Source organism: Sebastes umbrosus, chromosome 2, assembly GCF_015220745.1.
Source record: "Sebastes umbrosus isolate fSebUmb1 chromosome 2, fSebUmb1.pri, whole genome shotgun sequence".
Taxonomy (NCBI): Eukaryota; Metazoa; Chordata; class Actinopteri; order Perciformes; family Sebastidae; genus Sebastes; species Sebastes umbrosus.
The window spans coordinates 26,961,806-27,202,410 of NC_051270.1; the positions used below are offsets into that span (position 1 = coordinate 26,961,806).

The 240,605-nt window shown below is 39.4% G+C and overlaps 4 protein-coding genes and 1 long non-coding RNA gene across 11 annotated transcripts; 2 read left to right on the top strand and 3 right to left on the bottom strand.

Moving 5' to 3' along the window:
- Window positions 1-18,771: 18,771 nt before the first annotated feature.
- On the bottom strand, window positions 18,772-114,320 carry galnt18b (UDP-N-acetyl-alpha-D-galactosamine:polypeptide N-acetylgalactosaminyltransferase 18b). The gene is made up of 11 exons (XM_037751686.1): window positions 113,493-114,320; window positions 75,580-75,775; window positions 72,607-72,773; window positions 64,017-64,200; window positions 61,916-62,113; window positions 60,272-60,386; window positions 38,258-38,443; window positions 32,334-32,471; window positions 27,517-27,612; window positions 24,216-24,380; window positions 18,772-19,436 (listed from the first exon to the last, which is right to left on the bottom strand). The coding sequence occupies exons 1-11, from the start codon at window positions 113,728-113,730 to the stop codon at window positions 19,290-19,292; spliced, it is 1,830 nt and encodes a 609-aa protein (XP_037607614.1). The 5' UTR covers window positions 113,731-114,320; the 3' UTR covers window positions 18,772-19,289.
- Window positions 84,024-87,165, top strand: LOC119477556. Its single transcript, XR_005204259.1, has 3 exons — window positions 84,024-84,432; window positions 86,682-86,757; window positions 86,976-87,165. It is a non-coding gene; the product is annotated as an uncharacterized LOC119477556 (long non-coding RNA).
- Window positions 114,321-194,998: 80,678 nt separating the features above from the next.
- On the top strand, window positions 194,999-207,249 carry btbd10b (BTB (POZ) domain containing 10b). 7 transcript variants are annotated; one of them, XM_037750891.1, is made up of 9 exons: window positions 195,000-195,151; window positions 195,542-195,716; window positions 201,325-201,521; window positions 202,028-202,343; window positions 202,524-202,626; window positions 204,714-204,834; window positions 205,459-205,656; window positions 205,753-205,863; window positions 206,219-207,249. In XM_037750891.1, the coding sequence occupies exons 2-9, from the start codon at window positions 195,589-195,591 to the stop codon at window positions 206,548-206,550; spliced, it is 1,506 nt and encodes a 501-aa protein (XP_037606819.1). In that variant the 5' UTR covers window positions 195,000-195,151; window positions 195,542-195,588; the 3' UTR covers window positions 206,551-207,249. The 7 variants fall into 7 exon arrangements, with proteins under 7 accessions (XP_037606851.1, XP_037606819.1, XP_037606834.1 ...); XM_037750882.1 differs by having other exon boundaries at window positions 195,096-195,229; XM_037750902.1 differs by having other exon boundaries at window positions 195,096-195,229; window positions 201,328-201,521.
- A 1,672-nt stretch (window positions 207,250-208,921) lies between these two features.
- On the bottom strand, window positions 208,922-215,163 carry arntl1b (aryl hydrocarbon receptor nuclear translocator-like 1b). Its single transcript, XM_037750944.1, is given in 12 exon segments — window positions 208,922-209,307; window positions 209,408-209,490; window positions 210,720-210,870; window positions 211,112-211,218; window positions 211,408-211,654; window positions 211,761-211,929; window positions 212,099-212,217; window positions 213,584-213,652; window positions 213,738-213,901; window positions 213,982-214,019; window positions 214,435-214,480; window positions 215,039-215,163. Coding segments are annotated over 12 exon segments (1,524 nt in total). The 3' UTR covers window positions 208,922-209,101.
- A 21,253-nt stretch (window positions 215,164-236,416) lies between these two features.
- Window positions 236,417-239,360, bottom strand: rassf10b (Ras association domain family member 10b). The gene has a single exon (XM_037790849.1). It carries the CDS (start codon window positions 238,015-238,017, stop codon window positions 236,683-236,685), a length of 1,335 nt encoding a protein of 444 aa, XP_037646777.1. The 5' UTR covers window positions 238,018-239,360; the 3' UTR covers window positions 236,417-236,682.
- Window positions 239,361-240,605: the final 1,245 nt, after the last annotated feature.

The following is a 240,605-nucleotide window of genomic DNA, read 5'->3' on the forward strand; positions in this document are numbered from 1 at the left end:
GTAGCAGTTTGTGTAGAAATAAATGCTGCAGCTCCTCAAGACCAACAGAGGTTTCCTGTATCTTCTTTCCCGGCGGCTGAGTGAAGTGACGGGTGTTAACTCCGGAGCGATTAACGTTATCGACACAGTGTTTGGTTTGTCCGTTCTGGGCCACTGTAGAAACTTGGCTGCCTGCTCCAGGAAGAGGACCCGCTCCCTATGTAGATATAAACGGCTCATTCCAAGGTAACAAAAACACAGCGATTCTTATTTTCAGGTGATTATACACTAAAGAAAACATACTTATTAATATTATATTCCATTTCTGCCAATGTATCCCCTTAAATGTTACACACTGGTCCTTAACGAGATGGTGACTTGCGCTAATTGCTAAAGTCACTGTAACCTTTGAGCTGAACTCGATGTTTACTCCATCCTGTCCCAGAAGAAATCCTAATTACTTGCACAATTATAAATATTCAGTGAAATGTACAGTAGATGCCACACATATTCAGAAGAACACTGTAACACAAGCATAATTATGAAGGAACCTACTAAATTTCTACCATATACCAAAAGCACTTAAAAACACAGAGCAAACCAACATTGTTTTGTCCTTCAGAAGAGATTTATAGTTCGTATGAGCCCTTTAGGCTCCAGTATAATGAGTAAACAATCTTGCAACATAACTAACAGACTATTCAGAGAAGACTGCTGGCAACTTTGGCAAAAATGCGAAAATAACTCTCTCTTCGAAACTTACTTTTTTTTCTTTTTTCCATTGAGGCAAGTTTTACTCCATTCCCCCTCTGGCCAGCTGATGTGGGATTTGTGTGGAGTTCGGCCAAAAGCTGCGACCTAATGTGAAACTGGTTCAGCACCTCCCACTCATTTTGCTGTTGTGACTGAATCAGCCTCCTTCGATTAGGAGCTCACCAGTCTCCCTGAGTCTGCTGTGCTCCATTAAATCTCTAATTATCCTCTCCAGTTTGAATTAAGAATCCAATATAACTGTCAAAACCAGATGTTTATCTGCATGATACTGAATGAACAAATGAGCTGATCATTCCTCACCATAGGCAGCAATAGACAGGAACATGGAGTCATCGCTGTGAGATATACTGTACCTCATTATTCCAATGTTCCTGAGTTTTATTTGCCCCTGAGTTAACATGTACACACTCAAGTACTGTCCTTATGTACAGTTTTAAGTTACTTGTACTTGATCATATTTAAGTTACTTTATACTTCTACTCCTCTACATTTCAGAGGGAAACATTGTCCTTTTTTACCCCACTACATTTATCTGACAGCTATAGTTACTGTAGCTACTTTTCACATTAATTGAATTGAATTACCACCTCATGAGTTGCAGTTTACATCCACGTCTGTCCAATATGTCATCACTTCATCATCTTATCCTATTAGACATTTCTGTTAAATTGTCATAATTAACATAAGAATTGTTGAGTTATGGCCAAAAACGTGGTTTGTGAGGTCACAGTGACCTTTGACCACCAAAATCGAATCAATTCATCAATTCAATTTGTGCCAAATTAGAAGAAATTCAAGGCGTTTCTGAGATATCGCTTTCACAAGGATGGGATGGACGTAAGGTGACCATGACCATGACCTTTGACCTATGATCACCAAAGCAGACATACGGACGGACAGGCGGACAACCCGAAAACATCACACCTCCACCTCCACCTGTTGCCGGCACGGAGGTATAAAAACACATGATAAATACATAAAATACAATGCATTTTAAAAATGAAACCAGAGTTTTCTAACTCTTTTCTGGCTTGTGACCTCTGGATCTGGCTAGGGCTCCTTGTTTCAGATGTCTATGAGTTTGTTAGCAGTTTCATCAAAGAAACATTTCTCCTCTAAACTTCTCACATGGTTTCATTTAAATAGCAGTTTGAGGCCCAAAGAGGTCGAATTATCCAACATTTCACAAACAAATCAACGGTTAGCAAAAAGTTAATCTCTACAAACAGATTCTGCATTCATATGAATGAATCTGGAGGCAAAGGGACAAGATTTTGGTACCAGAAGCGTTCTGGTAGCGTTCTGAGTAGTATTGGCCAATCACGTTCGAGCAGGATTTGGTTGAATGCAGGTAAGCAGTCCGTGTGGAGCACGAGAGGCGGCTATTGTCTGACGAAGATTTAGCTTTAGTTTAAAATTAGCTTGTAAACCAGCTACTTGTGAAACAATTCGGTCGTACACATTGTCTCTCAAATCCAACACCAGTCTCGCATCTCAAGTTGCTAATCGGACTGTAAACAATGAGCAGCACACGAAAGAGGAAGTCTTGACCTGGATATCTGCCGGCTTTACACCAGAAATATAAACCCTTGCCCCCAGAGGCTTATCCGTCGTCAGACCAATAGTCCATAGTATGAATACAAATTTGTGTGTCAGAACTCTGTTTTAAATGCTGGATTATTAGTTGTAATTTTCAATCTAATTTTATAATATATTTTACATTACTGTATTGGTACTTTTTACTTGAGTAAAAAATCTGGATACTTCTTTCACCACTGGCTATTATGGTTAGGCATTTTAGTGTAACATGCTAATTATGGTGCAGGACTGGACAGCATTAGCAAAGTGGTGACTGAGAGGAACAAGGTGAGAGGAGAGGCCCACATTATATATTATTCTGAAAAAAAAATCCTCATTCTTCTCACTTTTATTCTCTCTTGACAGTAAGTGACTCCATGCTGAGAGGTAAAATTTATCTTTTTCTCACTGCGTAGCTTCTTCCTCAGTGGAGACCATTTCCAATCAGCCAATTCATGACACAAAGCTGCAACAGTTTACAGTCTTTATAGCAGATTAAACTGCATCAAACCAGTATCCTTCTGCCTGGCACTACGTTGAACAGATGCCAGTCATAAAGCACACCACACTTAATATATCATTGTTTCAGTTATTCAGTTTAAAGGTAATTATGTTCCTGCGCCTTTAAGATGTGCTTGGATTGCAGATCCTCACTCTCACCCGTGACCATCACAGGAGAATAAACATGTTACTGACTGCAGGATCATTTTGCAAACCTGTCGCATATAAATTACATTTATAATAATTTATTTTTTCAAATATGTTTCGAGGGGAACATCGTCATTGCCGCTAGGATTATGCAGAGGCAACATTTACAGAAGTTGCAGGGAGGCGGTGGTGATGGATGATGGACACACACACACACACACACACACAGCACAGGACTTAATTGCCTTGTAGCACTCAGCGATGCCCTGCCGCAGTGCTGTATCACAGGAAATGGAGCAGGTCAAAGTGTTGATATTTAAAGCTATTAAATATGCATTTATATGTGGCCATTTCCATTGCATTTGGCCACATTTGTCAAAAGAGCATGCTTGGTCTGTGCTTGCTTTACATCCAGAGAATGGTACCAAAGGGACATGAAAGGTAGAATATCTAAAATTAGGACTTTTTTCTGTTGTCGTTTTCGTTCAACTTAAAGCCCCTGAAAACTTGATTTAAAGTATTTTTCTCTAATTTTGAAAAGTCATGATTAACTGCAACAATCAGATTTAAAGTTAGGAATAAAAAACATCGTCAGTTATTATTCAGCAATCATAGACTGTATATAAGATCTGGACGTAGTCACCGTGACGTCACCCATTGGTTTGTGGACTACCATTTGGAAGCCTCGAGTTCGGCATTTTAGACGTCGCCATCTTGGGTTTTTGGAACCAGAAGTGACACGAGAGGGTGGAGCTAAGTACAACCAAACGCTGAATAAGACATTTTTAGGCAACCAAAAAGGCTTTAATTAACTTTCATGAACTGAAAACACACTGTGAAAGGGTTAAAGATGTAAGACGAAAACACGGACAACTCCCAGACTGGACAACTCTGTGGTAGCGACCTGTCAATCCCAAGGTAGCCACGCCCTAAAGCATCCCCTGCTTTATGGTCTATTTGACTCTAAATGGGACCATAATTTACTAAATGAACATCATGCTGTATTGAAGAAGACTTGAAACTAGCGATTGAGACCATAAACTCATGTTTACAATGTTTACTGAGGTAATAAATCCAGTGAGAAGTAGGGTCATTTCTCATAGACTTTTATATAATCAGTCTTCTTTTTGCAACCAGAGGAGTCGCCCCCTGCTGGCTGTTAGAAAGAATGCAAATTTAAGGCACTTCAGCATTGGCTTCACATGTCAGACCCAGAGTTGCCCACTGTCACCTCTCAAAAACTCTGCTTCATCAGGACTGTGTGGACGCAGTTTAAACATATTTGACTGATTTGATTGACAGTCATCATATCTTTTAAAATATGCATCTGTCCATTATCTAGCCATTGATCCAGGTCAGGACTACAGCGGAGTGAGGAGACCTACAGTCGGCCCTGTCATCTCCTTCCACCAGGGGTTGTTCTTATTTCGAGCTTAAACCATTTCATCTGGTTTCTCTCGGTGTGGAGGAGCAGTGGCTGGATGTCAAGGTCCCCTGAAACTGCATATTCCTCATCCTGTCTCTCAGAGTATGGCCAGCTCCCTCTCAGAGCCATCTCATTTGGTGGTGCTTGTATAGGTGATGGTCATAACGAGATATCGGTCAGTAAATCAAGAGCTTTGATTTGTGGTTTAGCGCTTTCTTCACTCCCAAGGTCTGATACCAAGGTGCGTGGTGCTTGGGTTGCAAAACTGTCGTACACCGCAGCTATCAATCACACGATTTTTCTCGCACTCGTTCATGACCCTGCGTGACCCCCTCTAACTGTGCCAAATACATCCCAAATGAGTTGGGCTCAGCTGCAGTGTTTACTGTTGCAGAAGCAGAGTTCTCTCTGCAGTTTTGCAGTGCACACAGTGTTGGCCATCCATCATCGAACAAATACTGTACCTGGGAGGATTCTGTCTGTGACTTTGCATGCATGTGTGTGTGCACCTGACTTTGTTTGCATACTGTAAGTATGCCCCGTGGGTGTTCCCCTCATGTTTCTTTTACTAACAGAGTTCATTAGCATTTCAAACAGTTTCAGCATCTATAAATCTGTCACATCTCTTCTTTCAGGAAAAACAAGATCAGAGGTGCTCGCCCCGGAGTCTAATGCCGCTCAGGTCATTTGTTTTCATTGAGGATGGCAGAGTGAGAAGCATATTAAATGATTGTTAACGGACTGCGCTCTGCTCTGCTTTTTTTGAGGTCTCCCAAATGACTCTCTGGCCTTGTTTATAAATGGGGCCAAAGAGGCATCCAAAGTGTCCCAATCTGCTTTCTGTGTAATGATCAATCTGTGCATCCAGTCTGCAGTCTGAATTGTAATTACATTTTATTTTCTGCGTTCTTTGTGCAGTTAAACAGATCGATCACTGACTTTTGGCCAAAATAAAGAATACTGGTTACTTACCCCTTTCTTTTTAATGTAATTAATGAGAAGGGCTTCAACAGCATACAGGATTATATTTTCTTGAATATTTACTATTTTCCTAATAATTTTAGGATATTTTCCTAATAAATGTTGGATATTTGATTGATTTCTTTTCTGTGATATTTTAACTATTTCTGCTCTGGATATATTATAGATTACTTTTCTCGAATATTTCCTAATCATTTTTCAGATATTTTTCTAATAATTTTTGGATATTTTGCTGATTGGCATTTTTATGAAATTTTACCAATTTTTACTCTGGATATATTGCTGATTTTTAAAAATATTTACTAATAATTTTCAGATATCTTACAGATTTTTTGGGGGGATATTTTACTAATAATTTTTGGGATATTTTCCTTTTTCAGATATTATCTGATACTTTGCTTTCGATGCTGCTATACAAAACTTTGAAGCCAGCATTTAGTAACTTTGTAGAGTAAAGATACCACAGCAGCAAAAGCAAAGACAGTTTTAAAACAACGTGCTGAAAATACTGTAATTAACTATTTAATCTTATGTTGTGTAAACTTTGTAGATATTTGTCTTCATACATTATTTCAAATGAAAATGTGATCCAGTGGTAAAAGGGATCTAAAAACACAATTTATTTTCACTATGGTCAACAGAAATGAAGACTAAAGGCCCGAATAGGAAAAATGAAAGCCTCCTGTTAAATTTCTGGCTGCTGTTTATGGTTATTTAGTGTCTGCTTCACAAAAGCAGCAGCTAATTATGCTATTAATGCCTGGAACTATCCTCTGCAAATGAACGAGAGCTCAAAGGCACATTTCAGTGGTGGATTTAAGTGAGATCAGCAACTTCAGAAGTGGAAAATGTGGGTTACTGATTATGAAACAGAAACAACATTCAAAAACATTTACCAAGGCCACAATTAAGTAATTTGAGCCTCTTTTACTCATGAAATTATAACAATAACCTGCAGTTGTAATGCAGTGGGAGCCACTGACTAAAGTTCAAAGGGAATGATAAAGAGATTAATGACATAAAAAAGAAAGACAGCTTCACACACTTATTTTTGGTGGCTTTTGATCTAACCTGTCGACATGAGCTGATCTCTGTGTGAAACCGTGGCTGTACATCATGCACCCCGTCCTCCCTTTTTGTTCCAGAAACGTGTCTCGTCACAGTGATGTGCTGACAAACGTGTTCTCGACATACCTGCATTCACTTTCCAATTAGCACAAACCTTAACTCAGCTGCATGAAAACATCAACTAATCTGACCTAATCTCCCTCTCGCACTGATTCCCCCCACTGAGACATCTGTCACCTCCCCTGTGCGCCACAGAGTTAAGCTAATGGATCTTCACTTGTTAACATCATTGACTTGATTGATCCATCAGCTGTCACCTGTTCACTCTTTTTTTATGCTCACAAATTAGCTGCTTGCTGATTCCCAAGTCGGTGCTGTGGCCAAGCAAAGACTAACATTGTTTTACCTTTTAAAGAGGACCTATTATGCTTATTTTCAGGTTCATACTTGTATTTTGTGTTTATACTAGAACATGTTTACATGCTTTAATGTTTAAAAAAAACGCTTTACTTTTCGTATACCGGCTGTGCTGCAGCACCTCTTTTCACCCTCTGTCTGAAACGCTCTTTTCGAATTCCTGCCTCGCCCTATGGAAAAGACCAGTCTGCTCTGATTGGTCAGTTGGCCTACTCTGTTATGATTGGTCAAACAAACCAAACTCTTCAGACTTAACACTAGCTTTGTTAGAGGGCTTGCCAAACTAGCTGCTAGGCAAGTATTATGCAAATTTATTACTTGGTGACATCACCATGTCATGGAAGAAAAGGCGGGACTTCAATCAAGGCGTTTCAGGCAGTTCAGGAGCAGTGTTTCTGTGGGGGAGAGTAACTCCCTTTGGCATGGACTTTGGGCTTTATAACTTTGTAAACCTTTTACATGCACAAAAAACGATACAACACACTAAAGGAAAGGGAAAAAGCACAAAATCATAATAGATCTCCTTTAAAGGATTAGTTTGACATTTTGGGAAATTTGTTTGTTCACTTTCTTGCCAAGTGTTAGATGAGAAAATCGACACCAAATATGAAGCTGAGAGTGGTATCAACCGTCTCATCTAACTCTCATCAAGACAGCGAATGAGTGTATTTCCCGAAAGTGTCACACTTTGTAAGTAGTAACTGTGCGGATCACACATCTCCAAAAATATGTTCTTAATGGTTATGCATTATTCTGCCTAGATTTACTATATCTGCAACGCAAGAGCAATTTTTTTTCCCATTATTCAAACCAAATGTAACCTGTATTGTTAGTGAATTTGTGAAACAGAAAATTGTTTTTTAAAAGTCTGTTAAATCCAGAGATAACTGGTCAGGGGTTTTAGACTACTGTCTATTGATTACATCGTGAGAGGTTCAAAAAGAAATATGACTAAATTATTAGATAGAAATTTCTATTTCTGAGTTTCAATATGTCAGGCAATCTGTTTTCCAAGGCTCATGTAATTGAGTCCTGTAAGGACATTCAGAAATAAGCTATTGATGGATTTACTCCTGCAGTATATGCTGAGGATTATAGCTTATTGTGTTGTGTGTATACCCTTGATAAGTTCAGAGCCAGGTGGCCATAGAAATGAGCGTCTCTCCTTCTAAAGCACATACCATTAGATCATTGCACTCCATCTGCTTGACAGATGCTGTTTGCCAGAAATTATTAATTTTGCATCTAGGTCAGCACGAGCTTTGTACATCAAACACGCGCTAACATGAAAATTACTTTAAAAAGGATTCAAATGAAAGATAGAAAGGATTTTTGGAGGATGTGTCTGATTATTCAGACCATCTGTATCTCATGCAGATGGTTCCTATTTTTCTACAACAGATATCAGTGTGTTATGATGAACCTGTAATGTCCAGAGTCACCCAACATGGTGAACTGTGTTCTCCATCCAACTATAAATGAGTAACCTCCAGTTCAACATTAATGTACCAAATAATGTACAGGTAATTAAACTATTAGGGCAAGTTTATGTATTCTTTTTTTCAATTAAAGATAGGGTTGGTAATCTTAAGAAACTAGCAATAGTAAACTAGATAAAAAAAATTATCCAACCAAAGAAAATGAGTCCAGTGTTGCCAACTTTTTACCAATGAAAGTAGCAGCACTAGCACCAAAAGTTCCTAAATCTAAAGAGAAAGTTGCCAAGTCGGCAACACTGACAGTCCGTCCCTTCAGGCCTCCCTCCAAAGCCACTACCCCAAAATTATCATAATGAACGTAAACAGCAAACATTGTTAGTACTCACAGCTGTCAAGCTAGCAGCCTGTGGAAGACGTGCAATGAGTGCACGGGCAGAGTACGCGCAGGCAGAAAGACAGGTAAGCAGGCAGGTCGTCCAATCATTTCATTCGAGCCGAATGAAATGATTGGACAGGGTTATTACAGTCCTGCGACAGCCACAGATACCAGATTTTTTTTCTGTCAGCACATTTGATTTATTGCTTGTTGTCGGGATGTAATGAGAATTTCAACAATATAACAAAAATGTTTTTGAAGAATATTAGCAATTCTAGCTGAATCATTTAATTATTTGGTTTGTAAAATGTCATAAAAATAGTTCTCAGTAACCAAGGTAACATCTTCAAATTGAAACCAGAAGATGTTTAATTTACAGTGGTATAAAACAGAGAAAAGCAGCAAATCCCTGCATTTGAGAAGCTGGAACCAGATAATATTTGGCATTTATGGTTGATTTTAGACTTGATGTATTTTCATGTATGACATTATTAGATTGTTAATACTACAACAATGTGTAAAGAAGCATTTTACTTTTGTAGTTGGTCGATGTGGAGCTACTTACGTAATATAGTCCAGTGGTTCCCAACCTAGGGGTTTGGGACCCATCCAAAGGGTCACAAGATAAATCAACAAAGTTCTGATACACAAATTTATATACCTTTTTGTATACTTGTATTTTTGTGAATTATTGGATATTTTACAAAAACATCCAATATCTCCAACAAGGTTGGAAACCACTTACTTTTAAATAAATGGATAATGTGTTTTTTAATGTAAAATAATCAACACAGTCTCACAGGAAGGCGTAAAAAGAGCACGACGTTAGACAGACATTCCGCATGTTATGAGGAAGTATTTTAGGCTTTTCTAGTGTCTTTTGTACGCCACGTAACAAAACTACAGTAACGTACGCAGTTAGGTTTAGGCAACAAAACCACTTTAGGTTTAGGAAAAACATCATAGTTGGGCTTAAAATAAGGACGTAAACTAAGTAAAATATGTACGGAAACAACATAACATAAATACAGAAAACAGACACTGATTAAAACTAAAAAAATGAAAGTCTTATGTTTGTTGGACCCATCCACCTACCTCAAGCGGCCTTTCTCGCTTTCTATTCTACGTCACTAGCACTGAGCGTTGCATATTCATGCGGTCAGTATCGGTACAGTCTACATGGCATCAAAATGACACACCAAATACATACAAATATTACTGAAATTTAAATAATTGTGGCTGTGGTGAAGTAAAAACTGCATTATTTCCCTCTGAAATAAAGTGTAAAATAGCATAAAATGAAAATACTCAAGTACCTCCAACTTGTACTCAAGAACTTGATACAAATTAAATATTTTCCACCCAGAGACGGTGAATAAGATAGACAGAGACAGACAGGTTGATTGACAGATTGTGTGAGACAAGTGCAGAGAAGCCGTCATGTCCTCAATCTTATCTGCGATCAGAATAGCACACTCTTGAAGGTGACAGTCACATGTCTCTGAGATCCATGTGAATCCAAAAAAGAGATGACACCACAACTCTGATGTCTATAATCTTCACAAAACCCCAAATCTTTAATAGATATGCTGTGCAACAGTTATCTGTGTGTTTACTTAGACAAACTGAAATCTTTCAGAGAGATCTAAATCCAGAGGAAGAACAGAAACAGGATAATCTTTGGCTGTGGAGGCCTTCATGATCTATTGGTGTGTTCGGGAGGATCTGGTATCAAATGCAGCTCCGTGTGCAGGAGGACAAGAATAGAAATAGAGCTTCGCTTCAGTGCTAACAAGATGTCTTTCTCAGCAGCGTTGCCGCTGGAGTGGAGGGGCAGAGTCGAGATCCAGATTGTAGTGATCAGACATTGTTGGAGTGTGTCTGCGATGTGGGTTCATGGACTGAAGCCTTTTCTACCCATTTAGACAAAAGTGGTCTAAAATTCCTCCGGCCAGTGGTGTCAGGGGTCACTGGGTGTTGTCAGTGGGCAGACAGAGGGCAGACTATTGTTGTCACATCAAAATGGACCATAAATATGTGTCTGGTCTAACCTAATGTAGCGTGTGTGTGTGACAAGCACAGACTGAATCACTCTCTGAGGTGTGATCTTCAGAATAGGTTTCCTGGCTTTGCTTTGATTACATTTTGAAGGATCTTCTTGCAAAGAAACTTTTTTATTATTGCAGTTTATTCATTAATTTTAGATGTCACAAATGTGCAGATAGAAAAACAGCTTTGTAGAGTAGTAGTAAAGCAAAAAATATCCCAATACAAAAAATCCATTTTTAAAAAATTCAAGGTTTACCTTCAAGTTAAAGTATTCAGCAGGATTGACTCCGTAAGTAAATCATGACCATGATCAGTTATTCAGTGGCATCTGATCTCTGCTTCAAAAGAGGAATAATAGCCACAAAGTATTTCCGCAGAGGCAGACAGATTTAACTTCAGTGAGAAGTTACTAAAAGCTAAAAGCAAATAGAGTGCAAATAATACAGTCAATACCAATTTTCACTGTTAAATCTGATTTATATGCTTCCTCTTGGAGCCTCATCCGTCACTGTCAAAAGCCAGTTAAATTGAAATGGATGAAATGCCACAATATGTATATCCTCTCACTTGTTAGCACTTATTGAATAAATCGATAGCAGCACAAGTAAAGTATAGTGAGATCCAATGAGAGGCATGGCTTTGTAAAATATGGGTTTTTGATTCAGTTGAAATCTAATATTCAGGCTTATTGTTTTAACTGCTGAAAACAAAGTTACTATTAATGACCTGCAGTATTAAACTGGGAAAAGGAAAAAATTGCATGCCTGACAGATTCATGCAAGTAAAGGTTTTAAAGCTGCACTAATCAATATTTCTATATTAATAATTGATCAAAAGATTACGTGTAGGAGCCATGACATTATTTTGTTAAGTGCGATATGCCTCCAAGCACTATACGGGGTGTTTGGTGCAGGCCTAGGCACTAGGCCTAGACCTCGCCACATGGCAGTTATCGCAGGTGCGGCTGCAAACTGTTTTTGATTGTGTTTCGAATAACATTGTGTGCTGTATGTGTTTAATTTGGAGATCAAACTTAATGAAAGTGACGGACACAGATTATGTTGGTAAAATAAACGGCATTATATAAAGTATTGGTAACCTTGTATATTGTTTTTCAGAGCACATGTCAGAACAACTCAGATCAATTTGCTGCCAGTAGCCACCAATGTGTAATAAATGTGTCACTTGTAGTGCTGAACCCACAGAACACCCTCAGCTCTATGCAGCATTTCAGATTCTTGTTTTCTTGTTTTTTTGTTTTTTTAACCTACAGCTTTACTGTGGTAAACAGCATCGTTTACGGCTGCAGCAGGCCGCTGTTTCAGCAAAAAAGCTCTAAAAACCCCCACTGCATACTACCTGCCCAGCACTACAGCAAACAGACAAAGTCAGCGACTAGCTGGTGAACATAGTGGAGCATTCAGCGGCTAATGAGTGTCACAGACTGGCTCAGTGTGACCAGGAGGGAGTCCACACAAGGTCCTACACACCAACACAAATTAAAGTACAGTTAATACAAAACAAACAATGGAGTGTGTAGATCAACAACTCAACAACAAGTAATGAAAGCCATGCATGAGTGTCAAGTGTACTGTGGAGGTGTTGAAGGTGAAGAACCGAAAAGCAGCCATGCAGGGTGGATGTCTGCTGTAGAGAGACAGGGAGCACACGGAGCACATGGAGCAGCTTTTATAGCCTGGAGGGCCCAGATGAGCTCAATCAAGCTAATGAGCCTCCCATGTCAGCCAGCCTCCAGGACAGAGGGGGTGGGGGGGGGGGTGCGTCACATGAGCCACATATTTCTCTCAGGAGATGGAGGAGACCAAAACAGGGCAAAAGAAGACAAATATTAATATTCGGTGGCCCAAAACGTGACGCCGGTGAATGCTAATGTTGCTCCGTAACTGCTTGATACTGAATTTGCTAACATCAAAATAATTGCCATATCAACTTTATAAAGTGCTAATATGTCAATGTTGTGGTTACAACTTGTTCTGCCCCCAAATTGTCTGGAAATGAATGCAGCTTTAAAGTTGAAGTAGTACCTCATTTATTAATTATTCATCTTAGTGATTAATTAAGCAACTTTAAGTAGACAGTAGAGACCGAGCGCCCACACCGGAGTGTAAAACAATTCATCACCCTCCAATGACTTTGTATTGCATGAAGGTGCCTCCTTGTCAGCTGCTGCTGTGTGGTGGGATGCACTACCAACACAAAGAACCCAGAAGTTTTTATAAGCTGCCGAACCAAAAAACTGAGTCATTAAGAAGACACTCATGCCGATTTTGTCCTAATGTCAGTTTTAGGGTAATTTTCTGTAAGTTAAGCTAAAGCATTATGACAGTATGCAACTTGTGTTATAGAAACACAAAATCAGAAAGCCATGCAATATTATGTTTGCAAGTGCATTAACCCCGAGGGGGTTGCAAGATCATTTCTAGGGGTTGCCAGATGGTTGTGAGGAAAAAAATAAAATAACATATTGAAAATAAAATAAACTGGGGAATGTTTTTTTTTTACATTACATTGCCTGTACCAGTGATATAATTTGCCTCAGGGGCGCTTTGTGAACACCAACCTGATTATTCTGGGGGGGGGGTCACGACTACGGTAGCTTGCTAACAGCTCGCTTCATCATCTTAATCATCATGCATCAATTTAGTTATCAATTGCACCCTGGGTAGACATAATAATCCTTTGACATGCTGAAATCGGATGTTTTTAACTAGCTTTTTTGTTCAGCATTTTAGCCATTTTTTGAATATTGTGGCGCCACTTGTTTCCCCTCCAGTGGGTGTGGTTTTCAGAGTATGACACGCTGCACTGTGTCTCTATGGGGACAGAATAAAACTGCATTACTTCAGTTTAATCTCCTGCGCTGAAACATGTCTGCCTGGGTGATTAGAGATGATTTGCCCCTCACTTTCAGCCTTTTTCATTATGACTTCAGACCTCCCCGTGAGATGCATTTCCACTGTAGCAAATCCCTTATCCACCATTACACTCCTTTACTTCACATTCAACTGAGACAGATCTGCACAAAAACAAATAGATTTGTCAGCCTGTAGGTCAAAGCATTCTAGCGTGAAATAAAAAGGGCAAAAATTAAAGTTACATCTGCATCTGCGGGCAATTACATCCTGTCAGGTCTTTTCAGCTAATGTGCTCACCTATCGTCCGATGCCTGGGGATATTGGAGTAGGAGAATATGCAGTTTAGGACTTGTAGCCATGGTAACGCAGCTACAAGTCAGATTCACTCTCACGGAAAACAATTAACAGTGACATTTATCCACATGTGAAGCATTTTGGCTGTGCGGTGAACACAAATTTCACACCCACATGCACTGTTCTGGTAAATCAGTTTTTTCAGCTTAAAGCCTCTAACACTGTTGTCCTCCTGCAGATTGTAAATGAAGAGTCGTTTCATCTTTGGCAGGGTTTATGTTTATTTTCAACTGAGAAGTAGCTGCTTAGACTATTCCCAGTGTCTTTTCCCGTGTGTTGTCCCATACGCCCTGCAGGTACTGACAGCTTCCCCTCAGCTACCTGTGGCTCACCTGCAGGAGAGAGAACAGAGAAAGCCTCCTCTCTGCATCCTGAGGGGTGTTATTCTCACTTCTGACAAGCTGCTTCCTTTTGCCACAAGGTGTTCAAAACTCAGCTGATTCCCCTGATCATACCAGGACTTCTGCCAGGAATATATTCCTCAATGTTTAATGTCTCCATGTCGGGCGCAGAAAATAATGACGAGACATGATAGGTTGCCTCTCAGAACCTTCTCCCACAAGAGACAAAAAGATGAATTATAGAGGCAGAGAGAGATACAGAAACACATGGAGAGAGAGAGAGAGAGAGAGAGAGAGGTGGGGGGTGACGTAGATTTTATTTTAAGGAATAGTTCGACATTTTGGGAAATAGGCATATTTGCTTTATTGTCGAAAGTTAGATGAGAAGATCTGTACCACTCTCCTATCTGTATGCTAAATATGAAGCTATTACGGGTGGGAATCACCAGAGGCCCCACGATACGGTATTATCACGATACTTTACTACTGCACTTTTAAACATTTTGCGATATGCTGAGTATTGCGATAAGATATATAAGATAAGATAAGATACTCCTTTATTAGTCCTACAGTGGGGAAATTTGGAGTGTAGCGATATATATTGATATTTATTTCCTTTTTCAACGGCAAATTATGCAGTTTGTCAACCTCTGTTTTATTTAATAAGATACATTTTTCATTCTGTTCATCTCAGCGTTTTCATTCACGTATCTTGAGGTCAGAGGTCAAGGGACCCCTTTGAATATGGCCATGCCAGTTTTTCCTTGCCAACGTGTAACTTTTGAGCGCTATTTAGTGTTCTTCCTGACAAGCTAACATCACATGGTTGGTACAAACTTGACAAAGACCGTTAGGCGGTTAGTTTATATAATAAAAGATTGATACTTGACATCCCTTTATCGAAACAATATTGCCACACAAAATATTGCGATCTGTAACGATTTCCCCAGTTAGTAACAAACAGTAACAACAGTAACAGTAAGAAACCAGCCTGCTATGGAGCCAGGACAGCGACTTTAGATTATGGTGTTGAAAATAAAACGGTTATAAATACTTTTTAAATGACCTATAAAACAAAAAGGCTAAGCCTATATGTCCTTTAACAATAGCTATGTCATGAAAAGGAGCCACTATGTGTGGCAGTAGATTTAGTTTTATTCGTCAGATGGATCTTGATTTGGAAATCCAAAACTACATTTAACATTTAAAGATCCAGTATGCAACATCTGGCGATATCTAGCGGTGAGGTTGCAGATTGCAGCTTCTCCCGTGTACCAAGGGTGTAGAAGAACTACGGTGGCCGACGTGAAAACGCGAATGGCCTCATCTAGAGCCAGTTGGTGTAAGAGTTGGTCTTTAGAGCAGAGTCAGTGTAGAGAGTGTCTGTGTGTACGTGGGAAGTGAGTGGTGAAGCAAGAGAGAGGGAGTGGCGGCGAATGTGTGCAGTGGACTGAAAACAGAGTTAGTTTAGCTTTGAGAATATCAAGTGAATGTTCAGTGGAAGTTGCAGTTTGTGCAGCAATAAATGTTGCAGGTCCTCAAGACCAACAGATGTTTCCTGTGTCTTGTTTTCCAGCGGCTGAGTGGAGTGACGGGGGTTAACTCCGGAGCGAGTAACGTTATCGACTCCGGCCCAAGCAGGAAAAGTTAACACAGTGGTTTGTCCGTTCTGGGCTACTGTAGAAACATGACAGCCGGCTCCGTGAAGAGGACCTTCTCCCTATGTAGATATAAACGGCTCAATCTAAGGTTTCACAACAAATCACAACAATTCTTATTTTCAGGTTAAACACTAAAGAAAACATACTTATTAATATTAGATTCAATTTCCGCCCGTAGATCCCCCAAATGTTACACAACGTTTCTTTAAAAAGTAAAGCACATCATAACTAATTTCATTGCAACATTGGCTGTTTTTTTCCCCATTTTCCTGTCTTCTTACCCAGTAACGATATTAATTATTAAATAGGTACATAGTCATTTTACCTCCTCCCTGGGAGGTAGGTACCCAGTATATATTTTTCTGATACCCCTACGTTCTTGATAATAATTACATTGTAATTCGCATGCGGTAATCTAAAGCCTTACCTGAGCTACAGCTATTCTACTATTGCCACGTTTCAACAGCATGTTTTTACCCAAATCTTCCCAAAGGAGCTCTCAGTCTGCACATAGTGTAGCTAAGCAAAAAGAATTGAATAAGGACAACAACAAAACTGGTGGGGATTAAGGAGCAATATTTCTTCTGAGACACATTTTCTCCCATTTTCAACAGTAAACCTCATGTTTCCCACAGATAATACACACTGCCCTTTTGGTCCAAGTAGTTTCAGTTATATAAAAAGCAAAATCACATCAGTATATTTCTGGAAATTGAAGAAGCACTCTCCATAATAAAACCTGTCTCTTGTGACAAATTGCTCATATGAATAAAATATTCATGACAGTTGCTCCAGAGAGGCAGAAGACGTACCTGTTAAAAGTCAGTCTTTAATTCTCATATCAAGGGTAAATGACTGTAATTTCGCAAATGCTAGATCTCAAAGGGAAGACAGACATTTTATCGCCCCGGCTTCATCGAAATCAGGCCAGCAATTCTCGGAGACATAGTACGTGACTCATGCTCAGACAGCTCTGCAGCTCCATCACAGTGTACTTTGTGCCAACCAAAAATAAACCTTATTTCAAGTCATTTTCTGGCCCCAGATGATGTGCTAAATCAACAAGGGTGATAAATGTATGTATGATAATAGAATATTAAGCAAATGTACACACACAGATTCCCCATCTACGGTCATTTTAAAGTTGAAAGTAGCGTTTGGAAAGCAGCAGGAAATCAGTATGTGAGGTCAGCTAAAAGAGGATGCAATGTGCATGGGAATACTGTTTTGTTGAACTGCTTTCATTCAAAAGTTTGAGCATGCAGAGGCGCTCTTATTGCATATATTAAGCCGTGTTAGTGAGGGAGGTCCTTTTGATGAAAGTGGGTTTCCATGTATATTTAATGCCATGGTTTGCCGAGCTCTGCTTGAATGTGGATGGTAATGAGGACTGGCATGTTGAAAACAGGCTGTGCCACTCGTCTCCTCCCCAGGTGCTCACAACAGTCAGAGCAGAAAGCAGCCTCGTTTCTCAGTTCCTGCCTCTGCATTTGTCACTACAAACCGACGACATCTTCCATGACTCTGTATTTTCTAAATGCTGTGTGTGTATACATGTACATCAGTCTTTGTTATTAACCAAATCTATGGTGGCCCTGAGAGTTCATACTGCAACTAAAAAAAAAAAAATGTAAATAGACAAAACAAATGCAATTAAGAAAACAGTCATCAACTTGACCATGGAGAGCGAAGGTTTGTTTCTAATCAACTACGAACGATAACCTTTTTGACCTCTGAAATGACCTCTGTGTACTTAATTGTAGTTTGTAGTCCGTAACTCAACTCAGCATGACCAGAGCTTTCATTAGAGCCTAATAAGAAGGCTCTATGAGTTTGAAAAATTGACCTTTCAGTGCTGAAAATCAGCAGCAATCTTGGATTTGAAGGTCAAAAATAGGTCAAATCATCAAAACGACATAATTTATGAATTCCTTGACCCAAAAAGTCCCAGATACTGTTCAGCATTGTCGGTGAAACCATTGAAAAGATCATTTCCAACATGGCCGATGGTGGCAATTTTTGGATTTGGGGCTCTCACAAAGTTAGCGCACATTTTTGCGACGGGTATGGGGGGGGGGGCTAAATTTTTTTTTTTAACCTTCATAGATGACAAATCGACTGAGAAACGAGCCTCAGTTCTCCACGGTAACGGAATTGCTGAAGATTACCCAACTAAAACGGAAAACACAACTACCAAATACAGAAACACACTTAAGTTGACCACCTGTCGATGGTGTTGGAAAATGAGCTAACAATTAAAGTTTATTTCAGTTTTAACATTTGGATTGTATTTCCCATATTGCACAGCAAATATCTATAGAATACAGTACAGGCCAATAAAGCCCGTCACACTATGGCATGTCTACATGAGAGGTGTTTCAGCTGCTCTGCTAACGCCTCCTGTGGGAGACATGGTGTAAGTCATAAGTCACTTCATTACCCACAAATCACGGCATCGACTCACGTGCATGTCCCCCTGGAATCTTGCTCAGTTCCATTTATTTTTTTCTGCAACTTGCAGCATTTCTGTATTTGGTTGTTGTCTGACTTTGCAGTGCATTTTGTTATGTATGCTGTATATGTGTAGTCAAACTGGTGAAGTGTTTTGTATATCTGCATAGGTTTTCTTTAGTTGCAGTGCATTAAACTCTCAGAGCCACCGTACATATCCAACATTTTTGACAATAAAAAATCTATTTGGGATTGACAGCAGATTCCAGTCCTTTTAATTTCAACCCTTTTTGTTAAGATTTGAATCACAGATTGCGCCACAACAAAAGGAAAAAAAAAGGACTTGCGCTCAGTAGTTTACATGAGTTATTTTACTGTTATATATTACAAATAATCAAAATATTTACATGTAGAAAATAATCATTTTCAGATTTATTCCAACATTTCCCACAACTGTACAGCTGAATCGCATAATAAACCTACAAACCTGAGACACTAAAATAAAATAATTACAGCAGGGACGGGTTCAGAAAGCTTGCTACACAGTAGCAATTATGAACAAAGTACAAAAACATATTGGACCCATTACATCTTTTAAGTCAACGAAAATCTGACTGTACCACAAAATATACTAAATATACTACCTTGTCAAATCTGCAAAATACCCGCCAACTATGGCTGATCCTGTAGGCAAAATAAAATGTTTAACATTTACGATGTGATGTCGACTCGGCTCATCGGAGGACATCGTGGAGCTCAAAATGATCGTGTTCAACTCCTGTTCAATCTCCTGTCCCGACTCCTGCGTCTTATTCTTTCACACACACAAAAGAAACAACTTATTCACTCCGCTCTTCCCTTCAGCATTCGATCATAAGGCGCTGCTAAACAGCACGTTTGTGATGAACCATTTCTGTCCAGTGCATTTCTGCAGAGCCAGTTGGTAGCCAAACTCATTGTCGCTGCTCGCTACAAGCTCTAGGCATCTCTTTGATTTCCTGTTCTGAATGGATCCTCCCTGAAAAGATAAAAGCAGGCTGGTGAAAATTGTGCCGCGCTCCAAAAGAACAATTTGTGTGCACAATATAACTTGCCTGTGTTAAACCCACACTGCTGTGAATGGATGTGTGCAGCTGAAGCACCCTGAGCTCTGGGCGTTTTGGCTGAATCACACTACCATCCTCATTGGGCCCACCAGATAGCATCAAAAATGGTTTCAAGGCAAAAACAACATTGCAATTGCCAGTGTAGTCATTAGTGTTCTTCCTTGCAAGGGCCAAGATTATAAGGGAATACGCAGAAGAAAAGAGGAAAACGAAAGAGACAAAAACATCTGGTGTTGAGTTGAAAGAGAAATTGAAACAAAGGCATGACGGACACAAAAACCTTGTAGTTTCAGAGCCATTATACTATTATTTAAATCAATCATTTAATTTCTAATTGGCAGGTGGGAAATATGCTTGGAGGACGAGCGAAAACTTTAGTGCAAAAATAAAGTACGGTCCAGCAATTTACAAACTTTAATATGACAGCTGTTGCCCGATTCTGAGCACATCAAGCTCTGCAAAAATATTCCAGCGTGTCCCGATGAAACGCAGCAGGATTTTCTCATTACAGCGTCGGGGCAGACCAAGGGCAAGTGACTGAAGAGGAGGCCTTCAGCAGTCAATACAGTGTGGAGAGAGCTGCGAGGAGATAGCAGTGAGGAGAGAGCTCTTTCCAATACTATGAGAGCAATGTGGGGGGGGGGAAAAGAGCTAAAGATTGGACAGGTTGTACAGACTGAACTAAATTACTCTTTCTGTATTTTCAGAGTTTGGCCTATCTGTGAGGTCCAAGAGACATTTTATGTGATAGATAACAGATGGTAATAACTGCTAAAAGTGGCCATTTATGGACCACTATGTGGCGGTGTCCTTAGCCAGCCCATAAAAGCAGTGAATGGGGCAATCAAGGCGTTTTTTAAACTTATGGGTATCAGCTAAAGCCAGATTCGTTTCAGATCCCCACTCTAGGTTACACTGTGCCAGCTTTCAGATGAGTTGTGAACTGCAGAGATTATAAAATTATCATATTCTATGATGTGACAACATTTTAACCATCTCCATGACAACTTAGCAGAGCTGAGGAAGGCCACACGTTGTGGTTGAAAGCTTCAGAAACAAACAACATTAACATTATTTTGTTGAGCTGCTGTTTGCAGGGTCAATGATGAACCTTCAAGCTCCATCATTAAGGAAGAGAACATGAAAAAGGATGTAATATATTTAATATTTTATATATTTATATATTTTTTCAGCCTTTTAGAGCAAAGAGTAGTATCCAAACTTGAAGATACTTTTACACAGTTTTTAAAAAAAAATACTTTTGACGCAGACACAAGCTCCATGGCCAAGTTTTCCAAGGCTGGATGAGATCCTGGCAGTGTGCACTGCAGGAGAGTATCTGGGCCTGCCAAGGCTCACCAAGAAAACCACCTGTTTAAACTCTATTCAGAAACGGCCTCATACTCTTGGTTGGTTTGCTTCCGAATGCTGTCGGGGTGCTTGGACCCCTGCATACCTGCTTGCTGATTGTAACACTGTAAACTATTTGTAGGCGGACGATCCAAACAGATTATTTGTAACATTTCAACGGCTTATTAGTTGAGATTCAACAATTCAACTGTTACGCATCATCTGTAGATCTTTACGTATGTAATTCATGAACATACCTGCACATTCTCAGAATGATTTAGTTAAACTTGAACTACTCACTCAACCTACAGTTTGCTATACAGGAGTGATTATTCTGATTTGTCACATACAGTAATCTGTTAAACATCTACAGACAAAGCTCAACTAATAAGCTGTTGAAATGTTACAAATATTCAAAAACTATTTGTAGGAGGACTATCCAAACAGTGTTACCGTAAATTAAATAAATACTGTTGTTGTTAATATAAAACATTTGTTTTTAATTTTCAGGTAAGAAACCTCTATCAAAAAATATCTACCTGTAAGGCCTTTACACACCAGCGCCGTTTTCTTTGTGCGATTAATTTGCATGCCAACATATTTTTTCAAACTGTTGTTTTTTTCATGAATACTTTCACACAGAACAGAAATATTATGTGTCGAAAAAGCGATGTAATTTGTTTTTCAGAACCAACAAACATTGGTTTCAATTAACCAGTCACATTGTGCGGAACGTTTTGAGTTGCACCTATTTGCTATATTTATGAAACAACAACACCGAGGCTCCGTAGTCAGGACGGCAAACTTTTCAACCTTGACAAAAGCAGTGCAGAGCAGGGCCACTCCTTCTGTTCTTACCTTTCACAATAAAAACCCTAGTCATATAATATTTGCAGGCGAGTATTACACATTTTCGTGTTTATTCGTCACGCCCTCGGTGTGTAATGGCCTTTAGTAATAAATAAACATGATTTGACCAGCCTGACCAGGATGCTCTTTCACTGTTGATGTTACGGACTGAGTTACCCAGAGTAGTAATAATACTAATAAATTATACCATATATACTATACCAGACAAAACCAGGTAACATCTAATAGTCTTATGCTATACAATATATTTCAGATACAGAATGACTGTATAAACCAGGTGTTGACTGCAGGTGTTGAAGGCTTCACCGAATGATTATGTCATTTAGAGATGAGGTTTGGTTTACTAAGTTATCTGGATAACTTGGCTGAGTAAAAGTAGCCTAATAATTAGACTGAATTGTCATTTTGTTTCACTTTAATTCGGTCTAACGTTAGCTGATTTCTGTGTCGGCCAGGGAAAGGAACACATCGTCTGTTGACTTCAGGTTTTAGTTAAAGAAGCTTCAGTGGCAGTAGCTTAGAGCAGTTTATTTCTCAATCCATAGATGTAGTGATTTTTCTGGCTCCTGCACAGAGAAACAACATCCCTATTCTTAATGCTGTTTACAAAGCTCTGATTGGCCGATTGTTTCTCAAACCGGAGGAGACAGCAGACCATTAGCACAACACTAGACATATCTGAGTAACTCGCTAACAAATCAGAGATGTGGGTGGTGATTCAGAGGCCTGGATGGAGGCCAAACTACAACCCAGGATCGCTGGAGCAATAACTGATAAAAGAAGCAACTGGGTTTCACTCAGCCAACTTCTCTATATAACCCTTTCAGGCTGCTTCTTGCTAATGAATGTATATGCGAGCATATAGCATGTGGGAAGGTTGTTATTTGATTGAAGGTGCTATAGTTTGCATTACATTCTACTACGCTATATGCAGAACTATCTGTATTCGTTACAGAGAAATAAAAAGGTATCGCCCACGCCAGCAGAACAAACCATACGGTCCCACCCACTGAACATGTGCTCGCTTTTCTAATCTGCACCTACCAACGTATGACGGATCTTTACATGCACGCACTATTTCTTTTCTTTCCACAAATCAAAAGCTCTTCTTCGTGGATAACGAGAGGTCTTTACAGCGGATAAAGGAAGTGAAGTAATTTTGCAGGTTTCACTGGGAAGAGATTAAAAATATCTTCAGTTAATCAGGTTTTGTGCAAAATTTGAATTAAGATTAAACAAAAAAAACCTCTCTCTAATCTGTACAGTGTTCACCAAAGTTACTATGGCTGCATCAAGGCAATCTGTTTCTGCTTGAGTTGGACACTTTGCATACAAGCAGTCAAAACTGTCAATAATTGATGTCATATTTCAGAGACGTGCTACTCCCCAGTCTTGCTGATATGTCCCATCCTGCTTACTAAATTATACAAAGTTAACTAAAATAACCACTTACAGTTCAGTGTGAGGATATGGGACGTAAGCGCTCAAGCATATAAAAGCTTTTCACACTTTATGTCTATCGCGCTGTAAAACCAACCAACCTGTAGCGGCAGTCCAGCAGCAACATAGTCAAAAGAATATTGCATGCGTTATAATCATAGACTGTATATAAAGATGGACGACATGAAGCTCCTTAAAAGTGAAGCCAAAACATCTGGAACGCCCCCTGGTGGCTGGCTGCAGTATAGGTCATAAAGCCTGCCTCCTCTATTTTAGCGGATAGGCCAAACTAAAAAGTCAAAGTACACGTCAAATAAATTTTCCCCAAAGATGGTTTCTGTCATTTTAGGTAGTTCTTATCACATTTCAAGTGTTCATTTTTCTGATAAGTTATGTTTTAATTATTTATTTCAGTCTATAGAAAGGGGGTGAGACGTCATGATTGACAGCTGTGAGTCTCTCGATGACTGAATCTGAATCTGAAGATGGCAGCTCCCGTATCCGTGATATTTTGGCTTCACTTCTGTACAGTGGGAGGAAGTGGAGACAGGTCGCCCATCTTTATATACGGTCTACAGTTATAACAAGCGTCTAATATGAAGCACATTTGGGTTTTTAAATACATATTTGACTGAAAGAGGAACAAAATCTATAATTAACGCTGTGCTGACAGCGTGGCAGTTAACAATATGAGGTCCTTTGAGCCCAAATTAAAGCATGCAGTAAATCCAATTCACCCGCTGTCATGGGGCATTTTGTGAGGTGGCTGCTTGTTCTGTTAAAACACAGTTTGCAAGCACAGCTAATGAAGAAAGACAATCATCAAGTTTCACTGGCTCTTCACGTCTAAATGAGTTACAGAACTGAGGCGGTCACACAGTAAATTAAACCACTCGCATGATTAAAAGCTGCCAACACAGTTGGTTTTCCTGTCACAGTCAACAAATTGTCTTAACTGAGGCTGAATGTAAACAGAAAACTGAATGTTAACCTTGTGTTTTCTGACCGTGTGTGTTCGTGTGTGTCGTCACCTGAGAGAAGAGCCAGTGGAGCTTCATGCGTTTGGCTGCGGCGTAGCTGCACTCGAGGAGGCGCGGCCTGCTATTCACGTCCACCAGGCACTTGTTGTCGTCGTCGTCAACGGTTGGACTGAGGAGCCCGATGTGGAGCTGCTGAGTACTGGTGTAGTACACATTCTGCAAAGAAACACCACATCCTGCTAACTGCATAGTGCCGTACTGTAGGTTCAGACTGCTGTGGTTGACATTTAGATAAACGCTCCCTCCAGAGCTGTATATGACCATACAGGTAATAAACTATGCAGCAAATGAGGATTGCTCTTCGGTTGTCTTTGGGTATGAAAGAGACATTTACATACACTAACTATGCATATTTATACAGCTATGCTGACTGAATGGAGGACAAGGAAAGACGAGGCAAGGCACACAAAAGAAGCTCATTATTAATTCAGGAATGGGGAGAAAACCCAAATAATTGTGCCCTCTCTGATGGTCTCCATCCCAAATGATTTTTTGCTCATATTTAGCTGACAGAAACTGAAAATCATTTGCAGGAATAAAGCAGGAGAAGAGGCTGAGTGGTATAAGCATGACAGAGAGAGAGAGATGGAAGAGAGAGGGAATATGTGGATTGTATTTACAGAGAGACACAGCGGAGTCTGTTGGCGTAATGCTGGCTTTAGTTTGGTGTAGTGCACAAAGGATGGACTGTATATGATTACATACAGTACAGTCGGGTTTCCACACACATCATTGCAGTTTGTATGAGAGAGTTGGTTTGTGTTCTTTATACAATCGTAGAATAGAACATTGGTACATTTGTCTAGACAAGGCCATGTTAAACAAACTGCCTCCTGATTTATGTTTATATCAGTAGCTGCAACGTCCGTCGTTCCTCGAACCAACACCGTTTCTGGTGAAAGTGCTTTTAAAGTTTTTGGAGCCTCATCTTGATGTGAGCTACAGAGACATTTTAAACTACATTATTATATATGCATGCAAGATTTTAAAAATTAAGGATTACTTGCGCACTGAATGCACTAAATGAACATTATCTGGTTGTTGTAACTTTCTGTTTGTTTTAAATCTCTTTAATGTGAAATGTTGTTCTTTTTGCTGTTTTGCTCTTACGTCTGTTATTTGTGTTTTTATGAAACTTTTAAGATGCCATCTTGGCCAGGACCCCTTTGCAAAGGAGATTTATAATCTCAATGGGATTTATCCTGGCTAAATAAAGGTTAAATAATAATAATAATAATAAAAAAAATAGAAATAACTAATCTGTGCATTTTACAGAGCAAAGCAGGGAAGTAAAGTGAATTTACCCGAGCGCTGTACTTATAAGTATAATTTTGAGATACTTGTACTAAGTAAACTTCTACTCTGCTACCTTTTTTAAACAGCTATAATTACTATTTTACATACAAATACATTAAATGCTTATGGAAAAACAATATCGAATTATCGAGTATTTTTACATTATTGTACTGGTACTTTTACTTCAGTAAAGGATCGCTGTACTTCTTCTGCTACTAGCAGCTTAAAAGAAACAAATGAACAAAAACTAAACTGAAGGGAGGCCACATAAATCAGTACACAGAATCCAAATGAGAAAGAGGCGTAACAAGTCTATGGGGGAGATAGATTCATATCAGAGCAGACAATTAAACAGAGTCAGTCGGTGGAAGTCTATGCATTTCACAGTGGGGCCGCGGTAAAGCTCGTCTCTGACTCAGCACCTTCATTAGCTGTGAAAGCACCCCGAGATATTTCCTTTTATTAAAACAAAAACCACCAGGGCCATGTCTGCTTATTCTGCTGCGTGTCTCGCTTTTACTCTTATCCTTCTCTTAGTCATATTTGTCTCATGTTGCCCAAACAGCCTCCTGCCTCCTTCACACCAGACGTTCAACAGTCTGACGAGTGTGAATTTTTCATTTGTGCTGCTCATTTTCGGAGCCGCGCAGACTGCCAGGCCGTATGTGGCTGTGCTTTCTATTGTTGATGTGCTTAAGTCGCTGTATTTTATTACTGCTCGAGCTGAAGTGCTGTACAGTATGTTTGCTGACAACATGCTCTTGTAAAGTCAGTCACGTGCTGGACTGTAAGCTTTGTAATATAATTTCCTTTCATGTGTTGCTGTGCGATTTACTTTCAGCACGTCGATGTGCTGCAATTACCGCAGCGCTTCGCAAAGTCCAGCAACTCAGCAACATTTTGACAGCAAACATTTGCTATGTATATGTGTCACTATGGAGGCAATCCAGGGTCTAATTCCTCTCGATGATGTAACACTGAAACGTAAAAATAGAGCTGACTAGATTTGTCTTGTAGAGGAGATCCCTAATCTCATTAGGAACGCTGGTGCTACTCCAATCCTTTGTTTGAAATGCCTGGATTTATGAGAGATTTATAGCATGTAACAGATTTATAATTAGCAAGTTTTAAAGTTATCTAGGTCCCAGAAAGGGCTGTACAAGTAAAGGAAAAAGTGCTTTCCACAAGATTATACCGATTTCTCCTGAATCCGTTTTAATTTGCACTGCGGTGCAAATATCAATACGAGGCGCAACGAGGGAGAAACTTCCATTTGAATCTAGAGGGATAATGTGAGATCAAGTCTCACTCTATATGGACAAGTTTACAGCCTTCACGGCAAGGTTAAACAATCTCTGAAAACAATCTTCTCAGACATAATGGGACGGAGGAATCGATAGGAGCTGGAAGAAACTGGAGAAGGTAAATGATAATCAAGCTGTGCTAACATTTGAAGACACTTACTCCCTCTTATTTGGGCTGTCCTGAACAAGTAGTCCAGAGATACGGCTTTAAAGATATTGACTGGGGGAAATAAACAGAGGCAAGAAGCGGTTGGAATAATCCTTAAGTCTATCAGGTTGTGTGTTAGAAAGCAGGAGACGGAGACAAATGTTCAATTTAACTTAATCAGAAAAAAAGGATTTTACATTGTGTTTCGTCAATAACGTGGCATTTCATTCTGAGCCGGACTCAGTTAGGACATGTCAGCCGTAAATGGAGGTGTGTGAAAAATGGAGTTTAATATGTATTTAAAAACACCGAGGAGTGTTTCTGTAAAGGGCAAAATAGAAAACCTGATCCCGTTTTATGATGTGAGGCTACTGAGTTTGATTCAATCTGAAAGCAGAGGGAAGTTATTTTTCTTCCAGATGGAACAGGTTTTATTGAGTAGGGAAATACCCGAGATGGAAATAAAATATCGAGGTGATGTATTAAATCTGTCTTTGTGCTGCGCGCTGCATGAAACAGTGGTGCGGGGATAGAGGGCTCTAACCTGAGGTGTCATCCCGTGACAGAGATACAGGATGGGGACGTTGTCGTTGTCGGGGCCCTGGTCCAGACAGAGATCAGTCTTCAGGGAGTTCTTCAGCTGGAAGACAAAGAAAAACACACACAGTCACAAACATAGAAATAGAATAGAGTAGAGTAGAACAGACATTCCCATTCAAATCAACGTAGCAGGCTGGTCAGAGTGGCGGCATTTTTATGCAACAACAATCGACATTTTCTTTTTTACTAGTCAAATTACCACAACAAACAGTTCAATGTCCCCTCTACTCCTATTTTATTTCAATGGTTACAAACGCACAAAGAAACAAAATATATGAATTGTTTCGGTTTAAAATCAGTAATATGACAGGGCTTGTTTGCACAAACTAACACAGATATTAGTCATAGTCAGGTGCCGAGCAGTGTGAGCTTCAATTCAAGTCCATCACAATGAAAACACCTGTGCACTTTATTCAAACAAAAGGAAGGCTTCTTTCAAAGGATCCTATTGCTGCTGGATTATATTTGCTCTCAAAACAGGATTTTCTGAGAACAATTAGACGGTTTAAATGTGTTAAAGGCCTTGAAAACCTATTTTATCAGCCTCATACTATAAATGATGAGGTCGTACATGAACACACTATTTTTCATATTTTTTATTAACTGCTTCACACAATAGACACACCAACACAGTCCTGACGAAGCAGATTAACTGAGTTTTTTATTTGTTAGCTCTTACTAAATAATACCTAAAAAAGTTTTTTCTTTTTTAACTTTTCTTGCTGCTTATTATTTATAAATATGTAATGTTTTAAGATTAAAGCCAAGTTTTCAGAAGCTTTAAGATAGACTTTTAAATTAGTTATTAGTTATAAGTTATTCATAAATTCTAATAGATAAAATAGATTATACTGTGTTTTGAAAAGTTAGTGAGGTTGAAAGAATTTGTTGCTTTGAATCGAAAAATAGATATTCAACTTTTTTACCCATTGATGGGTTAAGATCAAAATTGCTAAATATAATCATGAAAAGATGTTTGTAATTATATATTTTGTATTGGTCATTTATATTTGTCTCAATAGTATTTTGTGATTAAAAAATGCTGATAATATCTTGTATGCTTCGTATTGATGGTGATCTATAAGTCACATTAATGATTAATGGACTGTGTATTTTAATAGGAAACTGAAAACAACCTCAGACATCCTCCTGATGAAAGAGAAACAGCTGAAAATGTTTGGTAAGGCGAATTAAATGCTGTGCGCTGGACTATGAATAATGGTAACAGATAAATCCTGTGTGGTGTCCAGTCCACAGATAAAGTCACACTGCCAAAACACAGTGAGAGCGAGGAAGCTGCATCTACCACCTGCTCTCTTCAACTCTGCAGTACGTTATTTCCTCTACAGGGGAAACTATTATACAAACATTAAGCGCTGCCTGCTGCGGTGCTCACTGTTGATATGGAAATGTATCCACATGATTGTGCAAGCTGTTCCATTCAGCTTCATAGCTATACCTATGAAAAGTAATGCACTGTGATTCGTATTTATCCCACAAAATTAATTTGTATGTAATCCACTTAACTGTGGACCAGGATGTATAAAGCGACGAGCGACAAATGCAGCGTAGTGAGGAGGTTGGTGTCGATCGATGGGTCAAAAAACACCAGACTTTCGCCCAGGAGACCGGTGTTTGTACCCCGTGTGAAACCAGAAGTCAACGTTGATTTATTTGTCACATAACTTCCGTACTTAAGTTACGCCACATCTGGAGTTATTTTAACGCAAACCACGATCTTTTCGTAAACCTAGTAGTAGAGGTTTTGTTGCCTAAAGCTAACCAAGTTGATCTTTTCCTAAACCTAACTTGGTAGTTGTGTTTACTAAACCTAACCAAGTAGTTTTGTTGCCTAAACCTAACCCAGTCGATCTTTTCCTAAACCTGACTAAGTAGCATTCTTTCCTAAAGCTAACTAAGTAGTTTTGTTGCCTAAACCTGACCAAGTCGATCTTTTCCTAAACCTAAATATGTAGTTTTCTTTCCTAAACCAAACTAAGTTGTTTTGTTTACTAAACCTAACCAAGTCTATCTTTTCCTAAACCTAACTAATTAGTTTTGTTGCCTAAACCTAACCAAGTTATTTCCTGTGAAGACAAGACAAGAAATTTATTTTGTAAAGACTGCAGCGGAAATTGACAGGTGTCTCACGTGTTGCTGGACATTCGTAGGAAAACTGCTCGAAAAATGAGAAATAACTTTTCGTAAAGTATAATACGAACCGCTGTGTGAGTTTCGACAGGCGTTAAAAAAAACAAAAAAGAGAAAAGAGAAAGATCTTTATATCCCACAGTGACCATCTAATCCCAGCATCAGCCTGGCACATTCTCTGAGATGCATATAAAGAGAATATAAATATTAAAGGATATTTACATAAAATACAGAGGAAGCCTGAGCGGGTTGCAACATCTAAAACGTGAATCATACACTGAATCCTCTTAGTTTCATTTTTGCTTTATAAAAATGTAAATCAGAAGCGTTATGCTTGATGAACATGACTCAGACTTTGAGGGCCCAGAGGGTTATTCATGCGCATCATGACAAAGGTCCGCCTGATTGAGAGATACAAAGTGCTCCGCAGGGAGCTCCAGGGAGGGTGGTTTGTGTGGGAGAGTGAATTAGGTAAAGATGGGAGATCAGAAGAACACAGCTAGGGGAGGATGCAGCTCCCCGTTGGCTCAGGAGATGTCTACTTCTATCTGATAATCAGCAGATCCACAGAAAGCACATGCAACTGCTCAGGTCTACCAGTGGAAAAATATGTCAGTATAACAGTGACACCAGCTGGGACATTATCTTAAAGTGAAACATAAGAGCGGAATTTTTAGCTTCTGTAATGTGACACGTGTCTGAGTGAGACGTAATATCCTTCAGATTTGATTGTACTGCTCTAACGTGGGCGTGGCTCAGCGAATATGGAGCGATATAGAGCTGTAGAAAAGGTTCCTATACATTTTCCATATCCACTCAAATTTCCAGACTTCTCGGTTGTCCAAATATGGTCTGAAAAAACAGACCATATTTGACTTTGTGACTTCATGACTCTGGGTGCAGAGTCTGTTGTGACAAGACAACAATGCTTTTGCTCTTGCATACCCATTGTGGCCGTTCAGTCCACAGCCCTACACAGAAAGTTGGATGACATTCCGCTGTCAAACATCTTTGCACTTGGGGCAGGGTTGTTTTGCAGGCTGTGACGTACAGGTCAAGAGGCAGCTCTGCGTAGGAGTAAGTGTTCAGTTGCACGCCATAGCCTACTTCTTGCCTTGCTTTCGACGACCTCAAGCTCGCTCTGGCCCGCGCTCTCTCACACAGCAAAGTACTCTCATAAAACGGTTCATATGATATCTTACAAAAAGTTATTCCTCTTTTTTCATGCATTTTCTTATAAATGTCCAGCAACACGATCAACACGTCTTCACAGAAATCATGTTGGTTAGGTTTAGGCAACAAAACTACTAATACTAGGTTTGTGGTTTGGGTTAAAATAACTTTGGAAGTGGCGTAACTTAAGTACGGAAGTTACGTGACAAATAAATCAACATTGACTTCTGTTTCACACGGGACACAAACGCCGGTCTCCTGGGTGAAAGCCCGGTGTTTTTTGACCCACCAATCCACCCCGACCTCCTTCCTACGCGGCGATTGTCGCTCTTTATATTTCCTGGCTCACAATTACATGAATTACATATGAATTACAGAGCATTACTTTTCATAGGTATAGCTACGACCGGTGTATGAGACCAGCCTGCACACAGTGGTGCTTGTATGATCTATTTATTTTTAGAAATTCAGAATTTTATATTTTTAGAAAGCAGAATAGAGGCAATAGCCTGGATACGCAAATGTTTCTCCATAATCTCTTTTCTTTTTTCTATACTTATCCAGACCTGGAAATTACTAAAAATCAAATTCCATATTTTTCCATACTGCGTAGAAGCCCTCTGTAGAGGACAATTGGCCTCCACCTGCGCCTAGCTTCACCCACATGTTCAGATCAGGAGGAGGAGGCAGAAATGAATAAATTAGACCTCAAACACATTCTTTGGAAATGTCAACATTTTTGCCAACAAAAATAATTTTCATCCATGCACAAGAGGCATGGCATGTAACGGCTCCTCGAACCAACCGCGAGTGACGCGCCCTCAGATGCATGTCGCAAATATAGAATAATGAGGTCAACTGACTCGGAGAAACTAAAGTAATGAGGTCGGCCTATTTCCTCGCTATATCCATCCACCATTTGTCAGTTTGTAATAAGGAAAAATCATCCATACAACATAGAAAGCATAATACTGCGGTCTGTGTGTCACAGAGTGTTAGGGTGAACCACGGTGATGTGAGGTGGGAGGACCGTGGAAATAAAGCTGTTTGAGAACAACTAGGAACGGGCAAATAGAAACACTGCCAGCGCTGTTGGCTCTCACTTTTTCTGGCTTGTCTTGCTAATAAAATTCTGCTGCAATGCCCTCAAGTGGGAAATACTACATCTATATTTAAAGTAAGCTTCAACTGATCCATCCACGTATCTAATGAACATTAATCTAACAGAAAATGATTTTTCTGTAACTTCTGAAGTGAGAAGGAAAGAGTCAAAGTTGCTGCAGCAAACCTCGTCTTTGTGAACTGTTTGTGCTCCTGACGGCAGCCATCCGTATCCCAACACAAGGGATTAAAATGATTTGCTCAGGCACGGTTCACACTCGTTTTGGCTTTTGCAGACGCTGAATTGCATTTGGGATGAAGAGGGAGGCGGCTTACCACTCCGTATGCGATGGTGTCGCTGTACATCCTCATCTCAGGGTAGATGTTGACCAGGTACCATCGGAAGGTTTTACACTGCAGCCTCTTCCGCAGAGCCTTCCTCTCAGAGATATCGCCGATGTCAATCCCTGAGTCCTGGGTTCATGCAAACACACACACACACAGAGAGAAGCACACAGATGCACACAAGGCATAACATTGATTAACTGTAGCTTGTGGAGAAGCAAATCAGATAATGTGCCATTGAGGAGCATTGTGCAGCCATTTGTAGTGTATTTGAAAAGCTTCTGTGGGGTTTTGATTTTTTCCTGTTCTGACTAGAGGACAGCTACTGAACTATTTCCAGCTGCAACATCACACAGCCACAGTCAGGGCAGTAATAGAGTACATCTACTCAAGTACTACACTTAATTGTGAGGTGTTTTGAGGTACTTGTACTTTACTTTGATGACTGTAGTTACTGGTTACTTTTCAGAGTAAGACTGTACATAGAAAAACATGCATATAAGCTTATAGAATAAATACATTGACAAGATTAAGCAGTGTTTTTCCCCTCTAAACGTTTCACATGGTTTCATTTACATAACTGTTTGAAGCCCAAAGAGGTAAAAATTATAAAAGCTGCAACGATTAGTTGATTAGTTGTCACCTATTAAATTAATATTTTGATAATTGATTAATCAGTTTGAGTAATTTTTTAAGAAAAAAAGTAAAAATTCTCTGATTCCAGCTTCTTAAATGTGAATATTTTCTGTTTTTTTTACTCCTCTATGACAGTAAACTAAATATCTTTGAGTTGTGGAAAACAAGACATTTGAGTACGCAATCTTGGGCTCTGGGAAACAGAGTTCGACATTTTCACAATTTTTTCTGACATTTTATAGACCAAACAACTAATCGATTAATTGAGAAAATAATTGACAATGAAAATAATCGTTAGTTGCAGCCCTAAAAATGATACAAGAGCAAAAACATATTACAGATTTGTGTATCTCAGGACTTTATTTTTTCTTCTTTCTTCTCCCATCTATCATCTCACAACTCCTCAGATTTATCTTGTGAGGGGCCGAACCCCTAGTGTAGTTTGGAAACCCCTGGACTAAACTACCCAAAGAAATAGAATGAGAGTAGAACAGACATTTCCATTCAAATCAACATAGCAGAATGGTCAGAGCAGTGGCCATTTTTATGTGTACCGTTGCCACTGCAAAGAACTGTGACCGTTGTAGCGGGCTACGTAAGGGATAATGTACAGCGAGCCGGTCATTGTTGTGAAAGAAACCCCCACAGTACGGTTCTCTCATCCCCCTGAAGGGAATTCTTTCACAACAATGACCCGCTAGCTGTACATTATCCTGCTTATTACACGGCTACTTACTTAAGAAATCAATAATTTTACACAAAAGCGGTCCGCCAGAGTCCGACATCGTTTTGCAGTAACGACCAAACAAGCAGTGGAGTAATACGAAGCATGGTGAGGCTTCTTTTGTGCACAATCTCTGTTGCCCTGCTGCTAGAGAGGAAATGGCTCATTAACACACCAGGACACACAGATATTTATTATTATGAATGTGATTATAGGCCCAGGCTACATGATGAGCATCAAAAAGAGACAGACAAGGAAAAAGCTGCCTAATTACTCATTTATACTCCTGCGGCTCTGCACCTATATGTTCTGTGCGGACACCTCTCGTACGTGCCGAGCATATAGAGTATAGTACTAGAGATGCACCAATCCACTTTTTACAGTTCCAATCTGATTCGGATACCTGAATTCGGATATCTGCTGATAGCAATATAATACCGATATCAGATATCATTGCATTGCAATTTTGCATTAAATTTAAATGTATTCCAAAGCAATTTATTTGAACTGTAGGTTAAGTAGGCTTAACATGCAAACAGGTGTAGAAGTGCAAATTGCCATGGCAACTCCTTTAATGTTTGGAAAACTTGAACAAACTTGAGTGCACAGCAAAACTACTAGTAGATTTCTATACATGAGTTCAAAAGTAATAAGATAATTTCAAAGAGGAATACAATGACAAAATGACATATTTATATGGATCGGTATGTGGATCAGTAACCTCAGTCAGATATCCGATACATGAATTACGTCAGTATCGGAACCCGATATCGATAACGGATCAAATCGGCCCCATCTCTTTAATAGTACTGCAGCGGGTTGCGTGTAGCATTTAATCTGTTTTGGATTTGGACCAGTGGTTTTCAAATTCTTTGTCAGGTGGTCTTTGATTTATTTTAAAGGCGTTGATTCAGTAGTTTCATATAAATCTCGTCTAGTGAGTGTGACATATTTTACGGCCCCACTGACAATGGAAAGTCATCGTTTGTCCCTGACTTAGCTGGATAGCTAAATTTCATCAGCAAGTCTCTGAGCAGGAAAATCCATAGAAGAGTTCTGGCATCAAGAGTTAAAATTCAGACAGGGGTACAGAGAATAAACATTGCATCATACAAAACTAAAAGCACTTTCCATTTAAAAACATTGCAACTCGTCAAATGACCACGGCAAACAGTTCAATGTCCGTTCTACTCTCATTCTATTTCTTTGAAACTTCCAAACTGTATCTAAAGTAGATGAACTAGCTCCACCTCGAGCAGCGGCAGCAGTAAAATGATTCTTACACACTGATGCACCAGAACAATCGAATAACGTCATATATAATAATACACAGTATCAGTCATAGGGGCACATTTTATGCAGAATGAGTACTTTTACTTTTCATACTTTAAGCACATTTAACTGCTAATGTACTTTTACTTAAGTAGGAATTTAAATGCAGTATTTATTGGTACTTTTACCTAAGTTAAGGATCTGAGTACTTCTCCCACCACTGCATGTTACCATCTGTTGCCCGCTGTATCATCATCAACATCACTGATGCCTCTCTTTAATAACTCAAAAGCTGAAGTGGGTGTAAATGTTGCTGACGTGTCTTTCTGGTACTCAAAAACATCAAAAAGTGAACTCAGAGGGACTTCACATGAACATTGGTGCTGTGTTGACTTTTACACTCTCAGAGGTAAATTAACACTGACAATTTAGCTGTGTAGTTAATTCGGGGGGCTAAAGCTGGGGCTGAATTTCATGCTTCTTGAGTACAGACTCTGTTAAACGCCTCATTATTGACTGAATGAATTGCCTGCAGATGTTCATCTATTCATAACGTGGATTTACATATTCAAACAGATTATGCAGGAGGAGGAAAAAAGCTTCAGTGAGCAAACATTTGACTTCGCCTTTGAGGGATGCTACATTTAACATAAGACATAGTGCGGTTATTTACTTTAATGCACCGAATCCAGTTCAAGATCAAATGAAAATCAGTATCTTCTGAAAACGCAGAAATATAAAACACAAGGCAGTGTGCAGCATATACGTTTAGTATCAGTTAGATTCATGCAAACTTTGAGACATTTTGTACTTTGAGCTGTTGACACTACAGATGTCTTTATTCAATATGTCAAATAACACAACAAAGCCTCAAATAAAGACATCCAAGGGAATAAACTGTTGCATAATAGAATAAAATTAATTATGTACATCTTCTTTTTCTCTGTACTTTCTGTATTATTAATTATTTTGCTCCCAAGTCGCAGCTGTAATCCAGATAGTTCCTTTAATCATCTTTTAAAATGTAATTGTCGTCTTTTTCTAACTGCTAGTGTCTCCATTTAGACCATTTCACTGAATCATATTTAGCATTTATTTATTCTGTGGCACGTATTTAATTCAGGCCAATCTGTAAGTAGCAAGAAATAATTTCATTTGAGCCTTCTGGAGGTGTCGGGGGTCTGATTCAACTAAACATCTGCGATGGGAGGAGTGCAGCTGATAACAGATGACACTCCACCCTGTGACATTTAGATTAGGTGGCTGCAGAACAGAGCTGCCTGTTGGTGCAGTAGATTTATGATGGTATCATCATCTGTATTCATATTTGTGGGTTTGTGCATCATTTCTCCCCATCTGACTTGGACTTCTGCATGAATGCTGCCTTTGGATTATGACGAAAAAGGCTGCAACGGCGAATCCTGCGTATAGGTAACAAAAAAGAACCCGCTCTGCTTTCTGTCTATTAAGGCTGTAGCCAGTTTATGGCTGACATCTGACATTTGAAAAATGGGACACATGTACATACTGAGGATTGTGATAAATAGGTTTTGAGTTCATGCAGTTCAGCAAACACGGTTTCACCTCAGCTGTCTATAAAACTGTGAAGATGAAAGAACTTCATGATGACGGATAGCTTATGATGGATTTCTGCTTTATGAAAAACTGTTTTGCATCATTTTGGGGTATATTTCCTTTTCAGCTACACAGATTAAGACTTTTGTTTTTCCGTTTTGACCAGTGGGCGACCTCCGAGTCTGAAAAGTGAAGCCAATGCAGAAGTGCCTTAAACTTGCATTCTTTTTAATAGAAAGCAAGGGGCGACTGAAAATGACCCTACTTCTCACTTGATTTATTACCTCAGTGAACATTGTAAACATGAGTTTATGGTCTCAGTCGTTAGTTTCAAGTCTTCTTCAATACAGCATGATGTTCATTTAGTAAATTATGGTCCCATTTAGAGTCAAATAGACCATAATGCAGGGTATGCTTTAGGGCGGGGCTACCTTGTGATTGACAGGTCGCTACCACAGCGTTGTCTGGTCTGGGAGTTGTCCATGTTTTCGTCTTACAACTTTAACCCTTTCACAGTGTGTTTTCAGTTCATGAAAGTTAATAATAACCTTTTTGGTCGCCTGAAAATGTGTTATTCAGAACCAATATAGCGACGGCCAAAAACCAAGATGGAGATGGCCAAAATTCCGAACTAGAGGCTTCAAAGCGGCAGTCCACAAACCAATGGGTGACGTCATGCTGACTACGTCCACTTCTTATATACAGTCTATGGTTTTGACCACTTGTCAACAAAAAATAACCATACTTGTTGAATCTTGGAACAGATTGGTTTAATGTAATAAACTAAAATATGTCCTACTCCCAGAAGACACTGCAGTAAAAAAAGGTCCTTTAGTAACAAGTGCAGCTCAGAATATTCTTCCATCAATATGAAGTTAAGATACAGTTAAGATAGAAAATGACAAATACTGTTGGACTCTGTTAGTGGCCAAGTGTTTAAGACGCATGCCACATAACTTCAACGTCTCTCTCCGTTTCCTGTCAGCATATCTGCTGTAACCCATCTAGTAAAGGCCAAACGCCAAAAACATTTATGTAAAAAAAATGGTGAATCCAAATGAGCTGCTGATTATACACAAGAGTCCCTCAAAGTGATAGAATAAAAGTTGAACTACTGAATGGTTGTGCAGCAAATGGTACTGTGTTTCTTTGTATTATTCAAAATGTCATCAGATTTGTTTGTGTTAAAAATAAACACAACTAAAGTCACAAATTTAGAATAAATACGAACTAAACTAATGACACCTTTGTACTGTAGGTGACTACATAAGGGATAATACTCTGACAGGATGATGCATCACCCTGAAGGGGTTTATTTCACAACAATGACCCGCTAGCTGAACATCATCCTGCTTATTACACGGCTACTTACTTAAGAGATCAATAATTTGACACGAAAAGTGTCCTCCAGAGTCCGACTTCAGAACTTCGTCCATAGCAACGGTCTGTTATACATAGCAACGGTCTGCTTTAAAGAAATAACCGTAGAACCCCGTAATTGAGAACGCCAATATATCCTCATTTGTATATATTGACTCTACTAGTTTGCACTCTGGTTAGATGCAAAACTGCATTTCGTTGTACTTGTAATTGCCTGTATTGTGACACCAATGTGACAGTGAATAAAATGTTGTGATAGTATCCTATCGTTGTAACTCATCAAACTTAATACGTATGATCTGTTAGAAAAACAACACGATGAACTCACCTCTACGGGAATATTCCAGGCCATGTAGACGTGGCTTTTAAACTCATCCATCCAAACTTCTGCAACTCTGAGGGCGTTTCGCCGCACATGAGACGTCAGATCGTCGGTGTAGGGTTTGTGAGCACGCTCTATGTGGGCGATGCGAGCACAAGGAAGGACCTCGACACTGCCGCCACACTGCCACACCTGGATTCAAACATTAAGAATACAAAGAAAAGAGAAAATTGTCATTCATCCACGGTAACGGCTTAACAATGAATCTGCTTTAGGAAATCAAAAAGTCACAATACACACACATACAGCCTTCAAGTCTAAACCACAGCTGCACCAAAGGTTGCACAGATGTTGCTGTGATGCTGTTGCACCTGATGTTCATGCTAGCTAGACAATAGGCCTTCTGTGGAGCACTGGAATAATGTTTGAAGTTGATTTCAGAAAGTAAAAAGTTCCAGCAAAGCCTATCTCCTTGTGCTGCCATTGAATAAACACAATTTAATTCCTGACTTGATGAAAAATGTTATTTTTTTTCTTTGTAGAGCCATGAAGTCTCATTATTTTCCACTCTTCTATTTTTCTCATCAGTCAATATACATTTATTTTGTCTCTCTTGTTCTACTTTTTAAAGCAAGTATCTTTGTTCTGATTCTACCAGTAGACTTAACAACAGACTGAGGCTGGAGAGCCATTGGGACGACCTCCACACAGTCAGTGCAGCGGGCCAGGATGGCATCACTTCTAGGCTGCTGAAAGCACGTTTTGGCCAACAAGCAGAGGCCCTCCATCATCACCTCTGAAGCCTATTGTATCCTTGACTGCGAGGAGGGAGTCCCCATTGTGGGAGACGCTAATGTCCCAGTGCCCAGGAGGAGCAGCCAGAGTCGTTGATGACTGAAAGCCAGTGGCACTAACTCCTCATCTAATGAAGACCTCTGGGAGGCTGCAGACCCTGGTGCAGGGATCTCTGCAAACTTTTCTCCACTGTGATACTTCTATCCAGCAAATGGTGACAATAAAAGACTCCTCCATGAACACTAAAGGGAAAAATATATTTTGTGTGCATGTGATGACACATTCTATAATAGTTTTGCAGCATCATATGTGTTTTCATATTATGTTCTCAGATCACTTAAATCTTTGTATAAACTGCAAAGAACAAAGAAAACAGTGTTTTTTTTTGTATAGCGCATTTTTTACATCCACTGCTCACACACTTAATCCCATAATTTCCATACTTTCCATCATACATTTCAAATCCAGCATTAAATGTGTTTGTTATGGTTATTTATGTAATTGATCCATGTGTAAAAGCCATAATTGCCCATATCAGTTATTAACGTTTCAATTTATTTTGTTATCTTTTAACATTGATACATCAAAAATTATGTGGATTAAAGAGTTAAAAAACGTTGATGAGAACTATACGAGAATCAAAGCTTGGAGGGAACTGAATTAGGAAATGAATTAAAGCGTACAATGCTGCTGATTAGTATCTGAAGAATTTGAATGGTATCGCAAAGCAATTCAAAGACTCAGTCAGCAGAAGCAATGAAGATGTCCTCCTCTGTTTATATGTTCACATTTGTATGGGGGTCATCAAGGGAGATGTCACCACCAGAGTCTGTCGAGGATCCTCAGAAACCACTTAAATGTGCTGAGCTTAACATTAGTCCAGGACACCCGGCGTGTTAGTAAGAATAAAGTTGAAATCCTCCCACTGTGTTGTTATGTGCGGATCTAATAGCGCAGCTGACATCCAAGTAAAATGTGTCATTTCCATCAAAAAAACAGCTGCCAAAGAGCATAAACAGTGTTCGGTGCAGATGAGCATCATTAAGGATGATGTGACATAAACTGTGGATGTGATCGGGACACTAATGACAGGACAGGACACGCTCTGAACGGGCTGTCAAGCAGATGTGGTCATAACCTGTTGGTGTGTTGTCACTGATGGTTATTCAAGAGGAAGTTGCCTTTTCAGTCTTTTTATTAACTATTTTATTGATTAAAAAAAATTCAAAAGGTGTTTTTCAATTTCCTTTGCTGCGGTAAACCCTGACCCTGTTGGAGGTCCCATAATTAGAATACACAGCTGGTAATTAGTTGAGCATTATGTACATAATGATCATACACGCTACGTATTTACACACACACAAACACAAACCCTTGTTCAAGGGGCTGAGTGGTTAACAGGCGGCAGGACGAGGCTGAACATGTGCAGTATTTCCACAGTGAGATTTCTCTGGGAGGCCATTGATTAAAATCAATCAATATAGCAACTCAGACTGTGAAGCATCTTGTATAATTTATTTCCCTATTTTTAAGACGGACAAAGCATAGAGCTTGTCATCTCAGTCCAAGTAGATATTCTGTAAGTAATAGTGAATTTAAGGTTTATGTGGTATTTAAATTCAAAGAGAAATTGGTTTGTTGTGGCAGCTGCAGTGATGTCCTGGCGTCACGCTGAAACTGCAGATTACCGACTGATGTTCTTACATGTGTTCCGTTTCCAAAAGCAGATCAGTGACATCATTTTAACATGAAAAATATGTTACAGCAATTACAACAGAGAAACTCAAAGTCCAGCCATGCTAACACACAGATCAGCACATAGATCCAACCAGTAACGAATAGGGGTGGGAAAAATAATCGATACAGCATAGCATGGCAGTATTTCGCATGGGAATATTGTATCGATACACAGACCGTCTTTCAGAGGTTGTAGTTGGCTCTGTCTAGAGTGAAGATACTGTTATCATATCAAACTAGAAAACCTAAGGAATTCATTGGTACCAAGAAAGTCATGCTAGCTCGTTACTTATTAATGCTCTGAAATTATGCCACATTTTGGCGAGGAAAAACTGGCATGGCCATTTTCAAAGGGGTCCCTTGACCTCTGACCTCAAGATATATGAATGAAAACTCTGAGATGAACAGAATGAAAACTGTATCTTATTAGATAAAACAAACATGTTGACAAACTGTATAATTTGCAGTTGAAAAAAGGTAATATCGCAATATTGCATATAACAAAATGTTTAAAATCGCAATAAGACCATATCATGACTTAAGTATCGTGGTAATATTGTATCGTCGGGACTCGTGGGCATTAGTCAATTAACAGAATATCAAACATCAAGTATTTTGATGATTAACAATACGAGTAATTTTCCAAGCGGAAAGGCCTAAAATATTGCTGGCTTTCCGTTTTATATTATTACAAACTGAATGTCTTTGAGGTTCGGACGGTGGGTCAACATCAGCATGCTAATATGCTCACAATGACAAAGCTAACATACAAATGATCAGCAGGTATGCTAATGTTTGCCATGTTCACCATCTTACTGTGCGTTCCATACTACCATACTGTTTAGTATGACAGAAAAAGATTTAGTATGTCAAACGCAGTATGCACAAAAGTACCAGGATGTCGCATTTTGCAGAATACAAGCTAAGATAAGATACGATAAGATATTCCTTTATTAGTCCCGCAGTGGGGACATTTGCGGTGTACAGCAGCAAAGGGGATAGTGCAAAAAACAAGATGCATCAGCTAACACAGTAAAAAAAAGAGCTAAACAAAGTGTAACAAAATATGAACCATTTAAATAGAAGGAAGTATAAAAAAAGGAGCAGTATATACAGTATTGACAATAAACAGACTATTAACAAAATTGCACAAGTGGAAAATGATATTGCACAGTATGAATTACACCTGAGTAGTACTGATAGACAGTTGGTGTACAGTAAAGTGCAGTTCTGCTGTCAGTTTTTTGGTGTGTATGTGGTCTACTGGGAGCAGTGCTGGTTGTGGAGTCTGACAGCTGCAGGAAGGAAGGACCTGCGATAGCGCTCCTTCACACACTTTCGGTGGAGCAGCCTGTCGCTGAAGGAGCTCTCCAGTGCTGAGATGGTGTCCTGCATGGGGTGGGAGACAGCTTAGCCATCATCCTCCTCTCTCCCTCTAGCATGCTTTTCTGGCTATTCTGACCCACAATCCTCTGCACAGCGTATATATGAGCAAGATGGTCAAAGTTCAAGGCACAATGTTATGTAGTGTGTCCCAATTGTATGCATACTGCATGCAACAGTACATACTTTGTAAGGACAGCTGCAGTATATACCAAAAGTAAAAAGAAAAAGTATGTGGTTTGGAACGTAGCTTTAGTTTTGCAGGTTATTTGCTAATTAGCACCCAACAAAGTAAAGCTGAGGCTAATGGGAATGTCATTAGTTTTGCAGATATTTTGGTCTTAATGAGACATTTTTTTTTACCTGATAATGTTATTACAATTCATCCTGAGAGGGAACATGAATGGAGTCTGGACTAAAGTGGTGGACTGACCCACCTTGCCATTGTTAGAGCGGTGCTGCCAGCTTGGATACTAATAACGGAAATGATCAGTTGCAGTCCAGTCCGAACCCAACTAAACACACCACTTTGAAGATTTGTTGAAGCTGAAAATAGTGCAGTGAAACATCGAACAATTGTGCCATCACTTTTCTAAAAGCCTCAGTCAATTACAGCTCGTATGCAACCTCGGCCCCCCAAATAATTGTCCCTCCATTCTTCAGCGTAAACTTTCCTTTTCTGAGGATGAAACAAATGCCTCAGAATTTATGCCTGCGTGACGCTCCCCTGCAGTTAACCGCTAATTGTCTGCTGCCTTTTTCCCCAAATGAATCACAAGGAATGGGTCATTACTGTCAACATACAGCAGAAGTCTTCCATTACTACGGAGGGCTGTATTGTTATTCCATTCAAAACAACACTTTTATACTGTGGATAGTGCACCCCATCTAATTTGCATGCCCGACTCAGACAATCTGCTGCTGAAAGCGGAAAGCATGGCTCAAAAACACTTTGCTCCAAGATAGTGGCATGATCTTGGATGAGACGCTCCACCTCCAATACCGTCAGAAAGTTGCAAAATAGCAAATTAGGTTAACAAAACTTCTGACACTTGGTCCACGTCATTTAGGAGTATACGTCACCCACTGCAGTGCAAACAAATCCAATCACCACTCCACCACTCCACCACTTTTGGTCTACTTTGTGTTATTAGAAGTCAGGTCCTCACTCCACCCAGCCTCCCCGACTCCACAGAACAATCTCAGTCAGGACAGCAGCACAACCACTCCCTTCCCTTGTAAACTTAAAAGCTCATCTCCTCAAGAAATGCCTCACGTCCCCTGCTCCCACTCGTATCACACCCCTTTTCGTGCCACATCCTCCTGCAAATATGCTCCTGTCTGGATCTGATCTAGCTGCTCTTCCTCTAATTTCTTTGTGTCTAACTTTTCTGGCATAGAAGAGGTATCGCATTACAGCAGTGTTTGCTTAGATCTATTATCATGGCACCATCCGCCTGTGCCTAAGCTAATTTTTACTGCTGCCCTCATCATAATTTGCTTTGCAGGAGCTAAATACCTTTAATGTAAATGTAATGTGAGTGGAAGTGCTTTATTCATTATTTCTGTCTACGGTGGTGCCAGTTACCACGCAGAGCATCTACACTGGCTTAAAGTGGGTTTTGATGGGAGTTTGCAGAATCTTTGAGGACATGAAGCATAATAATGATGCAGTTTTATGGTGCAGTAATATGTCAAATAAAAGAATTACAGAAAATACTCAATACACTACATAATGATTAGCTTGTCAATCTTCTTAATAATTTCATGAACTTTTTGCATCCTCTAGTTTGTGGATGGTTCGCTGCACACACATCTATCTTTAGACTGTCAAACGCTCACCCCCTGCAGGCTTGAAAGGCGGCTGTAACATGTTTGTGTTTTTGCTTCTTCACTAAGAACAGCAACAGCTTTACGTCGTGTCAGTTGCAACAGATTCCAAGAATGTTCACAGCCAAAAAAAAGATCAAGGCGTTTAGAAAATGTCTCGAGCCACTCCTGCAGCACGAGACTTTTGTCCTCAGTATTGTTCTACTGGATAAACACAAAGCTCCTCTCTGGCTATTTCCAACAGAAGCCGTGTATTTGCACATTTTACAATACCTAATTATCACTATGCTTGATTATTATGGAGAGACTATGATTGTGAAATCATTGCTTAGCAACCGTAACTAGGCACAGCAGGTATGTGAAGCTTTGGATTTCTCTACATGTTGAAGCGATGCGCATGAGGCTGTGTGGTAAGAGCCACTGTTTGCTCACCAAAGCTGAAACACAACAGCCAAATTGATAGAAATGAATTGTGTAAGCAGCAAACATTTGCATACCCGGCTAACAAACTATCTCACTACCTACAGTAGTAACCTTTGCTGTGTCTCAATTTGCGTACTTCCACTTGTTATCTTGAGTGCATGAATGCGTTCACAATGAGAAGTATGTGAAAATGCAGTGCACTCTAAGTACTCGGATGTTGAACTCTAAACAATCAAAATGTTGAGTGTGGACATTTCTCACCCTGAACGGTCGCCATCTATGCTACATAGCGGAAAGGGAGGGTCCACCAACCTATTTCAAACTTGTAAAAATGGTGGCGAGGAAGCTGCAGCGGTTGCGACTGAAACGACGAACACCGAACTATACAAATTTTAATTATACATGATTTTTTTCCCCCCAATAAGTACCACTATACTGCAGTTGGATAGAAGCCATTATTGGGTTAATTTTAGGGGTGGGAAAAAAAAATTGATTCACCTATGTATCGCCATTTTATTTTTTTTTTACGATTTTGAAATCGTTCACAGCCAGGTAACGTGCGGTCAAGCCAGCCATCTCTCGCATCTCTGTGGTCAGATCGGCCGACGCTACTACTGTAGAGCACCCATATACTGACATTTATGTTAAATGCATTCAAACCTGCATTGACCTCTGCATTTTTATTTAACTGATCCTAAGCATTTAGGAGCAGTGGGCTGCTGCGGAGCGCCTGGGGAGCAACTTGAGGTTCAGTGTCTCGCTCAAGGACACTTTGACATGCAGACAGTATAGGAGCCGGGATTGTGGATAAAGGACGACCCGCTCAACCCACTGAGCTACAGCCGCCCTACAGATCAGGCCGTTACTGAAAAAGACAGCATTGCTCTCAGTGAACCTCCTCTGAATAAATAAAGATGAAGAAAGTAAATGTTTTACGGCTGTTTTAAAACAAGCTGAAAACTAGCGAGCTGTCTAAAGCTGATGAAGTCGTCATTTCAGCTGATAAAGTTGATGGCTGTCAGCTAGATAAGAGAAGCACCTGTGTTTGCTTCTGTGTAAAATCAGACTAATTTTGAGTGGTACATTTTCCACTTTTATCTTTGTGAACTGCATAATGCTGCATGCGAGAATGTTACGTTTGACAGGCGTAGCAACAGTAATTAAGGGATCGAATTGTTACCCCTCATTACCACAATATTAATAAGAAACTTCATTATTACCTTGGGATATTTCTGCCCATTATTACCTTATTACAGAAATTAAGCCCTTACAATTTTGTCTGATTATTACCTGCCCAGTACGTGATGTTATCTCATTATTACCTTAACTTGTTATTACTGAGCTACTCTCACAAATGCATCCCTGAAAAGTATTTTACAGTCCCTTTATGCAATGAATTGTAAGAGAGGTAAAGCATAACTTTAGTTTCCAGTCCTTCTCTGTGCGAGCGCTATGGGATGCTGCATCTCAATCAGTCTGCTGAACAAACTCCAGACACCAGAGGATTCAGAAAAGACGATATGGTCTCGTTTCAAGCTGGGCGGGCTGAGATCTGGAGAACCGTGAGTTCATGCATCAGTCACGCCATGAGTCATCACTGCAAGCTGGAGGTAGGGATGTGATGCGGTAGGGTGCATTTTCACGATAAACATCATGCTCCTTAATAAAAGCTGAGAGACATTTGAATCCCACGAGATGTAAGGATATGATAGAAGCACAGCATCTTCCTCTGAATAGAATATTTAGCAGGATACCGCAACGAAAAGGACAAAGGAGAGGTTCAGGTTTTTTCTGCTCAGTCACTACATGTAAAACCAGGTCAGTATCTTTGGGAGGAGAAAATGTAAAATAGAGATTAAATACAGATATCTAATGAAAAATGGCTACCAATCTGGAGTCTAAAAAGCATATATGACTAAATCCTTCGGTAATTTAGTATGAAACATGTGTAGCAAGGATGTTACAAGCATCCTGATGTAGAAATGTGGCCCTACCTTTTTGATGATAATTGTCAGATGATGGAAGGATGAAAAGAACAGAAAAGGAAACACATACTTCTATAGTCTCCCGCCAGGATGAGCAGAACCTCAGGAACTTTTTGCACCTGTGATTTCTGCTGCTTTAGGTATTTTTCTTATTTCATTTCATACCTGTCAGTGTATCTGAAGCTATCTGCTTTCACCTCCCACTCCCGTCCCCCCCAGAAGCCCTATCTGGCTTTTTAAAAACACCCTAATATTTCCCACTGCATTCATTTCACATTTCCTCAGTATTTTGTGATGATAAAACCCTTCACATCAAAGCACAGACTTGCTTTTAAGGTAAAGCTGAGCTTCCTCTTTTGCTGCCCAGAGCACATTGAAGTAGTGCAGACAATTGGCATAGAGTTTCCACTGTATGAGCATCAACTCGCTCCGTCTGCCGTCTGAAAAGGACGAATGCATTCCCCATCCTCTCAGCAGAAATGCTGAACCATTTACAGACAAACCTAAATTAACTTGTAGAGGAAGAAAGACACATTACATCTCCACTTCTGTCCTTCAGCCTCTGATACACACAGTTGAGATGGTACAAGTGATGTATTTCTAGCATGAAAGATGTGTTTCTCTAACTTGACAACATCTGCGACCAAATCCTCATCTGAGTCATTTCCCTTTATGCGCTGCCAATTTTACATATTTGCCTCATGTTTGAATAAAAGTTGTAACAGCAATCTGGTCCAAGAGATCTACAATAATCAATAAACCATAAGTCTAACTAAACATTCAACTTCCTACAGTGTTAATATCCAGCAAGGCTACTATGTGCAAGACAGCACTCGACTCCAAAATAACCGGACATAAGAACTACGACGTCAGATTTAATGCAAATTCATTTTAATGCAACTAATTTCTTTAACGTTTCAACGCAACTTGCGATTTTTAGGCTGTAGCAGGCTCAGTTTCTCAACCATGGCATACTAGAGGCTAAATAACGCTCCAAACTTGTGCTAAATTTTGGTGAGGAAAAACTGTCATGGCCATTTTCAAAGGGGTCCCTTGACCTCTGACCTCCAGATATGTGAATGAAAATGGGTTCCATGGGTACCCACGAGTCTCCCCTTTACAGACATGCCCACTTTATGATAATCACATGCAGTTTGGGGTAAGTCATAGTCAAGTCAGCACACTGACACACTGACAGCTGTTGTTGCCTATTGGGCTGCAGTTTGCCATGTTATGATTTGAGCGTATTTATTATGCTAAATGCAGTACCTGTGAGGGTTTCTGGACAATATCTGTCATTGTTTTGTGTTAATTGATTTCCAATAATAAATATATACATACATTTGCCTAAAGCAAGCTATTTGCCCACTCCCATGTTTATAAGAGTATTAAATCTTTAACAAATCTCCCTTTAAGGTACATTTTGAACAGATAAAAATGTGCGATTAATTTGCGATTAATCGTGATTAAATATTTTAATCGACTATTGAAATGGAAACATTTCTTTCCCCATTAGTCTCACAAACAGTTAAATTGGACATTTGATGTTTGAAAACAATACCTGCAATAACAAATGTTACAAATTATATGTATTGCAGTTTAATATACAAATTAACATTTACATATTATCCCTTATTCTGAAATGTAAAACTAAACAGGCTGAATATAGACGTGTGTGTGTGTGTATATATACAGTATAAACACCATATACTACTGTATGTACATAAAGTACCTTATCACATTACCCATAACATATTTATTACACTCCCGTTTTCTGACCCTGTATACACAGTGTACAGTAGCATTTTGACCTGTAGACATTGTATGTTGTCTATTTGTTGTTTATATATATACAGTATATTTACTCCTACATGTCTGTGCATAAGCCCTGTGATGGTCTGGCGACCTGTCTAGGGTGTACCCCGCCTTTGCCCAATGTCAGCTGGGATCGGATTCATCCGCGACCTCGAATGGGATAATCGGTTACAGATAATGGATGAATGGATGGATGTATATAATAACTACACGATTTTGTTTATTTATTCCTGTCTAGCTTTGCTGCCCTTGTTTTAGCTGTAACTATACAGTGTATGTGCATCTTCTCTTTGGTCTTAGCACTCTGTGCGCGCAGTACATTTCATTAAGAGCTGACTTACTAAGAGCTAATATCTAACATCCTGTTATTTATATCTATACTGTTGGACAGTAGGCAATAAAATGGACACAGTTCTAATAAATGATGACATTGATGAGAAAGTTATTCTACAGGCTTGATTAGATGTTGAAAAGCAGGGGGCCAGCGTCCGTCACGCTCACTGTGGTCATTAATTAAACCACAGAGATAAAACAGTCATTCAACTGCAAAATAAGTTTTAAAATCCACTCACTCACTGATGCAGCATGTGCGTCAACCATAGACTGTATAAGAAGTGGACGTAGTAAATCAACTTTCATGAACTGAAAACGCACTGTGAAAGGGTTAAAGCTGTGGACAACTCCTAGACCGGACAACACCGTGGTAGCGACCTGTCAATCACAATAGCCACGCCCTAAAGCATCCCCTGCTTTATGGTTTATTTGACTCTAAATGGGACCATAATTTACTAAATGAACATCATGCTGTATTGAAGAAGACTTGAAACTAGCGATTGAGAACATAAACTCATGGTTTCAATGTTTTACTGAGGTAATAAATCAAATGTGAAATAGGCTCATTTTCTCATAGACTTCTATACAATCAGACTTGTTTTTGCAACCAGAGGAGTCGCCCCCTGCTGGCTGTTAGAAAGAATGCAGGTTTAAGACACTTCAGCATTGGCTTCACCTCTCAGACCCCGGAGGCGTCAACTGAGAACTCTCTTCTTACCATTATATCATTATTTTTGCAATTCTCCGCTGTACTCCAGTGGTGCCATCACTCCCTATCCTGCACCAGATGCCAAATATTGCGAAGGCATCAGTAAAGTCTGATGTTTAAAAGCCTAAAAGCCTCTGAACACCCACACAGGTGTATTCAGTTAATCTGGCTCATTAGACCTCTGCTCAGGACTGTGTGGGCGTGTACAGACTGTAATTCATTGACATCTTCCTGAGTCTCCTGTTAGCTTTGTTGAACCTGTTAGGGCGGGTCAAATTACACCTCTATCATTGTTATTGGTAGATGAAGATTTGTGGCCTGATAAATTCCCATCAAAGCTCCGCCTTCAACCTGAGCAGAGGTCTAGTCAGCCAGAATAACTGAAAACACCTGTGTGGGTGTTCAGAGGCTTTAAAGCCATCCCTTTAGTGCAGATAGAGAAAGCCATCAGTCTGAATTCACTGTAGAGACGATCCCCCTCTGGACACCTAAACTAGAGTCAAAACAATAAGTCGATTCTTTGATTAGTTGAGTGACGGAAAATAAATCTGCGACAGTTTTCACAATTGATTTTGTAATTTTTCAAGCAAAACTGCTCAAATTTGAAGATTTGCTGCTTTACTTTGTCTTATATGATATGAATCTAAATACTCTATGTTGGGTTTTGAACTGTTGATTCGTCTAAACAAAAATTGAAGACGTCACTTTCGGATTTGGCATCTTATAAGAGGCATTTTTCACTTTTTTCAGACATTTTATAGACCGAATGACTAATCTATTAATCAAGAAAATAATCATCAGATTAATGGATAATGAAAATAATCGTTAGTTTTAGCCCTACAACAAACCAACAGTATTTAGAGATGCTACTCAATTCTTCTGTACACCACTTTAGATCAACAGACAATAGCTTGACAATCAGTCAATTTGCCCCTAAAATTTGGTGAAGATATGCATAGTCCCCAAATGACACCGTTTGTGAGTTTTTTCTAATAATTGTTTCAATGCAATTCTCTACTGTATTTGGGTGGAGCAGGGGTGAATGTAAACCAGGCGCTATGCGTGGCAACCATGGAAACGGCATCTGTGCACTACTGTAGGCTATGTATCCCTGCCGGTACAACTATGTGGTGTATGAAATATCCCTAAACACAGCTTGTTGTTGATATGTGTGGCGATGCTGTTTCACTTTAATTAACATTGCGAGACAGGGCATTTGTGCTGCATTCATTTGTGTCGGAATAATCGGAAATAAGAGTTCCCGATTGGTAAAATTCACGTGAATGCCCCCTTTAACTCGGAAAAACAACTCAAAACTTTTAAACTTTTGTCAACATTTACAAATTATTCTGCACCACTTTCACCATTTAAATAAATAATTTGTTTCTAATTTATTTTTACACCATACAGGCATTGAAGGTTGTGTTCAGGGATGCATGAAGCTGGGTGTGGGAGGAGAACAATATCAAGCGATAAAGGTTAGGGTAGCCTAGTAGTACCAGCAAGAACTTCAATCTACTTTCACTCCTGGGCTGGAGGCATGCAGAAGTCTCTGAGACAGATATCTTAAAACCAAGACCAATTCAACCAAAACTATAAGCATGGCTCAATACCTCTAGGAGTAAGTGAGAAGATATCTATATATATCATTTTAATTGAATAAACTTACACTCTAAAACAAATCCCAACACTGATTGTTAAATAGACATGGGAGATGAAGCCAGGCTGCCAGTTTTGAGGATAAATGTCTTACATGCCGATCCACCATGCTTTATATTTTTGCTGACCCTCTCTCGGCTCTGAACGTTGCCCTTGAACATAAACCTCTAATGAAGAATAAATGCATATAAATGTAATTTGTAGGAGACAAGGCTGGAGTAATCCATGCAGACAGCTATGTGAAGAGTCATAGCCTTGAATTATTAATGTACCACTTACCATCGCATCCCATCTAACTAGAAACAAGGGAAGAGATGCCGATGAGTTGCTTGATTGGTTGTTTGTGTTGTCTGATTATCCAGGGACTGTTTAGCCTAACAAGCCTCATTCTTGTTGTCATATCTTTAGAAATCTGACTCTTGCTGCACTCCTTTATAGTCATGGGCAACCCGAGTTTCACAAGTTTGGATTGACTTAATTAAAAATTTAAAACAATATATATTAAAAGAACAATAAATTCTCTGAGATTTAAATTTCAAGATCAGATATTTTACATTTATATTCAGGGCTGTCAATCGATTAAAATATTGAATCGTGCTTAATCAAAAATTAATCACATTTTTTACCTGTTCAAAATGTACCATAAAGGGAGATTTTTCAAGTATTTAATACTCTTATCAACATGGGAGTGGGCAAATATGCTTGCTTTATGAAAATGTATGTATATATTTATTGACGACACAAAACAATGCCAAATATTGTCCAGAAACCCTCACGGGTACTGCATTTAGCATTAAAAATATGCTCAAATCATAACATGGCATCTCAAGTCCAACAGGCAACAACAGCTGTTGGAGTGTGTTGTTTTCTTCCAAAATGCTGCCGTAGACTGATTATCTCCAGAAATAACACTATATTGAATTTAATTCATGCAGCTTTACTGACAGTATCTCTTGGCTCGTCTGTACTGAGAAAATCCCACCAGTTGCAACTTGAGAGGCGCTTATTACCAAAATCTAAAAAGCCTGCAGTCTGAACACCCAGTTTTGGTGTCTTGACGCGAAACCAAACCCACTGAGAACAAAATATCTTTCTGACTGGGGACTTGATTTATTTTTCAATCTAAGCAGCTTCCTTTCTCCTCACAAGTGTTATCATCAGCACAAAGAAGTGTGAATTTGAGACCAACATACAAACAGGTTTGCACATTATACACAACTTCCTGCACACAAGATAACACCTTCTGGGGTGAAACATTTCAAGCAATAATCAAGCCAGTTCTCCGTCTACACAATAACCTTTATTAGCACTTAACTGTATATATAAGACCATGAGATATCATGACAATAAAGAGTCCTTGAACTTAAATATTCCAGTTACCCCTGGAGCTGTGAGAGTTTTGAAGTGTATGTGGCCGTCTGCAAGATGTTTATTTGAGGTGATAAATATGTAAATCAAGGCATATCCACTTTCATATCACAATACAATAAATATAACTGTATGCAGGGTAGAACGAACCCATGAATAATAAGTTATCAGAGGGAGAAGGCTAAAGAAAGAGTGTCCACTGATAAATATGAATTCAGAGATACTGGACAAAAAGCTGAGGAAGAAGTGTGAAAACAAGGGTTAATATTGCACAAAGCCCACACTGCGACAAAAGCCTGACGCAGCAGGTTTGCCATCTACCAGATCTGTCAAATCTGATCCGTCCTCTCCGTGGAGATCCATGTTCAAGCTTCTGTATTCACTCTGTGCTACCTATGTGTGCTACTGAATCTCCCATCCACAGGGTGTCTTGAAAAACTCTGCAACCACAGCTCGTCTTGTCCTCTGATATCACCTCCTCCTGCATGTGGCGACAATCCCTATATCAACATCAGCTCCATTTTTTTCAATAAATCAATCAATAGGGGCGTCATTTTGACTGGTTTTAAATATATTTAAAGGAACAGCGTGTAGCATTTAGGGGGATCTATTGGCAGAAATGGAATATAATATTAATAAGTATGTTTTTCTTTGTCTTTTTTTTTTTTTTTTACCTTAGAATGAGCCGTTTATATCTACATAGGGAGCGGGCCACCATGTTTCTACAGTAGCCCAGAACGGACAAACCACTTTGTTAACTTATCCTGCTTGGCTCGGAGTCGATAACGTTACTCGCTGATATTCTCAGAGCTGAACTAACTCTGTCTTCTGCTCCACTAGAGCTCACTTGTTTGCTCACACACATTCACCGCCGCTCTCTCTTTCTTGCTTCACCACTCACTTCCCACGTACAAACACACTCTACACACTGATTCTTCTATTCTCCAAATGACCTCTAACAACAACTGGTTCTAGATGAGGACATTTGCGTTTTCAGGTCGCCACTATAGTTCTCCTACACACTTGGTTTATTTCACAACAATGACCCGCTAGCTGTACATTATCCCACTTATTACGCGGCTACTTACTTAAGAAATCAATAATTTGACACAAAAACGGTCCTCTAGAGTCCGACATCAGAACTGCGCCCATAGTAACGGTCTGTTATACATAGCAACGGTCTGTTATAAAGAAATAACAAACCGTAGAACGTTGTGACTGACCAATCAGAATCAAGTATTCAACAAAGCCGTGTAATAATGTGCTTTAAAAGCAGTACAAACAAAGAAATTATAGGTACAAACATAATTTGTTTTAAAAGTTTAGTTTAGTTAAGTTCAGCAATGTAGTCTGGAGCTCTGCCATTTAAAGCCTTGTAGGTAATTAAAATAATCTTAAAATCAATTGTAGAACAAATGAGGCAGAGTAAAGAAGCTCATCAGTGTTAAATAAGTGGACTGTTGTTTGTTAGAAGTCTGGCAACTCATAGCTGTTTACTGTTAATGTTAATGTTTATATTTCTTTTCAGTACATTATAGGAAACACTGTAGTAATATTACACTCGTCCTTCTAGTTACTGTGTGAACCACTGTTGTTTTTTAGGATTTAATTATGGTCCAACAGCATTACCATATTTAACTATGCTGGTTTTATATTGCATGAAGCTGTGTTATTTCTTATGATTATACTGGAGGGCTACATTACCATTCACATTACCTCTGTCGGACAAAAGACTTCCTCATTGATTGTGCTGTTGGTCTGAGATTACGCAGCAGGGTTCAATAGATTTTCAGCAGCACACTGGTCTCAGTGCTCTTCTACAATTACACATTCAGAGTCATTATGGCACAACTTGTGGTGCTTGCCCTGTATGATTATACCGAACGCTGAAGCTTTTGTACCGTTCAAATGATGGGAAAAGCCAAATCATGACATTTTAATGCAGCTTTATGTTTTTTTTCTGACAGTGTTCATGTACACTTCAGATCAACAAGAGACATCAGTCATTTATTCATGGTTACTGTTAATAATGAGTGAAAGTGGTCATGTCTGCTGTTTTAGTTTTATTCACTTGAAATGTGCTTTAAATAAGGTTATTATAAACAATATACTGCAATTAAGACAAACAAGTTAAGAGGTTAAAGTTAAGTGAGCCTGTTTTAAAAAGCATATTTAGATATTTAAATGTTAAACATCATGTTGTACCACTGCTGTGATATGAGTGTGAATTTATTTATACCTTATACACATATATATAACACTTTCTATCAAATTATAAAAGTGCAGCAGATTTATTTGCTCAGAGCAATAGATCAACTTTTAATGTGTGCATGGATTGTTTTTTAATTGGCAGTTGATCGCATTGTGCAAGCTGCCAAAGTCTGATTAATGACAATACTGTAAATATTATAGCATAATAATGTGTCACTGTGAGGACCTGGTCTTTTATTTTTTTCTATGTACTATCTGTGCTTTGCTATTTAAAATGCTCATACAGACAATAATACACGTTGTTTATACAGAATACAAATTGCATGCTGAATATTAGGGTGAAATCTATGTGTGTAAATCATTATTATGACAGTAATGGTGTTTTATTGCCACTTCCATAAATACTGAGCACAAAGCCCATCTCATAATTGTTTTTCATGGCCCTGAATGATCCTCATTTCTCAACACAACCTTCCTGGCACTGGCTGAGAGTGATGATGTCTGCTTTGGTGTTTTTGTGATGCATTGTTCCACGCTGTGCTTCACTGGCACAGCACCCAGCATTCACAGGTGTTTGGGGAAATCATTTGTATTATAATTCAGTTTCAGGGTCCTGTTCAATTTGCTGTCTGCTCCACCGTACAGTCTGACTTGAATGACCGCTGCACAAAAAACTATATCTTAGATTTGCTCCACATCCATCTAAAAACCACAACAACAAATCACCACATTGTGACTTGAAGCTCAAACAGACAGCCGGTACTGTAACTCTGCGCTGTGTTTTATATGGACAAGGACCACGCTTCCCAATTTACTGCCACAGATGGCATCATCATAAATTCTCTGCATTCACAAGGTCTCTGTTGGATAAATGTTCAGGACTAAAACAGGAAGTAAAGCTGGTGAAAATGCAACACATACGCTCTCCTCTGTAGACGAATCTGCCAGCGGATTTATATGTTGTGCTCCCTCACGCCGCTGCCATTAATGCGGAGGTAGAATCATACAAATTCACTGTCAGTGAAACCCCAGGTATTTTAGTTTACAATTGCCCCCTTTCCGACAGATGCAAATGTGAAAGTTGTTCAGTCTCAAATAAATTGGTTATGACAGGTTTGGTGGTGAAAAGAATGAACTGTTTTGTCAAACCTCCACAGGCTGGAGCCCTCAATCCAGATTCATCTCTAGGAGAGTGTACGAATTCTACACTCATACACATTTACTCCCGGGCTGCAACTAACGGTTACTTTAATTGTCAATTAATCTTTCAATTAATCTCTAAATTAATCAATTAGTTGTTTGGTCTATAAAATGTCAGAAAATGGTGAAAGATGTCGATCAGTGTTTCCCAAAGCCCAAGATGACGTCCTCAAATGTCTTGTTTTATCCACAACTCAAAGATATTCAGTTTACTGTCGTAGAGGAGTAAAGAAACCGGAAAATATTCACATTTAAGAAGCTGGAATCAGAGATTTTAAACTTTTTTTCTTCTTAAAAATTACTCAAACTGATTAATCGATTTTGGTGATTAATTAATAGTTGACAACAAATCCAATAAACCTGTATTAGGCAGAAAGTTTTGGCATCACTGGGCAAAAATGTTATAATAACCTTTCAGCATATTGTAATTCAAGTGTTCTGAGAGAAAACTAGACTTCTGCACCTCCTCATGGCTCTGTTTTCAGGCTTTAAAAATCTAGCCTGTGACGGGAGACTTTGGCCAATCACAGGTCATTTCAGAGAGAGAGCGTTTCTATTGGCTGTTCATTCAACGGAGACAGCTGTAAATCACCCCTGAACTCCGATCAAACGGTCAAACTAGGCAGCGCTGATCAAATATGAATCAATATTCTGTTACTGTAATGCCTATTTCTCACCTAAAATGTTTTCAGAAACATCTTGTAGCGAAGTGTTTAGCTGTAACTGTATCAGCGCTGCCTAGTTTGACCGTTGGATCGGAGTTTGCGAGTGATTGACAGCTGCTCAGAGACGGCAGGCTCTAGCTTGACTCTGATTGGTTGTTTTCCTCCGGCCTCCTTGCAGATGCCATTAGGAGCACCGGAGGACACAGAGGCACATGATTTTTTTCAGATTACCTGTCTCATGCACCACTGTCAGGATATATAGTGACCGTTTATAGAAATAACATTCTACCCACTGCAGCTTTAATCGTTGCAGCTCTGATTTACTCCCATAAAAGTATAGTGACAGCTCTTCATGAAGCATAGCAAAAATAACACTGAAACACTGTGTTGAAATGTACCTTTCAAAATAAATGTCTGCTTAATTCACACAGGATTTTACAGGAATATCTGAGTGTGGATATCCGGGCCGGGTTTGGACAAACATTCACAAATGAAGTTCGGGTTCGGCCTACTTTACACGGTGCTTCAATTTCTTTTTAGTGAAATTATAGTGTAAAAATAAAGAAAAAAGAAGTAGGCATATATACTTTATTGATCCCCTGAGGGAAAATTCAATTTCAATTAAATAAAAATTATGGAACTACTGTCTGTGTTGGGCTACTTGTTGTTTACTGCTGGGGTTTATTATTTACGTGACAAATTCAGTGCTTAAGCTTAAATTAACTGCGTCAGGCTCGGGTCGGTTCGGACATAAAAAACTAGGTTATTACTCTCTTGGACTCGGACATAAGGAGACACAATATAGATGAAACATTTCTGTCATTATGCCGGATCAGAATGACAATTCTTGCACATAATGACAGAAATATTCAGCTTCCACTTTGTGACCAAATGTGAACAGAGAGCAGCGGTTCATTTCACCCTCATACTACCCAGGACATCCCTTTCAAGCCTCAGCCAACGCCTGGAGCTGTTGGCCTGGTTTGAGTGTGTCTCAGAGGATCCGTCAGCAGCAGCCAGTCTGTGTGCTGGCAGGTGGTCTGGAGGCATGACCAATACGCTGCAGACAGACAGACAGACAGACAGACAGACAGACAGACAGACGGACAGACAGACGGAACCTGCTGGGGCTCTATGGGACTGCTAATCTGGGGCCAAGCCAGGGTGCACCAGCCTTGTAGCCCTCAGCTCACTGTCACCCTCTGTTTCAGAAGCATTACTGAACTCTAAACCACATTAACCTCCAGGCAAGGACGAGTTCCTTCAGTCCAACACACAAGTAAACAACACGGAGAGCAACACTGAACTCAAAACTAACATACAGAGCAAAAATGATTAATCAAACTGTTTATACATAGGGTTTATAATAGATGTGACAAAATCATCAATGTGTCCAGCTATAAAGCAATCGTTATTATCAGGCCCAGGAACTCTAAAAGCATGTAATTTGTGGAGGAAAATGACTTACGGGACTAATCTCCCTTCTTTACTGATGATTGCATCTCAGTCATTAGCGAGGATGGATAATTCCACATTCGGCGCCCTGTCGTAAGATCGTCTCCATTTCCTTTTCTCACAGTGCAATCTCATCAGGGTTGCGCTGAGGAGGAGTTGTCCCTCGCTTCTTGCTGTTATTGAGCGGGCTGATAGCTGCATTAATGTATGCTATCATTAGGTATCCCTACGAGGGCTGTTCTTCCTCTGGCCCATCTGCTTGTGTTGCTGCTGAACTGAACATCACACAGACGGATTTTTATCCAAGTCAGAACTGGTGATGGCGTACAAATGAAGTCTAGCAGTGTGAGAGGAATGCAACGCAAGTACTGACACAGTGCTTCTGTCTGCTCTGAACAATGTCAGCGCTCTCTTCACACGTCCCTGTTAACAGTAACAATGACTTTGAGTCCTATAACTCTCACATGAGCTTCAGTGGGATCACCGCGGAACGAAGGTGATCATTCAGACTTCAACTTTAATTAGTAGTGATTATTTATTCTAACACTACACTAGAGAGCCCGTCACAGTGTGTTCCGGGTACATTTGCAAAAGGATCATTTCCTGTACTGTGTTCACTGTTCATCTCAAAGCAGGTACGTATTGGTATTACATTAGTTACTCTGTTTGGTGATATTCTGTATTTTTTCTTATTGTCAATAAATCCCATGAAGAGACCAAAACTAAGAATGAAATTATCCTAGTAACAAGTAATGTCTGTGTAGCCAACGCCTGAAATAGCATCTGTGTGCTCCCCTTTGTCTGTGCCAGTTGGTCTTTACTGTTTTAGTGAGAGTTCCAGTGATTATCTTCCCAGTATATTTTAATTTAATTTAATGTGCAATGACAATGTACATTAATCAACTTTCAAACAAATGTAAATGTACCCGAGTTAGCCTAGAGGCTAGTTTTCATCGGCAGTCTCTTTGCCAGATGTTGTTAGGCATCCTAGAATAATAAAAGTTATACAATATGTACAATAGTTGTTCCTCGTGTTAATGACCTTGGTTCTGTATTTGTTGACTAAGTCTCTGCCTTGTGTTTTTGATACCGTTGTCTGTCTTTCCTGGACAGTTACCTGTTTATTACGCTGAATAGTAAAGACAATTGTTTTCGTCTGTGAGTCGTGCTTTTGGGTTAATCTTCTGCTGGTTGCCGGTGTAACCCTGATAATCTTTGCCATTGTGACCTCCATTCTTGCCCAAAAACACACACAAAATAATCACATCAATGAACAACGATGTTAAAGATGTTGACTATTTAGGGTTTTAGTAACCCGGATTGAGCTTACATTCTGCAATTAAAAATGTCATAGTATTTCATAGGCTGATTTAAGTATCTCTAAACTCAGTATTTTAGAAATTGACTATTTTCTAGGTCAATAAAGACATTTTTTAAAATACAAATATTAAAGACTTCATTCCTGGCAGTGTGGAGAGGGCTTTGACGAGCTTCATGTTGGGAAATAACATTTACAGAAAATCTAATTTAACTGGTAACCAAATTAATAAAATCCATCTATTATCCATAACCGTTTCTCCTTTACAGGGTCGCGAGGAGGCTGGAACCGGCGAAAGGCGGGGTACACCCTGGAAAGGTCGGCAGTCAATCACAGGGCTGAGACAGACAACTATTCACTCACATTCACACCTACGGGCAATTTAGAGTCAACAGTTAACCTAATCTGGAGAAGTGCATCACCATGCTGCCCATTTAGAAAGTATGAAAAATCTAGATAATAATATTAAGAAAAGGCTATGGTCTCATTATTTCTAAATCCCTGGCCCTGGGTACTGTAGTTTACAGTACATTGACTCAATCCCACATACGCTGTCCTGCTGCTTTAAATACTCATGAGAGCACCAAATGTGTATTAATCCGCGGCTGAAAATAGTCCCAAACACATGCACTATTTACTGATGTTAAATAGACCTTGAGGTTAGATTGTTTTGTCAATAATATATTTGCTTTTGTCTTCAGTTTGGTGAGAGTGTCCCTGACAGAGTAGGGAAGTCGAAGAGTAAAGAGAGATAAAACGCATTGTTGGGTTTGGCCTTTTCGTGGAATATAAAAAAACATCAGTACTATATTCTTAATGGAGCTCTGAGGATAAATTACATTCAACTAAATTAGTATCATCATCAAAAGCACTGTCTTTAACACTGACCTTTCACTGTCCTCTTCTCTACTCCTCCTCTATTTACTAACTGTCACTCTACATGTACACCATTTTTTTAACACATCGCTTGCAGCCAAATGATGCTCTTTCAATGCGTTTAGTAAAAAGAAGACAATGAGGCTCTCAGTGACCTTGCACCCAACAGCCATTAAGTGTCATTATCATAGATAATTTCCCACACATTACCTGGATGAACAATGGCCCGTGGCCTCGGGGGGTGAAGTTATTACTCACCCTGATGCCCAGCTCCACATTTTCTCCCCCATACACCTCCATCCCCTCATCCAGCAAACCGATCTCCTCGAAGTACAGCCGATCCACCACGAAGCAGCCAATCAGGGCCGGGCTCCTGAGGGGATTATAGATGATGAAGATCAGTTTTGTTTGTCTTTTGCAGGTAATGTTAGCTTGGCACAGTTGCTATAGTAACAGCAGGGACAAGAAGAGAACTGTGACCTTGCACAACATGTAATCTGTTCATGGATGCTGCATGAATTACCCTTTTAGGAGGGAGGACATTTGTTACTTTAGACTAGATTGAAACCAGGTATATGGCTGGACCGTATGTGGGCAATGTATGTCCCTGTTATTACAGGGATAGTCCGTGGTCGTGTCTGTAATGTGAATTCCTGAATATTAAATATTTATCTGCAATTTTATTTCGTGGTCCCAGTAATATCTGTTCTTCAAGTGTACTGAAGTGGCATATCACATAACATGGTTGGTAAAGCACAAATGTAAATGATTGTCCTTCCATATTTTGGTATTTTTCCCCAAAAGCCCCCTCCCACCCAACCATTGCTGATGCAAGAAGGATAAAGAACAAAAAACAAAAATTTAAATTAAAAAAAGGAAGAAAAAAAGAAAAGAAAATAGATTAAAAAAAAATATATATACTAAAATAAAATAAATAATAATAAATAAAGTACACATTGACAGAAATAATAATTTTAGGATAAATCCCAAACTACAGATTAAAAAGGTTGATAAACTTTACATCAAATACTTAATGCTTCAAACAAGATGCGTTCAGTTGTCTCATTAGTACCAAGCTCAGTGACATCAAGTACAAAGCACCATGTACAAATGGACAAATTAACTGTTAGTAATCATTTATGCTTACATAATTCAAACTTTATGATGTCATACATTAGATTCGTTTTAAGCGTGCACACATAACGGACAGCTAGCGGACCGTGAGGAGATATTCGCCGAATTAAAAAAAAAAAAGTGTATTGGATTAGAATCGTTGACTGCACCTTTAATTTAATAAGTTCAACTATTAATCATGCGATTTTCAACAAATTGTTGTTTTGGATTACTCATCTTAAGTGTTAATGTCTTATTTTAGTCACTTGCCAACGTACAGTTGACACAACAGCTACTGGTTTGCATTACTTTGTTAAACAAACCAGGTTGCATCCCATGATATTTATGAACTTGCCCACAGCCTCAAACGTTGAACAGAAAACAGAAAATATACCGAGATAACTTTCCTGCTTCAGCTTCCAGACTGTGGTCGGGGAGCACAAGGGAGACTTTGTTTTGCCTCCAGGGCCGACTTTGATGCTCTCTTCGAGGCTAACCCCCTTCACTTTGAGAAGCAAGATACGGGAACTTTACTTGGATCCAGTGGTAGAAAGTAACATTCAGTACATTTACTGAAGGACAAGTAAATTTTTAGGTACTTTTTATTACTTGAAGCCTGACAAGATGGATTTTCGGGTGATATGTGACCCTGTGATTCTCACGCGATCTCGTGACATCACGAGAATCCAGCTGCATGCGACATAACTGCTTTGCTGAGGTCCAGCCAAAAAAATCATATTGTCATGTGTCATTTGATTCAGACTTTCAAGATATGTGGTGTTCACTTACTGGATCGGTGCACTCTTGTTGCCCCTGTGCCACCAGGACTTGGGTGGGTTGAGGTAGCGACACCACAGCTCCCAATCAAAGCCCTGGGCAGACAGCGGATACTCTTCAATCTCAAACGTGTCGTACTTGATGTTATCAAATGATGGGGAGATTATGCGGGTTCTGTCTTCTTTAATTCTCTGCAGGATGGGTTCAGCCCTTCAAATATGGAAAGAGAAAGTAATTTCACTGAGTATTTGTTTTGACAGGCTTTCTCCATTACCTTTGAGATCATGTCTGTCATGTAAAGGCACGTTTTAAAAACCAATTTCACCATCTCAAGATTAATTCAATCCAATTTATTAGTCTGACAAACCATTATTTCCCATCTGATAAGTTGATGGATTTTTTTTTTTTTTATCAAAATATGAAGCGATAAAATATGCAAAGACTACATAAAAAGGTCATTTAATGTGCATGTGGCAAAAGGGACCAAAGTGATTTATGCTCCCTCTCTAAATACATGACAAACATGTAGACAAGACTGCGTGTGATGTTTTTGCCACTGTAGGGAATAATTTAAAAGAATATAATATAAAAATCTAAAGCAATAGTTCTACATTTTGGGAAATTCGCTGATTTTCGTTCTTGTTGAGAAATAGATGAGAAAATTGATATCACTCTCATGTCTGACTGTACGATAAACTTGAAGCTCCAGCCAGGAGACTATTAGCTCCCTGACGCCAGTAAAAACGTTCGCCTACAAAGCACAAAAGCAAAGTAAAGTAAAACAATATTATTTCACTCTATTGTCATATTTAATGTCTCTACTGAGATGTCCTGTGTTGAACAATAACAATATTATAAATATGCATACTATTATAACTATTTACTTACTTATTTATTTATTTATTAAACTTTTTTGCCTGGCTGTTTCCCAGAGGAGCATAAAGTGAGCGATGGACATAAATGGAAGTTAGAAAAATCCAGCACACACATTTTGAGAGCAATCTCAAAGTTTTTCATGTCAAGGACCTCCTAAATCGATGTTCAATAGCCCACAGACCATGAATGTATAAGAGGTTGTGTCCTGTGCTTTTGCCCTGCGTGTTAGTAAATAGCCTACAACTCCATTAAATTCTGTTTATGTCATGCTACTAGCACTACTAGCTACTGGCTGATAGCCGATTGTTTGGGAGCAGAGACGTTAATACATCCACCACGGTACAGGCTTACAGCATACAGCCCATGGGTGTATTATAATATAATAAAAGTGATAATTAAAGCCAATATATCCATTATTATAGCACCATACAGCTAGCAGGAAGCTGGTAGGACCGAATATGTCATATGAACGTGCAGAGCGATCTGATGTTCATTATGCCAGGGAGAATAACTTTTGGTTTGATTTGGTTATTAGTACATTTTACAACTTTTAGGACATAACAATTTAAATGAGGGCTATTTAGGTGTTCGTACTGGGAAGTTGATTCAACTAAAAAAAAGTCCTCTGATTTACAGGTGTCTCTTAATACAGTACATCTATGGCAATGGGTTCATTGGCGTTTTCAGTCCAAAATGGTGAAAGTGCTACCGCAGCGCCATTTAGCGGCTATTGTCAAAAAAGCACCGGAATTTCGCCTCTTTTCTTCTATACTCTTCGGCATTACTGTATTTTTGGCAACAAAGCGAATAAGCAAATTCCCAAAATGTCAAACTATTGCTTTAACAAGTTCATGTCTGGATCGATAAAGCAGATACAGTTTGCACATAAAATTGGACATTTGTACAATGAGGAATTAAAGGCTCAGTTATAGTAAAAGTTTCTCATGACAGATTTGGGACAGAGTGCAGAGTTCTCCGGTGGAGAGTGAGAACCCCGGCAGACAAGGGATTGTTGTGATCTTGTGCAGAATGTACTCTGTGTGTGTGTATATATATTTATATCTATACATCATATAAATGCTTCATAGACACAGGATACCAGAAAAAGAGCCAGGCTACAGCTACTCTTTGTTTTTAAATGAAATTATTTTCTGTAAACCCACACAGAGTGATATGACTCAGGACTCTTGTGCTGAGCTGTGCTAACCTCATGCTGCACTTGTTGCGAGTGACTCACCAGCCAACGTTGAACTCGACGTGGGCATCAAACAGGGCAACAACTGGGGCAGTGGCCGCCCTCCACCCGCTCACTCTGGACCGGATCAGACCCTCCTGCTTGGCATGACGCACCAACTTGATGAATCCTGGATGCTGGCTGTTGGTCTCAGACACAAAATTCTGCAGCTTCTCTTTTAGCTCGTCTACAAAACACACACACACACACACACACGAACTGTACATCAACATCTGAAGAGTTTTTGAAGATCCTGTACGAGATGAGGTGAGTAAAGTGCTTGTGAGCAAACTTCCACCCACAAGATGTCGTCACGTCCTCCTCCAGTGGGCAGTATTTCATTGGTAGGAGGCCAAAAGTGCTCACTGCTTCACTGCTTTGATCACTGGACCAAAGAGGCAGCAGCTTGAGCCAGCGCTGCAGACCTCCATGGGGCTTACCAGTCATAACGGGATATTGCAATATTGAGGACTTAGCCTGCAATGCTTTTCAAAACATGAGGGGAGGACACGGAGGAAGTCCATCCAGTTTAATGTTTGGCATCAAAGTTTACCTCCGTTATTACCTGAGCTATATATTTGATGATGAGTCATGCCCTACAGGATGAAAGAGTAAGTGCTACTTATGTGAAAAATAATCACAATTCTCCCCACAAGTCGTGACTGGTAGCAATATTTCTGAAAATGTTCTCAAACACACAGTAAATTACAGCAATGTATAAGAGGTTCCCCTTGTGGTTCAACAAGAAATATCTCAAGCTAAGACTGATCACCATTTCTTTAAAAAAAAAGCCACTCTTTGGAGGCGGCTGTGAAATGTCAGAAAGTGAGTGAGTAAAATTTTATCACAACTCTATATTGTACTATCAGCCGGCTAGAGCTGGGAAAAAAAATAAAACTTTCATCAGCACTGTGTTTCTGCTAAGGATGCCTTGTATAAATCACCTTTGGCTGTGTTCTCACTATTTCACTTTTAACCGGCGGTACCTTTCGAGTTTAAAGGGAATGGGGAGCAGTTGCTGTGAAATCATGCTGTGTCTGGCTTCTTTAGAGGCGGGGGGAGTCGATTTATAAAGTCGAAAAACTGTTTGATATTCCAAACCAAAGAAACTGGGAAAAAGGTTCTGTTGGAGAAGTAGTTCATCTGATCATGTACAAAGATGCTGTATTGTTTAAGTTTATATCCGTATCTTTGATGTACTGCATAAAATATGATTAAAGCAGCACTTTTTTTCCCCCAAACACGCAAAGATTCTGTACAGCCTCATGATCACACACTTTGCACAGCAGCATCCTGCTTCAGCGCTGACTTATTTTAATTCAAACTGTAATTTCTGAATATTTTTCAGCAGCCTTATTTTCTCCTATTTTGCAAACACCTGGCACCTGGTCGCTGTTAACAAGCCTCATATCAATCGCTGCCTCTACAACAATGAATTTCAATATAAAATGCAAAAATAAAGAATAGGAATGATTCATCTGCTATCTTTTCAGCAATCCCTTCAGAGGTTAGGAAAGCAGTAATTATATTCACCCATATGTGGAGTGTCAGTCTTAACTTTAACAATGTTTTTTTTCTGGCATATGAGAGAATAACAACGCAACACAGAGCAACACTTAAGAATGTAAATAGTGCCTGCCCATTATGAATGAGTCAATACGTTATTGAATGAGCACTATTCAGATTGTTCATGTCAAGGACGAGGTTAAAGCTGTGGAGATTTCTATGTTTACACTCATCTGTGTGCATCCTTTAGGACTAACAAATGTGTCGAATGCATTTTCTTGCAACAATACAAACTAAATGGAGAGCTGCCTATAAAAGCGTTGCTCCATAGAGCTTCTAATGGTCAAAAATCCCACAGGGTACCTTTAAGTCGCAGTTGTTCTTACCTCAGCCCCAAAGACACAAAACCTCTTTGAATTTGTTCAATTTGTCTAAACTGTTCCTCGGGCAAAAACAGACCTCATGAACCAGCTGGGGAAATTAATACAAATATTTCATAAAATCTCAGATTGTTTCACTTCTCATTATAGTGGACGCTGCTGGTCCATGAAACTCAGAGAAATACTGCTATTTCCCACCAGGAACAGAATAATACTCAAACTATATACAACACATGCAACATTAAAAGGAACAGTGTGTGACATTTTGGGGGATCTATGAGCAGAAATGGAATATAATATTCACAACTACATTTTCATTAGTGTATAATCACCTGAAACTAAGAATCGTTGTGTTTCGTTTGCTTAGAATGAGCCCTTCATATCTAAGGCTGCTCGATTATGGGAATAATCATAATCACAATTATTTTTGTCATTATTGAGATCATGAATATTTAACTCATTGACTTTGGAAACATCATGAATTTACAAAGCAAATTATGTACATTTTAAAGTTAAATATATCAATCTGGTGCACTTTGAGAGCAAAATAAGAGGCTAGATCAATGAAGAACTTTGTGCTCCTGTAAACAATTTAATCATAAACACACTGGTTGTATAGATATGAACGGTGATGACACGGCAAAAAAGTCCCAGCCACAAAGCATGGTAAACGAGACGGGGTTCGTGGTTGGAGACGGCGAAAGCGCACCACTGTAAAGGAAAGGGGATGGATTTATAACACAAGACGAAATGAGAGCGTCATTTTCCGTGAAACGGAATGCGACACAATAAACGTTTTATGATGATTATCTTGTTTTCATAATGGTTGGAAGCAAAAATTGTAATTGAAATTTGATTAATTGCACAGCCGTACTACATAGTGGGTCCTCTTCATAGAGTCCGCCATGTTCTACAGTAGCCCAGAACGGACAAACCAAACACTCACACTAGCGAGAGCCTTTTGTGTTTTTACGTTACCTGAATATAATAGAATAGAATAGAACACTTTATTGTCATTGTATTAAATACAACGAGATTCACAGTTGCCACTTCTGGTCAGTGCTTTAAAACAAATACTTGACAAGACTAAACGAGGCAGATAAAACATATAACAGGTAAAACACATACAGTTATAAAGCAAATAAAACAGGTAAAGTAGATGTAATGAATACATATAAACAGAAGTGTTACACTAGAAGTATAAAATATAAAAATAGATGTAATGTAAACAGAGGTAATTGCACTTGTAAAATAGGTAGGGTAGATGTAATAAATAAAATGTAAACAAAGTTGCACTTGAGGTGTATATTGCATCAAGGATATATTGCACAGATAAATGTATTCACATTCAGTGTATTAATATTGCACAGATTTATTGTTTATTCAGTGTCCGTATGGCCCAGGGAAAGAAACTGTTCGCGAGTCTGGAGGTGCGGGCTTTCCTTGACCTGAAGGCCACCGTAGTTCTTCGACACGCTTGTGAAACTGTGGTAACGTGAGACGCACAGTGCAAAACCGTGGTACCTCCAGCCGCCGTCGGACTTCCGTTGCTTATAAAGTAGTGTTATTATGGTAAGGATGACCTCAGAGCGAGGTGAACGGCGTTTCCACGCTTTTGCACTCAGCAGTTCACGTTACTGCCGTCTTGGAAAGGGAGGAGTAAGCGTAGGGGTACCTAGTTGGTTGCAATCTGCAAACACACCACTAGATGCTGCCAAAACCTTCACACTGTGCCTTTAAATTCTACAGTAAATTTATGTTAAGCATGATACTATTACATTCAGAAGAGCCAGCAGTGGTCGATTGTCTATTCTTTCTGGTTAATTGCAATCAGCAGACATCCCAGATGTACATCTGCCCTTGATTAGAGATCCAGAACTTAAAGCAGAGGGACTCTGGGTCATCAAAGGTCTAAGAAACGCTAATTCAAGCTTCAGCATATGTAATAGAACGATTTCTTCACTTTGGACTCTTAATTCTGGCTAAAGGAAAGCTACTGTAGTTACTCATGCATACTGTATATTTTCTTCTTTTCTAATCCATCAATAATTAAGACTTTCTGATGTGTGTGTGTGAATTGAAAGTAAGAATGATGATGTGTTATGTCTCATAACAAATCATAATAAAGCACAGTTCATTACACCAGGAATGGCTCACGGCCAACAGTCATCAATCTTTCAGGGTGCTGAAGCTCAGCTGGAAAGCAATGGGCTTTGGGATGGAGGTGGACTGGAACAACAAGCAAACAGGTTTCTAACATCACTGTGCAGTCAGCCAGTAAATCCAGTAACGTTTCCAAAATGTTCAAAGGTTTTTCTCAGAAGATAAAAAGCAAAGCTAACGGTGAGCTGCCAAATCCTATCCTGCGATATAACAAAATAACATTTCATGAAACTGTGTATAACTTCCTGAATATTGATACTGTTTTTCTGAATCTACAATATATTGATATTGAAAACTCAACTTCTAAGTGGATTAAAAATCCTCCTTTTCCTCTTGTGAACAACAATGACCCGCTCGCTTTACATTATCCCGCTTATTACACAGCTTGTTACTTAAGAAATCAATCTTTTGACACAAAAACGGTATACATAGCTGCTATACATACAGACCGTTGCTATGTATAGCAACGGTCTGTTATAAAGAAATTACAGACCGCAGAACGCTGTGATTGACCAATCAGAATTAAGTATTCAACACAGCCACTTAATAAATCACTTTAACGTTGCAGCCGGTAAAGGTGATTTTAATTACTTTCCCCCGATAAATAAAATGTTATCTTATTTTAACCGTATAATAATACACCATTTATTTGTTGATTATATGTTGTATTATTAATCTGAATCTGCAAGGTAACTAAAGTCAGCAAATTAATTAATTTGCCTCTGAAGTGTAGTGGAGTAGAAGTATAGAGTAAAGTACAAGTACTTCAAAACCTGAGAAAATGTACTTCGATATTTTCCCCCACTGGTCTGAGCTGAGCTTGTCTGTCTAAGCTTCAATTACTGTACGTTCTCTTCACGCATGTTCAAACTTAACAACACTCACTGTGTTACTTCTTGCACAGCAGATGGCACATTGGCCTGGTTACTGGTCTCACAGTCGCTGTGTAGTTCTTTGCACTTACACAACTCTGCGGCTGTTAAGATCTGTGCATAAAATATCCAACTGGTAAATTCCTCCAAGATTTCACCAGTCTTGTATCCAATCCTGGGTCCAATCCTTCACCATCACACATATACAAGACTCCTTGGTATAATCATTTAAGTTAAAGTATGGAATCACAAGTCCGCTGTCTAATAAGCGAGGCCTTCTCAAAACCCCACTCTTAAAAAGACGAGCCATTCTCGGGCCACAGCTTGGGACATTATCCAATTAAGGAGGAATCAGCTAGGTCAATTTGCCCTTCTCTCCCTTGATGGCGACACGTCCTCCTGCATGCTAATGCCTCTCGGAGGTGAGCTGTGACAGTGGGCGATGACTAATGTAAAGCTCTGGATGCCTGGGAGGTTAGCTGTGGACGGTGACCCCTTCAACAATATCAGCGGCATCACGGGTCAACGGGCTAATGACATTTAGCACAGATAAGATTCACAGTCATGGTGATAATGATAACACCAGGCCTCTCAGACACAGTGTGACAGAGTGCTCAGGCAAACAGGGTGAAATGCCATCAGCAAAATGTCAACGCGTGACTTGGGTCCCTGAAGGAGCTAAAGGCAACTGCTCCTTAGCTCTCAAATATGTTCATGAGATCTGATGGGATTATCCAATAATGTGATAGCGGGAGCAAACTTTAGGGTTTTCAGCTTTACATTTTTAAACAGATGACGTTGGATATATTCGACTTTCTGGTCAATAACAACCAGAGGGAGAGTCATTCTAATCCCAGCGTGTTGAGATAAATTAGACATGCTAGTGATCTATATTCTGTGTCACCAGGCAATGCTACATGTTTTGCATTATTGACTTTGATAAAAATATTCTTCCCAAAGCCAGTATTTCCCATGTTGATTGCCCGTCTGTTTCAATGCTTGTAACCAGCAGCACAGCCCGATTAAGTGCACTGCCTATAAATGACCTTGGCACACTATCATTACCTTTTTATAGCCTGCTTTCTGCCTTTGTAATGTAGTTAAGTCTTGCACTGTAAATTACCACGTCCACTTTTCACAGGTGACTTCGAGTCTATTGCTTGTGCCTCGCATGGCAGACTAAAGTCACCCATCAGTGATCTCACACATCAGTCATTCCAGTAATAACAAGTGAACAGAGCTCAGCAGTTACACGCTGTCAGCATATACTGGATATCTTTTCGACCCGACACTGTTTGCACTACATCCAATGCATGCAGATGTAGGAATTAGGGTTGCAAATGCAGACAAGATTTGTACAAACACTTCATCACCTTGCTGGATTGTTATGTGCCTCGGGGCATATTTCTTGGCTTTGCAGCTAATTAGTGTTATTCATATATCGGTTAAATCCAATGAACACAGCCGCCTAATTAAAAACATTACAGGAGTTTGGAGGCCAGAGGAGCAGTACAGATACAGATATCTCCACACATGAGGCAATGGTATGTAAACTAGGCCTCCTTTAACACAAGGTTGTTAAAGCTAAGCCCCGCCCCCCTTAGTTACTGTTGCTATGCCTGGAAAGCGTTCTGTTCTCACGTAGCACTGCAGTTTAAAAAGATAACGTCAAAGGTTGTATAATGCTAAGAAGTGAAAGTCAATTATAAGTTCCATTGCAACGCCAGCGCCCAGCAGCAGACCTGCGCCTCCACCATTTTGGACTGTAATGGAGTCGACTACCATAATGACGCCAGTTAAATATTCATCTACAAAGTGCCGTACAAAAGTCAAACAAAATTATTTATATTCTACTATTTATATTTAATGTCTCTACCAAACTGGCCTGGGTTGAACAATACAAATATTATAAATATGCATACTATTATAACTATTTACTTATTTATTTATTAAACTTTTTTGCCCGGCTGCTTCCCAGAGGAGCATAAAGTGAGCGATGGACATAAATGGAAGTTAGAAAAATCCAGCACACAGATTTTGAGAGCAGTCTCAATCTTTTTCATGTCACCAACAGGGACGTTAATACATCCACCGCGGTACGGGCTTACAGCATATAGCCCACGGGTGTATTATAATATAATAAAAGAGATGAATTACAGCCAATATATCCATTATTATAGCACCATACAGCTAGCAGAACCGGATATGTCATATGAACGTGCAGGGCTGTCTGATGCACGTTTGTTATGCTGGGGAAAATAACTCTGGATTCAGCTATTAGTGAATCAAACTTTTAGGACATAATGATTTAAATGAGGGCTATTTAAGTGTTCGTACTGAGAAGTTGATTGAACTTAAAAAAAAAAATCATCCTCTGATTTACCGACGTCTCTTTATACATTCATGGCAACGGACGCATTGGAGTTTACAGTCCAAAATGGCGGCAACGCTACAGAAGCACCATCTAACAGCCATTGTCAAAAAAGCACCAGAGCTTCACCTCTTTGCTTTTACACTCTTTCATAACGTTGGCTAATTTACTGTCAAAATTCTTATTCATTTTTGAAACAAAGGGTGCTTTATTTCAGACAGAGGTGGAAAAAGTAGACTTCATTTCTAGCAGGCGACTGTCAATTTTGCCGGCCGAAATGAAAACTGTTGCAGGCAGATCAGCAGCTGGTAGCTAGCTCGATAATTAATCTAACGCTAGCTCCGTGAGTTTGTTGAAACTCTGTCTTTGGCCTTTTTGATTTTTCCAGCTGACTCGTTATAGACAAGAATCTTATAATAAATATGTTAAAGGTACAGTATGCAGGATTTGTTGGCATCTAGTGGTGTGGTTGCAGATTGCAACCAACTGAGTACCCCTCCGCTCACTCCTCCCTTTCCAAGACTGCGGTAAAGTGAGCAGCCGGTGTTTCCACGGTTTTGCACTCTGCAGCGTGTGTCGGAGAACTACGGTGGCCTTCAGGTAACGTAAAAAAGCGAAAATAGGCTCTCTCTAGAGTCAGTGTTTGGTTTGTCCGTTCTGGGCTACTGTAGAAACATGGCTGACTCTGTGAAGAGGACCCGCTCCCTATGTAGGTATGAAGGGCTCATTCTAAGCTAACGAAAACACAACGATTCTTAGTTTCAGGTGATTATATACTAATGAAAACATAGTTGTGAATATTATATTCCATTTCTGCTAATAGATCACCCGAAATGTTACACACTGTTCCTTTAAATGTGCACTCGATGGCTACATACATGAAAGCATGCTAAAAGACTGAGGCTAAAGTTGGCATGTCCCAGCCCATCAGTCAACATCCTGACCAGTTGATGACCCAGACGACATGAAAATGAAGAAACTGCGTTGTTCTTGTATTGCAGTGTAGAACTAGTTAGTTTTTTGCTGTAACATAATTTGAAAGAGCAGATAAACACATTGTTTAATCCCTTCATATACTTTTGCTTGTGTTTTTGGTTTTGGAAAGACTAAAAAAAAAAAGACAAACACTTTAAATGCAGAGTATCTCTCTTACTACAACCCCATGCACACCACTTCATCGTGTTAAGAAACCCAAGTCCTGCCGTGCCTCGTTGTGGTTGCCAAGCTACAGTGACTCACTGTTTGGGGGGTTGAGGTTTAACGAGAGGTCAATTGCTGTATTATAAAATGATGCTGCTTACTGTTATTGCTGTTGTCGTCCACCAGGACGATCTCTTTGAGAAGGTGGGAGGGCGTCCTCTTGATGGCAGAGTGAATGGACCGCAAGATGACGGAAAGGGCTTCATTCACAAAAATGAACACGATGCTCACTTGAGGGAGGTTTAAAGGATAAGTGAGGTTTCTGCACCTGTGGAGGACAAATAAAAAGCCCTCGGTGAGGCAATGTTTAGACCTTGTCCGAAGGATTAACAGATAAATTTGACATTGATTCCTAAAGAGCAGTGTAATGGCAGATTTCATGCCAACACAGCTACTTGGCAGACTGCATCAGAACCCTATTTTCATGAATCACAGTACAAATGTAAGAACTGGCACCAGTCCATGTCCAGCAGATTTTTGGGAAATTTAACAATTAGAGTGCTTCTGCGTCAGTGGTGCACCTGTAGAGCAGTTTAATCTGTGTAGGAGGAATACATGATTTGTCTTGCAGTAAGGTCTGACATCAGTCAATCCTATCTCTTTACCTATTAAAACATTGTTTTCTGCCGCCACACGCTGACATTTTAATTGTGAATAAGGAGTCCAAGAAGAAACTAATGCCTTGTTCCAGGAAATGCAGAGAGGAAGCTGCAAAAATCAGACTATAACACTGCAAGTAATGTCCTTTTAGTGTAAATTAAAATCCTGATCATATTGTTTTCTGTGCGTTAGAAGACAATTACCTCAATAACAGTGTGTAAATTGTGGTAACAAAAACTGTGGCAAGCTGACCATTTCATTTAATTGTAAAGAGTGAAATGTGTAGGGAATTGTAACTCTTTTTTGCAACACCTGTTTCCAGTTCTGCCTGTCAAATTTAACAAAATCCCACTGCTGTTCCCACATCATAGTGCTAAAAGCCTGTTGTATTTACAGAATGGCCTGGCTCGGGCACTACTTTTGGGAAATGTGTGCAAAATGCGCGTGATTAATGTGTCCCCCAGAACAGTTTTGGATGAGTGTACACATAGCCAGTATGAGTGGGAGCGCACAGTCTCAAGGGAGTTTAGTGATGTGCAGTGGAGAAAATGCCCTGCAGATCTTTGAGCTGTGTAAACTTTCAGACCAGAGTGTCACTGTGCGCTCCTATAACATATGAACTTGAAGGCTGTGCTGAGTCGCAGCTAACCGATGTGGTGTGAGCACTCCCTGTAAAGATGTTGTTGTATTGACTTTGCAGGATTGCTTTTTTTGTCAAGGACTTAATCAAAGTGCCCACAGTGCACAAATAACTGCACACAGTGCATGCGTCCCTTAATTTACAGGCTGCAGGTGGGAACATGTACTTTGTCCTGCCACCTTCAGGTGGCTGTAGGGGTTTGAGTCAGATATTTGTACAGTGAGAGTCACTCCTTAATCAAGCCTACGACAAACAAGAGTTTTCTCAACAGCAGCGTTGCACTGAACGCTGTAGGCAGATTGGTTTTCAATTAGAGGCACTTAGTGCTTGAGAAGGAACAACAATGTGATTTTCGGAAGTGCCTCATGAGTTCCTTTGTTTATTACTGAAAAGTGAACGGTCCTCAGAGCTAAAAAATGACCACAGAACACCAGGGTAGATAAGGTTGACCGATATGAGGATACATACAGACTAGAGCTGAAAGGATTGATGATTGTTTGGCAGAAAATTAATCTGCAACTATTCTAAACCATATCTTTTATTTTTTGATTGTTGATTGGAAAAAATAATAATTTTGAACATGACACTTTGGGCTCTGGGAAATTGTAATGGTCACGTTTTACCATTTTGTGACATTTTATAGACAAATCCATTGAAAGGGAAAACAACCGGCAGATTAATCAATAATTAAAATTGTTAGCTGCAGCACTGAGACAATGGCAATTTGTTAACCATCAGAGATTTTGCCACTGTTTATACTGTGGTGGATTTAATATCTCTAGATGTGTTAGGCCATTGTGGGCGGAACTGATGTTTATCAATACAGGATTTTTACAAACCGTTTAGTGATGATGGTAATGTTGATCTAGTTTGGTCTGGGCTGAAATATCAGCTGGTGTGATGGATTGCCATGAAGTTTTGTACAGGCATTCATGGTCCTCCAAGGATCAATCCTAATGATCATCAAGCACCATCATCAGGTCCAAATAGGTCCAATTGTTAATCACAAAATACCTGCAAAACTAATTAACTAACTGTTAGCATTGTCATTGTTAGCATGCTAAGGCTAGCATTTAGATTAAAGCGATGTTTTTTTTTATGTGAATAATTTGCACGTCAGTTTCTTTTTTCAAACTGAACATGAATATTACGCGTCGAAAGAGCAACATACACTTTTTTTTTACGAATGAGGTCGGTTTTTCTGCGTTGCGCCTATATTTATAAAACAACAACACGGGGGCTGCGTAGTCCGAACCAAGACGGCCAACTGTATTACTCCTTTCAGCCCTAACAAAGGTAGCACAGACCAGATCCATTCCTTCCGTTCTTACTTTTCACAATAAAAGCCCTAGACAATATTCACAGTAGAGTATTCCTCATTTTCGTGTCGTTTATTCGTCATGCCCCCGGTGTGTAAAGGCCTTTAGTCTTGTTTTTTCATCAATGTGATGTAGTACCTTGATTGTTTATGTGTTAATTTGCTTGATAATCATAATCATTATCATATATCATGACATATATTGCTATCACAATATAAAATGACTCATACTGTGATAGAGGAATTAACCATTTTGCTCAGAGACACACACATACAGAAGTACAGAAGTGAGAAGAAAAGTCAAACAATCAAACTGACACTTTTGCAGCACAAAATTTGGACTCAATTTGGAGTCACAATCTGTAATTCAGATGTATCAGAAAACAACAGAAAAATAAACAATTCACTCAAACACAGGACACTTTAGAGAACTATATCAACAGCTAGCACCTACTGTATATGGTGATAGTATATGAAAACAACAGTGTTTGAGCACCATTCTGCCTGCAGTCTTACCCATCAGGCCTGAGGTCTGGTATCGGTCTGTCTAAAGAGAGACGATCACTGAGGTAGCCGTTATATCCGTAGTACTGGAACATCTTCAATGCCACCCGCCGGTTGTCCGGGCCGAGCTCCTGACCCCAGTGAGCGAACAGCGACGAGTCAGAGAATGATGTGTCCGCCTGACCGTCCTCTCCCCTCCCTGGAGTCTCTAGGAGGCACAGGAAGAAAAATAGCATGAATATTTGTCTAGGCCACAGCTTCTCAAGCTACCGCTGAGGTTGTGCATAAGGTGACATTTAAGGGATGTGGAAAAATGATAGCGCTAATATAATCACTATGATAGATGCAGCTTTCCCCTGTGCTGTAATATATGTTAGCAGGTGAAGGGTGGCCTGTCATTTCCAAAGACTGATTGGCTGTCCTTCAATAGAAACACCGGGAGTTCATGCAGCACTCTCGAGAAGCTCTGGTGTCCTTGAAACAAAGGATTCACTTCCTACCAGCAGCTGGCGGGACGTTCTGCAGCTGACCTTGCTCTTTGACCTACACAGCGTGGAGAAAGTGAAACTAATTTCCCTAAAGGCATCGCTACACAAGCCTCCTTTAATAATTAATCAAGTGGTAATGTGTGATCATCGTTAGAGTAAGTGAACTTTTCTCCGTGAGTGTTTTTTTGCACTACAGAAGATTTGCAGAGCGACTTTGTGTTTAAAGGGCTGAAACCTGACGGGTTCAAATGAGTGCAGTCCTGACTCATTTTATAGCTGAGCAGCACTGACAGCGCTGAGAGCAGAGACACATCTAACAAACACACATTTAGTGCGACAAACAGTATATTACTGCTTGTGGTTCTTGCTGATAGACTCAGTTCATGTCCAGACTCCATAAAACACCGGTGGCATCTGTTAAAAATTCTGTACCGCTTCCAAGAGGTTTTAATGCACTTCAGAGGAAAACTTCTGAGTGTGTTTAACAGTCAGGGAGCTTTATCCAGCTTTAGGCGAGTGGTTTAAATGCCTAAAAGAAATACAATATATAAAGGAGATACAGAATGAAGTGTTATCACCTTGAAGAATATACAATAAAAGTTTCCCAACTGCACTTGCATGATTGCAGTCTGCAGCTCTGACATCTCAGTGATTATGTCTTCTCTTGCACCGTCAATAAAAACATGTTAAGAGTGCAAGACCTTTCCCAGGTTTTTCATTTCATAGACTTCTCGTAACTGTTGGAACATTATTCAGGGATTCAATAGAGTGCCGCAGTTAGGTCTGAATATTGCAGAGCTTTCGTGTTATTGAACAGCGCAGTGATGTCTCTGATCTGTGAAAATATGGGGGTGTAGGTGAGAGGTTGCTGGGGGCAACCCAGTGAAGTTGAGAACCAGAATTACTGCCTTGCAGTCGTACAGTATGCCTCCGCCAACCAGTCAAGTTGCAGTTTGCGTCCATGTTTGTCCAATTATGTTATAACTTCATCATTGTATCCTGTTGGACATTTGTGTAAAATTGTCATAAATAACACATGGATTCTTGAGTTATGGCCAGAAACGTGTTTTGTGAGGTCACAGTGACCTTTGCCCTTTGAACACCAAACTCTAATCAGTTCATCCTTAAGTCCAAGTGGATGTTTGTGCCAAATTTGAAGAAAGTCCCCCCAGGCGTTCCTGAGATATCACCTTCAGATGAACAGGTTGGACAGACGTACGTTGAGACGTCAAAGATCGTCTGAGATGGTCAAAATTAGATTTGCACATGTATAACTAAAATCATAATAACACCCTTTCTGGGTAATTTATACAAAAGTCTGTATAAAATATATACAAATATATTTTTGCTACTTCGTAGGCCACATTCTGTTTAAAGTCAGTATTTGTGCACAGTTGCAGATACAGATCAGGCAACACTAATATTATTATTATACTATTTGTAGAATTAGATTCCAGTGGTGACTGCGTAGGATTGTTTCAGACTTGTGTGATCCAAACATTTCCAATAACTACAGAGCGTTGTAAAGTCCAAAAGTTAAAATTTATTGAAAAATAAAGATTGTGACGACTAAATATAAAGATAGATGTAATAATGTAATCATTTGTATTAATGTTTTTATCTAACCAAATATTCTGTTTCATTCCATATTTGTTGGCATTTAGCCATCAAAATCAACGTTTTCACTGAGATAAAAAACCTATTTGCTCTCCCACTCACCCCACACAAAGGGAGGCATGCACCAGTATTAGTGGAGAGTCTAGCAGTAATCCGACGGCACCTTACATTACATTTATTTAACCACAATAAAAAAAAACAATCTCGGCTCTAACATTATTATAGCGAATTAATTAAGCCGTTACCAAAAAAAGTATGTTGTATCTGCATTTGCTCGATGAATCTGTCAAGAGTAATCACTTTATTCAAATTGAGGATTTTGTTCAATGATTTGTAATTGGTGACGTCAGAAAGTCTGTGTATGTAAGCTTTTCTTAGATACAAGTACGGGGCTGCAAGGAAAACAGGTTGGGAACCACAGACCTATGCGACTGCAAACAGAGGGTTACTAAGAAGAAAAAAAGCCAGAAAATAATTTACTTAAAAATGATTTACCTAATTGAAAAGGACCGAGTACAACTGAATTCCCTGTCATGGATAATAGTTGCATATTGTTAATTAAACTGTCCTAGTCAGCAGGAAATGAAATCTAATGAAAATGGGTGCTGGTATAATGTGTTAATAATTTCATTAAAAGAGAAGTCCCCTGCAGCATATTGAGTCTATACAACAATAAAAAAATGTTCATTATTATGTAGTGTCAGTATTTCAGGTTACTGTGGACAGACAGTAATGAACAGTTTTGTTTTCTTTTTCAGAGTGAAATGAAACTCAAACCAGGAGAAGAGTGATAAGAACGGTCTCTCCTTTTAATTAATACTATTTGTCATAGCTGTGTTTTGTTGAAGCCATTTTAAATGAATGTCTCTCAAGTTTCAGAACACGATAAAGGCTAATAAATGAAAACTGAGATCTTTTTTGAAAATATCTCAGACATGAAATGAAAAAAGTGAGGAATGCACATAAACCAAGAAGCGTCAAAGAGGAAAGAAAAGGCTTTGAGTCCTCACTGCAAGCAAAAGACAAGGTTAAGTGTGTGTGTGTGTGCAGTATGTACGCGTGTGTTTGTGTGTGTGTGTGCAGTATGCATGTGTTTTGAGCAGATTGCTGAAGGTTAATATTCATGAGCAGATTGTTTCAACATACAAGTGACAAACAGTCAGCCATGGAAGAACTAAAGCAACAATATGGAGGCAGGTGTGAAGGGATTACATTATGAACCAAAACAAAAAGAACTGCTTCTGAAAAGAGCTCACAGTGAATGTCTTTGGAAGGTGAAGGAAACTATTGTACCAGTAGTTACAGCGTATATTATATCCTGTAATATTAAATTATGCAGTACCTCTCTTACACGTGTGGTTATTAAGAGGACATGTTTATATTGAGCTAAAAGAGAGTGAATGCTGGACTTATTTATTACTTATATTTGCTTGGAGGCCAGAAGCTCCAAATCAATGATAACGTTGCTACGTAACTGCGGGTTGTGTCAATTACAGCTGTTTGCTAACAAATTCAACTTAAAGAGGTGAAGATATGTAAATGTTGTGCCCAGAATTAGTTTCTGTTGCCCCAAAGTGGCAAAAATAAAAATGGTTTTGCAGGAATAGTTTGACATTTTGTTTAAATGCCCTTTTTAGCTTTCTTGCCGAGAGTTCGATTGGATGATTGACCACTCTCATGTCTGAGAGTTAAATATGAAGCTATTATCATTATCATCATCATTAACGGTAGCCTAATTCTGAAATTTTTGAGCAGGCTCATTTATTTCAAACTAAATTATTCAAGCAATCAAGAGCTCGGAGGGTGAAGCATTTGGGGAGGTGGATGTGAATAACAATATTACTGTAGCAAAGAAGTTAGAGCAGAAAGGAGGGGTTAATGGCATGCCGACATGGGGCCGACCATGAACTGGTATGAGGCTCGGCCTACTCAGGGCCGAAGTTTAGCCGTAAATCGCCCCGCATTCAGACCCGGCGGCAGACATAAACCCGTGGGTGGGCATTTGATTTCTGTGAGTGGGCCCAATGTAAACATAATAGGTGGCGCTGGCACACTAGTGAATTGATCAGGCAGATTACAATTATAAGCACATCCTCCCGATCTATACGTAGCATGCGTTGAATTTTCGCTGATCTAAAAACAACAGAAGAAGTCATTGACACTTATAATTATACAATATAATATATTAACACAATATATTTAGCAGGTCAGTGGAAATGCGTACCTCAAAAACTGTTATTTGCTCTCCAGATTGATTATGAATTGTGATATAAAAATAATTACGTTCTGCCATTTTTCAGCCAATTAAACTGTTGTCAGGCTATTAAATAGGCGTATCAGTCGCTTTAAGCCCCATATACAGTATGTGGGTCATTAGGGGCCTACTTCACCCACTAGTAGGTTTAATCATCTATTCACATGTTAGATCACCAAAAGAAGGTATAAAAGAACACCACAGCGACCTCCAGCAACCGTAGTAATTATGACAGGAGCAGAAGTGGAAGCCAGGTACTGTAGTATAGACACTGTGAAACCCCATAAGGGGTGGAGGTAGAGGACGATGGATTGGACACAAAACACAGGTCTATCAAGTCTGTCTCCTATCTCACATTTGAGCTTCACATTGGCCTACATTTTAAATTATTTTTGGAGCTACACTCATAACGTTCAGGGTTAAGCCCTGACAAAATGACCAGGTGACACGGATGCCCGTAACCACAGTAACTCACTCCTGCCTGCATGTGCAGTGTGCACGGCGAGAGAGGAGAGGGAGAGACGCTGTGTGTGCTGCCAGAGGAGCCGCTGACTGAGTTTACTCTGAGTTCTTAGAAGGGTCTGAAAAGTTGTAATCTCCACAACGTTTAACTAGTCCGTCTTTGGGGTCGGAGGCTCGTCGTCCAGGGCGGGCACAGGTGACTTGGTGGGCAAGCTCGGCCCCCCAATGCCCTTCCATGCCGCCAGAACTGCCTACACTATATCCTGCTGCTTAACTTTGGCCCTGAGTGGGCAGTACGGCAGATCATTACCGGTTCATGGTCGGCCCTGTGTCAGCTCTAAGTTATCAGCTCTAGATATTGAGGTAGCTACTGTGTAAAATGTTACTACTAATGTATTCAATGGGAGAGTTCCTATTATAATGTATGCACTTCAGCTGTAATGACAGCTTTAACTGCAGTTAAGTGTTATAATTGCGGCTAATTCAGAACTACCTGAGTGACCACTGTCTCTTACATTTATAATACCAAATGTGGTAGCCTATTGCGGTGGTTCCCAACCCGGGGTCCGGGCCCCCCTAAGGGGGGCGTCAGAATTTATCTACTCTGAGATGGTCAAAATTAGATTTGCACATGTATAACTAAAATCATAATAACACCTTTACTGGGTAATTTATACAAAAGATATTCTTTTGCTACTTAGTAGACCACATTCTGTTTAAACCCGGTATTTGTGCACAGTCGCTGATAAAGATCAGGCTACATTGATATTATTAGTAATATACTATTAGATTCCAGCGGTGGCTGCGTAGGTTTGCGTAGGAGGTGACTCGTGTGATCCAAACATTTCCAATAACTCAGAGCGTTAAGTCCAAAAGTAAAAATGTATTGAAAAAAGATAGATGTAATAATTTTGTTTTTGTTTTTATCTAACGAAACATTCAGCTTCAATCCATATTTGTTGGCGTTTAGCCTTTCAAAATCAACCTTTTCACTGTGGTAAAAAACATCTTTGCTCTCCCACTTGCCCCACACAAAGGGAGGCCCGCACATGTATTAGTGGGGCTGCCTAGCAGCAATCTGACGGCACCATAAATGACATGAAGTTAACCACAATAACAATAAATACATTTTGGCTCTAACATTATTATAGTAAATTAAATATGCTGTTACAAAAATAAAGATCATATTTTGTATCTGCATTCGCTTGGCGAATCCGTCAAGATGTAATCACTTTAATACACTGTCATTTGTTTTAGGGTGATGATGTCAGAAGGTGTGGGGGGAGGGGCTCATCTTCTCTTAGATACAAGTATGGGGGGCTTCAAGGAAAACAAGTTGGGAACCACTGGCCTACCGTATTGTACACAGTGTTAAACCACCTTTTTCACAGCACAATGACGACTGTATTTTAAAAAGTACTCAGTGAAACATTAACAAATCAGAAGTTGAGAGAACAGTGCACAGCGAACGGTACGCGCCTGAGGCGGAATAACTTCAACTCTTCAAATTCAACACACACTTGTTAAACTTTGACTGCTGTGAAGCAGAGGGGAAAAGTCTCAGCTCTTGATAAGACAACACTGTGATTAGAGTAAGGACACGATAAAAGTTCTGAAAGTCTTTCAATCCTGGCGAGCTACGCCTGAAGGCCCATTCGTTTCACTGCGAGTGGGGGTGATTAATTAAGCCTACAGAGACAGTCGCCTCAGAGGTGAATCCCTGAAGCAGCGGTTAGGGCAGGTCCGTGTTGTTTGGACAGCGTAACCTTGGCAACGTAGTCTGTTTGGTGTGCTGTCTCAGCGGTGCACATAGAGTAGATGATTGACAAACATGCTGGTACGACCTTACTGAAATGGGTTCAAATAAATCACAACACAGTATGTCACATGACTTGTTTTTCATTGAGCATGTCATGTGACTCACTGCAACCTTGCTGTTTGGAGAGCGGTTTCCTCTCGAGTACACATGCAGTCAACTAACCTTGGTGGTAACTCAAGGAAACCACAGCCAAATATATCCAAGGCAAAAACTATAGTGTGTGTGTGTGTGTGTGTGTGTAGACAGGTGAAGTATTCCCGAAGCTTCCCAGCAGCACTCCAGGCGTGAGTGGAGTGCAGCACTAAGTGTGCTTCGACAGCGAGGCAACAGAGTATAGCTGTCTACTCGCACTGTCACAGAGGAGAGGCAGGAGAAGAAACATATGCACATGCAACATGTACAAACTGAGAAAAACTAAATCACTGGAGACCAAACAAAGACACTTAGCAAAGACGTTGCTGAAAGAGAACAATAAAGCTTCAGGTTATACATGAACTTACTTTTTAGAGGCACAGCAGCACATGTTGAATTATTTAATTTGATCCCACATAAAGATAGTTAACTGTGATGAAACTGCCCCCACTATGCACATCGATTTTTATCAGATTATATTTATTCACCCCCCTCCTGGGGAGAGGAAAATGTTTTGAAAATCATTATCATTTTTCCCACCTCAGAGATAACTCTGTTCCATGCAACGCTAACTCACGGCGGTACAGATGTAGACTCCTGATAAAACTGCTGTAGGCCTGGATTGTGTTTTCTGAATCTACCTGCCTCGTACTCTAAACTCTAGTGTGAGCTGGGAAGAAAGAGGGAAGCATTTGGCCGTTGTAACAATTTTAGTGTAAATCAATAAAAGGGTAAAATCTTGGTTGAGAGATCTTTACTGTGTTACAGATGCAGCGAACTGTCAAATGGACAACCAGAGTCAGTTTTCTAGTAGTAGTCGATTCTTAAATGCATACTCTGTCTGCGCTCTCCGAGTGCCATTCTAGTTTATTCATGTTATTCAATTAAGACCTCAATCTCTGCTATTCCTCAATCTTATACTTATATGTTTTAACATTTTTCTGGTGACAAATCTTTGCTTTTTTTTTACTAGACTATCTACATTTTAAAGGGTTTTTAGAGACCTGACATATGGAAGAGTGTTGTTTTTTCACAGCATGTAGACTAAGTAGCAGTTGATAACATGTAATGTTGCCCAACGCAATATGAATATTAACATAAAAAAATATTTTCAACAGTGAAACATCAACAGGTTAATGTAATAATACGTTTCTAGCTGATTATCATTGTTAATACTTACGTTTAAAAGCGATATTTTATTTAGCTGACATTATTGACTGGGTCTCTAACGCCTCGCTTCTACGCAGTTTTGTTTTGTGTCTGTAAATCCATACAGTATACGGATAACGGCCCCTAGTGTTCAATGCAAGGAAAGGCGTCTCTTTACGAATGGATAGAAACGCCACCGCAGATATGGGAGAGAAATCAATTTTGTCTGTTTTTCGCCATCCAGTCTAGACGAGCCACATTTATATATTTTTTTTCAAGTGAAAAGTTCAACGGCATGTTAGCTAACATTGTTAGCAATGTAGCGTGCCAGCTGTGAAACATATAGAGTGCATGGATAGTTGTTTATACGTCTTTTAACAAAATATTTCACAGAACTGCTAAATATGCCGTTGAACATCTCACTTGGAAAAAAAATTATAAATAGAGCTTTAATACATTCAAAAATCTATTCCACAGGAAGTTAGAAAAAAATGATAACGTTCACAATTTTCAACATACATGCAAATTACGGACTGAAAAAAAACCCAAAACGGAAGGAGTAGTTTCTCAAACACATCGGAGATCACGGAGGTCCCCATAGGAATGAATGAAATTACGGTTGACTCACATTCACACACTCGCAGTACACAGAGATACTGTATGTGGAAACAAGGCGTCAACACCTGAGGTATGTAGGAATGTTTGGAGAAAAACCCCCAGTAATTTAAGGGTTAATGTAAAGAGTCACACCATTTCTGATCATTCTTATATTGGGCTTGCATGTTGCCATACTTCTAAGTAAGCCAAATGAAGTTCACTTCTGTGTTTTGCCTCCATAATTTAGAGACTACTTCCATCCTGACTGAACTCTCACAGAGATGCAGAGCAGCCAGCTCCTCACTATTACGTGGAGAGAGATCAGGCAGCTACTGTGGAAGTCACAGGTATTTAACTACAAACTAAAACTGACAAGCGGATATTGTTTTAATCATATGAAGATCCCTGTTTGACCTTGATACCAGACAACCATTTAAAAAACAAGTCTGTAGTTCTTTGTTCTACAGATTTCGCTGCCTGTAAATACCCTCCAATTACAGGAGACAGTTTGCAATTTATCCTCAGTCATCGTGTCATTTTGCATCCAAAATAATGAGAGCGGAGCATGAAGCCACAACATCAAACGCTGTGGTGCAGTCAGAATATTCATTGTATATTCAGTCTGACACCCACGGAGAGAGAGAAGAAGACCGTGGCGTAGACTTCAATCTGTAAAAAAAAAGGTCTCATCATCCACATGAAAATTTCAAGACATACCGGTGTTTCTACAACTTGATATCAAAGAAGCTGTCAGCTAAAAGAGATCAAGTATTTTAAAAACTTTTCACGTTCAAGGCGGTTTTGACAATAGTGCAGAAAATCCCCTCCATGCTGCTATAGTCACATTTACCATTCTTCCAAAATGCATTTCCTGCTCAAGAATACACATCTGAATAACAGATTCAGCTGTGGACCTCTGAGCTTCTTGTCCTGTCCTTTCATTTTACAGAAAGTTATATTAAATCACGTGTTATCTTACTTGAATGTATGTATGTATGTATATGCTCCAAAATGATGGAATACTCTCTGTGCTCTGTGAACATTTTTAAATGACAGATGCAAACCTATTTATTTAATTTGGCTTATAACTAATGTCATTCTATTTATTGTGTATTTTAATTTTTTAATTTTTTTTTTAACTAATTGCCTTATTTTTATTATTCTTAATGGTCTCTGTTTTTAATTTCACTAATATATTTTAACATCTCCTGTCCTCTTATTGTCTAATTTTACTGCCCATCTGCCCTAGTTTGAATGTGTTACATTTTTCTTTTCTTTTGTAAAGCACGTTGAGCTACACTGCTTGCATAAAAAGTGCTCAATAAAAACAACACTAAACCTACTACAACTACTAAGTTAAGTTAGGAAAAGATCTCGGTTTGGGTTAAAATAACTCAGGAAGTGGCTTAAATACTTAAGCACTGAAGTTACGTGACAAATAAACCAACGTTGATTTCTGGTTTCACACGAGGTACGAACACCGGTCTCCAGGGTGAAAGTTTGACCCAACCATCCACCCCGACATCCTCCCTCTGTGGCGTTTATTAATATTTATACTTCCTTGTTCACGATTACGTGGATTACATACAAACTGATTTAATGGGATATGCACAAATTACAGAGCAATAATTTTCATAGGTATAGCTACAAACGGTGTATGAGACCATCCTGCAGTGGAACACAGATCAACTATCAGATAAAAAATATCCATTTTAATATTTTGATATTGATTACAACCGTACATGGACTGGTGAGCAGTGGACATGACCTTCTCTATCACTTAGGTCCTCATGCTCCATAGCACATATTACACGTGTATTTCACTGAGTTTCTGTCATCTGTACAATGCTTTACAGTCTGTACACTGTTCCCCTTGGTCACATAATTCAAAAATAGTGCTTATAAATAGATAGCAGATAGTATTTAAAAATGATAAATTATAAATGTGCAAGCTAAAATGGTTTATTTGGTCTCCTGAACACCATTAGCTTCCTTAAAATAAATGACACAATAAGTCAGCAAAGAGTAGTTAGTAGCAGTAAATTAAAGGCAACAGGACTTCCTGGTGATTCAGCATTACAGAATGGAGGAAAAAAAACATCCCTAATTGACTTATAATATAGAGATCTGCCTCCATAACTCACTCCAACGCACCATCCTGGAACCTTAAACACAGGAGAATTGATTTCACTCATTAAAACCTTGAGGGTGAACTGTTGCGAAACAGCCAAAGTAAATATTATCATTAAGGAAATTTCCGTCTAGTTGTTTCCATGCATATTTTGAAACTGAACATTAGGAGTCCTCAATGGACAGTAAAGAAAGTTTATATATATATATATATAATGCCTTAATATTGCAAAAGCATCCACTGCAAATAGCCCTGCATTATAAGCATACAAAGTTGTTTTGTTTCGAACAGTAAGAGCGACTCACAGTGACATGGCTCCACTTCACCATGTTGCGTTCTCTTCAGCGCACTCACATAAAAGTAGCTCATAGAAAAAAACACCAATTTACATTTTGTACAGTTTAACACAGATGGACCCTACCAACGCTCTCAAATGCACTTGTGTTTTTTTCTCTAATTTTGCAGGTGAAGTTCAACAGTGTTTCAGTTCAGAAACACTGTTGTGATAAAACTGCTCTCATCTCACAGCGACATAGAGAAGGTGAGTCACGCTTTCATCTCGATCATCTCACCATTTGAGCTGCGGGTAATATTGGAATTATTGCTGTTAGACTCCTAACGGAATCTAAATGACATGATCATATTACTCCTGTTTTATCATCGCTGCACTGGCTGTCTCCGAGGTTTGGAATCAATTTTAAAGATTTAATTGATCGCGGCATGGCCTCGTTCCGAATCATATCTCATGTCCCCTAACAGCCAGCCCGCGAGGGTCTAAGATCTCCGAGGAAACAACCTCCCGACTCGTTCACAGTCTAGACTGAAGACAGAAGGGAACTGACCCTTCAGTGCTCTATATCAAACACAGACATTTATATAACTGCCTTTCATCTGTGTATGATGCAGCATTTTTATTGCACTCTCTAAAGACGGAAAATGTGAAAATAAAACTAAATAAATTCATTTGTTGATAGGGTGTGAGCATACTGGGATGCAAATATTCCCAACTACAGCACTAGTTGTTGTTTGGGGGATCATTACTAAAAGCTATGCATTTAATTCCATGTTTTGCCAAACCTGTAGAGAATATGGCAAAGAAAACAAACCCAAATGCAGGGTATCAATAATGATGCACAGGTTTTCCACACGTTTTGGTTTTATATGATGACACCAGTCCTTATGACAAGATTTATTTAATTTCTCATCATATCCTGTCAACTTTAAAGCTGCACTAATCAATGTTTTAAAGGACCATTATGTAACATTTAGGGGGATCTATTGGCAGTAATATATACATATTAATAAGTATGTTTTATTTAGTGTATAATTACCTGAAACTAAGAATCATTGTGTTTTTGTTACCTTCAAATTAGCCGTATATATCTACTTATGGACCCTTACGGAGTCCGCCATGTTTCTACTGTAGCACAGAACGGACAAACCAAACACTGGCTCTCGATAGGGCCAATCGCGTTTTCACGTTTTTTGCGTCAGCCACCGTAATTCTCCTACACGCTGAGCAGGTTAGGTGCTCAGCATAAGTTACCGTGACGATCTACCCTGGTAAGAAGTGCACCACCGTCGTACAGTAGGATGGAAAACCCAGGGTTAACCCTGTAGTCACCTCGCTAACCCTAAATCCTGCTTCGTAGTACAGGCTTGTAAAATAGTCGACAAGAGGGGAAAAAAATGAATAACCTGTGAGCGAGGTGCGTTGTAGAAGTATATATGGGTTACTTTTACAGAATGACACGATGATTTTGTTCAACAGCTGAGAGTAGAGTCTCTGTTTTCTCTTGACATCCCCAGCTCCACCTACGCACTCACGTCAATGTGTATCATGAACAAGGTATTTGTGTTTGCAGAACACGGCAGCTCTTACACACCGACTGTGATCAGCTGTGCGTGCTTATATAGCACAGATATAATACGCTCTCACAGTACTCTTTAACTGTGAGACAGTAAATACAGCTAATAACCAATTAGTGCGTTTACTGGGCGGGGGGCTGAGTCCACCACTCTATAGGTGCCGTATGGGCCTCTGTGACTGGCTCTGGAGAAATTCTCTCATTAGGACGCATCAGTAGCTGGTGCGTCACACTGGCATTTCTTCTTGAACGAGGAAAGGGGTATGTGGCTTTGTCTTTCTCTTTGTTTATTCCCATGAGGGGATACGCAGTGGCAGAATTTAGGAGGAGGGTCATGTTTACTTGCAGCGGCCTTTGTCATCTCTACCCCTTTTGTTCATTCCTCCTCATTAAAGCGTTGAGATCACTCGTGCCCTTCAGAAGGGTACAAAGGCTTTCTTTGTGCTTTTTTCCTCTTTTAGGAGAAGAATTCTCCTCTAGAAACTCAATGTCATTATCGCTGGCAGATTCTGAGCAACTAGCTGCAATATTTTTCCTTCTTTTGAACAACAGCAGATATTATGAGACAGCGCCGACGTTATTTGATATCAGGCTCCGGACATTTTGCTCCTGCGCCACATTTCTCATTCCCACTGTTCGACTTGAAAAGCTGGATTTGTTATTCCATTAAATTCAGTCATCTGAGATGCCTTTTCTGTAACCTCCTATCAGATTTGACTTCCTCAGCACTGAGGAAAAAAAGTGCTTCTTCACTGTATCTTTTCACTCTTTATCTTGCAAGCTTTATCAATGCCCCCACGCTTAGCATCGTTTGTCCTTTACGGGGAGTTGTTTTCTTTATAAAGTGGAGTCTGAGGTGTAGCCTCCTCTCAGAAAAGCACACTTCAGCGTAGGATATAAATCAAAAACATTTCAGAGCGTTCACCTGAGAGCAGAGATATTAACTGATGTGGCCCAAGGCACGGAGAAGTCCAGGGTGAAGAAGGCCATCAATCTATCACTTAGGGCATCTATCTTTCTGAGCCGATACCAATTATTTACTGGCAATGATATTTTAAAGTATAACCCGTGGAATTTTTCAACCAAGACATATTTTTCCTATATTTTTCCATCAAAGCGATTTGCTGCTTTTGTGTTTCAGAGTGTTCAATAACACATTAGAGAGCCACTCTGGCAAGTAAGAGTTACATTAAACCTGCAGTAGGCAGAACGTTTTTGGCATCATTAGGCAAAAAATCCATAATAACCTTTCATCATATTGTAATTCAAGCGTTCTGAGAGATAACTAGACTTCTGCACCTCCTCATGGCTCTGTTTTCAGGCTTTAAAAAATCTAGCCCGTGACAGGACACTTTGTCTTTCACGTGATGCTATTGGGCCAAAAAATACTTTTTCCCATAGATTTACATCGGGAAAGAGACGACTGTAAATCAGCGGATACGTTTTTTTCCCTGTATGACCACTTGAACAGCCCTTATTTAAATCATTATGTGTTAAAAAATTGCATTAATAGCCAAATCCAGAGTTCTTTCCCTTCCTCCGTTCATGTGAATGAGACCCAGGCCGAGGGCTGGGAGTTTGTGTTAAAGGAAACGCTACTGTGCCTGCTCTCTGGCCCAATGGATGCGGAAGATCGGCGGATGATTCGGTTAATTTTATACTCGGAAGTCAAGCTTTTTTTGCTTCATGCGCCACTGAGCAACTTTCATAGGAATGAACGGGGCCCCGCCTCCAACGCTGTATCCAGTTCTCTTTATATATCTATGGTTGAGGTGGAAAGGAGGGGCCCACCTTTGAATGTTGGGTTTACAAACAGCAACAGGCAAATCCTACTCATTCTGCCATAAAAAACGAGTTACAAAACAAAAAGAACATCATGAAACTTTCATGAGTAGGAGAATGACAACAGAGCAGAGGTCATAAAATATTTCAGCATCCCTCATGAACTGAACAGAAATGGCAAGTCATGTCTTTGTCGAAACCCAGAGTGCAGCTAATCACAAACAATGACCCACAGTTTTTGTGAAACCAGAAGTCAGAGGACCACCAAAGTAAATAGGATTAATCCTCTGGGGACCGTGAATGTTTGCATTCTAGCTCTATGCAACACTTATTTAGATATTTCAGTCTGGACCAATGTGGTGGACCAACCAACTAACTGACATCGCCATCGCCATGCATGCAAATGTGGCTAAAAACCAGAAGGTTAGTGTTTGCATGTGTTTGTGTGATAATCACGATCAGGTTTAAATTCAGAAGGAAACATTTGCCTCTCCGGATCCATCTGATTTAACTACAGGCCTTAACAAATAAACACTTGACTGAGGAGCAGTTTATGAATCAAAATCGAAGCAGGCTTGGCAGCCAATTGGTCTGATTAAATTATATATCTTGTTCAAGAATCGTGATAGGAACAGAAACTCTAAAGAGCAATAAGTCAAGGTCTGTCAGTGATTGTTATATCATCATAAATTATTTGGCCTTTGGTGAAAGCACTAGTCGTATTCAACATAGGGCCTCCTGCTTGTCCTCCGTATTTAACTATTCCTTTCTAGCAATGCAAATAATTCCAGCCGAGCTGCACAAAAACATTCATCTACAATGGCACCACTCCATGAGGAGATTTTTTTTAATGAATAGGAAAAGATCTTAAGGATTGTGAAAGCTTCTGACATACCGTGTTTAATATTTCACTGACAAGCAACAGAATCCTTAAAACACGGTTGAGTTTGTCTTGTTCTTACCGCTGCGTATAGAAACAGAAGTCTCTGTTCTATATTAATGAAGTCTACATGGACTTGGATGGCAGACACAGATATCCAGTATTTTATTTTATGTTTTGTTTTTGATCATGGCCTCTGTGGGCAGCTGGTATGGGGCATATATCAATTATTCAGCTATAGAGTTCCTTGATTTCTCTCTCTGGGGGTTTTGAGGGAAATAAGGCATAGGTCACAACCAGAGCTATTGTGAGAGTCTCTATTCAAAAAGCTGCTCATCTCCCGAGGGTTGCGCTGAGAGAAAAGCTGACAAACGGTACACGGCATACGAAAAAGTGCCATTCACAATCTTTACACCACCATGAATAGGAGAACAGTTGTTGGTATAAATACTGAGCTGCTCTAACTTGTCATGTTTACGTGCACTTAAGTAACCAGATTACGCCTTTCAGCAGCAACCTGATTTTTGAAGCATGATGTATACGAGAAACCCGGCTTCTGTAATAAGGTTAGGGGATCAGAGAAACCTGATTTCCCCGGATATATTTCATCTATTCACATATATGCCTAACCAGGTTTCTGATCGGCTTTTTAATGTACAAGTGCATGACTTCATACAGCAGCCTTGTGATTAAAATTTCCTCAAAAGTCTGATTAAAACTGAGCTTATCCTCAAAACTACCATTAAATCTGTTTCCACTGCTGAACAGTTGACTGTTTGTATAATTCAGACACATTCAGACTGTGAGGAAAAGCACTCACACTACAGATCCTGTTCTCTGACCCCCGACACACACACACACCAACTCTCTCTCCTAAAAATTACATTCATATTCTAGGCCTACTAATTTGCAACAGCATGCACGTTTGTTAAGAAACGTAATGCCACATATCTGTTAGCAACAAGTTGTCTAGTGTTGATACTGAACGTATTTGCAAATTGTTCCCTGCTATGTATCTGATTTCTTTTTGGCAATATCTGCTCTTAAATCATAATATCAGCTCATAGCAACTAAAGCATTATTACATTATTTGTATTTATGTTTAGGCACTCACAGCAAATCAATAGTGGCTTCAAGCAGAATATGTTTACTTTATCAAATTTAACCAAAACCACAATCTTTCCTAAACCTTAAAAGGTGCTAAATTTGATATTCAGAGAATAAATGTAGCATCAAACAACTATTTGCTATGTAAAGATATAGAGGAGTAATGTCTACCTGAGCAGAGAATGAAGTCATTTTCCCTCTCTGTGTGTGTTGTAACCTCTCCTTGCTTTGTTGACATCGCCGGGTCTGCCACACGTGCTTTTAGCATATGAGCATGCCCCACTGGCTAGCTCACGGCCGCCACTCTGCACTGCACTTATATAGCGGTTACAGCTGATAACGCCGGCCTGACCGCACTGTTAGCACCGTTGGCTGAAAGTCACGCCATGTTGAGAGCCGTTGAGAGGATTTGAGAAATGCTCGCAATCTTGCATTTTGCACCTTTAAACCAAGGATTGGATATGACCCAAAGCCTCCAGTGGCAAAATCCTGCACTTTTTACGCCCACTATCCACCTCTCTACAACTAATATGCAGTAAAGAATTGTAGCACCTTCTTAACTGGGAAAAAAAAAAAATCAAAAGTTGCCACTGAACATAAAATCCAGGCAGCAATTATGTTTCCCATCAAAACTTAATTGGGAAAACAAATTAGTGGTATATAAACGTATACGAGACACAAATCAGGAGGCAGCATTTTGTGTCATTATTATAGTTATTGTGGAAAAAGTAAAGCCATACTTCTAAAATAAGGTCAGAGGTTATAGGGAATAAACTGATTAGTGACGTGCATCATGTATACACTGGTTTACAGTAACCAGGCTACTACAGTGCATGTAAATGCAATATCTGGTTTGTAAGAGTAACCTGGTTTCTGGTGTGCATGTTAACATACTGACTGAGTTTAAAGAATGTTCTTTAGAAACTACTAAATGTTTAAACAGGTAGTTTTATCTGCTGGCACAGATTTGTTGCAGTTACTTACAATCTTAAATTAGACGCAGGATCTCAAATTAACTGTAAATCACTAACATCAGTTTCTAAACTAAAAAAAGATGACATTTTATTGATCTTGGTGAGGACATTAGGGGATTGCTGCTTGCCACGAATGAACTGCCCTTTCCTGCTTGATGGTTGCCTTTGACATAAGTGTCTTAAGAAAAACACCTCTATCAAAGGATGAAACTGGAGCTGTCTCACCGCTCTGCTGCAAAATTAGGACTTCAGTTGAAATGAAATCCTCAAAGACACATGAAGCCTTTTGTTTGCAATGTGTTTTGATGGAGTATAAAAAGCAGAGTGGGAATTTCTGGGAAGTCAAAGCTGGAAAAAGACATCTCTGTAACAAAAAAGAATGAGACGTGTGATGCTGTGGGTTAAAAGCGGCAGAGCTGATAGTAACATTATTGCGGTTGGAGAGACGCTGACAAGAAAGTGAAGTGAGAGAAAGTGAGACGAATGCCGGCGAGTAGGAAATGGGCTCATGGGGTAGATAGACTCAGGCGAATAATGGTCGAAGCTCTTAAGGTTTGATAACCGACGATCCATTCCCAACATCTGCAAGTTAGCCGAAGGCCCGGACAACGGTATCAATCAAGATCTCTCCATTTACTGTTCAGAGGAGGACAAATGACCTGCGGGTCAAACTGCAGAGCTGCCTGTGGAAGAGGGAGAAAACCAGCCTGGAATGTGATAAAGTTGTTGTCAAAACCAGGAAAAAACACATTTAATTGGTCATACATTTTCCTAAGACTGCCTCACTTTCTGTCACACTGCTGATGAAGTACTGAAATTAGTGTCACCTCATGACGGAGAATTTAAATCACCTGTTTTCAACAAAGGACCAAATGTAGTCAGGTTTCCACTCCAACCAAACATCACCTAGTGCCGTCTTCACGGCCCTGCGAGGCACAAGATGCTCGATATTTTGAACAGGCACAACATGAATACATTGATGTTTATCTCTTTCACTCCTGTGTCGGCCATTTCCCACAAACACTGATCTGACACCAGATAAGAATCACTTTACAGCCAGCATTGATATCAGCTCTGTTTCCATCTATGTTGCTTCCATTACTGTGTCTGTTATTTTACAGGTTATTTCTCCTTGTTGATATCTTGCTTTTCTGCTCAGTCCGTGTCCTTATTTGTTGTTTGCCCTTGCCTTTAACGGAGAGATCTTTTAATGAGACCTTTGAGGTTTCTTTTTTATCTCATCCGTGTTTTAAATTATTTTCTCCCCTTCCCGCTGTTCTATCACTTTCATGTAGAAATAAACCTGACATCCCTTAAATTAAGAGATGTGGAAATCAAAGACAGGATGATGGACTGAAGGTTCAGAAACAGAATCAAAATATTCTGTAGAGATTAAACATTTAACCGATCAATAAGGCTTTTCACAATACGTGCAGTTTATGTTGAACGTTTTAAAGGTGGCAGTGTTGGTATACTGCATGTGTGCAATGTACAGTTTCTTAAAGGGGAACAACGACCATTTCTACAACACTGATATTATTCTGGAGGCTACATTGAATTTGATTTGAACAACATTTGCAATATAAATAAACATGCTGTCACTTTCTGACCCTATTATATGTTAACAATAAACATTTATAAGACAGGGAAACTGTGATATACCTTTCTGACTTCCCAACCCTCTTAATTTTCCCAGGAGACTCCCGTTTTTTATTTCCCTCTCCCGGTTTCCTCCCAGGGTCACAATTCTCCCGCATTTATCCCAATTTAAGGCAATTTTTCACACCTTTTCTTTTCCTTTTCATTATCTCAACGTGTTTCTGGCACTGTACAGCGTGTTTAAACCATAAGCCCTACTGTTTCTACCTGGACAGCAATAGAGCTACACCCAAAGTCTTTTCTTGGCGGAGAGCTGCTCGCAACACTACGGCATGGTTTAAGCTGCGCTTGTCACACATCACAGCAGCCCAGCAAAACCGCAGTGGCGTGACGCAAGCCATTGGAAATAACGGGTTTCAGAGCGCAGTGGTGCCGTTGTCACATTGTGTCTAAAGGGCCTTGAGTGAGTGTTAGTGCTTAGTCGACAGCATAGATTATAACTACTGGAAGACGAAAGAAGTCAGAAAGGTATGACACAGTTTCCCTGTTTTGTGTTTATTGTTAACATATAATAGATTTAGAAAGAGACAGCATGTTTATTTATACATGAGCAAGTTGCAGTATTTTTTCAATTATCTTATATAGCCTCCAGAATAATATCAGTCAGGGCTCGAGCTTAAGGAGGTCCCGTCTTCCCCCAGGGCCGAAAAAAGGATGAAAATTAATTTTGGGATGAATGTGGGACGAGAGTTGAAAGAAAAATACCAGTTATATTAAAATGAACGGTGATGAAAATGACTGCACATTCATGTATCGCACCATTATTATTAAACCTCCTTCAAAACATAAACAATCACGCACAAACACACTGTCAGTGTCCAATCCGTCCCGCACGTACATGCACACACACAGCACATACCGCCGGCCTCTGACCTCACGACAGCCACAGCAGAAACGGTAAATTATTCAACCAAAGTCAATGAGGTAAACTTTCTAGTATTAATGTTACCAGTTAGCTAACGTTAGACTGTTTGATGTAATGTTATAGTTATCGCTTACTAACGAGCCAGCAGCCAATGTTTACAGTGAGTGAGCTGACAATAACGTTATGTTAATTATGAGAATCAAAACTCCGCAACAGCTCAAATCAAGTCACTAATGTTGACCACTTATTTATTTACTTACTCCTCTTCGTCCCCTTCGGGTAATAAGGCTGCAATGAGATCTCTCCATCGCATACTGTCTGTGGCAACATGCTGCTCCTCTCCCCATGACAGGAGCATCTCGTCCAGCAGCTCCTCCAACTTTAGGACACACCAGCTAGCACGGCCGGTTCTAACTTATGGGGGCCCATATACCAAAAAAAAGGTTTGGGATAAATTATAAATTTATGAACAAAAATAAACCACTTTTGATGTTCGATTTATGGTAAAGGTTTGAATGATTAACTAATGGTAATGTAGAAAAACAAAGATTGTAAATTTGGGACGGTCTGCATTCATTTCGGTACAGCTTAGGTTGTATTTTGGGACGGTTCAGGGAGGACGGTGAAAAAGTTAGTTCATATGGTTGTTGTTCCCCTTTAACTGTCGACAGCGTTTCGTTTCAACCAGTTACGACACTTCTGTCACTTGTTCTGTTTTTGTGACTGACAGTGCACACGTCAATAAATCAAATGGTGCAGTGGGTGGCTCGGAAAAAAAAAAATCTTGACACTTGATTGAGGACAACTTCCCTGACGGTGGACAATGTCTGTTTAGCCACCAACTGCTGATTTGTTGGGGAAGAAAGGCAAATTGTTGAATACAGGTCGAAAATATAAACTAGAGGATATAAAAGCACTTACTGTGAAAAATAGAGGACAAAGTGACTCTTTTTTGTTGTCATCACATTATTGACTGTAAAATACAAATACAAGCGCTGTTTGTAGTCCAAAATCCACCTGAAGAATACAAAAGAAGGAATAAAACACAGTAAAAAAAACAACACCACTACATAAACTGGGAAAATAAACTAAAATTTGACACAAAATAAAATGTGTTTTATCATCGTTGGTGTTGGTCATATAAACCCTCGCAGCCGGGATGCAAGTGTGAACTGGCGTGCTCATTCATGAGGAAATGGAGAAAAACAGCCTCAGGCCGTCTCCATTTGCAAAAGCAGCTAAATGTGTTGCACCTCTCACATCACCCGTTAAAGGTGAAGAAACAAGCTAAAGGCCAGTAATGAGGCTTATCAAGCCTCGAGTGAAGAGAGGCTGCCAGGGATAAACAAACGAGTGAAACACCGGAAACATCACAGTGAGTCTGTTACTAAAGAGTTTATCTTATTCGGGGGGTAATGCATTAAACATGTTAAAGGTGAAGTGAAATTTGAATTTTTGAGGTCTCAAGGTTGGCAAGAATGAAGAAACATGTCATACAGAAGCCCTGTATAGCCTACGAACACTGATATTGATACATATGCTTGCTTTATGCAAATGTATGTATATATCTATTATTGGAAATCAATTAACAACACAAAACAATGATAAATATTGTCCAGAAACCCTCACAGATACTGCATTTAGCATAAAAAATATGCTCAAATCATAACATGGCAAACTTAAGCCCAACTGACTTGCCCCAAAATGCATATGATTATCATAAAGTGGGCATGTCTGTAAAGGGGAGACTCGTGGGTACCCATAGAACCCATTTTCACTCACATACCTTGAGGTCAGAGGTCAAGGGACCCCTTTGACCATGCTAGTTTTTCCTCGCCAAAATGTAACGTAAGTGTTATTTAGCCTCCTTCCCAACAAGCTATGACATGGTTGGTACCAATGGATTCCTTATGTTTTGTAGTTTCATATGATTCCAGTATCTTCGCTCTAGCTTTAAAACTTTAAAAATGTCATCACAAGGCGTTCCTGATATCGCGCTCACAAGAATAGTCTGGACAGACAGACAGACAGACGACCCAAAGGCATAACAAAACTTAGTACAAAAGTCAGAACAAACACCAAAAATATATTTATACTGATTTTTTTGATGATACCTCTCTTCACAAAACAGAAAAGGTAGCTGAATGATTTGGCTGTGTGCAGCTCCAGGCATCGCACGATGAGCTGTTTCAGCGCACCACCCAAAATCAAAGTGAACCCACCACCCAAAAGTAAATGTTCCTCCCGGGAGGCATCAATGAGCAGCGTTTCAGCCCTGTAGAGCCACAGCTGAGAAGTCCAGCGTGTCCATGTGTTCAACCTGAGGCTGCTGATTCAGAGGAACTGGCAAAGCGAGCTCTCCGTACAGAAATATGAAAGTTTGTGTTTCAGTCCTGTAATCAGAGCGGAGCAGATGTGCTCTCGCGTTTCATTTTTCATCACTTTGAAAAATGCCTTGTTTTACATTCTGCTCTGCTCTCGCACCGTCACGAGTCATGACGCGTAGGTTGAGGGAGAAATTTATCTAACACAAATTCCTACAACAATACAATGAGATATATAATTAGCTCAAAAACTCTGCTGCTGTGTTGCAAAAAGTGAAACAGCCCATTCCTTATCGCTGCACAGCAGATACCCCACAAAAGCACAAGACAGTCTTTGCACAGCGTTGGTTTGCACCTCAGACTGAACGGCTGCTGGCTGCTTGCTGACGGCAGCCACTGCCCTCTCTACCAGACTGACAAAGCACTGCCTGACGGCTGTATCGCCCTATCATGTCCTGTCAGAAGATCTAGAAGCTTTCTAAAACCTTTCAGAGTGCAGAAAATGGGGACATTGAGGCATAGTTTTAGTTTTAAAATCAACATTAAAGTGACATTAAACACCCTGTGATCTTACAATTCGAGATCACGTTTTGTCATGTTTATGGATTTGTTATTTAGAAAATAAAAACGTGGATCATCTTCTTTCTTCTTACAAGAAAAAATGTGACTATAAAGGAAATTACCAACAAACACGGCAACAAATGCAGCACGTCTACCTTCAGACGACTGCAGATGGGGTAAGTTGTTGTAAAGAAATGATTCTGGAGCCGCGATGCACCGACTGTTGTTCTCATCAGTGTGCAATTCAGCTGAGACATCCCTGTGCAAATACAAAACAAGCTCCTCACAATGGATCGGATCTACTTTTATGCAAAGCGTTTGCATTCTCCAGGCATTTGTGAATATTTGATGGCTTGCTCTTGCACCAGGAAGCGGCACTGACAGGAAGTGGGGAGAACTTCAGGCATCAACTGCTCCACAGTACGACCAAAATCAGTTGAGTGCTCACAGTGTTGTTAATTTAAATACAAATAGTAGCATGTGAGTTCCATTTCTTCTATTTTCTTTTCTTTCTGTTCTCTTTATTTTGTAGCAAACCTTTCCATCTTTCAATATTTGCATTTAATTTCAATGCAATTCTTCTTCGTCTTGTTTTGAGATTTTCGGAGAGGTCTTTGTATAAGCTTTTATCTTCCTACCTCTCCTGCCCAAGCTCTTATTTTATATATCGGTAAAAGTGTGTTTGTATATATGTGAATGTATTTGAGTGTATATTAAATGTATTTAGAATCATTGTGGTTTTTTAATGTGCAAACAAATAAATAAAAAAGAATACATCAGATTTTGGATGGCAGAACTAAATAACATATTGTCTTTTTCATATGAATGTGGTGTATTAATAGGAGTTTCTGTTTTGTTCTGTAGCAAAAATATAGAAATAAGATCAGATAAATGTGTCTTAGTATTTAAAGGTGCTACAGCAGAAAAGATGTTTTTGCAACAAAAAGTTATCTGGTGTCAACAATTACACTATAGGACTGCAACGGATTATTTTTATCATCAATTTAACTGATGAATATGAATACTGTCGATTAATGTGTAGTCATATTATTTCTATTGTAGATATATCATTTCTGTATATTAATCTTCTCTGTAACGTTGTGAAATTTGAACGCTATTTAGGTAGACTTCAAATTTTGCCTCTTCCTCCACTGTATATTATTTATTTGTGTTATGTTTGTGTAATTTGTGCAAAATAAATAAACATAAACTTAAATAAACACAAACATAATCAATCGTTTTCTCTATAAAATATCAGAAACTAGTTTAAAATACCAGACGCAAGTTCCCAGAGCCTTTAGTGACTCCTTTAAAAACTTTTGTACGAACAACAACCCAAATTGCAAAGAAATGTACTATCATACTGGACAAAGGACAGACGGGAAATCTTCACATTTGAGTGGCACGAAACAGCAGATTGTTTTGTCATCATTCCATGAACAATAATCATCATAAACGATTTTCAAAATTGTTGCAGGTTAATTTCCAGTCTACGGACTAATCGATTAATCAACCAGTCGTTTCAGCTGTAAATCACACATCTATAGCAAGCAAGTTAAAAACCGGCGGAGGCTCCTCATACAGTAGGTTCACTCTCCGTTTGTCACGACCATGAGGCATCTGACACTGTGTGTGTCAGCAACAGCCGAGGACAACTGAGTCATGTAGAAACTTGTTCTCACATTCAACAGAAAGTAAAGATGCTCTTTGACAGCGACCACACAGAGTCTTAAATTTTATCCTGTGAGGAAAAGGTTGAGTGCTTCGTGACCTCCGGGAATAAAACACTTTTACAACCTCTTTATTTCACGAACATGATCTAAAGTTTTTCTCAATGATTTAAACCCTTAAAAAGTCATAAAAACTTCAGGAGCACAGGAGGTAAAGGCTTTCAGTAGAAGAAACTCACCAATAGTGCCATACCAGCAGACCCACATAATAGTTTAAAAGGTTTATCCACGCAATAAATATGGTGTTCATAAAAGTGAGTAAGTAAATGTATCAAGTTTATTTTCCCTCTATAAGTCTGCCATGTCAAATACAAATGAAGATCAGAGCATATTCATTAAACAAGGTTGTTGAAAATGTATTCTAATTTTTTTTTTTTTTTACATTTCTAATCAAATCTTTTATTGAACTAATTGTATTCTCTTGGCTTTTGTTTTCTGTAAAAGTTGTCCATGAAAACAGTCTGAAAGCATTTTTCGCCTTCTGTTAAGAAAGAGAAACCTTGAACTTTTAGTGGTTAGAGCCATAAAAAACAGGTAGCTTCGCATTTTAAATCAATCAAAGACCAATGTCAGAAGAATTTCATGACAATTTAACAGCTTCTTGTTTTGAATCCATATAAAAATAGACATGAAAGGTGAACAACATTACATTATTTCACATATTATAAGATATGACATGTAATGTTTAATGATTTAGCTTGTTTAGGCCTATATATAACATATTGTAACATACAACACTGAGTCTTTCTATGATAACAGTTCAAGCATTATACTGGATGTAAATGAGAGATGGGACTAAATACTTCTAAATTTAAGATGGAATATTTTGAAGGAAAGTAGAAATGCTAATTTAAATAAAAGTACATCATTAATCATTGTACAATATCTGCCCAAAGCCCAACTCAAACTTGGATAAAATTAGCTGTGGACTTCATGTGATTAACAACAAGATTTACTACTGTGAGTCTTCAGCACCTTGTTTCTCTGCCTGTCAACAGGGAAGTGTGCTTCTGTCTTTATATGCATACACATTTTGATTGAGTATTGTGCAACTAAGTGTGACTGGATTTATTAAGTTTCAAGTCATTTGTTGAGTCCAAATTACTGTAGAAAATGTCTTGGCCTTTGAAGAGGAAGTACAAAAAGTGCAGTTGTGTAAAAGCAAAGCCTGTGGTGAGGAAGAGAGATGTCGATCTCTGTATGTTTGGAAGTTTAAAACCTGATCAGAGGCGCAGGAAATTCTGAAAAAGTCAAAATATCGCAAAAAAGTTTTTTGCGCTTGGCAAATGTAGAAAAGTTGGCGTATTGATAAAAGCAAAATGCAACAGTTAGCAACAGACTGAATACTTCATGACGTACATATAGCATGTGACTTAAACATCAATTAATGCCCCTCTAGAGAGACAAAAAATAGCAGATCTGTGTCGAGCGATGAAAAGACTCAAATTAATAGATGACACAAACAGAAATGCCATATTTTTCAAAAATGTTTTTGTTTTTCTGAGTTTTGACTGCTCTCTTTTAATTATATCATCATCTTCTGCAGTGGTTTAATGGCACCTGACTAAAGATTCAGGTACACCAAGTGTTTATTCAATTAACCCACTAAACTAAACTATATTTGTATAACAGCAACACACATTAACTCCCATTTTCTTTTTTTTTCCCTCGGAAATTTGTTTAAGATTTGCACTAACATATAGCTTGGTTCTCACAGCTCCACCCGTGGCTGGTGGTCTATGTCAAAACCAACAAATTCACTGTAGAAAAAAGTAATGAATTAGGACCGTTTATTATTTAGTGGGGCAGTGCAAGACATATCTAGCTAATATCTCTGCATATACAGGCTTAAAATCACTTTTGAGTTCATGTAATATTAAAATGACCCAACCTCCTCTAGAGACATAAATCCTGTTCAGGTCATTTTTTTTATTTTACAGATTTACTGTAAACGGGATGAAGAACGCAGACAACCTCTGCATTTATTACAACTCACAGGAGGACCCTGAGTAACACTTGTCCTGACTGAACACATCTTCAGTGTGGTAAAGAATCAAATTTACATTGGTGATGTGTTCAAGGATGCTCAGACATCTGAGGTTTGAAAGTAGCTCAACAGCAATCTTTTTAGTGCTTACTGTTTTGAAATGCAAAGCTTCGTGGCAGATAACTGCAGCCGTAGTTGGATTAATGATGAGTGAAGGTTGGGAAAATGTATTTTGATAGAAGATCTTAATTATAGTTAGCGTTGATGAATCTCGTTTCGAGGCCACGATAATTCACTTCTGTCTCATCGAGTCTCACCCCGTAATCCATCTCCACCCTCCCCCATCATAACCTCCCATCAGCACCAGCTGACTCAATAAAGACTGGACGGCTGAAGTCCACTGTCTTATAAACAGAAGGATCTGCAGAGTGGAAAACATGCAGCTTCAATCTAATGCATGAAAAATGTTGTTTCTGTTGACACAACTCATGTAGTCACGTTTAAGAGGTCAGTTAGTAGAATTTTACTCAATTTATTGACGTTTTTGGATTGGGTGGTAACAACTTTTCATACTGAACTCCAAGTATATAATAATTCTTTATGTCCTTTACAAGGCTTACCTTAGTGATGCATGATTTCTAATATTACAGCTTACAGACAGTTAAACATGTGAAGTTACTTTAAGTGTATACAACTTCATCTTCATCACCACAACCAGACGGTCTGAAGAAGCTGTTAACAGCGTTCGTGCAACACTTTTAAGATCGGCCCAGTTTTCTTTCTGTAGAACCGTGTTTAGAGATGAAACGAGAAGTTGATTAGTCGATCAACAGAAAATTAATCAACTATGGTAATCAATTAATTGTTTATGTCATTTTTTTAAGCAGTATTACCTAGTTCCTGTTTCTCAATGTGAAGATTTGTTCTTTGTCTTACATGATAGTATATTGGATTTTTGTTTTGTTTTTAACTGTTGATTGGACTAATGAGCAATTTGAAGTCACCTTGAATTTGTGATGGCCATTGTTAACCAATTTCTGAAATTTTACAGGCAAATTGATTTATTGATTGGCCTAAAAACTAATCTGCAGATTAGTTGATAATTCATATAATAGTTATTTTGCAGCCCTAATTGTGTGTAGTTGCTGATGTAGGTGATGTAACACATTGTGTATTTGAAGTGACCACTCAGTAACCCCTTCAGACTCTCATGGGAATTAAACTGTGATGGGTTTGGTAGTTAAAGCAGCAGTGGGTGGAAATGGAACAAATAGGATAAAACTATATCACTATATCCTGACAGTAGTGCATGAGACAGATCACAAACAAATCATGTGCCTCTGTGTCCTCTGGTGCTCCCCTAATGGCATCTGCAAGATTTCACAGACCGGAGGAAAACAACCAGTCAGAGCCGAGCTGGAGCCTTGCCGTCTCTGAGCAGCTGTCAATCACTTGCAAACTCTGATCAAACGGTCAAACTAGGCCGCGCTGATCAAATATGAATAAATATTCTGTTACTGTAATGCCTATTTCTCTCCTCAAATGTTTTCCGAAACATCTTGTAGTGTACTGTTTAGTTGTAAAATGAGAATATTTGTGACCTGGCAGCCATGTTGAGATCAGTTGAGGAAATCCCAAGCACCGCCCACCAGCCGGATAGGAACGCTCTTTTCTCTGAAATGACCTGTGATTGGCCAAAGTCTTCCGCCACTGGCTAGATTTTTTAAAGCCTGAAAACAGAGCCGTGAGGAGGTGCAGAAGTCTATTTTTCTCTCAGAACACTTGAATTACAATATGCTGAAAGGTTATTATGGAGTTTTTGCCCAATGATGCCAAAAACTTTCTGCCTACTGAAGCTTTAAGTGTCTGAAATTTGGTTTGCATTCATTTTATATCGCTAGAATCCATTTGCTGAATTAGCACTCTAATAATGGCTTTTTACTGCAAGCAAGATATTGGCGAGCTCATACAGTATATGACATATATGACGCAATAAGTCCAAATGTTTATTACAAAACTGATCAATATTACAAAATGGGAAGCTATTAACCATAATCAATTCTACCACAACACACAAACAAACAACACACACACACACAACACACACACACACACACACATATACAGTATATATATATATAGAGAGAGAGAGAATGAGAGAGAGAGAGAGAGAGAGAATTGGTTCATAGTCGTGATATAATACCCCCCATATCACTGCTATGACGTGTCTAACCTTTTCACTTTCAGTATCACTCTGCTTTTAAGACGCATTTAAGGTTAACTTCTATGGAGGACTGGATTGAGCAGTCCCATCTCACATGCAGCGCTACGTAAAGAGGAGGTTCCACAATGTTACCCAGAATATGCAAACAAGCAGGAACGCAGCAGAAATCCACTAGCTAACCACTGCCTCCGCAACACCACGTTTCAGATCTGATGCGGGACTTGACTCAGATTTTGAAGTATCGTCTATCTGCAGCTTCACCCCCAAAAAGAGGCAAACAATTTATGCATTTAAAACCGATTCCGTGGATTTGAAAATGTGTGCTGGCAGATTAGATCATGTAGTCAGGACTATAGTCTTAACTCTGAAAAGAGAAACTACTCTACTGCAATGAGAAAATGACAGTCCAAGCTTGTTCACAGCAGATGAAATCACTTTGTACATAATGGCATGGGTGTTGTTTGAGCCAGAGCACGCTTCCTCACTTAGTGCCATTATGAGAAACAAAGTGCAGAGGAGGAGTGAGAAAAACAAACCAGAAACAACTGATGACAAATCTAGAAAGCATGAAGCAACAAAGCACTTCAGTTTGTTCCTTCTGTTGCCGCTTTACTGACGCTCCACAAGTTTTACCCTACTGGTCAAAAATCAGTGAAATGCAGCTGTAAGTTTATCCCGAGAACATTTACAGCGTTTCCTTTACCGACTCTGAGCAGTGAAGTTCATCACTGTGTATCAATGTATACAGATAAACGGCTTGTTGTCAGTTTGAGCTGCGATGTGAAGCTCATACTGTACAGTCACAGCTAAATTCAGTCTGATTTACGAGGGTTGTTTTCATTTTTTTTTGCTGTGGCTGCAGAAAATCACTGGGGAAAAAAAACACTGAGCACATTTGCAATAGTGAACTGATCTATTTAGTAGAAATTGTCAGGGGACGACCTTTGAATCGACACTCTTGTAAGAGGCTTTTACACATCTAATTTATTTTCTCCGTGATGACTTTGCCCTCCGGAGTCAGAATAATTAATTGTTTTCATTACCAAACATTCTCCAGTGCATTCATATCCCAGTATTTCAATAACTTCTCGATTTATTGGAATTACCACCCAGAATGTCTGCTCGTTCTATGTTCCCACTCCTCACCCCAGACGCTCTCTCACGCCGTCTGCATCCCTGCCTACAGGCTGCGCACTGCGAATGTCTCTTCTCTTTACTCTATTTCAGCAGATGCCAAGGCCTGATAACCACTATCGCTGTACAGTGATGATGAATTCATAAAAACCTTTAAGGGGGTTGGTCGATTATACTCCAATTTACATACAGCTCTCTGTTTCTCTAAATGTGCCCAGTGTCCTACCTGGCTGCTTGCTGAATAAGTCATAAAATTCTGCCAACCTAGCAAGACGGAAATATTCCTTCTACAAATGTTTTTATTCAAACACATAATCTTTTTACAGTGGAGCCAGACTGATAAATCAGCCAGCCGATATCAGCCGATATTAGCTTGTCCCAGATCGATAGCCTGTATGTCGATGTGTCATGTGAAACTGCAGTAGCCAACAGAAACTTAATTTGTCCACCAGAGAGCACTGACAAGTGTATCTTTTAATTGCAAAATACTTCACATTTTCAAAAGTTCAAGTACAAGTTCAAGACCTTCATTTATCCCTGAGGGGTAATTGGTTTTGCCGCATTAGCAATAACAACAACATCTCATCACAATAAGACAATATACACATACTGTACATCACCACATTCTAAAACACTAAAAAAGGTGAAACCTTGAAGTAGAGAAATGTTAAAAGGGTTACAATATTACTGTAGAAGTTAGTGAAAAGAAGAAAGAACAGGCATGGGTGGAGGTGCTGATACTACCTATACTTTACAGAGTTGAGCAGTGAAATGGCCGAGGGTATGAAAGAGAATTTATATCGGTTAGTTTTGACTGATGGTTGTCTGTGGCGGGAGCCAGAGGGCAGAGACTTGTGGATGCAGGAGGTGGGTACTGTCCGAAATGATGGATTCTGCTTTCTTTATCAGCTGTTCGTTGTACAGTTCAGACAGACAAAATGAGGCAAAATAAATGATGTTCCCATCAGCCTCAGCTGTACTTTGTGTCTGAAAAGTGAAGACAGCGGGGGGCAACTCCTCTGGTTGCAAAAAGAAGTCTGATTGTATAGAAGTCTATGAGAAAATGAGCCTACTTCTCACTTGATTTATTACCTCAGTAAACATTGTAAACATGAGTTTATGGTCTCAATCGCTAGTTTCAAGTCTTCTTCAATACAGCATGATGTTCATTTAGTAAATTATGGTTCCTTGGCTACCTTGTGATTGACAGGTCGCTACCACGGTGTTGTCCGGTCTGGGAGTTGTCCGTGTTTTTGTCTTACAACTTTAACCCTTTCACAGTGTTATTTCCGTTCATGAAAGTTAATCATAACCTTTTTGGTCACCTAAAAATGGCTTATTCAGCGTTCGGTTGTACTTAGCTCCACCCTCTCGTGTCACTTCTGGTTGCAAAAAAACAAGATGTGTTGTTTATATATAGAGTATACATATATTTGTTTTCCACTTCAGCCCCCGCCTTCACTCTGCACACAGCACTAGTCCTCAGCTGCTGCCGTTCCTCATCACCTGCCAGCACACCGGCCCCTCATTCACCTTAATTAGCCACCCAGTTGATGCTCACTAACTCCAGAGTCTTCGGACTGATTGTATTGTGCCACTGTAGAAGATAGACCCAATCAATTTACTACTAAGAGAAGGGCATCCCTCATTTATTTCTCTGTTATCATAAATTACCCTTGTCAACATAACCCATAAACAGGCTTTCATAATGCTTATCTTTTCAAAATTACAAAATAATCATCATCACCTACATCTACCATCATGCTGCATTTTTAAGAAAAATTAAGAAAAAAAGAAAATGAGCTCTCGAGGTGCTAAATGAAAATGTGTTGCAGAAGAAGTTACACGATGTAACAGCCCAATCAACACTGGAAGCAAATACTGTAGCTCTCTCTGCACATGAAACCTGTTTTAAAAAACGAGATTTTCTCATATTTCTGTCAGTAGTGGAGATGTTAGAGTCAAATACATACTGATTATGTATGTGTTTAATATATTTAATACCTTCAGTGCACCCTTTTAGACATCTTATATCTAATAACATGTATGTAGTCAAAAGAAAAATATTGTAGAATATTAGAAAAAAGGGTATTTATTAAATAAGAAACAAGGTTGCCTTCATCTAAAACTGTATGAAACAAGTCTTTTATCCGTTCGGTCTCCCACAGGACTGAGCACTTCCAAAGGAGGTGGAAGTATGAGCGAGTGTAGCTTTCCCGAGCTACATACCTCAGCCTGCATGCAGGAGCATGCACGCAAACACCTGCACACATCCATGAATTCACCGCTCTTAAATTTCACTCGTCTCCTCTACAGCTGCACTCATTGTCGCTCTGGAAAAATCACATCAGATAAATATCCAAACGTAACTGTCCTCTGAGCATCAACGCCAACGCTGATTTACTGAGCTTCTCAATTGACTTGACAGGTGGATTAGCTTGAAGCCATCATGGGAACTGTAGCCATAATTTGCAGCTAAATCAGCACTGTGTTAATGACTGCCTCACGCAGGCCTCGTGGCCGCTCAATCAGACTACACGCTGGTAATACACATCCTCGGAGGTCGAAGCGAGCCATGAAACAAGCTGCTTTTTCATGAACAACATCCTAATAAAACAGCGTGTCTGTCACACCAGACATTCATACACATACAGTATCTTACACAGTTTGCTTTGACTCTAACAGTATAAAAGAAAAAGAAAAAGAAGAAGATAAACACTGTTAATAATAAAGCAAAAACAAAGAAGACTATATGTGGAATTCTAATAATATATACATTGATGAAGAAATATAAATATCCAGAAGTATGCAAACATTTACTCAGCTGTGTTACTGTGCATAAAGCATATATTTAGAGCAGGTCTGTCAAAGTTAACAAATTTTAACGCCACAAATTTCTTTAACGCATTAACACAACTTGTGATTTTTAGGTTGTAGCGGGCACAGTTTTAGAGGTAGAGTGAAGATACTGGTATCATATGAAACTAGAAATCCTAAGGAATCAGGAAGGAAATGGTACCAACCATGTCATACTAGTTTGTTGCAAAGGAGGTTAAAGAACGCTCCTAACTTGCGCTAAATTTTGGCGAGGAAAAACTGCCATGGCCATTTTCAATGGGGTCTCTATGACCTCTGACCTCAAGATATGTGAATGAAAATGGGTTGTATGGGTACCCACGAGTCTCCCCTTTACAGACATGCCCACTTTATGATAATCACATGCAGTTTGGGGCAAGTCATAGTCAAGTCAGCACACTGACACACTGACAGCTGTTGTTGCCTGTTGGGCTGCAGTTTACCATGTTATGATTTGAGCATATTTTTTATGCTAAATGCAGTACCTGTGAGGGTTTCTGGACAATTGTCATTGTTTTGTGTTGTTAATTGATTTCCAATAATAAATATATAAATACATTTGCATAAAGAAATGTGTCCACTCCCATGTTGATAACAAATAATAAATACTTGACAAATCTCCCTTTAAGGTACATTTTGAACAGATAAAAAAATGTTTGATTAACTTGCGATTAATCACAATAACATTATGGACAAACATGCAATTAATCGCGATTAAATATTTGAATCGATTGACAGCCCTAATTTAGAGTACTTAATTTATTGTGTATGCAACAAGTATGCAAACATAAAGTACTCTAATGATTTGCGTTTTTAAGTAAAAGCTGACAAAAGTCTTCTGCAGACGGTCACAATAACATGCACAGAGCGCAGCAAGCAGCCCTCATGGTGGGCGTGTGTGAACCTGCTCAGTCCAACTTTCCAATAAATTCTCCTCGGCTGACTGTACTTAATACAACAAAGAGCTCAGCCGCTTTATGTGCTGTTGCCATGTTGCCTTGTCCTGGTAACAGGCCTCTTAACTTCATCACACAGTAAGAGAGGAATATTTCTATTTCTGTCTTTTCCCCGAGTGTGACGCTGACACCAGAGACTTCTCTTCCGACTGTCCACACTGACACAGCCGCAGCAAATGTTTCATTCTCACATGCAGTAATGCTCTCTGTGGTGTTAGTCTTCTAGTGCACTAAAACTAAGTGCATATTGTGGTTGAGTGAATGGTGCACCAGGACCCTCTCTACAGTAAGTGTGCAAGTCACAGTGCTGAACTGCAGAAGGTAAGAGTCAGAATATACAATTTCTGCACTCGTCTCACAGCATGATATAGGAGGAGGATGTATTTTTAGAGATGTCATAAGTATACTAATGACTCTCTGGCTCTGCCCGAAGCTCTCTGACTGTTGATGCCGTCGGCCACTTACAGACTCGGATTATGGGTCTCTATGTGCAGCGGATGCATTCAGAGTAATTACCAGGGAAATCCAGACAATATGGCTCGTACTTAAAGTGGCGGGTCATTTTGTTGGAACAGTTTTTATTGTTGCAAATGTGAACTCGACATCAACAGTCTCCTCAAGCATTAGCCTCGACAGCTTCTGTTGTCAACAACGGCGCTGTGCTCCCAAACTCTACATGCATGGAGACTTGCTGTATTTAATGGAAGAGTATGCGAGTACAGATTTACCTTGCATGGCAGCTGGATTCTGGATTGATCACGCAAGATCAAATTTCGCACGAAAATCCATCTTGTCAGGCTTCAGGAGCTACAGCAGCTACGGGCGTGGTTTAGGTGCGTGTGTGACGACACAGAGGGCCTTTCTCAAACCGGACCTTCCCCACTTCCACTCCGTGACGGAGTGAACTCCGTTTGTGGTCACACTCAAAGCTGAATGAACTGCCCTTCTTTATGGTGTATGGTATAAATACAGTGGCAAGCTTTTGGACAAACTTCCCTCTCTCAGACAGAAACTGTCGTAACGTTTCGTAACCATGGTTTTGTATTAATCGGAAGACATATGAAAAAGGTTCACGGTATTAAGAATAAAAAATAAGCAGTATACAGAGTAACTAAAAATAAAGTGGAAGTAGGTCGGGAGAGGGTGTTGGGGCTGATTGGAGAAAGGCCCAGAGTGGTGACTGTTCATTCAACAATGAACAACCTCCTGAAGAGGTTAACAAAGATGCTGCAATAGCAGCAGTTGTATCAGAACTGGAGAGTATTTCTTCATTGAGAGAAGAGCAAAGAATGGCACTGAAGGTGGAAAAGATGTTTTCGCTCTTCTCTCGACTGGCTTCGGCAAGAGTTTGATTGACAGATGGTTCATCCAATCACCTGCCAGGTACTTTTCGAATGTGCCTGCCCTTTTCCAAAAGGTTTCCAATGACGACGTCTCAGATGGTTCTGTGTAACACACCATCTGGCGGGTGAGGTTAAGTACAAATTCCCAAAGCAGTCAACAATGATGCAAAGGAGGTGAGAGAAGAGGTGAGAAAACAGTGAAAATGTTTGATATGCATGACTAACTACAGAATTACTGTCCTACTTTCAAAAGTGGCACAAAAACACAATGAGCCACAGCTAGTTCCTAAAGGATGACTCTGACATTTTGGGAAATAGATAGAGGAGTTGAACTGACGCCACTCATGTATTTACGGTAAATATGAGGCTACAGCCAGCAGCCGGTTAGTGTAGCTTAGCATAAAGACTGGAAACAGAGGGAAACAGCTAGCCTGGTTCTCTCCAAAGGTGAAATATCCACCTACCAGCACCTCTAAAGCTCATTAATTAACATGTTATATCTTGTTTGTTTAATCCATACAAAACCAAAGTGTAAAAAAGACAAGTTGTGGTTTAACAGGGGGATATGTGTGGGACTATTTCTTGGCCCGGTGCGGTAATGTCAAATGTATCCCGCGTTAATTAGGGCTGTGCATTGGCAAGAATCTGGCAATATGATACGTATCATGATTCAGGGGTAACGATTCAATATACTGTGATATATTGCGATACTGTAAGCAAGGCGATATATTTTGATTTTTTAAATATAATTTAAGGAAAACTGTCATAGTATAAAAAACACACCAGAAATACACCGTTTAAAAATTAGGCAAAAATAACACATTTATACTGCATGCAAAAGACTGCATGGTTTTTGCCCAAAACTCCATGTGATTATCATTCTCATTCACATATCTTGAGGTCAGAGGTCAAGGGATCCCTTTGTAACTTTGAAGCATTATTTAGGCTGCTTCGCAAAAAGCTCGTATGACATGGTTGGTACCAATGGATTCCTCGTATTACTCCTCCTAGCTACTCCTTCTAGCTCTAAAACTTTCAACCTCTGAAAGATTGCATAACGGCCGGGCCCACCGGCGGGCCGTCAGATTTTTTTAAGAGGTTAATTAAAAATCAATACATTGTTTTGGAGAATCGATACAGTATCACAACACATAATATCGTGATACTCGTGTGTATCGATATTTCCTTACACCCCTAGTGTTAAATAGTGAGCTTTAGAGGTGCTGCGGGCAGGGTTAGGTGTTTTTTAATGAGTAATCTTTTTTTTTATAATTATCTCTACTGTTAGATGAAGGCTTTCTAAAGTGGAACATCACTGTAGAAATGTTCCCAGACCATCCTGATGTTTTTTAAGCACAAATCTACCATGAAATGATCTTTTCTGCCAGAGTAATAGAAATGGTTGAAACATGTACTTTGGTGGTTAAGTCACCTGAACCAAAGCTCCGCCCTGCAAATGCCTACGGGTGCCAAGCTGAAATGGAGACCTGCCTCCAGGAGGAATGTTTACCCAAGCTTAGCACAGAGCCCTTATTGCTCTAAGCAGCACGAGTGGATTTCTGTCTGCACCAGTCCAGCTCTGTGCCTTTTCAGATTGGGACCTGCCCAAAACGAGCCCCCCTGTGATGACAGGAATAGCTCTCTTAAAAGACACAGAGGGGAGAGAAATTAACTGTGTGTGATCAAGTTTAAAGTAACTGTACACCCGGAGAGGAGGAGAGGCTTGAGGGAATTTGTGAAAAGAGATTCCAGACATTCCTAAAAGTAAGTTTGACTTAAATAATGTAGAAAGAGCAGGGCTTCATAAATATTCCCAATTAGCTTTGATAGAGTGGAAAATTATCTTTACAACTTATCCACAGCCATAATCAGACTCCAGCGTGGAATCTGAACTGTATTTTAATGACACATTTTTTTTCTACCACCAGCTTTTTACTCTGACTCTCAATGAGGATGCATTATGTTGTGCCACACTACATTTTCAGGTGGAGTGCAGTTCAAGATGAGGAGACTAATGTGTGCTTTTCTAAAGAATGTGCAGATGGTTTCAAATTAACCTTGATGAAGCATATATTTAAGAGTATGAATGAATGAGATTAGTTCACTGTAAATCAGGAGAGCAATGCTGCACTTTAAAAAATTTAACTCAATGGCAAAACCTTATCTAATATATAGCTATTTATGGCAGAATCATAATTAGATATTCTTATATTACAGCCTGTTTGTTATCACTAGTATGTAGTCATATTATTTCTTTATATTAATCTTGTCTCAAGGTGGAGGCTTCAGATAAGCCCAGTGGGTTTTTTGCCTCTTCCTGCACTGTATATTATTCTTTCTTTTTTTGTTATGTTGTATAGTCTTAAATTGTGCAAAATAAAAAATAAATAAATAAATAAACAAATAAACGTATAACTAATTATTTAGCTCTTGTGTGAAGCCATTGTACTGATGCTATCTTGCAGTCATTTGTCTTCTATCACACCCTCCAAATAACCTCTTTAACAGACAAAAGAAGTTGTATTAATTTCCAAAAACAAACAATGCAAACACACCCTGTCTGTGAATTTACACTAAATGTATTACAACTTTGTGTTTTATGGAGCCCAGATGGTGTATAGGTGCATGTACAGTAAAATGTTAAAATGATGTCTGTTTTGTTACCATGGATGTGCTGGTTGACCACATTAAATCAGGAGAGCAATGCTGCACTCAATAGCAAGACTTTATCTGATATATAGCTATTTATGGCAGAATTATAATAAGATATTCTTATATTTCAGCTTACTTATAACTAATTATTTAGCTCTTGTGTGGAGCCATTCTTAAATATGTTATACTGATGCTTTCTTGCAGTCCTTTGTCTTCTATCACAACCTCCAAATAACCTCTTTCACAGACAAAAGAAGTTGTATTAATTTCCAAAAACAAACACATCCTGTCTGTGAATTTACACTAAATGTTTTCCAACTTTGTGTTGATGGAGCCCAGATGTTGTATAGGTGCAGGTACAGATGTGTAGTTACCTTGTATGTGCTGGTTGACCACATTCTCCAGCCGGTCGAGCCTCTCCATGATCCGGAGAGTGTCTCCTCTCTTGTCTCCCTCTAACTTTCTCTCCGGTAAAGGCATGGGAACTTTGATGTAAATATTCGCGATGTAATTAGTGACCCATCCGACGTAGAGCAGGCAAACTATGTTGGTCATGCCGCTCAGTATCACGCATGTGGACACCAAAGTTTTGGTTCTCCTGGTGCAAGCCATGCCCACATCTCCTCCATACAGTATATATACAGCCTGCAGGAGTACCGACACACTGGAGCAATGGGGCGACAATCACCCACAAAAAACACACAAAGAAACACAAACACTGGAATAAAAAAAATGAAGTTATTTCCAGCAGCGACTGTGCAGGGATGCGAGATCCAAAGCGCAGAAGAGCTTTTACTTCAAAAGTACACCGTGCGTATTTTCGGCGCTGGTGCTTTTATAATGTCAAATATCTACAGGTGAAGGTTGCTCCTCTCGGTCCATACCGAAGCTCCGTCTGCTCCGGTTGCATGTGAGGTTCAAGGAAACAGGAGAGACACGGAGCATCCTGCTGCAGCCAATGGGAGGAGAGAGAGGACTGACAGCCTCCGTGCTGCGCGCTGCGCACTGATCCACTGTGAAAGTGGATCTGACCGGACTATTTCTATACAGCAGCAGTGCACTAAAGTGGTGCAACCTATTTCTGCGACATATTTGCGCCACACCGACCTTAAACTGCCCCCAGTTGATGTGTGGTGTTCTCTATAGTATAGGAAGCACTTCAGGAGTTACTGCGATGAGATGTTTCCACGCGAATCCTTTGCTGCAATACTGGATCAAGCCACGAGATAGAGACAACGGGGTCTCCATGAGGAATCAAGGGGGTCATGATGTTATAGGTCTGGCTCTGGTCCATCTCTCTATATATATGAGGAGGATGCTGGAGGATGCAGAGAAGAGAAGAGGCTCAGCTCTCTCATCATCTCTGCTGTAATTAGACCAGTGCAGGAAAAATAAAATATACCTGCTAATTACTGCAGACCTGCTCAAAGGCCACAGATATACAGTATATACTGCAGCATGGAAGACCTGCAGCACTTGAACCTGCTGAGACAAAGTAGTCCTTTTCTAACCAAACTGTAAATCAAATGTTGAGGCATTGTTATTGCTTCTGTATAGGTCTACCTTTTTAGGTGATTATTGGATGTTAAAGGGACTGTTTGTAAGAATCAGAAATGCTTCTTAACAGCGACGCCTGTGGCCGTTAAGTCAATCAAAGTCAGCGTCGGGCTCGAGGTTGTGCTCGCTCTACATAGACATGAACGAGCATCGCTCCAAACAGTGAGGCGACACACGTCAGCTAAAACCACAACATCACTCTATATTTCAGCTGCTTGGCAGTAATGTTAGCTGACCAGACGAAGGTCTCTCCATGAATCATTGCTGATCCTAGTGTTGACTTTTCCTGCTTCAGAGCTACGAAGTCTTCTGCAGTGTGTAGTGTTCGCGCATCCACGTGAGGTGGAGCGAGCTGAGTGAAGGCAAGCAGGCAGGCAGAGGAGCAGAGGAGCAGAGTACAGCAGAGACTCCGGCCCTGGAGACCAAAGCTACGGTCTCCCCCGCGTCCTCCGACCGTGGCCAACACTGTTTTGCAAGACGGGCTTCACTAGATATAACTTTGAGGTTTTGGTGCTTCCGTGTAGTTTGTGTTGGAGTCTTGTCTGAACAGCGTAGCCACACACGAGCGCGCATATGCGAGCGCGCATGGGACACCGACCCGGGTGATTTATACGTGTAAGAAGTTACAAACAGTCCCTTTAAATAGTGGAATTTTCTAGTGTTGGGGAGATGAAGCTTCATGAAGCACTGAAGCTCTCTCTGGTTCGCAAAAGGGTTCATTTCATGAGGCTTCATGTGGGCTTCATGTGCACATGAAACCAAAAGTATAGTCAAATAGTGTAAAACAGGCAGATATATTTCATATATGTGGCAGTGGTTTAACCGGACAGATGGCAGTGAAAGCTTGTGTAACTTCAGTGAAAATGATAGATGGGAGACTTTTTTTTCTTCGTTTTTATTTAGGAATAATAAGTTCTCAGCTGTATTTTGGCTTCAGGCCTCTTCAATGACGTCATTGGTTTAAAACGATACCAGCCTCGATACGTGCTTCACAGAAAAACTTCCTGGATTACACAACACACGCTCCGAAATCTCGGCACAGCACGTAACATCACTAGAATTGTCTGTTTGGAGGTCTGTTTGCATATTTCTGCAGCCAAATGGAGGCTCATTAAAGCTTCAGTAGGCAGAACATTTTTTGGCATCACTGGGCAAAAATAACATAACAACCTTTCAGCATATTGTTATTCAAGTGCTCTGAGAGAAAACTAGACTTCTGCACCTCCTCATGGCTCTGTTTTCAGGCTTTAGAACATCTAGCACGTGACGGAAGACTTTGGCCAATCACAGGTCATTTCAGACAGAGAGAGCGTTCCTATTGGCTGTTCATTCAACGGAGGCAGATGTCAATGACTCGCAAACTCCGATCAAACGGTCAAACTAGGCAGCGCTGATCAAATATCAATCAATATTCTGTTACTGTAATGAGCCTCTGCCTCGTTTGACCGTTTGATCAGAGTTCGCGAGTGATACACAGCTGCTCAGAGATGGCAGACTCCAGCTCGGCTCTGATTGGTTGTGTTTCTTTGCAGATGCCATTAGGAGGATCATGATTTTTTTCAGATTACCTGTCTCATGCACTACTGTCAGGATATAGTGACCATTATAAAAATAACTTTTTTAAATCATATTTGCTCCAATTCTACCCTCTGCAGCTTTAAATGGCACAGCAAGAACTAAAAGCTTAAAATATAGCCACAGAGAAGAAGGTTTTGCCGATGTTCACTCTCTAAACACCTTGCTCTGATTCTCATATCTGCAGGAGTGTACTGTGATGTGTTTGCAGCAGCCGAGCGTCTGGGTGCAGTGTGTCTGACAGCTGTTTCTTTATTTTTCTTTTCTGTGAGGTTGGTTGACTTGTCAATTCTTGCAAGCCGTCCTCCTACTCTTTAAGAACATCAAATACTTTTATTCATTTAAGGACATCTTGCATTTGTCTGTAACTGAGGAACCCTTAAATGCACATGGAAACATCAGTATGTGAATGAATGGCATGTCTTTTACTATATTTTTTACCAAAATTCTTGACTGTGTTTTGACAGTCATTTCCAGTATCATCTTTTCCAGATGATTATTTTCTAATAACAGCCTTTGTCATCCAATCTGCCAGACAGCTACAACACAGCAGGCCGCCAGAGTGAAAGCATTATATTCAGTGATGGAAAAAATGAATGTCACATCAATATAATACATTATTAAGGGAAGAAACAGAATTCTTATGACACTTGATTTCCCATATTTTTCCTGGATGACTACAGCATGTTTTTGAAGCGTGATAGGAAAAGAAAACAACACAAACACTGACAAACTTCTTTGTTTGCAGTTATATCAACAATCACTGCCTTTTCAGAGCAAAATGCAGCTGAATCATTGTGTTTGTGGGCGGCTATCAAACATTTTATGATTATAGAGACAGAACAAAATGAATCAGCTGAGAAAGAACACTTTAAACCAGATTATTTCATATCTATGGCTTCACATTAAAATAATGCTTCGGCATCAATAATCGTCTCTAATTTATTTTGTCAGAGTTACCTCGTGTAGCCTCTCCTCCATATATCCTGATCTAATGACAGACCACCTCCTCTGTCCTGTCTGCTCAGCAGCAGCAGCCATTTATGGCTGTGAGATGATCAATGCAGGAGCATGCAGCCCATTCATCTCCGCTAACAGAGCTGCCACACACAGTGCAAAATGGTATTTTCTTTAGTTTGCAATACGAAGGGTTTTTCTATTTGCTACTTACATTGATGTGATGAAAAAGCGCTTTTTTTGCTCGTTTAATCTCATTTTATCCAACAAGATTCAACTGAAAGTCAATAAACTGTTCGTAGGAGTGTGTGCGCTAAAGTTGCTGTTGATGGAACAAACTGTCTTTTACTGAAGGTCCATTATTAAAGGTTGAAATGCTGACTATTGACCAGGATGTAAGTCTGCTGGAGCTGAAACAAGAAGTCAATCAGTCAATCGACAGAAAAGTAATCCGCAACTTTGTTGATAAGTTATTAAAGGGACTGTATGTAAGTTTTCACATGTATAAACATAAACATGTGTGAACAGGTTGTAACCTAACCTAAAAAATGAGACTCTCTGCGACCTTCTGGGTTTCCTCTATCAGCCTGTAAACTGCTTTTAATGTGAAGAATGTGGGACGTTTTTTCCGGGAAAATCCAACGAATGTGACGTCATGCACCCTCGTAAGTGCCTTTATTTTCTGCTCCGCTACAGGGCTAACAGTGTGCAATGATAGCTAACGTTCGGTTAGAAATGGAGTCCACTAAATCCAACAAATGACCAGCCCCCACCACAACTCGGACTCCAACACAAACTCCACCGAAGCACAAAAAAACAAAGTTATATAGTGAAGCTGGGCAAAAAGTAGGATCAACATCGGCTGGGCCTTTGATCCATTCAGGGACCTTCGTTTGGTAAGCTAACATTACTGCCAAGCATGTGAAATACAATATCGTGGTTTTAGCCCAGTTAATCAACATGATGCCTGTCAATCACGTTCGGTCTCTTGTGTGTCGCCTGTTTTTTTACCACTGCACACTCGCGTCTAGCAACAGGATGCTGACTCTCACTGACTCTCTTTGGGCTTTGGACTCTTAGTTGGACAAAGCAAATGATGTGAAGACGACAGCTTGGTCTGATTATTTTCATTATCAATTATTCGGCTAGTTATTTTCTTGTTTAATTGATTATTCGCTAAGTTGGTCAGAAAATATTCAGAAATGTCCATCACTCTTGTGACATCATGGCCAAAACCCAAACATATTCAGTTTGCAACAATATAAAACAAAGAAAAGCAACACATACTCACGTTTAAGAAGCTGTACAATTAATTTAAATGATTATTTGATTATCAAAATAATTGGCCATTAATTTCATGTCTGATGGATAAATCAACTAATTGTTTTTCTCTAGAATATGATGGGGCTTTTTGGGGTCAAATAATCTAACCAGCCAAATATTCAACCTTGCACCAGTTTCCTCACATAGCTGTTTTTTTTGCATATTTCCACTTTCAGATGACCTAAAATATACTTTTAAAACGTGAGCTATAGAGAAATATTTCATTGAAACCTGAGAAACATTTAATTTCTCTAATCAAATCTTGGTTAATGCCTTCCACTGACTTCAAATGGCCTGTGTGATGCTTCTCAGACTGCAAACTCTGCACTGTGTAAAGATGAATAAAATGAATGTGGATTGAAATTATAATGAGAAAATCATATCTGAGCTAAGTCACCAGACAGTCACATTGAAGAACCGGCTCAGCTTGTTTACTAACTAATAGTGTGATGATGTATCAGTGTCACTGGTGAGCTCTGGTTTCACTTTGTTCGTGTTATTCACGACTCTCTTCTCCATTTAAAGGGCAGCACAGGAAAAACGAAGTCTGCTCTTGCGAGTAGAGTCACTGGATGTTGTCGTGAAGATGATCTCGAAGCCGTGTACACATTTAATTGACAAGCCATAAACACCTGCAGGTGTTAGACCTGCAACTTCTATTGATTTCTTTTGAATTGGAGCCAGCCGCAGGGACACTTTGAGGTTGGTATTAGGGACCTGCGATCCTCCCACAGAGTGATCCACCCGGCCAAGCAGCTGTCACATTTAGTGTGAACCAGTGCTCTTCTTGTGGGCTGATTAATTACTGTGTGTGAGAGGTTATCCTGTAATCATCACTGGGAGGTCTCAGAGACAAAGCCCCTACCACTGTAAGTTCCTCAGCTGTGGAGACAGCGACCATTAATCAACAAACCACACACTCGACATGTAAGGATTAGTCATTGACAACGCAGGAAAGATAAGTATATAATTGTGATAAATTTTACATCAACCTCTCTAATTAACTGCTCCAAACACCCATAAATTATTGAGGATGTTGTCCACGTTGAGGCAGAGAAAAGACACTGAATCCCTACTAGCTTGAAAAGGTGCTGTTCTGCGGCTGACCCCCTGATTGTCTCACAATCCCCCCATTAAATGGTGGCAATGGTCGACTCAAATCCACCTTTCATGTGGTGTGGGAGGCTGACCCTTTAATACGAACTCTCCATGGGTGGGGGGGACCGACAAGTAAAAGGAAATTTCCCCCGAGACGCAGGATCATTTTCAATTAATTCAGCCGGAGAAAAGTCAATTAATTTGAGTTTCAAAAAAAATCTTTATATACCCTTGAAATAAATATAAAGTCACTTTGGTGCCGGGTGTGTGAGGCTGCTCTCCAGTTTAGTTTTTTTTTGTGATTATTTACAATATTTATTAAAGGGACAGTGTGTGAGATCTAGCTGCATCTAGCATCTACGGTGGCCAACATGAAAACGCGAATGGCCCTCTCTAGAGCTGCTGTAGAGTACTGTAGCGCAGGTCATTTGGAGAATGGCAGAGTCAGTGTGTAGTGTGTGTGTGCGTGTGTGTGTGTGTTCGGGAAGTGAGTAATGAAGTAAGAGAGAGAGAGAGAGAGAGAGAGAGAGAGAGAGAGAGGCAGCAAGTGTGTGAGAGCCTGTAAACAGAGTTATTTTAGCTTTGAGAATATCAAGTGAATGTACAGTGGCAGTAGCAGTTTGTGCAGAAATAAATGCTGCAGCTCCTCAAGACCAACAGAGGTTTCCTGTGTCTTGTTTCCTGGCGGCTGAGTGGAGTGACAGGGGTTAACTCCGGAGCGAGTAACGTTATCCACTCTGGCTCAAGCAGGAAAAGTCAACACAGTTGTTTATCCATTCTTGGGCTACTGTAGAAACATAGCGGCCAGCTCCGTGAAGAGGACCTGCTCCCTATGTAGATATAAACGGCTCATTGAAAGGTAACAAAAACACAACGATTCTTATTTTCAGGTGATTATACACTAAAGAAAACATAGTATGAATTATACTCCATTTCTGCTAATAGATCCCCCTAAATGTTCCTTTAAGGCATTAGGATATCCACAGGTATACATAACAGCTCACTTGAATATACCACAGGACTGTATCACATAGTACATGCAGACATGCATGCACCAATGCACTCACAGCAATCAACACATGTACACACAGACATGTATTGTATATAGATTTACCCAAAATGTACCATTTTGTATGCTACATTTTAACAACTTCTCTGCGGTTCAAGCATCATTTAAATGAATGAAAACGATATTCATAATGTCACATGACAGAAACAGACTATGTATTTACTTACTCTTCTAATTTACTATCACACATAAAACCTTAAATGAAACTCAAGAATCAGTTGGATGCAGTTTTCTTCCTGTGCTCTCAGTCTCCATCTGACTTTCTATCACCTGCAGCTTGTTAAAAAAACTTCAGTGTCTTCAAGTAATATTCACTGCCAACAGCTGAAGGGTAAAATACCTGATTAAAAGAGTCTTCTTCTTTTTTTTGACTCTACACTGAAGTGTTTTGAATATTTGTACTTTTAAATAAGCCGTCGTATTGAGGTAGATGGGTTGTGTGGACACAGGGATTGTGAAATGAGAATCACATTAAATTCAAGCTCATTTATTTATAGAGCCTTTCATCACAAGTATGTCTCACAGGACTTCACAGGGAGAAGGCGAGAAGAAACCTATCTGGATCTGTCTAATCATAATCATTCACATGACAAAGTGAAGTGCTGTAATACATGATGAAACAAGTGAAACGCAAGGCGGCAAACAAAGCATAAGGCTCAGAATAGCCTCACACGTCTAATTAGTGTACAAGAGGTGGACACAACATCACAGGTACCTGTACCATCTAATGCAATCCAGTTCAACAAGTCTGCAATAAGCCAGCCTGAATAACACGCCAATTTCTTAAAGGTCCCATATTATAAAGCAGGTTTAAGCGCTATATAAATACTGTGAAAGTATCGAAATGCTCAATCCATGGAGAAATACACAGCCAGTATTCAGAAACTCTGCCTTTGAAACAAGCTGGAATTCTGTACATTTGTGATGTCACAAATATACAATATATAGACCATTTCACAGTTTTAAATGTAAACATTCTATGAAATGTATACATTAGAATGAAACTGATTATGAGCATATTATTGGACCTTTAAGTCAGTTTGCGTGTTATTGATACACATTTTTTGCTTTTCGCACATCATTTCACACATTGACGGTCAGAGAAAGTGCTCCGGAAGTCAGGTGACGTAGTATAAAGAGCGAAAAAGATAGCATAAGGAGGAGGTCAGGGTGGGACAAAACAAACACATGACTTTCTCCCAGTAGACTGGTGTTCGCGTGCCCTGTGAAGTCAAAATCAATCATTACTTATTTACGTTGATTACTTGACTTATGTACGTGACATCATTTATGTAACAAACGTCCTTATTTGAACCCGAATCATGACATTTTCCTAAACATAATAAAAAGTAGTTTTGCTTGAATTCTCAACGTTAACCTCATGTTTAAAACTGGGACCTTGTGTCCGAATGTGACGAGTTGGGAATGAGAACGCCGTCAAATGACACGTGAAAGCGTAAAGGAGCAGTGTGTAACAATTAGGGGGATCTAATTGCAGAAATGGAATATGAAATTAATAAGTATGTTTTTTCTAGTGTTTACTCACCTGATAATAAGAGTCATTGTGTTTTCGAGCGAGTCCCCTCTACACGGTGTCCACCATGTTGCACTGTCATGTTTCAACAGTAGCCCTGAACGGACAAACCAAACACTGTTAACTTTTCCTGCTTGGGCCGGAGTCGATAACATTCCTTGCTTCCGTTGCCGCCACTCTCTCTCTCTTGCTTCACCACTCACTTCCCACGTACACACACACTCTACGCACTGGCTCTGCTCCAGATGGCTCTAGAGAGGCCATTCACGTTTTCGTGTCGGCCACCGTAGCTCTCCAACACGTTTGACACACGGGAGAGGCTTCAGTTGGTTGCAATCTCCTCACCTCAGTGCTAGATACCGCCAGAGCTAGTGGGACAAAACACAATGAACACATAACAATTTCATACATTTGCTGGTAGTTTATTTATTTATTTGTTGTGTCACACACATATAAGGGCCTAGCCCACACAGACTTATAAGACACTAAAAATATACTGTTCCAGTTCTGAAACATTTGCCTAATGTAAACATAACTTATTTTACACACAACATCAATACTGCAAACAAAGAGCTGTGTCTTCTGTCTCAAGCTACGCAAGCCACGGAGGAGGTTCCCTTCCACACAGCTAAGTTTCTTATGATCATTCATCCAGAAGAACTAATCAGAAATGGACATTTTACAAAAAAAAGCATAGTCCTTAAATCATCACATAATGAGCAATAAAACATCAAATGTACCTGAACAGAACTGTGCACAGAGCACTTTGACTTTTGGCTAAATTCTGCTTCACATGAGGCTCTTCACTGTAGTAAATGTTGCAGGACTGTTGTATAAGATTGCGTTAGAGACTTCACAAGTTATTCATGATATTGTATCGACATACTGAAGGCTAACCTTGATACCTGACACCACCAACCTAGAACCTGCGAGAAAAACCTCCTGCTTTGCTTTGTGTCTGTCAAAGCTGTGTCCACCTGGTGATATCTCATGTGACGTCTCACATGCATCTTTTCTCTAAGAATAATTTTAACAATCTCATCTCTCTCACGTCAGTGGTCTGAGTGTTTATAACACGTTGTGCTCAGCAGGCTGCTTCTGAAGTGCAGCAGCTCATCTCTTCAAATAAAAACACCAAAAATGAGAAGCCACAGGGCTTTAATATAAGCATACTGCCTTAATGGACCAAGAAAGCAATACGTGTGTCTCTTTAATTTTGGTAAGTATTAGCAGAGTCAATGAGCTCAGAAAATGGTTGAAAATTAAGAACCAAACCCAGAGGTAATGAATGAGGAGACTGGTTTTAACTCTCTCAAATGGGGAAAAACAATTCTGCAAGATGGAAATGAACCGATGTATCAGAAAGTGATGGCAGGGGGTTTGAGGAGAAGCAGCAGCCAGGGTTGGCAGAATATTTAAGGAGAAAATAGGTGAAATCACCTGGGCTTTGAGAGGAAATAGAGTCTGCAAGCTCAGTTTGGTGCCCTGAAAATGAGATGGCTTTCAGGAAGGAGTCAAGTTAGGCTACTGCCATCTGTGCCTAAGATAGGAGACAATTAGGAAAAGTAAGCATATGCATAACTGCTGTCTTTGTATTTTTATCTTTATCGCACCCACCAATATCGTTGAGCATGCTGACATTAAAACTAAAAAAAAAAGGAGAAAATAGAGAGAGAGAAACAAGAAGATGAGATTAAACCAGATGCAGGGCCTTTGACATGATGGCAGGCCAATGTTGACAAGGATTAGCCTCCAAATACACTGTTGCTGCAGACAGACTGCTCTGTAAATACCCTTTGTCTGAGGAAAACTGAAAAATTGTTTTGACTCAAAGACTCATTGCTATGCTGTGATGACTCAACCTCATCCTAAACTACAAAAACATCACAATCCACCTTGTGACAGGTTGAACAGAATACGAGTTAGCTTACAGAATAGTGCTGTAAAAACATTTCTCTTTTAACGTTTCTGACGTTTGACGTGTTAGACAACGAAGCCCCAGCAAGAAATGAGATAAATCTCTCCCCACATTAAAATAAAACTGATTTATGATGCCTCCATCACATAAATAAAACAATACTGCACATATTAACAATGTGTATATTGCACAAATAATTTAAGATCAAATTAAATATCTGATCCTCCCCACCTTAGTTACTGTTGCTATGCAAGCTTTACAGTATGTGCACACAACAAATGCTATATACAATAACAATGGCAGATTTAAAGGACCACTGTGTAACAATTAGGGGGATCTATTGGCAGAAATAGAATGTAAAATTTATAAGTATGTTTTCTTTAGTGTATAGTCATCTGCTAATAAGAGTGATTGTGTTTTCGTTACCTTAGAATGAGCCATCTGCATAGGGAGCGGGTCCTCTTCACGGAGCCGCCATGTTGTACCGCCATGTTTCAACAGTAAAGAACGGACAAAACAAACTCTGTTCACTTTTTCTGCTCGGGCCGGAGTCAATAAAGTTACTCACTCATGTCGCCGCCGCTCTCTCTCTCTCTTGCTTCACCACTCTATGCACTGGCTCTGCCCAAAATGACCTACGCTGCTTTTACAGCTGTTCGCGTTTTCGCATCAGTCACCGTAGCTCTCCAACGAGCTTGGCACATGGAAGAGGCTTGAATTGGTTGCAATCTCCTCACCTCACCGCTATATACCGCCAGATCCTACACACTGGACCTTTAACAATTCAAATTCTTATAATGTTTGAAACAGCGGTCCTGATTTCAGACAGAGGTAGATAAAAGCATTGGCTCATTTCTAGTCAGCGACTGTCGATTTTGTCTACATTCACTAAATATTCTCAGAGCTACTAACGCTTCTGCAGTGTGTAGTGTGCGCGCATTGTACGTGAGGTGGAGCGAGAACGAGCACAGTGTGTGAGTGAAGGCAAGCAGGCAGGCAGAGGATCAGCGGAGCAGAGGAGCAGAGACTCCGGCCCTGGGGACCAAAGCTACAGACTCCCCCGCGTCCTCAGACCACGGCCAACACTGTTTTGCAAGACGGGCTTCACTAGATATAACTTTGCGGTTTTGGTGCTTCCGTGTAGTTTGTGTTGCAGTCTTGTCTGAACAGCGTAGCCACATGCGAGTGCGCATGGGAAACCGACCCGGGTGATTTATACATGTAAAAAGTTACAAACAGTCCCTTTAATGTTCATTTTCAAGTACCTTAACAGTCTATAGAAAATATTCTATTCAATAACATTTTTTAATATCTCACTCTGTTCTACTAGTTGTTAGACCAACAGATGGAGCAAACTGTTTTAAAGGAGAGTAGGATTGTAGTGGGAGCACTGGGGTGTCAGGTGTGACTGCAGTGCGGCAATGGCAAATGGTTAACTTGGCTCATGGGTCGTTGCGGGAAAAAAAACACATGACCTGAGAAATTTACTGATCTAAACTAACTATCATACTTGCCAACCTAGAGACCTAAAAAATAGGGACAATGACACTACTGTTCTCTGAAACCCATTATTTTCAAAGGCTTGTGCCACACCACGACGGCTATTTGCTGCATCGAACAAAGCCCAACTTTGGGTGCAGCGCACACTGAGAATGTGTGCTGAACCCAGCGGCGTAAAAACCGTGAGCAGCTCTCTTCCCCCAGGAAACAACATTTGGAGTAGCTGTATTGTTGTCCGGGAGGAAACAGTTGGGCTTTTACACACTGTACAGTGTAAGATAAAGAAAAGGAAAAAAGGTGTGAACATTTGTCATAAATCAGGAGAAATACAGGAGAATTGTGACCCCGGGAGGAAACCAAGAGAGGGCAATGAAAAACGTGAGTCCCGGGAATCGGGAGGGTTGGCAAGTATGCTCACTATTAGTTAATGTTGGAATGAATTGTATGTAGCCTCATCACTGAGTAAGTCTCTCTCAGTTTACATGTATGTGTTTAGTAGGTGAAAGAGAGCACGCGCATGTGTTGATATGATTAAAGCAGATTTGGGGAGGGCCCATTCACCAGACCTTTTCAGGGGCCCTGCCATTTCTGTGGGTGAACTCGGAACGGAAACTAGAACGCTTCTGATAACAAACTCTTACATATTGATGCAGAATCTGTTTATTAAGTAAATAAGTAAGTAAAATGTATTTATATAGCGCTTTTCACAGACATATATCACAAAGTGCTTTACAAGAAAACATACAAGAAATAACTCATATAAAGATGTGTTGACCACATGAACCATGTGATTAATAAATGAACAAATAAAACACAATGCACAGAGAAAAGAATACAAGAAATATAGAAATGCAAGCCCGGTGCAAACAGGATTACACAAACGCCTGTCTTAACAGGTGAGTCTTTAACTGACATTTAAAAGAATCCACCGAGTCAGCGCTGCAACGGCCTCGAAAGCACGATTCACGACGGGTCTTAAGGCGAATGCATGGGACAGACAATAGGTTCTGCCTGATTGACCGAAGAGAGCGAGCTGATAAGTAAGGGCGACGTAGTTCAGCCACATACGCAGGAGTCTGACTGTGCAGTGCTCTGTAGGTGAGAGTAAGGATTTTGAAGTGGATCCTATACTCTACAGGGAGCCAATGGAGCGATCGGGGTGATGTGAGACCGTTTATCTGACCTAGTGAGTCTTGCGGCAGCATCCTGAATTGACTGCAGACGATCAAGAGCAGACATACTGAGTGAGGAGAAAAGTGCGTTACAGCAGTGCAAGATCAAATAAAAGCGTGCACAAGCATCTCTAGTTCATAGAGATTACTACTGTAGGTAAACATGGAGAAATTCAAAGCTTGACAGGCTTGCTTTGCCTAGTTACGGTTGCTAGGCTAGGATTGGACAATATCAGAAAAGATGAAGGGTTTAGTGATTCAATTGAAGTTAAGCCTCACAACATGATTACTAATAGGCTCTTTTCACAACAGCCATTTTGACATGTCATAGCATGGTAAACACAGGTGTTATTAATTAATAAATTAATTATGGTCCCATTCTATTTAGTGTGTCAGAGCAGTTCCAGTGAGCCATCAGCATGGCCCACCTAAATGGAACAGGGCCATAATTAATAGTTATTAATTTCACCTGTGTTTACCCTGCAATGACATGTCATAATGGCTGCTGTGAAAAGGGCATATGCATTTCTTTCTGCGTGTCACAGTTGTGGCAGTATATATTCATATTTCATGCATAAGAAGTATTTTTGCAGCTAGATGCATTTTTGATCACACTGCAGGATTTGAATAAGATTTTCAGAGTCTGGTGGCCTTTTACTCAGTGACTATAAGGAGCAGAAATGAACTCATCATCACTGACCATTATAATAGTGGAGACTAATGCACAGCATAAAATCTCTTTTCTTTGCCCTACTTTCTCCATTTTAGCTTCAGATTCGTTTCATCTCAGTGAATTGGCCAAACTCAGCAGAGTAAAGCAGTATCCAGTATTTGGCATCATGCATATATCACACAAAATGAGAAAGCCTCTACAGTTTAGTCTGCGGGTGAAGATGAGTAAATCCTTTCAAGCTCATGGCAAAAGGCATTGTGTGGCGTCATGGGGGCTTGGATCATTTTTTTTAAGTCAATTAAGACATTTCTTTTGCCCTAATATGAATGAAAAAAAATCGTTGTATATTTGATTTTAATAGTAAAAAATACCACAGTAAAAGAACAAAGTTAGTCTCTTTATCCCTGAACATTTATTTCTTTTAAAATTGTGTGTCCTGTCTTTATTGTACTCACCCTTGGGCGCTTTAAATTTAATCCTGATAATACAGCTTTATTGGAAAAAAATAATCTGTTTTAAATCCCTTTGTTTATAAGCCTTTAAGCCAAGAATGATTTGCTATTCTTAACAAGCCTAAACATTTCATGCTGAACCTCAATTTGTCTAAAATATAAGGTGTAACAAGCAGAAAATCATGCAGCAAATCCACTTTAACAGTTTTGACTGATATTAAAGATGACATGTCTTTGCTGTGGGTGACTGACTTAATAAAGATTTCAACGCTCTTGACTCAGAAGAAATCTTTTAGCAGTCGTGACCCAACATGTTCATGGTTGTGTGTCATTGTAATGAGAAAAAAAGGGAAACACTGTCTCGAGAGATTTAATAAAATAACATGTGATGTGAAAACAACACCTTTTGATTTCTGAACAAATGAGGTCACAATGAAAGTCACCCAGACAACCCATCACAATCTCTATTGTATTGCACTTTTATTGATCATATATTGCATTAAACTGACATTTTAAAAAGATAACTTTACACTTGTGCCGAATCACAGCGAAAACAAAGTTACAAGCAAAGATACAACATGCGCTAATATAGAATGAGAGTGATGAGTCTTTGAAAAATAATCAGATGCTGGCATGGCCACATACTGTACAGCTCATACTGCTGACTGCACAGCTCACTAAAATAAATCAAAGTCTTCCATACGGTAAAAGCATGTGGTTGACTACTTCTGATGCATTTTAAACAGTCAACACCAAAACAAAACCTACAGTCTGAATATATACATTACATTCAATATCAGTTTATCTCTAAACTTTGCAAACAGACTGTCCATCGTTATGAGGTTCAGGTGCAAATGTGAGTTTTTATTAACATGTAATATGTTGTAATGGGACACAATAAACAAATGGCAGCAGTGTAATGAGGGGAGTGTAATGAGCAGTAAATGATAGCCTAATAGATAAAACGCTAAAACATTAACTTTTTATTATTGTTGAAAGAGAGTCGTATATGTAGACATAATGTTGTAATATTTATATTTTTGTCAAATGTTGCTTATCTGTGGCTGTCATTGCTGTCTATGTTGGTGAGAACAACCATGAAAAATACAATTTTAATGTAAGTGGGGAGGTTTAATTAAAGATGACGACAAAAATAGCACATTTCACCACGGAGTTCACGGATCATGGAGTTCAACCCCTCGGCAGAGCCTGTGGCACACAACATTTGATGAACATTTAAAGAGTAACTTAAGTACCAGGCTTAAACGCAGGGATTCACTGCCCTCTCTGGTTGAAAGTATTAAGTTTGTTGGACCTTTAACTACACCCAGCGTCACTGATGGTTGGGGTCAGAAGTGATGTCGTGGTGTTTTCACACAATCTAGAGTACACTTCTACCTCGCTGCAGCAACGGGAGAAGTTAAACCACTGCAATATTTTCAGCTGATGTTAAAGTCCAACTAAAATCACATGTTGCGTCTAATGTGCCGCCTTCATCCTCTTATCTAAGGTACTTAAAGTGTGCGATCCTGTCGCGCCTGCTGTTACTAAACAACCAAAACCTGTGCGCTGTGATGATGATGATGAAGTTGCGGTAGTTTAGCAGTGAAAGCCTCACTAACTAAACTAAACAAAGTCAAAACAAAGATAAATGTGTTTCCAGCGCTGTGAATTCCTCTCAGTAGCTTTACTGCTCAATTTGTCAGTCAGTCTGGCTGACCTTTCAACTGGATGTTGTGACGTCCTTGAACGGAAAGGGTGAAGCAAGTAAAACAGTCTGTGGGACCGGGGTTTACATTACGTTTTTGCAAGTGTCACTTGAAGTGGTTGGCAGATTAAATTATCAACGGCCAAAAAAGCATATGGTGCCAATAAAATGTAAATACAAACTCATATACAAAAGTTTACATGCCTCCGCTCTGATTCTAATCCAATACACTTTTTGTTCATACAAAGCCATGGCTCTGTAAAAAAACAATCAAAGCTTCTATTAAGGTTTTTGAATGAAGCTTTGAATGTCTGTCATCATATTTTATGACATTTAATGACTGCAGTGAAAATGTTGTATTTGAAAGGCTACAATTTTTGAAATTATTGCATCCACCTTTTTTTATAAATTTTGACTTTTGGACTTTGGACTGAATACAGAGACGAGGAGCACTGCAGTGTGAGTGTGTGTTTGAGAGAGAGAGTGTAAGGTTTTAGGAGTGGTAAGCCCTTACAACCAGGATGAAAACCAGGCGGGATGGAGGTGTCTAATGTGGTTGAGAATTGAGCAGATGAGTCAGACAGATTTTTCCAGGGGTCTGTTTTTTTTCACTGGTGATGAGTAATAAATGACAAAAAGAATTCCACAAATGTCACCCACGGGGGACAGGCAGCTGGAAAAGTAGCAGACTACTCAACCTAACCCCCACCTTGCTCTGACAATTATACTGCCTTTCCAGCTGGCCTATCTACCAATGGACCCTCCCAACAGTCAAGGGCACAAGAACACTCCCCAAACAGATTAACTAAATGTATTTACAAATAATCACCTTCACAATATTACTATATAAAAATACACATGACTATGGTCTAATAGGGGAAGAGAAAGTTGACTATTGCACGCAATGTTTTGGTAAAGTATTAATGATAATAATGTCAATTTTATAATTGGAGCTTCAAACTATTCAGTAGGCTACAACCCTAGGAGCCACACAACACTATTTTAAATTTGACAAACGCAGAATTCGGACTGACCAGGCTATTATTTTATTTTTTAGACATTTAACAAATTTTGAAGTTATGTCAAATATAATTGCAATTATATGGCTAATTAAAACATATGTCCGGTAGTGGTTCTATATGGCCGTAACACTGGAATATTAACATCCATCAAAAAAAAGGTCTAGTGTAAACCCTGCATGGGACAGATCGTAAGTAAGTCTATGGGAAAAAGTCATTTTGGACCCAGTGGCATCACAGGACCTGGAAGTCGTAATTCCATGGTTTGGCCATTATGAAAATTGGCTTCAAAGCCAGGCGCTCTTCCTGGGGGCTTGATGCACACAGCGTATTGATAGTGGTATTGAAGAGTACCACACCAACATCTAACTGGTCCCAGTAATTGTTTATATGCTGTTTAATGTGCTGCAGTATATCAGCTAATTAGCCTGCAAACTGACGTTAGCAGTGCACTTTTCCCTGGTGAATGTTTGTTTGGTCGCTTGTTGAAGCGCAGGACAAAACATGTGTTCATGTTTTGTATGTTAGATAAGAAGGAGACTTTAGCAGGAACACTAATGTGGTTATTGTGTGTTGTTCAAAGTGTGTGGCTCTTGTCATGTTGTGTAGCAGACTGCACATAGGAAAACACAGGCCAAGGGATTTACAGAGCAGATATGCACTCTGGATGCGGAGCTCAGCATTTTGTTTATTCATTCCATTCATTCCGTTCATTACATGGACCACAAAGTGTAAGAGACAGGACATGAACATATATGGTTGGGTGACACCGTGACTACACTACATGAGACGACTTGCCTGAATGACTGTGAGACTCTATTAAAACTATTTTTATGAAGTACACTGATGAGCTAAATCCAGGTGAAAGTCATTATCGTTTATCTTGATTAAACTGATTTCTTTATTAAATCTCTACAGAGGAGAAGTAAATGAAGGGAGGCACGAGTGAGAGGGATGTAAGATAACTGACGGACTTTTCTAATATTTTGTAGATAAGAGCTCTATTGTAATAGAAATCTGCTTCTTTTCACTCAACTGCAAGATCTATTTATTTCAAATCCCTAAAGGAAAAACAACACTGACTGAGGGAACAAAAGAATAAGCAGAACACTTACTTGAAAGGATCATATTGAGGAAGTGAGAGCACCTGACAAAAGTACTTGACACTTGACTTGTTGTGTTTTTGCCCACTACAGCTGAAGCCGAGATAAAGGACAAACAGCAGGTCTATCTACTGTATATAAAAAATGTCGCTCTCATATTTATGTAGCCTCATGAATTTTAATAGGCAGTTCTCTTGGTAAGTGGCTTTATAGACAACATACACACACGGTAAAGCATTATTGACCTATACATTTGGTGAAAGAGATCTGCTTACATCTGGTTACACCCTGCATGCCCTCAGTGCTGTGAAATGGTCTCTGGTGTACAGTCTGCACTTTACTTTCATACATCAGTAGAATCTGATTTGCACTTCAAAGCAACACAGCGAGGGACAGGAGGGAGGGGAGGGAAGAGAGAAGAGAGAACGAGAGATGGAGTGGCCGCTGGCTCAGTTTTGATTTGATTTTCATTAAGCAAGAGAACATAAAAGTAAAATCAATTAAAGTGTGAATCTTTGTTCATGTGGTCATGGCAGGTTAGTGCGTCTGTGTCATCAGGGCAAGCAGGGAAGAGCTCTCCACACCCACCCGGCCGGTAGAGTTACAGATCCAGGCGCAGCTTTGATTAGCGACTCCCATCTCCAGCTTCCAATCACACACTTCCTTCTGTTTCTTTCCTTCCTTTCCTTGTTGCTCAGGGGGAAGCGAGCAACTAACCTCTGCCTCTGCTAGAGCCGTAAACTCAGAGCTTCCTTTTATTAGGCGCAGCTATGAAGTCGGGACTGTGAACTGCCTGCTTTGTAGATATAAAACACAAATAAGACTGCAGCTCGGAGGTGGTAAGGTGCTGCTTGGCGTACTTAAAATAGCTCTGACCTCAGTGTAACAGCTTAAAATAGCAGGCATCATTTACTTTATATTAAACTGGATCATGAACACACACACACCATGCACCGCTGTCTCCAGAGATTCTGATTGTGCATGGTTGCAGGGTAAAATCCACATGGATAATCTTTTTTTAAACAATACACTAATGACCAAGCTGATGCAAAAAGTCTGATTATTATAAGGCAAAGCATCATGATTTGGGGGATTTTTTCAAATCATATATATCAGTGATTTCAAAGTGGGGTCTTGGTACCCCAAGGGGTCGGTGGTACTCTGCCAGGGGGTCCATGAAAAGTTTTCACATCCATTCATTTAAACCTGCAGTAGGCAGAATGTTTTTGGCATCATTGGGCAGAAATTCCATAATAACCTTTCAGCATATTGTAATTCAAGTGAGAGAAAATTAGACTTCTGCACCTCCTCATGGTTCTGTTTTCAGGCTTTAAAAAATCTAGCCCGTGATGGAAGACTTTGGCCAATCACAGGTCATTTTAGAGAGAGAGCATTCCTATTGAGTGTTCCTATTGGCTGTGCTCTGGCTGGTGGGCATAAAAATATAATAACATAATAAGTAACATAATAAGAAAAACAATATATGACTAAAATTACAATATATTAACTTATTATTGACCGAAGAAATGAACTTCCATGGCGTCTCCCATTTCCCACAACGTCAACAAACACGTCCCAACTCGTGAACTCTGAGCCTTCAGAAGCTTTCCACTTACGAGGTCGAAAACCACAAGAGGGGGGCGTTCATATAGAATCTTCTCTTCTGATGGGCGGCTGTGGCTCAGAGGGTAGAGCAGAGTCGATCACCGGCTGCTCCGGGTCACATGTCGATGTGTCCTTGAGCAAGACACTTAACCCCAAATTGCTCCCGAAGGCATAGTCATCGGTGTGTCAATGAGTATTTAGATTAGATCCTGATGGGAACAGTTGGCCCCTTAGCAGCCTCTGCCATCAGTGTATGAATGTGTGTGTGAACGGGTGAATGCTGACATGTAGTGTAAAGCGCTTTGAGTGGTCGCAAGACTAGAAAAGCACTATATAAACGCATGTTCATTTATCATTTCTCTTGAACACGGTAAATAAAACCCCATTTAAAGGCACCAGAAAAGAAGGCTGAAAGACATACGGAGAGAGGACGGACCTGCCGGTCTGTGTGTAATAATTTCTCCTCCATTTACCCAAAGTTGGACATTTTTCAACTCTCACCGACCAGAAAAACACACCAAATGTGCAACACTCAGCGCAGAATAGACGCTCAGCACTCGCATTTGTATCATAGTGTAATACGCGATACTCCCATTTCAAAGAATTCAAAAAAGAAAAAACTTGAACATAGCGGTTGAGGCGGTTGCTTGCCATCCCCTGCGGTTGGCTTGTCAATAGAATAGAATAGAATAGAATAGAATAGAAGAGAATGCCTTTATTGTCATTGTATCATTAAAAACCAACGAACTTTGGAGTGCTACTCCTGTAAGGGGCTGTAAGTTAAAAACACAGCCTCCACACATTCATTATTACATGTACCACACAATAATAATAATAATAGCACATTGCGAAATGTTGCAATAATGTGGTTATTGTGACAGCCCTACCGGAATCAGAGAATTTAGACTTTTTTTTCTTAAAAATGTAATCAAACCGATTAATCGATTATCAAAATAGTTGGCAATTAATTTAATAGTTGACAGCTAATCGATTAATTGATAAATTGTTGCAGCTCTAGTAAAATACACGTGAATAATCATATTCATTGTTTTCATCAGGATTTTTGGGACTTTTTCAAATAATATATAGTTGACCAAAAAGTTCCCTCATAAACACCTGAGGCTGCAGAAAAAAGCTTTAGTCCATAAATCACAGACAGACTCTTTAGTAAGACCTTGGAAGAAGCTTTATATCCAGACACTGACTTTGTTCTTTTATGGGCTAAATCAGCATCAGCCTCTAATGTACAGCAGACCATTCATGCCTGACTAACAATATGGGACCATATGCTGCCTGACACAAATGAGACGGATAAGACAAAAGTGCTCATTTGTGTCAAGTGTAATTTGGAGAGAAACGTTACCGTCTGAAGTCGTTCTTTAGACCATCAAAGGAAATCAGGAGACAACAAAGAGCTATTTGTAGTTATTTATAGGAAAAAAACAGATAGGTTATCTTCTTTACATGTTCCCCATTAATTGTAATTAGTGTTCTGTTTGAATTTATGATCAGAGAGGTTGTAACTGTAACCCGACAGGAACATTAGATAACAAACCTTGCCCTTCATTTGTCTTAATTATGAGGTCTAATAAGAGAAAAAGATGAATCTTCAAGCGAAGGTCTGTGACCTGCTCAGGCATGAATAGTTTAATTCAGTGTTGGTGTTATACACTTGAATCCTATTTCATACCCACAGCTCCTCACTGTCATGCCAACTGCTCACAGTTCTGCGTGCCAGATTAATTACTCCCAAATTAGTCATTATTATTATTAGTAGTAATTATATTTTGTAGTTCTGCATACAATAAATTACTACCTCCATGACAGAATCATAATCATCATTTAACAAATTATCTACATACTTATTTTATATGTCATATTATGATTTAACGTATACCATACAATGGAAAGTCATAGACAGAAGAACGACAGCATCAGTTGTTTCAGCAATGACACTTGTTTACATTAAAGTGACAAAGCTCTCAGATATAACGCCTCCACTCTCTTACACCGATTTAATGAAGATAATCCAGACACTAAAATGTGGCCCAGAGGAGGGAACTGTTAGTACGTTGTATGTATATACAGAACTTACTACTCTTACAACAACTGGCTCTAGAGAGGGCCATGCGCGTTTTTATCAGGGTAGTTGTGAATATGAATTGTAAAATATTCAGTACAGTATATTTCAACTTTGTCACAACAGAAACGTTTGCACACAGTGTAATCTAATTCTCACCCGTAACTTTAATGTGAATCTCATGAGGTCAGGAGTGTTATTGTAGATGTCCTCATTCAGAGTCACTGTTTTCCCTTACTGATAATTATGAAATTATGTGACATCAACCGTGGCAGGAAATTGAAGTAACCCAATTTTATTGGTGAGGAAGACAACACCAAGGGGAAATAAACATGTTCAAGAGTTTTTTTTTGGAAACTAAATTCCTTTCTCTCAGTGTGAAGACAAAAGTGCTGCTGCAAGCTTCAGTAACCTGCATTCCCAGGGACTTCTAAAGTCACTGTCTGAACCTGTGAGCTCCCATGACTCACAGCTTTATGTGTTGCAGGTACAACATCAGCAGTGTCAAAACAGCCTTCTTTTTTTATTACAGCCACAAAACGCCAAAGAAGAACAAAAACACACACATTTCCTGCTGTAAACTGCTGCTCTATTACCAGGGTGTTATCTGCTGTTAATGTGTGCAGTTCTGTAAAGTAGAAACTCTGAAAGTCTGTCAGTGGTCACTAAACTAATTCTTCTTGGGTAGTACACAGCAGTGATGTTTAGGCTATTTACTGTTAATTTGTTTTCCTAATTACGTTGTGCTGGAAAAAGTAATCGCAGAGGCAATGTTTTTTGAGTGAATGAAGCACTACAATACACCGCGCTGGAGGCACTGGGAGGTAGGCGTAAAAACGACAGGACTTTGACTCCAGAGACCGGGGTTCATGTCCTGAGTCCTGTCTGTGGTTAGGTTTAGGCAACACAATCAGTTGTTTAAGGTTACAGAAAGATTGTGGTTTTTGTCAAACATTAATAAAGTAAACACATTGTGTCTCCTCCTTCAGCCCATTTGCACGAAAAGGAGTATGAATGACACGTTAATACGCAAGGCATTTAAAGTGAAATGAGGCCCTGTCTACACTTATACAGATATTTAAAAAAACTGATATTTTCCCCTTTGTTTAAAAAAAAAGAAAATTTTCAAGGAATTTTGTTACCAACCTTCTCACTTTCCTTCGGCTTCATTACGGTCGGTTCGATAACAGTTATTGTTGGTGGGGGGCTTGGATTCCTGCTGTCATCAACGGTCTGTTTACATGCGTAAATGAGGAAAGAGAGGTCATTCAGGTTTATGTCCATATCCCTTCTGAGTGCTCCAGACCTCGTCTTCAATCACCCAAAAGCACAATCAATCACCATCGGCCTCCCTGCTTTGGCCTCCTGTGGCTGGAACATGGTTCAAATGTAAAGCAGTAGTTAGTCGGAGCAGCTCTAACAAAACGTAAAAAAAGTCGGTAGTCTGTCATCTTTGTTATTGTTTCTGGCGCGTGCTCATTACACAAAGCAACAATGAGCATGCGCAAAATGAGGAGAGGACGTCATTGTTTCCCAAATGCTCTGTTTTACACGTCCACACAGATACAAAGTAATCAGGGTTTTTTAAGAATCTGCACTTTAGAAGGCGTTTTCAAAAATATCCGTTTTTGTGACCCGAAACTCTGTTTGCGTGTGGACGAGAGGCCAAAATGTAGAGGAAAATATCAGTTATTGAAAATATCTGTATACATGTAGACAGGAACTAAGAACACCTTTCTTGCTTTTAGCCTTGTCATATGTACGCCATGTAGTCTGTACTGACTGCAATGTAAACACATCTGCGTGACTATGCTACGCTCAGAGCTAGTGACGTATAATAGAAAGCGAGAAAGACTGCTTATGGCAATATTTAGTTTTTTTGTAAGTTACGTTTGTCACATTTTTTTAGTGACATTTGTGATGTGTTTTCCGTACTTATATTACGTTGTTTCTGTACATATTTTACTTTGTTTATGTACTTATTTTAAGCCCAACCATGATATTTTTTCTAAACCTGCCGAATAGGTTTTGTTGCCTCAACCTAAATGCAGGCATTACTGTGGTTTTGTTGTGTGGCGTAAAAGTGACAAGCAAAAGACCACTGGGAATGTGCTGTATGTGTAATGTTGTGCTATTTGTACGCTTTCCTGTGAGACCGGGTTGCCTCCTTCAAGTCTTTTTCAATGAGACAATGATCTTTCCCTAACCTTAACCAAAGTGCTGTGAGTGCCCAAACATAAAATCATATTGCAAGAGTGCATATCAGATAAATTTGTCAGTGACTGTTTTGCAGATACGTTCAGTGAGAACATTTTGTAATTTTGCAGATTTGCTCAGAACAGATAAAAACATAAATCAGGTACCTTTCTCTCAGAATGTATTCTCTGTTTTTAATCAGTAGTCTATAAATGTACAATATAACTGGAGCTGTGATAGCTATACAGAAACATGACACATAGGAAGTGGGCCCTGTCCTGTTTTAACACATATTGCTTGTCGTGTTGAGCTTCAGTAACTGGTGTATTTCGTTCTTACAGCACGTACCTGAGCTGCACCACAAATTGCCTCAGATACAATATTTCAATCTAGGAGGTGTTCTATAGACCAATCTATAAATCTATCTTTCTAATCTAAATCCAATTCCTGACTGAGAATTTCATCACAGGTATTATTAAAGTTTCAGCTCACGATGCCACCAGTGAATACAAGATTTGTCTTTTCTGTGTGAAGGAATGTATGAAAAGACACAAGCGTTGAAATTATTCACATGCTCACGTGCTGCAATATCAGATTGCCATTACAGACCGTTTCTTTAAGATCCTTGGAGCAATTGCTGGAGATATCACTGGCTCGTTATAACTCCAAAAAAATCAAATAAAGGACAAAAGAAAACTACATTACATTACAGAAACAAAGATGCAGGAGCACCACAAAGGCATTCATGTTCGACAAACTAACTGATACCGTCCTTGAGGCATACTGAGCTGTAAAATTAAATTGGCTCCCTCAAACAACAGCATCAAATCCGAATGCCTATGTTTGCAAATGGGATGTAATGGTGCCTGCTTGCTATACACGCTGAGCTGGCTAAATAGTTTCTCCCCCCTGCGCTCCCCACTGGGTCACTACGGGTGTTTCACACAGCATGAGCACGTTCAGTAGTATCATCAATGAAACCTGCAACCCACCGCCGGCTCTATTTAACAGCCTGTCCGTCTTTACTCCTTCTGATCAGAGAGCTAATGGCCTCTGCAGGAACGAGTCGGGGGCATTTTGCTGAGCAAAGTGGAAGTTTTAGTTTCCTGTGACCAATCAATGGTATTCCTGGTGCCGCTGTTAAAGTGAAAGAAATAGATGAGTCCAGGTGACGGATTCATTTTGGGACTAAATTAAATCTGGTCTCCTGGTGCTCAAAGTAGCAAAAGTGCTACCAATTTGGAGGACAACTTCTGCGAACATAGGGTGAGGAGGACAGTTTTGTATATCATGGAGGAGCCTTCACAACTCACTACGGGGAGGCTTGAAAATGTTTTAATCTGCAAAAGGGGGGCCCTGCAGAAAAGGTTTGGGAAGCACTGCACTACAGGATACCTCAAACAACAAAGAACATATATAAGAAATCATTCATCCCACCGGCAATTGGCTGCTCAGTTATTAGAGTTTCTATACTCTTAAAGGTGCTACATTTGATATCCAAAGCATTAATATAGCAGCAAACAACTATTTGCTATGTAAAGATTAGGGCTGTCAAAGTTAACGCGATAATAACTTGTTGTTGTGGGCTCAGTTTTAAAGCTAGTTACTGACATATGAAACTAGAAAACTTAAGGAATCCATTGGTACCAACATGTCATACTAGGGGGAATACATATATTAAGACTGTCAGTCGACTAAAATATTTAATCGCAATCAATCACACATTTTTTATCAGTTCAAAATGTACCTTAAAGGGAGATTTGTCAAATATTTAATACTCTTATCAACATGGGAGTGGACAATTATAATTGCTTTATGCAAATGTATGTATATATTTATTATTGGAAATCAATTAACAACACAAAACAATGACAAATATTGTCCAGAAACCCTCACAGGTACTGCATTTAGCATAAAAATATATGCTGAAATCATAACATGGCAAACTGCAGCCCAACAGGCAACAACAGACAACAAACAACAAAATTTAGCGCAAGTTTGGAGCGTTATTTAACCTCCTTCTCGACAAGCTAGTATGACATGGTGCCAATGGATTCCTTAGGTTTTGTAGTTTCATATGATGCCAGTACCTTCAATCTAGCTTTAAAACTGAGCCCGCTACAACCTAAAAATCCAAGCTGCGTTAATGTGTTACATAAATTAGTGGCGTTAAAACAAATTTGTGTTAACATATTATTATCGGTTTAACTTTGACAGCCCTAAAATACATTATTTGCCCACCCCATGTTGATAAGAGTATTAAATATTTGACAAATCTCCCTTTAAGTAACACTTTGAACAGATAAAAAATGTGCGATTTATCGTGATTAACTATGGACAATAATGCGATTATTTGCGATTAAATATTTGAATCGATTGACAGCTTAGCTGACAGTAAAGATATAAAGGAGTAATGTCTACCTGAGCAGAGAATGAAGTCGCTTTCCCTCTGTGTGTGTTGTAATCAGAGCTTCTCCGTGCTTTGTTGACATAGCCTGGTCGGCCCTGCAGTGCCTTTTAGTCCTGTATATGTTTGTGCATGTGTGCGTGCCCCACTGGCTAGCTCACAGTTCATAGTTCTACTCTATTCTAAAAATCAGTTTCTCATTTTCCATCAGCAAACATGTCAAAGTCAAATAAATGGGTCATGCATGAGCAGATAGTAATCAGATTATTAATATAAACAATTTTGTTCTTTCACTTTTCATTTAAAAAAAAAAAATTGTATGACATCTACATTGTAGGCAGACATCCATGGCTCAAAGATTAGCATATGCTGCAGCCTGAACACGACAAACATGCAAACCTGGTTATTTGTTTTTTATAAACCAAACATAAAAAGATGTGTGCGTTACAGCTACTTCAAGGCCCCAAACATTCAGCCGTGTTTACCAAATAGAAAACAGGATGAGATGCAAACAGTCTGTGTACCAGTTGTGATTAAAACAGCATGATGATTATAAAACTATAACTTAATCTGCCTCTACAATCTTTCAGTTTAGGCCTTTATATTCACAGTCGTCTCCTCTAGTTTTGCCTCATTAGTGTATGTTTAATTATGTTTCTAATCATATTCGGAAGTTCCTCTCCTGACTTTTTAAGCCCCCAGTAAGCTGACAGTCGATTTTAAAGACTATAAATAGATCTAAAACACATGTGAGGCTGACACATAATGACATTGGCCTTAGGATGGTCATTTGTTGATTGTTGATTCTCATCCTGCGTTTATAAATCAGATTTACAGTCGCTGAGCAGATACATGGGAATCACTGGACAGTGACCTTGAGGAGTGCATCTTATCAACCTAATTAATTCACTACTGTTCCTCCAAGTCCCATAAATCAACTTGTCACTCTCCGACTGGCAACAGATGTAGAGGACAGTAGACAATCTATTATGTTCATGTATAAGTGCTGATACGAAACACCATTATGTTGTTGTGGATGGGAGGACACGGCAGCCTGATAAGCAGAAGGATTTTCAGCTACTTTCAGCAACATAACTTGCTGAGAGGTGATTGTGCATTGATTTACATTGTCGCCTAATACAGTCTACAAAATAAACTGGAGCGAGTGATAAAAACTAACCCTTAAGTGATTTGCTTTGATTTTTCACTTTATCATAAAAGCTAATGCCGTGCCCGTTCAAAAAGTACCTGTTCGGAACGGGCCGATTGCTCGGCCTCCAGCAGCTTTCTTGAGAACCGCTCATCCAAACTACTTTTTACTCGACACTGCGCTTCCTTTGGTCCTCAGCAATACACCTGCCAAGTCTGAAGTCGATCGGATGAACTGTTGTTGAGCAATTACTAATAAATTTGTCCAGTGGCTCTCCGGTCTCTCTTTTTTTATCTGTTCTTGAATGTACTAGCGAGCGACTTCAATATTGAAGCGAGCGAGCTGCACCCAGCATGCCGTTCGGCGGTGTAACAGTCAATATTGTAGGGAGTGATGGAGAGTGAGCTGTACCCAGTTCGGCGGTGTAGCAGTTAATAGAGAGCTCCAGGGATGACATATTCTTGTAGGCCAAACAGGAAGTTAGCATCGCACTAGTTCCCTCGACAAAAAGCCAATGGGATTTTTTCATTGGGTTTTGGATTATTGCAGAAAATAAGCTCTGTGGCAAACACACGTTTATGATCCTTACATGTTTTGTTCAGGAAGATAATCTCCACTAATGAACACAATGATTTTTGAAGTGTGAATGCAATCAGCAGAAGTAAAAAGCAAATGTTAGGCTATAAACAAACCACACCACGGTCACATGAGTGTGAGCATACACATCAAGGCTGTAACGGCGAAGGAGTCAACGTGATGACATTTTGTAGTCTCATTTAGCTACTTGTTAGCAACCGCCTTTTTGAAGACGTAAAAGTAAAAGCTTCAAAATTCACAAGTGGGATATTTACTGACATATTTTATGACATCTAACAAAATGTTAAAATCTCTTAAACTTGTGTTGACCACAGACCTTGTTTCTGGCATCCAACTAAAAGCCCATTCAAAAAACCCATTGATTCCAGACGAGGGAACCGGAAGTGCTAAAATGCTAACTCATTTCCAGGTTTTAGGACTCATTCCTGCACCACTCTATAGGGGTCCCTTCTCAATACACTACACAGTGTGAACATAACACACTACCAATAATTATGTCACACTCGACACTGCACTTCCTTTGGTCCTCAGCAACACGCCCGCCAAGTGTGAAGTCGATCGGATCAATGGTTGTCGAGAAAATTGCAGGACAGGCACACAGACAGAGACTCTTTCCATTTTACTTAGAAGATCAATACATCCCCCACCTACCACACACATACATTAAAAATAAAGGAATAATTTCTATATAGTACTCCGCAACAATCATGTTACAGCTAATGATAGAGACATTTAAGCTTTCAATCTTTTCAAGAAAAGCTGCTATAGATGCCATTTACTGTATATATACACAATTTATACTGTGTATCCTCACAATTGCGAGCCCATATATTGGGCTCATTACATGGCCTTCATTTCTGACATTTATAAAACCACAATATGCTTCACCTGTTAGAAAACAATTGTAATCTGTAATAATAAGGAAATAATTGTGAAATAATTTGCAATAACAGTAATAATGGGGTTATGTTATGATAATAAAAAGAATATCTGGGTAATAGTAGGTTTTCATTGCCCTGTATGATCATTTATTCTCCTAGTTACAAGCCCATACTCTGTTGCATGGCCTCTTCTGATACTCCTCCAGGGCTGTTGGTGCAGTATGTTACCGCCCAGTACCCTGTGTCTGACCGACCAGTGTTTTGTTCAGGTGTGGACCTCTCTGAACCCTCTCAGTCTCACTTACCTGACTGCACCCAACCACCCACGCACCCTCTTTAATCCTCTAAGTGTCGGGTATTAAAGCTCCGCACCTCAACAAAGGATGTCCTTCAAGCTTTGTGCTGAATGACTGAGTTCAGGATGTGGTTTTCAAAACGTAAAGGTTATTGGAAAAGGCATACATTGTTATCAGCACTCAGACAACTGAACAAACTAATAACTGGCACCTGTATGCACAGATGAGAGGGGGAAAACGCTGTGGGATACATGTTAAATACTTGCATCTGGCTACTGACATTGCTTATGCATGGCTCTCACGTATAATGGTATTAGAGGGTGGCTTTTTATGCCATTTTCAAATATTAAAATTTGTAATTTCACACATGCTAGTCACCTGGATCCATTTACATGCATGTCCTCTAATATACAGTTCTTTATTTTTCTAACTGATTGCTAAACCAATTTGTCAGTGGAACCAAATTAAAGTTTGAAATTGTCTTTGATAAAGAAACAAGTGCACAGAGGGGAACACTTGTCGCCCGCCTACACTGGTAATGACTCCAGTGCCGGCTGGCTACCCTTCATATAATGGGCTTAGTCAAGTCAGTGATGCAAGAAACACAAATTCTCAAACTTTCTTCCATTCCTTGTTGTCACAACACAAGAGCGATAGAGAGAGAGAGAAAGGTTTTTAATCCTTCATTGCAGAAGTACAGTAGCTTGAAATGTATTCAGTGAGTTTGCAAGTCTTCAAGTCGATAATAGCGACAATAAATTCATAGATGTGACCGTGATCTGGGATTTATTACCTGGTCCTGGTTACTGACACGTTACTGATGCTTCTGTCAGTGAGTTGAGCAGACATTTCCTGTCAAGCAAATCAATGTAAATGGAATTAATTTAGCTGACGTTGTGTGTCCTGTCATGTGTCTACTGTCTGAAGGCCTTCCTGACCTGCTGCAGGCCTGTTAGCTCCTGTTTTCCGTGGCCACTCTCCCTCTTCTCTCTCATCTCTATTCAGGTCCTCTGATGTGAAAGCAGCTTTTTTCAGTTGGTCCCTCTCTGTCATACAGCTTCTCAACTCCAAATCAAGCCAAAGGGCTTTAGAGGTTCTGACAGTTAAAGTAGTTATCTGATCGGAGCATGTTTGTCGACAAGTTGATTAAAACAGTTGCATAAATAATTTGAAGGCAGCCTCTGTATGAGTTAATTTAAACACATTACCCCACTGTATCTTTTTTATCCAGCCCGGTTGCATGGAAATGCGTATGAATGACACGATAATGTAATAAGTGCAAGCGTGTCATAAGAACGCCGTTGTCGTTATATGGCGGGCGGGAGGAGGGGTGGATCGGTCCAACAAACACAGGTCTTTCAACCAGGAGACAGGTGTTCAGGAACGGTATTTTTTTTTTGTATGCTACATTAGTGACTTTGTGACGTGTTTTTTCGTGATGTTTGCCATGTGTTTTTTAGTGACTTTTGTTACGTGTTCACCATACTAATGTTGCATTGTTTTTGTACGTATTGTACTTAGTTTAAGTACTTATTTTAAGGCCAAACATGTCAGTTTTCCTAAACCTAACTAAGTGGGTTTGTTGCCGTGAGTGGTTTTGTTGCCCCCTGCTCATACTGCACCTTCATACTCACATGTAATAATAAAGCCTTGGGGAGACAAAACGTGACACTGACCCGCTATCCTCTGGTGGACAGGCGGGTCTATTACAAGCTTAGGCGTGATGCCAGGTTGTGTGATCACTGAAGTCTACTGGTGCAGATACAACTTTTTAACATATATCCACAGAATTGGATCTAAAGTATGCAGGTTGAAGAGGACATTTCCACTGGATAAATTAGAAACAATAGCTACATCACACTCAGTGTAATTGTATTGGAGAACCAGTTTAAGGTCTCCAACAAAATATATTTCTCTGTCAGTATCATTGACTGTCTGTAGCATTGTGCATATATCCTCAAGATGTGTATTGGAGCTAGGTGGTCTGTAGCAACAGTCCACTAATACCCCTTTCAAACCAATGACCAGGGTTGAACACGGGTTATCTGACCCTTGTTCAACCCTCCTTTTGTTTTTTGGGGTGAAAATGGCAGGGGATAATAATGGCATCATCAATGTGTGAACAAATTTAAAATGATACAGAATGATGCATGTTTTTGGGATAATATGGTGTAAATATACAGTAGTACACACAGCATTTTTAGCTTTATAAAATGTTAAACTATGTTGTATGTATGGAGCTGTAATGTATGCAAAAACATACAGACGACATACAGATTTACAGTATCTATCAGCACTCATGAACCTTTGTACCCATTTATCAGCACCTGCACCAGTCTGTAGCCACGTGCGCCACGTGTTGCTGGACATTCGTAGGAAAACGCAGAAAAAATGAGGAATAACTTTTCGAAAGATTTCATACGAACTGTTGAATGATGAAACGTTGACTCACACCGTGGACGGCTACCAAACTGCGGCTAACATTACCAAACTGTAGCCTTTCACTGAGTGGTCCTGAATTAATGGTGTGATCCTTGCTCATGAAGTGTCACTGGACAGTACAAGTAACAGCGCATGGGAAGGATTTACAAAACAGATCTCTGTATGTATGTGCATGCTTGCATTGCAGACTTTGCTTCCAACACAGCAGGGTCAATACCGAGCACTTTGTCTAGGCTAAATAAAAAGAAAACAAAGTCACAGACTGAAAGCTGTCAGGACTACTAATAACTTTATATAAATATTGCACGATGCACTGCAGCTGCTGTTGCTGCAAAAAACATGTACCAGAAAACAAAGCAATAAAGTCAGCAGTGAGTGATATTGTGTTTATCCCAGTATGCACGCCTGATTATGCTTCAAGGCTAACAATGCAGAGTTATGGGCACATGGTACACAGCCTGCATCTTGTTTAGCAGAAGCATGTCAATCAAACTGCCGTGTATTGCGTGGGGGAAGGTTATTAAAGTAAATAAGGTTGCGTATTGTTCGTTGATAGGACTGCACCAAGATTAAAGGTCTTTTCATGCTCAGACGGAATCAAACTTTGCAAATGATGCCAACGTTGTTTCTAAATCACAAACAGGAAGGGAAGCAAGAAGAGATCATTTAGAAGTCATGTCATCCTCGGCTTCCTGACAACATCTGTCTCACACCGACTGACTAACTATGCAAAACTGTACGATATAATGTTCCACGCATGGCATGTTTCTGTTCTACAAATCACATCAATCAGCTTGTACATCTGCTTCTCTGCTTGAAATGTGTCATCTGCTAATTGAGAGAGAAAGTAAGATGAATTAATGATGATGTGCAACAGTGACAACCGAAGATGAAAGCCTCACAACACCGGCCCCTCGTTGTGATTTTCTCACTTTGGCTTTGAAAGTTTGAAAGTTGTGCCTCAACTTTTTCTTGATGTTTTTCAGTAAATACTTTTAAACATCCCACTTTCTCGGGTCTTGAGAAAAAAAATATCACGTCAAAACGTAATAACCCACACAGTTAATGTCTTGTAAAAAGGGCTGAACACTGACTTTTAATTATTTATGTCTCTTGTTATTAATCAACATTGTTGGCAAGTTTACTGCGGTCTGTGAGTTCAGCAGCAGAACTTGATTGCTGTGTGAGTTCTCATCTTATTTACAGTATTTTTCTCCCTAAGGCCATGCTTTATTTTCATTTTTTTGCTTGCTCTATATTTGGAAAGCAAATAATCCCAAGCTATTTCCCCCCCAAACACCTCATTTGTACCCTGCAGCCCACACAACATCATGTAGTCATTTTGCTACAGTGCAGGTAGTGTTGTTTTGATCTGTTCTTGCTTACATCAGCTACGACACAAATAAATAATAATAATAATAAAAAAATACACAGGTTTCCATTCAGTCTCAGGAAACTGTGCTCTGGATCATTCAATATCACTTAAAAAAATGAGCACTTGTTATATAACATGCATAATATTTGCTTCACTCTGACCTGCAGTATAAACATAAGCTGAAGCAACCAGACACAGAGTACTTACAGTACGCAGCAATCCTGCACAAACAACGCTCCAAAACCCCCCCGATATCCTGTTTTTCTTTTAAACCCCCGGTTTGTTTTTGTTTCCTGTTTGTCAGTTCACCTGGGAGGTTTTGCAGTCCTTGATGTGAATGTTGACTGTGTTGCAGTGCAGTGCAATGCAGTTTAACACAGTATATAATAGAGTAAAATGAGATGTGATTCAAAATAGGGACTGTTTTCTTCTGCTATTCTGTGCTTTTGCAACAGGTTTGAGTAAGGAATATTAATAATGCCGATACAATGTGGTCAAAATTCAGCTGGCTCATTGAAAGTCATGCAGTATATTTCTTTAACAGCACATAACCAGAAATTCATTCGTCTCTACCTGGGGAATACAATTTATAATAGTTTGATCCCCTGACCTTTCATTTAGCGCCAACATCAGATTGGTGGCAAAACTAATGATATTCCCATCAGCCTCAGCTGTGCATTGTGTTTAGTGCTAATATGTTAAACTATGGTGAACATAGTATACCTGCTTAGCATCATCATATTAGCCCTGTAATTGTGAGTATGTTAGTATGCTGACATTAGCATTTAAGTACCACTGTGCCTTATTACAGCCTCACAGGGCTGCCAGCATGGCTGTAGACACTTAGTCCCTGTCTACACGTATGCATATATTTTTAAAACTGATATTTTCCTCTACGTTTTGGCCTCTCGTCCACACGCAAACAGAGTTTTGGGTCACAAAAACAGATATTTTTGTATCTGTGTGGACAAGAAAACGGAGCGTTTGGGAAACGATGACGTCCTCTCCTCATTTCATGCATGCCCATTGTTACTTTGTGTAATGATGGTTTTGTTTGCGCTGCTCGGACTGATTACTACTTTAGATTTGAAACATGTCCCAGTCACAGGAGGCCGAAGCAGGGAACACATTAAACATGTCGAGGCCGAATGGTAATTGAATGTGCTTTTGGGCGATTGAAGGCGACGTTTGAAGCACTCAGAAGGGTCATGGACATAAACCTGAATGACCTCCCTTTCCTCATTTATTCATGTAAACAGACCGTTAATGACAGCTCAGTGATGACAGTCATGCAGTGCGACCAGGAATCCCAGCCACCCACCAACAAAAACTGTTATTGAACTGACTGTAATGAAGCCGGAGGAAAGTGAGAAGGTTGGTAACAAAATCCCTTGACACTTAAATTGTGATCTCTCTTGTGGTGACATGCAAATATTACGTTGAGCGTTTGGAGTCATTTTTGCGTTGTGGGTATACATGTAGACAGGGCCTTAGACATGATATATTAAATCAACCCAATGATGTGGGTGTGAGAGAGATATAATGAAATGTTTCTTTTACTTTTTGATGACCTACCATTTCCTATTTCCCCCTTTAGCGTGGCAGATAATGGTAGTTTCCTTTTAGCATTTCTGTCTACAAAAACAGATGCAACTGTGAGATATCTTATTTTTCTCTGGGCAATTTGTATGAAAGTCAATTTATCATGATGCACTTCACTGACAGACTGCTGATAATACTGTGTTTTCTTTGCACACACTGCGCTGGGCTGCCTGATTATAATGGAGAAACATCTAAATGTAACATCATATCTTAACATCATCACTAATTAGCCACATTCCAATGTGACAGCTGTTTCATGCTTAAATCTGATAATTCCTCATTCCTCCAGGATTACATTTTCCAGGAATGGTTCAACAAACATGCAAGTGATTCAAATTCACATCAGAGGCTTTACTTGCAATCAAATTGAGTATCAGATGGAGGTGGAGACCCACCATGAGCAAATTTAGCAGAAACATGAAAGGCACAAGGGTCAGTATTTGCTGGCATCCATGTGGAACATCCATTTTTTCATTTTGAGAGGAAAATATAGCACCACGGAGCGAAGGAGGTGTTCTTAATATCATGCACACTGAGTTCACAGCTGCACCATGAAAATGAAGTCTGAAATTCTCCTCAATTTTTGGACACCAGGAGCTCCCAGCACAGAGGAATGAAAGGCTTTACTTTATCAGTACATTTCCCTGCATGAACGAGAGGATCTACTGAGGCAGGACATTTCTTTTTCACTGCAGAGACTTTTAATTTTTTTGCTTAATTGCATTCAGGGATTCTATTGTTCGGCTTTTATCTGCCAGCTTTTTTCCTTCCAAACCATTTCCCCATTCACCCATTGCTCCCTAGCAGACACCACACAGTGTCTGAGGCTGGGACATTTACCTCAATAAAGCTAATTAATTTGGGGAAACAAGTAGCTGGGTAAGAAATAGTGTGAAAATTAGAAGTAGCTGCAGTCATCTGGAAAAACCTATTTGACTTTAACATGTCATTAACACCACTGTATAAAGGTCTGAGTGATGCAGCTACAGGAAATAATAATAAAAAAACTAATCAGGATGTATTATAAGCAATTTTAACTTTAAGCTATTTAATGTTTTCAATGTTGTTAATACATCCTAGAGGTTGTAAAATACAAAAACACTGTGGTCGGAGATGTTCTCAATACTTTGCTAGTGAAAAATGCTAATTGACTCATCAGTACCTGGTTATGAATGCCAATACAATGTGGTCAAAACTCAGCTGGCTAACTGAAAGTGATGCACTATATATTTCTTTAACAGAACTTAACAAGAAGTTCACTCGTCTCTACCTTGGGAGGACGATTTGTTATATTTTAATCCCCTCATCTTTCATTTAGCGCCAACATCAGGTCAAAATATTTGTCCAATACTTTGGTTTATGACCAAAAACCTGCAAAACTAATGATATTCCCATCAGCCTCTGCTGTACTTTGTATTTAGTGCTAACATGTTAATCCATGATGGATGGATGGATGTTAAACTATGGTGAACATAGTATACCTGCTTAGCATTGTGAGCATCTTAGCATGCTGGTGGGAGCGGTGGTGGATGGGTCAAACAAACACTGGTCTGTTCCGCTGAACAGACCAGTGTTTGTGTCCTGTGTGAAACTAAAAGTCAACGTTCACTTATGTAGTCATTTCAAGCCAAACATGATGTTTTTTTCACCAAACCTAACCCAGTAGTTTTGTTACCTAAACCTAATTAAGTAGTGACGTTGCGTTTTTTGTTTTGTTTACAAACATTAACCACATTTTTAACACTGTTTAAAACGACAACCGTAATCTGGGAGAAAATATAAGTTTCTTTCGAAACATAATTGAGAATGCAGTTTAGTAGTATGGGAACGCAATTTTGTAGGAGACGGGCTTGAATGTGAAAGGGGTTTCTCGTAGTGACAAGCTTACAGAGAGTTACCACCTGACTCTGCAGTTCCCATCAATTTACGGAGCGTTTCGACTTGCAGCTATTGTTTTGGTTTTTACGGCCCTCAACTTTACTGTTTTGATTCACTCTCACAGCTCTCGTCAGCATCATTTTTGGTCGCAGCTGTTTTCAACAAAAAAACACTAAAAAAACCACTGTACGCAACTTGCTCGCTATATTACAAATCCTACTATAGCGATGGCATGACCCACCCTACTCTGCCTCTGATTGGCCTACCATGATATTCTGATATTCTTACCCTAACCCTAACCGATCTCACTCCTCATGCCTAAACCTAACCAATCCAACCAATGAAGGCAGCGAGCACTAGCCAATCAGAGGCAGAGTAGGGCGGATCATCTTTTCTTGTAAAATGTCTGGTGTAATCGGTAACACCGGTGTTTATTAACGGGTGGAAAAATGTCCTCACCGTCACATCCCTATGGTTAGAAATATTACTAAATTAATGTAGGTTTAATCGGAGATTCCTTTTACCAGTTTCGAATAACAGAACATGAAGTCCAGACCAAAAAGTTTGCAAGACCTGGCTGAGTAGTTGTGGTTGCTGCTTTATAAAATATGCACCACCTGCTTTGGCCAGGAAAAACACGAGGCTGTGTTTGGCCCCGCTCATGCCTTATTTGTGATAGAATATGAGAAAAGTGCAGAAATAGTTGGATTTTCTGTGTGTGGTCTTAACATTTTCAAACCAATAGCCCACTCAAACCAATTCCACCTTTTCTAACCTGCTGTATTCATCACCTCGGAGTAGGTGTACCTCTGTGTCAGAGCTTAGTGGCCTACAGTGGAGGATGGTATTCAGATGGATGGTCCAGTAAAATCACTACCCTTGACTCTTTGTCGGGTGACTGACACTGAGCTGTTTTTCTCAAAATATCTGCAAGTGGATCATGGGTTCGATGTCACTTGACCAGAAGCCGTGGACACCTGCTTAATGCTTCACAGTCTTCCCTCTGTGTTTGGACTGTTACAGCAGCTATATGAGTCATAGTATAGTCTTTTTGAATTAAGGTTTGGCTCCGGAAATGTGATTCCTCTGTGAAAGTGGAGGCTAAGAAACAGACTGATATTAAATTGAGTTTAGAAATACACAGATTGAATACAAAAATAGAAACATGATTGACAGGTAGATGGTTGAAGGTAGTCACAGCTTACTTCACTGGATGCAACATTTTTCTTGTGATTTATCGCCTGAAAGGTTTGACACTTTTCGCTGGCTTTGTGTACTGTGGAGACAAAACAATGAGGCTGCAGCACGTAGTTTTGTCAAATACGGGTTTAATAAACATGACCACACTCCACAGTGGATGTCTTCTTTCTCAGATAATAGAGCACAGTAGTTAAAATACTGTTGCAATAAAAAACAATAGGGCACAAAGACAACTCCTGCAAAGTTACTGCCATTACTGTTCATTGTTATGACCTCAAGCAGCTGAAAATGTAAATTTTGCTCAGAGGGTAGAGCTAGAGGAAAGGCCGTAGCATCATAAAAATCAAATAGGTTTATTTCCACTGGGAGCATGAATGTGCTCATCAAGTTTTGTTTCTTTGACCTGAGGATGGTGCCAGAGGAAAGCTCATGTAGTCTCCAAATTAGAAAGAGTTCATCTTTTGAAAGAGTGAAAGAGCTCAGTAAATTTTAGGGCCATCCACCTTTTAGGTTCTTATATATTTTGTGAATATTTTAGCCTGACAGCTCTACAGAAAAGGTCAGAAAACCATGAATATCCACAACAAATGCCATGGCCTGTAGAGTCTGTAATAACATGTCAAGTGTTAGCAAGAGGCAATTACTTGAAAGGTCAAGGGGTCACCAAAATGACAGATAATATTTTTGGGACTATTTATGTCCGTACCAAATATGATAATGAAAACTGTCGAGTAACTGTTGAGATCCATTTAACCCAATCCATGTAGGTGTAGGTAAGTAAGGCCAATATTAGGGCTGTCAAAGTTATGATAATAATGTGTTGATGCAAATTCGTTTAACACCACTAATTTCTTTAACGCAGAAGTTGTAGCGGGCTCAGTTTTAAAACGAGAGAGAAGAAACTGATATCATATGAAACTAGAAAACCTGAGGAATCCATTGGTACCAACCATGTCATACTAGCTTTTTTTTGAAGGAGGTTAAATAATGCTACAAACTAAGCTAAATGCAGTACCTGTGAGGGTTTCTGGACAATATTTCTCATTCTTTTGTGTAGTTAAGTGATTTCCAATCATAAATATATACATACGTTTGCATATTTGTCCACTCCAATGTTGATAAGAGTATTGAATACCTGACAAATCTCCCTTTAAGGAACATTTTGAACAGATACAAAAAATGTGTGATTTGCGATTAATCACGATTAATCATGGACAATCATGCAATTAATCGCAATTAAATATTTTTTTATATTATAATATTCGATTGACGGCCCTAGCCAATATATATTTTTATTTTGTTTACTTCTAGTTTAGGTATCTAAACCACTTACAGTCAGCTTTTTTGGTCCCTCAGTGTGAAATCTTAAGTGAATGATTGAATTTGTCAGTGTCTGAGGCTCTAAAGAAATCTGTGGAGAGTGTCACAATGATTTGTGCTATCAAGGTCAATGGGGAGTGTCATCCTTGCAGCGACGGAAACCAATATCATGTCTACTGTATCATATGCCTCCAGGGCAGTGCACAGAGTGAGAATAATATTAGTTTAAGGACGGACCCTTGAGGTTCATCACATGACATTCATGCATTAGCGAGCATACTGGATGGTCCTGTCCAGCAGAAAAACAGAACCATAGACGCCTGAGCTGTTTCACACATTTTAATATGTTTATATGTTGCCCTTGTTTTGATTATTTTTTGTCATTACTTGTGACTGAAGTCAAAGCTGGGCACAAAGCATTTTAACGATAATTACCATATGCATGTTTGCGGTTACTTGGATTGTGGGAAGAAAAAGAGGAGAGGAACGTCTACACAGAAAGAGTCTAAGGACATCGAAACCACCGCCTCACCTCAAGAACGAGACAGCTGCACACAAGAGACGTTAATAATCAGGACAAAAAGGAACAGGCAATCGGAAACCAACAGTTTTATCAGATGTTCAGTCAGAAGCTGAATCCCGAGAGACCGAATGAGTCACAGGTCGTGCATCTACTATTATCAGTAGTCTAGTCCTTGTTCTGCACTGTAAGCACAGCAAGTCGAGCTGCTGATGCTGAAACTTTTCCAATCTCTTAAACCAGTTGCTACACCTGCACCCCTGCGCAAAGGGACATGCTTAGCCTCCAGTGTGAAGAGTGCAACATGTCTTATAATGGCTTATTTCTAGGTTACTGCATGCCACGGACGTGCACAAGGCTGGGCTAAAGTTGTCCAAGCAGCAGCCCATTTGCCCCGCTTTGGCCAGCCCGTACTCATTCCCAAGGCGTCAGATACCGAGGCTTTGCCATGGCCGTACAAAGCACCCTTTAGCGGAAGTATGAAACGCACCAGGCGTTCCATTAACTATATTGTAAACCCATCCGTGGCAACAGTAAACACTCTGAGAAAGTGTACTGGGAGTGTGGTGACGTAGTTTAAAGAGCAAAAAGACACACATCATGAGGGCGGGAGGGGAGGTGGATGGGTCCAACAACACAAGGCTTTCATCCACGAGACCGCTGTTCGTGTCCTGTGCGTTAAGTTTCACTTTCATGTTACAATCAGCTGTTCGTTTGTGTCTCGTGTTCACAACGTTCAGTGTCATTTTCACTTTACAAACATAGTAGTTTTAAGTCAAACCATGTAGTTCTTTCCCAAACCTAACTATAGTGGCTTTGATGGAAGTGATGCCAAGGGGCATGACAAAGCAGCGGTATGTGACGAGTTGGGATGAGAACGTGTTGCTTTGGCTTAGCTGCCCCACTGGAGGAAAAAAAATAATAATAATTCTTTTTTATTTTCACTGTTGTGGTTGCATATATACTAGTAGCTCATAATTGCTAAAGTTAGACCAAATTAAATCGCCATATCATCCAAAATCCATACCTCTTTACATTGTATAACCAGCAACTAATTGTCCATCTGGGATTAATTGAAATTAACTGAATTGTATTCTTAAGTTTACCCAGCTCCTCGGTGTCACGTGTTTGCTGTAAAGCAAGACAAGCACAATATTTGTTTTTTCTTTGAAGAATTTATTTAGGCGTGAACACTTGAGCATTTAAAAATAAAATGCAGACAGATGGCATAAATGCAAAAAAAGGGGTCCATTTTTAGATTAACCCAGTTTACTTTGGACATGGGCTTTATGTCAACACACGCTAACTGTGTGCATTTTTTCTATTTCATTAATCTTTAAAATGTAAAACACATTACAAATTTAAAGTTGATTCGTGGTTAGTTAATTGACCATATTTTACACCATTCATTCATTACACCTAAAATCGGGGTGTGATGGTCCTTTTTTCATGTTAGAGCAACAGCCCCTCAAAATGTCTGTGCACGTCCCTGCTGCATACTGGGGAGAAGGGATAAGTATATTTAACCTTAGAAGTAGGAGAGGAATATTCACCCAGCTCAAGTGGCATGAACTTGTTATTTCAGTTGGTTTCGTGCCAGTCTTTATCTCTTTCGACACTGGAAAATTATGCTCAACTCTCCGATATTTCAGCGAGTCATTATCCGGTAGATGCAGTTTAATCTGCATGCAATCTGGTAGATGGAATGTCAATTCAGAAGGACAGGTTTGGTCTCCCCTACTTAATTAGTTTGTAATTTCTGGCAGGTTGAGAGAAGCACTATCCATATTAACATATTTCCACAGTAATTGAAGGGCTTATGAGCTGCAGAAATTAGCCACTGATGCTGTTGAAGTTTCCATATGGCACACCTTGCTCTCAAATGGTCTATTTAAATATCTATTTACCTACCTACCTGTATCTAATAAGCAAGGTGTTGCCAGCTTCGTCCTTTGCACGCTAATGACACCCATTTCCTTCTCAGCTTAATGTGTTATTACAGTGAGCCCAAGTTAGCGTGAAAATGTCCAAGGGACACGGTGACCACAGAGAAATGCAGCTATGCTGTGCAACCACTACTACACCGCTGTGGCACTGCAGGATGATGAAGGAGGCGGTCTTACTCTTCTGTCCTCTGCAAAACATGTTGCTGAAATATGGACAAGGATCAAGAAAAAAAAAAACTTCAATTTCACTACAGGGCATCAGAGGCATAAGCTTGGAAAGCACCAAGCTGTCAAAGCAGTCAAGGCTGTCTATGCTCATAACCGCCACGATGCCATGCACCAATATGTTATGACAAACTTAAGCTTAAGAGACACAATTAGGAGACGGCATGAACACCCAGTTATCGGTTGGTGGGAGAACAGATTGACAGCTGAGGAGAAGCAAAGCGGTATTAAAGATCAGCTCTGTCAGGGAGACGAGGACACGGCTCTGTCATCTCTCCAGAGCCCTCACTCCATGCTTTCATTTCCAGGTCAGAATAGGATATAGGCAAAGAGCCAAAGTGCCTTAAGAGGGCCAACTTAAGACAGCAAGTCCTCTCCCGTGTTATTCTGGGTTCAGGGTGGAGATCAGAGCTGAAGGGCTTTGAACACAAACCCTCACAGATGCACCACCTGAATAGAAAATCACAGCAAATCCCACCAGTAAGACATGGAGGGAAACCCACCATCTTGCTTTGAAGGGTAGAATTATGGTATTAAATTTGTACATTTCACCTCTGTCTCTGTCGGTTTGACTTAGTGAAGTGTAATAAGGGTCATATGCATGTATACTGTATGTGTGTCTCAATTCCCTCTTAAAGGCCCCTGTTTACTGTGTGATCATTCAAGTTCTTTGCATATCAAACTGCGAGATGGGTCTCATAAAATCTTGGTCACAATGAGTGTCATCAGCATGCTAATACACTCACAATGACAATGCTAACATGCTGATATTTAGAGGGTTATGCTTTCTGTAGTTGAGCACCATATCTTAGCCTGCGCACATGCCAATATTAACTCATTCGCACAAAACACAAAGTACAGCTGAGATTAGTTGGGATGTCATTAGTTGAAGAAGTATTGGCCATATATAAATATTCTATTATTGTAATGCCGATTTTTTGCCTCAAATGTTTTCAGAAACATCTTGTAGTGTACTGTTTAGCTGTAAGATGAGAAAGTTTGTGACCCGGCAGCCATGTTGAGATCAGTTGAGGAAATACCAAGCACCGCCCACCAGCCGGAGCACAGCCAAAAGGAACAAATAGGAATAGGAGATCTTTGAAAGCCTGAAAACAGAGCCATGAGGAGGTGCAGAAGTCTAGTTTTCTCTCAGAGCACTTGAATTACAATATGCTGAAAGGTTTATATTGAAATTTTGAGCTAAGTTAGTGCAACTTATCCTACTACAACAGTTCGTATGATATCTTAGGGAAAGTCATTTTGTTATTCTTTTGTTTTTCTACAAATGTAGTGTTAAGGCAACAAAACTACTTAGTTAGATTGAGGAAACGATCGTGGTTCGCGTTAAAATAACTATGGAAGTGGGTGCTGTAAGTATGGATGTTATGTGACAAATACATCAACGTTGACTTCTGGTTTCACACGGGCCAACAACAGCAGTCTCCTGGGTAAAAATTCCAGTGTTTTTAGACCCGTCTATCCACCCCGACCTCTTTCCTTTGCCGACTTTGTCGGTCTTTATACTACGTCACCTGTCCTGGCTCATGATTACGTGGATTACATACAAATTGTTTACGTGGATTATATACAAATGCATTACTTTTTATAGGTTTAGCTACGAACAGTGTATGAGAACAGCCTGGCTGATGGCGCTGAATATCCATATCAATTTCATGGCAATCTGTTCAAAATTCATCCTCTGGGGACCGTGAATGTCTGTACAAAATCCAATAGCTGCAAAGATATTTCAGTCTGGACCAAAGTGGCATTGCCATCAAAAGAACACGGCTAAAAATATGAGAAGACATCTGTCATCTGTCTGTGTCACTCTCATGTTTATTTTATCGCCATTAAATCTGAGTATCTGAATTCTGAGCCTGTAAATGTATCTACTATGTAGCGTCCCTCCACAACGAAACAGTCCAAAATTGCTCATATATGGGTATGTACTATAGGGGCCTTAAAACAGAAGTATTCTTATAATAATTGTCGATAGTTGTTTCACTTCCATAGCTACATAATCACTATGAATGGGACACCTGTGTTAGGTAGGATCACATTTGATACAGACACTAATCTGATGTGCATCATGTTACTACACCTGCACTGAGTGAGATTAGAGGAGAGCAGGTGTATCTCACGTGTCTCGGGCATTTTGGTATGTTAATGAGGGCAGAACATGAGTCTGTGTGTACTGTTACAGAAACAGAGAACACTTTGTGTGCAGAAAAAGTTGAGTTACAGGTCAGTGGGGTGGTTCCACTGGGAGCCATTGTTTATTGTGACAGCTGGCGAGGTGGTTTCCCCATCACTGGAGGGGAATATTATTGAATCTGACACACAAAAGCCTAACTTGAAATATTTATTGTGGCAATATTTCTAAGATTAAAGGGTGGGTCCATTATTTTTGATTTTTTTTTTTTTATCATTCTTTAGCTTCACAGTTGTGTTCCTTATGTATTCAAGATCAAATTTTGGTCAAAGTATGTATGTTTTAGTGTCAATATGCTATTTTCCCAAGCCCCTCTAAAACCTTTTTCCCACGTGACTTGACGTAGGTTTCTGCATGATGACGCTGTTACATGCACAGTATATACATACACCCTTATAGTCAGTGTATTAACGTTACATACAATAACTTAGATGGCTGTCAACATGCTCCCTGTTTGGAGAAGCAGTCAGGGGTACTGGCGCAGAAGCTAATCAAAGTAATGCTGTGTTGACGCCACGTAAGTTTGGATCCGAAAGTCACACAATAACACAAACAAACTAACCGATAGATGCAGCGGTAGATCAGAAATTCCCAGGTTCTTTGAAGTAAAATGACTGTTTTTGTGAATGGAGTCTGGTCTGGTTATGAAGACAGCGATATAATGGCCTCAGTCCCCCGTCAGAAAGGTCTGTCTGATGGCGAGGTAAAACGGTGAAAATATTCTAAGTATAACATACATTTAAACTGATATTGATTCTATTAGGTGGCTAAAATACGTTTTTCTGCTGCTCCCATCCACAGCCGCTTTACCTCGCAGCCAGACAGCCCGTTCCGACAGTAACTGAAGCCGTAATATCGTGGTCTTCAGGACCAGACCAGACTCAAGTCACAAAACAGACATTTTATCTTGCAGAACATCGGAGTATACATACAACCCCACTTCAAAAAATCCAAACTAACCACTTCAGTTATTTCTTAGCACAGCTAATTTTGAGTCAGCTAGTGCTAACGTTAACATTATTCATACCCTTATTGATTAGTTTTGTTTGGAAACCTGCATCACTGCTTTTTGCCAACGTCTGAGTGAGCCTTTCCATTTGAAAAAAACATAACAGAACACAGATGGACCCGCCAATTTAATATGACATTGAGTGGAAAGAAAATTGATCTAATAACTTCACTTTCAATACTGTCATCTTCTGCTGACCTTGGACTGGGAATTTATGAAAGAAAAAAGGAAAATAAAATCTGGATAATTTATCTCTGTGTACCATTTTTGTCCTTGTATTCAAATGCACCTCTGAAGGATGTTGTTTCACAACTGTTTTGCTATTCATTGCACTTATGTGAGTGTTTCACTGCATCTATCCTGTTCCAAAGTCTGTCTCCATTTATTCAGACCCTTCAGCAATCCTTTTGTCTTGTGAGGCTTATTTAGCTATATAAACTGAAAGCTGTTGAATTTTAATTTGCAACCACAGCTGGTAAACATGTCCTTAAAGCACACATGAGTGAAAGTGAGGGCTATGAAAGATGAAAAGAGCTTATTTTGCATTCACAAGTTCAACTTTGCACTGCAGGTGTCTACATGAAGAAGCTTAGTTGAAAGATCTTTGGGGCATGGAGGCTTCTAGGATTAGATGTGACATTAAGATGTTGTTTTCAAGGGTCTTTCTCACGAAGCAGGATTACCAAGCTAAAGTTGGGCTTATCCCTGGCTTTTCTGTCTCACGACAATGACTCAGGTTGAAGCTAAGCTAACATGCTCAGACTGTGGGGATCTAAAATATATAAAATGCCATGAACTCTGTGGAAAAAGTCCTGTGGATGAAGGAGGGAACGTGATGATTTATTGCCACACATATAAAGGTTTTTTTCAGACTACAAACGAGCGTCACACTAGCTGAGTATATTTACTGAATTAAATGTACTGTTGCATATTAAGTGTGCTGAAATTCCTTCATTGGAGTCTCGAGAGTGACTGAAGCAATAGATTGCACTCATATTCACATCAGCACAGCCTTTAGGGGACGCAGAGCAAAGCAAAGCTTTGTGACTTGAAAATCCTTCCACCGCCTCAGTGTGAAGACATCATAGTGTATTAATGAAAAAATCCCCACAGTGCTTTAATGACCTGGCAGTGATAAGCCTATTTACTTACACATGCAGTTTTCCTCTAGCTATCTTTTTGGGAGCTTGGCAGCAGACGCCTTTTACTGTTGCAATTTGGTGTTGCTTATATTTATTCATTATGATCATTATATGTTCTTTACAGACAAACATGGTGTTACTGATCCACCTCTCTCCTACGTGTCCCACTTTTGCTGCCTGTGTAACAGTTTTCAGTAGCCGACTATCACAGAAATACCTTGACTTTGTTGAAATTGCATCATGAAATGGTCCTGTGTGTTTGCCTGTTCCCCTCCATAAAGCATCTGTGTGTCATTTCAACAAATGTGTATTTTAGTGTTATAGCTTGTATAGCCTGTTCTTGCGTCAGTACAGACTTCTATTCCAGTGCAGAAAAGAGGCGAGCATTTGCTAAATCAATTTTAGTGTAGATCCTCTCATTTGTGGTATCCATTTATCCTTTGCTGCCTGGATCCACTGGGCTGCATACAGTAAAGCCCATACATTCGTCTCATCAAACCGCATATTTTCTGCAAGTTTCCATTCGACTGCAGCTGGTATTATTTCACCCTTTTATTTCCAGCTCCCTCCCCATTTAGGCTTTCTCTCATCTAAAAGGAAACAAGTCTTCAAGAATATTTACATTGTCTTTGTGCCATTTTATGTCCATCTTTAACATGCTTATTTCCATTTAGTCCTGATATAGAAAGCTCTTGTTGGGCATGACAACCTTGACAAGAAATCTATGATTGGTCAGTGTGGCCAATTATGAAACTCTTTCTTTCATTTAAACTTGATTGTTGTGATGTCCAGTTGCCTGGCCTACCGGTCTGGGTAGTACCCGGATCCCTACCAAACTTCATTATCAAAACTTTCCTTATTAAAAGCTCGCAAAAACAGACAAAATCTGCTCCTAAAATAGGGCTGAATCTATCATTGATTTGATGCACCACCTGGTGAGCGCACTAACTAACCCAGATAAAACAACCATGACAAGAATTCTATATTTGGTCCATGTGATCCAATGGTCCAATTATGAAACTCTTGACTTTCTTTCATTTAAACTTGATCATTATAATGTCCAGTTACCTGGCGTACCAAACTTCATTATCAAAACTTCCATTATTAAAAGCTCACAAACACATTCTGCTGCTAAAATATTAATTAAAGCTTTATCTAAAAAAAGAAAGGCTGCATCTTTCACTGATTTAATGCACCACCCGGTGAGCATACTAACTAACCCAGATAACAAAAACGCACACTCTACCAACAGGTGCATGCTGGGTTTCCATGCTAAATGCTAAAATGCTCACGGTGGATCCTCCAGGTGACTTCTACATCTAGTCTAGACTTCTACATAGTTTTAAGCCTCATTCAGCTTAAAACTATCTGAATTTGAGTAGTGCATTGTGACGGAGAGACTGAGAGGACTGGTTATATTACACTTTATATACCAGCCGCGACAGCGACGTTGGTATTGTTTTCACCTTGTGTGTGTCTGTGTATGTGACATCATGGCAAAATGTGGTCCATCACAACTGTGAAAGATGCAGTCACGAGACTTTAAAGGTGTACAGTTGAGACAAAATGAAGGCCGTATTCGAAAATGGGTGTGGTCCAAGCAAGGGCGCCAGAGTGATTTAGTGTCGCGGCTGGTGTCATCCCATCGCAAGACGGTCTCTAGTGTTTAATTGTCTGAGTTTTGTCTGTTTAATTCTAGTGAGGCTACACTGAGGAAGGTGGTTGTATATTTAAAATTCATAGTCAGTTATGTGCAAGGGCTGCAAATGTCAGTCCATAAAAAAGGAATTTATTGTTGGTTTGGACATAATGGCTCTGTGGGGTGGCTCACACACAGGAGCGCTGTGATATAGACATGTTAATTCACTTTATTTTTTAGCCTAAAGGTGTTAATTCATAGCTCTATCATAACATCATCATCATCATATCATCATTTATATAAGTCCTTTTACTTTTACTTTAGCAAAATGTCTTTAAAGCAACAATATTTATACTTGAGTATTGTATTCTAGTACTGTTTCCATGCCCGTGTAAATCACTACTGAGCTTACGCTTTCAGTCACCTTTGAGGTTAACACCAAAGGAAAACAGCTAGTGACTGAATCAGTGAAAGATGATTCAATGTCGTCAGTTCAGCTTGAGGATTTGTTCGTGTTAAAGAATTGTTTGTATGTGCGCTGAACACCTTCACTCCCAAACCAAGCTAGATTTCACTTTAAACCGCCTCAGTATAGTATAAATCATTGTGAGTGCTCACCACCCTATTTATCTGACCTCTCTGTCCCCTCATGTCCGGGGAGGATCTCATTTTTCTTGCTGTCTCACGACTGAAGAAGAAAAATAAGAAGGCAGCAGAGCTTTATCCTGCCAAGCTCCATAACTTTGGAGCCAGCTTCCTCCAGCTAATTCTTCAAAAACCGAAAAACTTCAAACCCCAAACTCAAAAGCAATCTATTTCCACTGTCACATAACCAACCCTGTCCCTGTCTAGTTTGTGCCTGGCAGTCGCTTTCTTTTCCTTCTTCTACACACGGCATTAGTAGTACAGCCACCTACTGTTGGGAACTGTGGCTGCATCATTACTGTCGCTGCCTGTCTGCTGCCTGCATGTCAGTGTGTGTTGCTTACACAAGGCTCCTCTGAGTGTGTTGGTCCTGCTCAGTGAGGCAGTGTGAGCTCAGCTGTCGGTTTGTCTTTCCTCCCTTTTAGAAACCTGCTGCAGTTCAGTGATTTAATGCGGCAGTGGCAACCTGTCACCTTCCACCTCATCTCATTGTCTTATTCATTTTTTTGCATCTTTGTCAGCATCCACTTTATTGTTTTGTTGTAATTTATGCACACCTAGCTGGGTTGAGTTTGTTAAGGTGAGGCATCTTATCCACTTGGTTAAGGAACGGGAAAGATCACGGTCTCAGTTGAATAATAAAACATCTTTGACGCAGGTCTGATCAAGATGACGCCACCCTGTAGAGGTATTCTGGGTAAGACTAAGTGGAGAAAGACCCCAGGACAGATCCAGAACACACTGCAGGGATTATAAATCGCATCTGGATTGGGAATGCCTCAGGATCCCACAGAAAAATGCCGGAGCACGTGGTTAGGGGACAAAGACGTCTGGGCTACCTTGCTTATCTGCTGCCACCACAAGCTGGACTCAGGTAACATAAAATGGTTTATGAGTATTTTAAAACAATGTTTTGTGACAAAAGGCTTCAAGGATGAAGACTAAGTAATGAGTTTGGTAAATGTGGCTTGGGGAAACTTCCCAAACAGGGCAATTAAACTGAAAATTTGGATTTCACCCCACAGCTGAATCTGAGGTTAGAGTTGATTCTCTAAGTGGAAAACGGGAATTAGACAGACCGCTAGGCCACAGCTTACCATGATTATTGGTTATTTATATTTGTTTACTTTTTTAACCCTCTGAGACCAACTTTACTGCCTTTCAGTTTTAGAACTTAATGTGGTATTTAGAAGGGATATTTGATCATTTTTTTATCAATTCTCGAGTGCTAAAAAATGGTTAAATTTAGCACCAAATCTGTGTAACAAATGGTATCAACCCAGAGATTGCTGCAACAACTTATGAGACATAATAGTGCATGGGAATGACCATCATATACTTCTATCACAATGGTCTTAACCCTTATACACATTGGCAATGTATTTTAATTAATTAATTAACTAGGTCCACTTCTAATATACAGTCTATGGTCTCTGCACAGACCTCCAGCCCTGCCTAACTAATTTGTATATTGAGGTCCGATGACAACATCTCACATGAGGATGGTTTAATGTTTTACACACACTACACTGGTTAAAATATGGAAACACAAGCAACAAACCACAAATCCAGTCAGCGGTGCAAAGGTTATCCCTCAATGAAGCATCCCCAATAAACATTTCATAACACAACCACCTCTGTCTCCTGTTCCCATCTGCTTGTTTTAAAAGAAGACATCAACTGCCATCCTGGAGTCAGGGTTTAGGGCCCCGAGCCAACAAATGCAAGATGTCAAACTACATCCTTTTTTTCAGTGCGATTATCTGCCATCTGTTTAAATTGCAGCTCTGACCGAAAGTTACATGCGACGGATCAGTGCGCTGTAAATGGAAATGATTTCATTATTCAGGATAGCCAACATGTTTATTAGTAGTTGTGATATTTGTCTTGACGGCAAGTTTGAGCAAATCATGTCGTCCTTGTCTCTTTACATGAAAACCACGTGAAAAAAAGCAATTGAAGTGATGAATCGTTGAGTAATAATGGCGACACATTTGAATGAATAGCTACCTTGAGGTTCACACCATTGTCATTTATGGACTTTCATGATATAATTTTTCATGATCTGGCAGGAGAAGTCCAAAAATATGTGCTGCGTATACGGCCTTGGGTCACCGTCTCCAACCCCATCTGCCAGACAAAGCATGTGGTGCTCCACTGTGCACGTTAGCATAAGAACCTCATGAGGAAAGCTGGAAATAGCTTCACAATATTAATGAGCAGTTTGATGGGCATTATATATGAGTGTGTGGTGTACCTGCACACACAGCACTTTCAGTCCAGTAATGGCAGTCATATTCTTTCAGCAGGATAAATGACTGTCTCTGATTAGGTTTCATACTGTGGAAGTGGTGTAAGAGAGGACGGTCTGGCCTGGGACTGAGAATGAGTGATGAGGCCATTTGAACCTGCACAGGGCACACATAAGTTATTTGAAATTATTAGTGGGTGATTCAGTGGCATTTACACAGGAGCCGGTCCAGGGCTCAGCACCTCGTGTACGGTGGCACCTCACTGCCTTCATTTAAGATTTCAATAAAGGGATTACTCATCAAATAGCTGAGCATAAAACATGACACTGACGGATTTAGATTAGAGGACAGTTGGAGATCTTATTTGTCCTTCAGGACTGTGTTTTATAGGTATAATATGCAAGAATTAACTAAAAAACAATGTATAGACTGATACAAAAATAATCCCTCACAATCATCACATATGGTGGTGATGGTTTCTGCAGAGACCCTGCAGCCCTGTGCCTGTATTTTCTCTTTTCTTATTATTTTGCTTTACTCGAGACGCTTCTGGCCATCTGCAAACAGCCTTTGGGCCCCACGTGGGGGTGTAACCCCCCCAGCCAATAACATTGTGCAGGGTGTGCAGCACGTTCAGCTGGTCAAATGCCGCCGCTCTGTCACCCCCCTTGGCTTCTGATATCGATTCAGAAGTCCGCCTTTACTCTGTAATGAAGCTTAAAGCAAAAGTTCAAACAGGAAGACCCTCTTTACACTCTTTCATTTACAACCTTTCTGTCTCTATCAGCTGACTGTGGGTGGTTCATTCTTAGATAACCAAACTGATTTTGCAACGCTCTCTTTGAGCCAATCATATCGTTGCAATCAGATTTTAAAACTGTTCTCCTCTCTGCTGCTTTCAGTTGTCATTTCAATGCGACTCGATGCAACCCGCCTCCACCCCATCACCTCCAGTCTTCATCAGATTCTGTGCCCAGGCCTGCTCCACGTCATCCCTCATTGGATCTCAGCTACTCCCTTCTCCACCACCACCAGTGTCTAGACTCCAGGGGGGAATATACCTAATCTTATCACGACATCACTACCCCCTTTGAGATACTATGTCACGATGGAGTCTAATCGCACTATTCTTCTATCATGCATCATGTAATAAATGATGGTTCATTCTATACGGGGTCTCTCCTGATTGAACTACTGTTAGATACAAAGCAGCCATATTTCCCGGATGAGAAAGGCTTGTGTTACTTGCATGTGTTTCAGTGATCCCCGGCTCCTCTCTGTGCTGTGAGTGTAGCTATGATCGGTGCGTGTCTGTAGTTTGATGAGAGCAGCGCTGAGCCACAGCCAGCAGACAGGAAGCCTCCATTTATTCAAAATTTGGGCAACTCCCGCAGAGTTGTGCAGAGTTAGCAGTGTGTTTCAGAACGTAACCGCTGGGAAACAATCGGAAAATAAAATTTTATTTCTCAGATTCGCTGCTTTGTTCTCACTAACGCTGCTCTCTCACTTCAGTCACTCTATAGCTCGCTCTACCATCGCTGATCTCTATCTCATTCTCGGCTCGTTGAGCTGAGGAGGTGTGGCCAACTTTGAATGCCTTTCTGTGCAAATGAAAAACTGTAGACATTAAAGCAGCAATATACTCATAATTTACACCACAACGTCTGAAATATTGTCAGAATAATACGGGTGAGAATGGCAAGTGACATTGTTTTATGATGCTCCTTAAGTCTTAATCTACAACCCTTTACAGAATATGCACAACAGCAGCCAACAGCCTTTTTTCATATTCTTGATTGCCCTCTTGTGTACTTGCAGACTTGCCTAGATTTTCAGCTTAATTACTGACACATTTAAAAGCAAGTTCAAGATACGCTGCAATATATAAAAAAAAGTGCATTAAATGCCATATTAATTAATGAGAGTTTTTAATCTATTTGTCTGATTTGTATATCAAAAACACTCTTTATAACCTTTTCTTTTATTTCTTTTGATTGACTTTCGTTCGCCCTCCCTCTGACCTCTGACTACAATGACACCCATGAATAATTCCAATTAATGGAAATGCTCTCCGGGGACGGTCTAATTACTTTTTCTGTTGCCACTTCTCTGATGACGGGTCTGGTGAGTTCCCCTGGGCTCTGCCTCCAGTAAATAAGAACATCAACCATTGTCTTAACTCCCTCTTTCAGTCATCTAGAGAGTCAGGCCCCAACATATTCTGTAGAGTTCATCTCCCCAGTGAGTACCACTTGTTTGCAGGCAGCAGCTCCGCCCTGAGGCTTCACTTATCTGCAACCCGTATGTGGCGTCTTCCGCTCAGCACAATAACGCTGCTCATCTGGGGTTATGCTTATTATCGCTTTTCTTTATTCAACCCAGTGTTCAGATGGTCTGTGCTGCATCCTCATTGTTATATCCACATCCTCGGGCACGCAAGGGGCTGAATCTGCAACAAACAATCAATCTGGTTCATGATGAGCATCCGATAAGAGAGTTTTCACTACAGTACATGATACTTTACTATATTCAAATATATATTCAAATTTCGGACTTGTGCTCCCCTCCAAGAGGTAGTATCAAACAATGGCAGACAGCTCTACTACACCTCATATACAGTATAGTGGAGTACTGTATGTGTAAATGAATGTGTAAAAAGTAAACAGCCTCTTTGTCAGATACTGCTAAAAAGTGAATAAAAGGGTTGAATGAATACGATTTATTAAGAAGTGTCATACTCCCTCTAAACTCTTTATCGTTCATGAATTTTTAACCAAGCGAATACTGAAGAAATATAATTGTACTTGAGCATGCTTTAACAAATGGGAGGGACCTGCTTTGCATGTAAAAAAAAAAGCAAACATCAAATAATTATTTGCAAACCATAAAACTAACGAATGTAAAACATAAGAAAATAAGACTTATTTAGTCTGGTGCGGTGTCTGTTTGGCCTCCTCGTAGTTTGTCACAGTTACCGTGCTGGATCCTGCAAAGATTATTATGGAGAAGATCCATTATCAACTCCCTTGTGGGTTTCCATTGAAATGCTGGTTAATCGTAATAGTATATATATATATATATATACATATATATATATATATATATAGTCTATTCTTTGTTGCAGATGCCAGTGGGTGTGGTTGGGTCTGTTTTGTTTTACCGTGGCTTCTTTTGTCGCTGGTTTAGAGCCAGCCATATGACAAATTGGGGGCTTATCTGGGATTTGAACCGGGGACCTCTTGCACCCCAACGTGACGACCCTACCTCTCTTGGCTGTAATTTGTCACAGCTAGCTTTAAACCATGGCAAATAACTGGAGGCGACACAAGGAGCTACACCAAAAAACAAACAAACATTAATTTATACAAAAACTAACATTAACAAATAGATACGACAAAACAAATGTGGAGCGTGTGGGAGCACAGAACGGTCCCTTTCCCTATCTCCATGGAACAAGTAGGGTGTGCTCTTATAGTGCTGAAACACCGGCTCAGGTGTTCCCAATGAGTGACGACCCAACCACACCCACTGGCATCTGTCACAGAAGATATAAATGACTCATTCTAAGGTAACAAAAACCCAATGATTTTTATTTTCAGGTGAATATACATTAAAGGAAACATATTCCATTTCTGCCAATAGATCTCCCTAAATGCTACAAATGGTTCCTATAAAGTTTTCAGTCTCCAATAGAAATCTTGTGGCTGTGCTGCCTGACCTCCAGTCCCACAGACTCTGTTTGATTCAAACATTCAGCTACTCTTTTTCAGCGGGAGCAGAAGGCCTGGGGACAGATGAAAACCTGTAACCCCTCCATGTTTTGACCACGGTTGTCGTAGCTGCGAGGCACTTGGAAAGATGAAAGCGTGTGTGGTTTCTCTTGCGAGTGTTTGTGTTTGTGCCTACGTCTGTGTGTTTCACAAAAAGCAGCTCGAAGTGCGAGCAGAAAACACAAAGATCATTATTCAAAAGCTCAATTAGCGTTGGTTTTTATACATTAAACTGGACTGCGACAGTAGGTTTATGTTTTCACTCAAGTACATCACATCAGGGGGCTGACAGCATAACATGAACACCTCTGGAATAAGATGCAGTCCAATACAAAAACACCACCACAAAGCTAAAAACATCAAATATTAAAGTGCTTATTGTTGTCAAAAATAATGTCAACGTGTCTTTTATTGTTGACAGTTTTTTGTTTATTAAAAGGAAGAAGAAAGGTGTTTCTTTTGCTCCTTTTTGTCTCCGTGGCTTGAGGGACGACATCATGAAACCAAAACATATAGAATATAAATTTCTCCCTTTTTGTTTCTGATTTCTTCTCAAAGGAGAACAAAGGACAAGGGATTTACAGAGCAGATGTGCAAAAATATGAGTTGGACGTTTATCAACAGCTTTTACAGCCTCAAGAAAAAGGCTTCACAAAGGTAGTATTTACTGCATCCCAGAGATATTGTACTACATTGTATGGTACATACTGTATATTCATGTTATTGTATCCACCCCCTATAGATGTGACCATCAGCTACACACTACACAGATGAACAACAATTACTGAGAAAAATCCATGAAGAAGAGCCCAGCCACTAGCTTTGTCTGCAATGATTTAAGCTTGAATGTAATTTTACTCTCTATTGTACAGCTGTCATCTGTAGCTCACATACGGAGACATACAGTGTGTACCTGCAAGCATGTCTCTGTGACTGACAGCGATTAAAAATGTCTCCTTTATGTTGCTTCATGTATTCAATTTTCTTTAAGATTTTCTTGTATTAAGCTTTACAGCAGTACGTCTCTGCTCTCCACTCGTCTCGTTCCGAATGACTGAAACTGTGTGCATAGGGCTCTAATTAGAGCGATACTCTGTATCGGAGGATGGGGTCTCTTTCTTAATTATAAGAAATGGATTAAACAGTCTGTTTATCTGCTCTAATGTAAGCTGCAAATGTTAGCCTGCCCAGCTCACTACCTCCAGTACTAACCTGTAGTGTTATGTGCAAAGGCAGGGGGGCATTTCATTATCTAACTATCTTATGTGGTATTACAGGTTACTTCAGAAAAATAACTGTTGAGGACGGGAACATCCTGTTCCCTGCCCACCCACAGGTGCCAGTCAGACACTCGGTACAGCCTGCGGTGAAGTGAGTCTCCATGTACAAGCCTCGATATATTAGAAATAGGCCACATAAGTAGCTTATGCATTTATGAAATTGGAGAGCATGAGAAGACCATTATTATAATTATAATATTACAGTTCTGTATGAAGAATGAGGAGGTGAAAAGGACTCTTAAATGTGCCCTCCAATTTTCGCACATTTTTGCTATTATCATTCCAATGACTTTTCCTTCAGGGATACAAACAGCACAGAGTATTACTATCACTAGGAAGTGTGAATACTAAATTACTATACATACTTAAATGTTCAGGAGGTGTTAAAGAGCTTTCAAGCACCTGCCAGGTGGTGAACCTCTTCCATTTACTGTTCTGAGTAGAAAACTAGATGACAGTAAAGTGATGTTTTTCATTTTGTGATATGAAAAGGACAGGCATGAGACAGCTGCCCCTTTACTAAACATTTTTAGCCCCAAAAATATGAAAGGAAAAAATCTGCATGTGTTTATATCTTGGCGCTAACTGCTTACATTTGGTAGCAGTTCAATCGGGGGAGACTTAGTTTAGAAATGTATTGACATTTAGAAATGTGAGGAGTCTTTGACGATTAGACTCCATCGTGATCATTTTAGGGAGGTAGTGATGCCATGAGTAGTATAGGAATATTCCTCTGATGGAGTCGAGACACTGGTGGTGGTGAAGAGTTGACTGAAGATCTGGATGATGGGATGTGGAGCGGGGCTTCTGATGAGCTCAGTGGAAGGAACCCTGGGCTCTGGATGTGATGAGACCGGGACGTGGACGGGGTGGAGGAGGGTCGCAGTCGATTTTGCACTGAAATGACAACTGACAGCTGCAGAGAGGAGAACAGTTTTGAAGTTTAAAAGCAACGAAATGCCACCCAGTCCGACGGGTAGGCGTATAATTAGCACAGCATTACTAGGACTTTCAGCGTGTCACAGGGACGCATTTTAGCCTTTTCGCATGTTAATACACCACGCACCAAAATAACAGTAACATCCGCCGTTAGGTTTAGACAACAGAACCACTTAGGCTTAGGAAAAATGTCATAGTTGGGCTTCAATTAAGTATGTAAACTAAGTAAAATACGTACGGAAACAATGTTGCATAAGTACGGAAAACCCGTCACTAACGTAACTTACAAAACAAAACACTCCTTTAAAAGTTAAAGGTTGTGTCGGACCCACACCTTCCCACCCGCTCGCTATAAGCAGTCTTTCTCCCTTGTTGGCTGGACCACAGAGGGCCAGCCCTACAAACGCAAAAGTCTGTCACTGACTGAGTGATGAAGTTACACGATTGGTCGGGTGAGTTTCCTCATTGGCCGTTACTCTTTCAAAATGAAAAGGCGGGAAAAGTCCTCTATGCAAATGAGCCCGTCCGGCACGACGCATCCAGTTCACGAAACTTGGACCAAGCTGTCAAACTAGGCGATCTAGTTCTAAAATGAAATGAGATTCAGCGGTGGCATAGCCTATTTCTAGCTTAAAATGTTTTCATGAGTAGATTTTGGTGGATTGTTTAGATGGAATAACTTTTAGTTTACGAGCAGGCCGCCATGTTGTTTCCTGTTGGAAACGGCAAACAGAAAACCATGGACCAATCAGGTGCATTCCACGATAGGATACATCATCGCTTGAACGGCTAGTTGAGTGAAGCAGCATGTCCCCTAGTGTCCTCGACGGACCTGGTGGACATGTACCACTGGATTTAACAGTATAGACATGAACACTGACTATTTGTATAACAATTTAGCCACAAACTCACAGACTGACCGTACACGGTCCAGCCTCGGTTTTGACCGAGTCTTGTTATTCCACGTCACTAGCTCTGAGCGTAGCATTATTACGCGGATGCATTTACATTGCAGTCAGTACAGACTACATGGCGTACAAATGACACGCCAAAAGCAAGAAAGGTGTTGTTATTGCATGCCAAATGCCTTGCGCATTATCGTGTCATTCATATGCCTTTTCATGCAAACGGACTGTGATATGATTGGCTCAGGGAAATGTTTTATTGGAAAAAATACCATCATGAAATAAAAAAAAAATGACTTTTGAAAAAGTGTTAATGTTGGTTCATTTATGTACTTCAACATCTTTTTTATTTATTCAATATTGAACATTTAGCAATGGCCCTGGGTTCTACATCTTTTCTTTCGCATGCTTGGTATGCTTTATGTGTGGCTTTCTAACATTACTTATATGCGAAAGAATTCAAAGTCAAACTTCAACTACGATGGACACTGAAGTCAGTTTAATGAATTGCTATGCTGTAATACACCTCTTAGTCTTCTGCAGTATGACAGCGTTTCATACAGATCAATATCTGTCTTTGCTATGCATTATTTTTCTGCTCCGGTAGAAATAATGATTTTTATGTGGAGAGACTGAGAAATCTCTGAGAAACGGTGTGCCATTCCCAACATGGAATATAAAGTTGATCATTCTCAGAGATTTAATCAATGGTTTGAAAGTAAATTGTGTTATTTTGCATTCAGTTATGAATATGCATAACCTGATTTGAATCTAATTCTGCACATCATGATATGTATGCGCTACACATATTGGAAATAGTGGAGGTATACTGTATAGCCTTCATGTTTCAAGAAACAGCCTCTGCACGCACACACCACCTTTGAACAATTCTTTAAATCCTGTCTTTGTTGATTTCAGGCCCGGAGGGAAGTTGTGGCCTAAGCTCAGATACCTGTGAGAACATAGGTATTCGCTGATAGCAATGTGTGTGGAGCAGTCACTTAGTGCATGTAAGTTTCTCACATTTAAAATTCTTTTGGAGCTGTAGGAAACCTAATCTCAAAAGCCAGGGTTCCCTTCACAGACAATTATTCACTTACACCCTTTAAAGATTAAAAAAAACTGTAAAGACATGCATAACGAATTCTGTTTTACAGTCTAAGTGTGTGGTTGTCAAACCATGGGCTGTAACAAATTGGTGGCGGGTTACAGCAGGTAACTTAGTGGTTCAAAGCCATGGGTGTATAATGTATCTATCGATGCATGATCTAAGCGAATGAGTTTATGGAGTACTTATGATAACAGGTCCTGCAACAAATGTATGTACAGTATATGCTGTCTATGGAGAGTTTCTTATTCTGTATTTGTCTTACTTTTGCAACCATCTTGAGATCACTACTACCTACATTTTGTCAGTAGTGTGTGTGTTTTTAAAAGATTTATTCACTGCTCAATTTAGATCTCATTAAATGGAGCCAAAGATGTGTTTACCTGAAGTTGTTGATGCAAGGCCAAAAACCTCTCATTGAATGTAAGCAAATCCAAAGAGATGGTGGTGGATTTAGGGAGGAAGAAGACACTTGTAGTGGTGGAGGAAGTGTTCAGATCCTTTACTTATCTAAAAGTACTAATACCAAACTGTGAAAATACTCTGTTACAGGTAAAAGTCCTGCTTTGAAAATGTTACCCAAAGGAACAGTGTGTATGATCTGGTGGTATCTAGCGGTGAGGTGAGGAAACTAAAACCATCTGAAGCTTCTTCCGTGTGCCAAACGTGTTGGAGAGCTACGGCGGCTGACGTAAAAACGTGAATGGCCTCTCTAGAGCCATTTCTTGTAAGAGTAACGTAGGTCATTTAGAGCAGAGCCAGTGCTTAGAGTCTGTGTGTTTGTGTAGAGAGCGGCGGCAACGGGAGTGAGTAACGTTATCGACTCCGGCCCAAACAGGAAAAGTTATCAGTGTTTGTTTTGTCCGTTCTGGGCTACTGCAGAAACATGGTGGTGCAACATGGCGGACTCCGTTGAGAGAGGACCGGCCCCCTATGTAGATATTAATTTCACTTTTACAACGTAGTAGGCATAGTAGGGCCCTAATGACCCACATCTATGATGCTTATAGCAAGCAATTACGTGATTTAATGCCCTGATAACAGTCAAATCGGGTGCAGCGCCATGAAAAGAAAAGACTCAAGTGAAGTACACGTACCTCAAATTTGTACTTAAGATCAGTGTTTGAGTAAATGTCCACCTAGTGGAAAGCAACTGCTCTGCTCAGGATTGTAGAGCCCGACAGAGAGCGTTGCGCTCAGCTCTCTGTGAAGTTTGTGTCTTTATAATTCTAATGTTGACTCTGATTCTAATTATTATTCTTTATTGCACACTTGCCTTTTTAGCACATGCAGCCTCAAGAGTGCCACCATGCATTTCACTGCACATGAGCTTGAGACAAATAAAGTACATGTTTTGAATCTTTAATTCATTTCTAAGGGTTATATTGCAGTCGCACACCAGCATAAAGATTGTGATAAGCAGCCATGCTGTGTCCCTCCGAGCTGTAAAATCGTCTTACTGGTATAAAGAGATAGTTAAGTCTGCCAAAAAAACGGATTCTCCATGGTAAAGCTCTAGTCTTTTCTTTCTCTGAGTTTGTCCTTTGGCCATTGTTTACCCCTCGAACACTTTGTTCAGACTATAATCTATCAAAACAATTTGACACAAACATTTTATTCATACAGAAGTACAAAGTAAAACACTTTCAGACTTCACTACAGACTTCCATTTGGCTGTAATTTACAGTTGGGTTATTGTAGTGCACTGAATTGGTGGTCATTTACTTCCTTTGAAGGCTGTTGCCACAATATTCCACTCTCTGGTAGGAAGAGGATACTTATCTGGGATTTATATGTTATCTAAAATGTTATCTAAAATATTCTTGGAAATCATAAAGCACTCAGTCTTGGTTTATGGGAAAACAGAGACTGAAATATATCACTCTATTGTGGCACTATCTCAGGCGGATTCCAGGAAAGACAATTTATATTTCCGTCCATGGTGATGTAAGTCTTATGCACAAAGCAGCTTCTCTGTACTCAAACTTTTGGGACAGTTTTTCCAGTAAGCTCTGTGGTTTATTCTAGTTGACAGCTCTGCAATTTATTTCTGCCTCAGCACTCATCTCTGTCACCTGATGCAGTCTGCAGGTTGGGAATCACTACTTGTTAGAGCACAGCAGCACTGCCAGCTTTTTTTTTCTGCAAGGCCCTCAAACATAAACTGCAAATAACCTCTTATCACTCTTGATTTCAGCTTCACTTCTAAAAAAGACCAATGCGAAACCCCTGCAGCTGGACTGACCTGCACAGTGAGTGCTGGGTAAGCTGTCCAATTTCCCTCCAATAGGCCTACAGTAAAAAGCTCTTTTAGTGGTAGACATTTGTTCATACAGTAAATACTGTGGGTTTTATACAACAAATATAACTGTATAAAGGTATGTTTCAATCTTGCTCATGATTTAGATCATTACAAACCATGGTGACAGAGCTCTCATGGTAACTATGATTCACTAAGCAGTTTTTCATCATGTGTACTGTTTTTATTCATGTGTACTACTACAGCCCGTTAGCACGAAACGGCGTATGAATGCCATGATAATGCGCAAGGCGTTAAGCGTGCAATAGGTAGGCCTTTCTTGGTTTCCGTGTGTCATTTCTATGCCATGTGCTGTATCCTATACTGACTGTAATATAAACGCATCCACGTATAAATGTTACGGTAAGAGTTAGAAATGCACCGATCTGACTTTTTCAGTCCCGATACCGATAGCGATACCTGGGCTTTGGGTATTGTCCGATACTGAGTACCGATCTGATACTAGTGTTTAATTAATAAGCTGTATGCTTCACTGTGTGGAAGTGACTGGCTCATTCTTTTATGTGTAATGCAACATCAGGTTTGACTTAAACACTCTTGTGACTCTCGTTTCAGCTAAAATTTGTTCATTTTAAGAATTTATCAGACATCAATTTCTGAATACAAGCACTCAGTCTTCTTTGAAATGAATAGAAGAATGGCTGTGGCCTCTAACAGATAAAAATGGAAAAACACAATATCAACCTCTGAATAACTGAAAGAATTAAAACAGTAATGTTGAACATTTCTGAGGTTTAATCAAAATGAACCGAAGGTCTTTGCGCAGGTCTTTGATGTGAAAACGCAGCTCAAACTGTAAATGTTTAGAAAAATGTCAGCCAATGAAATAGTCATTACAATAGAATTGGTTTTGGCTCGTAACATCCTAATAATTTCTAATACAAGGAATATGTTGGTCTACATTTTTTATTTCATACAGCAGTGAGGATGACTATTAGGAAACAAATACTTGCTCAAGCATTTACAGTGCAGTAGAAGTATAAACAATACCTGAACAAGTATAAGCATCACATGGATTTACATAATTACAATACGACACGTTGATTTTCCTTTCTTTGTTTTGTACAGCATTGCACTTTTGTGTTGGCAGGCTGAGTGAGCGTGGCAGTCAGTTCATAATGAAACAAACAAGGATGAAACGAGATGTATACAGACTGAAAACACTAAATGTAGCTCATAGTTTATAGCTTCAAGAGTAATTCACATTTGTTTTCTTTAAACTCTGAAATAAATGAGACAATAATTGCAGCCGCTTGTCTCTGGCTTAATTGATGTTAATTAAATATGTGATTCAACAGGCTCTATGCATTATGTCCTGTTTTGTTTTTCTCAATTTCATTGCTTTTGTATATTCAATCTTTTGTCCTTGAGCCTGAATTGCTTTCTCCTTTGGCTCCGATTCAGACACGGCAATCAATTGCTTGATCCGTACTTGAATTGCCTTTTTGTGTTTAATGCTTTTCAGTCTATTTTGTCCTCTCGTTACTCTCTGACACAATTTATTGACTCTGCAAAGTACTTTGCAACTTTGACACACCTTTTAAAAAGCGCTACAGAAAGAAAGCCTCTCCTTTTAAAATATAAGTAACCTATTGAGAGGTGAAACCCATTTAGTGTCACACCATTTAATGAACAGTCATTAATAGAGTGGTAGCTTCACTTTAACCTTGAACAAGATGCTTCTAGCACCGTTAAATGCCATCAGTGCCTTGAAACAAATTAATGTAACAAAATTTAGGACATAGCGTACCTGTTCAATGTCTTGATCACTGATTAGATGTCAAGTGTGAAAATAAATCTGTGCTGTTCCTTTACATTTACATTCATATGTTCAATCAGGGGAAAATGCATCTGGTTTTATTACATTTCTCCCCTTGTCTCATTTTAAGGCTCATCATCTGGTGGATCAGATGGTCACCACACAGACATTATTAGGCAGGGACTCTTCAGTTCTTACGGATTAAAGTCTGTCTGGTGATAAAACAAAAAATAGATGAGCAATTATGAAATAATCCTGAGGTGCAGAAGAGTTCAGACAGCTGTGGGCATGAAGAGGGAGCACACAGTAGCAATAACCATCCACTCCTGTACATACAGGAAATGGATAAAATAACAGAAACACCTGATACAATCATATGCAGCACTATAACTGAATTGTGTTACATTCGACAGGAGCTCCTGATGGACAAGTGAGGAGAATATTTCACTTTCCATTAATCCAGATCCCGTTATTCCCCACCTTTCACGCCGCAAGTAGCAGTTTAAGTTATATCATCAAGTACTTTTACGTAGTTGAGTTTCCTTAGAGAATAAAGACAAGTGTGATTGGTTCTCTTCAGTTTGAAAGTTTAACCTATCTCACTTTCTACAGGTGGCTCCACTGGGCATCTTTTGAGTCTTGAGTCGCAGTGGGGAGTGCCAGGATGTCCTTTTGGGGTCCCATTCGTAATGTGGCATCCTGTCGTACCTCCAGTGAGTGTTTGAGTCTGCCTGCCGAACTGTAAGTCTGACCTTTGTCTCAGCAAAGTGCCTTTAACCTTTAACCAATCCTGTGTGTGTGAGTTCTCATCCCAATTGAGCTTTATCGGAACCTTTGAAAATAATGTGTGTTTGATGGAGCTCAACTCCCTCTCGCACACATTTTAACGCATGAGAAAATAATAGGTGCTTAACTTACAGTGGCCTAATCTAGAGAAACAACATGATCTTTCAATACTGATTTTACTTCAAACTTCCCACATAAACATGCAGATGAATCTCTCCGTCTCTCTTTTTTCTCCTTGCTTTGTCATTGTCCCTTTTAGTATTCACAGGCGGATATTTTTCTTTCGCAGAAGTAACAGAAGCTCCCCTTAGACACTTTTGGTCCAACATGTCTTTGACTGGCCTGCACACTATTTTATTAAAGAAAGCTTTCTCTGCATTAAATATTCATTGGCTAGTACGGAGAAGTTCCAATTCCCATTGAAAAAGATGTGTCAGGTTTTCATTTGGCGACTTCAAGCCCCAGACTTTATACCAGTAGATTTTGCTCGGGAAGAAATTTTGATAAATTTTGCTTTTGAAAGAAGTATAAGAAGCGGTAAGAAACAGTCTGTTTCACTGCACAAGGCTGAGATAAGCAGGTGAAGTAAAAGATGGGTAATTTCTGCCTTTACTAACACCAGCTTCTGTCAGTCCGTTCTCATTCCCAGGGCGTCAAATACTGATGCTTTGTCATGGTTATCGGCGTTCGATAACGCCGCAAAAGGCACCCTTTCGGTAGGAGATGCACTGGGCTTTCCATTAACTACAGTGTAAACCCATCCGTGGCAACAGTAAATGCACAGGGAAAGTGCTGTGGTAACATGTTCGTGTCCCGTGCGTCATGTTCCAATCAGTTGTTCATTCATGTCCCGTGTTCACAACGTTCAGTCACATTTTCACTGTACAACGTAGTAGTTTTAAGCCCAACCATGTTGTTTTTTCCTAAACCTAACTAAGTGGATTTGTCGCCTAATCCTAAGCAAGTGTTTTTGTTGAATTCACAACATTAAGCACGTTGTTTACTGCGACCCAAAAGTGATGCCAAGGGGTCGTTAAGCACGTATTTAGTGCGACGGAAAAAGTGACGCCGGGGGGTCTGACAAAGCATCAGTATGTGACGAGTTGGTTTTTGTATATTTCCAAAATATAAATGACCGACCAACACTGTGCACATCAACTGAACTGAAGTAGATGGTAAATGCATTATATTATGTACAGCCCTGATATCCCACCTACTAGCAGAGGTTTCTTAAAGGACTAGTGTGTAACAATTAGGGGGATCTATTGGAATATATTATTAATAAGCATGTTTTCTTTAGTGTATAATCACCTGAAAATAAGAATCGTTGTGTTTTTGTTACCTTAATGAACCGTTTATATCTACATAGGGAGTGGGTCCTCTTCACAGAGTCCTTCATGTTACACCGCCATGTTTCTACAGAAGCCCAGAACGGACAAACCACTATGTTAACTTTTCCTGCCCGGGCCGGAGTCAATAACATTACTCGCTGCCGTCACCGCCGCTCTCTCTCTCTCTTGCTTCAACACTCACTTCCCACGTACACACATAGTCTACGCACTGGCTCTGCTCCAAATGACCTATGCTACTCTTACAACAACTGGCTCTAGATAGGGCCATTTGCATTTTTGTGTCGGCCCCCGTAGTTCTCCAACCCGTTTGGCACACAGGAGAGATACCGCCAGATTCTACACACTGTGCCTTTAATATTGCTTGAGGGCTACGGACGTTTTGGATCAATATAAGACAATATGTTGACAATAAGTCAAGACAAAGCTGGGTCAAGTAGGCCTGTGTCCACAGCAGCAACTCGAGAAGATCAGTCTTTTCAATTTTAAACCCACAAACATTACAGGCAAAGAACTAATATAAATCTGGGGTGGGGGTTTGGTGGTCCTCCAACCCAAAATATTTGAAGGTTTTTGAAAAATTTTAAAGAGAAAACTTGCTATAGTTAAATCATTTTTTTTCATTTTATAATTTACACATATCACAGCCTTCATCTGAACATTTAATTCTTCTGGAAATGTTTGCCTTGTAAAATCACATTTTCAATCAATAAAGCAGATTTAGAAAACATTAAAATAATGTTTCATTAATTATATTTATTCTAGCCTGTAGCCTAGAGTGACACAAATATTTATAAGTGAGGTGTGCTCCATGAGGCATTTGTGAAGAAGTTCAGTTTATTTTAGCTTGAAACGCACTGAGCGTATCAAATGTGTGCACTTTAGAATTCATAAATGTTCAAATGATCAAAAACTCAAATGATGAATCACACACGAGCTGCAGCTGCTCTCCGCTTTGTTCAGTGTAGGAGTGTAAACAGAGGAGATTGCCAGCCAAACATCACCAAACAACTGTATTAAATTGGAATTTACAAATCAGATATTTTTACATGGTAGTTACTATATGAATTATCTGAATTTAAACAATATATGCAAACTATGTACCAGCTGCATTATTTATGTTAGACAAAGTAGAGGTGTCAGGCTATCAAGGTTGTAGTGGTGATTTCTTAAAACCACTGGGAAAGTTACAGTGCTTGAGAGGATAGGAAATCAATCTCACTCTAAACGTTAAACACACCGATCGCAACTAATTATGGTCGAGAACTACCTGTATTTTTCCCAATTATTCCATTTGGACTCCCCTAAATTTCATTTTGGGCTCTGAGCAAAGCAACAATCTCTGTAAATACATTTGAGAGAAAATCAATATGTGATGCAGAACACCAGCGAAAACAGTCTGGAGGGTTTTTATTTCAAACAATGCCTTACTAATCTGCTTCTGTTGTTTTTGTGTATTTCATAGTTAGACCGTGCTACTGTGATGTTGATACAGGCTTAACAACAGCACTTCAAGAAAGACTGGAGGTATGAGGATGTGTGTGTATGTACCACTTTGAAATATACCTCTGCATTTGAAGTCAGTAACATGCAGCCTACATAAATCCTCAAATAAACAATGCTGCCTGCTATATATTTAAACTTGAAAGTAAAAAGAAAATGCTAAGATGATCCTCTTTTACTCCACTTGTGATTCACTGTGAGACGATACTCACAACAGAGGACACACACTCAATTAGGACTTAAAGGAATAGTTTGAAATTTTGGGAAGCAAGTTTATTTACTTTCTTGCTGAGATAAGAAGATCCATACCTCTCTAATGTCACAGACACAGTTAGCGACTAGCAGCAGGTGAACATAGTATAGTAGTATATTGGTTGGTTGAGACCAAAAATAGAGCTTAAAGAGAGTGAATATTGGACTTATATTCGCCAGGTGGCAAGAAACACAACTCCAGATGAATGCTAATGTTGCTATGTAACTGCTGGATGTGTAAATAAGCAACTTAAAAGGTGATGATGTGTCGATGTAGTGTTTAAGTCATTGTTTTTCAAGTCACAAGTAAGTCTTTACAGTCAAGTCCCACGTCAAGGCTGCTAGACTCCCGCATCCTAAACTTTGAGTCCTGAAAAATTCATATTGCACTCTTCACCAAATGTAATGCTATTTTAACAACAGAGTAATATTGTACTACATTTACAAAAATCGTGAATGTTTTTTTGAATTTGTATTTATTTTGTTAAAACAAGTTGTTAAAAATGTGCAACTAAACTTAATCATAAAAAAATAGTGCCGACATTGCACTTTCATAGCATCTTTGTGCTTGGGGGAAGGTAACAAGTATTTTCTAGTTAAAAAGCTCAAGACAAAGTAAAGTCACAGGTCACTGGTGTTAAAGTCCAAGAGAGTTGCAAGTCTTTTTTTATTTTGTCAAGTCGTGTCTAAAGTCATCACATTTGTGACTCGAGTCTGACTCAAGTTCAAGTCATGTGACGCGAGTCCACACCTCTGGTTCATACCTTGTTTCCGCTGCCCCCAATTGGCCAAAAAAAATCAGTTATTGCAGATTTAATAATACATTTATAAATTGCAATACACAGTAAAGACTGTGTAGTGATGAGTCTTGGAAATAGCCTGAAGGTGATTCAGGAATATTTTTCTGAGTGCTAATTAGGGCTGCCCCCTAATTGGTCGTTAGTTGACGAAGATTTCTTTTGTCGATTAGACATTTTTTATGCTTTTTCATGCTGACTGACTTATGTGGACATCTCTGGTACACACAAGATTTAAAGTGGTGCTTTTGTGTGACTCTTTGACGAGAAACAAATCACTTATCGATTAGTTGACAAAAATCATATGAGTGTTAGTCCACTAAGAATTTGTTTGGCTGACGACAGCCCTAGTAATAATAAAAAGAGACAAAAGTGAGAACACCAGCATAGTTGACTAATTAATTTTTATCCCGAAATATGACCTATTGATCCACTCTGCAGTTAGCAGCCGCCTCCGGTGGTTCTCCAACAGACCGGTGAGCGAGGTCGCTGCATCTCACACAGCAGGAACACTGAGTCAGTGAGCCAACTCTGGGATTGTGCTTGCACAGCAGCGGCTCAGTTTGATTCAGTATACATTATCATTAAGGTAACATTCAGACGGCACAGATCCAAACACAAATATGAAAAGCCTATCTGGAAAAGTGGCAGCTGTCAGACCACTTTTGTCTTTATTTATTTAATATACATGAGAAAACTAATTAGCAGGCATTTTATAATAGTAGTTGGGTGTAGTATCACTAATGAATGAAGTTCATTTATACATTACATCCATTTAATTCCAGATGAAGTGAGTCAAGAAGTTGCAAATTCCATTCCTACAAGAAAATAAAGTAGACTTTGTAAATAGAGCATGTTTTGACAGAATACTACATCAGTTTTGTCACCTGTTACTCAATGAAGAGGCATTTTAAGCATTTTAAACCCAGCATTTTTCTTCCAGCAATCTGGCCTTGGCAGCACAAACAGTGTTACATGTTTCTGTTATCGTGCTTTTTGTTGTTGCTCATATTTATTCCCCACAGTAGTTTGTCCTTAAGTCAGGAAAATAAACTTTAATACATTTATTTTCCATGAATGCATGCCAATGTGTGTTGAGAGTACAACAAAGCATGCCACAGTATATTACTTGAGAATCTAAAGCTTTCATCAGCACTAGAATAGTGGAGACTGCCTCAAGGTACTATATACTGTAGCATGCATCCAAAAACGTGTAGCACAACGATGTGAACAGGGAAACACTATACATTGTAAAATACATGATTTGGCAATGATAGCTAAAATGCACTGTGGCTCAACGGAATCACGATATATATATATATATATATATATATATATATATATATATATATATATATTTATACGCCTGGATACACTTCTTCTACTTTAAATTCCATTCGCTCTGAAACCTTCTTACAGCCTTTGTATTTCATTCATATCAAACCTCATGGGACTTGTGGAGAAGCCCAGCAGGAGGTGTTTTTCACTTAATCTAAAAGTGGATGCCAGTACAGTACTGTGGTATTTTCTGCATTCTGTTTTTGCACTGTTTTTACCCCAGACAATACTGCTGTGACATTTTTCATTTCATCTCAAAGCAGACAATGCTTAACCCACATGACTTACTCCTACCTGCCTTATTTCACTTACCAGACCATATAGTATAAGGGAACTGTTGAGTAAGGGTAACACTTCATTTTACAGGTCCGCAAATTTCATTGTAATTAGGTGATAATTAGCAAGTAACCTATTTGAAATTTCTTTGAATTGCTGCCAAATTATCCCAATATTCACCTCAAAATTGATCGGAAATGGCTTTATTATAAACATTATTTAATAATTATATTCCACTATTTCCCAATAGCTGGTAATTTATTTAATACATTTCCAGGAAAAGAATACAAAGTTAATCTATATGCTTTATTTCCATGTCTGCTCATAAATAGATAATAATTAGCAAATAACTTATTTGAAATTTCTTAAAAAGCTCCCTGAATCATGACATTAGCTAACAGGTTACATTTGTGTAGACAATGAGTCACACAATGGTGAGATTTGTGCTGATCAGAAGTCTCTTCTATTAGTTTTGGTTTTCCACCTCCGATGAAGAGCAGCCGCTTCTCAAGCCTAAGGGCCCTTTTTAACCTTTATATGCTATTTCAACATATAATCATTAAATAATGTTTATAATAAAGTAATTTTCTATATATATTTTGAGGTAAATATTGGGGTAATTTGGCAGTAATTCCAAATAAATTTAGGTTACTTGCTAATTATCACCTAATTACCATGAAATTTGCGGACCTGTAAAATGAAGTGTTACCAAAAAGAGTGTTGACTAGTTTGATTAGCTCTTTTTATTTAGCATGAGTATTGGGTGAATTGTTCATTAGGTAAATACTAAGCAATCTGTCAGTTCTTCACCTCCATTGCAGAAGCTAATCACTAAATATAGTGTATGTAAATGTAAAGCATATGTAAATCTGTCTCCATCATAATGTACGAGCCTAAACTGCCTATACTTTACCAATGGTCGCCATTGCATACAAATCTCTTGGTAATTGGAGCATATTCTGATTCTGGTTGTGGTGACTTGTTTCTCTTTCTGATCCTTCCTGTGTTTTCTTTGAGATGAGTTGGTGCCTTCCAATGAAACTTGTGAGCTTGTGTTTACAACATGGGAAGTCGTGTACATGATGTGCTTGGCGTTCAAGTGGTTAAGTCGGGATTTGAAGGCACCAAGTATGTGCACACAAATGTTCAGAGTTCATCAGAAGACATTATATCACTGAAAGCACCAGTTAATTATCCATTCAGGCTTTCTCTTCCACGTCCGCCCTTTGCTTGGGTCTCAGTCTATGATCTTGTAGATAATTTCAGCTCTAAAATTTGAAATGTTATTGATAACAATGCCTCTAAGGTAAAGGTGATCTCTGGTAAGAAAAAATTAATGAAAGAGAGTGTAGAAAAGTGAACGCAGGTAGCGAAAAACAAATCTCCCGGTTCATTATGTCATCTATTAAAGAGACATTTTGCATTTTTAGGGAGGTAGTCCTTCTTTTCTGACATCATTGCCAAACCAATAATTATACGTATGCCTTATTTTCAACTGTTGACAGGCTGACAAACCCTTTTGTGTCGGTGACCCCTGTACTTGTATCTACTAAGTAATGCAATGAATTTGCCTCCTTTACTGAGAAAATTCTGAAAATTAGACGAGCTGTCTTTTCCTTCATACCAGGTATAGAGTTTGTATTGCCCTTGTGTCCAATTAAAACCAATCCCATTAGCATGGCACAAATCAGCTATAAAACATTGGAAGAAATTGTACAACATTTGAAATGCTTTGATATTCTGCCTTTTCAAAAAATGGCGTGGCATCAGATCTTCTACAAATAGTCAACACTTGTCTACGCGCAGACTGTTTCCCACAGGCCCTGAAAACTGCAGTTATTAAGCCACTCTTAAAAAAGAATAATCTAGACACCAATTACAGGCCCATGTCAAACCTCTCTTTTTTAAGTTAAATCAAAGGCTGTTTTTTTAACAGCTTAACTCCCTCTTGGCCCTATATAATTGTTTTAATCTTTTCCAGTCAGTATTTCAACCACACCACACAGAGACTGTTGGTCTTGAAGCTGTTGGCAGAAATGGAATATAATATGAATAAGTATGTTTTCTTTAGTGTATAATCACCTGAAAATAAGAGTCGTTGTACCTTAGGATGAGCCTTTTCTATCTAGATCATGAATGTATTATTAGATCTGGATACCGGACACCAAGATGGCACCTATTCAATCCAATAAGAATTGCTTGCCTGGTGCAAACGCCAAAAAAGTTTCCTAGCTTCCAGAAATCCTGAGGTCTGCTCCAACTCTCAGTTCTTTTAAATCACAGCTTAAAACTTTTCTGTTTGCCACTGCAGTTTAAGATAAACTTGAGACTATTTATTCATATGTTGCACTACAGCTGCACTGTAATTTTATCCTACTGTTTAATTTGTCTTATTCTATTTTAGCAATTTTAATATTTTTCTTTTGGTTTTCCTGTTATGTCTTTCTTTCTGTCTTATGTAAAGCACTTTGAATTGCCTTGTTGTTGAAAGGTACTATACAAATAAACTTAACTTTGCCTTGCCTTAAATGTCTTTATGACTACATGCATAGCAAGTGCTGTCTATTATAAAGAACAAATTCACAAATGCATGATGACCACTGAAGGCACAACTGTTGTTGACTGGAGCTGTTTGTTCACAGTTGAAAATGGCATTAACACTAACACTTGGATTGAGAAAATAACATAATAAAGTAATTACAGCTGACTACAGTAAGATGTTTTCTCATCTTATATATTTCTTACAAACCTTCATCAGAACCTTCCAGTAGATGCCGTGATGTTAAAGACATTTTTAAAAGTCTCCACAGCTGGTGTGGGTCAAACAGCCCTTGACAGCCTGATATTAAATTCAGTGGCTGTAGATGCCCTGGTTCTCCTGGGCCAGGATGTGGAGAAAATCTCATGTCTCAACTTACAAGTTTAAATTGTCATTCTGTGTTTCTGCCCTCGGTTTGTGCCGTCAGACTGTTTTCTTATTTTATCATCCCTTTCTGTGTTTTCATATTATTCTGCTTCATCACTTTTTAATCACCTGCAGATAATAAACTGTTGTTCTGTACACATTGATTAGTCTTCCCATCAAAGCACAGAGTTTTCATAACAACCTGTTTAAAGAGGCATCACAGTGGAGTTTGGTCTTCTTAACTAAACTGTTGGATCACAGCGACCTCTTGTGGATGGAACTTAAAATGATGATGTGCAATTGTGGGGAAATATGACAGTTGAGTTTGTTGCAGAGATAAACACACAAATGTCCGAGACAAATTCTGATGATTGTTTGACATCTCATGCTGGAGATGATTTATACTGAAGGTTAAATTACATGTACGATGCCCCAACACACTAACAATTCCCAATGTACTGCCATTGCAATGCTACTCCTCTAAAGCTGTTTCAAGAAACCAGGTCTCACTGAGCAGTTTTCAGTAGTGAACGTCCAGCAGAGCAGAACCAGAAAAGGGCATGTGCACACGCTTAACTTCACATTGATAAACGTGTTACAAAAACTATGTAGCCTACAGAGCAGAAACACTTCCTCTGATTGCTGTTTTACTCATCTCCTGTACAGATTTTCCTTTGTGTCAATATATATATACATATATATATACATGTATATATATATGTATATATATATGTATATATATATATTCTATATGAATGTATTTGTTTTGCTTCTTTTTTCACAGGCTGCTATATTTTTACCAAAGGGATTGCTGTACAGTCAAGGTCAGCATTTACCCCCATGACTTACCTCACCAACTCTTGTGGTTCAGCACACAAAGCCAAACCTGCAGAACTTTATTAGAAATCCCCAAATGTCCAAAGATACCAACTATGTCAGACTGAATTTTGGGGAAATGTGTAAAAACTTTTGCACAAGACATCTAGAATATTTCTTATTCGATGAAGTGGTGCAGCATTCAGAAACTACCTAAAAAATGTTTGGTAACACTTCATTTTACAGGTCCGCAAATTTCATGGTAATTAGGTGATAATTAGCAAGTAACCTATTTGACATTTCTTTGCAATTACTGCCAAATTACCTCAATATTTACCTCAAATATTATCAAAAAATACTTTGTTTGGCTGTCTTGATTTAGGACTTGACTCTGGACTTTTATTATTATTATTTTATATCTATTATAAACATTATTTAATAATTATGTTCCGCTATTTCCCAATAGGCAGTAATAAATTGCTGGTAATTCATTTAATACATTTCCAGGAAAAGAATACAAAGTTAATTGTTATGCTGATAAATAGATACTAATTAGCAAATAACTTAATTGAAATTTCTTAAAAAACTCCCTGAATCATTACATTAGCTACCAGGTTACATTTGTGTGGACAATAAATCACACAATGGTGAGATTTGAGCCTGATCAGAAGTGTCTTCTATTAGTTTTGGTTTTCCACCTCCGATGAAGAGCAGCCACTTCTCAAGCCCAAGGGCCCTATTTTAATATTGATATGCTATTTTAGCATATCAATATTAAATCATGTTTATAATAAAGTAATTTTTGAGGTAAATATTGAGGTAATTTGGCAGTAATTCCCCAAAAATTTCAAATAGGTTACTTGCTAATTATCACCTAATTACCATGAAATTTGCGGACCTGTAAAATGAAGTGTTACCAAAATATATATATATACAGTATATATATTGCTATATAAATATTGCTATAGAACTCCGCTTCATGGAATATTCCACAGATTTAGCATCGCACTCCTCCATCGATGCAGCAGAACCAGAGATATTGTCTTTTTATTCCATGCTGCTGCAGCTCCCTCTGGAGCCACAAAAGAAGACTTTATACAACTTTATTTACAAATGCAGTTCTACTCCCCAAGACTTGTAAACAAACTTTGACGTGTAAAATTAGTGGAGTTTCCCTTTAAAAGGAAGAAGAGAAAAAGGGGGTGTGGGGGTGGGTACATTATGTTAGAGCGTTAATTAGAGATTAATATTGTGTTGTCCTTGAGAACAATGATAGTGATGATAATGAAAAGAAACTGACCAGTTGGCTCTTTCTTTGTAGTCTGTGGACTCAATCCTTCATGTGCACAACAGTGATGAGATACTAACTACTAACTTGACACCACCACCACCTGTGCCGGGTAGTCAGATGGACATTGCAAGTGTATGTGATAGATTGATGTGAGTGTGGGTATCCACATAAGATGACACTGACAAGACTGGCACGTCCCTGCAAACCTGCTTCAAGGGAGAATAAAAGCATTTGGTTTGGCAAAGAAGCTGTTGAATAGCTCCAAGAGGACTTGGATGCACACACATCTGAAAGATTTATTGCTGCACTGGATTCTACCCCCGTCATAAGCTTGAAGCTTCATAATTATTATCCAAGCAGTGTGATTTAGATATGTATCCTATGTGTTTGTTTGGCTTCACGAGCAAAGATGGGATGATGTCGACAATCTAAATATATCCTGTTTCGTTACATGATATCTTCAAGTGAGGTGACCTCATTTCATGAAAAAAGTAAGTCCATATATAGATTTCTGGGAAAGTATTATGTGGTCCTGGTGTCCTTCAATATAAGACCTTTAAACATACAATACAGAGGCCAGAGAAATTAATCTGTCGCTCACTGGATATAAAAAAAACCAAACGTGCATACATTCAGAAAACAGCTCACACACTGGATTAAAATCAATGAAACTATTCTTTATACTTTTTAAAACGTATACAGAACACAATGGGTACAACCTAAATGAACAAGGTCGATATAACCATCTGAAAATCAATGAAAGAGCTGTCAAAACCCAGATACGTATCTAGAGGTAGCCTATTTACAGCCAATACACTTATATATAGATCAAAGAGATGAGTCATTTTTATGTGCATTACTTTCTTTGTGACTTGGGGGTGACCCAAGTTAATGATTTGCGTGCAATTCTTCCCATCAATCCCTGTCAAGTCCTCTTGCACACCAGCTGCATACCATTGCTGAGATGGCTCACATTGTGACCGCATGAGGTAATGAGAACAACTCGCTCGAGTATACTACACATGTACGAAATATCTAGCCTAGTTGAAACCACAGGTGGTGCTGAGTGCTGTTTACGTGCACGATGGAGAGAGCTGATAAAGACACAGGTCAGCATCAGCTATATGCATCAGCTATATGCCCCTATACATGTACTCCACCCTTTTGGGGCAGTTGTGGCTCAGAGGGTAGAGCAGGTTGTCCACCAATCGGAAGGTCGGTGGTTCGATCCCCGGCTACTCCGGGTCACATGTCGATGTGTCCTTGAGCAAAACACTTCACCCCAAATTGCTCCCGAAGGATTAGCCAACGGTGTGTGAATGAGTATTTAGATTAGATCCTGATGGGCAAAGTTGGCACTTTACCAGCCTCTGCCATCAGTGTGTGAATGGGTGAATGCTGACATGTAGTGTAAAGTGGTCAGAAGACTAGAAAAGTGCTGTATAAATGCAAGTCCATTTTGTTTCTCCCAGAGGAGGACCTGCCTAAGCCAGGTGTACTGGCCTGTATAACAATCTTATATGGATTTGTTGTTGATATTATTTACTTAGATAGTAAGTCTGACACTAAATTAGAATATTGACAAATGGAATAATGATATATTCTAATAGATATATAGATAGATATACTTAATTGATCACAAATTGGAAAATTATTGTGTTACAGCAGCAGGCTTTTCAGTTAATGCACCAGAACAGTAAATAAAATGTACATATCAACACCAGAGAAATATATCTGTAGAATACACAATATAAAGAATGTTAGAATACACTATGAATATACCCGACTACTACAAATAACATAAAAAATATAATGTATAAACATAGAATAACCTACCATATACATTAGCAAAGTGTGCAAGTTACAATGCTTTGATGTTACCACTTCATGCACCATAACACAGCAATCAAAGGGCCGTCAATCAATTAAAATATTTAATTGCAATTAATCACACATTTTTTAATCTGTTCAATTGTACCTTAAAGGGAGATTTGTCAAGTATTTAATACTCTTATCAACATGGGAGTGGGCCAATATGCTTTCTTTATACAAATGTATGTATATATTTATTATTGGAAATCAATTAACAACACAAAACAATGACAAATATTGTCCAGAAACCCTCACAGGTACTGCATTTAGCATAAAATATATGCTCAAATCCTAACAAGGCAAACTGCAGCCCAACAGGCAACAACAGCTGTCAGTGTGTCAGTGTGCTGACTTGACTATGACTTGCCCCAAACTGCATGTGATTATCATAAAGTGGGCATGTCTGTAAAGGGGGAGACTCGTTGGTACCCACAGAACCCATTTTCATTCACATATCTCGAGGTCAGAGGTCAAGGGACCCCTTTGAAAATGACCATGACAGTTTTTCCTTGACAAAATTTAGCGTAAATTGGAGCGTTAATTAACCTCCTTTCCGACAAGCTAGTATGACCTGGTTGGTACCAATGGAATCCTTATTTTCTGCGGTTTCATATGATACCAGTATCTTCACTCTGGTTTTAAAAGCCTGCTTCAACTTAAAAATCACAAGTTGTGTTAATGCGTTGAAGAAATTAGTGCCGTTAAAACAATTTTTTTCAAATTTGAATTCATTATTATTGCGTTAACTTTGACAGCCCTAGTAATAACACTTGAATATAAAATGAAATGGTGAACTGCTGCATTATATAAAAAAAAAAGTGTTTAATGATTTGGGAGTTAAATCATGAATTGAAATGTAAAAATAAAATGAATGCCGCTCGAAAAAAAGAGATAATATGTACTTGAAAATGTGCATAATTGCTAAAGGACACTGTAAATCCATATTGTGCAGGGGAGCTTAATGACAGAAAGATAAAGGTCCTTCTGTGGCACCTATTCCTCCAGTCATGGCATAGCCATTCCTTTGCCATATTTAGAAAATGTCTTTCATGGTTACCTAATGCACCTTGTGACACTGTGACAAGGTTATCCACAACCCATACATCATATAGCGACAATGCTGCTTTACACATATTTTTTTCAAATGTCAAGTCAACTGTTCTTACTGATATCATGCGTGGAAATCCTCACTCATACTGAGAGTTTATACACAGTCAAACAAGTGTGCATCATACAGCTGAAGAGAAAACACGTAGAATTTCAAATTTGGTTCCAAAAATGGTTGAATGGATTTTAATTCAATGATGTTTTGTTTTAATCAAACTGTGATTAATCAGTTCTTCTTTACTTTTGCAAGAGCTAGTAATCGACAGGTTCTACTGTACAGTGGGACTTTGTCTTTGACATAAAATGTGTAAAGTGTAGGAGAACTCTGCAGAGATTCAGTCAAAGAGCAGGTGCAGTCTCCTGAACATCCTGCACTAAATAGTCAATGCTATCTCTTCTGAGATCTTCTGTGGCTGAGAGTGACTATTAATCAGCCCCGGATTGGTCTCTTTACCTCATGGCCCAGTTGCACCTCTTCACGACCTTTAGATGCTTGCATGAAGTCAACCATAAAATAAATTGCATTGCTAATAAATTAAGCTTGACAGTCACTGCCATTTCAGAGTATATGTTTTCACTGCAGTCCCACTGCATGAGACATCATCTAATTAGAGATCAATAAAGTGTGTTTCAACTGAAGCACAAAAGTCTCATTATTTAGCACGAAGAGTGAAAATGGAACAAGTTCAAAAACAGTATGACGATGACGAGCGGGGCGCTTTGCAGAGGTGTTGAAAGATGTGTTAGTAGTGAGTGGTGGTGGAGGTGGTGTCATGCAGATGCCTGTCCCCATCGATGCATTGGCAAAGTGACATCAACATCAACAGTGAAAATGGCTCATTGATGACCAGGGGCGGGCTACACTGTATATAAAGGAGAGAACCTTCCTCGCACTAAAGACTGATCAACAAGTTTGACTTCTTTGCTGCACTGAGAGTACAAAAAAACAACCTGCCATACTTTTCCCTGGATATAAGGACAGAAAATCTGGTAAGAACGGCATGACAGTGGATTAATAGTTGAATATATCATTGTACAATTGGATATGATAAAAAAAGTGTTATATTGGGAGGCAATGAAATAAGTTTTTTAAATAGTATTTTACTTAATTTGTTTCAGCTACCCAACATGTTTTCATTGAGGCACTTGGAAACATTAATTCTGATCCTCTTCCTCGTCAGTTTACACATAGAGGCAAAACCACTGAGGTAAATTATGTTTTTAGTTTGTCTTAAAGACATGAAATAACATTATCATCCTCATTTCTACTTTGCTGTGAAAATAACTAATTGAGAATGAATAATGATAATGAATAATTCATTGATGATGGACTTGTTCCTTGTGGTATTTTCTATCTCTACAGAAAGAGAACCATAAGTGAGGTGCAGCTTATGCACAACGTTCGGGAACACAAACAAGTGGGAGACAGGCAGGACTGGCTGCAGGAGAAGTTAAAGGACATTATCGTTGCCAGCGCCAAACCACAACAATCAGGGAATACTAAAAATATTTTCCCAAATGATGTTCTTGGCTCTAACAGGCAGAAAAGCTGAATACAACCTATTTCTTCATCTTTTATCTCACCAAAAAGAAGCCCCATGCAAAAATGTTGCTGTCATTTTTGTATGTTTGTCTTTTTTTATTTATTTATTTATTATTTTATTAATTTTATTTGTTTTGTTATTTTCTTTTATTAATATTTTGCTTGTTTGTAAAATATTTAAATTATATTATAAATTATTAACTATAATTTAATTAATTTGTTTACATTCTTTTACAATTATTAGAGTCAAAATGTCAGGCCATCATATGGAAGAAAAAGTCTTCATACACACATTTTTTAAGAAGTTAAATATTACTTTAAACTCTCCTATTGTGTCAAAATTACAAATTTCGAATAAATGTTGTTTACAGTGTATTATAATGTGTAAATACGGACCAACTACTGTAAACAGTCTTACATGTACTGTATGTATTGTTTCATTTGCACATTATAGGCGTCCTCTCATGTAATTATAGGAATAATTTGTTTTTATTCCAGTCTTGATTGGCACAATCTTTTTTGTTCATACTTTGCTGGAGCATGAGTCAGATTGCCGTCGTTTTCTCTGCTCCTGATATCTATTATAAGTTTCACAATATAATTTTGTACAAAATCTCCGTCTGAAGTCCCTCACCTCACTCTTTGCTGATTATCATTTTAAAAAATCTCATCGTTGTTTATCCCGAACAATGAGCTGAACTCTTTGTTTTCATGTGTCCCTTTATGAGCTGTAACCTACAAAACTCAACAGAGATGTTTATTGAGTCTAAAAATGCTGTAGTATTTCCATTACCTTGCCTTACATTACATACAAATAACTCTATAGTTTTAGCATATTACAACATTTCATGTCTGAATTAATAAATTGAAATGGCAATAATTTCCACTGTGTGTCCTTATCTGAAGTTCTCCTTCCTTCAGCTTTAGTTTAGTTATCTGTAACATTTATTACAATTTACAACACTTTTTCCGTAATGCTAAAACAGCCAAGGTCTAATGATGTAACAGTTGAAACAAATTGATTTAATGAATATTTCTTATGGCATATGAGATGTATTTCTCTACATTTACTAAATTGTACATTATAAAGTTTGATTTATATAAACAGAAATGACCACTAACAGTTAAATTGTCCATTTGTACATGGTATTATCTGTAGTTTGGGATTTATCCTATAATTATTATTACTGTCAATGTGTACTTAATTTTTTTTTTAAATTTAAAAATCTTTTTTTCTTTTCTTTCTTTTTAAATTTAATGTAACTTTGTTTTATGTTCTTTATCCTTTTTGCATCGGCAATGGGTGAGGTTTAAGGGAGCTTTGGGGGGGAAAAAAACAAAATATAGAAGTACAGTCATCAAGTACATTCATGCTCTATTTGTATGTTTCTGTACACCTGATGTTACTCCCAATAAATTATTACTGAAATAAATAAATACGTGTTCCATCTCATATCCTATATAGGCCTACTGTATAATGATCAACTCTTGCCTTTTCTAGTTTCCAGCTTGGTTGTTATAGATTTTTCATTTAATGTTTATCTTAATTCCTGTGTAAATTCACCCAATCATTTGATTAATGATGCTTAAATTGTAGTGTATTATTTTAATTCTCTCTGATGGTGATTCAGCTCCCCATTCAACTTTTAAAACACAGGGACCCACATTCTGAAATTTGTCCCATTTTACCTTTTTCACCCACTACAGTCCTTTGCATGTCTTTATATCTTTACAGGCGTTCTGCCTTCCCTACAATAAAGACGAAATACACAGGTAGTAGATTTTCTCTGAAACAAACTCTCAGCTGCTATTAGGGAGGCTGGCTATTCATCATCCACCACAATACAGAACTATTGCAATTACATCCGTCTCACTAAGCTACTTTTCCTTGTAAATGGAATAATTTATCATTTGATCCAATCCTCTTTACTCTGTTTTCCACAAGGAATAAGAACATTTGAGAATAATAATAAAAATACTTTCAACTTTATCAGTTTGTAATGTGATTGTTTAATTAGTCTAATTTATAATTGTTTTCTCTTTCCTCCATAACTTAAGCATTGCTTTCCTAACTTTGTAAAACAAAATGTGATCAGTAAATACATACATTTATTTTAATGTTCTTTATTATTAAAAGAATAAATCGTACATTAGCAACTTGGTCAAAAACCTTAAAAATGAACAGGAATTACAATTCAAGTGTAAACCTTTTTAATGCATCAACATATTAGTCAAAACTTAAACAGGAATTTAAATAACAGTATATAATGTATATAGTATATAAACATAAAATTGAATTGAATAGATCGGTCCCATTGTAACCGATATTCGATCCAGCTATTTGATTCAGTATCGGCCCGATATCCGATCCAGTATCGGTGCAGGTGCATCCCTATTCCAGATCAATTAGGACAGTTGTTATGGCAGTATTTGATATTTCTAATATTTGTAAATCTGATTAAGTTACTCAGAGGGTTGGGTATTTAATTCACTGGATAATCCAAAAACACAGATTCCAATTTGGTTATTTTATTTATATGTATTGTTTCAGATGAGTTCATATGAGTTCATAAGAGTTTAAGGTTTTATTTCCTCATTATGTTTATGCTTTATATGCTTTTGTATGTGCTTACATTTTTAAAATAAAGTTAGCAACAAAAAAAAAAAAAAAAAGAAACATCGCACACGCAACATCTCGCGATACTTCAACACTCGATTCCTTTTTAGTTCAGCAGCTAGAAACAGCCATCAGTTCTAGTTTTGTCTGCGTCATTACGTCAAGCCTTTGTGTGCGTCAATACGTCAAGCCATTAACGGTCGTCACGTCGGACGTCAGTGTGGTGAGTGTTTTGAACGGAGCTGGCTGGTTAGCAGTGGACAGACTGGATTACATTACAGCGGAACACTTAGACAACTAGGTAGCTATTCTTTACATTCATTACCACATCTGCCTGTAATATGACAGCCTGTATGTCCGTCCTGCTGGGTTAACTTCACTAGCCTCACAGCTGTCACAATATCACGTTAATCACGTTGTATCGCACCGCTAGCATCGACAGCTAGTGTTAGCTAGGTATGCTAGGTATGCTAACGCAGCTAACTAGGTAACCTAGCTGCTCGCAGGCTGACTCAGTCTGACCCTGACAGCTGTAGCTCCGGGGTCTGGTTTGGTTTGTTAGAGGAGCCGATCTGGGGAACGAACTGACCTGTTGATTTTCGCCATTAACCAGATAATGAAGGGTGAAAGATCCAGAGCAGACTCCCCCCTGTATGGGTGATGGCAGAGCGTCTGCAGTCATATGACAGTAACTCCAGTAACTCCAGTAACTCCAGTAACTCCAGTAACACCGAAAACTGGGAGCGAAACGCAACAAGCAGACCTCGCAAACTCTGCAAGCATCAGAGGTGAGCCAGATGAAAACCTGACAGTCAGACGTCCTGGGAATAGTTTATATGGCAGCAATTTAGTGTCACACACTGTCAGGAGACAGGACATGACTGATGCTGGATTATAGGTTAATCACACAGTTGTTACTTGTATTGTGACATTAAGGTAAAACAAATATTGCTCAGCTATCTCAAATATATATCAGATGATAAACATACATTATCTGTGTATCAGATTATTTGTCTTTAAGTTGTACATGACTCCTTGTCTTGTATTAAGTGAGAGGTGTAACCTTAGTATAGAGTCAAAAAACCTTTGTGAAATTAATTTTAAAGCAACCAGTAGATATGAAGAGGTCTGCAGCAAGATAATCAGGATCTGCAAGCATTCGAGGTGAGCCAGCTGAAAACCTGATAGTCAGACGTCCTGGGGACAGTTTATATGGCAGCAATTTAGTGTCATACACTGTTAGGAGACAATACATGACTGATGCTGGATTATTATAGATTAATCACACAGTTGTTACTTGTAATGTGAAATGGGATAATGTGGCATTAAGGAAAAAAAATATTGCTCAGCTATCTCAAATATATCAGATGATAAATGATCTGTGTATCAGATTATTTGTCTTTATGTTGTACATGACTCCTTGTCTTGAATTAAGTGAGAGGTGTAACCTTACTATAGAGTCAAAAACCTTTGTGAATTTAATATTTTAAGCAGCCAGTAGATATGATGAGGTCTGCAGCAAGAGAATCAGGATCTGCAAGCATTTGAGGTGAGCCAGCTGAAAACCTGATAGTCAGACGTCCTGGGAACAGTTTATGGCAGCAATTTAGTGTCACACACTGTTAGGAGACAGGACATGACTGATGCTGGATTATAGATTAATCACACAGTTGTTACTTGTAATGTGAAATGGGATAATGTGGCATTAAGGTAAAAACATTTTAATAATTTATTTATTTTAAATATTGCTCAGCTATCTCAAATATATCAGATGATAAACATACATTATCTGTGTATCAGATGTCTTTATGTTCTACATGACTCCTGTCTTGTATTAAGTGAGAGGTGTAACCTTAGTATAGAGTCAAAAACGTTTGTGAAATTAATTTCAAGTTCATGGACAGCAATTTAGTGTCACACACTGTTAGGAGACAGGACATGACTGATGCTGGATTATTATAGATTACAAGTAACAACTGTGTGATTAATGTGAAATGGGAGCATTAAGGTAAACAAGATTGCTCAGCTATCTCAAATATATCAGATGATAAATTATCTGTGTATCAGATTATTTGTCTTTATGTTGTACATGACTCCTTGTCTTGTATTAAGTGAGAGGTGTAACCTTAGTATAGAGTCAAAAAACGTTTGTGAAATTAATTTCAAAGCAACCAGTAGATATGATGAGGTCTGCAGCAAGATAATCAGGATCTGCAAGCATTCGAGGTGAGCCAGCTGAAAACCTGATAGTCAGACGTCCTGGGGACAGTTTATAATGGCAGCAATTTAGTGTCACACACTGTTAGGAGACAAGACATGACTTATGCTGGATTATAGATTAATCACACAGTTGTTACTTGTAATGTGAAATGGGATAATGTGGCATTAAGGTAAAAACATTTTAATAATTTATTTATTTTAAATATTGCTCAGCTATCTCAAATATATCAGATGATAAACATACATTATCTGTGTATCAGATGTCTTTATGTTCTACATGACTCCTGTCTTGTATTAAGTGAGAGGTGTAACCTTAGTATAGAGTCAAAAAACCTTTGTGAAATTAATTTCAAAGCAACCAGTAGATATAAAGAGGTCTGCAGCAAGAGAATCAGGATCTGCAAGCATTCGAGGTGAGCCAGCTGAAAACCTGATAGTCAGACGTCCTGGGGACAGTTTATATGGCAGCAATTTAGTGTCATACACTGTTAGGAGACAGGACATGACTGATGCTGGATTATTATAGATTAATCACACAGTTGTTACTTGTAATGTGAAATGGGATAATGTGGCATTAAGGTAAAAGAATATTGCTCAGCTATCTCAAATATATCAGATGATAAATGATCTGTGTATCAGATTATTTGTCTTTATGTTGTACATGACTCCTTGTCTTGAATTAAGTGAGAGGTGTAACCTTAGTATAGAGTCAAAAACCTTTGTGAATTTAATATTTTAAGCAGCCAGTAGATATGATGAGGTCTGCAGCAAGAGAATCAGGATCTGCAAGCATTTGAGGTGAGCCAGCTGAAAACCTGATAGTCAGATGTCCTAGGAACAGTTTATGGCAGCAATTTAGTGTCACACACTGTTAGGAGACAGGACATGACTGATGCTGGATTATAGATTAATCACACAGTTGTTACTTGTAATGTGAAATGGGATAATGTGGCATTAAGGTAAAAGAATATTGCTCAGCTATCTCAAATATATCAGATGATAAAAACATACATTATCTGTGTATCAGAATATTTGTCTTAATGTTGTACAAGACTCCTTGTCTTGTATTAAGTGAGAGATGTAACCTTAGTATAGAGTCAAAAAACGTTTGTGAGATTAATTTCAAAGCAACCAGTAAATATGATGAGGTCTACAGCAAGAGAATCAGAATTGTGTTTATTGCCAGGTGTATGAGGTATACACTAGGAATTTGCTTTGGTTTTGTTGGTGCAAATAAGCAGTAAAATAACAAAAGAATAGATAAAAACGTTAGAATAAAATAAGAATAACAAAAATTTGAAATTCTACCAATAATAGAGTAGGGGCAATATATATGGCAATACATACACTGAGACAAAAAGAATTTGAACTGTCAAAGATGTTGCCAAACAGTTTGTACCAAGGTAACTATCCCTTTGGATATCACTGGTTGTATGAGGCCATTATGGGTAATGTTACAGAAATTAGAGATGCACCGATCCAACTTTTTCAGTCCCGATATCGATACCTGGGCTTTGGGTATCGGCCAACACCAAGTACCGATCCGATATGCGTGTTTAATTAATAAGCTGTATGCCTCGCTGTGTGGAAGTGACTGGGATCATTCTTTTATGTGTAAGGCAACATCAGGCTTGACTTAAGCATTGCTTTCCTAACTTTATAAAACAAAATGTGACCAGTAAATACATACATTTATTTTAATGTTCTTTATTATTAAAAGAATAAATTGTACACTAGCAACACCTGTCAAAAACCTTCAAAATGAACAGGAATTACAATTCAAGTGTAAACCTTTTTAATGCACCAACATATTAGTCAAAACTTAAACAGGAATTTAAATTACAGTATATAATGTATAATGTATATAAACATAAAATATAATTGAATAGATCGGCCCCATTGTAACCGATACCCGATCCAGCTATTTGAGTCAGTGTCGGCCTGTAGCGGTGCAGGTGCATCCCTATTACAGATCAATTAGGACAGTTTTTGTGACAGTATTTGATATTTCTAATATTTGTAAATCTGATTAAGTTACTCGGAGGGTTGGGTATTTTTATTCACTGGATTAGCCAAAAACACAGATTCCAATTTGGTTATTTTATTCATATGTATTGTATCAAGTTGACTTTATATAGACACTAGGGATGGAACGGTTCAGGAAAAAAATTATGCAGCCGTGGAGGACGTTGGATTTCAGCATATGATTAACGTAACGTTACTTGAGCCGCGCTGTACACTACCCGAACAGACACGACTAGGAATTGTGAAAGAATTGTCCAACACAGACCATGTAGCTCTTACTACAGACGGATGGACATCCAGGGTTACTGAAAATGACTGAACTGTGACTGCCCACCACATCACTTCAGAGTGGGAGATAAAGTTATGTTTTGCAGACGCGCCGCCTTTATGAGATCAACACAGTGAGCATCTCTCTGATGCACTGACACAAGCAGTGACAGATTGGAAACTGGAGAGGGGCAACGGCACAATCCCTGTAATGTGTTTTATATTTATTAATTATTTTTAAATAACACAGTGGCACAGAAATCCAACCGTATTCCTTTCCAAACACTTTTTGAGTGGAAAAACTAATCTTTCAATTAAGAGCTGATAATCAGGGAATTGAGACATATGGTCTCAGTAGTGTACTGTTTAGCTGTAAAATGAGAAACTTTGCTCCGGCTAGTGGGCGGTGCTTGGTATTTCCTCAACTGATCTCAACATGGCTGCCGGGTCTTTCTCATTTTACAGCTAAACAGTACACTACAAGATGTTTCTGATAACATTTGAGGAGAGAAATAGGCATTACAGTAACAGAATATTGATTCATATTTGATCAGCGCTGCCTAGTTTGACCGTTTGGTCGGAATTCGCGAGTGATTGACAGTTGCTCAGAGACGGCAGGCTCCAGCTCGGCTCTGATTGGTTGTTTTCCTCTGGTCTGTGAAATCTTGCGGATGCCATTAGGAGCACCGGAGGACACCGGATGCACATAATTTTTTTTTCAGATTACCTGTTGTACCTGTGATGTTGGGCTGGGCGATATGGAGAAAATAAAATATCACAATATTATGACCAAAACCTCAATGACGATATTGTAGGGTTGGCAATTGGTGCCTTTACAAAATATTTACACAATGAGATTTTTGATAGATAATCATCAGTAATGTGGATATAGTGACTACTTGGGTAAAGGCAAATAATAGAACAGTTACAACAGTCTGGTAAGTTCAGAAAATTACATCACTTTACTGTAATGCAGCCTTTAACACCAGGAAAACACAACACTTATTCCACATTATGATATTACAATATCCAAAATCTAAGACGATATCTAGTCTCATATCACGATATCGATATGATATCGATATATTGCCCAGCCCTCTTGTAATGATTTCTTGTGGTCGGTGGGTGGGTTTGTACTGACTGCACATTATTACCCTGCAGCCCTGCCTGTCACCTCTTCCTTTTGTCTGTCAGTAAGGAGATTTGACCTGTCAGAGACGATGTAGAAATAAGGAGTTACACAGTGCACTCTCCTATGTCTTCTGGTGCTTTTACAGTCTTTCTGCACTTGACTCTATGTGCACCTCCTTCTGTAACTGTGATTTCAAGGTTTCATTACACACTTCTTGTGTGATCTAAAGCTCAGGAGGAATCTCTGATATTCGGTTTGTGTTAAATTAGACTTCAAAGGTGATGGCAACATGGCTGCTTTTTTAAGTGTGTGCGTCATACTTTTATTACAAGCCTACAGAATGTGGTAGGTCTGGTTGTTACATGCTGTATGTTTTTATGGCCTCATATGTAAGCTTGTTGAGGTGAATGTACTGTATGTTAATAATAATAATGTTTTACACTCCCTTAACTGTTGAGAATAGTTGTGTGTAACTAGATGATGAAGATAAACAGAGTGGAAACAACCCTGTTAAAGTGTAAGAGAAATCCATCCCATGTTCTGGCAGATGTGTTGTTTTTTTCATACTTGGATTTTTTGTCAAAAAGTGCACAGAAGTCATGTGCACAACGTCTGTAAAGCTTTTGAGTCTGTCCACCAGGAATGGGTGTGCTTGTCTGTCATAACTTTACAGCTATGAAATAAAAGCATCCTCTGGGCTAGAGAAAGAAAGAAAGAGAGAGGAATGTAAAGTATGCTTTTGTTTTGAAAAGCAGCAGTCCGGCCCGAGCATCTCGAGTGGAGGCAGAACAGAGGAAGATGAGCATGCATGGTGCCAGTGGAGGCTGTGACCGTTCACGTGACCGCCGCCGCTCCAGCGATCGCTCCAGGGACTCCTCACACGAGAGAGAAGGCCAGCTCACCCCCTGCATTCGCAACGTCACCTCACCCACCCGCCAACACAACAGTGGTGAGTGTGCAGGGAAAGAATAGAGGGCTTATATGGATATCATGTTAGAGGTCCACATCTCTTGGCAGCTACTGTTGAACAGCTGATTGCATTTATCAACTTGCAGCCCAGACATGCTTTATAATATTTCTGCCGTTTTTGGCTGTGAATGGATCAAGTCAGCAGTAATCCACCTGTTTGTGTTAGACCAAGACAGCGTGTAGTCTGACTGTCTGGATACAAGACACATGTTCTGAGTAGGGTCCTTTTCAGTCTGGTTGTTTTAGACCAGATATTACTAGCAGTGGACCACTACTGAAACAGACGCCAAAGCTAACAAATGTGGTTGCTCAAGAATTTGTCTCATAAAGACAAAAAAACTCCAAATCAAGCTGCAAAATGATAAAAAAAAAATGTATAATGTTTAATGAAATGTTTCTGATGGGATGTTTGCTCTTTGGTTTGTGTCCCAAGTTAAAATGGAAAACAGTCCTTTGTAAGTCATTGTTCTGCCCGTCTGTGTGCAGACCGTGAACGAGATGGTTGCACATCATCGAGGCCCAGTAGCCCACGGCCTCAGAGAGTCTCTCCCAGCGGCTCCAGCAGCAGCGGGGTGTTGAGCAGTCGCAACAGCAGCCTGTCGAGTACCGAAGGCACCTTCAAGAGCTTGGGAGTTGGAGAAATGGTTTTTGTCTACGAGAATCCAAAGGAGGGAGCAGCGGGTGCCACTGTGGGAAACCGAAACATCAGGACCTCAGAAAGAGTCACTCTGATTGTTGACAACACACGCTTCGTAGTAGATCCTGCCATCTTCACTGCACAACCCAATACCATGTTGGGCAGGTACAATACACTTTGACCTTCATTATTATCTGTCATTACTCATTATCGCCACAATAACTGAGTATTTTACTAATCAGCAATATATAAATTCCATATAAATGTAGGTATAAAAATGCTATAGAAATTTTGGATTTCTGTTGTCGGTGATTCTGAGAATAAACCAAAGTGTCTTTATTTCAGAATGTTTGGATCTGGAAGAGAACATAACTTCACACGGCCCAACGAGAAGGGGGAGTACGAGGTGGCAGAGGGCATTAGCTCAACAGTTTTCCGTGCAATCCTGGTCAGTCTCTCTAACATTTTCTCTGTTTATATCCATGATGGTAGACTAAAAATGATAAACACAGTATAACACAATAGATAAAGATAGTGTCAACAAAAACTAAACATTATAATCTTCATGTAGGTGGGATTTATAGCAGGGCTGTTGTATGTCGCCTGTATGACATTTAGCTAGGTGCATCTAAGAAACTGGCAACTGGTTGTATATGTTAGAACTATTACTAGACTAACTGGAAAATTAGTTTTTGCTTTGTGATACAGTGAGTGAGTGATACACTAATTACTGGAAAAGATGCTGTTGGTAACTTCTCAGGAAAGATGAGGTAGATGATGATTAGATGAGATAACTCATTTTCCTCTGAAATTTGTCTTGCGTCACAGACCAACTCTGTTCCACATTCATAAAGGGAAAAAATAGGGCTGTCAAAGTTAACACGATAATAAAGCGTTTTCGCAAATTTGTTTTAACGCCACTAATTTCTTTAACGCATTAACACAACTTGTGATTTTTAGGTTGTAGCAGGCTTTTAAAACCAGAGTGAAGATACTGGTATCATATGAAACTAGAAACCTAAGGAATCTATCGGTACCAACCATGTCATACTAGCTTGTCGCGAAGGAGGCTAAATAACGCTCCAAACTTGTGCTAAATTTTGGCGAGGAAAAACGGGCATGGCCATTTTCAAAGGGGTCCCTTGACCTTAAAATGTCTATGAGTACCCACGAGTCTCCCCTTTACAGACATGCCCACTTTATGATAATCACATGTAGTTTTGGGGCAAGTCATAGTCAAGTCAGCACACTGACACACTGACAGCTGTTGTTTCCTGTTGGGCTTGAGTTTGCCATGTTATGATGTGAGCATATTGTTTTATGCTAAATGTAGTACCTGTGAGGGTTTCTGGACAATATTTGTCATTGTTTTATGTTGTTAATTGATTTCCAATAATAAATATATACATACATTTGCATAAAGCAGCATATTGGCCCACTCCCATGTTGATAAAAGTATTAAATACTTGACAAATCTCCCTTCAATATACATTTTGAACAGTTAAAAAATGCGCGATTAATTGTGATTAAATATTTTAATCGATTGATGCCCTAGTTAGAACTATTATTAAGTGCAACGTTGTAGCAAAGTTAGATTTACTTGTGATTCAGTGACTGAGTAATACACTTATTACTGGAAAAAAAAGATGCTGTTGATGACTTCTCAGAAAAGATGAGGTAGATGATGATTAGATGACACTTCCTCTGAAATGTCTTGCATCACAGACCAACTCTGTTTCACATTCATAAAGGGGGAAAAAAAAACATTAAACTACTTCACAATATGACAAATCGCTGCAGCACATTTGTTTTAATTGCTTGACATTTAGTATCACATATACATACAACAAATGAACAGTCTTAAAGCAGATAACTCATTTTCTGGCTAACTGCATGTTACCCTCGACCTTCTGAGAGCCCATCTTGTTACAGTTTGACAGATTGAGTCATGAATGAGTTCATCAACCAGTAAAGTCTAACCTGTGGTGTTGCAGTTCATCTAAAATATTGAATTGCTAGTTCTATAGAAATACAGACTGATGAATCAAATCTCTTTTCTTCATGCAGAATGGAGAGAAGCCCCATATGGTTGTTCTCTTGACTAGACTGTCAGAGTGCTTTTTCCGTATATATATAGTATCATCGGGTAACCAAAAGAACAACAGTTGCTTACCTCATGACAAGGTTGATTCAATCAGTCGTTCACCTTAGGACTTCCTCAGTACAGCTGACTCCCCTAACTCTCATCTGACTACCTCGCAACTTAAACACAGAGAAACACATAGGCATCCCCAAATCAATTCATTGATTATTAAATCTGAAATGATCATTTCCCTCAGTGGAGCTCTAAATCTTCTATTAGATGGCAGAATGCTTTGCCAAAGTGAGATACTGTTAGAGTTTTTTTTTATTGAAAGCTTTAAGTCTTTACGTTTCTGCACTTGATTAATTTATGTATATTTCATATTATGAGTTAATGGATTAACACAGTGTTTGAAATGTCTGCCTTCTATGGGATTTCTGTCTAATTGACAGGATTACTACAAATCTGGGCTAATCCGCTGTCCTGATGGAATTTCTATCCCTGAGTTGCGAGAGGCGTGTGACTATCTATGCATCTCCTTCGACTACAGCACCATCAAATGCAGAGACCTCAGTGAGTATTTCCTCTGGGGCACCGAAGCTGTTACTGTTAACCATTAACGGTGGCAGTTTGGGTCGACGTGAATAAGAGACACGTCAAAGCCTCCTTGTCACTTTTTCCCCTCTACAGCCTTACACAACACAAAACATGTCAAGCAGCAAAGAAAGCACATAATCACAAATGTAGCAACTACTATGAATTAAACAGCCGCTAAGAGGCTAAAGTAAGCTCTTTACTGCATGACGCATTCAAAGAAATCCATCTGGCCAGATGCATTTTATGGTGTTTATTAATTGAAAAGAATTACAAACATTAACTAAGAAAATGTCCGAGCTGGCTTTCTTTTTTCTGTCTGAATCCCGCCGCCAAGTGCGCAGGTAAACAAAGTGAAAAACCCCACCCCTGTGCCAATTACCGGAAATGATAGTAACCAAAAAGAATGTGAGCAGCCTAAACAAATAATAAACAATACAGGCTGAATGTACATTTTGGTTCCTAGAACAAATGTATTCTATTGTAGGTAGAATTTTTTTAAAGGTTTTTATTTATGACCTCTAAGGCTTTACACTCATGGTAGAGAGTCCTGAGAGCCAGTATCAATCGGTTCACATCTGGTATAATCCCCTTTGTTATCAGGTGCCCTGATGCATGAGCTGTCCAACGACGGAGCTCGGCGGCAATTTGAGTTTTACCTGGAGGAAATGGTTCTGCCCTTAATGGTGGCAAGTGCCCAGAGCGGAGAGAGGGAATGTCACATTGTAGTCCTCACTGACGATGATGTGGTTGACTGGGACGAAGAATATCCACCACAAATGGGAGAAGAGTATTCACAGAGTGAGTACACACAGAATACAGACACACACAGGTCTGTGCTTTTACCAAAGACAGATATGTGATGAAGAAATGTTGTGTTGCTTCTTCTCTTTGCAGTCATCTACAGCACAAAACTGTACAGATTTTTCAAGTATATTGAGAACCGGGATGTTGCCAAATCAGTTCTAAAGGAGAGAGGATTAAAGAAGATAAGACTGGGCATTGAAGGTAAGTTGAACTCTCGGATGGTAAATAGTGATGGTTTTTTGATGGTGTGTGTGTTATATGAATGGACAAAATATCTAGGAAAGGGCTTTTAATCTTTGCTTATTGGATGTTGCAGTAAGTTTCTGTTGCTGCTTCACCTCACCAATTTATAGTGTAAAACTGATCAGCTAACAGAAACGAGGTGAAACGCTCTCTCTCAGTCTGTGAGAGCGAGCGGGACAGATTGAGTTTGATATCGTCGAAAGCAAGGCAAGAAGTATGTGTAGAGGAACCCTGTTTTTTGTATTCTAGATGAACAGGACTTAACAAAAACAAAAACTGAGCTAATGATTTGTCCACACTGTTCCTCTGGCAGGCTACCCTACATATAAAGAGAAAGTCAAAAAACGACCAGGGGGTCGTCCAGAGGTCATTTACAACTACGTCCAGAGGCCCTTCATCCGCATGTCCTGGGAAAAGGAAGAGGGTAAAAGCCGCCATGTGGACTTCCAGTGTGTCAAGTCCAAGTCCATCACTAACCTGGCGGCAGCAGCAGCAGACATCCCCCAAGACCAGCTGGTGGTGATGCACCCTGGCCCCCAAGTGGACGAACTGGACAACCTGCCTAATCACCCACCTAGTGGGAATCACTACAGCAACAACTACAGCAACGAGCCTGATCCTGATGCACCTTCACCTGCCGTCTGAGGACACACTTGTCCTCTTTCAAATGCCTCTGCCCCTCTCCTATTTCTCTAGTCCTTCTCCCAGCATGCTGCAGCATGGAGCGCCAGGGGCACCATAACCATATTGCCTTGACACCTCCTTTGCAGCCTTAGAGCCTCAAGAACCTGGTTGACTGTAGAAACATGAGGGACATAAGACTGGTGAAAGGAAGAATTTGCTATTATTTTCATTTTGTTTTTTACTTGACCAAAGGAATTTATTTTTCTGTTTGGAAAAAAAAAAAAATCTGTAAAACACTTATTATTATTATTATTAACATTATTATTTACAATGTTATTGTACCTTAATTTGATGGGTTTGGCTGAGCACTCTTGTGGTGTCACTGTTTTCTCACAGGGGTTTATTTCACTGATAATTTTGATTTTGATTCTCTTGGGTGGCCTAACTACTAAATGTGCTTTGGGGAAAATATGACTTTCTGGTCATGGAGAAAATCAGTTATCACCGCATAGTGTTATGATCTCCAGTTGAACTCCTCTCAGATGTCTTGTAATTGGGTATGTAGTCATTGGCTGGATCTGATATTTGATGTTATGCTCCTCCCACAGCCGAGATATTAAGCAGAGCACAGGCTGTTGTGGTCCGAATCTTTTTGTGCAAAGCTTGAAATTGTTGTTAAAAAATAAAACGTAAAATCATCAAATAAAGACATCGAAATAACATTTTTGTACATTCGATCCTTAAATGTTAAACCTGCTAATGGTTTCAGTAAGATCTGTCACAGGAGCTTTCACAATTTTCTTTGTACAGTGAATGAAAGATCAAGAGATACAGCATGAATATTTTAACTGGCACTTAAATAATACAAGTAGGACTGCACAATTAATCAAAATTTTATTGAAATCACAATATGGTCTTCGGCAATTTTCAAATCGCAGGAGGCGCAATAAAGGAGAAACGTGTGTCAAAATACCATTTTCAATTAAATATTGGGGTGCTACAGAGATGTCCTGACCTTCACGTCATATTCTACAGACTAAAACATCTGTTGTTTGATACAGATACCATAATCATTTTAATATGGTTTTCAATGAAAATGAGAATAATGATGTAAAAATTATCATTGCAATATCAGTCAAAGTAAACACAATTAGATATTTATTTCACAATCTTTCAGCCCTAAATACAAGAATAAACCAGAGAGTATTTTGTCCTTACTATAGCCGTATTATAAGTTGAACAAATCAACACTGGCTACAGCTAGTGACTGCACGGGAGAAAGTACGGGAGAATGTACAGAGGATCCTCAAATGAAGAAATATCTTTTAACATCACTCTTTTTGAGAGTAGTCTTTCCTTTTTATGGCAGATATCATAATGTCTTGTAGCAGCCAATCTTAGATTCTCTATACTTTCTAATGTACCAGAACACCATTCAAAGACTGATATTTGACTTTGTAGTCATATTTTCCTATATATAGCCCAGAGAGGAGCAAAGCTGTCAGCTGATCACCACATGGTGCTGGGTTGGCTCAGGTGGTGAGGAAAGTCAGTGGTCAGACCTGCTGTTCCAATGAAATCACTTCTCTAACCCTTTGAACCGTCACTTGGGCTTCCTCGTCCTCTGTTGCAGGTGTGAATGCAGGTGAGGATGGCAGACTTGCAGGCCACATGATCTAACAATCACACCACTTTCAAGACTTTGACCTCCTTCAGCTTGTCCTGAAGCCCAGAGCCTTCCAGTACTTCAAAAACATCCTCTTCATCCTGACCTGATGTTGTGACCTCCTGCATTGTTGAGTAGTTGTGTGCTTGGTTGCCTCTTTCCTTCTTCCCGGACCTATTCTCACCCTTTCCACCCACAAGGTTCTCCAGAGCTGCAGACACCTCAGATGAAACTGCCTCCTCAAACACCGTCTGGCCCTCTGAGATCACAGTGGACACGTCCATCCTTTGGTGCAAGTAAGCAGACAATGTTTTTTTTAGGTTTTATGTGAAGTTATATATGTAAAAGTAATCAATCAATCACTTTTCATTTTTATGCACATTTAAAGGAACAGTGTATCATTTAGGGGGCTCTAGGAATGGAATACAATATTCATAATTATGTTTTCTTTATTGTATAATCACCTGAAACTGAGAATCATTGTGATCATCATTATGGTCATCAATTTTCATTAGCTTAAAACGAGCCCTTCATATGTACATTGGGAGCGGGTCCTCTTCATCGAGTCCGCCATGTCGCACCACCATGTTTCTACAGTAGCACAGAACGGACAAACCAAACTCTGGCTCTAGAGAGAGCCTTTCACGTTTTTCTCTACGCTTGTTAAACTGCAGTAACGTGAGCCGCAGAGTGCAAAACCGAGGTACCGCCAGCCGCCGTCTGACTTCCGTTTCTCCTAAAGTAGTATTATTATGGTGAGGATGGCTTCTGAAGAAGTTGGTTGCAATCTGACACCACACCGCTAGATGCCGCCAAAACCCTACACGCTGTACCTTTAAGGGCAATTTTACACTGATTTTGACCCAAAGCAAAACAGATGTTTGACAGCCGTCAGGCTGTAAATTGTCACTTCACTTTTAAAGTAGACAAAAATATTGTCTGATGTGAAATATTTAGAGTCTTAAACATTTTAAAGTCAATATTAGTCAGGAGATGGTTATACCTCTGGGTTTCCAACAGTTCCTCTGCAATCATTCGCCCAATCCTCCCAGCGCCTGCCCTCGGACCACCAGGATCTCCAGGCACCGTTTGGAGATCCAGCTTTCCTTCACCTGCAACAAAACAAGACTGTTAGGTGTGTTTATGTGCTGCTCTGCTTTGGTGATTGAGATTGAAAACAAATAACATAAGAAAGGGCTGTCTGATTGTCACCTGGCATCAGTACAGTGGCCATCGTGTGCGGGGAGGCAGCAGGCCGTTGATAACCGCTCTCAGGTCTGTCAACTGAAGGACTGCTTGGTGAATACAAGAGTGAGGAAAGAGACATGACTGTGTATCATGTCATAGCTCAGAGACCTACAGTAGTCACACAGTGTCCTTGCAGATATCCTGCATCTATTCTGCACTTCTCAGCCAGCAGCCACTGAAGGAAATTTTTCTTTATTTATGTGTTGCCATGCTAGTGGTCGGTCGGTCGGTTAGTCCACATGATGTAATATGATGATTTTTGACATGCACAAACATGCACTAACAGCATGCGCGGCCGGCCCTGCAATGTCAACAAATGTTGGATTTATTATGTACAAAAGTGCTTACAATGACCTGAAATAACCTGCTTATAAGGGAAGCTGAAAACTGTTGTATTGTTTCATGATTGCTCAATAACTGTCTCTCAATTATTAGCTTCTAAGGGCATAACTCAGGGTGAAGGAATGAAGGACTTGGGGCTGTTCAGTTGTGGTTGCACTGTTTTGTTCCCTGAGGAGGTGATTCGGTGACTGTAGATTTCTATATAGTCACATTGTAATAATCTCCAGCAGCATTTGGAGAGGCTTTGAACTACTCAAGGGTGAGGACAGGGGGGAGGCACACGGGACTGCATGTTCTGTTCTTTTCACAAGGTCATGGGAGGATGGAGTCAGAAGAAGAAACAAAAAAGAAGATATGCAGCAAAAACATCATGTGCCATAAGCTCATGAATATTGATTTGTGTAAAGCTTAAATACGCTGGATCAGGGATAGCTCGGGGTTCAGACTTCGCGAACTGACCCATGCACTGTATGTTGTCAGGGACACGTAGGTTGGATCCAGATATCTGTAAACTCTTTTATTTTTACTTATGCAACATTGATTGTTCGGAATAAATTGTATTATTATGCTTTAACCCGTCTGTTTGGAAAATCTCCTTGTCACACAAGATTAACCAGCACGTAACTGGGCCTTGACCTCTCGGAGGTAGAAGGCCAGTTCCTTCACAAAGCAAGGAGAAGCTCTGATTCCAACACACACAGAGAGAGTGACTTCATTCTCTGCTCAGGTAGACATTACTCCTCTATATCTTTACATAGCAAATAGTTGTTTGCTGCTAAATGAATGCTCTGGATATCGTATGGAGCACCTTTAATAAAAAAGATACTACATAAAATATAACACTCTGAAACAGCAAATATAGCAATAATGTCATACAATAGGACGGTACAACATGATATTATATTCTAAGCTAGAAAAGGAGAGTGTTACTTACGTGACTACAGTATTGGTAGAGACAATGTACTCCACTTCTTTGGTCCAAGGATTCTTAAAACTGAACCAGCGGCTCCTTAGTGTGACGAATGAGCCGTCTTTTATTTTTAACTTGTAGCACTTTGTATTGATCTTCTCTCTCATGTGCAGCACTTACAGCAGACAGGGACAAGGACAGGTAATGGATGAACTGTCCACAGGTAAGATGAACTACAAGACTATTTTCACCCATTGCAGCAAAGCACTGTAATTCCACCAGACTGCCAGACATTAATCAGTGTCTTTGCACTTACTGTGCATGGACAGCAGTCCTTGTCTTTGGGAGAGCCTCCTATACTGTACATATATGCAACAACAGTTAATCAAGTGTCGTCCCTTCTATAAGATGCATACCTTGCCTGTGACACTCTGCTAAATGACCAATATCATCTTCATGGAAGTATTCGTAAAATGAGGTTCCCAGCAGCTCTTGAGGTAAATAAGCCAAAATGGCAGTGGCCCTTAAAAACAAAAAGACTATTAATCCCTTTATTGTCTTCCAATGTATTTTAGAGATATTTGATAATGTGTCGATCAAGAGCATTATTATCTGAAACATGATTGATTTATGTGTGTACACATAAACATTAAAGCAAAATGTATTCAACTGTATTGATATGAAACCAGACTTTGTGTTAAAAATGTCTCACCTTTGATCTACAAAGACAAATGTCCCATCAATAGCATGACGTGAAACAAACTCCACGGGCCTAATGTTGACGTGATTCTGCTCCGGCTGAGTAACGGTGGGACGATGCAACCGACCAACAGCCACCAGACAGCTCAAGCTGCATCCATCGTTGTCCGGCTCATTATTTTCATCCAGATCAACCTCGGTGGGGGACAAACTTTTTAAGTAACCAGCACTGCAAATGGAGCAGAAACCTTTACGATCTGCTGTGGATAAAGGAAACGTTATTCAGGTGTATTTTAGACTCTGATTAATCAGCAAAACACAATTTGGTTCAATGGATACACAGGGCACTGAGTAAAAGGATGCCACCATTGTTTTTCAAGCAGCTGGAGGAAAATTCTTCATCTTCCATGTTTCGGTTGCTCTTCATCCTGCAGAAAAATGGTGGTGCGGTAACTGCTGAGGACAGCTGCTCCTTGACTTTGGAAATGTCTTTAGGATGTAGGTAATCAAACAGGCTTTTGCCCATCAGGTCATTCTGGAGGAAATGCGGGAGGAGGAGTGAGGGCCATATTATACAAGCCAGTATCCACAGTATGCCATTCAGGCTCAAAATCTACATTAGTAAAGTCAAATGCCTAGCACACTGAACTGATTTAATATTATATGTATGATTTAATATGACAGTAATAATAAACAGCACCTACCTTGCTATAGTTTAGGATCTTGTATACTGATTCAGAAACAAACAATATTTTCCCTCGATCACAGTCAACAACAAACAGGAAACCATCAGCTGCCTGTGGACAGGAGGTAAGGCAGAGCACTGGAGGGAAAGATCACAGTTTATAACATTTAATTTATTTAATCTGAAAACAATTAAAGCTGCAGTGCGTAGAAATGGAGCAAATATAATTAAAAAAAGTTATGTTTATAAAATGGTCATCTGAAAAAAAATCATGTGCCTCTGTGTCCTCCGGTGCTCCTAATGGCATCTGCAAGATTTCACAGACCGGAAGAAAACAACCAATCAGAGCTGATCTGGAGTCTGCCTTCCAGCTTCCGTCTATGAGAGCCATGAGTCACTCACTCGCGATCTCCGAGATTTTCTAAAGCCTGAAAACAGAGCCATGAGGAGGTGCAGAAGTCTAGTTTTCTCTCAGAACACTTGAATTACAATATGCTGAAAGGTTATTTTGGAATTGTTGCCCAATGATGCAGGAAATATTTTGCCTAATGCAGGTCTAATTGTTTGGGTTGATAATTCTACGTGGGTTCATCACTATGAGCACTATTGTCATGTGATCAGTTGTTAATCAACCCAGTCTCACGTAAGGTGTATAAATAGCACGACATTATACGGATATCTTGTGTGTTTTGAGGATGCATTTTAGACTTTCCGCGTGTCATTTGGAAAAATGCAAAAAGCAAGAAAGGCGTTTTTATTGCACACTAAATGCCTTGCACATTATTGTGGCATTCATATGCCTTTTCATGCGAACAGTCTGTGCTAGTATAAAACATATTGATTACAGATACTTTTAATGTACACTTATTAGCCTTTTTCCAGGGAGAGAACCGCATCCTCAGACCCCATCTGCTCTGCAAACCACTCCACCAGACATCTCGGTCACGGTCCAGTGATGACTCTAAATTAACCATCAAATTTCTCTGACCATGAAAAATACATTATGTATTAGCCTCATAATGCAGCTTTCATCAGCGGTTGTGGCTGTAACTGTTCTTACAGAAGGTTTGAGCAGTAGGTGAGCACTGATATTCATTATGCACTGTGAATAGAAAAGCTAAAAACCGCTCTGCTCGGATGTTTCGTGCCGTTGTAAATGTCTAAATGTCTGTACATTTGTGTGCAAAGCAATATTGAGAGAAAATCTATTGCACTAGCATATCACAACAAAAACAGGAATGGCAATCCTACAATAAGTAAGCATTATTCATCAAGCTAGGGAAATAAGGGAGTATATACGTTTTTTGTGCTATAATCTCAACTCAAATAAAACAAATTCAAATTATGAGGTGTGCTGCAAAACGTGAGCATACAATTAGCTCTTAGTTGGCAGTGAGGTGGGTGTTGGCTTCCAAAGAGCTGTTTCTAAAGGCTTCTTGTTGTACAGCTTGATTTGCATGAATTGATAAGTAAGTAAAGCAATACACACATTTTTAATTCAGACCTAAGTGTTTTAGCTCTACGTCTGATAAGAATGCAGGTTTGAGATTACCTTCTGTGTACCGGTCTGCAGTACAACCTGCTTTTCAGAGACAGAGAGTTAATCAGCTGTTTGAATATGAATCGTCTTCAGTCAAACTGTAAAAATTAAAATTCCTCCCCTAGTAACGTCTTCATGTGTTGGACTGCCATACGCAGGACTGTGAGTTTGTCCAGTTTGTGTGGTTTAACTTTGCATGTCGGCACTAATGATGCCAGCTCCTCTATGAAGCTGTTCATCTTATCTCTGCGTCTCTTCTCTATCTGACTGTGAGTCCTCCTGCAACACAAACAGTAAAGAGATCATTTTTCTTCTTTCTTTCACATTATGGTTTATTGTGAGAAGCAGCTGTGGTCACCTTTGCATTCTTATTGCAGCCTTGCTGGTCACCACAGTCCCTGTAGAAATAATAAAGCATGTTAGACCTCGCAAATAAGGTTGATATTAAACCTGCAGTAGGCAGCATGCTTTTGGCATCATTGGGCAAAAATTCAATAATAACCTTTCAGCATATTGTAATTCAAGTGTTCTGAGAGAAAACTAGACTTCTGCACCTCCTCATGGCTCTGTTTTCAGGCTTTAAAAAATCTAGACTTTGGTCAATCACAGGTCATTTCACAGAGAGAGCGTTCCTATTGGCTGTGCTCCAGCTGGTGGGCAGTGCTTGGTATTTCCTCAACAGATCTCAACATGGCTGCCGGGTAACAAACTTTCTCATTTTACAGCTAAACAGTACACTACAAGATGATTCTGAAAACATTTCATGCTAGAAATAATCATTACAGTATCAAAAATATTGATTCATAAAAAGCAATATTTTCATCCACATTTCATACAAAATAAAATGAAAAAGTGTCAGGCCTTGGTACCAAAGTCTATAACCAAGATGTAGCTTCTTCAGTTCATTTTGTGCTGACCATGTGTGATAGTCAAAGTCATTCTTCCAGATGCAGCAGATTATGTGCCATTTAGAAGAATAAAATCATAATATAAACATAATAGTAGTAAATATGGTATTCTGATGTTTTAGGTAACAAAATGCTTTTATTCTCTTTGTCTAAATTGATATTATCATAAAGAAGACACAGCACAATTCAACTGATCACAATGTAGAAATCATAAAAACAAATATAAAATAACAGAGCTGAGATTTAAAGGCCACATGCTGTAAGACCTTCCATTTATTTGTGAGGAAGTCCATTACTGTAAGGTCAATGTTAAGAAGAAAGAAGATATACACAGTAGAAGAGTTATATCTCCTCAAGAGGTTGATATTTAATCCAAAACAATTAATAAATATTCATTCAAACATGGACATTTTGACATCTGGACTAAATAGGCCAACAGAAAGGAACCAAAAGCAACACATTTTACCAGCTGCAGGTGTAACGTGCAGAAGGAGTGTGTCTGTAGTCTTACAGGTATACAGTGGAGCTTCCTTTCCTTTTGCCAGAGAAGTTCTTGCTGGTTGTGCCGGTGGAGCTGCTGATCAGGTTGGTTAATCGTGAGGACATGAGCCTGCTCATCGTAGATGAAGCATCCATACTTTAATCTGTCAGCTCCATGTGGAGACGACTTCATAGAAGTACTGAAGGTATTACATAAAACACACTCGTCAGGTTATTATTTGAGCATGAGAGTGACATTAATATATCAAACTTAAAGCAGCATGATTAACAACAGCTTTAATAGCTGGTACTTACAGTAAATGAGATCCAGAGGATTTCATAGAGCCAGGAGCTCTTGATGCAGCTCATTTATAGTCAGCACACACTCCTGAACAAGGCAGCTAAGTATCAGATATGACATATATAAGAGGAAACTGAACTTCAATCAAGATAGGTGTGATGAGCAATCTTAACTTTGGGATTAAATAACATGATTTAAGAGGACATGTGTGCGTTCCTTAACTGAAGATCAAAATCAGCCTCGCATGAGACATGACATATTTGGTAATAAAGAGGATCTGATATAAGTGTCCTGTGAAAGGATCCTTGTCGAAGGTGCTGTTTTGTAGCTCAAGTAACAAGTCTGCAATTGATTGTTATATAATTAGAAACTCTTCGCTCCCTTGAAGTAGAAAATCGTTCTAAAAATACATTTTCAGATTTGGAATAGCAGAATCCAAAAATAGAGAGATGGATCAAAGTCAGCCTGAAACTGTAAGAGTTGAACCGAGTGAACAGATGGTAGGAGTAATCACATTATCAGAGTCAGTAATATGAGCTTTGTGTTTGCTCCGGGGATTAAAGCATCATTCTGTCCTTCCAGTTTCCAACGCAACAGCCTCATATTACTAAACGTCATAATCCCCTTTTTATATATATATATATTTTTTATTTATATATGCATAACATTATTATTAGCCTGTTCTGGTTCATCAGATCAAACTGAATGACTCTTTAGTATGATTACATTTTATGGTATAACATTTATGAACTTGACCCTAAATTCTAAAATCCTTCCAATCAACCATTTTACTACAGTGGAAGAGAGAGCTCAAGAAGCCGTCTTGCACATAAATCAACCACAAGCAAATTGAGAAGCACATTTACCAATTTTTTAGAAGGAATGATGAAAGAAATCCTCTTTGGGAAAACTCACTGGGATACAGAAGGAACAGAAACTTACTGGGGATGAGACTCATTATACCATCATCTATACAGACCCTAACGCTCATCTACCCACCCTCAATCCAAAATGGAAAAAAAAATAATAATATATTTTTCAAATTTTATTAAAAACAGGATACTGGATCTCTCAGCTAACAGAAGTTAAACACTACTGTAATGGCAAGTAGGAAACAATTTGGGCTACACTTGTGTATAATGTGATTAGGATGCAACACATGAGGGGGCTCAGGTCTTCTCAATTCTTTTCTATAAAGGTACAGTTTGTAGGATTTGGTAGCATCTATAGTGGTGTGGTTGCAGATTGCAACCAACTGAATACCCCTCCGTTCACTCCTCCCTTTCTAAGACTGCGGTAACGTGAGCCGCCGAGTGCAAAACCGTGGCAACGCCGTTCGCCTCGCTCAGAGGACATTCTTACCGTAATAACAAGGCTTTAGGAGCAACGGAAGTCAGACGGCGGCTGGCGGTACCACGGTTTTGCACTCTGCTGCTCACGTTCCTGCAGTTTCACAAGCGTGTCGGTGAACTACGGTGGCCTTCAGGTAACGGAAAGGCTCTCTCTAAAGCCAGTGTTTGGTTTGTCCGTTCTGGGCTACTGTAGAAACATGGTGGAGCAACATGGCAGACTCCGTGAAGAGGACCCGCTCCCTATGTAGATATGAAGGGCTCATTCTAAGCTAACGGAAACACAATGATTCTTAGTTTCAGGTGATTATACACTAATGAAAACATAGTTATGAATACTATATTCCATGTCTGCTAATAGATCCACCCCGAGATGCTACACACTGTTCCTTTAACAGTCGCCGCAAGCTCCTACAGTTTAACATTATTCTACAGGATGAACAACAGCAATTCCAAATGGAGACAGTGATCCATGTGTATACTAAATGTGTGAAACTAGAACAATAAGGGCCCTACCCTGTACATAATGGAGGAGGTTACTGGGGTAGACAGATTTTGTACATCCACTGTTAGCGGATTCATATCTGCCTTTTGATAAGAGACACAAGGCAGGGTTTATTAAAATTGTATTGATTGATGAAAAACAAATGTCCCAGAAGAATGAACAAGCTCCCTCCGCTTTTATTTGACTCAAGGAAATTGCTTCATAAATGGCCTTCAAAAAAAAAAAATCAATCTCAAAAGAAAGCAGTCCGTCTTTGATAAGAATCAGACCATGACCATCCGACTGTCAGATGATTATTATTATTGTTTGTAGCAGCAGCAACTGTAGTCGTAGGAGTATAGGCCTGTTGGTGGTAGTGGTATGTTTTTCTGTTGTTGTAGTTCTGTTGCTGTGAGAAGAAAAAGAGAGGAAAGGTAGAACACATATTCAGCACCCTAATAATCAAAGTTACATAAGAAAGTAAATCAAAAAAGTGTTGTTTTTCAAACACATGAATTGATGTCGTATGACCTCGTGAAAAGAGATTGTGTATTCAGCAGGGACTTTTGGACCATCACCTCCTCTCACCACATGCTGGCAGTAGAGTGCAACAAACAGATGAAAAACCTCCACAGTCCGCACTGTAAATTAAATGTATCTAACAGGTTTAAAATGTGTCTCAAAGTCTGTCTTGTCTTAAACTATCAATCGAATTATTGTTGATAAAATTGCAAATCCCCAGAAACAATACTTCACAAGTAGTATTTGAATAGGTAGGTAAGGTATTAGAAGAATGATTCATTCTCATTTGATGTGGTTTCATTGTATAATGGTGCCAGAGGGACTTCATTTGTTTTGGTATCTATTAAAGGAACGGTGTGTAGCATTTCGGAGGATCTATTAGCAGAAATGGAATTTAATATTCATAACTATGTTTCCATTAGTGTATAATCACCTGAAACTAAGAATTGTTGTGTTTTCGTTAGCCTTCATATCTACATACTGAGCGGGTCCTCTTCACGGAGTGTTCATGTTGCTCCGCCAAGTTTCTACAGTAGCCCAGAACGGACAAACCAAACACTGACTCTAAAGAGAGCTTTTCACGTTTTTACGTTACCTGAAGGCCACCGTAGATCTCCGACACACTTGTGAAACTTCGGTAACGTGAGTCCAGAGTGGTACCAGGGTACCGCCAGCCACCGTCTGACTCCCGTTGCTCCTTAAGTAGTGTTATTATGATATTGATGGCCTCTGTGTGATGCAAACAGCGTTGCCACGGTTTTGCACTCGGCGGCTCACGTTACCACAGTCTTGGAGAGGGAGGAGTGAGCGGAGATGCTGCCAAATCCTACACACTGTTCCTTTAATATCAATATATTATATCATATCATAGAACATAAATTGATCTGTGCTGAAGAAGATGCTGGAGACATTGTTGATAAGATGTTCATAAATTAACTGTTTCCCCTCTGAGGTCAGCGGTTCAAGTTGAGAAATTTTGCAGATCAACAGGCTTAAAGTATCAAACAAACAAATTGTATGCCAACATGTTATTAATTCTGTCATGTCATGTAAAGTGATTTACACACATAAAATAATCCAGACTATGCAACCAGGATTTAGTTACATGTTCAGATGTGTGATGCAAATGAATAGGAGGGAACTAATTTGGAAATGAAAAGTGAAAGATTGATTCTGGATAGGAAGATCTAATCTGGTTTTAGCTGCACAGATATTGTATATCCCATTAGAGACAGCAGGGAGAAGATTTCACTATAAGTTTAAAGTGTTGTCATTGCTTATGTTGAAGTTAGTCCACTTGTGGTCTCCGTTTATTAGCAGATGTTGATGTCCTGTTTCACTGTAAATGATAGTCAGACTTCAGCCAGTCCAGGGTCCCTCCAGTTTAAACACAGAGGTCATTGAGTTCAGACGACTCCATTTTACTGCTGGCCAAACCTCTGCAACATTACATCACATTTATTTGGCAGATGCTTTTGTGCATGCAACCGTCAGCATTACTCTGTAGATCCACTTCCTCCCTCCAGTTTAGTTTAGAAGATAACATCTCGGTTGGCTTGGCTGGGTCAGACGTTTACAAGATAAATGAATATGAACAACATGGATTTTCTACAGGGCCTCGAATTGTATCTGCAGTAAGTGACAAATAACACATAACAGACATACACAATTGAATTATTGGTGAGAGATTAAAACCTCAGTGAAAGCACAAACATCTTGTGAAGAGTCAAGAGAGTATTTATATCATCATAATCAAATAGTGGTATAAAATTGGTGGTGACCAGACTTTTAGCTACAAGGCAAAAAAAAACTAAAGGTTTTGAATATAAATTCAGAAGTGACACATAAAACTAATTGTTTGGCTTTTTGGCTGTTTTCACCCTCTTTTAACAGCTGGGCGAGGACAGGCTGTGATGTCTTCTAATTTAATATAATCCAGGCAGAGAGATGTGAACATGCAACATTATACCTTGTTTAACTCCAACCCAATCCAACCATCTGCTCTTCCTGCTGGATGAAGTGTCAGTATACCTCATATTGACATGTGTAAAATCAAATGAAACATGTTTGGCCCTTTTTAAATGCAGCGTTTTCTGAATGTAATCACATGAACACTCGCATGTTATTTATAGTGTTTCCCACAATAAATAACATTTAGTTTACTTTCATTTCATAGTTTATATTTCAGGATTAAGAAGAATATGCTCCTGCTAAATCGCAGATTAGATTTGCTCAGTATCAAACCTACATACCTGGAAATAATATGAGAGCAGAGCTAATTTAGAAACACAAATCAGAATAGCCTTTACAGTGGCCATTTATCAGAAAAATCTAACTTAAATCAAGGGCCACTGAAGTACCATGATGTGGTTTACACAGGCAAAAGAGTCCATTGTCCATGCCAAATTAATGTGTTTCTGATGGTTTATTTATTTTTAAAAAAAGCAAGCAAACGAAGCACAAAGAAAACGTGGATGTTGCTGCCTCTCTTGTTCTGGTAAAAAAGCATAAGTCCACCCAGGTGCATGCTGGTCTATACCTACCTATATAACTGCAGGTGCCCACAGTTTTACCCAATTCATAAACAAACGAAAACAAAATACCAATTATGTAACAAACTAATTATTTTAAACAAGAAAATAATTCAACTCAACAAATAATTAGCAAAACACAACACTATCAAAAATTGTTTTTGAGTCTAAACAAAGTAAACATCTGGAATAATAAATCAAACAATACTACTTATTATTAGTAAAACGACAATAAATACTAAAAACAAATAAATGGCTCCTACAGCGTTGAAAGTTCACTCAGCTCATCTTTAAAGCTATATACGACAAAATAATAATTTATACTTCTGCAGATCTAGGCTCACAATGCAAAACAAGACTCATATAGGATGAGTTAAAAATGAGTTAAATGTAGATTTGGGTCTTAGTTTGAAAAGATGATAGCCAAGCGGCTTTATCCTTGATAACCTGTTGTGTTTGAGGAGGAACCCTTTTGCACGTAAAATTTGAGCGCTGTGTCTGAGCCATATCCATCTGAAACAAATATGAAATATATAATCCATTTCCATAATATCTAAAAGTATGACGTACATGAAAGATAACTGTATTTGCTATTGTATTCTTCAAGATGTTTCACCACTGGAGGCTCCCAGAGGGCTTTGTCTCTTGCCATCCAGCTGCCGGATACTTAGTACTTTAAGAAATCATGTGACCTGGATGACTGAGCATCTTCATAGACATACTGTATGTAAAAAACATGTATGTATATATATATAAATAAAACTCTTCAGCTTTCCTGTCAGAGTACTGTAACCTAAACATTGCAAGAAGTAATTTGTATTCTTGCTTAAAATAACAACAGCAAAAAAACATAGCAACACAATGTGAAACCAGAGACGAGGCAACAACACAACAGGTCAAGAGTCTAAGTCAGAGAAAAGTAATCTGAGCCTAAACGTGTTAATGGGTAGACTGAGTGGACCGTATCAGAACACCCATCCACTTAAAGGCTTGGTGCTCTGCTGCTGTAGAATATAACTGTGTAAATGTGGTTATAGTATAACAGCACTGGGTGCGTTTCAGCTGCATGACAAGCATGCATTTTATAAATGTTGCCTTAGGCTCACATAAAGACATTTTAGGAAATTACTGTAATGAGAAATGTAAATACTCTTGATGGAAAGCTAAGAGCGGGCAATTACGGGCTGAGCTACATAAAATGAAGAGACAGCCGACTGTATTGGTTCTATTTATAGATTTCAGTAATATTTGCTGTTGCATAAGCTTTTGTAAGTTTAATAATGTCTAGTTTGAACTTATAAATCTGCTCATGTCAAATAGTCCTTTGGTGCAAACTCTGTCCAGCCTTAAAACCACTGCTTGATTATCATGAACCCTGGTGCAACTACCCCATCTGTCAGGAGTGAGTCATAAGGCACAACATATTTGTTGGCATATCTGAGGGCATGTCAGCATGCTGGGATGTTTGAATCACATGGTTTATCTGATCAAAACCCAGTCAAAACAAAATCTTATGACTAGATGCTTTCGTCCACAGTTAAATGCTTATAGTCATCTCACTATTTCCTTTTTATCATCTGACTTGACACATTTAGTTTATTCTTTCTGCTTTTGTTTGTTATAATGTGTTTCATTACTGTAAATGAATAATGTGCATTTAATGTATCATAAGCTATATAGCTTCAAAACATAGGCTCCTGAAATCGCTGGTATTCTAAAGCATGATTTCTTCAGTACTTCTCCATGAATGTCCCATCTCTCTGAGGGCTGTCCTACCTTCAGACAGAAGAGGCAGCCAGTGGCCACCTGAAGGCAATAGAAATCCCAGTATCTGTATGTCTTATTCAGTGGTGGAAGCAGTATTACCTTTTACTTTAAAAAGATTAAAATTCAAATTAAGTAAAAGTAGCAATACTGCAGTGTAAAAATACTTTGTTACAAATACAAATCCTGCATTCAAAGTCTTACTTAAGTTAAATACAGAAGTATTAGCATCAAAATATACGTAAAGTTTCAATATTAAAAGTACTCATTATGCAGAATGGTCCATTTCGACCTAACATAAATTATATAATTGAATTATATTTAGTGATGCATGTATTGATCACTTTAATGTTGCAGCTGGTAAAGGTGGAGCTAAGTTTAAGTACTTTACTGGTGGGTAACTAAACCTGTGATAATACATCACATTAGTTGATTTTTCTATTCAATTTTCTTTCTATTAAAGGGACTCTATGTAAGAATCAGAAATTGCTTGTTAACAGCGACACCTGTGGCCGTTTAGTCAACAAAAGTCAGCGTCCTGTTGCTCGCGCTTGTGCTCGCTCTAATAGACATGAACGAGCATTGATGTAATTGGAAAAGAGACCTTTTCTTTATTTTATATATAATACATCCGTAAATCATGTTAATTACAGTCTAGTTTCAAAACATAACAATGATTTTAGACATAGCTAAGCCTAACAAACACATATAAACATCAGAAACAATAGCCTAGTAGCCTATGCCTATTGTCTCACGTTAATGTCATGCCTGGTTACATAAACTGCAAACACTTCTTTGGCCACAACTCTAATTATTCGGTTACAATAAACATTAAAGTTTCACAAAGACATACCTTTACTATTATCACGGACATAGAGTTATGTGTATTTGCTCGTTGACACTGTTTAATCCAGATTAAAGCACCTGCAGACTTATATAAACTGGGTGATACAGCTTTAAGGGGCTGTGCGCGCCCCAGCGGACGATCGCTTTTTGGCATAACACCGGTAGCCAGGCTATCGGCAAACCAAGATTCATTCAAGATTTTCAAGTTTATTCAACATTCTCAAGACGAGATGTTCTCAAGGTTAATTCAATATTTTCAAGTTTCATTCAATATTCTCAAGACGCATTTAATATTCTCAAGACACATTCAATATTCAAGTTTCAGTCAATATTCTCAAGACCCGTTCAATATTATCAGGACACATTCAGTATTCTCAAGTTATATCCATTATTCTCAAGACGCATTCAATATTCTCAATCTTTATTCTTTCTTTATATTCTCTGTTGAGCTGTGCAGGCGATGTGTTGTTGTCAAAGTGACCTTTCAAGGTCAGATATCACCACTTAGCATCAAGTTGTGTCTGTTTTATTTTACTAAGTCAAATATAAATATACACTATGCAGAACCATCTCCCTCTTCCTCTGTGCAGTTAAAACGACAAAATAAATACAACATTTTTACTTTGTTTAATTTTAACTTGTTGGTCTCATGACACCTTGTTTAATTTTAAGATACAACTTTTTTGATAACTAAATTGTTGAAAAAACATAAGTAGTCTTGCCTCTCAGGAGTACATTTGTGCAATTTAAGAAGCACACTTTAATATTTGTGTTTAACAAATCTTCTCAATGAGCAACCAGCAGATCCATCTTCCCAGCCAATTCATCCAGGAGGAGTGGGGCTCCATGATTATTATGAGGAGAGACTTAGAAAGTCCACATATGTTCATTATACCCAGTAATAAGGGACAAGAGGCCTCCAGCCTCCTAGACATGCAAAACACATGTGAGATGTGACCCCACTGCTGTTGAAGAGCTTTCAGCCCTCCTCTCCAAAGACGGAGAGTGTTTCTGTACGACTGAACTCTGTTGTGAGCTCCTGTCAGCTGTTTCTAAATGCTAATCAGCCTTTTATTCAGGTCCAAACCATCTGTGGAGCGACCCACCAATCACAGCATAATAACTGTTGCCTCTTTACTACTTTGCTGAGGCAGTGAGCACAAAAGAAATTTCAAAACAGCTCAATAAATAAGCATCAGTACAGGAAGAATCACTATTTTACCATCTGTATGAGAGCTTTCACCCTCTCAACAGAGTTTAGATTTTATACGGTCACAGTTCTAGTTTTCACATCATCACTATGATAATAAGAATTTTAGCTTAAACCTGAACTTTGCAAATAGAGCAGTTGTCCTATATATACCGTTTTCCATAGTCTCCACAAAGTTAATGGCCATTATCTTCACTGAGATGTCATTTCATTGATTATCTATAGCGTCTGGATGAACCCTGAGTTCTGCCCCTGAGTGACGCCAAAGACGAGAATGAGCATATAAACTGAGCAACGACAGAGCTGACAGCGACTGAAGTGATTGACAACCTTTAAACTTTCCTTTCCTGATGATAATCGGCTTTTACTCTCCCAGTAGTCTATACTGAATGAGTGTATGATCAGTGATAGACAGTGCCCCGGTAATGGCATTAGTGTTGCATAAAACCCAAACAAATAATATGATGATAAAAAAACTTCAGATTAGAAATGATAAGATTATAAAACGTAGTTCATTGTGATAGTGAGAGTAATAATGGTCATTGAAAACTATCTTTTAAAAACTTTGTATTGTCCTTCATGTGACACATTTTTGCAGCAAGGCACCTTATAAACTGTAAAAAAAAAAAAAAACTCAATAAAACAATCAGACAATATCAGACATGTGTAATCTATACACTCAGTACAGAATATAGTAAAAGAAAATGGATATGTATGTAAGATAAACAAATTAGCTGTGTGACTGTGAGAGGCAGTTATATTTGAATTAAGTGTATACAGTATATTTTACTTGGATTAAACAAGGATGATCCAGATTGTCTAAAATGGATGTTGATTTTTATGTGATCCGTCACTTACTCAGTATCTGACAATGTAAACTGTAAAGATTAAGAGTTTCTGTTTGTGTCATGTGAGTGAACAAAATAGACTTTAAACCATTTTCCAAAGATGTGAAATAACTTTTTACTGAGCCCAGTGGTGGTGTGTGTTTAATATATATTTTGTGTGAGAGATGTCTGACAGAAACATTCCTACACCAGCCAAGGAAAAAGCAGCATGTCACAGTGTCTATAGGCTACAGTATATTAACAACCACAAACAAAACAACACATGTATTTGGCTTCAAGGTCTTTTTTGAGCGAATAAGATTTCAATGTTTTAAAGCCTTCTATGTGTTTGTACAATCTGTAACTCTCAGACATGATTCACTCTCTCCCCTTACTCACGCTCTCTCCAAACCTGTTGTCAATCGCTATTATTTACTTTTTTATAAACAACTTTCTGAAAATGAGACAGTTGAGATAAATCTGTTGCTGTAAATTGAGGCCAGGGCTGTGCGTCATTCCCTTTTTCTTTCATTCACTGTTTCCTACACAATGGACACTTTTATAGTGAGATTTCAGACACCTATTAATCATCCTTTTTGTGTTGTTACTGATGGATTACTATGGATTTTTTGAAGGCACTATAAAATGGATAAATGTTACACTCAGAATTCGGACGCTCAAATAAAATGGTGACAGTCAATGTAATGCTAAACAGTGATGAGGCAGTGAAGAGATAAAAAGGAAGGACAGGCTACGCATCTGCAAAACACCAATGTATTTTCAATTACAGATGTTGTCTGGGTCTTTTTGCTAGGAAATTTCCGTGATTCCTTAGCAGATTTAAGACTGTATAATGTTGCTTTTGCATCCTCATTGTCATCTTGCCCAAAGATATTTTAAGCTCTTTCTGTGATTTGAAACAATCTGAATAATAGTGTGCTCAAAGGCGCATTCACTATATGTTAAAAGGTTAAATGTACCTCAGATGAAATATGCACATTGCTTCCATCAAAATGTTTAAATAACCCTTTCATTGAAGATGTGCAACAAAATCAGAAACTTGTCACATCCTTGCCGTTTTGATCCCATCTCAGTCTCCACTGTACTCAATGTGTGTTTCAAAAGGAGAAATGGTGTGACCCACTAAAGTACTGCAACACAATCCATTCCCATTGTATGTGAAACCAAACTTTCCCATTAGGTGATAAGCGGGGGGGGGGGGTTACAGCAATTGTTGTGGAGAAAAGATCTTGTGATTTTTGCCTAGAGCAGAATCCCGTCACTTTTATGGAGAGGAAGACAATTCAGTGAATTTCAGAAACACCCAGACATCTTCGTGAGTTTTACAGTAACTGATACACCATCACACCCATAACATCCTCTGTTATGTACGATAAGAGAATGTCATGTGTTGTTGGTGGAGATAACTAATATACTACAGCTCTCTTTTCATCACTTATGGGTGCGGCACCTTTTGCTACAGACGACCTGAAGCTGTTGAACATGTAGAAGATGTAATGTGGTGTATCATTCCACTAAACGCTGATACACTTTAATTAACACTGAACGTTTTGCCACCAATGGAAGCCAGGCAACGAGCCATGGAGGGCTAAAAGGAGTGTAACGAGAGCTCCTGTACCAAACTGTAAACCCACCGACGGGTCTTTTTGTTATAGCTGCTTTATATTAGACATGCTACTGTAGCTACATGGCTCCAGCAATGACAGTCTGGGTCAGTCGGTCCACCGCTTTGGTCCAGATTATCATCTCGACAACTGTTAGATTTATTGCCAAGAAATTTTGTACAGACATTCATGGTTCCTTCAGAAAGAATCTTGATGACTTTGGTGATTCCCTGACTTTTCATCTAGCGCCACCATCAGGTCACAATTTAAATCCGTCCAATATGCAAACAAACTAATGACATTTCCATCAGCCTCAGCTGTACTTTGCATTTAGTGCAAATTAGCAAACATTGGCATGTGTGGCAATGGGGCAATAAGGGGAGAATGGGGAGAAAACAACAACGCCACCCAGGGAAATTTGCTCCAGGAAATACTGTCTCAAAGACCTTCAATATTGTTTTGTAGATTGATAAGGCACAGATTCATTACTGACACAAGACAGACCAGATGTTTCATAAAAATAATCAAATAGACAGGGACTGGAGCTGCTGGGGAGAAAAAGATATTAGTAGCCAAATGGAAATTACTGAAACCAGTAAAGGGAATAAAAATTACTTTATTACAATCTCACATAAAAAGGCCTTTATACAAAATACAAAACCATAATAAAACCCTTAAGCGTTTAAAACTGCCAGACCAGCATAAACTAAGCAAAACTGGGGAAATAGAGCTGAGGCCACTGGTGGAGAGGCAGACTACACTGAGGAGGGCCCAGGTGTGCTAACACTGACTCACCTCAGGTGCAACGCAGCAATTCTTATAGCAACAATGGTGCAATCTACAGTCGGGTCCCAGTGCTTTCACGTGCATGCATAAAGTGTAGGGACCTCACCACAGGTGCATAGCCTTCCAACGAGATGGCACTCTGCTGCCTCAATGAAAGATAGAGAATACAAAAGTGTCAAAAACAAATAAACAACCCATTGGTTTGACAATACAATCAAAAGAATAATAACTTAAGCAAACAATAAGGAGCAAACAGCAGTAGCAAAACAGTGGCAGGTGAACCTACAATGGGAAAACCGAGATTAACCTTAACCCATTCAGCCAACATGTCAGATCAAAGCTAGAACAGAAGGCAGTCAACTAAGTGTGCAGTGTAAAAAGGCTGACTTGTCAAGTGATTACTTTAACTACATCTGTAACACAATAAACACGACCAGCCACAACAGAGACAGGGGCCAAAAGAGTGAGCACAGGCCAACAGGTGCATTATAATCTGGCCCTGATTAGGGAATTGGTATGGAGAGGAGTCGGGCCTGGGGCTGCGTTCACCAACACTAAACATGATACTGTATACACTTGCACAAGGAGAGCGTTCCCCACCACACATGCTAACACAGTAATTACATGGTAAACATGGTAAATATTATACCCTGGACATCAGCATGTCTGCATTGTGATCATTTTAGCACGCTAAATTTAACATTTTGAGCCACTACACTAGCATGGCTGAAGCCTCATGGCATGTTAAAGATGCTTTTCTTTATGTGTCCTTTTCACCATTGCTGCCAACTGTGGTCCAAGATTGCAAATGTGATGATACAGTCATCAAAATTTCAAATACATTCACTTAACTTTCAATGATTTCTGGTTCTCGTCAATTCTCTTCACTTTTTACATAGAACTGTGACATAGAAAGCATGGTTTACATGCCACGTAACACAACACAAGCAGTGGAAAGTTTACAAACCCAAATCTCATGTCCACATCACTGAGGTTGTGGACTCTGATGAACGTCACTGTCTGCAGTCATGCCAACGTTGAATTTGTCAAGAATTCAAGGTGTCGGCCAGGGAGAGTGTTAGGTGTGACGTGAACTTTTTGTTACAGTATCTTCTTTTAGACACCACTATGTTATTTGTGTTGAGTTCTGATTTGCTGTTTTTCAAACAGGAACACAGTTTTGTTGTATGTGTAGCCCATTCTCAAAACCGGATCTCTTGTTTCTAACAAAGCATCCGAACAATGGAGAAAAAGGGTAACCTAGACGTCTAGACGTCTTTTGAAAAGGAAATGCCCCACTGGACAGCTTGGATTATGTTGATCAATTTACAATGTGCTGATAAGTGACGACTTTTCTGCCGTGAAAACCTGAATAATCTCCATTTGAATCCATTGTAATTGAGATGTATACAAGTTGGCCACAGATGCTGTTCTCTCAGTAAAAGTGTCTTTTTATAGTCAAGTATTTTATCCTAAAAGTATAGATTTGGGGTAAAGTATAATTTTAACCCATCAATATCTGCTCTCTCCAGGTTGTATAAAGGTTAATCAGAAGATAAACTGCACTACAGAATGTGCTGAATAATCTTAGACAACTGTCATCTTTATGCATTTGGTCCATGAAATTATTTAACTGTTGTTGCACTGCAATGTTGGCTTTATGTGATTCCATGGCATGACAAAACAGAGGTCTGAGTTAATCAGGAAAAAAAGTTTGAGTCCGAGAATTATTACACAGGTGCACCGCTACGCAGCGAGCTAAACACACTTCCAATAGAATTTGAACACTGGGGATTTTTACAGTGAAAACAGTATTAGACAATAAATTAAATGATAGTGATTATGTATCTGAAAATTCCCTAAACAAGAGTTAGACAAAAGATAATTCTCAAATGTACTACTGTAACAAGGAAACTTAAAGGTACAGTGTGTAGGATTTGGCGACATCTAGTGGTGTGGTTGCAGATTGCAACCAACTGAGTACCCCTCAGCTCACTACACACTTTCCAAGTGCAAAAAAAACATAGTAATGCCGTTCGCCTCGCTCAGAGGCCATCCTTACCATAATAACACTACTTTAGGAGAAACGGAAGTCAGACGGCAGCTGGCGGTAACACGGTTTGGCACTCTTCGGCTCACGTTACAGCAGTTTCACAAGCGTGACGGAGAACTACGGTGGCCTTTAGGTAACGTAAAAACGTGTAAGGCTCTCTCTAGAGCCAGTGTTTGGTTAGTCTGTTCTGGGCTACTGTAGAAACATGGTGGAGCAACGTGGCGGACTCTGTGAAGAGGAGCTATGTAGATGTAAATGACTCATTCAAGGTAACGAAAACACAACAATTCTTAGTTTCAGGTGATTATACACTAAAGAAAACATAGTTATGATAATATATTCCATTTCTGCCAATAGATCCCTCGAAATGCTACACACTGTTCCTTTAGAAGGAAACATTCGTCTGCTGTGCAGATATAAGAAAATGTCTGTGGGATGAATCATGATGACTTCTTGACTTATCTGCCTCAAGTAATTTCACAAAGGTGAATTACACCGAAAGCAGCTGATTCTTTATGAAAGACTTTGAATGGCGTATTCAGATTGCAGTTAGATATCCATGACACCAGTTTTGGTAAACAAAGACTAGCATAAGATCGCCCTACACTCTCTGTCGCTCCACTAGTTGTGATTTAGCTCCTCTGAAGACGGTTATTGGAGGGTAATGAGCCTGTTGGTGACAGATCTGGGCTGCGTCAGCTCCTACAGGAGGTGACAGGCCTTGAGATGCTCGGAAAGAGGTTGTACAGTATCCCACAGGCGAGGTCCCGGGGTCAGCACCCGGCCTGACAGGATTAACACACCTGCCACCAGCACAATGAGGTCTAATGAGCGCACACTGGCGGCCCCGGTCTGTTAGCAGCAGGACAAGTGCTCTCTGAGTTGCTCACACCTCAGCACTGGTATTGAAGTCCTGGCTCTCGAGTCAATACCTTCATTAGTGACTTCATGGCAGATCACTCTGTGAGGCCGAACAAAGGAACAACAGGAACACAGAGTGACACATTCCTGGGATTAGAGACCTCTCGTAAATTGTGCCATTAAAAGAAGTTCATTTCATTTCTTGACGTGCAAGGAATTTTTTCCGGACAATAGGGAAAAATAATACATTTCAATGTCATTAATTTGATGTAGTTTGATGTAATGTTGACATATTTCAGCATATCAGAGGCATATTTGTGCCTAACACATTTGAGGCCGTCTTAAAAGCTGAAAATTCACATAAAACCAGCAGAAACTGTAAATGTTTTTAACGCAATGTGTGTGTAAATTTGCTTTGATTGGATATACTGTTGCATTTTCTCCAGGACATTATGCTTCATTCACAGCCATCTTCCCTTCATCAGGAGGGGTTTGTTCCTGTCCATCAAATTAGTCGTGTTTGCAAGTCTGACTAGTCATAAGTCAGATTTACAAATCAACATAAATTCTAGATATACAAAACAACATTACCGCATCATCTTTTGAGAATAGTTTATGCAAAAGACATGTTTCCCCTAATAGATGATAATATGTATATGACTGTAAATACAAAACACCCAACATGTGACATCCAACTTTTCAAAATACTATTCATCTTAACCTATCAATGGGTTGATTGACTTAGTAAGCAGTGGTAGGCAAATGGTGGCTTGTGGACCAAATTTGTTCATCCAACAAAAATGTTTGAAGCTGAAGTTTTCGTTTGCACCATTTTCAGAAATGTACTGTAGTTAACAATGTACATAACAGGCTTGGGTAAATCCCAATAAACATGACCTTGTAACAGCAAATATGATTTGTGTCTAAACACAAATAGGTAGCAGCTGCTGTCTCTCTGTTAGCACTCTAAAACATTCCAAGAAAAACAGATATGACAACATGTAGGGCCAACACCTCATCCCTACACGTCACATATGAGTGGGGCTTTGTCACGCCCCTTGCCGTCAGTATATTTTTGGCATCAAAACCAGTATAGTTACCCTTGGCGTCAGTTAGGTTTAGGAAAAAAACAACATGGTAGGGTTTAAAACTACTACAATTATACAGTGAAAATGAAACTGAACGTTGTGAACACGGGACACAAGCGAACAGCTGATTGTAACGTGAAAGTGATACTTAACACACAGGACACAAACAGCGGTCTCCTGGATGAAAGCCTTGTGTTGTTGGATCCATCCACCTTCCCTCCATCCATCAGTGTGTCTTTTCGCTCTTTAAACTATGTCACTACTTTCCCGGCAAACTTTCTCTGTGCGTTTACTGTTGATGCGGATGGATTTACTTTGTAGGTAATGGAAAGCCTGGTGTGTCTCATACAGGCGCCAAAGGGTGCTGTGTGTGGCGGTATCAAATACTGACGGCCGTGACAAGGCCTCTGTATTTGACGCCCTGGGAATGAGAACGGGCTGCGTTTCCACTGCCCTCTGACTCCTGCGATTCCGACCGACTTTCGCGCCATTCGGTTCTCGAAACCACAACTCTTCTCTGCTAGTTCATCCAACACAACGACGTAACCGATACCAGCTAACACTAAGCTTACAAGGCTGTACGTAAAGTAACATCTCGCTCTCTACATGTGCTGGTAACATAACATTAGAACCGTTGAGTCTTAACCAGTAGGTCACCAGGATGTCCTTACAGTACATTTTACAGTAACATCATGCCAAATTTGGTGCTTGTATCACTATTTGCATGATTTTTCCACTATCCGCTCCACTAAAAAAACTCTGATTTCTTTGGATTCAGATGAATCTATGCTGAGCAGTAACCCAGGTCCCTTACAATGCTTCTTTTGATTTTGACCAGCTGCTACGATAACTCATCAGAGTATTTCCCTAATCAGGTTATAATTGAATTACCAGCATTTGTGTAAACACACCACCTGCTGACATGTGAAAGGATATTCTTCAGGATGTCATTGCCTCATTTAGACAGAGTTGATGCACGGAGAGAGTCTCACAGCTCTTCATGGAGTTAGCTGAGGTGACATAATGATTTAGTGGCCGTGCAGAGACCTCTGGTCTCCTGCTGCTCTCGTACCACCACATGAAACCCTCTGCTCTGTCCGTGAAGAGCCAGCATTGGGACGTCCTGCTGCTTAAAGTGTGCTTCCTTCACCGTCTCCTACCTCCCTACTGTTCACCTTAATGACCCCCGCGGCAGAAGGAGTCAGATGGCAGCGATGCTTCAGTAACTTTAACCTCTGATAATGTGACCTGAGAACCCCGTGATGACCCCAGAACAAAGACTGTGACCTTTTCTTTGTTAGGGCCTGACATGTTTTTGTTAGCGTGCACAAGGATGTGAGTTGTACATGTTTATGCACATGCCAGCAAGTGGTAATAAAAGACAGAATTTTTGGGGGGATATACTCGTATGATAACTGACACAAAGAGGCGATCAGACAGGCTGCAGGACGCTTTGAATGCATACCAGAAAAATGCTCAAAACTATGACTTGACATTCTTCAAAACCTTTTGTCTGTTTAATCATGCCAGCTCAGCGAAAAGCTCTAGAGAAAGACACTTCAGATTCCTGGATTTCTTCTCGAGTGGCTCCAGAGGTCTGGGAACACTCCACATAATCAAAAGTAGACATTAATGCAACCCCCAGCGTTCAGCGATGTGGGAAACACTCCACACAGACTGAAACAAAAGACAAGGAATGTACTCATGTTTTCCTTTGACAATACTGTAACGTCACATTTGTCACATGTGAGATGAAGGTTCAGGTCAGGATAATTTATGTTCCTCTGTGTAACAAAGTGGAAAATGAAAAGAGAGCCACATGAGAGAGGAGAGTGCTGCTGTGTGTCAAAAGGCAGGAAGGCTGCCAGTCAGTCAAAGGGCGTGTAACACAGTACTTCCCCTTGTTTGACAATGATGCTGCCCTAAATACAAAGACACTTAAGACGGCTTGTATGTGTGTGGAGGTTCTTGTTCTTCTATATCTTTGTGAGGACCAATTTGAGTTTGAGACCTCAACAGTTTTTGGTAAACTGAGGACATTTTGGCCCCACTCCTACCAAGAGCTCTTTACTTTACTTTAAACTTAAGGTGCATCCCTTTTAATAAACAACATTCACCGGAAATACCAGTACGAGGTTTAACCTCCCCTCACTGACTATTTCATAGTTAACTGTTCGTTGGAGACTCGGGCTGCAACTAGCGATTATTTTCATTGTTGATTAATCTGTCGATTACTTTCTCGATTAATCGATTAGTTGTTTGGTCTATAAAATGTCAGAAAATGGTGAAAAATGTCGCCCAAGATGACGTTTTTTTAGAATATATATATATATATTTGTCTCATTGTGATACTAAACGATGCCAAACCCACATCGCTGTGTAACACGGTACACTGGGAACATAGATTTTACAAATGATCCTCCAATATTCACACAGATCTGAGAGTTATGTAACAGTTTCTTTACTCAGTCACTGTATATGCTGAGAAACATCTTTTATTCTTCCTGTATAATTCAATACACCTATTAAGTAGGTAGGGAGGGAGTAACGTACACTTTAGAGTTGTCTTGTGTATCACTGTGTATTCAGGTACAAAGCAGCACATGGGTGTTTTTATCAAAGGTGGAAACTCAATACTCTTTCTAATGCTGTTTTAATGTTTGTTATTCTTTAGCGCCGAGCCTAGAAACTTTTTTTCTGACAGTAGATGAATTCAGGAATGACCAGTAGTGTCATATTTTCTGTTTGAACTCCAGATGGAAGGTGTTTTTCTGCAGCAGGGAGGTCACACGCTGTATACTGAATATAAACAGAGCATTTTTGGTCATGTAAACAGGCCTTGGACGATGTTTCAGGGCTACAAATCAAACTCAGAACTTTGTCATCTGGAGGCCACAGTGTTGGTATGTGTGCAGTTCAGCCAATTATAGCAGTATAATACAAGAAAAGCAAGTCTACCACATTTCATGATACAAAGCTGAAATCACACTGAACAACATATTGAGGTCTCTGATTACCTGATTTAGAAATTAACCAGTTTCTGTAAAACTTAGGAGCACATTTTTGGAACACAACAACACTATAACCTGAAGTATGTATAGGCTAATGAATATCATACAGTATGAAAACAATACTGTCTGCCAGACATCTTTGACAGACTGCATTAGACTGTAAACTATGTATGCAGCAATAATTACAAACGCATGGCCAGGATTTTAAGTTATTAAAGGGACAGTGTGTAGGATTTGGCGGCATCTATTGGTGTGCTTGAAGATTGTAACCAACTGAGTACCCTTCCGTTCATTCCTCCCTTTCCATGACTGTGGAAATGTGAGCCAACCATGTGCAAACCTCTGGTAACGTTGTTCACCTCGCTCAGTGGCCATCCTTACAATAATAACACTACTTTAGGAGCAACGGACGTCAGACGGCGGCTGGCAGTACAACGGTTTTGTACAAGCCTGTCGGAGAACTACGGTGGCCTTCAGGTCACGTAAAAACGCGAAAGATTCTCTCTAAAGCCAGTGTTTGGTTTGTCCGTTTTGGGCAACTGTAGAAACATTGCGGAGCAACATGGCGGACTCCGTGAAGAGGACCCTATGTAGATATGAAGGGCTCATTCTAAACTAACGAAAACACAACCATTCTCTATATCAGGTGATTATACACTGATGAAAACATAGTTATGAATATTATATTCCATTTCGGCTAATAGATCCCTCGAAATGTTACACTGCTCCTTTAATAGGGAAGCACCGAGCCAACATTTTCTCTCCTGATACAATAGCCGACATTAACTAAGAGCAGCTGCTGAGTATTGGTCCTATAGCATGGCTCTCTTTTTCCCACATTTAAAATCTGTACACTGTGTGGAACACATTGGAATCATTTTTATGTAAAGTAACATGAAGCCAGGGAGGCTGTGGTACTAGAAATTTAGTTGGAGGTCTGCTGTGACTGAATGAATGTAATAGTGGAAATAGTTATTTCTATAAATGACATTGACAAAGAAACTGTATTTAATGTGGATCTGTCTCATCATGGCCGATGGCTGATTTGCTATCAGCGCCAATACCGATCTGACATCCTTGGTTACCGGTGTCCATGGAGGTCAATGATATTCACTGTCTGGGTCACAATATAACCTCCATAATGACTACTGAAGAAGCCTTTCAGTTAACTACCAGTACATGAGGCCTGGTTTGTTGATACAGACAGCAATGTCTTTTTATTCTTGGCTGTAAAACTGAATCATTCGTCTCTTTAGAAATGTTTGGAAAAATGAACGGATGTCAGGAATAAGAGGGAGTGAAGGGAAAGAAGAAACAAAAGACCTCACAAAACGTATTATCAAATATAACATATTCTTTCGGCAAATCGATTGTAAAGTAACAAAGTGGTCTGAACAAAACCTCCAAACACATAATTGCTAAGCTGACATAAACGTTTTTTTCGGATTAATTTTGGATTTGAAGAGTTTGTTTTCACCCCACCAGCACAGCTGCCCCTTCCTGTTGCCAGTGTGTCAAACTTAGGAAAAGGCAGGCGGACTGTGCAGTGGATTCATACGACATCACAGACCTAAACCATTATATTCTGTTATTATTCAGGGAAATGAAGGGTGAAGGGTGAAGCCTCTTCTTTTTTTAGCAGCTGGCAGATAAAATGTGTCCCAAACAAAAAGAACAAGAGGTTCAGCTGTGAGATGATTTTCTCTAGATATAGTTCAACAGTAATCATTCTGCATTAAGACACATAATCATCTGGGGAATAAAGCTCTCATAGTGTGTCTCTATCAGACAGTCTGTCTCATCTGTCTGAGGTCAGTTCTGCTTGAAAGCCTCTGTTTTGACTTCAGCTATTATTGACTTTATGATTCACAGCAAAGATGTTTCCTTTATCACTCAGTGTTTGGGTCACAGTGAAGGCTGAGATGTTGCTCACAATCTGCAGAATAATCCTCTGACTTTGTGTTTTGGCTACTGTCGCTGAGCTGTGTGTGTTAACATGGCAGATGTTGTGGAAATGATCTGCTTTTACCAAAGAGTGATTTGGGCATATTTCATACTTTCATCTTGTGTCATTTCTTAACTTTGTACCCTGCGGATTTGCAGTTTTCGGGGTCATTGCAACGAGAAAAGAGGAACAAAATGAACTCAAGCTTCCAAAACTGCATTTATTTTTACGTCAAAACAACTTTCTTGATGATATTAACAGTTAATAGCCCAACAAATAAGGACTGTAGTTGTTCTTAAACCAGTTTAAGAAGGATGTTATAAAAATATAGGAATATGTGAGGATTATGATGCCATACAAAGATTATTTATAAAAAAAACACAAGTCCATGTTTACGCCAGAGTAACTATGATCCCTGAGGCAGTGGAAGTTCCCTCCTTTTGTAGTTGATGAACAGTAAGATGATCAAATGCTAAACCAGAGACTCCCACACAGGCTGGCTGATGTCTGAGTCCTGACTGTGCAGAGAACTTAAGCCAGTGTCTGAGTCGTCGTCGTCGTTCACACTGTGAGCTTTGGACAGACCCCTGGCCTGCTCCACCCACTCACTCTTCCTCTCCAAAGTGCTCGTCATCATCCCCATCATCTTATCACATCTCTCTGTCCCTTCCTGTATGTCCAAAGTGTTCACTTTCTCCAGCAAATCCCTCATCTCCTTCTCCCTCTCCGCGCAAATCTCCTGGCTCAGCTCTAAATCGCTCCTAATAGCCTCTAAATCCGTGTTGAGGCGCAGACCGATGTACAAACTCGCATCTAGCTGTGTCCTGATCCTCTCTTCTTCTTCTTCCAAACGCAGCTGGTTTTCTGACTCTGACGCTGCCTCCTCTGTGCCACATGGGAGGGATGGTGAGCTGGAGATGGAGAGCTCCTCTCTCCTTCTCCTCTGCATCCAGCGGTGGTTCAGCTCCTCCTGCATCTGCACCGTGAAGATCTCCATAAGAGCCTCCTGCTCCCACAGCTCCTCTTGTAGTCTCACCACCTCCTCACACCGCAGGACGTACTCCTCAAAGTTAACAAGAGTCTCAGCTGAACACACTTCTTCGTCTCCATCTCGTTCAGTCTCCACTAAATACGTGTCCTGCACATAATTCACCCCGTGTGTTTTCATCCTGTCATGATGCATCTTCACCTCGCAGCTGTCGATGTCTGCGTCCAGCTCTGTGATCCTCTGGAGCTGCTGGCGGATTGTATGATCCTGAGAAATCACAACATGGACCAAAGTTTCCATCTTCTCCGCAGCAGAGGAGGAGGAGGAGGACGCATCTCTCTGCTGATGCGCTCTCTTCTTCTTTTTGTTGATCTTCTCCAACTTTCTGAAGGCTTTCCGGACGACCCGTCGCTGTTTCTCAGGTGGGATGCCTCCCATGGCAACGGGAGACAGTGGGGTCGCCTTGGTGACGCAGTGTTTGTTGCTAAGGACCACCCGAGCCTCTGCGCTCCTGGCTCCGTGGTTCACCGCTAAAGACGCGTCGCTTTTCACCAACACGAACCTCACGTTGCTCTGCTCGTCTCCCCACGCCACCCAGAGGCGTAAAAGCTTGGTTTTGTTGGGTAAAATCCTCTCGAAGCCTCTCCATTTCTCCACGATGAAGTAAGAAGCTGTGGAGAGTCCGTGGTGCTGCTGTGCGTCCTGGTCCTCCAGAAGCACCTTGACAACATCAGAGCAGGCTGTGCGCTTCGACAAGCCGAAGACGAGCTTCTCCTCTCGGCACACCCACACTGAGATCTTACTCTCCTCTGACTCCATCACGAATAAGCAGAAATAAGAAAAGAAGTTGTTCTTAAAATAGATTTAAATCCTCATCTGTGTCCATACTCCATTTCTCCTCTGTGTGTGCCAGACGCATGTGAGAAGTTCCAGATGGAGCTGAAGGTCTGCAGCTCCATGAAGAGTTGTTGGTCCTTCTGCTGCGCACTATGAGGCCAAGTGAAGGAAACTCTTCTGGTGCGTAAAGCTGCGTCCTCACCAGACTGCCTCTGCTCTGCTGTGGTCACATGACCTCCACTACCAGAGTAACATGATGCTGTTCTCTGTGTGGCATGTTGGAGGTTTAGGATGGTCTATTGGATCCACAAAAGGGTTATGTATAGGCTTAAATGTCTTATATGGTCGCCACACTGTTTAAACCTCAGTGTTAAAACATCATCCAAATAGTTATGGTCCAAAAATGATTTATTGGGGTTAATTTATTCAGATTTAACTGAGTGGACAAAACAACACTTGATGTTGTCCGGTCAGCTGAGTCTGTACCACATTTAAAAAAAATAATATATATATATATATATAATTTGTTTATACAATTATTTATTGGATTTTGTACAGAATACCAATAAAAAGACTTTGAGCAAAAAAAGAAACATTTTTATGGGCTGGCGTCTTTAAAAGTTTGTTGCTTACAAATCCTTTGTTTTTTTTTGGTTTGATTTATCTTTTAATCCTTTTTTTTATTATATTGCTTTTATTGATAAGTATTTGATCCCATTTTATAAATTGTGTACTGTGTTATTATTATACACTAAAAAATTAAAGAACATAACAATTCAATAATGTAGAAAAAGTAGTTTTCTACTAAAGCTGCATATTATTGCCTCAAGTGGCAGTCGAGATAATTTAGATTATAGAAAATATTTTTTTTTAAGCTGCATTAAAGTGATATTTTTTATTTCCTGTGAAAAGGGCCTATCGCCTTATCATAATAAACTTTATATAGCACCTTTTAAAACAATGTTATAAAGTGCTTTATAAAGGAAAAACTAAATTAAAACGAATCATCACCACAGGCAGCAAGTTAGGGAAGAGAGGAGAATGAATCAAATATCATACTCAATAAGAAAAACAGTCAATTAAACAAATTAAATACATAAAACAAGGTGGAAGTGGAAAAATAAAATATGGGCACCTAAAATTAAAGCTAGGGTTGGTAATCTTAAAAAACTAGCAAGAGTAGCCTTACATTAGAGTTGAAAAATTATCCATTTGAAAAACCCAGCCCAGTGTTGACAACTCTTTTCCAATGAAAGCAGCAGCACTAGCTCTAAAAGTCGCTAAATCTAGCGAGAAAGTCGCCAAGTCAGCAACACTGACACTGACTGTTGTTTCAGGCCTCCCTCCAAAGACACTCCCCCACTATCATCATAATGAACGTAAACAACGAACATGGCTATTGTTGATACTCACAACTGTCAAGCTAGCAGCTTGTGCAGGACTCCGATAATGCCCAATGAGTGCACGGGCAGAGTGCACACAGACAGGCAGATAGGCAGGTAACCTATAACAAAAAATGTTTTTGAAGAAGATAACCAACTCAAGATACATTGATGACATTTGGGAAAATACTTTATATCCTGGGTCTGTTATGGCTTCATACGAGGATAATGTAAAAAAATCCAATCAAGTCAGACTCATGACCTCTGAGTTATGGCCATAGACTTTATATAAAGTTGAAGTAGTGATCGGGCGGTGGAGCCGCAGTATTGAGGTCACCCGCCCGAACCAATCGCACCTTTTTATAGCATCAAATAACGAATTAAAACCAAACTTATCACAAAAATGAACACTTGAACTTACATCAGCGTGATAAGAACTACCTAAAATGACTTTTTAATGTGGCCCATGTCCCACCCGCATGGAGGGGTGATATTTGTGACCTATACTGCAGCCAGCCACCAGGGGGCGATCCAGATGTGTTGGCTTCACTTGTTATAGTGCCACCTAAGGGTAAAATGCCATAAAAATGCATCAGATCACTCAGAGTTTAGCACACGTATGTGCACATAAGACGACCTTGAACTACAGAATCCAGAATAAATAATTTTGTTTGTGTTCAGGAGTTTTTATTCAAAGTGTGAAGTGTGTTATAAATGACCACATGGTGGTGCTATGCACTCCAAAAGCTATTCAGTTTTCTCTTAGTCCATGGGCTACACTTATTATTTAACTCTGTCAAGTATTTCTTCAAATATCCTGCAGAAAAACTTTCGGTTTTGAGCCATTTCACCTGACTCTGGACCAGAAGTAATGATCACATTTGTCAGTGTAAATGTTGCCTGTGTGAACTCCATTACGGACAGAGTCTTTACTTCAAAACCACAGGAACAAGATCATACAATTCCCCAATTATCTTGACAGTTGTTTTAAAACAGGGGCTTTAAATTGACAACAACCAAATCTAAGTTACTGATGTTGTTGGTTTGTTTTCATCAATAATGTTTGTAACCAGAACAGGAAAACAGGCTAATATTTATAATTTCCTCTGATACCTGTAGTTCAAAGGGTTGGAATAGTTATTGGTTGAGCCTTTTAGTATTTGATCTCTTAACTATTTCTGCTTTCAG

Excerpts from the sequence above, each read along its gene's own strand:
- galnt18b (XM_037751686.1), bottom strand. The coding sequence starts at position 113,730 with ATGGCTTGCACCAGGAGAACCAAAACTTTGGTGTCCACATGCGTGATA. Across the intron at positions 24,381-27,516 it reads GTCACGGGATGACACCTCAG|AATGTGTACTACACCAGTAC; the intron begins GTTAGAGCCCTC and ends GTTTCTTTGCAG. Across the intron at positions 19,437-24,215 it reads TCCACTGGCTCTTCTCTCAG|GGAGGATCCATTCAGAACAG; the intron begins GTGACGACACAC and ends TTATCTTTTCAG.
- btbd10b (XM_037750891.1), top strand. The coding sequence starts at position 195,589 with ATGGCAGAGCGTCTGCAGTCATATGACAGTAACTCCAGTAACTCCAGT. Across the intron at positions 195,717-201,324 it reads AAACTCTGCAAGCATCAGAG|CAGCAGTCCGGCCCGAGCAT; the intron begins GTGAGCCAGATG and ends TGTTTTGAAAAG. Across the intron at positions 205,864-206,218 it reads GATAAGACTGGGCATTGAAG|GCTACCCTACATATAAAGAG; the intron begins GTAAGTTGAACT and ends TTCCTCTGGCAG.
- rassf10b (XM_037790849.1), bottom strand. The coding sequence starts at position 238,017 with ATGGAGTCAGAGGAGAGTAAGATCTCAGTGTGGGTGTGCCGAGAGGAG.